The 280,690-nt window shown below is 41.0% G+C and overlaps 12 protein-coding genes and 52 non-coding genes across 81 annotated transcripts in view; 57 read left to right on the top strand and 7 right to left on the bottom strand.

The window, feature by feature from the left end:
* The window catches only part of ccdc122 (coiled-coil domain containing 122), a 2,007-nt gene extending 19 nt beyond the window's left edge, over positions 1 to 1,988 (bottom strand). Inside the window, exons 1-6 of one of the 6 annotated variants that reach the window (XM_023329592.1) lie at positions 1,758 to 1,988; positions 1,239 to 1,409; positions 758 to 1,152; positions 578 to 694; positions 438 to 511; positions 1 to 352 (exon numbers count right to left, since the gene is read on the bottom strand). The exon at positions 1 to 352 is cut by the window's left edge and continues 19 nt beyond it. In XM_023329592.1, the coding sequence (XP_023185360.1) occupies positions 274 to 352; positions 438 to 511; positions 578 to 694; positions 758 to 1,152; positions 1,239 to 1,409; positions 1,758 to 1,782 (861 nt within the window). In that variant the 5' untranslated portion in view covers positions 1,783 to 1,988 and the 3' untranslated portion in view covers positions 1 to 273. Of the gene's footprint in view, positions 353 to 437; positions 512 to 577; positions 1,157 to 1,238; positions 1,410 to 1,757 lie in introns of those variants that run through there. The other 5 variants (XM_023329591.1, XM_023329589.1, XM_023329588.1 and 2 more) reach the window with 5 other exon arrangements.
* On the top strand, positions 1,975 to 7,796 carry mtrf1 (mitochondrial translation release factor 1). 2 transcript variants are annotated; one of them, XM_023329586.1, is made up of 10 exons: positions 1,975 to 2,420; positions 2,509 to 2,600; positions 3,023 to 3,104; positions 3,293 to 3,400; positions 3,636 to 3,808; positions 3,874 to 3,991; positions 4,064 to 4,200; positions 5,063 to 5,161; positions 5,370 to 5,514; positions 7,706 to 7,796. In XM_023329586.1, exons 1-9 carry the CDS (start codon positions 2,030 to 2,032, stop codon positions 5,493 to 5,495), a joined length of 1,326 nt encoding a protein of 441 aa, XP_023185354.1. In that variant the 5' UTR covers positions 1,975 to 2,029; the 3' UTR covers positions 5,496 to 5,514; positions 7,706 to 7,796. The 2 variants fall into 2 exon arrangements, with proteins under 2 accessions (XP_023185354.1, XP_023185353.1); XM_023329585.1 differs by lacking the exon at positions 7,706 to 7,796 and having other exon boundaries at positions 5,370 to 5,986.
* Positions 6,229 to 9,519, bottom strand: wbp4 (WW domain binding protein 4). Its single transcript, XM_023329587.1, has 10 exons — positions 9,402 to 9,519; positions 9,167 to 9,239; positions 8,996 to 9,058; positions 8,282 to 8,408; positions 7,996 to 8,211; positions 7,850 to 7,920; positions 7,686 to 7,761; positions 6,975 to 7,186; positions 6,669 to 6,901; positions 6,229 to 6,591 (listed from the first exon to the last, which is right to left on the bottom strand). Coding segments are annotated over exons 1-10 (1,275 nt in total). The 5' UTR covers positions 9,404 to 9,519; the 3' UTR covers positions 6,229 to 6,389.
* A 309-nt stretch (positions 9,520 to 9,828) lies between these two features.
* trnae-uuc lies at positions 9,829 to 9,900 on the top strand. The gene has a single exon. It is a non-coding gene; the product is annotated as a tRNA-Glu (tRNA).
* A 1,021-nt stretch (positions 9,901 to 10,921) lies between these two features.
* Positions 10,922 to 23,487, top strand: LOC102232902 (glycerol kinase). Of its 2 annotated transcripts, XM_005807820.2 has the most exons (21): positions 10,922 to 11,111; positions 13,372 to 13,445; positions 13,524 to 13,630; positions 14,042 to 14,119; positions 14,436 to 14,515; positions 14,602 to 14,739; positions 14,842 to 14,951; positions 16,002 to 16,068; positions 16,284 to 16,301; positions 17,539 to 17,574; positions 17,655 to 17,722; positions 17,837 to 17,879; positions 17,968 to 18,048; positions 19,014 to 19,092; positions 19,207 to 19,303; positions 19,378 to 19,462; positions 19,545 to 19,665; positions 20,553 to 20,696; positions 20,787 to 20,864; positions 21,565 to 21,648; positions 22,503 to 23,487. In XM_005807820.2, exons 1-21 carry the CDS (start codon positions 11,031 to 11,033, stop codon positions 22,511 to 22,513), a joined length of 1,680 nt encoding a protein of 559 aa, XP_005807877.1. In that variant the 5' UTR covers positions 10,922 to 11,030; the 3' UTR covers positions 22,514 to 23,487. The 2 variants fall into 2 exon arrangements, with proteins under 2 accessions (XP_005807877.1, XP_023185021.1); XM_023329253.1 differs by lacking the exon at positions 16,284 to 16,301.
* A 269-nt stretch (positions 23,488 to 23,756) lies between these two features.
* LOC102216520 (NF-kappa-B inhibitor zeta-like) lies at positions 23,757 to 32,447 on the top strand. The gene is made up of 12 exons (XM_023329254.1): positions 23,757 to 23,778; positions 24,784 to 24,836; positions 25,283 to 25,415; positions 27,105 to 27,196; positions 27,417 to 27,748; positions 28,338 to 28,443; positions 28,525 to 28,671; positions 29,912 to 29,975; positions 30,050 to 30,219; positions 30,476 to 30,586; positions 30,688 to 30,855; positions 31,108 to 32,447. The coding sequence occupies exons 1-12, from the start codon at positions 23,772 to 23,774 to the stop codon at positions 31,144 to 31,146; spliced, it is 1,422 nt and encodes a 473-aa protein (XP_023185022.1). The 5' UTR covers positions 23,757 to 23,771; the 3' UTR covers positions 31,147 to 32,447.
* Positions 32,448 to 32,511: 64 nt separating this feature from the next.
* Positions 32,512 to 34,339, bottom strand: jagn1 (jagunal homolog 1). Its single transcript, XM_005807821.2, has 4 exons — positions 34,192 to 34,339; positions 33,328 to 33,423; positions 33,164 to 33,236; positions 32,512 to 33,093 (listed from the first exon to the last, which is right to left on the bottom strand). The coding sequence occupies exons 2-4, from the start codon at positions 33,414 to 33,416 to the stop codon at positions 32,704 to 32,706; spliced, it is 552 nt and encodes a 183-aa protein (XP_005807878.1). The 5' UTR covers positions 33,417 to 33,423; positions 34,192 to 34,339; the 3' UTR covers positions 32,512 to 32,703.
* A 20,574-nt stretch (positions 34,340 to 54,913) lies between these two features.
* Positions 54,914 to 72,596, bottom strand: LOC102233555 (collagen alpha-1(VIII) chain-like). Its single transcript, XM_014475401.2, has 4 exons — positions 72,552 to 72,596; positions 70,228 to 70,368; positions 58,813 to 59,110; positions 54,914 to 58,419 (listed from the first exon to the last, which is right to left on the bottom strand). The coding sequence occupies exons 3-4, from the start codon at positions 59,105 to 59,107 to the stop codon at positions 56,474 to 56,476; spliced, it is 2,241 nt and encodes a 746-aa protein (XP_014330887.2). The 5' UTR covers positions 59,108 to 59,110; positions 70,228 to 70,368; positions 72,552 to 72,596; the 3' UTR covers positions 54,914 to 56,473.
* A 2,588-nt stretch (positions 72,597 to 75,184) lies between these two features.
* Positions 75,185 to 75,256, top strand: trnac-gca. The gene has a single exon. It is a non-coding gene; the product is annotated as a tRNA-Cys (tRNA).
* Positions 75,257 to 75,497: 241 nt separating this feature from the next.
* Positions 75,498 to 75,569, top strand: trnac-gca. Its single transcript has one exon. It is a non-coding gene; the product is annotated as a tRNA-Cys (tRNA).
* A 251-nt stretch (positions 75,570 to 75,820) lies between these two features.
* On the top strand, positions 75,821 to 75,892 carry trnac-gca. The gene has a single exon. It is a non-coding gene; the product is annotated as a tRNA-Cys (tRNA).
* Positions 75,893 to 76,142: 250 nt separating this feature from the next.
* Positions 76,143 to 76,214, top strand: trnac-gca. The gene has a single exon. It is a non-coding gene; the product is annotated as a tRNA-Cys (tRNA).
* A 476-nt stretch (positions 76,215 to 76,690) lies between these two features.
* Positions 76,691 to 76,762, top strand: trnac-gca. The gene has a single exon. It is a non-coding gene; the product is annotated as a tRNA-Cys (tRNA).
* Positions 76,763 to 77,001: 239 nt separating this feature from the next.
* Positions 77,002 to 77,073, top strand: trnac-gca. The gene has a single exon. It is a non-coding gene; the product is annotated as a tRNA-Cys (tRNA).
* A 250-nt stretch (positions 77,074 to 77,323) lies between these two features.
* On the top strand, positions 77,324 to 77,395 carry trnac-gca. Its single transcript has one exon. It is a non-coding gene; the product is annotated as a tRNA-Cys (tRNA).
* Positions 77,396 to 77,871: 476 nt separating this feature from the next.
* On the top strand, positions 77,872 to 77,943 carry trnac-gca. Its single transcript has one exon. It is a non-coding gene; the product is annotated as a tRNA-Cys (tRNA).
* A 239-nt stretch (positions 77,944 to 78,182) lies between these two features.
* Positions 78,183 to 78,254, top strand: trnac-gca. Its single transcript has one exon. It is a non-coding gene; the product is annotated as a tRNA-Cys (tRNA).
* A 251-nt stretch (positions 78,255 to 78,505) lies between these two features.
* trnac-gca lies at positions 78,506 to 78,577 on the top strand. Its single transcript has one exon. It is a non-coding gene; the product is annotated as a tRNA-Cys (tRNA).
* A 250-nt stretch (positions 78,578 to 78,827) lies between these two features.
* trnac-gca lies at positions 78,828 to 78,899 on the top strand. Its single transcript has one exon. It is a non-coding gene; the product is annotated as a tRNA-Cys (tRNA).
* A 250-nt stretch (positions 78,900 to 79,149) lies between these two features.
* On the top strand, positions 79,150 to 79,221 carry trnac-gca. Its single transcript has one exon. It is a non-coding gene; the product is annotated as a tRNA-Cys (tRNA).
* A 476-nt stretch (positions 79,222 to 79,697) lies between these two features.
* Positions 79,698 to 79,769, top strand: trnac-gca. The gene has a single exon. It is a non-coding gene; the product is annotated as a tRNA-Cys (tRNA).
* Positions 79,770 to 80,008: 239 nt separating this feature from the next.
* Positions 80,009 to 80,080, top strand: trnac-gca. Its single transcript has one exon. It is a non-coding gene; the product is annotated as a tRNA-Cys (tRNA).
* Positions 80,081 to 80,319: 239 nt separating this feature from the next.
* trnac-gca lies at positions 80,320 to 80,391 on the top strand. The gene has a single exon. It is a non-coding gene; the product is annotated as a tRNA-Cys (tRNA).
* A 251-nt stretch (positions 80,392 to 80,642) lies between these two features.
* Positions 80,643 to 80,714, top strand: trnac-gca. Its single transcript has one exon. It is a non-coding gene; the product is annotated as a tRNA-Cys (tRNA).
* Positions 80,715 to 80,964: 250 nt separating this feature from the next.
* Positions 80,965 to 81,036, top strand: trnac-gca. The gene has a single exon. It is a non-coding gene; the product is annotated as a tRNA-Cys (tRNA).
* Positions 81,037 to 81,512: 476 nt separating this feature from the next.
* Positions 81,513 to 81,584, top strand: trnac-gca. Its single transcript has one exon. It is a non-coding gene; the product is annotated as a tRNA-Cys (tRNA).
* Positions 81,585 to 81,823: 239 nt separating this feature from the next.
* On the top strand, positions 81,824 to 81,895 carry trnac-gca. The gene has a single exon. It is a non-coding gene; the product is annotated as a tRNA-Cys (tRNA).
* Positions 81,896 to 82,146: 251 nt separating this feature from the next.
* trnac-gca lies at positions 82,147 to 82,218 on the top strand. Its single transcript has one exon. It is a non-coding gene; the product is annotated as a tRNA-Cys (tRNA).
* Positions 82,219 to 82,468: 250 nt separating this feature from the next.
* On the top strand, positions 82,469 to 82,540 carry trnac-gca. The gene has a single exon. It is a non-coding gene; the product is annotated as a tRNA-Cys (tRNA).
* A 250-nt stretch (positions 82,541 to 82,790) lies between these two features.
* trnac-gca lies at positions 82,791 to 82,862 on the top strand. The gene has a single exon. It is a non-coding gene; the product is annotated as a tRNA-Cys (tRNA).
* Positions 82,863 to 83,338: 476 nt separating this feature from the next.
* On the top strand, positions 83,339 to 83,410 carry trnac-gca. The gene has a single exon. It is a non-coding gene; the product is annotated as a tRNA-Cys (tRNA).
* Positions 83,411 to 83,649: 239 nt separating this feature from the next.
* On the top strand, positions 83,650 to 83,721 carry trnac-gca. Its single transcript has one exon. It is a non-coding gene; the product is annotated as a tRNA-Cys (tRNA).
* A 239-nt stretch (positions 83,722 to 83,960) lies between these two features.
* On the top strand, positions 83,961 to 84,032 carry trnac-gca. The gene has a single exon. It is a non-coding gene; the product is annotated as a tRNA-Cys (tRNA).
* Positions 84,033 to 84,283: 251 nt separating this feature from the next.
* On the top strand, positions 84,284 to 84,355 carry trnac-gca. Its single transcript has one exon. It is a non-coding gene; the product is annotated as a tRNA-Cys (tRNA).
* A 250-nt stretch (positions 84,356 to 84,605) lies between these two features.
* Positions 84,606 to 84,677, top strand: trnac-gca. Its single transcript has one exon. It is a non-coding gene; the product is annotated as a tRNA-Cys (tRNA).
* Positions 84,678 to 84,927: 250 nt separating this feature from the next.
* trnac-gca lies at positions 84,928 to 84,999 on the top strand. The gene has a single exon. It is a non-coding gene; the product is annotated as a tRNA-Cys (tRNA).
* Positions 85,000 to 85,475: 476 nt separating this feature from the next.
* trnac-gca lies at positions 85,476 to 85,547 on the top strand. Its single transcript has one exon. It is a non-coding gene; the product is annotated as a tRNA-Cys (tRNA).
* A 239-nt stretch (positions 85,548 to 85,786) lies between these two features.
* trnac-gca lies at positions 85,787 to 85,858 on the top strand. Its single transcript has one exon. It is a non-coding gene; the product is annotated as a tRNA-Cys (tRNA).
* Positions 85,859 to 86,097: 239 nt separating this feature from the next.
* trnac-gca lies at positions 86,098 to 86,169 on the top strand. Its single transcript has one exon. It is a non-coding gene; the product is annotated as a tRNA-Cys (tRNA).
* A 251-nt stretch (positions 86,170 to 86,420) lies between these two features.
* On the top strand, positions 86,421 to 86,492 carry trnac-gca. The gene has a single exon. It is a non-coding gene; the product is annotated as a tRNA-Cys (tRNA).
* Positions 86,493 to 86,742: 250 nt separating this feature from the next.
* On the top strand, positions 86,743 to 86,814 carry trnac-gca. The gene has a single exon. It is a non-coding gene; the product is annotated as a tRNA-Cys (tRNA).
* Positions 86,815 to 87,290: 476 nt separating this feature from the next.
* On the top strand, positions 87,291 to 87,362 carry trnac-gca. Its single transcript has one exon. It is a non-coding gene; the product is annotated as a tRNA-Cys (tRNA).
* Positions 87,363 to 87,601: 239 nt separating this feature from the next.
* trnac-gca lies at positions 87,602 to 87,673 on the top strand. The gene has a single exon. It is a non-coding gene; the product is annotated as a tRNA-Cys (tRNA).
* A 251-nt stretch (positions 87,674 to 87,924) lies between these two features.
* On the top strand, positions 87,925 to 87,996 carry trnac-gca. The gene has a single exon. It is a non-coding gene; the product is annotated as a tRNA-Cys (tRNA).
* A 250-nt stretch (positions 87,997 to 88,246) lies between these two features.
* trnac-gca lies at positions 88,247 to 88,318 on the top strand. Its single transcript has one exon. It is a non-coding gene; the product is annotated as a tRNA-Cys (tRNA).
* Positions 88,319 to 88,568: 250 nt separating this feature from the next.
* On the top strand, positions 88,569 to 88,640 carry trnac-gca. The gene has a single exon. It is a non-coding gene; the product is annotated as a tRNA-Cys (tRNA).
* A 476-nt stretch (positions 88,641 to 89,116) lies between these two features.
* On the top strand, positions 89,117 to 89,188 carry trnac-gca. Its single transcript has one exon. It is a non-coding gene; the product is annotated as a tRNA-Cys (tRNA).
* A 239-nt stretch (positions 89,189 to 89,427) lies between these two features.
* trnac-gca lies at positions 89,428 to 89,499 on the top strand. Its single transcript has one exon. It is a non-coding gene; the product is annotated as a tRNA-Cys (tRNA).
* Positions 89,500 to 89,738: 239 nt separating this feature from the next.
* trnac-gca lies at positions 89,739 to 89,810 on the top strand. The gene has a single exon. It is a non-coding gene; the product is annotated as a tRNA-Cys (tRNA).
* Positions 89,811 to 90,061: 251 nt separating this feature from the next.
* Positions 90,062 to 90,133, top strand: trnac-gca. The gene has a single exon. It is a non-coding gene; the product is annotated as a tRNA-Cys (tRNA).
* Positions 90,134 to 90,382: 249 nt separating this feature from the next.
* trnac-gca lies at positions 90,383 to 90,454 on the top strand. Its single transcript has one exon. It is a non-coding gene; the product is annotated as a tRNA-Cys (tRNA).
* Positions 90,455 to 90,930: 476 nt separating this feature from the next.
* trnac-gca lies at positions 90,931 to 91,002 on the top strand. Its single transcript has one exon. It is a non-coding gene; the product is annotated as a tRNA-Cys (tRNA).
* Positions 91,003 to 91,241: 239 nt separating this feature from the next.
* trnac-gca lies at positions 91,242 to 91,313 on the top strand. Its single transcript has one exon. It is a non-coding gene; the product is annotated as a tRNA-Cys (tRNA).
* A 251-nt stretch (positions 91,314 to 91,564) lies between these two features.
* trnac-gca lies at positions 91,565 to 91,636 on the top strand. The gene has a single exon. It is a non-coding gene; the product is annotated as a tRNA-Cys (tRNA).
* Positions 91,637 to 92,112: 476 nt separating this feature from the next.
* On the top strand, positions 92,113 to 92,184 carry trnac-gca. The gene has a single exon. It is a non-coding gene; the product is annotated as a tRNA-Cys (tRNA).
* A 239-nt stretch (positions 92,185 to 92,423) lies between these two features.
* Positions 92,424 to 92,495, top strand: trnac-gca. The gene has a single exon. It is a non-coding gene; the product is annotated as a tRNA-Cys (tRNA).
* A 251-nt stretch (positions 92,496 to 92,746) lies between these two features.
* trnac-gca lies at positions 92,747 to 92,818 on the top strand. Its single transcript has one exon. It is a non-coding gene; the product is annotated as a tRNA-Cys (tRNA).
* A 251-nt stretch (positions 92,819 to 93,069) lies between these two features.
* On the top strand, positions 93,070 to 93,141 carry trnac-gca. Its single transcript has one exon. It is a non-coding gene; the product is annotated as a tRNA-Cys (tRNA).
* A 463-nt stretch (positions 93,142 to 93,604) lies between these two features.
* On the top strand, positions 93,605 to 93,676 carry trnac-gca. Its single transcript has one exon. It is a non-coding gene; the product is annotated as a tRNA-Cys (tRNA).
* A 6,167-nt stretch (positions 93,677 to 99,843) lies between these two features.
* LOC111607671 lies at positions 99,844 to 102,724 on the bottom strand. 3 transcript variants are annotated; one of them, XM_023329860.1, is made up of 9 exons: positions 102,661 to 102,724; positions 102,375 to 102,531; positions 102,257 to 102,302; positions 102,062 to 102,168; positions 101,892 to 101,990; positions 101,490 to 101,671; positions 101,356 to 101,413; positions 100,803 to 100,865; positions 99,844 to 100,725 (listed from the first exon to the last, which is right to left on the bottom strand). In XM_023329860.1, exons 1-9 carry the CDS (start codon positions 102,693 to 102,695, stop codon positions 100,396 to 100,398), a joined length of 1,077 nt encoding a protein of 358 aa, XP_023185628.1. In that variant the 5' UTR covers positions 102,696 to 102,724; the 3' UTR covers positions 99,844 to 100,395. The 3 variants fall into 3 exon arrangements, with proteins under 3 accessions (XP_023185628.1, XP_023185630.1, XP_023185629.1); XM_023329862.1 differs by having other exon boundaries at positions 102,375 to 102,534; positions 102,641 to 102,671; XM_023329861.1 differs by having other exon boundaries at positions 102,641 to 102,671.
* A 7,556-nt stretch (positions 102,725 to 110,280) lies between these two features.
* LOC102217042 (filamin A-interacting protein 1-like) lies at positions 110,281 to 177,248 on the top strand. Of its 3 annotated transcripts, none has more exons than XM_023329611.1 (6): positions 110,281 to 110,451; positions 134,194 to 134,527; positions 135,999 to 136,172; positions 136,289 to 136,467; positions 166,384 to 169,201; positions 176,671 to 177,248. In XM_023329611.1, exons 2-6 carry the CDS (start codon positions 134,204 to 134,206, stop codon positions 176,860 to 176,862), a joined length of 3,687 nt encoding a protein of 1,228 aa, XP_023185379.1. In that variant the 5' UTR covers positions 110,281 to 110,451; positions 134,194 to 134,203; the 3' UTR covers positions 176,863 to 177,248. The 3 variants fall into 3 exon arrangements, with proteins under 3 accessions (XP_023185379.1, XP_023185380.1, XP_023185381.1); XM_023329612.1 differs by lacking the exon at positions 110,281 to 110,451 and adding an exon at positions 110,932 to 110,949; XM_023329613.1 differs by lacking the exons at positions 110,281 to 110,451; positions 134,194 to 134,527; positions 135,999 to 136,172; positions 136,289 to 136,467 and adding an exon at positions 160,831 to 160,915.
* Positions 177,249 to 177,529: 281 nt separating this feature from the next.
* On the bottom strand, positions 177,530 to 186,641 carry ect2l (epithelial cell transforming 2 like). Of its 7 annotated transcripts, none has more exons than XM_023329194.1 (22): positions 186,362 to 186,641; positions 185,173 to 185,285; positions 184,918 to 185,080; positions 184,390 to 184,654; positions 183,978 to 184,179; positions 183,794 to 183,871; positions 183,607 to 183,700; positions 183,350 to 183,515; positions 182,112 to 182,240; positions 181,941 to 182,033; positions 181,683 to 181,868; positions 181,505 to 181,608; positions 181,308 to 181,424; positions 181,141 to 181,227; positions 180,323 to 180,432; positions 180,111 to 180,258; positions 179,959 to 180,032; positions 179,027 to 179,183; positions 178,886 to 178,951; positions 178,712 to 178,800; positions 178,464 to 178,636; positions 177,530 to 178,379 (listed from the first exon to the last, which is right to left on the bottom strand). In XM_023329194.1, exons 1-22 carry the CDS (start codon positions 186,599 to 186,601, stop codon positions 178,246 to 178,248), a joined length of 2,988 nt encoding a protein of 995 aa, XP_023184962.1. In that variant the 5' UTR covers positions 186,602 to 186,641; the 3' UTR covers positions 177,530 to 178,245. The 7 variants fall into 7 exon arrangements, with proteins under 7 accessions (XP_023184962.1, XP_023184964.1, XP_023184963.1 ...); XM_023329196.1 differs by having other exon boundaries at positions 183,818 to 183,871; XM_023329195.1 differs by having other exon boundaries at positions 184,399 to 184,654.
* A 1,067-nt stretch (positions 186,642 to 187,708) lies between these two features.
* On the bottom strand, positions 187,709 to 190,985 carry LOC102233426 (coiled-coil domain-containing protein 28A). The gene is made up of 6 exons (XM_005807822.3): positions 190,880 to 190,985; positions 190,433 to 190,666; positions 190,150 to 190,328; positions 189,917 to 190,071; positions 189,122 to 189,144; positions 187,709 to 188,556 (listed from the first exon to the last, which is right to left on the bottom strand). Exons 2-6 carry the CDS (start codon positions 190,594 to 190,596, stop codon positions 188,502 to 188,504), a joined length of 576 nt encoding a protein of 191 aa, XP_005807879.1. The 5' UTR covers positions 190,597 to 190,666; positions 190,880 to 190,985; the 3' UTR covers positions 187,709 to 188,501.
* A 1,090-nt stretch (positions 190,986 to 192,075) lies between these two features.
* On the top strand, positions 192,076 to 259,145 carry LOC111607691. Its single transcript, XM_023330003.1, has 6 exons — positions 192,076 to 192,097; positions 210,604 to 210,771; positions 226,403 to 226,514; positions 227,876 to 228,016; positions 228,687 to 228,740; positions 258,979 to 259,145. Exons 2-6 carry the CDS (start codon positions 210,610 to 210,612, stop codon positions 259,143 to 259,145), a joined length of 636 nt encoding a protein of 211 aa, XP_023185771.1. The 5' UTR covers positions 192,076 to 192,097; positions 210,604 to 210,609.
* The last annotated feature ends 21,545 nt before the right edge of the window (positions 259,146 to 280,690 follow it).

Genomic DNA, 280,690 nt, shown 5'->3' with positions numbered 1-280,690 from the left:
TCTTTATTCAATAAATTCTCAGTGGATTAGCGGTTGGATTCGGCAAAGCTCAAATCGAGGCCATTAGCGGTTTGCATAAACACAGAACATGACAAAACGCATCAGAAGCCGCAGCTAGAGATTTACTGGAGGGCGCTGCCCCCACCTGTTCAACACGAGGAACAAAAAATCTAACCGTTCTATAAGTAGCAAGTATCTTAAATGCCTAAATGTGTCCTCCAGCAGAACAAATAACCCAGATTAGACAAACATAATGTTGTACTTTAAACATCTTCAACCTTGTGAAGAATGCTGCTGCCCCTTGAACTCAGCCAGCTGCTTCTGCAGGTGGAAAATTTCATCCAAAGTCTGCCTGAAAAAAACGAGACGGTTTGATTATCTTTAACGTTTTGTTTCACGTAAAGAGGAAATAGATGACTTTGGGGCGATGGCTTTACCTGTGTACGGCCTGGACCCTGCTGAGCTGGCAGCGCAGCCGCTTGGCGATGGCTTCATAGCGCCTGGTTTGGATCTGAAGGAGAGAAAATCATCAGTGAAACGTTTTCATTTCGGGGGATAATTCAATCCTCTGCTGTACCTCGATATCTCTCTTTAGCTTTGCATGAATCTCAAACTCTTTCTTCAGTTGTTCCCTTCCTTCGGCGATGGCTGTCTTCCACTCAGAGATCTCTCTCTTCAGGGCATCGATTTCCTCCTGGACAGAAGAACATTTACAAAAACCAACTACTTTTAAAATCGTTTTGTGTATGTTTTGCACCTTAGCCGTTTGCAGGGTTATCCCGTTTGGGTTTTGAAGATCCTCCTGGAGCTGTTCCTTCTCCTGCCTCAGCTTCAAGACCAGCATCCGGTTCTCCGTCAGCTCCCTGTGGGCCTCCGTCTGGCTCGCAGCCTGCAGGACGGCGTCTTTGTGGCCTTTCATCTTGTTCCTGTACGCGCTGAATTTTTCCAGAGCGGACCGGGCGGACTCCTCCTCGTCCTGCAAGAGCACGTTCAGCTTTACGTTCTCCTTGTTGATGCCGGCACAGCGGTCCTGCAGCAGCGCTCTCTGCTTCTCCAGATGCTCCATCTCTCCGTCCAGCAGGCGGATTTCTCTCCACCTGGACCTCAGCCGGCGCTCCACATGTGGAATTTCCTTTTCAACGGCATCCAGAGCTGCCTTCAATAGAAATGCACTGAATCATAACAGCACGATATGACAGACACTGCAGAACTGCAGTGGCTCGCAAAAGTATTCATACCCGTCCAAAAGTCGCCTGTGAGCAAAGTTTCATCAGACAAATGGTGAAGTTGTACCTGCAGGGATTTCAGAGTTTTCTGTTTCTCTCTCAGGGTCTCGGTCTGGGTGTGGCTGCGCTGACTGACATCCTCCACTGCCTTGGTTAGTGAAAACCCACAGGATTCCTGGGAGCCTGAACACGTCACCATAAATAAAACACCTCAAATCGCGTGTTAAGCCAACTTTCTTTTTTCTGTTCCAGCTGGACTAGAAATGAAAACACTTCATGCGTGAATACTTTTCATATATATATTTTCCGGTCGAGGTGAAATATGATGTGTGCAATATAGCCAGAGTTTGAGTTTGTACCACAAATTTGAACTGAAATGTAATTGTTTCCGTATTGCCCGTTAGTCGTGAAGCTAATATGCTAGTCGGCTAAGAAATATTAGGCTAATATTTAAACCTGCTTGGTAAAAAAAAATATATTTGTTAACATTCCAATATTTACTTCAGCATTTTTGCAATATTATTTCCTAACCTTTGTTATCCGGGAATTCCGACATTTTGTTGCGAACACGGAACCCTACAACGCTTTCTGACTTATTTATCACAACTTTATGTAACCGATGAAAACAAAGAGACTGATTAGGAGGACACAGATAAGCGCCTACTATAACCCAAAGATAAAACTACATTTCCCAGAAGTTTTTATTGCTAGAATTCCGGCTACTTCCGGTGTGTGCTTGCGTCATCAGCGCGCGCCGGAAGCAACATTTTCTTCCTCACCGGGGCTCCTAAAAATGAGCTGAAATGTTTCCCCCTCGCTGGTTCGGACTGTGCTGTCGCCGCAGCCGTGTACTTTCACGCCGTGGGTTTCCGTGGGGGGCCCCGAAGGGCCACAGCAGGCTAAGATATGCGAACTTTACAGAGGTGCAGCTCGGAGGCACCAATGCGGTCCCAAAACGCCTTTCGCATTGCGATGCAGGGGATTTGTACAACAACAACTCAGTTCAGAGGTACCTGCAGAAACTGATGGAGCAACACAGAGACGTCAGCCGGAAGCTACGACACGATCACCTCTGTGATTCAGACAGGAAAGCGCTGCTGAAGACGCACACAGAGCTGCTGCCTGTTGCTGGTCTGTTTGGGAGCATCGAGCAAGCCCAGAAAGACTTGGAGGAAGTCCTTTCGCTTCTGCGCAGTGAGTAGTGACTGAAACCTTTCGTATTCCTAAACGTAGGGGTGGGATATTCGTGTCTTTGGTTCATTTTGAACTTGTGCATACTCAGCCGGTACTGAGGATGGAGATCCAAACCTGATCCAGCTGCTCAGAGAGGAGGAGGCGCAGATCTGCAGCAACATTCTGACCTTGAGAAAACACGTGAGTCCCGTGCAAACATCTACAGAGCTTTAATGTCAAGGTCAGTGTTTATTTTTTATTTTTTTTTGCATTCAACACATTAATATCAGTAGGAGCTGTAAAAAAACAGGAAACAAACCTGTGGTTCCAAGCTAAAACACCGTTACCAGCATAATACCTGATGCTGACTGGTTTCAGGTATGTCTGTCCACCATTAGCCAACCAGTGGAAGGTATATTGTGCTTTCTAAAGATGGAACCCAAAGCCAACATTTAATGATTAGATAGTAGCTCAGAATGGATCCTTGCGGTACGCCAGTAAGGGGCACAGAGGCATCGAGCAGAAGAAACATCAGTTGAAACTCAGATATGATGTAAAACTGTACGATTTGACCCCAACCAGCTCTTCCTGTTGTCATACTTAAAACTGTATTTCCGCTCCAGTTAATCAAAGCTCTTGTGCCCGTTGACCCTCTCGACCCAAGCGACGTTGTGCTGGAGATTGTCTCGGGACGAACAACAGGAGGTAGGAAAGAAAACAGGCCTATTTTCCTTGGCTTTCGAGCATCAAATTCTGGTTCCTTCATTTCATTTTCCACGTTTTCTTTGGCAGCAACAAGATCCATCACTGCTTTAATATTGAAAAATCCACGAATGAAAATGAAAATCGGTTAACCTTTGGTTCTCAAACGATGATTCTTGACTCCGTTTCAGGTGACGTCTGCCAGCAGTTCACCAGGGAAATGTTTGACATGTACCGAGGCTTTGCTTGTTACAAGAACTGGGACTTTGAGGTTCTGAACTACTCGCCTGCAGAGTACGGTAAGGTTACCCAACCGAAAGAGTTTAATAATAGCACCAGTGATACCAATTAGATTTTTGTTTGCATTTCAGTAAAAAAAAAAAAAACAATCCTAAAGTTGTGTGGCCAACATTGCTTAACTAGGCTTGAAAATGGACTAAATGCAACAGTCTCTCTTCCGATTGGGTTTGATTGATCATAGTCAATCTTTACTGTGCTCAGATACACAGAGCAATGACAGTTGGCTGTCTTTAGGTGGACTGCACCATGCGGCAGTCAGGATAGCCGGGGATAATGTGTACATGCACCTGAAACATGAAGGAGGAACACACCGGGTTCAGAGGATCCCTGAGGTGGGCCTCTCATCCAGGATGCAGCGGATCCACACTGGAACTATGTCGGTCATCATCCTGCCGCAGCCAGTGGAGGTACACCCCAAACGTTTACCTCGCTTCTCTCTCTCTCTGACGCTAACCTCAAACTCTCTCTGTAGCTGGACGTCCACATTGACCCAAAGGATCTGCGGATCGACACGTTCAGATCACGGGGCCCTGGCGGCCAGAGTGTCAACACGACGGACAGCGCCGTGCGGATAGTTCACCTTCCTACAGGTCCGGTCTGCCAGAGGTCTTCCTGAAGTTACTGAGGAGCCGTTCCAGCTATAAACATGTCAGTCCCAACAGGAATGGCGTCCGAGTGCCAGCAGACGCGCTCGCAGCTGCAGAACAGAGACACGGCCATGCGCATGTTGAGGGCCAAACTCTACCAGAGCGTGATGGGCAAGGAGACCGAGCAAAGGCACACGGCGCGAAAGCAGCAGGTCAGGACACCGTTGAGAATCTGAATGACCAGACAAAAGTTCTCCAGAGAGAACATCACCCTAAGGAAGATGTTCTTTGGACCGATGAGACTAAAACAGAATTATTTGGACACCAGAACATTTTTGGCAGGAATCAAATACAGCATTCCAGAAAAACAAGAAACAAACACCAAAAACTCCTAATTACATTAATAAGTCCCTCCAGTCTTTCAACAAATCTGCAAAACTCACTCAAAATTTACAGATTCCCCCTTTTTTTTTTTTTTTTGACTTTTACTGCAAATTTTTCTCAAAATTGGCCAAAAACATTGAGTTTAGATGACTGCTGCCTCAGCCTTACTTGACGTCACGTTATACTCTGGGATCGACATGGCGATTGATAAAAAGTCACATTTAACCTCATACATTAGCACAAATATCATAAAAAGTTCTTAAAATACCTCTAAATGGCGCCAGAAAATCTGTGATTTTGGTTGCTAAAAAAAAAAAACACCAAAACAATCGCAAAATCCTGAATGGACTCATCATTGTGAAAAGATGTTAAATATGATTTCATTTTAAGAAACACTAACTGCATGCTGAAAACAAACAGCTATTTGTTGATATTTTGACATTTGCGTTAGTTTTATCAATACATCCTGGGACAAGCGGCCCTTTAGATTTTTGATGTGGCCCAAAATGAAAATGAGTTCGACACCCCTGCTCTAAAAGTTTGAAGGAGTCTCTCTGTCGGTTCTTTAAAATTTGAAGGTGCACGTACATTTCGTTTGTTGGAGTGGAAGAAAGATTCCACTGTGCTACCTGAATAAAATACCGGGAAGTTCCAGGCCTAGTCAAAGCTCAGCTTTTCTCTGTTATCAAGGTGGGCACACGCAGCCAGGCAGAGAGGATTCGCACCTACAACTTCAGCCAGGATCGAGTCACCGACCACCGGACAGGATACACCACCAGAGACATTAAGGTCAGATAAGAAGCAAATGTTAATATCTACCTATGTCTGCCTGTAAAATTGATTTGATCACAAGAAATGTTAACTTAGGGTAAAGTTCGCACTACTTGATGATGACTGAGTGTAGAGCAGGTTTCAGTTTGTGTTTCTGACCAGCAGTCAGAAAAAGGTGAACTTGTGACTCGTGTCCAGCTAAACCTCTCATGCATTTGGTTTTCAGGAGTTCATGAGAGGAGGGGAGGAGCTGGAGGAGCTGATCTCAGACCTGCTGGAGCATTCAGAGCAGGAGGCTCTGCTGGAGGCGGTAGAGATCGGCAGCTTTGTGACCGGACAGCCTGCAGACTGACGGACGGATGGACAGACAAGTAGGGCAGCTGGACTGATGAATGAAAAAGTAGACAATGAAAAAGGAAGTAAGGGTGCACCGATACATTGATGTCTTCGTTTAATAAGTCACCCCATTGTTGCTGACTCAGAAACTATTTATACAAAAAAAAAAAAATCTGCATTGACGAAAATCAGAATTGGCAGGTCAGACTTCTTAAAGATGGATGATCGGCCAGAAAACTGCAATCAGTGAACCTTTACAAACGGACGAGCGGATGGACAGAAGATGACCGGAAAGGTGGAGGACGCAACTTTTACACTACCAGATTCCACCCTTTATGCTTATCCCTCCATGCTTATCCCAAACCGGAAAACTGGTCAATGAAATTCCAGACCGAGTGGGAACTTCTCTCCATCACATCTGGAACCAGGCCCGCCACATCGGGACGCACGTCTCCATGCTGCTGCATATGTTTTTTTTGTTTTTTTTGGTATTAAAGCTGAACCGTCTGCCTTTCTGGTTATTTGCCAGTCAGGGTGTGGTGAAAACACCTATCAGCTCTACACACACACACACTCCCCACGTCACACCCTGTGTGTCTGTGCCAAGAGGCCAACAGCCCTGCTGGGCCTGGAGTGGGTTACATTGCCTTCTAATTGCTGGAAAATGATCATGTTGGATTGTCTCCATGTAATAAGATCCCAAACTATAGGAACGTTTCACTAACCTCTCTTCAAAATCACGACTTCAGTGCATAAGAAATACATTACGTTTTTAATCTGGCCAAATCCTGCTTATCATACATTCGGAAAAATAAAAAAACCTCCTAAAAAAAGTTCATATCAATCCATTGACATGTTCCTAGAAACTTTTACTTCCAGGAAAGTCTCCATCTGAAAGCTTCTGCTGGAATCAGTCGTCGTCGTCTCTCTGCCGGAGGCTCCTGTTCTTCCCGTTTTGGGTCTTGTTCCTCCGGAATGAGGCGGGTCCGCCCTCCTCTCCCAGAGAGGTGATGACACGTTCCTTGAACTTGGGTTTCGGTTCCGGCGGGAGTTCTGCCGGAGTGCTGGCCGCGCTCTCCTCCGTCTGGGGCAGCTGTAAATCCACTTTAGCACTGGGAAGCAGACAGGAAAACACCAGCTGATTACCTGTGGCCCACTTCATTCCATGTGTCGGGTTGGGGGTACTTACAATGGATCCTGTTTCTGCTGGACCCGTTCCCAGGCTCCGTACGGATTGGCTGCTCTGGGCCTTTTTACTGGAGTTCTTCCCACTGTCACCACCTGTGCTACTGTCTCTGGTTTGGGTCCTGACCTCTGCGCCGCTTCCTCTGGTTTTGTCTCTTTCTTTTCCTCTTCCAGAGCGTCTCCTGCCTCTTTATCCTCGCCTTCTTCTTCCGAGGGTTCAGCCTCTGTTTTTCTCTTCTAAAAACAAGAATTAAACTCACAGGTCTCGCTTTTCAAAATTCGCCCGAGCGTCGCCTTTATTTAATCTCACCCTGAAGTTGATTTTGGGGATTTTGGGCTCCGGATCCACTTCTCCCACCGTCTGCAGCTCCGGTGCCGACCCGTCGGACTCGGAGCGCTCCTCCCCTGCAGGCGCCGTCTCCGGCTGGGAACCCAGTTCCTCACCTGCATTCTCCTCTTTCTCTTGCTGGGTCTCTGGTTCCTCACTGGAAGGAAAGTCCGCCGGCTTCTCCCAGCTGGACTCTTAAGAGGAGACGAACAAAACCGACCCGGTTGACCTCTGGATCAAAGTTATAATAGTTAACTAAAACTAATGAAACAAGGAAAACTGTAATGGAGAAAACTTCTTGTAAAATGAAATGAATAAAAATGGCAATTAATGGGGGGAAAAACTATAACTGGAACTATATTTGGTGTTTATAAAACTAAAACATACTGAAATTATAGTACTCCATACTCCTGTCTGCACTTAGTCCACAAAACAGTGACAGCCAAAGTTTGGAGAAAACACCAGAGTCAGCTGGTTGTTCAACAACAATTGAATACGTTTCTTAAAAATGACCCAATCGACGTATTCATAATAATCACAATACAATACTATGACCTTTTTGAATTCTGCACCTAAAATGAACAAAAGTATGAAAAACAAAAGCCACTACTATAACTAACAAAAATTAAATATCAAACTTATGACTAATGGAAGCTAGCAAAACGGAGCGGGCTTAGGCAGGGACCCCCTCACCTCCTGTGTTTGTGTTGTAGAAGTACGTGTAGCCATCCGGACTCACAGCCTCCATCCAGGGAGAACCCGAGGAACTCTGAGGGGAAACAGGACCAGAACGTAGAGCTCAACGGGAAGCAGAATGTAAAGCTGCACAGGAACAAGAGCTTGAGGACAGAATTTACCTCAGACTGCTGGGACTGAGCAGAAGCTGAACTTCCTCCCTGGAAACCTTCGGGTTTTTCCCACTGAGACACTGCAGAACAGGAGAAATAAGCCGGAAATGGTTCGGGGTTCCGGCAGGAGGTTCTGTTGCATCAACCTGCCTCACCTCCTGTCACGGTGTTGTAGTAGTAGGTCTGTCCCTCATCGCTCTGGCCTTCCACCCAAACCTGCATCTCACTCGGTCCCTCTCTGGACTTCCTGCTCGCCTTCCATCCCTTCTTCTTCGTCTTCTTCTGCTGCTGCTGCTGCTGCTTTTTGGGCTGACTTCCCACCAGAGGTACAGGCTGATATTGAGAGGCTGCTCGAACTGGAGAACTCGATCCTGCAAAACACACTCAATTGAAATCCAAATAAAAAGCAAAAACACTTTTAATAACATGTTGCTGAATTACCATCTGATCCCCGTTGCATCCTCTTCAGATCTTCCTCGTACGCCTTGAGCGCTGCCTCCTCCATCGCTGCAAACTCCTTGGACATCCGCTCCTCCTTCTTTGCCTTTTCAACACTCTTTTTCTTAATCTGCACAGTGAAGGGCGGAGACAGATGAGCGGCTGCTGCTGGTCGGCCAATAGCAGGACAGTGTGGAAGTGTGGAGCTTATCTCTACTGCCAGTCCTGAGAATGATGCCAAATGAGGCACTTTCTCTCTGGCTGATCATCTGTAATGTTTATTTATGTTTATCCAAGTTCTAAACAGCAATATAGAAACAACATATTTTCTTCATTCACTATGCATCCATGGCAATATCCTGTATTTTCTTGCCGTCTCTTTCCAGTCAGTAAAATGTATTCCTGGCTCGATGCTTCAGTTTAAGTTGGTTCAAAACTACTTTATCAATTCAAAATGAAAATGATTTCATTTTCATTAAATAATAATTGCTTTGCTCAAGTAGAGTCCAAACTGGATTCTGTATAACAACACAAGCTGAGTATGTTTGTGAACTGATACTAGATATTATAGTATTAAGACAGGAAAATATTTTCGGTTTAAACTTTTATAACACGAGTAAAGCAACTACTATTTGTTTTTACCCCAAATGTATTTGTGCTCAATGTGTGTTAACTGGTTATTTGTCCCATAAATGAATATAAAATCAACATTTTTACCTCTGAAATTTTAGCAGCCACATTTTCTTTGTGATTCTTCCCTCTTTCATGGAACTCGATGCTCTGCAAGACAAACATTGGAAGTAGAAGCATCAAAGATTAGATCAAACATTAGAAGTAGCAGCATTACCTCCATAAAGGGATAACGATGTATGTTTCTGTAATACTCACAGGCTTGTTGTCAGCAATCCAGCACTTGCAGTACTGACAGAATTTCCTCGGCTGTGACTTCCAATAATCCGCCCTGGAAAAGGCACAAAGTTCTTGAATTAAAGAAGTGAAACACGCTGTCGTTTAGCTTTAGCCTTCGTTGCTAACGTAAAACACAACGCTGAATATTTAACCGGCCTGACGTCACAAATGCATACAGGTAGAAACCCGTGAGAGTTTTTTTTCCATTACGTACATTTCAGTTCTGCGTGGTCTAAGTAAGAAGAAACTGGTCAAAACGAGCTGAATATGAATACAACTGCCTTCCACATTTCAACAACCACAACACTGTCCTTTAGTGATTGCGTCATCATGCGTCGTCAAACCAAAAAAGCGTCCAAGTAAGAAAATAATGTATAAAGTTTAAATAATCATTTAAGGCTGACTAAACACAAAAAGTACGTACAAAAAGGAAGTAAGTGCTTCTAATAGCATAAGTAGGTTTTTAACATTTGACTCGTTTGTTTGACATCAGGTAACATTACCAATAAGGTGCTTCCCCCTGGTGGAGCATACGAAAACAACTACTCGTTTACCCTGGTAGTGTACTTGAAAATACTGTGAAAAACGACATATGGTGTCGTTAGACATGTTTTTTAATGATAGGCATTAATGTATATGAATCCCATATGGTCTAGCGGCTAGGATTCCTGGTTTTCACCCAGGCGGCCCGGGTTCGACTCCCGGTATGGGAAGACTAGCTTTTTACAGAATGGCTGCCTTTTTCAGCAACATTCTTAAGGATGCACTTTCGTGCATATGTACATATTGCAGTTTGAGGCATTACTGTCATGTCCTTGCTTTCGAAGTCAAAAACATGACTTTTATTCTGTGCGTCTCTTTGGTTTTATTCTTGCATATCTCTCCATGTCCTCTCCGTACTCCTCCTGGCTGTAATTAGTTGATTTTGACTGAGAGTGGCGCATTTCTTTAGCTGGCAACAGCAGCAGGAGAAGATGGAGGAGCTTATTTTTTCACAGGTTATCTGTCTCATAATATACTTTCATGACATGGAGGCAGATTTATATGTAAAAACCTTTTTCTTTACAAAGCTACATATGCCAAGATATGAATTGGCATATAATGGTACCATACCATGTTCAGGATGATATTGGAAGCATATCCAATGCTTCCAATAATGGACCATCCTCCTCATGAGACTGTCTTGCGAAAACAGAGTGTCTTCAGTCAGAGGCTTTTTCAGATTCGCTGTAATACAGACGACTACAGAAGACTTTCCTTCCATCAGCCATCTCTACCTATAATAACTGGTTGAAGAATCTTAACTAATACGAGTTACAACATTTAATCTCCCTTTGATAACAATAAAGTATTCTACATAGCTTAAATTTCACATTGTGAACTGAAATAACTGAACAACTGAAAAAAACGCACTACGATCAAATGTAATTGTCATACACAATGAAAACATTTTCTCTGTTTTAATGATACTGCTAAAAAAAAAAAACCTCACAAAATATAAAAGAAAGCGAAATAAAAAAAAAATCTTTCAGTTTATTTCTGTGAAAAGGCTTGCGTGCCCTTTTTAAAAAAAATTATTATTATTATTTTTTTTATTGCAAATAAAGAACATATCTGAACAATATAGAACATTGCTTGCGTGCACTTTTTTTTTTTTTTTTTTTTTTCCTTTTTGTAAACGACGCCATGGTTACGTCTGTTTTGAGAGCCACCGAAAACCGCCACGTCATCAGACCGCGTCAGTCCGCGCGCTGGCACGCCCCGTCTTCAGGCTGCAACAACTGTGCCGCGCCGGTGCTGGTAATCGGGTTCTCAGCTCCCGGGACGGCCCAAGAACAGCTCCATGGTGGCGTCCTCGCACCGGATAAACATGGACCCGCTGGTTGGTGCCATCGACCAGGGAACGAGCTCCACTCGGTTTCTGGTAAGACGGACAGACTGAGGAAACCGTTGGAGTTGCTTTGAATGTGTCACAGCTGGCCGTGCCCTTGAGCGATCTAATAGCTGTCACTCTGACTTAAGGATGTGTGTTAAAAAGAAAATGAACGTTGGGGAGCTTATTCTCCTATATGGTTTGATTCAGAAAGCTGTCTGATACAATAGTAACCTGTTCTAAGGCCATTGGAGGAACACATGTTACTATTATATATATATTTTTTTTATATCGCCCGTAAATGAACAAAAACCCAGTGTGGTGGCCACAGTGATTTACATTGTAAGTATATAAGGTCTGGATGTTGTGCAGCTGGATTGTTTTTTTTTTTCTAACACGTTTTATACGTCGCTCATTTGTTATGATGCATAACCATAGCAACAAGGGGGTTTACAACAAGGAGCAGCTGATTGACATTGTTAAAAGCTTGATTAATACCAGAAATGAAGCCAGAAATCCCAAAGGAGTGGAGAAGGAGACATCCTGGATGCAAAGAGAGGAGCAAGTTCAAATAATCTTCCATCAATCCTAAATTTGATGGAAGTCAAATTTAGGATTGATGGACGCAAATTTGTCATTGTGCTTTTTGTACAATGACAACAAAGGAATTCTGATTCTAATCGGCAACTTGTGATCATTAGCTAACAAGCTGGATGAATTCCAAGCTCTGGTGCAGAGGATGCAGTAGAAAGTGTTTTACTGAGACATGGCTGCAGGATCATGTCCCAGACTCCAACGTCTCTCTGCTGGGCTTCCTGAGACTTTTCCCTCTTCCTGAGCAGAGGGAAAAGAAAAAAGAGGTGGAGCAGCAGTGCTGGTCATCCAGGACACGTTACTGCTGTCGCCTCCGCTGTCCTGACATGGAACTCCTGGCAGTTTTCCTTCATATTATTTACCAACATAATTCACCAGTGTTATTTTGGCAACTGCTTATTCAGATGTTGCTGACAGTGCAGTCGTGAGTTTTGTTGTTGCTAAGACACAGACAGAGCATCCCAGTCCATTTGTGGCAATATCTGGTGATTTTAGTTAGGGCTGCACCAATTGCGGTTTTCTGGCCCGATTGCCGATTACCAAACTGTAAAAAGGCTGACCTGCCGATCCCGATTTTGGCCGATTCCAATTTTGTTTTGGTCTGAAATATTTCTAAATGTAACAAAAAAAAGTTGCTGAGTGGGGTGACTATTATTAACTGCAAATGTACAGACATGACCTGGTGGCAGGTCTCTCTGTCAAACCTCTCACTGCAGAGCAGGGCAGGACAGAGGTTGATTTTTAGACCTTTCCTGAGGCAGATAAGATCAACGAAGAAGATCAGCTTCACTTGCAAGTATCGGCCGATCACTGATCTAAAGAAATTAAGTAAATCAGTACATTGCTAGGGAGTATACATAAGCACGATGATTCTAAGCGTAGAGCTACAGTACAATATTTGTATTACTTCCATTTTTAGAAATTTACACACACGATGTACTTTTTAAATTATGCCTTTGGGATTCTTTTGATTACGCTTTAATATAGAAGGTTTTATTTAACAATATTAGAATTGTGATTTATTTTTGTGTTAATAGAGTTAACTTGTTGGTAAAGCATTTTTTTTTTTTTTTTACTAAAACAACTATTTAGTATCCACAGTTATGGAAACGTAATCCAAGGTCTGTTAGACTAATATTCTGTTTTAAGTTTGGACATCATTAAGAATTCAAACTTTAGAAAAAGACTAAAGATAAATGTCATGTTAGTAAAGTGATTTAAGTTTTTTACGTAGTTTGGTTCTCGTGTAAAAGTATAAAAAAAGAGCTGTCAGTTGAGTTGCTTTAATTTTATTTTCAGGTGTGGTTTGTCATTTGGGGCCAAGTTTTTTTTTTTTTTGTTTCTTTTTATGTTGTCTTATTAAAATGACTCATCATTTCCACCTGTTTTTTTTTTTAAAACACACCCGTAGAGTATTTACCTCTAACTGCAGGTTTTGACATTGTTGGCTTGTAACGAGGTTTTCCTTCGGATCGGATTTTGCAGCTGCGACGTTTGAGCGACGAATGAGCCGCACCACGAAATACAGATTTCACTTTTGCTCAGTGACACTCAGACACAGGCCGTGTGGTTTCTGTTGTTTTTGCGAATGCCAGTCATTTAAGCGCTATTTAATACTTTCCTTTTGGGAATAAAATGATCTTTCATAGCAGGGCACATAAAAGCAAGCTATAAATTGCAGCATCGTTTTTTGTTGTTGTTCTTCTCCATTTTCCAGGTGTTCAACTCAAGAACAGCAGCGCTGCTCAGCCATCATCAAGTGGAAATCAAACAGCTCTTTCCTAAGGAAGGGTAAGGCCGGCCTCTCACCTGCTGCCTGATGTTGCCTCGTCCCACTAATGTGTCCCTGTAATCGTCCTTCTTGTCCAGATGGGTGGAGGAAGATCCCAAAGAAATCCTGCAGTCGGTGTACGAGTGCATAGAGCGCGCATGTGAAAAACTCACATCGGTCAACATCGACGTGTCAAACATTAAAGGTACAACAATTTATGCCACGACCGAGTGTTAGCACCAGGCTAAGAGAAAAGAAAGACTTTTGACTATAAAGTCGTGCGGCAATAATCACATTCTCTGAATAATAATAACAGGATACAGTTGAGATAATACTGTAATAAATATTACCAGTCAGAATAAAGCTGTAGTATTAGATGTAGTAATTTTATGAGAACTCCTCCACAAAAGATGATAATCAAAACGAAAATGAGCGACGTTGTTGTGCTCTGGTGTTTTACAAATAAGGAAATGCTTAACTTGACCTGTTAAAAGATTATCATAAGCAGGTATAATATTTATTCATATCTCCAGTGCTCAGATTGCCAAATCAATTGTGCTTGACTTTTTCCTCACATGCGTGATTGTCGGCCATTGTTGTGTTTAATGTGCTGCAGCTGTTGGAGTGACCAACCAGAGAGAGACCACGGTGGTATGGGACAAGCTGACCGGGGAGCCCCTCTACAACGCCATCGGTACCGATCTCTATGGCAACCGTTTGTTTAATATGCCGTCGTACTGCGTTCGGAAGAGGGCAAAAGTCATGTTTGGGAGATACAGCGGCGGCATAATCACCCCATTGAGGGTTGCGGGTTCTATTCCAGGAATTTATGTAAGGAATGCGTATAATGTGTTTCCATGGGAAGACTTCGAGAGAAATTCTTAAACATTATTCAGCTAGACGTCACTAGTAGGATACAAAATTTATGCTAACAATTTGCAGCTAAATGTAGCTCCAAGTGTAGCTAAGAGCAACGAATTGCTCAGATTTTGTTTTGTGTTCCTGTTTAGTATGGCTGGACCTGCGAACTCAGTCAACGGTTGAGCATCTTATAGAAAATACTTCAGGGAGAGATAAGAACCACTTGCGAGTAAGACTGAGACCCGACTTCTTTCCCTGATTCATTGTTTTTATTTATTTTGGTGTACATCTAATGGGGATTTTGTGTTGCCGCAGCATAAAACGGGCCTCCCGCTCAGCACCTACTTCAGCGCCGTGAAGCTTCGCTGGCTGTTGGACAACGTGGAGGCGGTCCAGCAGGCCGTGGCTTCTCGCCGCGCCATGTTCGGCACCATAGACTCCTGGCTCATTTGGGTCCTCACAGATTTCCTGCCTCACCCCTTTTGTCGAGATCGGTGGAAGTTGTAAATGAACGGATGAAGCAATGTTGAAAGTTTCCAAATGTCTTCCTAACAGTGTCTGACGGGGGGGAAATCAGACGGAATCCATTGCACAGATGTGACCAACGCCAGCAGAACCATGCTGTTTAATATTCACACAATGGCCTGGGACCCAGAACTTTGCAAGTATGGCTCCTGGACTCGATTTTGTTTTCATTTTTATTTTATCATGTTGAAATATGATTCATTTTGTGTACATTTATGGTTTCAATACATGAGCAAAACCGCCGACGCGGCTCTTACCAACTGGGTTTGTACTTTCTCAAGTTCCGACTATTGGACAGTCGTGCACCATTTTTGGTGGGATGTAATTCTGTATTAAACTTATGATGACATTCAATTAACATACAAGATTACAAAATATTAAATTATAAAGGTTTTAGGAATTTATTCTTTACAAATCTTAATCTTGAGAAACATTGAGCTCAGTTGCATGTAGTTGTTTTGATGTGAGATTAATGTAAGATGCATCCCTAAAATAAATACCGTAGCGCCATTAGCTGCTAGTGTAAGAAGAAACCTGAGTGGATTCATGAAGACAAGCCAACATTAATATAGTAAAAAGATCTAAAGAGTCCAAAAAAATGTACAAGAAAAGATGTGATTGTTACAATCGACATTGTAACAATGCAGGAAGGGATAAGAAAAAAAAAAGCGGGATAAAAACATTTAATGAGGGTTCATTCACTTTCATCCAACTCCAGTCCGGTTGTCTAGAAAGTCCGTTTCGTTTCGGGGAGGTGTGAATGCGAGCTCTGATCCGAACAAAAAAAAAAATGAAACTCTGGTCTGCTCGGTTGAGGAGCGGTTCGAGTGAGGCAAGCGGACCGGAGACCGCTCCAAAAGTAGGAAACGGACTACACCGCAGGGCATTCTGGGTAAATACAACCAAAACCAAAAAATGCACGTGACAGAAATGCTCCAACCACTAAAATCTGGCGCCCAAACACCCAAATGGGCAGACAAGATGGTTTCGGAAGTGATCGGACCTCAGTTCTGAAATCTACTTTAAAAGGCTTCTGGAAAAGACTACACAAGGTGGCAGCATAATTGTAAAAACGATTATTTTTACCCTAATCCTAATCCTACAGAGATTAAAATGGAGGACTTCCAGGGCACAGAATGTTCTCCTGCTTATTTCTTCCCTTGGTTTACTTTTTTTATTTTTTTTTATAGATATTTTGGTGTTCCTATGCACATCTTGCCTAAAGTGAGGAGCTCATCAGAAATATACGGCCTGCTGGTAAGACGCAGACTGTTTCTTTGTGCAGTTCAATCCTAAAAAAACGATCCTGCTCATTTGATTGATTCTGAAGTGAAACGATGTATAACAAAGGTTTTATCTTTTTGTTTTCTGTAAGAAATGTGTTTCCAGGTTGTTTTGAAGGTTGACTGATAAATTCTTTTAGGCATTTTTTTTTTGTGTGTGTGCAATTATCTCTCTTTTCTCACTGTTAGAAAATAAGTTCTTGCTGGGTAAGTGATAACTCGTCCTCACTCTTTTACTCACCATGTGACCCATTTGGCTTTTCCCCGTCAGCGGCAAATAAATCCACCATTCCAAAACTCCAAATGTGGAGGAAAGGTCCGCACCTTCACAGACGCTACGGAAAAAAGATTTAGTGTTGCCAAACGATATTTCATTTTTCAAAGATCAAAGTCGGTTTTGTCAGCTTGATTTCAGTGTGATTTAATGAACATATTTAAAAATATTGATTTGATTGTACAGAGTTTAAGTCTGCGCCGATGCTGTATTTTGTTGTCCGAGTATCTCAATCGAATTAGCAAAAATTACAAATTATTAACAGAAATATTTGAGTATTTTTTATAAATGTTTTAGATACAAAATATCTTAAAAATGTAAGATTAATTGAAGTATTAGATATTAGACGAATTATATCATTTAATTATATGTAAACATTGGTTTAATATTTGACTGGAAAACTTAAACACGTAAGACATAAAAGTCAGATTTTGCTGAAAGTAACCATTTTTTCCCCCCTTAAATCTTTAGGTAACTAAATTTAATAAAAATAAGGATAAACATTCTTTCGTCTTGATGATTCTGTATTTGTTAAAACAAGTCTCTTACTATGAGACCGACCCTGGATCTATTTTAGCTGTTGGGGATGTTTTGGATGGTGGCTGTCGCTGTTGGCTGCTCTGCTGGTTGTCCTTCACACTCCACTCCTTCATCTCTTTACAGTTTTCCTTTCACATCGTATTTCCTCCATAAACGTCTAACCCTAATTTGCATGTGGGGGGTGAAGACTTTATTTCCCGAAGATTCACCCGTCTATCTGCTGGTAGAAGTCGGCTGCTTTCCTGTTATTTGACTTTGTTTAGTCAAATAACAAGTGATTTATTTTCCTACGCCTGTGTTACCTGAGCTTGTCTATTCATCATGTTTAGACTTGTTTTCACCTTTCATTTTGTCAAGTTATAACATTGTTTAAGATGTGTTAACTTTTTTTTTTTTTTTTCCCCCCATTTCATTTTAATGAAAGTTGAACTGTTAAAACTCGTAAGTTAGTAAGACCAGAACCAAATGCTGGATTTGAGTTGAAATTTGAATTCGGACGCAGTTTCAATCTGTGCACATTTTAAATTCTCCTCGGAAATTAAATTGAGATTCAACTTGGAATGAATAAAAATTTTGATAACAAATAAAAAGCCGGATTTGAATCTTGTGGATTTGATTTTTCCGTGACAGAAAGCCGGGGTCCTGTCAGGTATTCCCATCTCAGGGGTAAGTCTGTCATTTTTTAAATTCTAAATATTCATGCATACCTTACATTTATTTAAACTCTAACGTTTCTTTTGAACCAGTGTCTTGGTGACCAGTCGGCTGCTCTCGTCGGTCAGATGTGTTTTCAAGATGGAAGTGTCAAAAACACGTACGAGCTTTCTTAAGCCCTGCTGGGTTTTTCCGATAAATCATTTTTGCTTTAAACGAACGACCATCCTGTCTTTAGAAATCCAGCAACACTTTACCTCTGTTATTCCTGCAGGTACGGAACTGGATGTTTTCTCCTGCGAAACACTGGAACGAAGGTCATTTAGTTTTTATTTCAAACAGACAAACAAACAAAAATAAAATAATAAAAGTGCATAAACTGCAGTGGTGCGTGTCGACTTGCAGCCTGTCATGTCTAACAACGGTCTGCTGACGACGGTCGCTTACAAAATGGGCCGGGACAAACCCGCCTATTACGCTCTGGAGGTACAGTAACGTTTCTGAACTATTATCATGTTTGACTTCATGTAGTTCATTTTTATCCTACTGGTCTACTGTGCCTCTTTGGCTCTTCATAGATTTACCTGAGATGATTTTAAGTCTAACATAAAATAATGCAATAACATGCATGTTTTATTTTTCTTCTCATTGTGTCCTGAGCTATGTGCTGTTTTTTTTATATATATATTGTTTTTCATAAATATCAACATCCCACAGAAGAAAGAAGATGCCTCCATCCTATTTTTTTTCAAACATTTTTTAGTCAGGGCTGAGCGTTTGTCGCGTTGTTTATTATTTTATTGTGACAAAAATGTTCATTTATTGCCACAATAAATTCCAATAATGTTTCTTTTGACCATTTTCTCCGCAGTTTTTTTTTTTCCATTTAGAGTATTGGTAAATATGAATAAATGTGGAAAAGTGATCAAATGCAGCTTAGTGACAGAAATCCCACTTATTAATGTGACTGGGGTCAGAAAGAAGCATATTAAATATTAGAATCACACAGGCATACGCAAAGTTACCAAAAAAGGAGTAATAAGTCGTTATTGTCATTTTTATCATTATCACAATAGTACCACAATATATCGTGATAGCACAACATAAATTTATCTATTTCAAAAACTAAAAATAGCAATAAAACTGTGGTTCTTTTGAAATATGAAACATTTCCTGCAGTAGATATTCATCACAAATTAGCAAGTTGTCTTTTTTTTTTTTTTCCCTAAACATTTGCTGTTCTGCATGAGTTTATTTTTAGCTGGACTGGAGGTAAAATGGCTCCTGCTCCAGAGTCAGAAGTGACATGCGGTGTTTGGATCATTTCTTTTCTTCACAAAATCAGCTTTTTTTTTTTATTTATTTATTTTTTTGCCAAGTTGAACCTATTCGAGTCACGAACTCGTCACTGAGCCTTCCTGCTTGTTGTTTCCTGTCGTCTTGTTGCCCAGGGATCCGTGGCCATCGCTGGAGCCGTGGTCCGTTGGCTGCAGGACAACCTGGGAATCATCAGCTCATCCGATGAGCTCGGTACGTCCTCCGTCAATCAGCTGCAACTTTTTTTTTTAACATTGTCGATTCGCTTTAGATATATATATATATTTTTGCTTAATGTTTCCTGATTTAATTTCCTCATATCTGCAGAGTCGTTGGCCAGATCGGTCGGCACCTCCTACGGTTGTTATTTTGTCCCCGCGTTTTCTGGGCTCTACGCTCCGTACTGGGAGCCCAGCGCCAGAGGGTACGAGCAACAACTTGTTCACGGCGCAGCGTGATAAAGCAGCATTATTGTGACGTCAGATGTTTTCTCCACAGGATCATTTGTGGGTTGACTCAGTTTACCAACAAGAGGCACTTATCTTTTGCTGCACTGGAAGCCGTCTGCTTCCAAACGCGAGAGGTAAAGCTCAGCTCGGGAAAATCTTCTCAGAAAGTTGGGGGGGAAACCAGTAATTAGAGCAATTATTTGTGTGTGGATGCAGATCCTGGACGCCATGAATCAGGACAGCGGCATCCCTCTGACTCAGCTGCAGGTTGACGGAGGAATGACAAATAACAGGCTGCTGATGCAACTGCAGGCCGACATTCTCTGCATCCCTGTCGGTGAGGGAAACTCAGGAGGAAAATGGCAGCAGGTTGTGGAAACATTATCAGCACAGAATACCGAGGGATTGTGAATTCATCCCCACTGAGTCGATACTTTGTGGAAGCAGCTTTAGCTGCTATTGCATATCTGGCCGCCGTTTAGATGATCATTGGACAAAATAAAAATCTGCTTTCTTCAAATGTATGTTTATACTAACTGGAAACCATCTTAACTTAAAGACTGTGATCATATTTATTAGAACAAAAAACGTATTCAGACCGTCTAGTAGATTGCAGTTTTCTGGCCGATCATCAGTCCTTAAAAAGCCTGATTTGCTGATTCCGATTTTGGCCGATGGCGATTTAAAAAAATTTATATTTATCTAAAATACTTCTGCACCATGAAGTACAAAAAACTCAACTGGAACGACTCGGACCGGTTCTAAAAATCATGAAACAACGCTGGATGGACTCTGGACCGACCTGGTTCTGTTATGTAAAATGCTAAAGTTAAGGGTGTGATATGAAAAAGTCAAATAGTCTTTTAACTATAAATCCATTTATGAAAGATTTTTTTTAGATTTTTCTTTTGCAGGAAACAGAAACGAGAAACAATCTGGAAAATCAAAAGTTTTCAAATATGTATTTGCTGAATTTATTAACCTGTTGGAAAACATTTGTACATGCATTGTTTTCCATAGAGAGATCTTCTTAGTTAGTAATGAATTAACAGTAATGCTGTTAGCAATTGACATTTTCCAACTCTCCAAAATGGGCAAAACAAGAAAATGTGATTTAAAAAAAATTGTTTTTTTTTTTGTATATGTTTTTTCCTGTTTGATAGACTGTGATGGTGTGGTGATTGTGTGAATGTAAATGCTCCAACCTTGTGGTGTTGCCCGCAGTGAAGCCGTACATGCCGGAGACCACGGCTCTGGGGGCGGCCATGGCGGCGGGCGCGGCCGAGGGCGTGAGGGTGTGGAGCCTGGAGCCGGAGGACCTGAGCGCCGTCATGTCAGAGAAGTTCGACCCTCAGATCAAACTGGAAGGTAAAAGCAAAACAACAAACCATCAGATAAATCCCACATCCGTGTGGCTGAACGCGGTCGGGTTGATGCAGCTGTGATTGTGGCGTGCAGAGAGCGAGTTTCGCTACGCGAGGTGGAAAAAAGCCGTGAAGAGATCCATGAACTGGGAGACCACACAGACCGAGAGCCGTGAGTACAAACGTTTGTATGTTTTCAGCCACTAATTCGTGTAGCTTTTATGATATGAAGCAATTAACCAAACGATGTTCCAGTGTTTCCACTTGCCACACCAAACTTCCCTCCCTGTATTTCCAAGTAATCTGCTTAGATCATCGTTTCCAGATCTGGTCACGCTGGTTGGAGACGGCTCCCTGCTCCAACACGCGTCAGTTACTTATATGCTTCTGCATAAGCTGAAGATAAGCTGTTGAGCTCATTTATTCCTTCATTCCAGCTGTCAAAAACATGCAGGAGGGTTTGTGTAGGCTGTAGGGGCTGAAGCTAACCGCTCTGCTAATTTGAGCCAATATGTGTTTATTAGCCAACAGAAAAGCACATAGTTGACTCATGAAACATTTCACCACCAATCTGGGCTCACTTCTTAGAGAGTCACTTCCCAATGTTTCCGTTTTGGCCTCAGATCAAAACCATCACCTGAAACCAGGCAGGAGCGGCTCCGACCTCAACTCTGTTAAAATCAGCGGATCCCTTTAAAGACCTGCTTTTGGTCTTTAGTTCTTCTTTTGAGGAAGAATGGAAGTCGTTCCTGTTCAACTCTACCACCCCGGGGAACAAACCGCTCCAGTCAACGATGAATCAGGACGTAAATATGCGTTTGCAGCTGCAACCGTTGACTCATATCCTCCCTATTCTCTCTGTTCACTTGCAGGGGCGAGTATCTTCAGCAGTATCCCGCTGGGATTCTACATCATTGGCAGCATGCTGATGTTGGTTGGGGCAAAATACCTCGCAGGTCAGTCAATCTGTTGGAATTTGCACCTTGGAGACAAAGATAATAATACAAATGTAACTTTTAATTTTAACTTTTGAATTAAATCTTATGTTTAGTTAAACATAGAATAGAATTGTCACTTCATTTACTATTACTTAAAATTTCTTTAAAAAAAACAAACAACTAAAGCATTAAAAAAAAAAAGCCATTTATTTTGACAAAGTAAAAATTGTCACTTGCGTTTTTTTAAACAAATAATTTCAATGTTGGGGGGGAAAAAAAGAAAATATCTGTTTGGTGTAAAAAAAAAAAAAAGAACAGAACAGTTCTGAACAAAGTCTTTGTGACTGTCTTCAGTCAGAGGGTTATTCAGAATCGTTGCAATACCGACTGCTACAGAAAGAAGCTTAAATAATATGAGTTTCCCTTTTGGATCGATGGTATTTATAAATTAAATGGAAGAATTATTTTACTTTGGGTTATTTATTTTTTTTTTTTGTTTAAAAGAAAAAAGGCACAAGTACAAATTTCTCTGTTAAAAAAACAACTTTTAAAAATCTCGACATGACCAACCTGATGATAAACATCAGCTCGAAAGCAGGAAGTTGTCTCAGTTTCAGTTAAAATCACCTGTTCTGTGTTTCACTGCCAGCCAAGCGTTACAGTCACGCTTTAACCCGGTTATTAAGGATTAATTTGGAAAAAGATGTCAATCATTTGTCGACATCTCCTTTTTTTTCTTTTTCTTTTTCCATCTAAGATCATGTTTAACCACCTAGCAACGCCCACTGAAGCAAAGCCAACTGTGTTCAAGCTGAAACATGATCCCCTGTTGACTCTGAAACCTGTTCTGTCGTTTCTCAACCTGATCGCAGGTCGCCTGTAGTCCCAGAGGAGGCGCTCGACAGAAACCAACGCCCGGCCACCGCTCCTCCTCCTTCCTGCACTTTTTGCTCCCAAGCCATTCCAGGAGAATAAAGAATCCAGACAGCTCTGAGCAGAAAACAATTTTTTATTCTACTTTGTATATCTGTAGCAGATTTAGACCATATCGGCATGAAGAAGACTAACTTAGCTAGGTTTTTCTTTTTTACGGTGTAGATATGAATTTTAGACTTATTTATTGTGGAAACTAACTCAAACTAATGTTATGGGGTCTAATTTGGATTTCCGCGTCACCGTTCGCCTGCACGTTTTGTGTTTTGCTGTTCTGGAAGCTCACTAGTGAGTTTTTCCTTTCGAGCGCTTTAAGTAATTCTTTAGTCTGGTACGGGCAGCGTGTCGACACGTTTAAATGGAGGCGGCAAAAGGGAAGGAAGAGTTTTGAGAAACTGGAGGCTTTTAGTAGACACGAAGCTCCGTGTACGGCAAGAAAAAAAAAATGAAGTGAAACTCGTATTAACTCCAAAGCGCCGTCAACTAAAATCTCGCAGCCGAAGTGCTTCACACGTCTGAAACCTTGGAAGTGAAAATATTCAGATCAGACGCTGTGAAAACGTGCAATATGCAAACCCTGCCCACACATCTGAACTGCAGAGCAGCAGGATCGTGTGAGGAGATGTTGATTTATTCAGTCATTTGAATGAAAACCTACGCTTGAGGAAATATTTTTACTGTAAAAAAAAAAAAAAAACCTGGACTCCATGCTGACCGACTTCCTTTCTCTTTGGTTCAGGTTTGAGGAGTTGAACTTGTCAGTATCCCATCGCCCATCCTGCTCATCATGTGTACAGATCTGTGACTATACTGTATGAAGGGCCAGTGCTTCTGCTTGGTGCCAGAACAAAGGGGTGTGTGTGTGTGTGTTTAAATAATGTCAATTTTCTCTGTAATTTATTAAAACTGTGAAGTCCTTTTGAATTATGAGTCTGTGGTGTTTTGTGGCGATATTAGAAACTGAAAGTGTTTTTTTTTTGTGTGTGTGTGTTTGACAAACAAATTCACCTTTCTTTTCTTGCTGTAGTAAAAAACATAAATGAAACCCCTTTTCTCATTTTTGGGCCCCACTGCTTTTAGGGGAAAAGAGGAGCAAACATGCCGTTCAGATACGACACATGATCTCCACACACTGGTCGACTTATCCACATCTGCAGCCGGTATTGAACATTCAAAAATGGGGAAGGCAAGAAGACACCAGTTTAAATATGACGGGTGTGTTCATATTCATAAGCTACTTGACCAAACTTACATCTGTCACAGTTGGTAGAAACAGTAAAATGTCAACTGCTGTTCAAAATAGGAAAGACTTGGAACGGATGCCACATCTTTGCTGATCTGTATATGGTAGACCCGTTAGAATACAGCCTCCTAAAAATGGCTAACATCCATTCTCTAAAATGCTCATAATTTTAATAGTTCAAACACCAAATCTACTTTATTTTGTTTTAATACAAACGTTTGAAACAATCGTAGTCCTATCACTAACTGTGGGTGAATTGATCCTAAATATCTGTAAAAAAAATAAATAATGATTCGATATTGGCATCGGATCGACACTAGTGTGGCAGAGGTTTTTATTTTCATTTTGTATTGTAATTTCTCAACTCCGAAAAAGATTTTGTCTTCACTCTTTCAAATGTATATATTTTATTGCTCTTTATTTAGGAAAAAAAAAAATCCACACATTGGTGTTTCAGTTTATCATGTTAAGTATTTATTTTTTAGACATGGGTACATTCGTCAGAAATCTGCCACTACGTTTTAACAAAATAATTTAAAGGGAACAATATGATGGACTTGATAATATATCAAGCATAAATCATTAAAGATTTATATCAGCAACACTGGCCTTGTACGGTATTTACTTGGCATTCGATTAATGACGAAATATGCAGTATCGAAAACCGGTAAACACAATATTTCTCAAAGTTGACCTATACCAAAAGTAAGGGAAATTAGGGAGGTAAACGAGAAATCTGTACAAAATTGCAATGTTTATTTCTCTTCAAATTATATTTTCAACCGTTCAAAAAAAAAAAAAAAAAATCCAAACATCTTAAAAACCAGAGTTTGGTTGTTCAAGTCCAGGTGAGCTCCTCCTGCAGGTGGGAGGGGAGAAATCCCGGCTGCAGGCGGAGCGGCTGGCTGGGAGGAGGAGTTCGTCCCAACAGCTCAATAAAACTTTTCCCTTCTCACACTTTGTCATGTTTGAACCAGTTGGCTGTTTGTGCCGCGCACTGTTGATTCAGAGGGAGATTGGAGCCGTACAGGTAAGGTTCGCCGCCCTGCCTTTTGCAAGCGAATACACAGCAAGGATTAAATTAGTTTAGAAACAATTTTCTTGAGGAAAAACCCTTTAGCCATGAAGTAATTTCATCTGTGTGCAAACAATTCAGCCTTTTTGCATATGAAATTATCTTGAGCTTCTCTTTTGACTATCAGGAAACACTTGGAACAGTTTTTTATTGGAGTTTCATTTAAGTTCATAAGTATTGCTTTGCCTTATGTAAATACACTTTCATGGATCTGCATTTACAGTTTACTTCACAAAATTCATCTTGCTTTAAATGCGTGACTGAGCTACTTGATCCTCCTGCCAACCAGGAAGTTGGCCCAGGTGTGTGTGTGTGTGTGTGTGTGTGTGCCAGGGGTTGTGTGACAGTTGTTCCTCTTTTTTTTTTTATCCTTAACATTCAGGCTTGTTGTTGCCTTCCAGGTGTGGAACCAGTGGGAACCAAGAGGCTCTTCTTGTTCTGACGGCATCAATAAAACCGTCAGCATGTTGGATCACGGAGGAAGTGATTTGATGGCAGGTCAGGTTCTGTCAGCCGCCTTCAAATTCACTGAAGGTGCGTTCTTAGAAGCTCAAACAGGAACTTCATGATAATATAAGATGTACAGTTAAGAGGCGTATGGTTTTTTTTAATGCCTTCTATTGTTATTTTTAAAGCTGATGTGAGTGTTTCAAATTAGAAGACCATAAAAGTGCTGTTTCCCTGAGGTAGATAACAAAATGAGGCCATGGGTGAAACTGCAGTTCAAGGAAGACGGATGAGGAATTATCTTTATAAGTTTCTTTCTGACACGAAAAAAAAAAAGAAATCAAACAGCCATGTTAACAATATTAGTCGAAACTGAATGTGTAACACTGCAAACAAGTCTGAACCGTTAGCTTATTTGGCTAAACCTTCAGCTAAAAATCTTGCAGAGCATCCCACTAAAGATTTTTATTTCATTTATTTTATTTTGTCATGCTTTTCCCTTCTCCACACTCTTGCAGATTCATATTTAAAGATAATACTTTATGCTTTATAAATGTTCCTCTAACAATCAAACATTTTCTTAATGATATTTATATTTTTGCAGGTAAATTGTTTTGCCTCATGCTTAAGGTGGTTTATGTGTTTTTTCTTTATACCAAATTCCCGAACTTGAAAGTCCTTACATAGCAAATAGCATACTGCTATAGGTTTTTGCCTAATTCCCCCAACAACAGAGGTGTCCAAAATACATTCATGGCCCCAGGGCTGATTTTGGCCCCCCAGGCAGGGTTGGAAATTAGCACCCGCCACTGGCCAAATGCGGGTAAAAGTATGAAGTGGCGTGTAAATTGGAGCAACGCACTCGCCACTGTGGCAGGTTGACAATTTGAACAGGAAAAAAAAAAAAAAAAAGAAGCTGCATTCAGTTTGAACTTCTGTCTAGGCCCAGTCTAGGAGTGGCTGACTGGACTACAGACTGATGCACCTACTGTATATGGGACGGACCTAGGCTGTCATAATTTAACAAAAAAATATATCCAATATAATTTCGGCAGCCCATTGGTTGATTTCATTGACGGACATTGGGCTTATCCAATCAAATCCCTCAGTCCTCCTTGGCCCGCCCCTCCCCACCGAAGTTATAAATAGAGCCATTTCAGCTAACCGTGATAATCATTCGAGACATAATGAGTCTCCACTATTAATTAGCAAACCCATTAATTCATAAAAAGAAGATTGGACCTTGGTTAAAGGCTGTATAATATGAGGAGAACCAAAGGCCAGTAACCTCTGCTTTACATGAGTAAAATATTCCTGGTACCAACTGAAACAACGACGACAAATAAAAAGTCGAGTGAGTGACGTCTGTCAATGTGACAAATGGGAGCATTTTAAAGGCAAAGCAAAACTTAGGACCTATAAATGGCTGTCATGTTGAATTATAACAATACGAATCCTAATTCCTCGAGCTTCAGCCACTAAGAATGTAGAATAATAGTGATCCAAGTATAGAACCTTGGGGAACACAACAATAGAGTGGGTCAGAGGCAGAATTAGTAGAAAGGAAGCGTGCTGATAATTATGAATGGTTAAGAAGTTGTTGTGTAATTTCATTTCTATATAGAAAACAAAAAGAGTAGATGTTTTGTTTCTGAAAAGAATCTCTATTTTTCTGATATTGTCTTATTCGGCTTATGGTGGAAAATGGTGTTAAACAAAAGGTTAAAATAAAATGAGAGCATCTTCATTCTTGCAACCCTATTTATTATTTTCCAGGTGGCTTTATGTTTGATGCTAAACCACAAGCATCCCTGCAGCATCTGCATAGGAAGACCACCGTAAAGGAGCTGCTAATGATGAGACGCCAGGTGAGTTGCATGACTTCATTATGCAGCTGTCTAATCTTACTTTAGCTATAAGGAAACATTGAAGTTGCTAATGTATGAGGAAGAACAGCTGAAGGAACTAGGAACAGAGTACAAATTATCCAGATACGTTATGCAGATTGAAAGGGTGTGTTTCTGACTGCATGCTTTCTATTTCCACAGGAGTTTATGACAACTTAGGTCTGGTTTTCTTTTCTTTCAGAAATGGAACTCGGAGCAGAAATGGAACTCGGAGCCTAAATTAAAGTCTCCCAAATACGAGCCTATCGCCGCGGACAGGAGTCCCCAAACGGCGACCTCTCCGACGTCCCTCCACCTGAGCTCCACCGCCTGCTTCTTCCCGGCTCTCCCGGAGAACGCCGTCATGGGGCTGCAGGAAGTGCCGCAGCCTGTGCAGCCTCCCGCTCAGGAACACGACGTCCCAGCCTCTGGAGGGAAGATGACTCTGTTTCACTGGCAGATACAACAAGAGGCCAAGAAGGCTGAGGGCCTGTCTCCAGAGCAGGTCTGCATGCAGGACTCGGACGGCGACACGTAAGTATAAATTGGCACCCAAACGAATTAATAATCCAATCTTTTGGTTTGTGCTTAAGATTATTGTAGAATGTGTTAAATATGTTGTTGTGGTTCAATTAAAATTGCACTTATGCTTGATGGTTAGTTGTTGAATCAGGAAATGCTTTTTATAATAGCATTCTTCGGCTGCCATAATTCATATGGCAGCAGGAACAACAACATGGATCTAGTCCAAGTCCTTATCAACCTGTCACTTATAAGGGCACAGTGCTTTAAGCTTGTCTCCAGACACGCCTAAAACAAATCAAACCAGAAAGAACAACAGACGGACAGACAGCATCAGTGGGCCTTGACGGCTACCTTGGGGAACGCCACGCCTAACTTCCGTGTGGCTGGGGGCCGTCCCTTCAAATGTTACAGATTCTTTCATTGAAGCAGGCAAAATGGCGTTGCTGCAAAAAAACCATCAAACTGAAGGACGTTTTCAGATGAAATCCAAGGTTGATTTAAGTGAAGCGGAGAAGACACATTTTTGAGTCTACTATCAGAGATGAAAGTCTATCATCCCATGTCCTTTCGATAAACTCTCAACTTGTTTCCGTTGCAGGTTTCTTCACATCGCGGTGGCTCAGGGCAAGCGAGCCCTCTCTTACGTACTCGCTGCGAAAATGGCTAGGTACGGCTCCCTGGACGTGAAGGAACACAACGGGCAGGTACGGCTGCCGTTCGCCACGTCATTTATTCACGTTCGCGTCAAAACGACGCAGGAATAATGCTGCGCTTTCGGTGCTCAGACGGCCCTCCAGATCGCGGTGGCCACCAATCAACACCTGATCATTTCCGACCTTCTGAGTCACGGAGCACAGGTCAACATCAGGGATCTGTGGGGGCGCTCGCCTCTGCATGTGTGCGCCGAGAAAGGCCACTACCTCAGCCTCCAGGTAAAAACGGTTCTTCTTTAGCAATCCATTGAATAAACCGATAATTGCATTGCTTTTTTCTTTTAAAGAAACATAGACGTTTGGCTAATTCCACTTGTTAAAATGTACCAGACGTAAACGTGGATATTTTGATAATCAGAAGGAATTTGCTCCACCTACATCTGCAATTTTGTTTCGGCCTGACTGGGACGGAGGGGAACCTTTGTGCGAAAGTGGAGCCCATGGCTGTGGGACCGAATAAATCAGGAAATAAGAGCACAATAAACAGAGACCTGCTTGTTTTTTTTTGGCTGCTGTCTCATCATGCAAATCTGAGCCGTTTACCTCTGATGACACCTGAACGCTGCATGAGCTATTGCCATGACAGCGGGGCTGGGGGAATATGTAAAAATAACTGTTTTGGTGGATGTCTCTTCATGAAACTTTATTTTTTTCCCCCTCAACCTAAATGACAAAAAGCTTTATTAGTACTGTAAATTGGACAGAAGAAAACCTTAGCTGAAGGTTTTACAGTGTACGCATGGTTGAGCTAGTTAGATAAACATTCAGTTCAGGTGGTGACACGATATTGCAGGTCAAAGTTCATGTAAACGGGCGTAACAGTCCAAGTTGATGAACTCTGGATTGAAACGCATTTTTAGGAACCTTAACACTGAACATTCAGTCTTATATTGAATTCAGCAGGGGGGAAAAAATATCGGTTGAACAAATACAAATCCCAAAACTAATTATTTAATCCGTTTAAAAAGAAGAGAAATGACAAGTTATCAAAATCAACAAAAAATGACTCACAACTTCAACAGACAGAAATGGGCCTCTGTCCCTTTGTATTTGTATCCCAAAGTAATCAGCCAACGATTATAATTAAAACTGTAAATATTAATGAAGAGTGAGAGGGATTCATCTTTTGTTTTCCTGGAGTTCAATCAGATTTCCAGATGAGGGGCTGGAACGTGTTCGGGACACTTCCGTCCGCAGATGACTGGGCTATGACCTACATTAGGTCATCTGCCGTCAGATCTGCTTGTGCAACACCTGACTTAGATCTGCATGCAACTGCTGACAAGCCGCTTACGAGGAAACCCTCGGCTTGAGTGGAAAATGCAAAACCGTCCACAGCAGCTCTGTGACGTCGAGACGAACTCTTAAGTTAATTTCTAACTGAACTCTGTGAATAAAAGACCTTTGAGTGCTGACATGGAAAAAAAAAAAAAAATCCTAATAAACTTCCTGTCCACAGAGCATCTGTAAAAGCCTGGCAGGGCGCGGCCCACCGGTCGATGTTGAAATGTTTAACTACGACGGTAAGAATATTAATCTATTGTATCTTTTCTTTTGAGGTTTTCAGAAATATGACTGAATCTGTCGTGTCTTGAAGGTTTAACTCCGCTCCACGCCGCAGTTTTGTCTCACAACGCCGTCGTCAAGGAAGTGAGGCACCTGGAAAACCCTTGTCCGTTCATGATCTCAGAGCTGGCGCACAGGAGGCGCAGGTATGTGGAGTGCGTCAGGACGTTAATGCACATGGGCGCCTCCTACGGGACAAAAGTAAGTATTGCAGATGCTGGCTGGGTTTTTTTTTTTTTTTTTTTTTTGGTCAGGCCTAAATTTTAATGTCTAAAGATAACCTGGAGGTAACGACTGCTGATGAGTCATGAGAAATCTGTTGACTCTTTGTGTTGTGTACTTGTTTTGAAATTGAAGGGCTCTGAGCTGCTTAAAGCAAATCTTCGCTGGGACTTTGACTTGCAACCCATTTACTCTTTCTTTTAAGTGATTCAATCTACTTTCTTTATGCCTGAAGGATCTGAAAAGTGGGAGGACTTGCCTTCACATGGCCGCCGAGGAGGCAAATATTGAGCTGCTTCACCTTTTCCTTGAACAGCCAATGTCTCTTGCTGCTGTAAACGTAAAGGTGCGCATCAAATGAAGGAATATAAAATTCTACAAATACCCCTCATAAAATGATGTATTTTCTTCGCGTTCCCTGGTGAAAAATGTTCTTCTCTGTGTCAGACGTTCAGCGGAAACACGGCCCTGCACATCGTCAGCTCTCTGCAAAACTACAGAAATCAGGCGGAGGCCGTGAAGCTGCTGATGAGGAAGGGCGCCGACCCCGGGATGAGGAATTTGGAGAACGAGCTGCCGTGTCAGCTGGTGCCCGAAGGATCCGTTGGTGAAAAGGTAAAACGCCTGAAAGGAAGCCCAAATCTTTCACTTTTCAGTGACACAACGCAAACACTATCACAATCAAAGAAACTCTATTCCGTCTTATTATTTTTGTAGAAATATCTTGTGTGTGCTAAGGGCTGATCAAAAAAAGAACCCTTTCAGTGATAAATGTGTGGCTTTATCTTAGTAAATGATCCTGTAATTGTCCTGTCCTCTTCGTGACTGAGACAGTAACTCGCCCGTTTGTTCTCTCGTGTTTTGCAGGTCCGGCAGATCCTGAAAGGGAAGTACGGTCAGGTTTAAGTAAAACTCCAGAATACTGTCAGTCAGACAGTCAGCTTTATCATATTGGAAATTTGCCCAGAAAAGGCAGATGATTGTTGTTTCAGTGAAACACTCCCATGCGTTCGTTACTATGTAATGTGTAGATATTTTTGTTGGGGTCTGTGCTATGAAGTGGGTCAGCTAAAGTTAATTTATGGGTGTCCAAGCGTTGGCTCCACTTACGGCGGTGAAACTTCTGCTGGAAATCGAAACCAGGATCCCTTTGTCATATTTGGCTCTTAGCAACAGTTACACATTTTATTAGATTGAATTCTTTGCTCTAGAGCCCAAACGTTAATCTTTTATTTTTATCAGAGGTGCACCGATTTATCGGTGACGATTTCCTTAATTTTGGGACGTTGGTGATCGGCCGATTTTTACATATGAAGCTGATCTTATCTACAGATCTTATCCAGCTTGGCAAAGGTCTAAGAATAGACAAATACAAGACAAATAGTGGGTGGGGCAATTAATAAATGGCATTTTTGCCCCAAAGCCATTTCATACCTACAGCAGGTCCTACTGAAGTTTTTTTGGGGATTACGATTTGTTAGATTATGATCTAATTGTTAATCCCACTTTGTAGAACAGACCCTTTTTTTTTTTAAACACTTTGTTTGGATTTTGCAGAGAACTAAAGCTAAGCTAATAAGCATTTATAAAGTTGTAATAAGTAGTAGCAGAATAAATGTCAAAAATAAGGGAATAAAGTCATATTAGAAGAATTAAGCAACTTTGAGAACTCTTCCATAAAGAATCAAAATAAATTAGTGTTGAGCTACTGAAGTTATTCTTTTGAATTGGTTTTACAAATAAGGAACTACTTCATATTTTAACAAATCAACATCAAATGAATCAATTGTTCCCCTTTCAGAGAAAGAACTAGACTTGTCAAACTGGTCCAGTCAGATCTTGACGACTTTAATGAAGCTTTTTTCTTAAAGACTTTTTTCCTCACTATATGACTTTATTCTCATAATTTAAAATAGAAAAATAGATCTTAGTTTGGCCCTAATGCATAGGATTAGTATAGGATTTTGGTGGTGGGGAGTTCAATGTGATTTATTGTTTATAGGCTTGTGATGTTGGTGGAGGTGTCATTTTAATATAAACTTTAGAATATTACCTGTACTTAACGTTTACGGTTTTTGGTCAAATTTGAATCAAGTCACTGGATGTGGGAAATATGGTGGTTTTTATTTTGCATTGAATAAGTACTGATTTTCTATGGCTGCAAGGTGATGTAAAATGCAAATAAAACATTTTTTTAAACTGTTAAACCTTTTTTTCCCCCCTGTGTTTCCATCCAGTTTTACCCCAAATAACAAGGCTCAACCAAAAACACTTGTTCTCAGTCTTTTAACATTGAAATGACATACAAACTCATTCAGGGAGGGGAGAGCAGTAATCACAAACTGTCCCAATGATTTTTTTTTTTTTTATAAGCATAATTAAATCATCACTGTCAAAAAATAAATATAGAAAATGATGCCGAACAAGAGCATCTCAAAGTGTCCTCAGCCAGCAGAGCTGAAGTCATTTCTTCTTCTTGTCCTGTGTGGCGGTGAACCACTGGTCCAGCAGCTGCTTGCTGTAGTAGATCTGCCAGGCGTGCACCTGCACGGCAATGACGATGACGAGGTACATCACGGACACGGCCGAGAAGCCGAAGATGAAGCGGTACGCCTTGCCGTGCCGGTACAGCTGCTGAGCCACGGGGAACATCTCCATGCCGCCGTAGATGAGCGGCGCCACGCAGAAGAGCCCGGCGCTGATCATGGAGACCACCAGGTAGCTGATGTTGTTGCGCGGCAACGCCAGGAAGCTGAAGACGGTGGGGACTATGCTCAGAAGGTAGGGGTACTCCCACTGATACGGAGAGGCGACTACCTTGTGAGACACCAGACTCAGCTGGCTTACAGTCACCTGGACACATCAGAACACAGTGAGACTCCGCCTGCTGGGAAATAAGGCATCCTCTAATGTTTGCCCTCACCTGAGCAGCCATCAGCACCCAGATCAGCACATGGACAATGTTCAGTTTACGGATTTCAGACTTCAAGGCAACACTGAATCAAAAAAAGACAAATACAATGCTTGGAACAAACCAAGTTAACCGTATAATAAATGAGATGGGGGAGTTGAAGAGACTGCCCTGACCTCATCTGGTAGTGGGAAGCAACTCGCTCCCTGTGCTGGAAGTCGCTGCCATCGGTACCTGACGCCCGGGGACCCGCTCGAGAAGCCATGGTAGATCTGCAGGTAAAACAGGAAGTTAACGCCCAACTAAACAAACCTGTGAGCTCCTGCCTTGAGCAATTTCTGGGAAATAACGTTTGAACAAAATGAGATTTATTCAAATAAACTCGCCTGCAAAAAGTGGACTAAATCTGTGGAAGTCAAAACAAATTAAAACGAAGCTTCCAGCAGCAAAGTGAGCCTGTATTTAATAAGAGTTATTATTTTTTTTAGGCAAAAAGTAGCCCGTAGGATTTGGAAAAATTAAATAAATCAAGTAAAAATAGGACACATCAATCACAACGTATGGATTTGTCCTTTTATTTCTGAGCAATGAGGAGAAAATACACTTAAGAAACCACTTCGCATAATATTTTCCAATTCTCACTTCAAATGTGTCGCAAACCCAGGCTTTTAACCTTTTGCTATTTTAATTTACGTAGATAGCTGCAAGCTACGGCAGCGTTAGCCGAGCAGCTGCTTCATTCACTTTTCGGTGTTAGCATGCTAAGTTACCATGTGTATCTTTTCGACTTTGTTCCTGAAACATTAAGTTTAACATCCTCAAAAATGTTTGTTTTTTTTAAAAGCGCTTCATTCCAACTTTTCTCATCGACATTATTGTAACGCCAGTTCGAAATAAAGCGTCAGTGAAAGGAACGACAGTCTTGAAGCTACCGAAACTTTAGCTAGGCGTTAGCCACTACCGGTCAAACACCTGCCACGTTTTAGCGCATATGTATGTCTACGCATGTATATTCAAAGTCTATAATTACTGGCTCTTACCTTGTTGTGCCTTGGTGTTTATATAAAGCATATATGAGTTTCAGACTTAACAGTTAAGGTGCAGCTAACTGACCGCAAGGTTGCATGGGATGTATGTACCCTTGCGTAGGGTGCTAAGTGCGCACCCTACGCCCTACTGTGAAAAGTGTGGATTCAGTCAAGTGCACATAAAGGTTCGAGTGCGCAGGTTTACAAGCAGCAAAAACGTGAGAATTGGGACAGTACGTGCCTGTGTCGTCACTTCGACGTCCAACACGACTGGTCACTATTTTTGGCGTTTGTGCTGCTAAAAAAGTACAACTAGAACAGAACAAATTATTTTAAATGTACAGTAAAGGTATTTTTTTTGTTGCTTTGCTCGCCGTCATTGTTGGAGAAATGTGGCTGTTCAAAGGTGTTTTGTTGAATACAGTAAATTATATGTAACACGTGGGATTCTTTCAACTTTTGAAAACGGATTTTATTCTATTTTTTTGCGACAGACAGCTCAATGAACTTTGCCATATTTCCAAGATGGCAAAAAAAAAAAAAAAAACACACATTAAAATGTGCAAATAATCAATTTAACAGTCTGCCATTTGACTAATTAGAGACAGATTTTTTTTACTCATAAAACCATCTCTTTTATGCAGCTAAAAGTTAATTTGGTATAAAGTGGAGCTCTCTCTCTCTCTCTCTCTATATATATATATATATATATATATATATATATATATATATATAGGTAAATAATGACACTTTTAATGCAAAGTTGCTTTAAAAGTCCATTAAAAGTGCCAACTTTGCATTAAAGTGTCATTATTTACAAAATAATGCAAAGTTGGGACTTTTAAATTGATGTTTACTGGGCTTTTCTCGCCCTGATTTTCAATTTTTCAGCAGCTACACAGCCAGACAACGACGCTAAAAAAAACCAAACTTCTTCCTTTTTTACTTGTTTTATTGAAGAGTGGCCTCTGACCACTGCCATCACTTTGGCCATCGTGAACTGTAACATACAAGGCTTAGTATTAGCAAACAAACATTGCAAATTAGCCATCCTTGCTGCGAGCTAAAATAAAAAAGCATTTTCATAAATGACAATTATTTACACCACAATTACATAAAGCAAAAAGACAATTATTGTTTTCACAATGAACCAATACTTACGAACAAATCTTGTCTGAAACACAACGTATAAAGATAATAATCAGCTTATTGCCATAAACTGTTCGGTGTTGCTTTCCACCATCTTGGATCTATTTTCTTTTTTAGCGTCACCATAACAACATAACAAAATATCCACTAGGGGGCGTTCTAGTGCGGTTTTTAACCTTGCTGGTCCAACTAAACTTAAAAAAAAATCAGCACACAGTGGAATGTTCTTTTTAATATTCATGTTGAATTCAACATTTCTAATTAAAACACTGAATATTTTTCTACTATGTGTTGCATATCATCCAAAAAAAAAAAAAAACAACCCTGAAAATCTGCATCATCCAAGAACATCCTGATCTTGGCATCTGCAAGCTATTTAAAATATAAATTTGGGAATATAGAAGCCTAGGTAAAGTCATGCTCAATTAATTAGAATGAGTCTAAAATGTTAGTCTCATAAATCAGTCAGCGGACACACTGACAATGAGGAGGAATTGCTTTCAGCATGTTCATATCCCTGGACAGGAAACCAAGAAGCTCCGATGATCATGACTTCTCTACTGTCAGACAGACCACAAAACAATCCTCACTCCCTCCTTGCATGAACTTCCTCTCACCTACTTTTCTTTCCAGCTTTTAGATAATTCATTATTTTTCATTTTGTTTACTAAATCATTCATTTATTTATCTATACTCTGTATCTTCAAAATCTCCTTTTTATTTTCTTTCTGTATTTGGTTGCTTAAGAGGAAAGGAGATGGGGCTTTTTCTGTTGTTGCTCCTCTTCTATGGAACAATCTACTTTTCCAAATCAGATCTGCCCACAGCCTGGATCGTTTTAAATCGCTTCTTAAAACTCATTTTTATTCCTTGGCATTTAATTGAACTAGTGTTTTGATACTCTGTTTTTATTCATTCGTGTTATTGTCATTCTTGTGCAGCACTTTGGTGCAGTTTTATGCCTGTTTTTAAAGTGCTATATAAATAAATTTGACGTTGCTTTTTTCTTATAACTCCTACCTGAGCTCCTCCCTGCTCTGCTGCCTGATCTGCTTCACTCTTCTTGCTCTCCTGTTTTATCCCAACTTTTCTGATTGCCTTCTTCTCTCTTTTTAGCTCCTCCATCCATTTTTCTAACTCGCCCATTCCTTCACTACTCATATTTTTTTTGATTTGATTTTTGTTTTCTGTCGTACTTCATCTTATAACTCAGTCAGTTCTTTTGAGTGTTTAATTGGCCCTGAAAGTTATATTTTTCTATCAATTTATTTAAATTCTTTACTGAGTTAGGGTTTTGTCTTTCCATAAACTTCCAGTCCTTACACTGGAGTTTATCTTTCGGTGATAATTTGCTATTCCCTTTTCCCATTTTGAGCAAATTAGTCAATTTCGTTCCAGTCTTAAAAACACATAGGGTGGACTCTAAAAGACTGGATAAATTCTTAGCAGGACGGTGATCAATCCCCTGTTGTGGTAATTCTCTCTTCAACCTTTTCAGGTGGGAAATTCTTGCCTACATGCATCCACCAGAGGTTCACCGTTTGCACTCCTGCCGTTTGGTATGAGGACAAATACCTAGTGGTATTTAAATTCCTCCAAGTATTCTCACACTCACACACACACTTGGTATTACGGGTTTTTCAGTTTACGCGGACTCCGCCGTCCTTCTGTTACCTATCAGTGCCTAGGATTCATGGGGTTTTACACCCCAAAGACCCTCAATCGTTCGCTCACTTTTTAATTTAAACGCTACTCACTTGTCCCCCCTTCACGGACGTCCCGTCAGCAGCTGGTTTCCAGCAGGCGTATCGGACTCCGGCTTCGAAGGAGCAATTTATCCATCCATCCATCTTCTTCCGCTTATCCAGGGTCGGGTCGCGGGGGTAGCAGCTTCAGAAGGGAGGCCCAGACTTCCCTCTCCCCGGCCACTTCTTCCAGCTCCTCCGGGGGAATCCCGAGGCGTTCCCAGGCCAGCTGAGAGACATAGTCCCTCCAGCGTGTCCTGGGTCTTCCCCGGGGCCTCCTCCCGGTGGGACGTGCCGGGAGCACCTCACCAGGGAGGCGTCCAGGAGGCATCCTGACCAGATGCCCGAGCCTCAACTGGCTCCTCTGGATGTGAAGGAGCAGCGGCTCTACTCTGAGTCCCTCCCGGATGACTGAGCTTCTCACCCTGTCTCTAAGGGAGAGCCCAGCCACCCTACGGAGAAAACCCATTTCGGCCGCTTGTATCCGCGATCTCGTTCTTTCGGTCACGACCCAAAGCTCATGACCATAGATGAGGGTGGGAACGTAGATCGACCGGTAAATCGAGAGCTTCGCTTTTTGGCTCAGCTCTCTCTTCACCACGACGGACCGGTACAGCGCCCGCTTGACGGCAGACGCTGCGCCAATCCGCCTGTCGATCTCCCGCTCCCTTCTTCCCCCATTCGTGAACAAGATCCCGAAATACTTGAACTCCTCCACTTGGGGCAGGACAAACCCCCTGACCCGGAGAAGGCACTCTACCCTTTTCCGGCTCAAAAAAAATGGCCTCGGATTTGGAGGCACTGATCCTCATCCCGGCCGCTTCACACTCGGCTGCGAACCGCTCCAGTGAGAGCTGCAGATCACGGCCTGATGAAGCCAAAAGGACCACATCGTCCGCAAAAAGCAGAGATGAGATCCTAAGGCCACCAAATCGGATCCCCTCAACACCTTGGCTGCGCCTAGAAATTCTGTCCATGAAAATGATGAACAGAATCGGTGACAAAGCTCAGCCCTGGCGGAGTCCAACTCTCACCGGAAACGAGCCCGACTTACTGCCGGTGTTATGCCCAAAAATGCATGCCTGCCGAGAATTGCATCCCCTGTCGCGGGAGCGCGCATCTTTCTAAACTCTCGCATTTTAATGAGGAAACGGACTGAAATATGACCGAAGACGAAACTTTTAAAGATATTCGTAACAATATCACGTTTCTTAAACATGTCAGCCTTAAAACGATGGGTTTTATATCGCAGATTAATTGAAATAAATACGGTTTTTACACATTTATTGAGACAAATGAGTCGAACGTTTTTCAGTCCGTGTCTGAAGAAAATGCTCTCCGCATTTGGTTTGAAATTTCCCGATTTTTCTTTTAACATCATATTAGCTTAAAGTATTACAAAACAGAGGCCCATTATGTAGAACATTTTGTATCATGCTTAACTGTCTAGCATATTAATGTAGAGGGGATGCATTTTAATGACTGAGCCTGCCAATATTTGTATCCCCTGTCTATTGTTGATATGAAACGTAAAGCAGTTGCACAGAGAATAAGTGTCATTACGTAGAAAAGGTGAAGTCCCTCTTAACTCTTCATTTTTTCAAGTTAGCAGAGGGATGCATTTTCTGGCATAGCAAATTATTACCTTGCCAATATGTGTAGGCCTTATATATTTTCCACAAATATAATTCTACTGATACAAAATGTATACCAGCAGTTCATAAAACAAGTGTGATTGTATAGAAAAAGTAATTTCACTCTTGACTCTTTATTTCTCCATGTAAGCAGGGGATGCATGTACAGCAAAGCCTATTATTAGCCTGCCAAAATATGCATGGCCTCTCCATGTTCTTCAAATATTATCCTATCGATATAAAACCCATACCAGTAATTCATAGAACATCTCTGATTATGTAGAAAAGGTGAAATCCCTCTTTAATTCTTTATTTATCCAAGTTAGCAGGGGATGCATTTTTTGGCAATATGGATGTCGAGCCTGCCAAAATATGCATGCCCTATCTATTTTTCTCAAATATAATCCTATTGATATGAAACTTATACCAGTAGCTCATAGAACATGTGTGATTATGTAGAAAAAGTTATTCCACTTTTAACATTTTATTTCTCCATTTTAGAAGGGGATGCATTTTACAGCAAAGCCTATTATTAGCCTGCCAAAATATGCATGCCCTACCTATTTTCCTCAAATGTTATCCTATTGCTATGAAATTCATACCAGCTGTTCATACAACTACTCTGATTATGTAGAAAAAGTTATTTCACTCTAAACTCTTTATTTATCCAAGTTAGCAGGGGATGCATTTTTTGGCAATATGGATGTCGAGCCTGCCAAAATATGCATGCCCTACCTATTTTCCTCAAATTTTATCCTATTGCTATGAAATTCATACCAGCTGTTCATACAACTACTCTGATTATGTAGAAAAAGTTATTTCACTCTAAACTCTTTATTTATCCAAGTTAGCAGGGGATGCATTTTTTGGCAATATGGATGTCGAGCCTGCCAAAATATGCATGCCCTACCTATTTTCCTCAAATGTTATCCTATTGCTATGAAATTCATACCAGCTGTTCATACAACTACTCTGATTATGTAGAAAAAGTTATTTCACTCTAAACTCTTTATTTACCCAAGTTAGCAGGGGATGCATTTTTTGGCAATATGGATGTCGAGCCTGCCAAAATATGCATGCCCTACCTATTTTCCTCAAATGTTATCCTATTGCTATGAAATTCATACCAGCTGTTCATACAACTACTCTGATTATGTAGAAAAAGTTATTTCACTCTAAACTCTTTATTTATCCAAGTTAGCAGGGGATGCATTTTTTGGCAATATGGATGTCGAGCCTGCCAAAATATGCATGCCCTACCTATTTTCCTCAAATTTTATCCTATTGCTATGAAATTCATACCAGCTGTTCATACAACTACTCTGATTATGTAGAAAAAGTTATTTCACTCTAAACTCTTTATTTCTCCATTTTAGAAGGGGATGCATTTTACGGCAAAGCCTATTATCAGCCTGCCAAAATATGCATGCCCCCTCTATTTTTCTCAAATATAATCCTATTGATATGAAACTTATACCAGTAGGTCATAGAACATGTGTGATTATGTAGAAAAAGTTATTCCACTCTTAACTCTTTATTTCTCCATTTTAGCAGGGGATGCATTTTACGGCAGAGCCTATTATTAGCCTGCCAAAATATGCATGCCCCCTCTATTTTTCCTCAAATGTTATCCTATTGATATGAAACTTATACCAGCAGTTCATAGAACAAGTGTGATTATGTAGAAAAAGTTATTCCACTCTTAACTCTTTATTTCTCCATTTTAGAAGGGGATGCATTTTACGGCAAAGCCTATAATCAGCCTGCCAAAATATGCATGCCCCCTCTATTTTTCTCAAATATAATCCTATTGATATGAAACGTATACCAGTAGGTCATAGAACATGTGTGATTATGTAGAAAAAGTTATTCCACTCTTAACTCTTTATTTCTCCATTTTAGCAGGGGATGCATTTTTTGGCAGAGCCTATTATTAGCCTGCCAAAATATGCATGCCCCCTCTATTTTTCTCAAATATTATCCTACTGATATGAAACTTATACCAGTAGGTCATAGAACAAGTGTGATTATGTAGAAAAAGTTATTCCACTCTTAACTCTTTATTTCTCCATTTTAGAAGGGGATGCATTTTACGGCAAAGCCTATTATCAGCCTGCCAAAATATGCATGCCCCCTCTATTTTTCTCAAATATAATCCTATTGATATGAAACGTATACCAGTAGGTCATAGAACATGTGTGATTATGTAGAAAAAGTTATTCCACTCTTAACTCTTTATTTCTCCATTTTAGCAGGGGATGCATTTTTTGGCAGAGCCTATTATTAGCCTGCCAAAATATGCATGCCCCCTCTATTTTTCTCAAATATTATCCTACTGATATGAAACTTATACCAGTAGGTCATAGAACAAGTGTGATTATGTAGAAAAAGTTATTCCACTCTTAACTCTTTATTTCTCTATTTTAGCAGGGGATGCATTTTACGGCAGAGCCTATTATTAGCCTGCCAAAATATGCATGCCCCCTCTATTTTTCTCAAATATAATCCTACTGATATGAAACGTATACCAGTAGGTCATAGAACATGTGTGATTATGTAGAAAAAGTTATTTCACTCTAAACTCTTTATTTCTCCATTTTAGCAGGGGATGCATTTTACGGCAGAGCCTATTATTAGCCTGCCAAAATATGCATGTCCCCTCTATTTTTCCTCAAATGTAATCCTATTGATATGAAACTCATACCAGTAGCTAAGAGGATAAGTGTAATTATGTAGAAAAGGTAAAATCCCTCTTGACTCTTTATTTTTTCAAGCTAGGAGGGGGATGCATTTTTTGGCAATATCGAATTTGAGCCTGCCGATATTTGCATGCCATACCTATTTTCCCCAAATATCATCCTATTGATATAAAACTCATACCAGCAGTTAAGGGAACAAATGTGATTATGTAGAAAATGTTATTTCTTTATTATCGCTATTGCAAGGATACTGAAGGAAATAAATCTGACAATGCATCTTTGCTAAATGTAAAGCATGCACAAACCATTCTTATTTTGGTTTAACATAAAAATTAAATCACTTTGTTTTCATTAATTTCAACAAAAGAATATTCATAACAAAAATCTTTGGAAAACCAATTAAGTCAACAAAAATTATGTCACATGTTTAAACTGAAAATCCACTGAACTGCAGTCATTAAAGATTTAGATTGGTACAAACATAAAATCTATAAACACATTGCACAGCAGTAGTCTGTTTCGGTTTGTGGGACCTTAATGCAGCCTTGGTGGTACCACCAGTTGCATCTGTCACATGTGATCTGTAAATAAATAATACAAAATGGTCAAATAACAACATAAAGAATGTTTTCTTTTAGCTCCTTATCTGTTTACTGAAGGTGATTTTGGGTTTTGTCAACATAAAGCTTCTTCTTAATTATCAATATATGATTGGTAGAACTTTATTTGAGGAGATGACAGCATGTTCCTGACATGTATGGAGATAAAAAAATTCTAGGACCACAAGCAACTGTGTTTAATGTTTTACGACTGTACTTAAAAAAAAAAAAAACTTAAGCTACTTCCCACTTACCTGCCTTGGGTGTTTATTTATTTTATTATGATTTATTTTTGTATATCTACATACTTTGCAACTATTTTAAGGATGGTATATGGTTTGCTTGAATTGATTTTTCACTGCATTACATTGTTGTCTTACCCACATGTGATCTTCTGTGTCCTCACTGTCACAGTGTCTGCAGAGTCTGTAGAGTCTCCACTGACTCTACAGAAAAACAAACCGCATCTTTAAATCAATGTTATAAAACAATCTTAATGGTATTTTTTGCGTTTTTTTTTTCTTTTAAATAATTCCATTTGTTAGTGTTCTTTTGAAAGTGGAACAATAATCCTCTGTGTAGATCTCAGTTGTCTAATCATCCCTTTTTGATAATGTCTGGTCTCATAAACAAATACAAGTAATAGAAACTGTACATCATATTGGCATATTGTCTGTCTATTTATGAATTGAAACACACATGTATTTAAGGTATTTCTGGGATTTATGGTAAAAGAAAGCATCACTTAGTGTTTACTTTTTTATAATTTTCTCCAACTTAAGCCACTGAAGGTATAAAAATGGCATTCAGAAAATTTTAATATGTCTACATATATATGTGTGTACATCTTGTGAAATTTGTCATTTTGTAAATGTTAATTTTATGAAAACACAGTAATGAATATAATGGTTCACATAATACATCTCATTCCAGTTTTGTACTTTCACAAACTGCAAGTCCTTTTTGTTTATTAAGTTACATTAAAGCTACTCAAGAAAAGTGTACGTAATTGTATCCTAGAACAATTTTAAGTTTGTTGATTATGTTTTTTGCCTCAACAGTTATTGGGCTGTGTTATGTGTAATTTATTTATTAGAGATCAAGGCCAGGTGTATTGAAATGTTCTTCACTAATTGAATTTGACATAAACACTGACCTGATTGTACTTCACACATCTGCAAAGTTCAATATTTTAATATTTCTAATTAGATAAAATAGCTGACCTAACACAATTTTTTTGTGCGTGCATGATTTTACACACAACATAGTATCCCACCCACATAGGAACTGAATAAAAAACATGTCAAAAGACACCTGATTCTGAGAGAAGTGTGGAAGAAATGTTGAGTCGCATGGTATTAACAGCTTCTGCTGTTGATGAAAAGTTCTGGTCCTTGTTTTCCAGTATGCACTCTGCAAACTGTAAAGGCAAATATATTTTTTTGAAAAAAGAAAGAAGAGTAACAGCGGACTCATTACAAAGACAAAATATTTGTCAAAGTATTAGATTGTCATATAGAGGTCATGACATTTATGAATAATTAGACATTTTTGCTATACTTATTTCAGACTCTTTCCATTGTCATTAAAATAAATCAACCATGTAATAAAGCAATATAATTCATAAACTACATTATATTTCAGGCAGAAATGCACAGTTTAAGTTGTTAAGCCAAAGCTGTTCATCATCTTAAAAGTTCTACTCCTACAAAATAGCATTAGATTAATGGCAATGTGATTATTAGAAAACCACTTTCATATTAATCTTTTTTTCACAACATCAAAAACGTAAACAAGCATGTATACCAATATATTGATATATAATTCTATCTATCTTCAGACATAGATAGATATACATGTATGTGGAAAGAGACAGAACAGTACACATAAAGGTTATATAAATTGATTTGTAAACAGGCAATGTTCTACATTACATAAGAAATATAAGTAATCATAGTCAAGTATATACAGTACAGACCAAAAGTTTGGACACACAGTTGTGTCCAAACTTTTGGTCTGTACTGTATATATATATATATATATATATATATATATATATACTGTATATAAAAACATAAAACCACGGCTGCCCAAATCACGGCAGAATTAAATGTGCACCTCAACTCCCCTGTTTCCACCAAAACTGTCCGTCGGGAGCACCACAGGGTCAATATACACGGCCGGGCTGCTATAGCCAAACCTTTGGTCACTCGTGCCAATGCCAAACGTCGGTTTCAATGGTGCGAGAAACGCAAATCTTGGGCTGTGGACAATATGAAACATGTATTGTTCTCTGATGAGTCCACCTTTACTGTTTTCCCCACATCCGGGAGAGTTACAGTGTGGAGAAGCCCCAAAGAAGAGTACCACCCAGACTGTTGCATGCCCAGAGTGAAGCATGGGGGTGGCTCAGTGATGGTTTGGGCTGCCATATCATGGCATTCCCTTGGCTCCATACTTGTGCTAGATGGGCGCGTCACTGCCAAGGACTACCGAACCATTCTGGAGGACCATGTGCATCCATGTATATATACATATATATATATATATATTTAAACAGCACTTACTTTAAGGGCAAACACACCACATGAAACCACACCTTCCTGGATGGCATGTTATACTGTTTCACATTTCCACATTGACACTTTCATCCCTTTGCTTCTCATAAATGTCCTTGTTGAGAGGATAAAATGTTAAATTAACATTCTAGTTATCCAATTATGACATTTTTTATTATAATAAACAATAATTGTTCTTGTTTTTCTCACCTTGTTACTTCCAAGCACCTCTTCACATCTTTTTGGGACTCTCCAAGTGAGTTAAGGAAACCTTTTGTTATGAATATTCTTTTGTTGAAATTAATGAAAACAAAGTGATTTAATTTTTATGTTAAACCAAAATAAGAATGGTTTGTGCATGCTTTACATTTAGCAAAGATGCATTGTCAGATTTGTTTCCTTCAGTATCCTTGCAATAGCGATAATAAAGAAATAACATTTTCTACATAATCACATTTGTTCCCTTAACTGCTGGTATGAGTTTTATATCAATAGGATGATATTTGGGGAAAATAGGTATGGCATGCAAATATCGGCAGGCTCAAATTCGATATTGCCAAAAAATGCATCCCCCTCCTAGCTTGAAAAAATAAAGAGTCAAGAGGGATTTTACCTTTTCTACATAATTACACTTATCCTCTTAGCTACTGGTATGAGTTTCATATCAATAGGATTACATTTGAGGAAAAATAGAGGGGACATGCATATTTTGGCAGGCTAATAATAGGCTCTGCCGTAAAATGCATCCCCTGCTAAAATGGAGAAATAAAGAGTTTAGAGTGAAATAACTTTTTCTACATAATCACACATGTTCTATGACCTACTGGTATACGTTTCATATCAGTAGGATTATATTTGAGAAAAATAGAGGGGGCATGCATATTTTGGCAGGCTAATAATAGGCTCTGCCGTAAAATGCATCCCCTGCTAAAATAGAGAAATAAAGAGTTAAGAGTGGAATAACTTTTTCTACATAATCACACTTGTTCTATGACCTACTGGTATAAGTTTCATATCAGTAGGATAATATTTGAGAAAAATAGAGGGGGCATGCATATTTTGGCAGGCTAATAATAGGCTCTGCCAAAAAATGCATCCCCTGCTAAAATGGAGAAATAAAGAGTTAAGAGTGGAATAACTTTTTCTACATAATCACACATGTTCTATGACCTACTGGTATACGTTTCATATCAATAGGATTATATTTGAGAAAAATAGAGGGGGCATGCATATTTTGGCAGGCTGATAATAGGCTTTGCCGTAAAATGCATCCCCTTCTAAAATGGAGAAATAAAGAGTTAAGAGTGGAATAACTTTTTCTACATAATCACACTTGTTCTATGACCTACTGGTATAAGTTTCATATCAGTAGGATAATATTTGAGAAAAATAGAGGGGGCATGCATATTTTGGCAGGCTAATAATAGGCTCTGCCAAAAAATGCATCCCCTGCTAAAATGGAGAAATAAAGAGTTAAGAGTGGAATAACTTTTTCTACATAATCACACATGTTCTATGACCTACTGGTATACGTTTCATATCAATAGGATTATATTTGAGAAAAATAGAGGGGGCATGCATATTTTGGCAGGCTGATTATAGGCTTTGCCGTAAAATGCATCCCCTTCTAAAATGGAGAAATAAAGAGTTAAGAGTGGAATTACTTTTTCTACATAATCACACTTGTTCTATGAACTGCTGGTATAAGTTTCATATCAATAGGATAACATTTGAGGAAAAATAGAGGGGGCATGCATATTTTGGCAGGCTAATAATAGGCTCTGCCGTAAAATGCATCCCCTGCTAAAATGGAGAAATAAAGAGTTAAGAGTGGAATAACTTTTTCTACATAATCACACATGTTCTATGACCTACTGGTATAAGTTTCATATCAATAGGATTATATTTGAGAAAAATAGAGGGGGCATGCATATTTTGGCAGGCTGATAATAGGCTTTGCCGTAAAATGCATCCCCTTCTAAAATGGAGAAATAAAGAGTTTAGAGTGAAATAACTTTTTCTACATAATCAGAGTAGTTGTATGAACAGCTGGTATGAATTTCATAGCAATAGGATAAAATTTGAGGAAAATAGGTAGGGCATGCATATTTTGGCAGGCTCGACATCCATATTGCCAAAAAATGCATCCCCTGCTAACTTGGATAAATAAAGAGTTTAGAGTGAAATAACTTTTTCTACATAATCAGAGTAGTTGTATGAACAGCTGGTATGAATTTCATAGCAATAGGATAACATTTGAGGAAAATAGGTAGGGCATGCATATTTTGGCAGGCTCGACATCCATATTGCCAAAAAATGCATCCCCTGCTAACTTGGGTAAATAAAGAGTTTAGAGTGAAATAACTTTTTCTACATAATCAGAGTAGTTGTATGAACAGCTGGTATGAATTTCATAGCAATAGGATAACATTTGAGGAAAATAGGTAGGGCATGCATATTTTGGCAGGCTCGACATCCATATTGCCAAAAAATGCATCCCCTGCTAACTTGGATAAATAAAGAGTTTAGAGTGAAATAACTTTTTCTACATAATCAGAGTAGTTGTATGAACAGCTGGTATGAATTTCATAGCAATAGGATAAAATTTGAGGAAAATAGGTAGGGCATGCATATTTTGGCAGGCTCGACATCCATATTGCCAAAAAATGCATCCCCTGCTAACTTGGATAAATAAAGAGTTTAGAGTGAAATAACTTTTTCTACATAATCAGAGTAGTTGTATGAACAGCTGGTATGAATTTCATAGCAATAGGATAACATTTGAGGAAAATAGGTAGGGCATGCATATTTTGGCAGGCTAATAATAGGCTTTGCTGTAAAATGCATCCCCTTCTAAAATGGAGAAATAAAATGTTAAAAGTGGAATAACTTTTTCTACATAATCACACATGTTCTATGAGCTACTGGTATAAGTTTCATATCAATAGGATTATATTTGAGAAAAATAGATAGGGCATGCATATTTTGGCAGGCTCGACATCCATATTGCCAAAAAATGCATCCCCTGCTAACTTGGATAAATAAAGAATTAAAGAGGGATTTCACCTTTTCTACATAATCAGAGATGTTCTATGAATTACTGGTATGGGTTTTATATCGATAGGATAATATTTGAAGAACATGGAGAGGCCATGCATATTTTGGCAGGCTAATAATAGGCTTTGCTGTACATGCATCCCCTGCTTACATGGAGAAATAAAGAGTCAAGAGTGAAATTACTTTTTCTATACAATCACACTTGTTTTATGAACTGCTGGTATACATTTTGTATCAGTAGAATTATATTTGTGGAAAATATATAAGGCCTACACATATTGGCAAGGTAATAATTTGCTATGCCAGAAAATGCATCCCTCTGCTAACTTGAAAAAATGAAGAGTTAAGAGGGACTTCACCTTTTCTACGTAATGACACTTATTCTCTGTGCAACTGCTTTACGTTTCATATCAACAATAGACAGGGGATACAAATATTGGCAGGCTCAGTCATTAAAATGCATCCCCTCTACATTAATATGCTAGACAGTTAAGCATGATACAAAATGTTCTACATAATGGGCCTCTGTTTTGTAATACTTTAAGCTAATATGATGTTAAAAGAAAAATCGGGAAATTTCAAACCAAATGCGGAGAGCATTTTCTTCAGACACGGACTGAAAAACGTTCGACTCATTTGTCTCAATAAATGTGTAAAAACCGTATTTATTTCAATTAATCTGCGATATAAAACCCATCGTTTTAAGGCTGACATGTTTAAGAAACGTGATATTGTTACGAATATCTTTAAAAGTTTCGTCTTCGGTCCGTTTCCTCATTAAAATGCGAGTGTTTAGAAAGATGCGCGCTCCCGCGACAGGGGATGCAATTCTCGGCAGGCATGCATTTTTGGGCATAACACCGGCAATGCGGACCAGACTCTGACACCGGTCATACAGGGACCTGACAGCCCGTATCAAAGGGCCCGGTACCCCATACTCCCGGAGAACCCCCCACAGGGCTCCCCGAGGGACACGGTCGAACACCTTCTCCAAGTCCACAAAACACATGTAGACTAGTTGGGCGAACTCCCGTGCACCCTCCAGGACCCTGCAGGGTGTAGAGCTGGTCCAGTGTTCCACGACCAGGACGAAAACCACACTGCTCTTCCTGGATCCGAGGTTCGACTGTCCGACGGATAGTTTCCAGCAGGCGGGTCGGAGACACAGTCCTGGAAAGGATCTGTGAGACTCCTAGGAGCCTGCGGTGGTCACGGTCTTCTGATGTCCGTTCCTCCCTCTGGAAGCCGCAGATTTCTGCCTCTGCTCTCAAGCTTCATCTGAGTCTAGCCCTGCTTTTGTGGTCGCTATTTAATCTTATTTCTAAATTAAAATATCCAGGGTGGCACCCAATACCTCAAAGTCCCTGATTGATACATTTTGATGAACGTTCTCCCAATTATCTGAAATATATTTGATTTCTCTTCTTTAGCTTCTTCATCCGGGGTCTGAGTCTCTGTTTTGTCCATCTTTTCTTCGTCAGCCTTTAAATTTTCTTCCCTGGCTTTAAGTTTGTCCATCTTCAATTTAAGTCCAGCAATTTCTTGAGTGAGCTCTTCGTTCACCTTGCCAATCCAGTACAACTGTTGTGATTTCTCTTTCATTGATTTGTTAAAGTTTCTTTTATCGACCATTGTTCCCCATTGTATCTTCCTATTATGAGTTGACAAGGCTTTGTTTTCTGATTGCAGTTGTTCAACTGTCGCTTTAGCCTCGTCCAATTCACTAGTCAAAGTGCTGAATTGTTTTTTAAAATAATCATTTTTGTTGATCAGCCTTTCATTTTCTACCTGCCAGGTATCTTTTTTCTTGGCATTCAGTCTCTCAATCTTCAACCTCAGATCTTCAACAGTTTTCTGAAGCTTCTTGTTGTCTTTTGTTATCTTCCAGCAGCTCTTCTCCAAACTTTCCACGTACTCCAGCAATACATTTCGTCGCGCCATCGTTCAGTTTTGTTTGAGATTGAAGACCGCAAATGAATTTCTCTGTGGAACCTGGGAATACAAAGACAGGCGGCTGTGATGTCACAGACAGGATGAGTGACATCACAGCTTCACGTCAAAGCCACAAGAAGTCTGTTGGGTGAGGGGGAGCGAGAGGGGGGCGGATGTTGTTTTTTTTTTTAACTTTATTCGCAGACACACTGTATAACGACAGAGTTATGCCTCATTTGTTCTGCCTCAAGAAAAAACAAACACAGATAAACATATTCAAGATAAAGAAAAAGCTAAGGGTTCATTTAAAGCAATACAGATTCCAATTGTTTTATTTTCTGTAGCTCTTTTTCTGTCATCTTCATGTCGAATCTTCACATTCAAAGACAAACTCCCAGGATTTTCTGGTTTTTATTCATTTTCATTTTTCACAGATTGTGAGAACATCCCACCTTTAAATGGCTTGTTTTCCGGTAGAGAAGAGACATTAAAAAAAATTAAAGATAGGCAACAAGATTCTATGAAACAGTGTCATTGTTTTTATTGTTTTATACTTGTGCATATGTATTAATTGTTTTTATCTTGTAACCAGGTTGCTATGTATTGCAATTATTTTGCTCAGGTCCCTCTTGAAAATGAGATCTAGATCTCAACGGGGTTTACCTGATTAAATAAAGGAATATGAATTACACCCATTGAGTAAATATGAAGGCAGCAGCGCCCTCTGCTGTTTGACAAAGGTTAAAAAACCCCCCCAAAAAACTACTTGCCGCATGTTTACGTTTATTAAGTGTTATGTCTGACTTAATACAGTAGTATTGAGTACTACTGTACTTCTCCTCCTCCTTTTACTACTACTACTACTAATAATAATATATTTTAAAGAGTTGTGCCTCTCATGGTAGATGTGTTGGGTTAGTTCTGATTTAGTCTTTTTCTAGACTTTTGTTCAAATATTTTTTTATCTTATTTTATTTCATTTTTGTATTTTATTAATTAACTCATTAAGAAATAGCAAGATTAGACACCTCAAAGACACCTCGACTACAACCACTAAGTCTCGAAGGAGTTGAAAGGGAATCATTGCGGGTGCAGAGCAGCTTATGTTGTATTATCTTTCAGGTTACATGAGCGGCAGAAGAGAACAGACAGGGACAATCTTCTCCAAGGTGTGAATTTTCCTCTGAAGGTATCCGTGGCTGTGACACCTCTTTCCCAGAACTGAGAATTATTAGACCAGGAACGCCTGGCAAGAGGGGAGCTTCCCAAAAAGCACCAATGGAAGCAGGACTACCACTGTCAGTGCCCAGTTTGTGGTCGATCAAAAAACAAAAGCACTGGCCACACACAGATTAAGGGGAAACGATACTGTCCAGCCTCTGGACAGACTGTTTTGTCTCTTGGGAAGCAGTGACTGTTTGAAAGATTTTCTTTGTAGTTTTCATCTTTTAATATCATGCCATCACTTTTGTTTTAAAGCCCAGAATTGTTTGTAAATTTCAACAGGACAGCTGCCATGTTATGAGGGCTTAGTTAATAACTGCAGTGGTCTTTATCCCTCTTTATTACATAATAGCACATGTTATATTACAAACAACTGTTCAACCTTTTTTCGATAAATGTAATTTTTTGTGACCTCAGTTTTTCATGACGCTAAATCACCTTGTAGCTATAGAAACTGAACTTTCAGTCAAATCACTCTGTTTCTTTATATTGCTGAAATTTGGTATCAAACTAAATCTGAGATATTCTGTTTAGCTACAGAAAAATTACATGTTATTAAGCTTTGTTGATATACACACTGATTAATTGGTCTCTCCAAATTCTCCCTAGGTATGAGTGTGTGTGTGTGTGTGTGTGCATGGTTGTTTTCCTGTCTGTCTCTGCGACAGACTGGCGACCTGACCAGATTAATAATAGATTAATAATAAACACTGCAAAAAACTAATACAGAGAAAAGAAAATTAATGGAAGAATTTGACACTCCCTTTATCATTTTGGTTTGCATTTGGATCTGCTGAGTTTTTGGCTTTAGGCGTTGCTTTATACATGTCGAGGTATATTGTTAGCCCTCTGCGAATGTAGGTGTGTAAGAGTGAAGAAATGTCAATAATCATTTATTTGTGTGTTCTATAATTTTGTTGGCCCTCTCAAAAGTGATACTATCAACAGTATAGTAATTCAATAATTCAGAATTAACAGTAATTTGGATGTTATCCTATACTGAACTTGAAATTAGTGTAAAAAAAAAAAATGCTTCGTGGAGCATGAAACAGGTATTATTACTAAAATGACATGAATGCTGCTGAAACATGTACTTGAGTAGAAGCTTCAGATTTTTCCTCTTTTCTTCCCCCAACCTCTAATTGTCTCTTTTGCCCCATTTTTGGCCGAGAGGTTAAGGCGTTGGACTCCAAATCCAATTTTGGACCTGTGCGGTTTCCCCGCACAGGTTCGAATCCTGTTCGCGACGAAGATTCATTTATTGTCTTTTCCGTCGCATAAATGTTTTCATTTAGGTTTGGATTATTCTGGGGTAACACATTTTTTTGTTAGAAAACACACCGTTTGAAATTTATATAAAGTAGTGTAACATTACAAGTGTGCAATGTTGCATTAATGGACTTTTAATCAAACTTTTACTGCAACTTCACATTAAAAGTGTCATTATTTACCGAATGACACTTCATGACACCTGTTAGTATGTTCCTAACATGACATGTTATGTCATGTTCATGACAGTAACATGTCAGTCTTATGCAGGCCCCGTCAAATAAAGTGTTCCACATTTTACAAGAGTACACTGCCAATATACTATCACAGAGTTGTACAAATTGTCAACGCGTTCAAAGTTTACAGACAACATGCTTATGAAACCTAGCACAATAAAACAATAGGTACACTTTAGAGGAAGTGGGAAAAGAAATTTCACCAAGGACAGAGTATTGTTTTAATACAATGTCACAGAACTCCAGATGAACTGACATGTCTCCTTCCTAAGAACAGTGAGGATCAACAACAGAACGTTCCCATTCACTGCACTTTACAGGAACCTACAAAAAAGAACAATAGAGCAATTAAACAGAGAACGCACTTGTATTTTAAAGAGTACAGAAAAACGGCAAAGAAAAAAAATCATCAAAACTGATGATGATTGGGACCGGATCAAACTTTTAAAAAAATTTTTATTACTAATGTGTGCCTTGTCATACTATTTTCAATTAAGACTGGAAAACAAAACCCAAAAAACGTCGCCATAAGTCCGCCTTTTAAATCAAAACGTCACATTCACCAAGGAATTGTGGGTAACACACTTCGCCGAAGTCCCTAAAAATGCGCACTTCGCGTAAGGGCGGAAGTAGTACCCATTGTGGGCGGAGCGAAGGGCGGATGAGGAGAGCCTATGACTGGTTCCTTTCTCAGTTTATTCGATTAGTTTCTATTTCCCGAGCTCTACGTAACAGTTCTTCTCACTCTGTAATATAGATGTATCTGATGCTCAGCATAAGAAGGTCAAGTGTTTGTTATTTTGGTTACATAAAAAATGAGCTTTGTGAAAAACTGCTGCATGTTTTTTTATGCAGAGAAAGTGCGGTGACCGTCGTTCCGCGAGGAGAAACAGTGACATCTAGTGGAAGTCTGCAATGATGGCAGCTGAGTGATTCTCTGAATTCAGTACATTTTTGGGACTCAGGTTACTTAAAAATGTGTTTCTGAACACTGCACCTATTGAAGGACTCTTTGAACCTCCAAGAAAATGTGTCTCGCCACCTGATGCGTGAAATCCCACACATTGTGAAAAATTTCTTTGTTGCTTTAAATTCAACCCCGTGACGGGACAATTTCATTCCTCTATGGTTCCCAAAATGTGGGGCGCGCCCCTTGGGATGGGCAGTACTATTGCAGGGGGGTGCGGGAAGCAGTATGGATGAAACCCCCCCCCCAAAAAAAACTGTTACACAAAAGTGTAACACAAAAGTGATGTGATGCCCACATCAGCCAGGGCATGGAGCAACATATGATATGATGAAAACAAGAAATTAATATGTGTTTCAAAGACCATTCTTTACTTTTCCCCAAACAACAATAAATATCATTTGCGTGCGTAACGGTGTTGTGTTGAAAGGTTGAGCTTGACGATGACGATCTTTGGATAAAAAAAATAATCAAATATAGGTAAGAAACTACATTAACATTTACATCTCTTTACAGTGTGAGGAGGAAGAGACTTAAGTGATGTCACTTCCAGGGTGCTGAGGAAATTGGACTGAACCATTATTTATAAAAAGGAGGGATTGGTATGCCGTTACGGGGTGGAACAAAACTGGTATTTTATATGTATTTTTATAATGGTACAAATAACTAGCAGATACTGGCTATTTTTATTTGTTTCATATTCATTGAAAAGTTAACATTGGTCAGTGGGGACATGCTCATTTGGCTGATCTCTACGCTTCAAAACATACGTTTTTAAAATATATTTGCATGTTATGTTACCAAGGCACGTGGATATTTTTCTATTTCTTGATTTTCTCAAAAATGTGGTTCGCATTATATGAAAATCTTCGGGATCGAACCTGTGAGACCCAAAAAAAGCACCGAATTCAGAGAACGACCCAGCTGTCGAACTGACCGCTCTGTCAAACACAGTGAAAGTAAACTGGACAAAATATAAACCTGGAGTTAAACCTCTTTCAAAGTGAATGAAAAACCACGCAGAGGAGCTATGCAAGTATTCGTTTTAATTATTCATTTTTTATTTGAAAACAGCGAAAAATCAAGCAGAATAAAACAGAAGTTCAAATTCTAATTCAGTTCTATTTAAAAATACTCCTCATATTTGAAATTTAAATTTAAATTAAAGGTTGCTGTAACTCATATCAACTAAGTATCTTCAAAGACTCATTTTGGATGATGGGATCTTCAGTAGCAGTCAATCTTGCACGAAGTTGACGAGCCCTCTGACTTAAGACTGTTGCTGTATGACTTTCTCATGACTGTCATGATATGCTAACAGCTCAATTTTCGGGCACTGGTGATGGTATACCACAGTAACATGTTCTCGATGACACCATGACACTACGGCAAGCACTGCTAATCCACATCATTTTCTTTTAACGCTCATTTTCAGATCTCTTGTCTGGTTGCACGGTACGAAAGCTGGGCAAAGAGATACTGGAGTCGTAAATTCTGTCCAAACATGCACCATCTTGGGAATACTGAACTAAAACGCAAGTATTCCATTTGAGGAATACTTATGTATTGGGAATAGTTTATACACTTGAAGTCTACAAAGAGAATAAATCCGAACTAACATAGCGGAGCAACTCCAACACGCTTCCACCACGAGTGGGACAATTCTAGAGCGAAACAAAAGCTTTATTCTTCCGCTGACACGGTTTAGAGGAAAACAAGAAAATTCACATGTTTTGGAAGCACTTTAAGTATACAGAAATATACAAAAGAATTTGATTCCGCATCATTTGAAGGCAGGAAGAAAAACTGGCAGGTTTTGCTTTAAAAATGTATCTTTGAATAGATTTATTTATTTTTTTTTGTTTGGCCTTACACATCGTTTCTGTCGAGTTTTTTGAAGTAAATACATATTTTTTCCCACTCAACAAATAAAGCAAATTCAAGTAATCAGTAGTAGTTGGAAAAAAAAAAAAATAAATTAAAGAAACTTTATAATCATCATTATGATGACAAGAAAAACAGAGCGCAATAACACGTAGGAAAATTGGTCAATTTGTGGATGTAGATGCAGTTTGATGTCTTTATATAATACTGAACCAAACTAATATTTTACCAGCCTCATGTGCCAAGTAATATACAAAACATACAGAAATGATAAACAACGGAAAATACATATGTCGACAGTATAATTGTGAATAAATGAATGGCTTTATGTTCTTAATGTGCACAGAATACAGTAAAATGAATAAAGCAATGCTAACCAGTTATTTAGGTGAACAGGTTTGCAGCAAATTATGTGCATATGGCAACTAATAACTCAGGGTAGCATGTTGCTATCACGTCTTGCTTTAAATATGTAAAAGTGAAACCAATGTTAGTTGCACCAAAATATATTGACCCTTTGTAAATATGTCACCTGATCACACTGAGGCACCGTGATGGACGTCGGAAGTGAGAGACTAGGAAATTGAAGGGAGTGACTGAAATTGTTTCCCAAGCTGTTTTGCCAGTACAAGTACAACTTCTACTTGTTCAAGTCGAGCTAATTTGTCTGTGGACGTAACAGGCCTGGTTGGGGCTTCTAGACAGAGGTATTTATAAAAGTTGGAAAGAGCTAGCACTTAGAAACCGACCCATACTTTCTCCCTCCTGACATGCTTGCTGATTCGATCAAATCACCATCTTTGCCTGAATTCACGCCACAATATTTATACCATTACGTCATTAACAGCACTTTCCTTCCACCAGAGCAGACTTAAGGGCAATCAGATGTCTAGATGGTTACCAATATTTTTTGTACAGGCTACATGATGGTGGGGCATTTTTTGGATAGTTACTAATTATTACACATGCATTGTCTAATATTTCATTGCATCTTACTAGACTTACTTACTTATGAAGTTTACAAATGTTAAGTTTGCTAACCTTGAAAAAACTGTTTGCTACAGACCCGCAAATGCACAGAGGGCTGCCAGTCCTTACAATTGACGTCATTGTCCATTGTTGTCTTCTTTCCGCTTCAAAAGGTATACAATAAAATAAGTTTGGTCTGTATCCATGTCTGTTTATGCAGCCAACAATGTAGTACCCTATGACCTTTTCTACTCTAGGCAACTGACACCCGGAAGCACTGAGTTTTTCCTACGTATATTCCCTAATCTTGGCCTACAAACACTGAGTCTTGCTTACTTTTCCCTTTCAATGTATGACAATGGCCTCTACTTATTACATCAAGTACAGTAAGTATCCAGAAAATGTGGAATGGACATACTGACCAGCATAAAGTCCTGCTGCCTGGTCTGATGGAAGCTCTACATGAACAGTGTCTCCTTTTCTCAACGGGAGTACAGCGCTTCCTGAAGCCTGATCAAGCAAACCCTTTTTGTACTCGTCGTAAGTGTACATTACTGACTCACTGTTCTTCATCAGCGCCACCCAAACGTTGCCTCCCTTGCAGTGGACGTGGTAAGCAAAATAATAGATTCCTGGTACACTACATGTAAAAATACCATTTTGTGGATTGTAGTCCTGATTTTCGTTGTGGAGAAGTTTGTCAAATGTGATTGGTGAACCTACTAGAGGGAATGGATTGGTCAGTTTTGCGGTGAATGCAGGAATCTGCTGCTTGGTTCCTCTAATCTCGACTCCATTGCCTGGCTTTTTGTAAACTTGTCCATTGTAGGGGCCTGTGTGAGGGAGGAATTGAATAATGTCAGGAGATTCAGCAGGTATTCCTGGAGGGCCGGGAGGACCTGGAGGGCCGGGTTGTCCAGTAAGTCCAGGAGGACCACTGGGACCAGGGTTTCCTTGAGGACCAATTTGACCAGGGGTTCCTGGGGCCCCATTACCAGGATAACCAGGGTTACCTGTTGGTCCTGTTTCACCTTTTTGTCCTGAATGACCAGGAGGTCCAATTGGTCCCCCTGGTCCTGTAAGTCCAGGGATCCCCTGTGGACCTGGTTGGCCCTTGTTTCCAGACTCTCCTCCCTCTCCTCTTGGTCCTTGTAATCCTGCAGCACCAGGGGCACCAGGTAAACCTCTAGCCCCAGCTTCTCCTTTTGGCCCTATTGGCCCTTGGAATCCTCTTTGTCCAGGTTGTCCACCCTCTCCTGGCCTACCTGGCTGTCCTGAAAGACCAGGAGGTCCAGTTTCACCTTTCATTCCAGGATTTCCTCTAGGGCCAAATGTGCCATCTTCTCCCTTCTGTCCTGGGAAGCCAATACTACCAGGAGGCCCAGTGGGCCCTGGTGCCCCGGGTATTCCTGTCAAACCAGTTAGACCAATAATTCCAGGTTGACCTACTTGACCTTTGTCACCTCTTGGGCCTGGTTGTCCTGGAAGACCAGCATGTCCCTTGTGACCCTTAGGCCCTGGAAATCCTGTTTTACCATAACCTGGCAAGCCTGGTGGTCCAATTAAACCAGGAGGCCCTAGTTCACCTTTTCCTCCAGAGAACCCTGGTAACCCTCTAACACCATCTTTTCCTGGTTTTCCTATTCCTGGTACGCCTGGAAGTCCTGGTTGCCCTCTTTGACCTGGTGCTCCTACAAGCCCTGCTTCTCCAGGAGGACCTGGTTTTCCTGGAAATCCTGGTTGTCCAGGTACACCATTCAGACCAGGTTTGCCATTACCAGGGAGGCCCACTTGTCCAGGTGGACCAGGTGTCCCACCTGGTCCATTCACACCTGGTAAACCAGGCAGACCAAGCCCTTTATCGCCTTTTAGACCTGGAGGACCAGGAAATCCAGGTGGACCATTTTGTCCAGGTTCTCCTGGTTGCCCTGGCAGTCCTGGTAACCCCTGGCCTCCTGATTTTGAAATTCCAGGGAGTCCAGTGGGACCTGGGAGTCCTGGAGGCCCAGGAATTCCTGTTGGCCCCTGACCACCAATTGGTCCAAGATCCCCTTTGGCTCCTGGTAATCCAAGGCCTCCAGGTTTTCCAGGTAATCCGGGCATTCCAGGTTTTCCATTTCCCCTGTATCCCTGAGAACCCGGGGGACCTGGCTTTCCTGGTGATCCAGGAATCCCCTCTCCTGGAAGCCCAGGGGGGCCTTGTGGACCTGGTGGGCCCACTGGTCCAGGGGGGCCTTCAATGCCTTGAGGTCCGTCTGTGAAACCTTTCCCACCAGGAACAGGAAGAGGACCTTTAGATCCCCTTGGGAAGGTTTGTCCTGTGAAGAAGTGAAAACAGACATACATGATCATGATGTAATGATCGAATAAATAAATGAATGACTACAATATATTTTATTAAATATTAGTAGACCACCACAATTTGTGTCATTATTTGGAATATGGTAATTTCTTGATTTTAATGTGAATTAACTTTTAAAAATAAACCCAAAATCAAGCAAATAGCCATGAGATGTGTGTGTGTGGTGTGTACACACTACCAATACACCAATTGAAAAATGGATGGATGAATAAATAACTGATGTCCCAATACCAAACCTTGTGGAACACCACACGCTACTTTACTAAGATTCTGTCTAGTATATTGTTAAAAAAGGATAAAGCTTCCCTGTCAATGGAGTCATTTCTGTTTATTTAGTGTAAAACATCACCTTTGCCTTTTGTCAATGGCCTCATTTTTCCAATTTGCAAAGGCAACGGCAGTTGTGGAGCGTCTTTTCCATGCTGGGACAGCGACGGGATCCCTTTGCTGAAAGGTGAATGTGGCATCTCGTTCCCCAGGAACTGCTGCTGAGGGAAGTCATCGCTGTACTGCGGGATGGGCTGAGGCTGCTGCTGAGGCGGCTGCTTTGGTCCGTAATATGCTCCCCCATGAGCTGTGTTCATTACATACGGCTGGAGTAGAAAGACAACATGGCAGAAGAAATGGAGAGGAACAGCCATCATTTTCTGTGGAGAAAGAGGAAAAAAGGACAGGTCTTTTTTTTTCTTCAAATAAAAACAAATTCTATTTTGCACAAAAATTTGTTGTAACACGTAGCAGGTGCTATTAGCACCACAAGGGTCAAACAAAAAGAAAGGATGTGAATTCCCCTTTTTGCTCGTGTACCTGGAGGATTTAGACAATGCATACACACATAAAATAATCTAATTAATGCTGTGAATTGGTGAACATGATCTTTAATCATTTTAACATGGTTGCGCTTGAGGAATCCGCGAAGTGATGCCAAGAGTGCTCTGTGAGATAAACATGAATGCATGTTTTCTCTCCGGCTTTAGCGTTTATTTAGAATGAAGCTGAGCTATGGAGATCAAAGAATGTGGATTGCTGCTCTAATTTTAGTAAGATTTGCTTACATATCCGCGAAGCAAGTATTTAAAATACACAATCACCATAATAGAGAAAAAGTAACCAGCACTGAGGATGACAGGTTCCTGTGCAAGATCCTCTTCATGGACACTTCTGAATAATAGATGGATGAGGGCTTTATTTTTTTGTGATTGTACATGTTTAGCAAATATTATGAAGTCCGTTCTGATAGAAAGTACATCTTATTTCCCTTATTATTTTCGTCACAGACATTTATATGATTGGTAAAATTTGAAGGCACTCACAAAAAACGCCCACCTTGCCCTTCCCCTCAGGAGCATTTGAGGATGTTAGCAGAATTTATTAAAGTAAATTTTTTTTTCTAATAATATTATGTTGCATATTGGCAGCAGTAGGTTCGGAGGACTAATCCTGTCAAAAGTTGGAATAACGGTAGAAATAAATAAATGCCTCAATTAAGTTTTTAATGTGCCAGTTTTTGCATCCAAGAAATAAATAAAAAAATTTATTTGACCAACTTATTTGATAATATATTGTCATATAGATTAATATTTCAACATAATCAACATTAACATTATCACTATGATTAAATTTTCCATTTTGTCTTATTAAATTTTTTTTTTTATTTTCATATTTTGTATGTACTTCATTTAAAAAAAAAAATTATTATACTTTTGTCCTATGGACATGGAACTGATGTGAGCTTAGGAACGATGTGGTTAGAGCTGATGTCCTATTTGATCATGTGAGAAGAGTTTGTAAATGTTGCTATTGTTAATCATGTCACTCACTCCTGAACGCAAACTCACATTAAAATGACTCGACCAGTCGGGCGACACGGTTAGAAATGTCAGATTAACTGACAAAAACATGCCAGCTCTTATAGATAAACGTGTTCACACATATCACACGGATGTAAAGCATATATTTGACCCACAAAACACCTTGCTGGGTCACAAAAGTGACTATGCAACTTAATATCACAGTTAATGATGTTTTTCATGTTGCCAAAAAGCGCACAGTTGCATGAAATATCTAGCCAAGCGTCCTTTTCAAACCAGAGAGTGATCCGTAAGCTCTGAGCTTTTAAATTCAAGAGGATGTTACACAATGAGACACTTAACTGATCACAGCTGTAGTCCAAAGCTCTTGGACTCAAACAAGCTGTCTTTATCTCCTGTGGGTGACTGGTGAACACGTTTCGTGAGGCAACAGGGCAACAATCAGCACACACTAGTCTTTATGATCTACAGGCAATATGCATAAAAAAAAACCACACAAGAACAAACCAATACAAGTATCTTAAACACAGGTTGGTAAGCAGTTTCTGTTTAAGGAGCACAAATCTATTGTCATGTTGAAGAAACCAGATTGAGTTGGGTGGATGGGGGCAAACAGGAAGTCTTCAAAATCTGAAATATTAGCATAAAAGCCAAACTATATTACGGAAGAACATTACTGTCGTTCAAGTGCAACTTACGTTAAACATTAGGGTCGTTTCACAGGCTTGAACTAAAAATACACTCAAGTTAACCTTCCTTTGGCACCTTTCTACACCTTTTATCTCTCTCTACTTCTTCAGACTACCTTCTCTAGTTTTCCTTCACTTCTGGGAGCAGCGCAGCACACAGCAGCCAGAGTCGCAGGCAGGCAGGACCTGCCGGTGTTCATTCGGAAGGTGTGGTGGCTTTTATTTTTCTATGACGATTGATTACACGTAGAGGAAGCCCTGAGTAGTCAGGTAAGATGGGGTGAAATAACAGGGTTCAACTGGCGCTAAGGGGCTCAACATACTCCAAGAATATAGCATATAATTGGACTGTCTTAGCAGATATGAAAAACGCAAGTTGTTCTGTTTGGTGATGATCTTTTTCAGCTGAGCAACAATAACATATATCCCACTGATATGAGTTAAGTTTTAGTTGGCTAGAGTTTGATAATAATTACCTATAATAAAAGTGGCTGGATTAGAGAAAGTCCGTATCACCAATCATCTTTTGGTTCCCAGACAGAGTAAAGAGCAGCAATCCATGTGTTTCCACCACAGAATGGAACTCTGATAAGCATCAAATTATCAAACTATTACATGTCAGCGCTTGATTATGCAGGATGGAAAATAATGGAAACATCTTAATCATACAGCTGAACTTTATCTCTGGTTTGCATCACACAGAGAGTGGCTATATTTTTAAACATTTCCACCACTCCTTAAATCTGACGCTTCATTAGTAATTTAGGAACCCTGTTTTTTTATAGTTGGTCTTACACAATCTCAGTTGACATCAACCTTCAATGAGTACATAGCTTATTTGCACATAAGGTAGGTAGATATTTCAATAAAACTAATGCCCGGACCTAGAAATGTAAACAATAAGGTTATCGCTGTCTTTTCTGTATCATGGATATTGAGGACATTTGTGTTTGGTCAATGGTTTTTATTGCAGTGGTGGAATTGTTCCAACTGTTTTACAATATATTGGCAATATTTTCCCAGATAAAAATGTGTTTTTTGGGTATATTTTTTGCTTTATAAAGTCAATTTACAAGCAGAATTTGCTGATTTTGTGCCAGATATTGCGTTTCAAAACAACCAAGAAATGCAACTAAACTGACACAAAATAATCACTCTGCTTGTTATTTGGTTAGCAAACTTATTTCATACTGTGTCAGTCAGTTTCCAATAGAATGACATAGCTAAGAAAGCAATAGGAAACATCTGTTAGATGGGAAATGCATTACAGACCCAGAGATTTTAGCATGACAGGACAGGACAGGACTGTCAGGATCAAGGCTGGAGCTTGTTGGGAACCGGGATTTTTTGGTTTTCTTTGTGGGTTTTTTTTCTGTTCGCCTGCTGCTTCATCCTTCATCCACCAGATGGTGTTAGAGGCTTCACACCTGGAGGGGCGTACCCGCTGATTCTGCCAGTGCATCTGTGATTCTTCATCCAATCATCCTGGAGCTTAAGAGGAGCAGACTGCCAGCACCTCGTCACCTGAGTGTTTGCCAGTAATGGTACTCTGAGCCTGTCCAGCTCTTTGTGATTTCCCCAAGAAGTACTTCTAGTAATCGACTCGTGTTGCCTCTCTCTCAGGTGCTTCCCTGTGAAGCCCTAGTCCTGGCTTTTTGGATTATCTCCTTCGTGACGCCGTGGATAGTTACCCACTGGTTGCCCGAGCTCCATCTTCGCCCCTGCAGACTAACCTTAAACCGCTCCTGGGTTTCCCAGCTGGCAGTCGGATTGCTCCTCTGTCTTCCTCCATGCCTGAACTTACCTGTCCGCCCTCCACCGCAGCCTCCACGTCATCAACCCAGAACTTACTCAGCCGAGACCTCTCTCCGGAACCTGGAAAATCTCAAAGACACCCACAAAGAGACCAAAACCACAAACCCGCAGTTTCCCGTCTTCCCGTTGGAAGTTATCTTCACCTCAAATAAGATCGGTCCAATTTCTCTCAAAGTTCCCTTTTCAGAAAACCTCAAACTCATCATCTCCCTTTGCTGCTCTTCAGTGTGCAGACGATCCCGTGTGCCTACCCCAAGGACCAGACCCACTCATTCAACCTTTTCATATCGTTTAAAAGAACTTTATTTATCTGATTTCCTGTTCTCCTGGTGTTCTGCATGTGGGTTAGGAAACTGGAACCCATCATGACAGAGCTAATCCTTCAGTCTTCAGCTTCCAAGCACATCTCCACAAAGTTAGTGGATAGCTGTTACTATTCCTTGTCTATTTTTGTGGACTTACCTGCTACGCCAATATAAACTACATGGAATGATGTCCTTTCCATTTCCTCAGTATCAGGGTCATTTACAACTATTCAACGATACAGACCCATCCTCTCCTTGGTATAAAACCCATTTAGAGCTATTACTCTGGGGTGAGCTCACTGTGTTGTGCACAATAAGCCTGATTAAGTGATTTCATCTTACAGCCAATACATTTTTTCCACAACATGACATACAGGAATGTGTGTCAAGCACTCAGGGCCGTGCAGAGACCTTTGGAGGGGCCGGAGCTCAAAGTTAAAAAAGGGCACACTGAACAAGATCTTAAAACACCGAACAACAACAACAAAGCAACAACCCATATTAATCAAGAATTTAATCGGATCCTACTATATCATTGGCATCATGTGGGGACAATGCAAAGCAAATATAATCTATATTTTCCCCCAACAGGTATAAAGTTACTGTTTCTGCTGCTGACAGTCCTGGAGGGCTGAGCTGATCTGAGACTGTAGCTGTTAAACAGACCAGAGGAGAGAAGGTCAAAGGTTATGAAGTTATGAAATAAGCAGATTTGCTGCCATTTTACTAATTAAGCCCTAATAATATCTATTTTACCTCTACGACAACTTGGCCGCAGACTGATTTATAGATTTCTTTCTGTTTATATACTTTGAAGAAGTTCCCTATGAACTATGGCTTCTTTGATCAAATTCCATTGTGGTGTTTTGTCCCTATGAACGTAGGCAGTAACTTCCTTAGATCTAAAGCTTAACATGTTTCAGCTACTTGTTTTCCCTCCACTCAACCTTCCATTTATACATTTCAGCGCAGCACTCTGAAGAGCCAGCTTAGTACCTTCTCCTTTCTATGGCAGTCATGAGAGACCATGACTGTGTGACATCATAATCATTTTCAGTCAAACCTTTTTTTTTTTTTTTTTACACTTAACTTTATATTCAAATGCTGGAGAGTCAGGGTGTCAATGATTGTCTGCTGGATGTGACTGTGTAGAACACACCTTTTCCAGTTGAAAAATATTATTATTATTATTGTTGTTCATCCCCTGCTGTATCCTATTTTCTGAGAAAAGCGATTTTATTTTTCAATATCTGTAAGGCACTTTCATCATACTAAACAGAAATATGCATTTGAAAAACATCACTGTGTAAAAAAGACAAAACCTTTGTGTCCAACTACTGTGACGTTCTAATATGATATGATATTGAACTTGCAGCAGAGGGCGTCAAAGTCCATTTTAGAATTGTTTTATTTATTTCTAACAGGCAGAAAGACAATAGTAAAAAATACTCAAGTATTCCAACAAATAAGGCCAGATTTGTGCTATTATTTCCACAATCCACAGCCACGTTCATCACAAGCGGCTTCTCTTTTCTCCCTTTTCTCTCTTCATAGTTGGCTACAAAGTGGTTCCATCGCTTGAAATTCAACGTCGATTTCCTCTCGTTCAACTTTCGTTCACGTCTGTACTCAGTTTCTTTGCATTAAGAAAGCCGAGCCTCCTGGACCAGATATTCAGCTCAAGAGTTTAAAAAGTAAAAGTCAGTAAGAAAGCAGAAAGGAAAACCAGACAGTTTCTCTATCTGTTCATCAGTCTCCCTTGCAGTTTCTCTTTTTCTCTTGGAGCGCTAAGAACCACAAGTCACCAAACGTCTAGCCACGATTTTCACCCCAGGCTCTCTCCCCTCCTCCAAAAAAAAAAACTTAAATCATTTGGAAAAAAGGTTTTCCTGTTAGCCCTTGAATTTAGTCAAAACAGAGTATCTAATGTCTGTGGATAGCAAGTTAATAGCAGCTTAGAGTTTTGCACACTCCGGTTTGAACATTAGAGTTTATTTCTCATGACATGTTCCACTTTCTCACACAGCAGGAAGGAAACGGCATCCCAGGCGCGTCTGCATTTCTGAGCCTTCAGTTTGACCATCAGATTTTTTTTTTTTGCAGGGTGGGTTTTTTGCCACATTCCTCATTTTTTCAGCTATTTTTCAAATTTGCAATGACTCATAAGTGGGGGGGGGGGGGGGGGTGAGAAAAAAAAACCCTCCAAGTGAATGAATATTTTTGCAAGCAATGAAAGTGTTTTGGCCAATAACCAGATCTTATAATGTTTCCCAAAACCACAGACTCCGCTGGGGAATTTGGAGCTTTTAAACTGCAGAAATATATTTCCTGAACTGTGTGAATACGAGTCAAAACAGCTAATGCCTCAAGGTGGACTAAATGTGGAGCTCATGAAATTTGCTTGCTGGTCCACACTGGTTTTATGAAAAACATCAGCAGAAATAGCCCCAGTTTGTAAAGACAGAGTTTCTTTGAATTTCTTTTGAGTATAGTGAAAGATATCATGATAGACAAAGGAGGTCTAAAGGTGATCTACTGTGGAATACCTGAAACTGCCTCTAAAAACCTTTATAACTATTGGAATTGTTCAAACGCCAAAGATACTTTAGGCTGCAGTAATATGCTCAGTAGAAGCAATCGTAACACTAACACTGGCACAGGAGCTTCTTTGTTGCCGATCTTTGGGGAAACAGCCAATCGACACCAAGGAAAGTAAAAGGCGTACCTGGTTTTAAAGTGGTCAGCCAATAGCGTGTCAAGTAGGTATTTCATCTTTGTAGGCTGGAGATTTTGAATATCTTAAATTAAAAAAACGACAAAAAAAATCGTTTTTTTGTCGTTTTTCACGCCACAGAAGCTTCTTGAAACTGTTTTGCAGAATAAGCTGATAAAACAGACCACAACATTTTTGCATGGAAATCTAAATAAATCAATGTTAAAACTGTTATTATATTAGTTTAGCAGTGTCGAGATTAATTCTTGCTTTTACATTTTAAGCAAGAGCAATTAGCTCAGTGTGGTTATAAAGTCAGTAAAAAGTCAGTGTAAATATATACTATGGTATAAGTCACAGGTGTCAAACTCCAGTCCTGGAGGGCCGGTGCCCTGCAACTTTTAGATGTGTCTCTGCTGAACCACACCTGAATAGAATAATTAGGTCATTAGCAAGGCTCTGGAAAACGTATCTACACAAGAAGGAGGTAATTAAGCCATTTCATTCCAGTGTTTTGTAGCTGTGGCACATCTAAAAACTGGAGGACAGTGGCCCTTGAGGACTGGAGTTTGACACCCCTGGTATAAGTCATTATACTACGAGAATTTCATGCCTACAAAACACTCAACACATCAGTAAGCACAGACTTAGATTGTTTTCGCTTGACAACAATCTCTATTTGGCTTTTTGCAACTTTGTGATGAAGTGACACTGATGTTGTGTTCCTACAACGGTCCAACTATTAAGAGTTTTTATCCAGCAAGGCCTGATCGGTATTTTCTCCAACCATTTGGTGACAATACGAGGACCTACTTCTACTCAACTTTTTTTTTTTAAAACAAAACATCTGGCTATGGTTATCTAAATTGAGGGGAAAAAAATGTGGGAAAAAAATTATCTTTGCGTCTTTGTTTCTCGTTTGGGGAGGCGTTTGTTGCATGAATCACATCTTTTCCAATGTAATCGTAACCAAACCACGAACACCCCAAAAAGATTTCCCACATTTTAATCTGAAATCACAAACAGAGGACATCAACAATCCAGCCTGACGGTGTGAGTGAAGCTCTCCAGACCAGCAGTAATGGGCGTCTGATTGGTGACACCTGTATGAGTTGGATTCCCTCAGGTGGATTGGTGGGTTTTGGGCGCCGCTTGGGATTTTTGTGTGCAGGGTCTGCACAGCAGGACGTTCCAACAAACACTAGTTGCCTTGTGGAGGGATGTATTACAGTGTGATCAAAACCCAACAGCAACATGTTGGTTAATCCAAAAGGTTAGCAACACTGAGCTAAACCTAAAGAACATAGCCATGGTGCTGCTCTGGGTAGAAAACAGCAGATAGAGAGCTTTATCAGACTGACTTCAGAATATGAATATGAAAATATTGTTGGATACACAAGCTTTTCCACGTCATGACCCCTCATGACCCCTAGCATCCAGGCAGGGACCCCCTTTGTTATCCCAAAGACAATGCTACAAAACATAAAAGATCAACGTCGAGAACGTTTTTTCCTCACTCTTTTTCACTATTCAATAATAATTACATTCATTTGTCATGAATGCTGCATCATACCTTCTGATTTTAGTCAGCTAGGAGTTCTTAAGGTTTCCATAGCAGAACTTTGGTCTTTTTCTTGTCAGAGACGTTTCCATTCCGTTTATCAAGCTGCTATGCTAGGTTGAGGAGTGAAGTAAGCCTGACTGGCAGCCAATCGATAAAATGAGCAATGAGAAATAATGTTTGAACTATTTTAACTTATATTTTATAACAGTGACTGAAAAACAAACTGGATTTTATGATATAAATAAAATCCATCCGTTTTCTTGACATCCTTCTCCCTAGTGGGTGTTGGAACGGGCGTTGGTGCCTAGCTCCAGCGAACATTTCGGGCGAGAGGTGGGGCTGTCGCAGGGCGATGCATAAAATAATGAATAAATAAAATTTATTGGATACTTTTTAAATTTAGCTTTTTTGCCCCTCATCTTCCCTCAAGCTTTCTGAGGGCCTGCTAGGCATTTTGGAGGCATTTTCGGTTTTCAGTAGAGCTGATAAAGGGCAACAGAGTGAAGGACGACACATGAACAATAAGTAAGCACAACAGGTCTGATGCTTCTGATGCTAGAGGCATAGCAACCAATGGTGGGATGTCTAATGGTATGTTGAGCGTTGGGAATGGTAACTGCTGACCATGCACAGTTGAAATACTGCCCTAAAGTTTGAAGTTTAAAAAAAAATAGACGGTTTGTTGAGTGTGTGGCAAAAATCCCCAAAAAAGCAGAATAAAGTCTATTGAGGTTTTCTTCAAAGTAATTTTAAAATCTCATGTCGTTCTCCATATTGTTTTTCATCTCATCTCAATTTTTTCTCTTTCTGCAAGTTTAGATATTTTTAGAGTGTTTAAGTGAGCATCATGGCGAAAGCAGTAATGCAATGCTTGTGAAAGTAAACCCATTGGGTCTCACCTTGACACTCGCGTAGAAACTCTCAGTGACACGCTGCCGGACATGATATGTTAGAAAAATAAAAACATAATAATAAGAATAATAACAGTAAACAACTACACAGAGCCTGTCAGCTAGGAGCCCGTACTGAGGCCCCACACAAACTCCATCACACCAGCTGGGCAGCCTCACAGGTTCCCCTAACCCCGCCAGAGACCCAAATGCCGACCCCGTTTCAAAATTTCAAAAATATATATTCAAATCTACGTCTTGAGCACAGTAACTGCACTAATAGCAGTAGGTTTGCTCATTTATAAAATGAAAAGAAATAGTTTTTCCTAATCCCGTCATACAGCTTTTCATCTGCATCCGGTGGTTGTTCTCTGACTATTTGGACTCGCATGTAAGACTTTTTAGTCCTACTGAGCGGCAGCGTTTAATAAGAAGCTGGAAAGCTGGGGCTTGTGTGATGCCAGGACTCGGGCTGCAGACGACGGAATGCAACCACCTTCAGGCAGTCTGATGCGCCGCAGAAACGCACAGGGCCTGTGGCCATGCTTTAACCGATTCCTTCACCGATCTAAAAGGAAACTGGACAAACGTCCTTCAAGTTCCCCGCAAAATCAAATGTTTCCTCTTGATAATAGGGTCTTTCCACTTCCTAGATGGATTCTAAGAATCAAGTTGGTAGGCCGTTGTGAAAAGACTTTTCATTCACAATTCCAAATGGCACAAAAACAACACTGAGTATCATCAAGAGCACAAAGTTAACCCGGTGACACATGGTGGCGGCAGCATGTAGAGAGGTTACATTTCTTGAGATAGAACATGGAATTTATGTAAGGACATTAACAGATTAAAGTCCGTGTTGACCCGAAACCTTTAGGTGTCTGGTAGAGAGCTGGAGATGAAAAGGGGTTTTATTTTTTCACAGATTCGCGCTCTGTTCCAAAAAGGAAACAGAGCGATGTAAAAGGATTGAGTTTAGTGCTCTGGAACAAATGTTCTTCACTTAGTCTAAAAACCCCCCCCCAAAAAACAAGGATGAAAGCATCTTAAGAAACACAATGTTGTTACTGGAGTAGAAGAAAAACTCGTTATTTGTGAATCCTAAAAATCAAGTTGCTTGGCAGCTACAAGATCTCCAACGGTTTATGAAATATAAGAGTTTTTTTCCTTTAATATGATAATTTTTGGCTTGGTGAAGACCTGAAAGAACATTTCTTACAATCTTATGACAAATCCAGAGCTTTTATGTTCCATTAAAAAGCAGTTAAGAAACTAATAACACCATACAGTCTGTGAAGCTCATTATAGGAAAGCATGTTCTTCTGCTGGAACCAAATCGAGTCAAAGAAATGCCTTACTATCCATAAGAGTGTAAAGCCCAAAACCGCCTGATGTTTTAACAGCGAAGGGAAAAGAAGCAGAACTCAGGCTGGATTTTTTAAAATTCCACAAATCCTGTTTTACCATCTAAAAGCAAAAAGAATTTCGCTCACAACTTCAATTGTTTTCCTCCAGTCTGCCTTGAAAATCAAATTCCTCTTAACGCCGCTAAAAAACCAGAAACCAGTCGACATTTTTCCAGCAGTGCTGCTGACAGATGTGCGAAGCAAAGATCCCAAAATGTTAAGCTACTCCATTAACTTGTGCCGAATCCTGTCAAGTTGCTGCACAGCACATTTATTTTAACAAGCACAATCCAGAGTTATTCTTCCCAGGTGGATCTCCTGGACTTTCATTCCTTTTTCTCTCTGCATGAAGGAATATGTCATGTATGATATGCAAAAGCCTCCACAACAAAGCGTTTCCTCCTTAGTCGGCTCTGTGTGATTTAATGTGTGATCTTTGATTTCAGAACTGCTTTTTAGTCATGAAAAATCTAAAAAAAACAACAACTTTGTTTTCTAGGAATCAAACGTCCCACTGACAGCATCCACAATGCACAATCCCATCCATGAGTGGAAGTGGCGACAGATGACCTACCTTTAACTGTGGCTGCAGCAGCGGAGCTGGGAGTACTGTAGAGCTCCGAGGAGTTCGCTTTCCAGCAGCTCGGGTGAAATCTCTGGCTTTTATCTCCAGGTGGGTGGAGCAGAACACGCAGCGAGACGAGAAGCGCTGGATCTGTACATGCAAGGGTAAAAAGTAAGGGGAAAACAAGAGAAAACCACCAGTGGAACATTATGTTTGCAGCAGTAGAGGCTGAGCAAAGGAGAGTGAGGAGAAGGGGGGGGGGGGAAATGGGAAAAAGAAAAAAAAAAGAAAAGGGAAACCCAACCAGCTGCACCAACTATATATCACGGTGAGGAGGAAGATATTCGTTTGACTTGGACCTCTGTGTGCATTCTTCACATGCAGGAAGATTTAAAGGCAGGGTTCGACTTTGGTTAGCCAGCGTTTGCTGAGGTCAAATTCAAGCTGGGAAGGGAGGCTTTTGTGGCTGCTGCAGTACATCCACGAGACTTCATAAAACTAGCCCACTCTATCAGGAACACCTCAGCTGGGTCAAATTAAAAATTTTCTAAAAAAAAAACATATGAGACCACCAGTTACAGTTTAGATTAGTCCTTGCTTTTAGCATCTGTATGCTAATAGAATATGTGTAGATGCCAGGCTATGTACCACAGCCTAGAATAATGAATAGAGTAAATCTATGAATCTTTGAGACTCCTAAAAATGCTTATAAAATATAAAACAGTTCTCTTTATTTCCGGTCCTGGGAGTACAGCCAATCAGCTTCAAAGACAATAAATGGCGGTTCTGTATTGGCTGGTGGGATGTTGTACACTGTATATATTTTAAACTATAATTTCACACATACAAATATAACACAAATGCAACCTGAAGTAGATAGCACAATAGATGCCGATTTAGCTGAAGCTAATTTATGGCAGCAGGGTAGGTGTTTTTAAGTTTACAGAATATTAGAATCGCAGTCTAGAATTGACATTTCATAATATTTACAGCTATGTTTATGCTAGAAGAATATGTTGGCACTTCAAAATAGCTGCGTGTGATACTATTCTATGTGTTTGTGTGAATTGTTATTTTGGATCTTCTTCTTTTAAAAGCTGTCGAAAACAAATGTGCTTTGGAAATTAAAGGGAATCTTTAAAACTAAGCTAGGATCCACTTCTTCACTCTTTCTATGAAAATCAAAAAGCACAAACAAAGCAGCCAGGGGTTCAAATGAATGCACTTCTAATAACTAATAAATCTAGGAAGCAGGATTTATTGGAGTGGAAAGAAAAAAGAACGAACGAAAACAATAAAGCACGGTGGTGAAGGTTGATGATGTGGGCTCTTGTTGCACCCACAGAATCATCCAGTCTACGAATGTTTGTTAAAAGCAACTATTTGTAAGGAAAATGTTGTCTTTTTAAAAAAAAAAATAGAATAAACTGTATGTATGAACTACATTCAAATTAGTCTGTAGATGAACTGTCAGTTTTTGAATAAATAAAGAAACTGAATCATAATGTAACTTAAGAAAATCTGAAGTTTCTTTAGATTTCATCCAAATTCTTCTCTCTGCATCAAAGCAACAAGCAGAGGCAGGGGACCGAACGTTTACACTACCAACAGCTGGTTCACATTTACAAAATAATTCCTCGTTCTTTTGATTGGGTTGCTATTTTTGGTTCCGCCAGGCGTTCTCATGCGGGAGCTGCTTTCAGAGAAAACACGTTGGGTTTTTTTTTTCCTCCTGGCTGATTTCATGGGCTTCAAACATTTGGCTTCACGGCGCAAAACCTTGCACTCAAAAGTCATTTCTAAGCAAATAATCCAAAACTTTACCCCGTATTCAGGCATAGCAGATAGAAAGCGGCATTTAGAGTTAGTTTTGCTTAAAATGCCGCAAAAAATAATTTCGAAATGACCTCTGCTGCTATTACGTTGAATTTAATTCTGTTTTCCCAGCAGGAAACAAGTAGTGAGCTGCTTGGAAATACTGACCTCATACCAGTCCACATCCTGAATCCCTGTTCATATAAGTCTACTATTTACATTTTAGGGCCAAAAAAAACTTCAGATATTCCTTTAAATCCATGTTTCATGTTGTACCGTCAACTTTTTTTGTGTTGTTAGTTAGATTAGGATCTTTGGCACTATCTAACAATTTAGAGCCTGTATGCTTACGGAAAGAAACCAGCAAATGGGCGGGTTTCCTAAGAATAATGTAGAGTCACAAAGCAGGCGTATTTCTCTGTTGCTAAATTGCTGTTTTCGAAAGCTAAGGTAGGTCTGACGAACAGAAAAGAATTTACAACTGCTTCTTGAAGTCGTGCATGGTGCGTGTGCAGTACCTGTCGAATAAAAGAGGTTTGCCACCAATGTAGGTCCAGACTGGAGTTCCATGATGTCATTACATGAAACAATGCAAACAAAGTATCAGCTACAGCTGTGGAGCATGTGATGAGGTCGAACTGCGATTATTATGTTCCCGGTCAAAACACACGTCGGTAAATGTCCTACAACAGTCATCGCCGTCTATAAAACGTCCTTCCAGGGACAGAGCTGTTGTTTGTTTTTGCAACCAATTGCTGCTGCAGTGATGAGCCGCTTTCTCTCCTGGCCACTCTGGAGTTTTTCCCTGTCTGGCTGCTAATCCTCTCGTCTTGCAGGCTGCTTTAAGTTTTGGGTTACAAGTTGAATGTTCCTGTCAGAGTTGTGGCGGCCAGTTTGGCAGAGTAACCATAAAAGGAGTGGGCGATGCATTTTCTTCTGGCCATCATTAAAGTCGGCGAGTGTGTGAGAGGCACATGGATGTAACGCAGGCTAACACTGAAAGTCGTTTTTGCAAAAACAAGTCAGATCAGAAAAGGTCGTTTATGTAGCTAGGCAGATCACGTCTAAAAGACGCGATGGTAGTTTAGTTCACATCAATTAAAAAATGTTAAAAAATTGCCATTTACTAATTTGAGATTTTTTGTGCTGTTTTCTGTTACTGCTGCTGCTAAGAATAATAATCACCAAGTAAAATGAGAACACACATTTTTTTGTTTAATTCCCATTCATCAAAAGCCACTCAGCAGGGAAATAATACATGTTCTATCTTCCCACCAACGTTTCAATATGCCAACTCTCTGGGAAATTATTAGCCAAATGGACTAAAATCAACCATTGCAAAGATTTTTAAGCTGAGCCTAAGCCGACTTCATTTGTCTCAGAACACATTGGGCTGTTTTCACTGGCTCGCTGTAGGTGGGTTATGTGGTGCCATATCACAGAACCGTGTTGCCAAAGGGCCTTTATAGCAGCTCCTTTCACTCTAAGTTCTGGATTACAAGACGAGAGAGCTTTCTCACAAACACCAGACCTGTTCTTGCGAAGAGGTGGGTAACTCAGAAAGATCCATATTATTATTTGCTTCTACAGTAGGCAAGCCGGTCAACCCAGCAGGCCTTGAAGGACAGCTTATGAAAACACGATAGGGGTAAAGCCACTTTGGTTTGGGGCTCCGTTAAGAGTACTTATTAATCGTTTTGCCTTCACGTGTTTTCCTTTAGTGATGTCAGACCAATTACTGAGCAAAACCAAGGCACGCCAGTTCCGTGTGATATCACAGGAAAAGGGTCGTTAGGGCGCTAACCACCTTCACCGACATTTCCTGTGGTGATCGAGTCTGCACTGCAAGCAGAAACAGCGGGCGCAGACCGCCTCTTCCACATAAGAGCCCTTTTCTTTCTCTGCCCGTGCCCACTGCGTTGTTAATATGTCAAGATGTGGAATGTGGACGCATAACGGTGTGTAGGGCGGCCATCCTGTGGGTCCTTTTTCTGCCTGAATGTTTTTTCAAGCATGATGCAATAGTCTAGCTTCAGCAGACCAGGAATTATTGCCCGTTTTGCACCATTTTGCTGTTTGTCACAGTCGGGAACAGATTTCATTCAGACCGCCGTGCATTCCAGCTTTATATAATGGAACTCTTTTGGATATGATTTTTAAAAAAATTTTTTTATGTAAACTGACACAAGATGTGTTGGTATTAACTTGCACTGCTCTATCCATTCCATTGAGGTCATTTATCTGAATGAACTGCAAGTACCCATTTGGGGGATGGATAATTGTTTGTAATGGCAACAAAAAAATACATTACCTTCCAGCCACAGTATGTTCTTAGTTATAAGTATATAAAAAAAACCCTCAATAGTCTTTTGGCCTTTCTGTTTCTGGTAGACATGGATGAAATCTTGTTAGCCTGGAATGCCTTTTACTCCCTTGCATTAGGGAAATATGATCCTGCACAGCCAATGTGGTATATTTGCACCACAGTGCAAAAATATTAGTATTGCATAAAGAGCTTGCCCAACTGTCAATGAACTTGTATGCCAGTTTTGAGTGGCACAGACAAAAATAAGCAAATGTACCTCCGGTAGAGCAATACCCTGCACTGCTGTTCAGGATGTGCCTAAGCTCAGCAGTTCTTGTCTTTTGTAAAAATAATTTCTCAAAGTCCTTGGAATCAAATGGCTGAGAAGTATATATAAAGAACAAAGCAAATAAGTTCTTCTGTAGTTTATTTAATCGTTTTGTAGTAAAAAAAAACAAACAAACAAGCCTGTAATTTTAAAGGTAAAAGTAAAGCTGATTATGCAGTATATAAAACCTTCAGACAGAACATTGTATTGTCATAATTTATTTCATTCGATATTAATGTTACGTGATGTTTGGAAAAAATTATTTAAAGTATGTGTTCGGATGCAAGTCTGTAACAAGTGGTCTCACAATCCATTGCTCAATGGACGGCAGCAACTTTTAGACAACTATGCAAGCTAGTAAGGTACTTTAACAATTCAATTCATGTGTGTAGGACAATGAATACTTCTAAAACGATAGTAGGCCTTAAGGACTGCAGTTGCCCTTCTCTGATGAGCAAGCAATTTGTTTATGGATTCAACTGTCCATGTCTAAGTCATGCACTGTTGCAGAAGTGTAAGGGGGTATAGCTCAGTGGTAGAGCATTTGACTGCAGATCAAGAGGTCTCTGGTTCAACTCCGGATGCCCCCTGGGTTGGGTCACTGGGTTGTTGGTTTGGTCTGGGTGAAGATGGTCTTTAACAACAACGGATCAAATATTGATTCCCTAACACCACCCTGGGCAGTATGGGTAAAACGCACCTCATGTGCTCAGCTGGAGGCATTTAAAGTTTTAAACAAATTGATAAACAGGGAATTAGATCACATGTAATATATGCTGAGAATAAGTTCTGTGTGAAAATGATAGGGAATGTAAAGTTCATGGACAGTGAGGGGGTATAGCTCAGTGGTAGAGCATTTGACTGCAGATCAAGAGGTCTCTGGTTCAATTCCAGATGCTCCCTGATTTCTCTTTAGGATCTTGTTGGATCTGGAAGAAACCTGCATGTGAGAACAATAGTCTATAAAATCAGAGATACACAAAAGCCATCTTGGGCAACAAGGATCTGTATGCCAAATATACATCATGTGCTCAACTGCTGGCCTTTCAGATTTTAACCCCATTGATGAACAGGTAACTAAATTGTTTTCATCTACATGCTGAGAATAAGTTTTGTGTGAAAATGATAGGGAATGTATAGTTCATGGACAGTGAGGGGGTATAGCTCAGTGGTAGAGCATTTGACTGCAGATCAAGAGGTCTCTGGTTCAACTCCAGATGCTCCCTGCTTTCTCATTAGGGTGTTGCTTGATCTGGAAGCAACCTACCTGTGAGAACAATGGTATATCAAACAAAGATACACAAAAGCCATCTTAGCCAACAAGGATCTGTATGCCAAATATACATCATGTGCTCAACTGCAGGGCTTTCAAATTTTAACCCCATTGATGAACAGGTAACTAAATTGTTTTCATCTACATGCTGAGAATAAGTTTTGTGTGAAAATGATAGGGAATGTAAATTTCATGGACAGTGAGGGGGTATAGCTCAGTGGTAGAGCATTTGACTGCAGATCAAGAGGTCTCTGGTTCAACTCCGGATGCCCCCTGTGTTGGGTCAATGGGTTGTTGGTTTGGTCTGGGTGAAGATCGTCTTCACAGCGGATCAAATATTGATTCCCTAACACCATCCTGGGCAGTATGGGTATAACACACCTCATGTGTTCAGAGTTATAAACATATTGATGAACAGGGACTTAAATCATTTGTAATATGTAAATGTTGAGAGTGAGTTCTGTGTGAAGGGGTATAGCTCAGTGGTAGAGCATTTGACTGCAGATTAAGAGGTCTCTGGTTCAACTCCGGATGCTGACTGGTTTTACATTAGGATCTTGTTGGATCTGGAAGCAACCTACCTGTGAGAACAATAGCCTATAAAAACAAAAGCCATCTTGGGCAACAAGGATCCATAAATGAAATATACATCATGTGCTCAACTGCGAGGCTTTTAAATTTTAATCCAAATGACTAACAGGCAACTAAATCGTTTGAAAATGCTAAGGAATGTAAATTTCATTGACAGTGAGGGGGTATAGCTCAGTGGTAGAGCATTTGACTGCAGATCAAGAGGTCTCTGGTTCAACTCCGGATGCCCCCTGTGTTGGGTTGTTGGTTTGGTCTGGGTGATGATGGTCTTTGACAACAACAGCAGATCAAATATTGATTCCCAAACACCCTCCTGGGCAGTATGGGTAAAACACACCTCATGTGCTCAGCTGGAGGCATTTAAAGTTTTCAACAAATTGATAAACAGGGAATTAGATTGCATGTAATAATATATATGCTGAGAATAAGTTCTGTGAAAATGATAGGGAATGTAAATTTCATGGACAGTGAGGGGGTATAGCTCAGTGGTAGAGCATTTGACTGCAGATCAAGAGGTCTCTGGTTCAACTCCAGATGCTCCCTGCTTTCTCATTAGGGTGTTGCTTGATCTGGAAGCAACCTACCTGTGAGAACAATGGTATATCAAACAAAGATACACAAAAGCCATCTTAGCCAACAAGGATCTGTATGCCAAATATACATCATGTGCTCAACTGCAGGGCTTTCAAATTTTAACCCCATTGATGAACAGGTAACTAAATTGTTTTCATCTACATGCTGAGAATAAGTTTTGTGTGAAAATGATAGGGAATGTATAGTTCATGCACAGTGAGGGGGTATAGCTCAGTGGTAGAGCATTTGACTGCAGATCAAGAGGTCTCTGGTTCAACTCCGGATGCCCCCTGTGTTGGGTCAATGGGTTGTTGGTTTGGTCTGGGTGAAGATCGTCTTCACAGCGGATCAAATATTGATTCCCTAACACCATCCTGGGCAGTATGGGTATAACACACCTCATGTGTTCAGAGTTATAAACATATTGATGAACAGGGACTTAAATCATTTGTAATATGTAAATGTTGAGAGTGAGTTCTGTGTGAAGGGGTATAGCTCAGTGGTAGAGCATTTGACTGCAGATTAAGAGGTCTCTGGTTCAACTCTGGATGCTGACTGGTTTTACATTAGGATCTTGTTGGATCTGGAAGCAACCTACCTGTGAGAACAATAGCCTATAAAAACAAAAGCCATCTTGGGCAACAAGGATCCATAAATGAAATATACATCATGTGCTCAACTGCGAGGCTTTTAAATTTTAATCCAAATGACTAACAGGCAACTAAATCGTTTGAAAATGCTAAGGAATGTAAATTTCATTGACAGTGAGGGGGTATAGCTCAGTGGTAGAGCATTTGACTGCAGATCAAGAGGTCTCTGGTTCAACTCCGGATGCCCCCTGTGTTGGGTTGTTGGTTTGGTCTGGGTGATGATGGTCTTTGACAACAACAGCAGATCAAATATTGATTCCCAAACACCCTCCTGGGCAGTATGGGTAAAACACACCTCATGTGCTCAGCTGGAGGCATTTAAAGTTTTCAACAAATTGATAAACAGGGAATTAGATTGCATGTAATAATATATATGCTGAGAATAAGTTCTGTGAAAATGATAGGGAATGTAAATTTCATGGACAGTGAGGGGGTATAGCTCAGTGGTAGAGCATTTGACTGCAGATCAAGAGGTCTCTCGTTCAATTCCAGATGCTCCCTGATTTCTCTTTAGGATCTTGTTGGATCTGGAAGAAACCTGCATGTGAGAACAATAGTCTATAAAATCAGAGAAACACAAAAGCCATCTTGGGCAACAAGGATCCATAAGCCAAATATACATCATGTGCTCAACTGCAGGGCTTTCGAAATTTAACCCCATTGATCAACAGGCAACTAAATTGTTTTCATCTACATGCTGAGAATAAGTTTTGTGTGAAAATGATAGGGAATGTAAATTTCATGGACAGTGAGGGGGTATAGCTCAGTGGTAGAGCATTTGACTGCAGATCAAGAGGTCTCTGGTTCAACTCCAGATGCTCCCTGCTTTCTCATTAGGGTGTTGCTTGATCTGGAAGCAACCTACCTGTGAGAACAATGGTATATCAAACAAAGATACACAAAAGCCATCTTAGCCAACAAGGATCTGTATGCCAAATATACATCATGTGCTCAACTGCAGGGCTTTCAAATTTTAACCCCATTGATGAACAGGTAACTAAATTGTTTTCATCTACATGCTGAGAATAAGTTTTGTGTGAAAATGATAGGGAATGTATAGTTCATGCACAGTGAGGGGGTATAGCTCAGTGGTAGAGCATTTGACTGCAGATCAAGAGGTCTCTGGTTCAACTCCATATGCTCCCTGCTTTCTCATTAGGGTGTTGCTTGATCTGGAAGCAACCTACCTGTGAGAACAATGGTATATCAAACAAAGATACACAAAAGCCATCTTAGCCAACAAGGATCTGTATGCCAAATATACATCATGTGCTCAACTGCAGGGCTTTCAAATTTTAACCCCATTGATGAACAGGTAACTAAATTGTTTTCATCTACATGCTGAGAATAAGTTTTGTGTGAAAATGATAGGGAATGTATAGTTCATGCACAGTGAGGGGGTATAGCTCAGTGGTAGAGCATTTGACTGCAGATCAAGAGGTCTCTGGTTCAACTCCGGATGCCCCCTGTGTTGGGTCAATGGGTTGTTGGTTTGGTCTGGGTGAAGATCGTCTTCACAGCGGATCAAATATTGATTCCCTAACACCATCCTGGGCAGTATGGGTATAACACACCTCATGTGTTCAGAGTTATAAACATATTGATGAACAGGGACTTAAATCATTTGTAATATGTAAATGTTGAGAGTGAGTTCTGTGTGAAGGGGTATAGCTCAGTGGTAGAGCATTTGACTGCAGATTAAGAGGTCTCTGGTTCAACTCCGGATGCTGACTGGTTTTACATTAGGATCTTGTTGGATCTGGAAGCAACCTACCTGTGAGAACAATAGCCTATAAAAACAAAAGCCATCTTGGGCAACAAGGATCCATAAATGAAATATACATCATGTGCTCAACTGCGAGGCTTTTAAATTTTAATCCAAATGACTAACAGGCAACTAAATCGTTTGAAAATGCTAAGGAATGTAAATTTCATTGACAGTGAGGGGGTATAGCTCAGTGGTAGAGCATTTGACTGCAGATCAAGAGGTCTCTGGTTCAACTCCGGATGCCCCCTGTGTTGGGTTGTTGGTTTGGTCTGGGTGATGATGGTCTTTGACAACAACAGCAGATCAAATATTGATTCCCAAACACCCTCCTGGGCAGTATGGGTAAAACACACCTCATGTGCTCAGCTGGAGGCATTTAAAGTTTTCAACAAATTGATAAACAGGGAATTAGATTGCATGTAATAATATATATGCTGAGAATAAGTTCTGTGAAAATGATAGGGAATGTAAATTTCATGGACAGTGAGGGGGTATAGCTCAGTGGTAGAGCATTTGACTGCAGATCAAGAGGTCTCTGGTTCAACTCCGGATGCCCCCTGTGTTGGGTTGTTGGTTTGGTCTGGGAGATGATGGTCTTTGACAACAACAGCAGATCAAATATTGATTCCCAAACACCCTCCTGGGCAGTATGGGTAAAACACACCTCATGTGCTCAGCTGGAGGCATTTAAAGTTTTCAACAAATTGATAAACAGGGAATTAGATTGCATGTAATAATATATATGCTGAGAATAAGTTCTGTGAAAATGATAGGGAATGTAAATTTCATGGACAGTGAGGGGGTATAGCTCAGTGGTAGAGCATTTGACTGCAGATCAAGAGGTCTCTGGTTCAATTCCAGATGCTCCCTGATTTCTCTTTAGGATCTTGTTGGATCTGGAAGAAACCTGCATGTGAGAACAATAGTCTATAAAATCAGAGAAACACAAAAGCCATCTTGGGCAACAAGGATCCATAAGCCAAATATACATCATGTGCTCAACTGCAGGGCTTTCGAAATTTAACCCCATTGATCAACAGGCAACTAAATTGTTTTCATCTACATGCTGAGAATAAGTTTTGTGTGAAAATGATAGGGAATGTAAATTTCATGGACAGTGAGGGGGTATAGCTCAGTGGTAGAGCATTTGACTGCAGATCAAGAGGTCTCTGGTTCAACTCCATATGCTCCCTGCTTTCTCATTAGGGTGTTGCTTGATCTGGAAGCAACCTACCTGTGAGAACAATGGTATATCAAACAAAGATACACAAAAGCCATCTTAGCCAACAAGGATCTGTATGCCAAATATACATCATGTGCTCAACTGCAGGGCTTTCAAATTTTAACCCCATTGATGAACAGGTAACTAAATTGTTTTCATCTACATGCTGAGAATAAGTTTTGTGTGAAAATGATAGGGAATGTATAGTTCATGCACAGTGAGGGGGTATAGCTCAGTGGTAGAGCATTTGACTGCAGATCAAGAGGTCTCTGGTTCAACTCCGGATGCCCCCTGTGTTGGGTCAATGGGTTGTTGGTTTGGTCTGGGTGAAGATCGTCTTCACAGCGGATCAAATATTGATTCCCTAACACCATCCTGGGCAGTATGGGTATAACACACCTCATGTTTTCAGAGTTATAAACATATTGATGAACAGGGACTTAAATCATTTGTAATATGTAAATGTTGAGAGTGAGTTCTGTGTGAAGGGGTATAGCTCAGTGGTAGAGCATTTGACTGCAGATTAAGAGGTCTCTGGTTCAACTCTGGATGCTGACTGGTTTTACATTAGGATCTTGTTGGATCTGGAAGCAACCTACCTGTGAGAACAATAGCCTATAAAAACAAAAGCCATCTTGGGCAACAAGGATCCATAAATGAAATATACATCATGTGCTCAACTGCGAGGCTTTTAAATTTTAATCCAAATGACTAACAGGCAACTAAATCGTTTGAAAATGCTAAGGAATGTAAATTTCATTGACAGTGAGGGGGTATAGCTCAGTGGTAGAGCATTTGACTGCAGATCAAGAGGTCTCTGGTTCAACTCCGGATGCCCCCTGTGTTGGGTTGTTGGTTTGGTCTGGGAGATGATGGTCTTTGACAACAACAGCAGATCAAATATTGATTCCCAAACACCCTCCTGGGCAGTATGGGTAAAACACACCTCATGTGCTCAGCTGGAGGCATTTAAAGTTTTCAACAAATTGATAAACAGGGAATTAGATTGCATGTAATAATATATATGCTGAGAATAAGTTCTGTGAAAATGATAGGGAATGTAAATTTCATGGACAGTGAGGGGGTATAGCTCAGTGGTAGAGCATTTGACTGCAGATCAAGAGGTCTCTCGTTCAATTCCAGATGCTCCCTGATTTCTCTTTAGGATCTTGTTGGATCTGGAAGAAACCTGCATGTGAGAACAATAGTCTATAAAATCAGAGAAACACAAAAGCCATCTTGGGCAACAAGGATCCATAAGCCAAATATACATCATGTGCTCAACTGCAGGGCTTTCGAAATTTAACCCCATTGATCAACAGGCAACTAAATTGTTTTCATCTACATGCTGAGAATAAGTTTTGTGTGAAAATGATAGGGAATGTAAATTTCATGGACAGTGAGGGGGTATAGCTCAGTGGTAGAGCATTTGACTGCAGATCAAGAGGTCTCTGGTTCAACTCCAGATGCTCCCTGCTTTCTCATTAGGGTGTTGCTTGATCTGGAAGCAACCTACCTGTGAGAACAATGGTATATCAAACAAAGATACACAAAAGCCATCTTAGCCAACAAGGATCTGTATGCCAAATATACATCATGTGCTCAACTGCAGGGCTTTCAAATTTTAACCCCATTGATGAACAGGTAACTAAATTGTTTTCATCTACATGCTGAGAATAAGTTTTGTGTGAAAATGATAGGGAATGTATAGTTCATGCACAGTGAGGGGGTATAGCTCAGTGGTAGAGCATTTGACTGCAGATCAAGAGGTCTCTGGTTCAACTCCATATGCTCCCTGCTTTCTCATTAGGGTGTTGCTTGATCTGGAAGCAACCTACCTGTGAGAACAATGGTATATCAAACAAAGATACACAAAAGCCATCTTAGCCAACAAGGATCTGTATGCCAAATATACATCATGTGCTCAACTGCAGGGCTTTCAAATTTTAACCCCATTGATGAACAGGTAACTAAATTGTTTTCATCTACATGCTGAGAATAAGTTTTGTGTGAAAATGATAGGGAATGTATAGTTCATGCACAGTGAGGGGGTATAGCTCAGTGGTAGAGCATTTGACTGCAGATCAAGAGGTCTCTGGTTCAACTCCGGATGCCCCCTGTGTTGGGTCAATGGGTTGTTGGTTTGGTCTGGGTGAAGATCGTCTTCACAGCGGATCAAATATTGATTCCCTAACACCATCCTGGGCAGTATGGGTATAACACACCTCATGTGTTCAGAGTTATAAACATATTGATGAACAGGGACTTAAATCATTTGTAATATGTAAATGTTGAGAGTGAGTTCTGTGTGAAGGGGTATAGCTCAGTGGTAGAGCATTTGACTGCAGATTAAGAGGTCTCTGGTTCAACTCCGGATGCTGACTGGTTTTACATTAGGATCTTGTTGGATCTGGAAGCAACCTACCTGTGAGAACAATAGCCTATAAAAACAAAAGCCATCTTGGGCAACAAGGATCCATAAATGAAATATACATCATGTGCTCAACTGCGAGGCTTTTAAATTTTAATCCAAATGACTAACAGGCAACTAAATCGTTTGAAAATGCTAAGGAATGTAAATTTCATTGACAGTGAGGGGGTATAGCTCAGTGGTAGAGCATTTGACTGCAGATCAAGAGGTCTCTGGTTCAACTCCGGATGCCCCCTGTGTTGGGTTGTTGGTTTGGTCTGGGTGATGATGGTCTTTGACAACAACAGCAGATCAAATATTGATTCCCAAACACCCTCCTGGGCAGTATGGGTAAAACACACCTCATGTGCTCAGCTGGAGGCATTTAAAGTTTTCAACAAATTGATAAACAGGGAATTAGATTGCATGTAATAATATATATGCTGAGAATAAGTTCTGTGAAAATGATAGGGAATGTAAATTTCATGGACAGTGAGGGGGTATAGCTCAGTGGTAGAGCATTTGACTGCAGATCAAGAGGTCTCTGGTTCAACTCCGGATGCCCCCTGTGTTGGGTTGTTGGTTTGGTCTGGGAGATGATGGTCTTTGACAACAACAGCAGATCAAATATTGATTCCCAAACACCCTCCTGGGCAGTATGGGTAAAACACACCTCATGTGCTCAGCTGGAGGCATTTAAAGTTTTCAACAAATTGATAAACAGGGAATTAGATTGCATGTAATAATATATATGCTGAGAATAAGTTCTGTGAAAATGATAGGGAATGTAAATTTCATGGACAGTGAGGGGGTATAGCTCAGTGGTAGAGCATTTGACTGCAGATCAAGAGGTCTCTCGTTCAATTCCAGATGCTCCCTGATTTCTCTTTAGGATCTTGTTGGATCTGGAAGAAACCTGCATGTGAGAACAATAGTCTATAAAATCAGAGAAACACAAAAGCCATCTTGGGCAACAAGGATCCATAAGCCAAATATACATCATGTGCTCAACTGCAGGGCTTTCGAAATTTAACCCCATTGATCAACAGGCAACTAAATTGTTTTCATCTACATGCTGAGAATAAGTTTTGTGTGAAAATGATAGGGAATGTAAATTTCATGGACAGTGAGGGGGTATAGCTCAGTGGTAGAGCATTTGACTGCAGATCAAGAGGTCTCTGGTTCAACTCCAGATGCTCCCTGCTTTCTCATTAGGGTGTTGCTTGATCTGGAAGCAACCTACCTGTGAGAACAATGGTATATCAAACAAAGATACACAAAAGCCATCTTAGCCAACAAGGATCTGTATGCCAAATATACATCATGTGCTCAACTGCAGGGCTTTCAAATTTTAACCCCATTGATGAACAGGTAACTAAATTGTTTTCATCTACATGCTGAGAATAAGTTTTGTGTGAAAATGATAGGGAATGTATAGTTCATGCACAGTGAGGGGGTATAGCTCAGTGGTAGAGCATTTGACTGCAGATCAAGAGGTCTCTGGTTCAACTCCATATGCTCCCTGCTTTCTCATTAGGGTGTTGCTTGATCTGGAAGCAACCTACCTGTGAGAACAATGGTATATCAAACAAAGATACACAAAAGCCATCTTAGCCAACAAGGATCTGTATGCCAAATATACATCATGTGCTCAACTGCAGGGCTTTCAAATTTTAACCCCATTGATGAACAGGTAACTAAATTGTTTTCATCTACATGCTGAGAATAAGTTTTGTGTGAAAATGATAGGGAATGTATAGTTCATGCACAGTGAGGGGGTATAGCTCAGTGGTAGAGCATTTGACTGCAGATCAAGAGGTCTCTGGTTCAACTCCGGATGCCCCCTGTGTTGGGTCAATGGGTTGTTGGTTTGGTCTGGGTGAAGATCGTCTTCACAGCGGATCAAATATTGATTCCCTAACACCATCCTGGGCAGTATGGGTATAACACACCTCATGTGTTCAGAGTTATAAACATATTGATGAACAGGGACTTAAATCATTTGTAATATGTAAATGTTGAGAGTGAGTTCTGTGTGAAGGGGTATAGCTCAGTGGTAGAGCATTTGACTGCAGATTAAGAGGTCTCTGGTTCAACTCCGGATGCTGACTGGTTTTACATTAGGATCTTGTTGGATCTGGAAGCAACCTACCTGTGAGAACAATAGCCTATAAAAACAAAAGCCATCTTGGGCAACAAGGATCCATAAATGAAATATACATCATGTGCTCAACTGCGAGGCTTTTAAATTTTAATCCAAATGACTAACAGGCAACTAAATCGTTTGAAAATGCTAAGGAATGTAAATTTCATTGACAGTGAGGGGGTATAGCTCAGTGGTAGAGCATTTGACTGCAGATCAAGAGGTCTCTGGTTCAACTCCGGATGCCCCCTGTGTTGGGTTGTTGGTTTGGTCTGGGTGATGATGGTCTTTGACAACAACAGCAGATCAAATATTGATTCCCAAACACCCTCCTGGGCAGTATGGGTAAAACACACCTCATGTGCTCAGCTGGAGGCATTTAAAGTTTTCAACAAATTGATAAACAGGGAATTAGATTGCATGTAATAATATATATGCTGAGAATAAGTTCTGTGAAAATGATAGGGAATGTAAATTTCATGGACAGTGAGGGGGTATAGCTCAGTGGTAGAGCATTTGACTGCAGATCAAGAGGTCTCTGGTTCAACTCCGGATGCCCCCTGTGTTGGGTTGTTGGTTTGGTCTGGGAGATGATGGTCTTTGACAACAACAGCAGATCAAATATTGATTCCCAAACACCCTCCTGGGCAGTATGGGTAAAACACACCTCATGTGCTCAGCTGGAGGCATTTAAAGTTTTCAACAAATTGATAAACAGGGAATTAGATTGCATGTAATAATATATATGCTGAGAATAAGTTCTGTGAAAATGATAGGGAATGTAAATTTCATGGACAGTGAGGGGGTATAGCTCAGTGGTAGAGCATTTGACTGCAGATCAAGAGGTCTCTGGTTCAATTCCAGATGCTCCCTGATTTCTCTTTAGGATCTTGTTGGATCTGGAAGAAACCTGCATGTGAGAACAATAGTCTATAAAATCAGAGAAACACAAAAGCCATCTTGGGCAACAAGGATCCATAAGCCAAATATACATCATGTGCTCAACTGCAGGGCTTTCGAAATTTAACCCCATTGATCAACAGGCAACTAAATTGTTTTCATCTACATGCTGAGAATAAGTTTTGTGTGAAAATGATAGGGAATGTAAATTTCATGGACAGTGAGGGGGTATAGCTCAGTGGTAGAGCATTTGACTGCAGATCAAGAGGTCTCTGGTTCAACTCCATATGCTCCCTGCTTTCTCATTAGGGTGTTGCTTGATCTGGAAGCAACCTACCTGTGAGAACAATGGTATATCAAACAAAGATACACAAAAGCCATCTTAGCCAACAAGGATCTGTATGCCAAATATACATCATGTGCTCAACTGCAGGGCTTTCAAATTTTAACCCCATTGATGAACAGGTAACTAAATTGTTTTCATCTACATGCTGAGAATAAGTTTTGTGTGAAAATGATAGGGAATGTATAGTTCATGCACAGTGAGGGGGTATAGCTCAGTGGTAGAGCATTTGACTGCAGATCAAGAGGTCTCTGGTTCAACTCCGGATGCCCCCTGTGTTGGGTCAATGGGTTGTTGGTTTGGTCTGGGTGAAGATCGTCTTCACAGCGGATCAAATATTGATTCCCTAACACCATCCTGGGCAGTATGGGTATAACACACCTCATGTTTTCAGAGTTATAAACATATTGATGAACAGGGACTTAAATCATTTGTAATATGTAAATGTTGAGAGTGAGTTCTGTGTGAAGGGGTATAGCTCAGTGGTAGAGCATTTGACTGCAGATTAAGAGGTCTCTGGTTCAACTCTGGATGCTGACTGGTTTTACATTAGGATCTTGTTGGATCTGGAAGCAACCTACCTGTGAGAACAATAGCCTATAAAAACAAAAGCCATCTTGGGCAACAAGGATCCATAAATGAAATATACATCATGTGCTCAACTGCGAGGCTTTTAAATTTTAATCCAAATGACTAACAGGCAACTAAATCGTTTGAAAATGCTAAGGAATGTAAATTTCATTGACAGTGAGGGGGTATAGCTCAGTGGTAGAGCATTTGACTGCAGATCAAGAGGTCTCTGGTTCAACTCCGGATGCCCCCTGTGTTGGGTTGTTGGTTTGGTCTGGGAGATGATGGTCTTTGACAACAACAGCAGATCAAATATTGATTCCCAAACACCCTCCTGGGCAGTATGGGTAAAACACACCTCATGTGCTCAGCTGGAGGCATTTAAAGTTTTCAACAAATTGATAAACAGGGAATTAGATTGCATGTAATAATATATATGCTGAGAATAAGTTCTGTGAAAATGATAGGGAATGTAAATTTCATGGACAGTGAGGGGGTATAGCTCAGTGGTAGAGCATTTGACTGCAGATCAAGAGGTCTCTCGTTCAATTCCAGATGCTCCCTGATTTCTCTTTAGGATCTTGTTGGATCTGGAAGAAACCTGCATGTGAGAACAATAGTCTAGAAAATCAGAGAAACACAAAAGCCATCTTGGGCAACAAGGATCCATAAGCCAAATATACATCATGTGCTCAACTGCAGGGCTTTCGAAATTTAACCCCATTGATCAACAGGCAACTAAATTGTTTTCATCTACATGCTGAGAATAAGTTTTGTGTGAAAATGATAGGGAATGTAAATTTCATGGACAGTGAGGGGGTATAGCTCAGTGGTAGAGCATTTGACTGCAGATCAAGAGGTCTCTGGTTCAACTCCAGATGCTCCCTGCTTTCTCATTAGGGTGTTGCTTGATCTGGAAGCAACCTACCTGTGAGAACAATGGTATATCAAACAAAGATACACAAAAGCCATCTTAGCCAACAAGGATCTGTATGCCAAATATACATCATGTGCTCAACTGCAGGGCTTTCAAATTTTAACCCCATTGATGAACAGGTAACTAAATTGTTTTCATCTACATGCTGAGAATAAGTTTTGTGTGAAAATGATAGGGAATGTATAGTTCATGCACAGTGAGGGGGTATAGCTCAGTGGTAGAGCATTTGACTGCAGATCAAGAGGTCTCTGGTTCAACTCCATATGCTCCCTGCTTTCTCATTAGGGTGTTGCTTGATCTGGAAGCAACCTACCTGTGAGAACAATGGTATATCAAACAAAGATACACAAAAGCCATCTTAGCCAACAAGGATCTGTATGCCAAATATACATCATGTGCTCAACTGCAGGGCTTTCAAATTTTAACCCCATTGATGAACAGGTAACTAAATTGTTTTCATCTACATGCTGAGAATAAGTTTTGTGTGAAAATGATAGGGAATGTATAGTTCATGCACAGTGAGGGGGTATAGCTCAGTGGTAGAGCATTTGACTGCAGATCAAGAGGTCTCTGGTTCAACTCCGGATGCCCCCTGTGTTGGGTCAATGGGTTGTTGGTTTGGTCTGGGTGAAGATCGTCTTCACAGCGGATCAAATATTGATTCCCTAACACCATCCTGGGCAGTATGGGTATAACACACCTCATGTGTTCAGAGTTATAAACATATTGATGAACAGGGACTTAAATCATTTGTAATATGTAAATGTTGAGAGTGAGTTCTGTGTGAAGGGGTATAGCTCAGTGGTAGAGCATTTGACTGCAGATTAAGAGGTCTCTGGTTCAACTCCGGATGCTGACTGGTTTTACATTAGGATCTTGTTGGATCTGGAAGCAACCTACCTGTGAGAACAATAGCCTATAAAAACAAAAGCCATCTTGGGCAACAAGGATCCATAAATGAAATATACATCATGTGCTCAACTGCGAGGCTTTTAAATTTTAATCCAAATGACTAACAGGCAACTAAATCGTTTGAAAATGCTAAGGAATGTAAATTTCATTGACAGTGAGGGGGTATAGCTCAGTGGTAGAGCATTTGACTGCAGATCAAGAGGTCTCTGGTTCAACTCCGGATGCCCCCTGTGTTGGGTTGTTGGTTTGGTCTGGGTGATGATGGTCTTTGACAACAACAGCAGATCAAATATTGATTCCCAAACACCCTCCTGGGCAGTATGGGTAAAACACACCTCATGTGCTCAGCTGGAGGCATTTAAAGTTTTCAACAAATTGATAAACAGGGAATTAGATTGCATGTAATAATATATATGCTGAGAATAAGTTCTGTGAAAATGATAGGGAATGTAAATTTCATGGACAGTGAGGGGGTATAGCTCAGTGGTAGAGCATTTGACTGCAGATCAAGAGGTCTCTGGTTCAACTCCGGATGCCCCCTGTGTTGGGTTGTTGGTTTGGTCTGGGAGATGATGGTCTTTGACAACAACAGCAGATCAAATATTGATTCCCAAACACCCTCCTGGGCAGTATGGGTAAAACACACCTCATGTGCTCAGCTGGAGGCATTTAAAGTTTTCAACAAATTGATAAACAGGGAATTAGATTGCATGTAATAATATATATGCTGAGAATAAGTTCTGTGAAAATGATAGGGAATGTAAATTTCATGGACAGTGAGGGGGTATAGCTCAGTGGTAGAGCATTTGACTGCAGATCAAGAGGTCTCTGGTTCAATTCCAGATGCTCCCTGATTTCTCTTTAGGATCTTGTTGGATCTGGAAGAAACCTGCATGTGAGAACAATAGTCTATAAAATCAGAGAAACACAAAAGCCATCTTGGGCAACAAGGATCCATAAGCCAAATATACATCATGTGCTCAACTGCAGGGCTTTCGAAATTTAACCCCATTGATCAACAGGCAACTAAATTGTTTTCATCTACATGCTGAGAATAAGTTTTGTGTGAAAATGATAGGGAATGTAAATTTCATGGACAGTGAGGGGGTATAGCTCAGTGGTAGAGCATTTGACTGCAGATCAAGAGGTCTCTGGTTCAACTCCATATGCTCCCTGCTTTCTCATTAGGGTGTTGCTTGATCTGGAAGCAACCTACCTGTGAGAACAATGGTATATCAAACAAAGATACACAAAAGCCATCTTAGCCAACAAGGATCTGTATGCCAAATATACATCATGTGCTCAACTGCAGGGCTTTCAAATTTTAACCCCATTGATGAACAGGTAACTAAATTGTTTTCATCTACATGCTGAGAATAAGTTTTTGTGAAAATGATAGGGAATGTATAGTTCATGCACAGTGAGGGGGTATAGCTCAGTGGTAGAGCATTTGACTGCAGATCAAGAGGTCTCTGGTTCAACTCCGGATGCCCCCTGTGTTGGGTCAATGGGTTGTTGGTTTGGTCTGGGTGAAGATCGTCTTCACAGCGGATCAAATATTGATTCCCTAACACCATCCTGGGCAGTATGGGTATAACACACCTCATGTTTTCAGAGTTATAAACATATTGATGAACAGGGACTTAAATCATTTGTAATATGTAAATGTTGAGAGTGAGTTCTGTGTGAAGGGGTATAGCTCAGTGGTAGAGCATTTGACTGCAGATTAAGAGGTCTCTGGTTCAACTCTGGATGCTGACTGGTTTTACATTAGGATCTTGTTGGATCTGGAAGCAACCTACCTGTGAGAACAATAGCCTATAAAAACAAAAGCCATCTTGGGCAACAAGGATCCATAAATGAAATATACATCATGTGCTCAACTGCGAGGCTTTTAAATTTTAATCCAAATGACTAACAGGCAACTAAATCGTTTGAAAATGCTAAGGAATGTAAATTTCATTGACAGTGAGGGGGTATAGCTCAGTGGTAGAGCATTTGACTGCAGATCAAGAGGTCTCTGGTTCAACTCCGGATGCCCCCTGTGTTGGGTTGTTGGTTTGGTCTGGGAGATGATGGTCTTTGACAACAACAGCAGATCAAATATTGATTCCCAAACACCCTCCTGGGCAGTATGGGTAAAACACACCTCATGTGCTCAGCTGGAGGCATTTAAAGTTTTCAACAAATTGATAAACAGGGAATTAGATTGCATGTAATAATATATATGCTGAGAATAAGTTCTGTGAAAATGATAGGGAATGTAAATTTCATGGACAGTGAGGGGGTATAGCTCAGTGGTAGAGCATTTGACTGCAGATCAAGAGGTCTCTCGTTCAATTCCAGATGCTCCCTGATTTCTCTTTAGGATCTTGTTGGATCTGGAAGAAACCTGCATGTGAGAACAATAGTCTATAAAATCAGAGAAACACAAAAGCCATCTTGGGCAACAAGGATCCATAAGCCAAATATACATCATGTGCTCAACTGCAGGGCTTTCGAAATTTAACCCCATTGATCAACAGGCAACTAAATTGTTTTCATCTACATGCTGAGAATAAGTTTTGTGTGAAAATGATAGGGAATGTAAATTTCATGGACAGTGAGGGGGTATAGCTCAGTGGTAGAGCATTTGACTGCAGATCAAGAGGTCTCTGGTTCAACTCCGGATGCCCCCTGTGTTGGGTCAATGGGTTGTTGGTTTGGTCTGGGTGAAGATCGTCTTCACAGCGGATCAAATATTGATTCCCTAACACCATCCTGGGCAGTATGGGTATAACACACCTCATGTGTTCAGAGTTATAAACATATTGATGAACAGGGACTTAAATCATTTGTAATATGTAAATGTTGAGAGTGAGTTCTGTGTGAAGGGGTATAGCTCAGTGGTAGAGCATTTGACTGCAGATTAAGAGGTCTCTGGTTCAACTCCGGATGCTGACTGGTTTTACATTAGGATCTTGTTGGATCTGGAAGCAACCTACCTGTGAGAACAATAGCCTATAAAAACAAAAGCCATCTTGGGCAACAAGGATCCATAAATGAAATATACATCATGTGCTCAACTGCGAGGCTTTTAAATTTTAATCCAAATGACTAACAGGCAACTAAATCGTTTGAAAATGCTAAGGAATGTAAATTTCATTGACAGTGAGGGGGTATAGCTCAGTGGTAGAGCATTTGACTGCAGATCAAGAGGTCTCTGGTTCAACTCCGGATGCCCCCTGTGTTGGGTTGTTGGTTTGGTCTGGGAGATGATGGTCTTTGACAACAACAGCAGATCAAATATTGATTCCCAAACACCCTCCTGGGCAGTATGGGTAAAACACACCTCATGTGCTCAGCTGGAGGCATTTAAAGTTTTCAACAAATTGATAAACAGGGAATTAGATTGCATGTAATAATATATATGCTGAGAATAAGTTCTGTGAAAATGATAGGGAATGTAAATTTCATGGACAGTGAGGGGGTATAGCTCAGTGGTAGAGCATTTGACTGCAGATCAAGAGGTCTCTGGTTCAATTCCAGATGCTCCCTGATTTCTCTTTAGGATCTTGTTGGATCTGGAAGAAACCTGCATGTGAGAACAATAGTCTATAAAATCAGAGAAACACAAAAGCCATCTTGGGCAACAAGGATCCATAAGCCAAATATACATCATGTGCTCAACTGCAGGGCTTTCGAAATTTAACCCCATTGATCAACAGGCAACTAAATTGTTTTTATCTACATGCTGAGAATAAGTTTTGTGTGAAAATGATAGGGAATGTAAATTTCATGGACAGTGAGGGGGTATAGCTCAGTGGTAGAGCATTTGACTGCAGATCAAGAGGTCTCTGGTTCAATTCCAGATGCTCCCTGATTTCTCTTTAGGATCTTGTTGGATCTGGAAGAAACCTGCATGTGAGAACAATAGTCTATAAAATCAGAGAAACACAAAAGCCATCTTAGCCAACAAGGATCCGTATGCCAAATATACATCATGTGCGCAACTGTACACTCTCAAGTTTTGAACACATTGACCCACTGGGCAACTAAATCGTTTTCATCTACAGGCTGAGACTAAGTTCTGTGTGAAAATGCTAAGGCATGTAACATTCATGCAACGTGAGGGGGTATAGCTCAGTGGTAGAGCATTTGACTGCAGATCAAGAGGTCTTTGGTTCAACTCCGGATGCCCCCTGCTTTTTAGGATCATGTTTGATCTGTAAGCAACCTTTCTGTGAGAACAATAGTCTATACAGTGGCCTCAAACTCCAGTGCTGCAACTTTTACATGTGCCTCTGCTGCACCACACCTGAATAGAATAATTAGGTCAGTAGCAAGGCTCGGAGAACTGATCTACACAAGGAGGAGGCAATTAATCCATTTCATTCCAGTGTTTTGTACCTGTGGGACATCTAAGAACTGCAGGACTGCGGCCCTCGAGGACTGGAGTTTGAGACCCCTGCTCTATAAAAACAAAGAAACAATAAAGCAATCTTGGGCAACAAGGATCCATAAGCCAAATATACATCATGTGCTCAACTGCAGGGCTTTCAAATTTTAACCCCATTGATGAACAGGTAACTAAATTGTTTTCATCTACATTCTGAGAATAAGTTCTGTGTGAAAATGATAGGGAATGTAAAGTTCATGGACAGTGAGGGGGTATAGCTCAGTGGTAGAGCATTTGACTGCAGATCAAGAGGTCTCTGGTTCAACTCCGGATGCCCCCTGTGTTGGGTCACTGGGTTGTTGGTTTGGTCTGGGTGAAGATGGTCTTTGACAACAACAGCGGATCAAATATTGATTCCCTAACACAATCCTGGGCAGTATGGGTATAACACACCTCATGTGCTCAGAGTTTCAACCATATTGATGAACAGGGAATTAAATCATTTGTAATATGTACATGTTGAGACTGAGTTCTGTGTGAAGGGGTATAGCTCAGTGGTAGAGCATTTGACTGCAGATCAAGAGGTCTCCGGTTAAACTCCAGACGCCCTCTGGTTTATCAATATGAAGATTTTCAATCTGGATAAAATTGACCATTGACAACAGATGGTGACCCTATGCTAATGCTATCCTGTGCAATATGTCTTTGTGTGCTCAGCTGTAGGCCTTTGAATTTCTAAACCCATTGATGAACAGGCACCTAAATCATCCTTTTGTATGTGCTGAAACTAAGTTCTGTCCAAAGATTCTAAGGAATATAAAAGTAGCACAATGTAAGAGGTTTAGCTAAGTGATGGAGCATTTGACTGTAGATCAAGAGGTTTCTGGTTCATCTACTGATGTCCACTGGTTTCGCAATAGCAAGATACACTGCCTGGCCAAAAAAAAAGTCGCCACCTGGATTTAACTAAGCAAATAGGTACAAGCCTCCTATTGGATAAGTACTGCATAGGCGATTATCTTTCAGCTGGCAACAAGTTATTTAACCCCAGCTGATGCAATGAGTAACTCCTCATTTCTTAAACAACCATGGCAAAAGACACATCCTGTGGTCGTGGAAAAGACATTAGTCTGTTTAAGAAGGGTCAAATCATTGGCATGCATCAAGCAGAGAAAACATCTAAGGAGATTGCAGAAACTACTAGAATTGGGTTAAGAACTGTCCAACGCATCATTAAAAACTGGAAGGATGGTGGGGAACCATCGTCTTCCAGGAAGAAATGTGGTCGGAAAAAAATCCTGAATGATCGTGATCGGCGATTACTTAAACGTTTGGTCAAATCAAATCGAAGAAAAACAACAGCAGAACTCAGGAGTATGTTTAATTGTGAACACAAAAGCATTTCCACACGCACAATGCGAAGGGAACTCAAGGGGTTGGGATTGAACAGCTGTGTAGCCGTAAGAAAACCTCTAATCAGTAAGGCTAACCAGAAAAAAAGGCTTCAGTTTGCTAGGGAGCATAAAGATTGGACTCTGGAGGAATGGAAGAGGGTCATGTGGTCTGATGAGTCCAGATTTACCCTGTTCCAGAGTGATGGGCGCATCAGGGTAAGAAGAGAGGCAGGTGAAGTGATGCACCCATCATGCCTAGTGCCTACTGTACAAGCCTGTGGGGGCAGTGCGATGATCTGGGGTTGCTGCAGTTGGTCAGGTCTAGGTTCAGCAACATTGTGTGCCCAAAGAATGAGGTCAGCTGACTACCTGAATATACTGGATGACCAGGTTATTCCATCAATGGATTTTGTCTTCCCAAATGGATCGGGCATATTCCAAGATGACAATGCCAGGATTCATGGGGCTCACATTGTGAAAGAGTGTTTCAGGGAGCATGAGACATCTTTTTCACACATGGATTGGCCACCACAGAGTCCAGACCTTAACCCCATTGAGAATCTTTGGGATGTGCTGGAGAAGGCTTTGCACGGTGGTCAGACTCTCCCATCATCAATACAGGATCTTGGTGAAAGATTAATGCAACACTGGATGGAAATAAATCTTGTGACACTGCAGAAGCTTATTGAAACAATACCACAACGAATGCGGGCTGTAATCAAAGCTAAAGGCGGTCCAACAAAATATTAGAGAGTGCGACCATTTTTTGGTGGCGACTTTTTTTTTGGCCAGGCAGTGTATTTGATGTGGTCTTAGTAAAGCTGTCTACTAAATAATGCCTGTCTGGGTTAAGGATCTTAGTCGTCTACCAGTGTTAACTGGTACAACTATCATCTTTTCAAGCAATTCAGAGTCGCTCTTAGTTACTCTTTGCTTTTGAGAAAAGATTGCTTTTTTGAGGCATTAACTCTGTAGAAGTCTTAATTTTTACCTGATTGCTAACTCTTAGTTGTGATATATGTAGTGTGCCAGTTGGATGATCTGAAAAGTACCAAAACTTGCCTGTTCAATAAACAACCATCCCCCGTCTATGAGGAGAAGTGTTGAGCCAAACAAGACTTCTGTTAATGCTATCTCAATACTTTCTAGCATGACCAAAATAGTCACGGAAAATTGTCATCATTCATAGCTTGTGTCTTTTTTTCTCTGATTAGCCCAGTTGAAATTCTTTTTGTCAGATCTGGTGACCTTTATTCGACAGGCCAACAGGAAAGTATGTTTGAGAGAAATGGAAGATATGCACTAAAGTCCATTGGGCCAGGACTCAAACCTGACAGCCGCATCAAGGACTAAAGCCTCCATAGATGGGTCACACTTTACTCTTCCACCATGGCTGGCCTGGTTGAAACCCAACTCAGTGGAAGAAAGTCCAGTCAGAGAAGTGAAGAGAAATCAGAATCGAACAGAAGTGCATAGGAAGGCAGCAGGCTTTTAATATATAAAATGTCTGAACTTCCAAATCTGATCTCAGATCACCCTGGAGAAAGTAGGAAGAGCTATTTTTGAAAACACAGGGAAGGTTTTCCCAAAGTCTAAATCAATAGATGCACCATGTTGTATTTTTCTTCCTGTATTTCCACAAAACCACTGTCTGAGCCCAATTTCACATTTGACGTAAACTACTGTTTACTCTTTTCGCTTTTCCTCAGCGTCTAAGTTCTCAGCTCATACATGCTGCCAGAATATTCAGCTTGCTCTCAACATAACTGCAATCATAAAAAAATAATAAACACATAAATCTGAATGCCACAGGTTGCCAGGGCCTGAAAAGGTAACAGCAACATTTTCTACAAATCAGTTCTGGCAAAATACATGTGCCCTTATTATTTTTTGTCAGGGTTGACCTTGTAAGTGCTAGGTCGCTTATCTACAACAACGTGATCAGGGCTTTTCATGATCAAACACTTCAGCACTCCTGTTCTTTGAAAGAGTTCATAAATAAGGAATTTCTGAACATATTAGTGGAGCAAATACACCGTTGACTTTGGACTTAACAGTAAAAATCTCCCACCCAGGGAACTGAAGAAATACTAGCTGTACAATTGTTAAAACTGTTATTCCTACTCTGACCCAAAATAATAAAAAAAAAGGTTGTGCCTCGCTGAGTTTTGTGTAAATGTACAGACATGTTGGCTCTTTATATGCAGTCTGAAACCCTTCAGCCTCATGTTCTGCCTTTTCTTTCCTGGGATCCTCCTAATTTCAGTGAAAATGGGTTCAGTTTGGTCCAAAGAGAGAAAAAAAAGCAGCTCTGCGATGCTGTAATCAATGCAACTAAATGTGTGAAACACTATATGTTAAAAAAAAAGAAAGAAAAAGCCTTTCTCTGCAGCCTTTGAACCATCCAGACAAATTAACATATTTACACACATGACTGATAGATTCTTGTTCTTCCACCAAGTCATGTAGGTCTCAACAGTGGGTGGTGATATGTTACCACCACGTCCTTTATGGGACATATACTTTATTTTGACTATTAATAGAACCAAACCACAGGTATTTTGGCCCCATCCTCTGAACGACTCCTTCAACATTTTTTAACATTCTTTCAAGTATTTTTGAGAAGTGATAAAAAACAGAAACAGGACTTCGTTTGAATTTGACAGTAAAACGCTGAACAGCTCCCTGCATGTGTGTCAAGTGGAGCCACAAAGAGCTGTTTCACGTCTACACGTGAGCCTGTAAACAGGCTCATTTGTGCAATTTGCGTGCAACAGAAGGAGAAAGCCGAGCCCAGATTCTGCTGATTGCAGAGTTAATGAAACCCACACTCAGACGTGACGCAAAGGCGGCCTCTCGCGCCAGCCACCGGGCGCAACGCTGAACACCAACGCGCAAGTTTCTTGACAATTGAGAAAAACGTGTTCATTGACATCTGTTTAGGTCCAAAAACAGCAATCTGAAGGCAGCCAGAAGTAGGAAAAGCTGAAAAAGACATTCCTCTTAGAAGCAGAGTCAACTAACAGCGGCTTCCTTCAGTTGTACTGGCGCAGACAATTTGGCTTAGATATGAATGATTGAAATTTTTTTTTTTTTTTTTTTTTTTTGTAACCCCTCCAGGGGGTCTTTTTGTGGGCTCTAGTGTCCCTTTTCATGAAGTAGGCTGACAGGAAAGGGGGAGGGAGAGGGGGGAAGACATGCGGTAAATGTCGCCGGGTCCGGGAGTCGAACCCGCGACAGCCGCGTCGAGGACTTGAGGCCTCCAAATGTGGGTCGCGCTAACCCCTACGCCACCACGGCACGCCCGATTGAAAATTTTCTTGGCACAAAAAATTTTGTACAGGATTTAAAGAGTCTGCTGCATCAAATTAACGAATAAACAACCATATTAAACATAGAATATACCTGGCTTTCATCCGAATGTAACTTCAGTTTATCTGAAAAGAAGCAGAATTATGTAGGTTTTTTTTTCTTGCAAATCGTGTTTATATTCACATTTCACCTCTAATATCCACTCAGATGTTTACTGATCTGAACTGGGCAACCTCCAGTAGGGTGTCGTGTAGATTCTAGTCACATTCTCAAATGACCCATCTCACATCAGGCTGACCTCAGCGGTGCATGTTACCCCCCCCAAAAAAAACATTCAGAGGAAAAGAACCGGGCCAGTCAAAGCAGTGACAGAGTAATGAGAAGACTGAAGCCAGGCCAGAAAAGGAAAGAAACGGATAGTTTTTGTCTTCACACACGGCCTGCACTTCCTGAGCAGCGTGGTTCTGTCTGCACCCCGTTTGTCCAGGTTTGATCCACTTTTTCAGAAGCCAGAATACCAAGTTGTCAGAAACTCAGGCCAAAAGAATAAAGAAACTGCTTTGACTTGGGGAACTGTGAGGGTTCCAGAGCTCACACACACTTTCCTGCTTCACTCTGTCGTGTTTATGTTGGTCTGAAATTGTTTACTATGCAAAGTCTTTAATTTGGAGCATCTCTATGAAACAGACAGCTCCATTTAGGAAATGATACCAATGATCAGCAGAGGAAAATACAGCAAATCTTGGTTAACTGTCAAAACGTTTTGCAAGCGTCGACAAATTTGACTTCGCTTGTCAAGTGCGCGTGCTCTTATTTTGAAAGGATAAAGACTGTTTACACAGCAGTTCCATTTCCTCTCCCATCTGTAGCTCTCTTTAAGAAACTGAGCAAATTGCAAGCATGCAAGAAACCAGCAAATTAGGTGTGAAGTAACCAAGTCCATGCTCAACTCGACTGCCACCATTTTTCGAAATTCAAAACAAAACCAGCTAAAAGGTAAACAGCTGCTATGGCTTTGCGTAAAACAGTACATGTAGGTTTGTGAGAGGTCTTAACATTTACATCCAGAAGGACAAGAAAATGATTAAATCCAAGAATTTTTCCCCCCTCCATGTTTACAGTCGAGGCAGAGAAGTTGGGAACCACATTAGAGGCTCCGTTCCAAACCCAGTTTGGAATTTCATTACAAGTGGCATCAAACACGGTCGAGGGATTCACACTTTGCCTCCACGCTGAGACTTGGAGCCACTTACAGCGTTCCCTGCCCGGCTACAGCAGAGCTGGCGCGGTTTCTCATGCATGCGTCGCAGGTTTCGTCTCCTCGAGTCTCGTTCTCACTTACTTGGGTTTTCTTTGGCGGTCGGAGAGAGCACACCATCCTGCTTCAGACTTCCAAGCAAAACAGAACAGAAACTTCACAAGGGAGACGGCTGATTGAGGAAAGCACAGATAGACTGAAACTAAATAACTTGGTCACACGGATATTTGTTGACCGTCTGGTGACCAATTGGAGACATGTTTGTCCTCCAGAAACAGTCATAAAATGACGATGTTCACTTTCAATAGGTTAAATGAACGCTGTCAAACAGGATATGCTGCACCAAACCTCTTCAGACAATGAAGCATCCTGATAGAATAAATGAAAATCACGCCATCTTTTATCCTTTTTCAACTAAATAGATGACAGATTGAGACCGTGTACCTCTAGCCAGTGTGACATTAATGTAATGTGTTAACAGACTCATGCTACAGATTCCAGAAAGTCTTTCAGAGCTTTTATTTAGACTTTAGCAGAGTTAAGGGGACAAAGATATGTTGGAAAAACACAAAATAACAAAAATAAAACCCAAGAAATAGGCTAGAGATGCAAGAAATCATACAATTAAATTCTTGGCCAAGGAAGATATGAGCCGGTTTGACAGATCCACACCACCCAGCGATTGCATCACTTCCTTTCTACGCCAAGGACATCAACCTTAGATTATATCCTAGAAGAAGCACTGCTAGCAGACAAAGTCAATTCAGATTTGTGAGGCTGCTAACAGGTGAATCCACTTCAACAACTTCATTTTTTTAATATTCCTGTCCCAATCAAAGTTGCACACAAATTGAAAATTAAAATTGAAGTCACTCCACCACAGAATACAGACAACACCGAGTTAGCAGAGGGCTTTTGGCAAGCTAATCAGAAGTAGCAAACTTGATTCCTAACGATACTGGAGAACAAAAACAAGTAAAAAGCTATCTAATAATAATAATTTAAAAAAAAACTCAATATGCATATATAAAAAAAGTTCACTCTCCTCCCAATAAAGAGGTAATGCAGCATCCAATTCAAACAACTGGTCTAGCTTTAGCTTCTGTTAGCGATGCGTTTGGATCGTCTCAGTCCAGCCACAGGATGCTGGGATTTCAGTGGCGCCGTCTGTTCCCTTCTCTCTCTTCCCTTTACCAGCTTCACTGGGTCTCCTTTCCCTGCTCCAGATTTCTGATGTGACACTTCTGGTACCGACTGAACCAGTTTGACACTCTTCTCATTGTTGGCGGATTTTGGTCTCGATTTACATGCGATTTCATTAACGCGCGATTTAACAGCCTTCCTTTGGTGCTGCTGATGTCTTCCTTCACCACTCGCAGCTTGTGGCTTTTCAGGATCCTCCTTCAGGTCTTCACCTTTGTTTGTCTACAGAAGAAAATGCAGAATAAGCATTTTACAGCAATACAACTCAACTGAGAAACAAGTAATGTAAGAGCACTAACTTCCTGCAGGAGGAGGTCTGATTTCAGATCAGTCAATTCTCTCATCAGCTCCCGAATCTTCAGCTGAAAGTCACAATGGTTTACTACAGCAGCTTAATGGAAAAGTTTTCTGCAGAATCAGGTTACAAGCAAAACAATTACTTTAAGCCTTTTATATTTTTTTTTACCTCAGCTCCCATCATTCAATAAAACCCTCAGTTTAAATCAGATTGAATTTATATTCAGTTTTTCTTAACATGTTGCTGTCCTCTAGATGAATATCGGGTGTACAAGTCATGTAAATTTCAATGCAGAGTCCAGCATCAATTTTGCACAAACAGACGTCCAACAGTCATACCACTGAGGGAGGTTCTGCGTCTCAGGATCAACATGTCCGTAATCTTAATTTCGCTATGAGATCTGCTAGGTAAAAATACAACGGCCACTCATCGTTTTAATCTGTACAAGTGTACGAGTACCTTAGAGGTACGCTATAGTCAATGCTAACCATGTCAACCTCTACTACTGGCAGGTATTCTTGGGAGCAACAACTCAGTTAAAAGGCATTTCTTACCTCCTCATTGGCTACTTGCATTTCAAGATGGCCTCTCTCTTCAGCTTCTTTCTTGCACCTTAAACATTACCAGGTCATTTTCAACACGAGTCTCATTGTAAACATTTAAAGAGACATTTTGTTGAAGGCATTACGTTTCTGCAGCGGTTGCCTCCATCATTGCAATCATCTTCTTTTTTTGGTCAGTTAATCTTTGGATTTCTTCCATTTTGATGGCATCCAGAAGTGACTTTGTATCCAGCTGTGTGAAGTCAGAAGGTGAGGTCTCTCTCAGGACCAGTTTGGCCCAGTTGGCCAGATCGTCACTCGACGGGATCTGAAGGGGAAAACATGGGAATTTGTTCTTCAACGTGGACAAGGACTGGTTATGTTAGAGCTCCAACTTGTCCCTCTTGACGCTTACATTCTAGTTATGGCAAAGTAGATGCATTTTAAAAGTTAGTGCCACATTTGAAATGTGTTAAATGCCTAATTTTTGGACATTTCAGCAACATTCTTATAGAATCTGTTGCACACTGTAATCCGGAAAACCTTACCAGGCTGAGGGTGACCTGCGTCGTCGCCCTAGACACAAGTGCAAGCTCCAACATCTTCCCATCCATTTTCAGCAGGGCCTGAATCTCTGCCAATTCTTCCTGTGGACAGTTTCACTCTTCAAGAGAGGACAGTTCGCCTGTAACAGACTTCTGCCAGAGACCAAAACTACCTGAAGCTTTTTTACATGTTCATCCTCCGCCTTTTTCTTGATGAAGTTTAGGTCATCAGGAGTGAGATGATACCCCTTCATGCCCTTCAGCATGGTATAAGGGTTCTCTAAATTCAAACACAAAGAGGCAGTGGTGAGGAGACAGGTCACCTTAATGTCATTTATTCCAAGAGGCACGTCCAAGAGTCAAGTTACCCATTTTAAGACTGCTACAACCAAGCACCTCAACAGCTCCACCTGCCTGTGAAAAGAGAAGATTTGAATGAGTCATGACTGGTGAAGTCATGACTGTAGTGTAGAGCAAGCAATGCACCTCTGCGTTGCTGTTTGGCATCACAGGTTCCACATCCTCAAAATCCAAATGTCTCTCTACACTCGTCAGAGGAGGAGTGCGGGGCAGCTGACGACCTGATGGGATGTGATTTGCACCGCACGGCACAACTTCAAAGAGTGACTCTTCCATTTCTTTTCTGCTTTTGGGGAGGAACAAAAACAACACCACCACCCAACTCAAGCTCCAAGACTTTGGATAAATGCAGCGACATAAACCAAAGGTAAAACGTCACATTTCAAACTTACTGGTTCCTCTAGTTGCTTACCGATAACTTCCACGAGCCACCATAAATGGCAGCATGACTGACTTTTTGTCAGTCAGCTATCGCCTCATGATTGCTTTCAGCTGATTCAGAGCGGCCTGCTGTTCTCTTTTTGACCACCAGATGGAGGCAGAGCACAGAAAAACCTTTCGAGAATGAGCCAGGAACAGTACTGTGATTGAAAGTGTGTATTTTACAAAGGTAAAACTGCATACACCATCATCCATTGAGGTCTTCTCCTGTATAAAGCCTAGAGACAGACGGCCCTTTATATGACCATATGTTGATTTGAACATCATTAAAATCCGTCACACTCTCAGGATTGTTTAACCGTTGTTCTTACAATATTGAAAATGGATTTTTAGACAAGACCTTTTAGGTTTTATGCAGGAAAACACATAAAATTGTATGTCAAATTTGAATCTTTTGTCGCATATAAAATATGACAGTCATTTAAATGTATTTCTTTAAATGATCTCAGAATAAATCAGTAATATAATTTCGTGAGCAACACATTTTACTTTTCTCCTTGACTACACAATCGGTAAATGCATCAAATACATTGTTTTCTTACACATCATTTGTTTTGTGCATGTGCAAAATGTACACACAAAAAAAATCAATCAGCAATGTCTGTCGGAAGTTTGTATTTGTCAGAAATGTCGATTGTGATTTGTTTTAATTGGATATAGTACCTGAAATTGGGGTGGATCTAAATTGGATATTTGGGAATAAGTCTGATATCTTTACTGGTTTTGATCAACTCATTCTTCAAATTGTGTTATGAGATTCTTGGTTCAAGTTGGGTTAATAAATAACGTTTTTTTTTTTTTTTGGTAGTATGCTCTTGCATAGAATAAATTGCTTACACATGGCTTCCGAATTCGTGGGGAATTAGAAAATTTTAGGATTGGTTGATGTTACTAAATTTGTTTTTTGATTCTAAATTCCTGAGTTGTTTGGTTTTTGTTTTCTTTTAAAATAAGAAAACACAGGGGGAGATAGAACATAACTGATAACTTATATCAGTTATGTATAGAAGAATAATAAGAACTAAGTAAGAAAAACTTGACAATGTCCTCTATCCATCTTCTATGTACTGTATTTATTTATTCTTCATTTCTATCTTTATCTGTCTCCCTCCCTCTTTCAGATTTTTGTCAGCTGAATCTTTCTCTCTAATTATCAGGTTTGTTTCCTTGCCAAGCTCAGATAGTCAGGGTGTGCATTTCCCCTCTAACAGCCAAACCTAGTCAAAACGTTTATTCAATGGCGACTGGATTTAGCTGTATGTCAGGGCAGGACACACTCGAGCTAATTTGTACACTTGGCCCTTCGCTGTATGAATAGGAGAGTTCCTCCCGCCGCTGGTAGCTGGTGGCAAAAGCTGGTTCTCTTATTTTAACTCCGCATTGAGTGCGAGCGAGCAGAGCAGTCGCATTACTTTTCTGTGACTTTCGCTGCTTTCTTGCTCTTTCAATCGTTCTGTTGCGTTTTCCCTGTCACGGAAACCAGTTTCAAAGCATCACTGACTTTTAGCACCGTAAACACAGCGACAGGTTCTGTTCCGTGTCCAATATGAAGTTAAAAAAAGCAACAACCCGTTAGCTCGGATAGTTTCTTCATCACTTCTCAATCACGCTCTTCTTTTTCGTTCCTTCCTGCGCTCCGCTGATGTCCATTCTGTTGTCCGCCGTCGTGAGAAATCAATCCCTGATGCTCTGCCTGGTTCATAGTACAAGCCTGGCAGCCCGCCATGCTTTATTAGCCCCCCTGCCAGGCTAAGTGTCGCTTGTTTATGTTTTTAGGAAAATAATAGTAATAAAAAAAATCGCTTTCACTTAATTAATTAATTTATTTATTTATTTTAAGCCGGATTGCAAGCGTCTCTGTTGCTCTGAGTATTTCTCTAGCAGAACAGATTTATTCCTAAAGGATAGGTTTATAGTTTAAGCATTTAAAGCCGCTGCTTTACCTCACTTTACCTCAGCAGGATTGCGCGCCTCCTTTCACTCAAACTGCAGACAGGCTGACCTGTATAGATATTTACATCAACTTACTGAGGAATTATGTTTCTTTGGAAAACTCAATGTAAGAGTTTAAACCCCGCCCCAATAGCTCTGGTTGCGCAGCTCTATGTGAACCTCAGGAATAACGTGTAGTCCCGAATTCAGAGGTGCGCGTTGAGGGAGTGCTGAGATTTATCTTAGTGAACAAACAGAGCTCAAACTCAGAGACTAAACTCAGAGCGTCAGATTGTTGCTGTGGTAACAAAACAATCCAACTAGGGCTGGAGCGATTCCTCGAATGGTTCGAGTACCTTGATTATTAAAATTCCTCAAGAAAAATTTACCTGCCTTGAAGCTTCATTAATTTATGTTTTATTATTTAGTGCACCGTCTTCCAGCCGGGATATTATTTGCGTTGCGCGGAGCTCTCGCTTCCGCCTCTGAGTTGCTGACGAAAGCTAAGTGTTAGCAGCATAACGTCCGATTTTCAAGTTCGGCCCGTGGGGATTTCATTGATTGATGATAATTCACGGGTTTTCATCGCTTTTGGTGGACCAGTAGGCATCTTTAAAATGACTGGCGCGATGCCTGGAGTACGGCAGCCTTTCTCCTGCTGGTTCAGAGCAAACGGCAGGAAGAGCGCTGAAGGAGTTTTTATACAGGTGGGCGGATAGACTGAACACGGCGGGCGGCTGAGTAGTTGATGCTTGTAGTGTAACTGTAACTTTATGGACGTTCTCACGTTGGTCCCCTGGTCTACCGGTCCCCGGACTTGTGTTAGTTTGTCCCCTGGTCCATTTCCTCCTCTCCTCTCCCATCTTGCGTTTCTTCTCTCGCCTGTTTCCCTCCCCACCACCACCTCCACCACTCCAAGCCCCCCAACTCATTTCCCGTACTCTCAAACCCAAAGCTGGACAGGTACGGGGCAAGGTGAGAGTTCATCTATTAAACTCACTGAAGATGAACACATAAACTAAAAGCTGGAGTATCGACATTTTTTTATAAGCGTATTTGTGAGCCTGCCTCTTTATTAGTAAATTGGATATAATTACAGATCTTTGTATAACTTTTCTTCAGGTTAACTTAGAAAGTGAGCTATTATTGTTACAGCTTAGTTTTCAAAACTACAAAAAAAGTAACCGTTAGGGATGGTCAAATTTTTTTTTTTATCCAATTACTCGATTAATCGTAAGAATAATCAATGGATTACTTGATTACTAAAATATTACAACAGCCAACTATGAATACTGTTCTTTGAAGTTTTACAAAGTAAACTTGCCAGCTCCTTTAGCACCATCGATAATCTCAATAATTGATATTCATTTTAATTATATTTTTTGATTCGTTGCTTTTAAGACTAGTCGTGGGTTTAGATAGCGTTTCACTGGCGTTTCCCAGTAACATGTAATTACCTTGTAATATTTTAACATTTCCTGCCTACTTAACATCTTTTAATACAAAAACACGGTGGACCGCCTCGCCAACCCGACCACCGGGCTGAGCAGGTTTTCTGGGGGAAACCCCTGAAAACCAAACAATTCACCTACAGCAACTTAAACACTGTAAAACCAAATTAGCTTTACGTTCTTCACAGTGAGGCGTTTTGTTTCCATTTAAGCTGAGTAAGCGGCCTGAGAAAATATCTCCCTTTTGCTTTAACTCCCGAAGACAGACAGACAAGCAGGTGTTCAGCCCCAATGCGAGCCGGCTGCACTAACGCCCGGCTATCTTTAAACCGCCCCGCCGTCCCTCATGTTCGCTGGAGCTCCAGGAACTCTGGAGGAGAGTGCTGAGTCGTAAATACCTCTGTTTTTAAATTGCGCGCTCCCAGCATGCTGACAAGGGTCAGGGAGTGTATGTGGTGGGACAGACCGCTGCTTGTGCCGCTCTGGCAGAGTGGAGTGGAAAACATTTACATGGTTTTTGACGTGACAGCTTGCAAATCGTACCGCAATCAAAGCTAATTAACAATTTCATTTTCTCAGCTTCTTGACGCAGATCATTTTGTCTGATGTAGAAAATCTTTCACACATTTCGGCCTTTTTGATGTGCAAGCTCCTTTTCCCACATATTAATCCTTTTTCGCGACTGTCGTCAAAAAGGATCGACGATAGTTTTATCTGATTAAAGTTCCAGGTAAAATCCTAGCATTCAGCTGTGAAGATGTGGTTATCCCAAAATTACATTTTTACTGCAGTAAACTGGGAGCCTTTGGGAATTATTTTTTCTTCCACAATTATTATTACTCTCAACTGAACATAGTGGCAAAAATAAACTTCCATCTTGCTTGTGTGGCTGCAGATATGATCAAGTTGATTTTTTTTTTTTTTTACTGCAGGCATTTACCAAGCCTCGTTTGAATGGCACGTTTTCTTAGAAGAGGTCATTAAATACTAATTAAAGGGCCGCCACCATTTTCCCCATTTCAAAGAAAGTGGAGTTTGGCACAACTCGGATTTGTATGAATCTGCATTTCCATCGACCGCATAATTGCTCAATTTGACATTTCAAAAATTAATTTGCTTAATAAAAAATATGCACATTTAAAAAAAAACTTGTTTTTTGCGAAAAGGTTTTGCTGCTGGGATGAGGTGGTTTTTCAAAATTTTTTTATTTCATAAAACTGCAATGGAAACACGTTTGTTGCATCGCAGCCGCATGATCAACAACCGGTTGTTGCCACAGGCAGAAACCACGAAGAAGAAAAAGACAGGAAGTACTTGGAGGATTGTGGTGTGTCGTGCTTCTGTCGACTTACCGTGTGAACAAACTTATTCACGTTTAAATTTGAACTGTTTTACTTAATTAATGCAAATACTGCAATTGCAAAATTGTAATTTCTCTGCCTTTGAAAGGGTGACTTCATATGAAAGTTTGCTGATTCTTAAGTCCGTCCCTGTGGCGGACAGAGGCCGGCAGGCTGCCATTTCTCTTTCTGAAATGCCTCTTGTGTTCTCCTGTGCCAGGGAAAGTGTCCTGAAAAGGGCATTTCCAGCTGCTCGGACACGTAAAGCGTTGGCCGTGCGGAGCAGACGGGTCGTAAAGGGATTGGACAGAACAGCAGGGACAGGTGCTGCCGCCCCCTGATCCCATCACAACCGGCCCATTTGTGCTGCTGTGCACAAATTTTTGTGGAGAAATTTTCAATGTAGACATCTAAAATCAAACGCATGAACATGAAGGGAAGCTTCTCACTTTTTTTTTTTTCTTCACTCTCCATGTTTTAAAGCTTCGAAACATTTCACAAGGCAGTGGATTCGATTTTAAAGCTTTAATTTTTTAAGACGAGGTGAGTGATGAGGAAAATATTGAGTTTTTATGAAACACCCTCCACTGCCCCAAGTTTAGCTTACGCGTGTCGTGACCTGTAAATCTGGCAGCAGATTTAAATGATGATGACATGTTGATTTCTGGCCGCAGGTTTATTTATAATCTCGCAGCACACGCCGTTAAAAATAGACTTTAGTGCTTGAAACCGGAGGCGACCCAAAACTCGCCGATGGGATAAAAGCGAAACCTCAAATCTCATTATGCAATTTTTCTTTCTTTTTAAAGTTTGTTTTTAAATTCCTATTGGAGCAATTTTCCCATTTGTGAAGAGTGTCGCGCTGCTGTGAGTCAGTCGGACGACGTTTCCATGGTTACTTTCCGTTTTGACATAATGTTGCGTTTCCTGTCAATTCAGAATAAATGTGGGCGTGTCCTCATTTGTTGCTTAGAAGATTCGAAATTGCAATTTTTAAATTTGATTTTGCAAAGAAATTGAAATGGTCTTCCCTTTTATTTAAGAATTGAATTTCTTAATTTTCTTTTTAAAAAATGACATCAAATATCCATACTTTCAAATATGAACGTTGTAGGTTTTCATCAGGTGCCCATCTTTTTTTACATGACTGTATAAATGATATTAGCCATAACAATGTTTAGTTCATAAAAGATTGACTAAACTCCACTAGAATCAGCGTGAAGTTAGCCCAATATAGAACAGCTGGCCGAGCTGAAAGTGATTATTAAGTTCACATCCTGTCAGATCTGGACACCAGCTGGAAATTTACCAGAGTATTTCTCTCTCTCGTTTCTTTTTTTCCACCATTTCTATTTTTAAATGACACATTGGTCAAACTGTGCTGTTGGCAGAAACTAGGCCGTTCCTGCTTTAGCTGCTTCACTAAAGCACAGCTAGCTGTATCAGGAATTTAGAAAAGTAGCAGTTTATTAGCGTTTTTTTTCTTTTATCTTTTTTTTTGTAAAACATGTTGAAACATAATTTTTAGACTTTCACAAAGTAGACCTGCTTCAGCCTCCCTGTGTTCAGACGGGTGTCTTTCAGACGGATCCATTTGAGAAGTTGTTGCTCCCAGTGACTGTGTTCCATTTTTGTTTTCACATCCAGTAGAAAGTTCACCTGGTTTAGATTCTCCTTGGTTAGTTGAAGGACATTTGCCCCATTTAAACTGTTGAAGCTCAAAGTCAAGTTCATTTGTACAGCACATGTCCGACAATTTGTTTTACAAGCTAAAATGCAGTTAAAATAAATTAAAAAGCATTGAAATCATGCATGAATAATACACAAACAACACATTATGACAATAACAAACAAGCTAATGACTGTTTAAGCAAAGACTTTTGGTCACAATGAGCTGGAGGTTTAAAATGTCCCAGTGTGTGTGCAGATCTAATATGCATTTCAGCTGGAGCTCAGAAGGAGATAGAATATTTAGCGGCTTAAGGGCAAAAAAGTCAACTTTTTTTATCCTTTAAATTATAGGAAGCCAGAATAGAAAGAAGGTGAAGAAAGAAGAAAGTGTGCTAACTTCTTCCTTCTAGGCTCTAGGAGGAAGAAACTTGTATACGACGTATACAAATTTGTCATCTGCAATGAGTAAAACAAGGTTAAAATTTGTCCACTTTTTTTTCCAAAGATATATAAAAGACCAGACATGAATGTGTGAATACTGAAAGAACTTTAATATTTAATACGCCGCTCCGGTTCTTCATTGCTGCATCGCCATCGCTGTTCGTTTCCAACACTTTCATCCTTGAATCAATCACGATATTTAATACCAAACTCCAAACATGGGAGCTTCTGGTATTTTTTATTTTTTACTCCACAGAATCGCTGAGTTCCGTTTCTTGGTGACAAAACGGTGATTTCTTTCAAGACCTCTGGGGAAAAAAATCCCTTTGTTCCAGAAGACCATATGTAAGCCCCGATGTGACAGACAAACCTTCCATGTTCAGGTATAGAAGAGGCTGCAGTGACGTAAACACACACCTGAATAAACGGGCCAAACTAAAGAGTCGTTTGAAGGTCACAGAAAGTCAGAACCTGTTTGCTTTCTCTGGAGGAACATGATAAAAATACAATCTGTGGCTCAACAACGGCTGTAATTTTGTTACGACTCAGGTGTCAGCAGGCTTTGACTGGACCACGGCCTTTTTCTTGATAAAATGACGCTTGTACCTTTATTTGGTGGCCATATGGCAAGTGCTTGGGAGGGGAAGGGCAGCCGCGTCTGAAGGTGCCAAAGGGGAGGGTGGTTTAAATTTAACCGCAACAAGGCAGATATCTGCAAGACAGCCCACCCCCCCCACCCCTCTGGTTGCCTCTCCCTCCTCTCCTCTCCCACAAACACATAGCCAGACGGCAGCCGCAGCAGCACACACGCAGCATCCTGTTAACCTGGACTGGAAGTAGAGGATAACGGAGGACAAGGCGCTGAGGAGGCGTGAGCTGCAGGCTGCAGGGAGGCACTGCAGAGGCGCCGCGGCTTGGCGGTGAGAGGTAAGGCTGGAGGGAGCCGGCTGCTGCACCGGTCGAGACGGACGCACGGCCGCGTGACGACAAGCACGGGAAGTGAGCTGCAGCTTTTTACTCAGCAGGGAATCGGTCTGTGGTTCTGCAGGTTCTTGAAGTTGACGGATTGTGAGCGGGATGCGACGCCGACGTGGCAGCTTCTCTGTGCCGTTCTTGCTAATTGGACAGATTCAGATTAGACTCGTGAGGAGGAGGAGGAGGAGGAGGAGGAGGAGGAGGAGGAGGAGGAGGAGGAGGAGGAGGAGATGGTCGCCTCTCGACTTAACCTAATGGGATTGAATTGACTCTGATTAGTTGGAGAGAATATTTTGAAATTTTGATTTCCACTTTGCTGCCTCTCTGCTGGAGAGCAGAATTGAGCGAGTAAAGGAGAACATGATGATGGGAGGCTGCTGGCTGCAGTCGGGGAGTTTCCAAACGGCAGCAGACAGCAACCGGGAGCAGCGAGGGCGCCGGCAGAGGGAGGTCAGGTTACCGTTCAGCACTCGCAGCTCAGTTTGGAAACACTCTAAGGCCGCTGGACAGAGGTCAAATGTCAGGCCAAGGGAGTATTTTTCAGCACAGATCACAGATCTGTTATTTATTTCTCAACAAAACTCTCTTTTCCCCAGAAACTGTTTAAAAAAAAACAAACAGAAGGAGCGCTAGATCATGGCTGTATCATGCTGTGGGAATGTTTAACGTATGAAATCTGCAGTTCCTTGAAATTCACTCAAAAACATTTCTAGCTGTATATTTTAAAAGTTCAAACACCACATGTATCTTAACTTATGGCATGGAAATAAATAAGGAGCAGTATCTTTTTTTAAAAAAAAAAAAAACCTACAAAACTCGTTAAAATGAGAACGCTGTTGTTGTTTTTTTTTTAATTTTTGTTAAAATATAACTTTTTTCTGATACATTTTGGATGAATGTTTTAAATCCAAACTATATACTCTTAGATGAGAAAGATGTTGACAGTGAAACAGAAACACCTCTTGGGATTTTCAGATGTTTTCTAGAAGAAACGGGGTGAGAAGAATTATAACAAACTCCTTTATGACTTTAACACGACCGTAATCGGTCAGTGGAACCTATTTTTACATGTCATTTAAATGGGAAGCTTTATTACAAAGGTGAGATATAAAACTTATCTTGTTAAAGTGAGAAAGCTTCTTGTTTTCACAAGTTTTGCGTCTCGTCTTAACGAGGAGGTCTTCTGGTTTTCTTGATTCACACATTTTCACCACAGTTTCTCTATAAAATCTTTGATTATATTGTTTTAGTTCTTGCATAACAGCATTAAAGACTGAGTTTAAATTTTTTTAAAAATCGAATTCACTGTTTAAGTCGAATAGGATTTGGTGAGGGTTTTAGTTGGTGACAGGAAGTGACAAGTTAATCTGTCTGATAGCTGAATGGAGCCTCCTGCTGCTACGCTAACACGACTCTGAGGTGTCTGTTTAGCAGATTGACCAGCAAACAGCTTGACGTTGGGATACGTTAAAGCTTAGCGAATATGTCATGGATTTTCAATAGAACAGAATAAGGACATGGGGTCTAATTTTATAGAGCCGTGCAAAACTTAAAAAAAAAAAAAAATCATTTGTAACTTTAAAACCAGAGAGAAGGAAACCGTAACTGAAAGAAACCACGAGGAGTCCCAATGCCCTTTCACAAAAGTGATGGTAGCATGTGCACAAAATTCTAATGGTGGTGGCAGTGTCATGCTGTGGGGACTCTTTGCTTGAGTGTTTACCATGAGCTGCTTGTGTCTTTGGTTAGACGGATAAGAACAGTTTGTTACTGGATTCATCGTCGAAGCTTTACCTAGCTCAGGTTTAACTTTTGTTTGGATCGCATTTGCACTTTTCTCCCTACTCCGAGCCTGATTTACATCATTTCACAAGTACCAGCATTTATGTGACTCTCTAGAAGATTCAATCTTGGATGGGAAACAAACAGCAATTCCCCGAGTCGGCAGGAATAAAAACCAGATTCCACTGCAGTCGTTCAATCAATCAAAATCTATCGAATTTTATTTGTATAGCACATTTCAGCAGCAAGGCATTTCAAAGTGCTTTACATCATTACAAACACAGAAACACAAAGCAACATAGAATCAACAATCAAAACACGACATTAAGTCAGGTTCCATCAATAAATTTGTAATTGATTACATTTCAAATACAATCCTAAACAGGTGGGTTTTTAGTTGAGATTTAAAGGAAGTCAGTGTTTCAGCTGTTTTACAGTTTTCTGGGAGTTTGTTTCAAATTTGTGGTGCATAGATGCTGAAAGCTGCTTCTCCTCGTTTGGTTCTGGTTCTGGGGATGCAGAGCAGAACCAGAACCAGAAGACCTGAGAGGTTCTGGAAGGTTGATACAACAACAGCAGATCTTTAATGTATTGTGGTGCTAAGCCGTTCAGTGATTTATAAACTAACAACAGTATTTTAAAGTCTATTCTTTGAGCTACAGGGAGCCAGTGGAGGGACTTTAAAACTGGTGTTATGTGCTCTACCTTCCTGGTTTTAGTGAGAACGCCAGCAGCAGCATTCTGGATCAGCTGCAGCTATTTGATTGATTTGTTGGACAAACCTGTGAAGACCAATAATCAATACGACTGAAGATAAACGCATGGATGAGTTTCTCTAGATCTGGCTGAGACATTAGTCATTTAATCCTGGGAATGTTCTTCAGGTGATAGAAGGCCGACTTTGTGACTGTCTTTATGTGGCTCTGGAGGTTCAGGTCAGAGTCCATCACTACTCCCAGGTTTCATTCAGTTTAATCATAAATCATGTTTTGTCTGAAACATATCTCAGTGTCCATGAATGATATTCATGTAAACAAATTGATTTTTGGAAATGAATGGATGGATGATGGATGGTTGGTCAGTTGGTTAAAATTTAAAAGCAGAATATTTTCCCTTTAGATTAGCAGTGTGATAGTAGCTGCAGGATCATCAATAACTCCTTCCAAATTTTTATGAAAATCTTTTTTTTTTACACACAAGCGGATTATTTTGCTGTTCATCATTGAGAAATGACTTCTGATTCCAAGTCCAAAGAGAAGAAAGAAAAAGAAAAAAAACTGGTAAAAGATCCTTTAATATTTATATTTACACATGCTAATGGAGCTTTTTCATCTTTAAGACAAGTAAACTGAATTAATTCCAGTTAATTAGACAAGGGATGAGTTCCACTTCCTCCAATCGCTGCCTTGTCAATAAGACAAATTCATCATTCTTGCAAAAAACAGATAAAAAGGCTTCCATAAATCATATTTTAGTTTATAACACATTATAAATGAAGATCAGGCGTTTCCACGGTGAACCTTCCCTACCTTGTGTGCTGTCAGGAGACTGACAGATTGAGGCCAGTGGGTCAGAGGTCATTAACACGAACCTCCTGACACCCTGAGCTCCACCAGGTGGCGGACGGATTAGACGACCCGACTCAGAAGGCTTTACTGCTGCTCCATTCAGTCATGGAGTGGAGATGAACTCTGTCAGCAGACAAACTTCTCTTTGTTGTCTCTTTAGAACTGGGAGGAACCCCGACAGTCGGGTCAAGCATGAGGGGGAACACAGTTGGGCCTTCAGGTCCAGAGATCCTGTTTCCCTCAGAGAACTGCAAGCCACTCAGGGAAAACGTTTCTATATATACAGAGAGAAACAGCGGTGTTGTTTCGACTTTAGACTGACTCTATTTCTCACAGCTCGGCCTTCTGCTGTCAAGCGAATATCAGCTTCACCAGCAGGCGGCCGCTAAAGATCAGGCGCAGTATGCTTTCGTGGAAGCCGCTCCTATGAGGGAAGGTGAGGACAGGAAAACGTCAAAGGCAGACCGATTTGGATGGCGTGTGACTCGTCTAACTTTTCCAGTGTTAAGACGATGGTATCGTTTTAAGATGGCTGAAAAGTAATCAGTAGAAACTCCAGCTGCGACAGACAGAAATATTCCCGCTAGTCTGCCTTACGCTATTCCAGTCGATTGTGAAGAGTAGGGATGTAACTGTGCAAAAAATGTAAAACCCTTTGCTTATACTAGAAAAAATACTCCAAATTCTATACCTTTCTTGGTATTTGCCTTCTTGTAGTCATCAGCCGGTCCTGAATCAGTCTTTGTGGGGTTTTGCTTAAAGTCACTCCACAGCACTTTCTATTTCCTGATTCTGACAGTACTTATAGGGTTTACTGCCACGTTTTGATTCATTGTTTGATTCATTTGATTCACATTCGGCCACTTTCAGTGTTTTGCATCCAGTAGAGTTCATGGTAGATTTTATGATGGCTGTCTCAATCTGCCTATCTGTGTTCCACTAAACCAGCTGATTCCATCAACTCTTTACCTTTTCATAGAAAGTTCTCCTGAATCAGTGTGTCAGTGTGTTCAGCATTAGAGGTGAGCGTCGGATGTGATCATGAAAAACTTCTCTCATCATCTCTGTTGATGGCAAACAATGATGGAGGCATTTCTGTCTCATTTACTGTAAAAATAAGGTTTGATGTCACTGGAAGCCATTTCAACGCAGAGAGTCAATTGCTGAATTTGCTATTTTATGTAAATGGATAATACTTTAGTACATTTTTATGAATGCAGCCCACAGACTGAGCTCTGCTTCTGCCTCAGAACGTCGGTCAGAAGCTAAATATGAAAAATGGTTTTCCGACTTTACAACTGTTGTTGCCAAGACACATTTTGACGACAAAAGAAATGATTGAAAATACACACTTTCCAACTTTCTCTACTGTTAACATGGGTGCAGTATCCAACATGGCCACAAGATGGTGTAAATTTACTCATCGAACCGCAACTGGTCAGATTTGAAACCTGCCACAAAGGATGAAAAACTTTCCAGTTCGCCAAAAACCCATCATTGATCATGTCTTTGTGAATCTTAATATTTACGTTTTGTTTTTAGGAAAGCAGGATTTGATTAATTGTGAAAGATTTTTGACTGTATCCAGTAATTATCCAAGTACAGTTAAATATGTCTGTTAGTGTAGATGATCCGGATACAGTAGCGCACTGGTTGCAGATGTAAAAACTGAAAACTTTGTGTTAGTCCACCTTGTAAAGTCCCAATTAAATTCATTAAATCATGTCACAGAATATAGTCATTTTCCAATTACTATTTTTCCATTGTTAGGAGCTGGTCAGTTGTGTCCCTCTCATACAGACTGAGACTTCATGGTCCTCTGTTACAAACCATTTCTTTAATGGGTGAATTTAGCGCAGATTTAACTAAATTGCTATTTTTGCAGATTTATATAAACTTAGATAAAATCCAAATGATAATTCTAGTGTTTTAAGTGTGTACAGTTTCACCCTACAGGTCTCTTTTGTTTTTACACTTGCATGATGTACGTATATTATGGTTTTTTTTTAAACATTAACGTTAAACATAATCTGAGCAGATACGAAAAATGTAGTTTTTATATGGTGACTCCATTTATTACCCTAACCAGCGTATGTGAAATTGTTGTTGCAGATCACTAATCTCTTACTGAATGTCTTTAGATGGGGCATACGTATTTACTTCTTGAGATATTTGTTTCCAGACTGGTTCTATTCAAGTCATTTTTTCTATTATTCTTCATGTCGGACACTAAACAGAAACAAGAAAACGTCACAAAAACATAGATCAAAGATAAATATGTAAATGGAGCAAATACTTTTTCCCAACTCTTAATGTCGGCTTATTATGAAAGATGTTTTTTACATATTTATTTTTGTTCCAGGTTCTGCTTCTGATTACAATGAGCTATCGCAGCAGTGTTGCTCTTTAGTTTGCGTTTTATGCTAGTTTACCCCTGATGTGTTGTTCTTTTTATAATAGAACACGCTAACCTGGTCACCAGTTCCTTTTAACATTTAAAAATACACACGCTGTACATTACTGTCAAATTTTCAGTTCACAACATTATGTAATCACTGATTAGCGAGCTAAATAAGCGTCCTAGGAAAGCATAGCTAGCGGGCCTAGCTTATTTTCTGAAAATGCACTGCATAAACAAAGCCTTGAAAGAGTTCTCTGCCATGCCAGAGCCGATGCTCCTATTTCTGAGATGTTTTCCCGCCCAGTTGTGAAATTCGTAGCATGATTGTATAAAGTAGACAGATGGTGGCAGGATTCTAAATACGCGCCAGGAAGAAACAATGAAGCTATCTGCTTGGAGCGTAACCGTGCAATTGTTGTCTGTCTTTGTGTTTGCCGTTGCTATAGGTGTTGACCCAGCTGAGATGAGAGGGCTTAGCGTGGCTCTGGGAGTCTGCATGGCTTGACAGGGTCAATTATCAGGCTATTTTCTGATGACCCGCTGACATTTTCCCTCGCACCTCTTATTTAGCAGAAGTGAAGCATGTGGAGAGCAGACAAGGACAGTACCGAAAAGGACAGCGCTGAGAAATGTCACTGTCACCCCGGAACTACGACAGATAATTTACCAACTCCAGCCTAGAAGGATTTAGAAAATCTCTTCATTCGGCGTGACTTGTAAAGAGAGGGATTGCGCTTGGCCTGCAGGGTCGGTGTGTATGTTGCATGTCAGGCTGAGAGGAAAATGCATCCGACAGGGTGAGGAAGGGCGCACTGCTTCATCTGCCAGGAAGACTCATAACCACAGCAGTGCTTCTTTATGGGTCTAAACTGTAAGGAATGAGCTGAATTTTGCAATATATAAAAAGTCTTCTTTTCACTTTGCTTCTGAGTCACTCTCAGATGTTAAAAGAACTGCTGTTGCCTTAAAACAGAAAAGCACTGATACTTTAATGGTGAAGAAACCGACAATCCTAGCAGACTTCAGCACAGCAGCTGAGTAATAATCATTTTGCAAAATGCAAAAAAAATCCAACGAATTGTATATTTTTGGTCTTATGCTACCAGAGCACTGATGTCCCGTATTATTTACAGTGGACCAACAGTGGTCAATATTCTCAGATTAACTTATCCAGGGGTTGTCTGTAGAACGTCACCCATTCACCAATTTGTTCATAAAGCAAATGTAAAATGTTTGGCAGAAAATGCAGCTTTGGAAACAGAAATATGTAGTCGCAATGCTACTCGCATTGCTGGTGTTTGCAAAGCAGCTCATCTAGGAGGGCCAATCATTTCCCCTGCTGCCGATTAGCAGATGAAGAAGACTGTAGATGTTAGCTTCCACTGTTGTGCCAGGACTGGTTCCATATTAAGTCATATTTGGTGTTTGAACTCTTAAGATAGGTAGTGATAAGAGTTTACCCTGCCGAGTACTGGGGGTCCCCTGTAGAGCTTGTTGTTGTGCTTTGGTCATGATCTGTCTGTACTGACAAGCAGGAAAGTTGAGACACAAATTGGAAAAGATTAATCTGAATGTGCCTTAATGTTGGCGTCTCTCACCAACCTTGATCTCAAAATCATTGCATGATTCAAAAACAGTTGAGTTATGTAACAGTAACTGCATAATTCAACTGTTAATTAAGTCTCATGAAATCAAGGACGCAGATCTGTACTGTAATTTAGCATGCTCCTTTAACATAGGAATTTGTGAATTTGCTCGTGAACTGAATAATAAGGAGGACATGGATGTCAAAAGTGAACCTTTAATGATTTTTCTTGCTTTGCTTTGGTATAAAAATAGTTTTGCATTTAAAGAAAAATAACTTCTAAAGCTTATTTCATCCCATTAAGGTGATATAAGTGAATCATTGCAAGTCCGTATGGCTGAACAGTTTTTTTTTAGGTGCTAATGTAACAGGCTAATTCAGTGTCTTTTTTAATCATTTTACACTGAATGACTGAATGAGTGGAACTCAGTTTTCATTTAGCACTTTTTGCTAACTTTGAAAATGCCAATCACGCTTAGCTTTGCATGAATTACCTTTTTTAGGGAAAATTCGAAAGTGCTATTTTACTCAGGCGTTTTATAAACTTTTGAACAACATCCGTCGAAGTTTTAGTGAGATTTTTTCGAGTAGAAAATGTTTGTATACATGCTCAGATTTTGGAAGTCGATCTACTCAGCAGGTCCGTTTCCTCTCCTCCCATTCTCTCCCTGTTTTCAAGAAACTTTATTGAACAAATGACAAATACACAAGAAACAAATAAATAAGACGTAGAGACAAATATAATGTGGGTGCAAATCGAACATGTCAAAAAAAATTCACATATATGAATTGTTTTGAGAGCCTCCTTGTGACACAGTGAATATCAACATGGCTGAATTTAGCGTTTAGTATTAGCTTCCGCAAAATACCATATTGATGTAGCAATTTAGCGTTAGTGGAACTAATGCTATGATTAGTATTTTAGGGTGAGCGTGGCTATCTTTTTAGTTAGCTGTGTTCAAATGTGGCAAAATTTAAGGAGGAATTCAACAAAAACATCTTGACATTTTGAGCAAGTATATTTAATAAAAGTGTATACTGTTGTTACAAAGTCGGCCTTCTATCACCTGAAGAACATTTCCAGGATTAAAGGACTAATGTCTCAGCCAGATCTAGAGAAACTCATCCATGCGTTCATCTTCAGTCATATTGATTATTGGTCTTCACAGGTTTGTCCAACAAATCAATCAAACAGCTGCAGCTGATCCAGAATGCTGCTGCTGGCGTTCTGACTAAAACCAGGAAGATAGAGCACATAACACCAGTTTTAAAGTCCCTCCACTGGCTCCCTGTAGCTCAAAGAATAGACTTTAAAATACTGTTGCTAGTTTATAAATCACTGAACGGCTCAGCACCACAATACATTAAAGATCTGCTGTTGTTGTATCAACCTTCCAGAACCTCTCAGGTCTTCTGGTTCTGGTTCTGCTCTGCATCCCCAGAACCAGAACCAAACGAGGAGAAGCAGCTTTCAGCATCTATGCACCACAAATTTGGAACAAACTTCCAGAAAACTGTAAAACAGCTGAAACACTGACTTCCTTTAAATCTCGACTAAAAAACCCACCTGTTTAGGATTGTATTTGAAATGTAATCAATTACAAATTTACTGATGGAACTTGACTTAATGTCATGTTTTGATTATTGATTCTATGTTGCTTTGTGTTTCTGTGTTTGTAACGATGTAAAGCACTTTGAAATGCCTTGCTGCTGAAATGTGCTATACAAATAAAATTAGATTTGAATTTGATTTGTTGTATAGAATAAAATCCCAGGGCAGATGAAAATGAGTTTTACGGCATAGCAAACTTTCTGATGTTGTTCTCCCTGTGAACAACATGAACATGGATGGGAAGATGTTGAGAACTGGAAGGAAATGGAATCTTGGCAACCACAGGCCAAAACTGGCCGAAACACGGTACAGTGTGATCCAGCCTCCTCCCAACTTTCTGCTCTGCAGGTATTGGATACCCTTTAATTTTAGCCAGGGGGGCTTGTACGCTGCAGCAGAGTCTGCATCACAGGCAAAGAGGAGCTAACACAGCGGTAGTGAGGAATATTACTGGGTTTATTTCTGCTTCATTTATCACTTGATATAATTGCCACTGCAGACCAAAGAGGTGTTTTGCTTTGTTTAAGACCTTGTGGAGCTGCCTCTGCTAATGATCATTAGCACATGGAAACAGTGAAGGAGCGCAGCCGCAGAGAGCCTAACAGCAAGTCATCTACATTAAAACATCAAAACTTGCAATTTATTACATGAGATGCACATCTATGCTTACTGTAGCGTGGGAGTCTACAGTGCAATTTTTCATTTGAAGTCAGATTACTGATTAGGGAACGATGTCTGCAGCCATTTTCTCACCTCTGCACGGCCACATTTGGAGTGGAGCTCTGCCAAACATGCCTATCCGCATTCCAACAAATCACTGCGAAGGACCAGAGATCATTGACATCTCTACATAAATAAAGCAGCAGATTACTTATCAGCTCTAAAAACAAAATGACAATGAATTCTCTACTTAACAACCTGTGTTTTTTACTCGAGATACTTCGAATTCTCTTCTTGGGTCGGCATGCAGACCAGCTGACTGAAGGTCTGACTCTGTAATCCTCAGTCATAACACGAGATGGATTGACGGGTTGCATGAATGAATCCATGCATGCCAATGTGAACTTTCCTCCTGTTCCTACTTGTTAATTTAACTGCATCTCAGACATTTAAACTAACATCCAACTTGAATTCCTCCACGTCTGGAAGAGTGGTCCTCTGTATCATCAAGGAACTCGAGTAGAGTGAAAGTGTCCAGCAAGTGTTAGGACCATCTGTTTGCCACCAGTGCAGAGCTCGCTCCTCATCTTCCCACAGAGCCATCAGAGTTTCTTATAGACTTATGGATGACGGTCCTCTGGTGTGTGCAGCCTGTGTGTGCAGCTTATCTCTTCTTTCCTTCACACTGCACATGCGAGCGGCAACACATCCTGTCGCGTGGAACTATGACGCTCAGAGTGAATGGCGACGTTTGCGTGTGCGGCAGAAAATGACCTCGGTGGGGTGAAGCGCGTCAAAACGCATCAACACAACGAATCTAAGATGACATTTAAAAAGAAAACAAGCACTTGACAGAGTTTGGCTCTATCGAGGATCACGGCAGGAGAAGAGGACCAGAAAGTATCATTTAAGCCTAAACCGAAAAATTAACAGCCATTCGGTAAAGATCGCTGATCGGCAGAGATCGGCCTCATGGAGGATCGGTATCGGCAGCAAAAACCTGATCGGAGCATCCCTAATGTATAGCGCTTCTTTGTTTGTTCCGACAGAAAACATGTTTTATCTAATGTATCATTAAAGGTGATTTCTAAAGAACTCTGGGCATAAAGTAGATAAATTACTGAATGAGGGCGAATTGAACTTGAAAAATCCACTGCTACAAACCAAATTGTGCTGCCATCTGCTGGCGGATCACAGTGGGGATATTTACGAAGAACCTGTGACGGGAGGAAACCTTTCTGGGTCTCCATCCTGCAGCTTAATTACTTTGCTTAATATTCAGGAAAAGCAGCAATGGATAAAATCCTTTAAAAACTTATTTTGATTAATTTCTTTAAATCTATTTTGAGTTTTATTGATATTTCAGATAAATTTGCACAATATTTACAGATGAGCATAATCTACACTGTACGTCTCGCACTGAGCGGGAGCAGAGGGACTAACGATGTCAGGCGGGGGGCTGAGCCGTCCTCTTTCCTGGTGGCCTGTGTCACTGTGTAGTGACCAACCATTTCAGCTATTCGCACCTCGCTGCCATCGGATCCGGCTGGAGCTGCTCTGTCATGCTGAGCACATGAGGCCAGAGAGGGAGGAAGGCGGATCTGACTTTAGAGCTGGACAGGGATCTGGCTGCTTTTGAAAACGTTGCTTTATCAAGGGAAACTTTGAAAGTTGCACGGCGGTCAGCTCGGTCGGCCTGAACAAAAGTGCCTAGATTTATTAATATCAAATAAATTTTGCCTTATGTGACACTTTAAGCCGTTTATGAAATGTATTTTTTCATCCGCTTAGTAAAATCAGTCATAATCCACTCTTTTTTTGATAAGGTTTGTACCTTAACCAGGGCCGGATTGAGGACGAGGTGGGTCTCTGGGCTGGAGCTCCATGTTATAATTTTCAAGTACTTCATAAAAATCCCAAAATATGAATAGAACTCACCTGATGTGTGTCTAGTTTTATATAAAGCACAATGTTACTAAAACACAATTTCATAAATAATAACAAAAAATTAAGTACAAACCGCCGCTGTAAGCCTGTTGTGACCTGGGCGATAAGATGTACTCAAATCTAGCAAAATTTAGAGGACAAGGTGTTTTTTAATCTTTTTCCAACATTCAATACATTTTGTAAGGAAGGCAGTTTGTGTTTGGCTCATTACTCCTGTGTCTTAGCATCATGTCTGATACTTTTGTAAAGTCTATTTCAGCTTAAAAGGGACATTTGTAAGGAAAATGCATTAGTGGGGTGAGAAAACGTCCAGACTCCAGAAGATTACAAACTGATTGCTGGACGTCGTCCCTCATGGCTGCATCAGTTCCAGTGCAGGATTGAACGCCACGATGCTGGACCGAGCTTTCGATGGTGGTTGTAGAAAATCCTTTGTCGCTTTCTCCAAAAAGCTCCATTTTGGTCGATGCAGTCTGAAGAATATTAGTACAGAGAGATAACAGAGAACAAAGCAGACCTTCTGGGGTCTGAAGTCCATCACAGTCTGGGATCTCTTCAGACAGTAGTGCAGATTTCACTGGATTTGTTTAGACTCTAAACGAATCCAGTGAAACCTCTAAACTTTGGAGGTTTCCGTCCGGTCTTGTTCTCATCAATCAACACTTCAACCAAAGAAATTGCCTCCGGCACGCTAACGGATTTGTGGTTCCATTTGTCACTTTTAAATGTTTCAGGTCAAACTGATTTGAATATGCACCAAAGATAATTGGCTAAACACAAAAAGCAGTTTTAAAACGCTGACTATATTTAATACAGGAGAAAGCTATCCAAAGCAACCTGGTCTGATGAAAAAAAAAAAACAAAATTCCTGAACAAACTGATTAATCATATTTTTTATTAGAAAACCTGAAAACCACAAATACTCCAAATCCATCTGAAAACATGTATAATAAAATATTTCAGCAGTTCTAACAACAAATATACATTTATATACAGTAATAAGCATTAATATCAACAGTGTAAAGAGTCTTTGCGCTATCACAGAAGCTAACATCTAGTTATCTTTATCTCTGGTCTCACTGTACTGCCAATCAGAGACAAGGAAAATAGATGGCTCTGGATTAGCATTACTGCTAGGTATTTCAGCTAGCTAGGTATTTCAGCTTCCCAAGATGCTCCATCAAAAAAAAAATCTAAAACTGACACCAGAGGCTGTGGTTGAGCTAGAGGACGTCATTCCAACTCACCATCATGGTTCCTATCCTGTTTCAGAGAGAGTGAAACAGAACCAGAATCCATAATTCGACAATGACCCAAAATTGACTAGTAACTCCACCAGCCGATAGCAGAAACGTCTCTCACTAAACTTCATCCAGTGAGTAATTAAGAAATAAGGTTTTCCCTCAGATAAAAAAATAATAAAACGACACATTTTTGTTTCACACTTTTGGTTTGATGAATAACACAATTTAAAAAATGTTCTCTATGAAAACTCTGATCAGTGTTGAAGTGCTGAATACTTAATAAAGTGTAGTGGCTTGTATCCTTGCTGGAGCTACAGAGTTCTACTTTAATGGCGACGTGGCGCCCCCTGGTGAGAGGAAAAGGCTCTCCTGCTGTTTATTTCCATTACTCCACTGGAGGTGACGAGAGGTCTGAACTGAAAGCAGATGACTCGGACTGCATCTGCCGAAAGCTGCACAGATGGTCCCAGTCAGCGTTATCTCCCATCATCTGCCTCTCTCCAGTCGGTGGACCTCTTGATGTTTTACATGCTGATTTATATCCACCACATTCAGATTTCTTTGTCTTTCTTTTCTTTTATTTCTCCATCCTGGAGCTAAACAGAAATGCTCCAGTGTGACTTCATCTCATAGGTGCTGTTATGTCCTGCAACATGCAGCTTCCTGCGCATTAGCAGGAACATGTGAATCCGGACAGGAGTTCCGGCCTCTCCTGTTGCTTTACGGCCCCTGCTGCACTACTGCTTGCAGGAAACATCTTTGGCCGATTTATGGCACTTTGTTCACCCTCCAGCCCAGGGATCTGATCGCTATCCGTTGCTAGGGCAACCAGAAGTCTGTTTGTCAACATTTGACTGGTTTTAAAAAAAAATTTTATGGCTCGACGGCACAACCCTCTCCGGCACCGGGTGCTGCTCTGAACAGTCACTGCTGGACGCTCTGCAGATCATTTCTACACTATACAATGAATGAGACGTTGAAAACGCCAATTGTTTTCCCACAGTATTCATCCAACACTGTCACTATGTGTATTTGTTTCAGCTTCACATTTTGCACTGCAGCAATTTACACAGTATGCAAGTTTTGCAGAGTTGCACCAACAAGATAGAATATCACAGTAAATAGATTGATTCCACACAGAGTGACAACCTTCAGGTCTTTATTTCTGTTTATTTTGATGATTGTGACTCCCAGAAATTGAAAATTCACAATTTAGTTCCTCTAAAATGTCTCAAACAAAGAAGCTGGCTGTTCACCAATGTGCTAATAGTGGAGTTAATTTTTTTGCTTAGGGATTTTGCTAACTTTGAAAATGTTCTGTGCACTTAAATTCCCCTGAACGATTTTTTCCCCCAGATAAAACTCTAAAGTACTTATTTACGTGACTGTGTTGTAAACTTTAAGTTGAATAAAGTTCCACATCTGCGCTGAATTTTTGGTTATTGACTATTAAGAATTTTTAAGGTAGCTAAATGTTCACATTCATGCGCTTATTTTGAAGTGGCTGAAAACTCAGTTTCCTCTCTTAATATTCTCTTGCCGTCTATTAAGAGCAGATGCATTCTGAATTAAAATGAGCAGTTTAGCATTAGCTTCAGTTAAATACCATGTTGGTGTGGCGCTTTAGCGTTAGCAGAACTGTAGTTTATGATTACTACTTTAGGGTGAGCACAGCAAACTAACTTTAGTTGTGACCGCCGCTAGTGGTGGGAAAACGTGCAAAAGGAAATGGGAAAGCTGCAGTTTTAAAAAAGGCTAAGCAATTTCAAGAATTTGTGCGAGATTCACCAGGCGTTGACTGTCTCTGAAGTCAGTGATTGAACAACTATTATGCTGTTTAGACATTTCTCTGTTGTCTTCTGAACTGGAGACAATAAGAGAAAAGACTTTACTGGGCAATGGACTGTTAAGAAAAAGGAAACACCAAAAGGAGGGTAGACCCCTAACCCTATCAGGCATTGCTTAGTAAGGTGGCTGTTGTTAACAATGTGGGCTTCCTTAAGAACTCAGATAATTCTCTTTATGTCCTTTTGAACTGAGTTCCTGAGGGACATGAGGTAATTGATGATACTCCAAATTATTGAAATGATCCAGTTTATATCTAGTACTAACAAATCTTGCAATAAATTATTCAAACTTTCATTTATGCCTTTGTTAAATTTCAGGCAGGAGGTTTGTTGTCTTAACTGTGCAGACAATCTAATACCTTCTTAAGGTTAGACAACTATAGACAGAAGTCCTCCCAAAGACCGGAGAGGTTCGCTGTCCATCCCAAACATTTCCCATTATTTAAGGATCTCCGCTTTCGGCAGCTGACAACAAAGAAGATAGCTTTACTAGTAGAGATCCACTGATTCAGATCTTCAGCTTCGGCAGTCTTGCCTCTGCGATGTTGAGTCTGAAGGTAAAATTCCAATATCTTCTTGTGGACAAAGATGCATATTTTCCTTGTGGTTTGTTGTAGACTCTCCAGAAAACCAAATTACCAGTGACAGCGACCAACCATTGAAGAACAAGTGTGAAGAACTGCCTGTTGTACCAACTTGAAAGAAACATTGGCACGGCAAACTGAGGACAGAGAAAACGTCTTGAATGTTTGCTCTCATTCAAGCTATGGCAAATCTCTTGAAGTGTAGAGCATGGAACGTCTTTGTAGACAGCTTTCAGCATCCAGTGGCAGTGTGGCACCCAGAACACTGATTGGTTGGGAGGGCAACCTCCTTATAGAGTCCCCAAACAGGATCCAAACTCAGAGCCAGGAGGAAAAGCTGTGATTGGTCGTCTCTGGCTTCATGACCTCTGTTGGCTCCAGTTGCACCTGTGGTTTAATCACCACTGACACTAAAATGAATGAATCCGTCTCCTGCTCTCCCTCTCTAAGCGCGTTGCCTTGCGTTCATGAGAACACATGATCCAGGCCTGTGAATATTGATGTGTGTGGAGGAAAATAAAAATGCTGCAGCGTTTTGTTCCCCTCCGGAAATGTCTGGGGAGCGACTTTTTGATTAATGGATTTCAGACTGACTGAATGCATGCACTGGAGATCAGGTGGATAGAAAAAGACTGGAAGCTGGACAGAAAACGGTAGAACCTGTAAACATTTATCAGCCTAAAAAGCTGAAGTGCAGGGATCTTTGGAGCCTGATTAATGAGGACTGTAAAGTCCAAAAGCTTGGCTTTGGAAATGCTTCAACTGGATCCAATGGAACTTCTGTAAGGTGGGGAAACTTTAAAGAATCCATTCCAGCCACCTAAAAGCACTTTGTACTCATCTGCAGACTGAAACACCAAAGTCACCTCTTGAAATTATAAGTGCCGATTTAGTCGGCACTTTGTGTACAAAGCTGCAGAATCCCAGACGATCCTCCTGAGGATAAAATGCGTCTTGCCCTCCCCTCTCTTCCCGTTCCCCGACTCTCTCTTTGATCTGCGTCTCTCTTCTCCTCAATCATATCAACAGCAGCATGATGTCAGACCGCAGGAATTTGCTCCAATTTGAGTTGCGTCTGTGCAAATGTGGATGTGCACACGCACCAATGCTTTTTCTTTGCATCTGTGCATGCGGAGAGGAACGAGTGGCACACCTTTTAGGAACGGCGGCGAGCGGGCTCAGATCTGGTGTAGCTGCAGTAAATCTAACGTGGGTCAGTCTCAGGTGCCGTCTGGGAGAGGCTGCTCTGTGAGCGATGGGGCGGAGTGGTGCAGATTTAGGTTGCGAGTCCCCGCAGTCACAGAAAATCTCCCAAACAACAACCTTAAGTGCTTGTTGAAGAGCTCAGACGTGTGGTAAAAACACTCAACGGACATTCAATTCAGACTTTATGAGGGTTTTACGAGTCAATTTCTGGCTGGCAGACCGGCGCTGTGTAAAAACCATTTGAAGGAATGAGCTGTTTGACCTGGTACCATGGTGGTCTCTGCCAGATGAGTCCAAAACGCCAAACGTTTCCAGTAACAGCTTTCGCTTTTGGCTCTGGACGCTGTCTGGATGTTGCATGTGAGGACGAGGTTACGAAAGGAGGGAAGCGAGGTGGTGGTTCTAGTGAACAGATAGCAAAGCAAATGGCAGGACTTTGCTTTAAATAGAAACACAGTGGACCTCTGGCAATTGCTATGATAAACATAATAATATTACGACGATAAATGTGTTAAAAAGAATATAGAAAAGAAAAATCGGTCTCAAATAAAGTGAAGCTACGGAAGTTTTGCAAGTAGCGTTCATCAGTTTCTCTCCAGTATGTTAATATTAATATTATCACTGGTACCAGTTGTAATATTCTTCATCAATTCCTTATGTGACATAGAGACAAAAAAAATAGACATATATTCAGGTTTTTATGAAGAATGTGTATGAGTCATCTCATTTAAAATATTTATTTACACATAAGCATCATGAATGAACTTTATTATTATGGATTTAATGGTGTGTATTAGTCCAGGGTTCAGTTCTGCTAGAAAGCTTTCATTGTCACAGTCTCACATTTTCCAAATGGAACCTCTGATATACATTAACATGATATAATTCATAGTGAGGTGGACAAATATGTTATTCCAAAAGTCCTTTTTATCCTCGCACGCCTCCTGTGAAGTTTAAACTGGTTCCGTATCTTTCTCGTTGTAAAGGCTCCTTGTTGCTGTGATGATATCTTTGTGGTTTCTAAGACTTGCTTTAGTTCTGCTTTTATTATTTATTATTCAAAGTAGGAATTTTGCCAATTGCTTAAAATTAAAATGTCCTTTTTTTTTTAGTATTTCCAAAGCTGAATTTAAATATACGTCTAAAATGTTATACAAACATACAGCGGTTTCCTTTTTTTTTCACAATTATTGTTATTATTATTATTATTTTTTATGGGTAACAGCTGTAACTCAATGAGGTGTTAAGATGTATTTAACTTGAAAACGATTTAAGTAACTTTCAAAATTTTATTGTAACCAATACTGGACACCGCTAATTAAAACATTAGCTGCACATACAAAATAAATATCATATTGGGAAAAGAAAGTTATAAAAATGTGATTTATGCACCTTGCTTAATGTAATTATAATCCCCTAGGCTTCTCTTCATTTGTGTAAATGTTTAACTGTTTTGTATTAATTATATTTCTTTAAAAACAGTTTGGAAATAAGAGGCAAAAAAATGATCTAACTTTATTTATATGAAACAGGGGAAGTATTTACGCTAAATGTTTCCATAGTTGGCAAAAAAAAACCCACTAACGTGCTAATAAAAAAATTGCTATTACCGCATTAGCATATTAGGAAATTAGTGGAAGTGTGCTCACCACTGATAGTAAGGGTGTAGCAGTTTCACTCTTATAACAGCAATTCATTTTTCATCTCTTTTACATAACCAAAAGTAGAAAATGGAAATTGGATTTTTTTGTGTGTGTGTTTGACAGGATATAAATTTATTATTCAATTTTTGACGTCTGTCATCCGTTTTGTAATTGTTTGGTTGGACTAAATAAGACGAGCAAAAAAAAAAAGAAGACACCTCATTTAGTGGCCGCATTAATGACAGTTATGATCATAATAGTGCACAAAGACTGGCATGGAGATGGCATTGGCAGCGGATCAGTTGTGCTCCAAAGAAAGCTGTAGGGAAAGCAAAGAAAGACGGTGATGTTGTGTTGTACGTGTGTCTGGACGTGGAGCTGGAGGACGTGTAGTAGGTCAGAGTGACTGACTATCCTTAACAAAAGGTAAAAAAGTGTCCTGGTACCCAATTTCAAGAAGGAGGATGGTGGAAAAAATACAGGGATAAAGACGATGAGTTATGCCAGAAAGAAACAAGGTAAAAACTCACTGAATTGAGGTAAAGATGATGGAGGATGGAGCCATTTCAACTGATCCTGAGAAATTAGTGGCGACCTCTGACCGGAGTATGGTAGCTCAGAAAGGGTTTGCAGTAAGTGTAAGTGGATGTGGAGAAATCGGACGCATGGAAGCCAAGAGAAGAAGCGAAGAAAGTATTCTGCGAGGAAGTCGTGAGTGGCAGGCGAAAATGAGGCAGAGCAGTGAGAAGGCAGTGAGGTGTGATGTACAGTATCTGGACCACTGTGACCACATTCTTGTTTCAAATGCACAGATGGACACGTGAGGTCAGCTAGGTGCTGCCATTGTGCTATGTTTCGCAGACAACATTGTGCTTAGTGGGAATAAAGGTGAACTCTTACTACTACAATTAGTTATTGATCAGGAGCAGTTAAAAGAAATACAAGACAGTGACGTAAACAATCTGAACAAATTAAATACAAACTAGTAGTACCTAAATCTTTCCTTAACTACATGTCTGCATATAGTCAGTCTTCTTTTTTGGTACAGAAACTCTTGATTTCGTCTAAATCTTCCGGTTGGGTAACAAACGTCTGCTCTCAGTGGTATGCGCTTCCGGCAGGACGTGTGGTTTCCAGAAAGAAAAAATGAAAATGATCACTTAAAGCTGTCATTAGAGTGTATTTTAACACAAGCCACAATGTTTTTCTAAAGTTAACATGCAGCTTTTATGGCTCGACTTTAAAATGAGTAGTTTGTAAAAAAGAAAAAAAGCAGCGCGTCAACAAAACGACGTTCTGAAGACGAGTCCTTTTCAAACGTCAGCAGCCGGTGCAGGTCCTGAACCCTTTCGCTCTGATTGTGCAACTCCCATCATCCGTTCTTATTAATCCTGTCTTTGTGTTTGCTCATGACTTTGCTTTGACAGGTTCTTTTCGGAATTCTGTTTTCATAACCTGAGCAGCCAGGTTCTGTTGCATAAGATCAGACAACCTGTTCTCCATAACGTCACCTTTTGGCACAGACTCCTCCCTCTTGATAAAACACCGTCAGAGTTTATTCAGGGTGCTCCCAAATTGGTTGGAAAGGGGGATTAGTGAGAGTAGAAAGCACGGTTAAGTCACCTTTGGACAGTTTTATACAAGTCACACACTAACTCATGCTGTTATTGTAAAGACTTAAGCAGATGGAAACCATGATAAATAATTATTACAGGTAGAAACAAGATATCTGTGTAATGAAGTGACTTCATCTTGTATACATGTTTAATATGATTTGTGATGATTTCCTCAGGGATTGTCATTGAGAGAGACGGAGGTTCGATCTCTGATAAATCTTACATTTCTATTCATAAACGGTAGAGATGTGAAGCCTTCAGATGAGAGAGTTTTAATGGGCTGGGAGTTTTGACGTGACGCCGTCTGTCAATCAATCCAGTGGACTTGTCAGCAACTGACGGTCACAGTTTGTCACAAAATCAAATTTCTTTACCTGGAGGAACTGAATCTCCGACATAGTGTCGGGTTTATCGTCCCAAATGCGGTCGTGGAGATTTGGTGAAAAGTATTTGGGGAAAAAAATAGTTAAACGTCGTCAAAGAGGGACCTGCACTTGGAGCATTTATTCCATTTCCGAAAACGAAACGGAGTCTGGAAAAATGTAAAAGATGGATAAATACCTGGGGTTGACTTCATGGACACCTGAATACAGCAGCGATTGATGATATAACTCGTGTCGTCATTACATCTCTGGTTAAATCAAAGCTCAATGGATATTGTTGGGTCCGAAACAATAACTGAGCTGTGGCTACAAATGGGTAGTTTCTCTGTAAAGCAGTAACTTTTCAGGCAAGTGGTGTAAAAATTCACACACAGCCAGACATGGAGGAAGGAGCCATAGCAGAAAACATGACTTTTCACATGTCTGGAAGATAAAAATAATAATAATAATAATAACAATGATGAAATGGATGACAATTCTTTGGATGACAGGTTCCACAAAATATGTCTGAGTGAGACAGATTAGTGTCATGATTTGAGTTTTTCTGTGTGTTTATTTTACGTTTCTGTGTCTCCGTGTTGTCTTGTCTTCCCCTTGATTGTTCCCAGGTGTGTCCCGTTCCTCCTGTGTCTTTAATGTCACCTCTGTTTCTGTGTCTTTGTCGGGTCCTTGTCGAATTTGTCTAACCTGTCGCGCTGCCCTGCTGTCCATCCGCGTACCAGTCGCTACCAGCGTTGAGCCTTAGCCCTCCACTCAGCTGTGCTGCCTGCCTGGGGTTTTTTGGATTGTTGGACTTTGCATTTTGTTCTGTATCGATATTAAAATCGCCATTTCACTTCCTAAACCCGGGTCCTCTGCGTCAGCCTCACCGCTCACGCCGCACTTCTCGACAATTAGTGCAGGACCTCTGAAACATGCAATAAAAACAAAATGATGGAACATAAAATATTCTGTCCTGCAGTTAGATAACAAAAAATAAAAAAATAAATACAAAATTTCAACAGAGAGCAGAAAAACATCAAGTAATCAAAGGGAAATTGAAGATAAAGCAAATGTAAAGAATCCCATCTTTAAAATTCCTTCATGTGCTTGTATATAATTCGTTAATTTATTTGCCTATTCCTCAGACTGTTTGACATTAAAACCTATTTCTCTGAATAACTTTACGGACCAGATCTACGACTCTTCCTTACATTCTTGTTGGCTGATGAGGCAAAAATGCCTCAACTGATACCTCAGCTTACCTTCTTTACCTTCACCGTGTTTGTTTGTCGGAGGTGACGATGAGCTTCCTGAGCTTTCTTGTCTTTCTGATTTTGAAGAGGCTTCTGGACTCACACATGAAACAGGAAGCCTTTGAGTACAGATGGTAGCTAAGTAACCGTGATTTCAGGATTAATATTCACTCACTCATAACTCTGAAGCATGCGTAAACACAAACACGTATTGTTTTCTGTCTCGTCGTGAAGAGGAAGTTCTGGCAGGAAGCTGTAAACAGGATCTGCTTGAACCCCGTCAGAGCTTTCTCACTTCATAATTATTTAGATTTAGACTCTGTCGGTGTGAAATTGCTAACAGATGATACAATTTCATAAAACGTAACAGAAATCTGGTTGGATCCAATCACAGAGCAATCAACTCAACTCGGCCTGATCGGAATTAACAACTGATCTGCTTCTTTCACATTAGAGAAAACAATGTTCCGGATGAAAATATCTGTAATGACTTTATGTTATGTTAATGTTGGTAATTTAGTACTGTGAGTGTAATTTAGACATCTACTTTATTCAGGTCTTCAAAGGGAAAGTTTCTGAGAGGGATCAGAGCATGTTGATACTGACAAAGTGAAACAAGAGGCCTTCAAATTGGGATATAAATCATCAGAGTTGGACGGCGTTTTCCACTTCAATCAGATTTCCTCCAAGTTTCCCTTAAAAGTAATAATAACAATCGCAAAAAATGAAAAATAAAAAAATCAGAACCGTGACGCAGCAGAAATACGGCGCTGAGCTCCAAAGTCATTTATTCAAGATCCCGCCACAGCAGCGCGGGGCCGAGCTGAAGAGATCCCCATGTCCCCTCAAGTGAACCTTTTTATGAGCTATGCGGTGCATTTCGGATCCATCTGGGAGATTTTACAGATATGCGATACTGAAACATGCAGGAATCCCAGCGGGCCTAAATCACACATCTGTGACCCCCCCCACCCGATTTGTTGCAGGGTTTTAATCTGCACACTCTCGCTCGAAACAACCAAAGGTATCTTTGTGTTAGGGCAAACATCTGCTTGTTTTGTTGCATCAGTGGCGTGTCTAACATGTCATGGATGACTCCGATGACTCCCACGACGAACTGTACGCCGTCCTCAGACTTACAAGCACACACACCTACACACGCCCTCTCTGAGGAGTTCTGTGCTTTGCCTGTAGCCCAGATCTCTTGAGTAATCCAAAGCGGAGCTTGTCTTGGACGGGAGGCAATTACCTCAGCCCTGAATCATGTGGCGCCTCGCCGAGAGTGTGCACAATGCAATCAGCCAGCCATCTTTCTTCCTCATAAACTGTCAGAGGGCCTCACACACACACACACACACACGCACACACACACACACACACACACCCAGGCTGGACGCTGGGCGTCCGCGTCTCCAACGCGCCGCCGAGTTAAAACTGCCGCTGCAACCTTTTTTTTTTTTCCTGGTTTGTTCCCATTATTGCTTTTGATTTCTTTCCTCAAACAACTAAACATTGGGGGAAAAAACGCAGACAAAAAGCAAAGATGGTAAACTGCAGATGTGACTTTGTTTTGATCTTTATTGCATGCCAGTCTTGTTCTGTACTGCCTCATAGACGACGGTGATGATGATGATGATGATGATGATGTAATGGTTTCAAGGAGATTATTTCATGCAGCGAACGCGTCTCAGCCTGCCTGTGTTTCGCTCTCTCTGCTGGATGTGTTTACCTCAGCTCAGTGTGAACCTCGAGTCGGTAATAAACGACTTGGCAAAGCAGCTGGTAGTTTCTTTTCCCTGTGAGAGCAGAGCTCACGGTGTTTATCTGCTTGCCTCGGACCCATTCATCTCGGCGAGTTGTTCCTGCACTCTCCAAGCAGAAACGCATTTTTATTTATAGCCCATAAAACTTCTACGCCGATGTTTAGCGACCGCACTTTGAATCCCACCCACAACCTGAGGTCTTAAGCACTTTTTTGAACATTTCTTGTTTTAGTTGCACCACATTTTCATAATGATACTAAGACTCGTGTTGGAATTTCAGTAGCATCAGTCTTGCAGCGAGCATGAAGAGGCCTCTGACTGAAGGTTGTTGCTGTCTGTCAGCTCAACAACCAGACAGCAGAAACCATCTCCCACAGTGACAAGTTTTGGAGGTTAAGATTGCGACGATAAGCTTTACTGGATGACAAATTGTCCCAGAAATGATTGGAATAAATGTAAATTTTGTCATTTTGAGACCATTTCCAACTAATGTAATAAGAATGGCGTACTATATATCAAAGATCAAAAGAAAAGCCTTTCATTTCTAAAGAATATTTAACGCTAGCGCTGGAGAACACCTTAAATGTATTTGAATTTCAATGTTGTGTTCATCAACAGGTGGAAGAAGATGCGTTCCCGTAGCAACAGCCTAGAAGACGTAGCAAAGGTCGAGAAGCAGCAGAACATGGACCCGCGCAAGCGATCCGCAGAGGGAGACGAGCCCCCGGGCAGAGCGGAACGCCGCGGTAGGCGCCGAGAGCCGCCTGACAACACTGGGACCATCGAACGGAACAACAAGATGGCTAAAAGCGGCGCCGGCGGCAGCAGCGCTGGTGGAAGACCCAACGGCAGCAGCAGCAGCGCTGCGAGGGCCGGCCGACGGGAGAAGGGCAGGGACCTCTCCCGGGACGACCTGGTGTTTCTCCTGAGTTTGCTGGAAGGAGAGCTACAGGTGATTTCAAATGCACAGGCACAGCTGCCAATTCATATCAAGCCGAGCATCTTGCAGACATGGCACTGACCCCAGTCGGACAGAAGGGTCAAGCATCCGGGCTTAGTGGGCTTAGTGGGTGGTGGTCAAGGATAGCCAGTGTTAATGGACAGCTAACAGCTGAACCCACTTCTTGTCATTCCAGCATCAGATCCAGGAATCCCCTGGCAGGTTTCAGGAGACATGAAGAGTCTATTAATGAGGTTGAATAAGCTGGAACCGATTCATTCATTACTGTAGAGGTAATGTACCTGGGAGAACTAACGGGCCCCAAAAGTAGGGTGTGGAAGTTTGTGGTCAAAACTTCAAATTTATTTATGTTATTTATTAATAAAGTTGCTTTAACAGCCTGATATTTTGATCATCTACAGTTAGATTAGATCCACAGTTCTGGTCAGATGTTTTCAGGAGTCCTACAACCCCTGCTGATGTTTCTTGATCAGTAAGTTCCACCTGAACCGAACACTTTCTGCAGCCTCCAACGAGCTGCTGGCATCATTCTGCTGGGATGTTTGGCTTTTTTTTTTCTCTCAAATTTAAGAGTTTGCTTAAATTTGTTGGCATTTTTGGCACAAACCTGGTTTTTGAGCCTCACTCCACCAAGAACTACTGAAGGAAACGACACAAAAACTTCAGAAGAAGACACTGAGCATAAACGTCCTTCTTCAGCAAATGGATACAAAAATTGAGTAGTGTTGGATTTTAGGATTTCTTTTTTGTCTTCGGCAAAAAAAACGACAAAAAAAGCAAACCATGGCGGACCAGAGGTGGCTTTTGTTTCTTTCCGAGTTTATTTAACACATTCACACCTCCTCAAACAAACCAGACTGTCTAGACAAACAAACTGGATTTGGATTAAGGTGAACAAAACAGGGCTGGTGTGAATGCATCCTTAATATGCATTAATACACACATTAGAAACTATTTTAGCATTACCTCAGAAGCTAGCGCCTTCCTCACCTCTAATCTTAGGGATACTGCCAATCAGCAGTAAGGGAAATGAATGATTGGCTGTTTTGCAACAACAGCTAATAGTGTTTTAAGTCGCATTGCGCTGTGGTATTTCAGCTACTAAAGCTGCATTTTCTTTTGAATATCTTGGATATGTTCTACAAAAATCTGACATATTTTCCATGAATAACTTGGTGTTACATTTCACAGAAAAACCTGCAAACAGATCAATATGAGGGTTCACAGCACATCCATAACGTCCGCTGAAAATATGCTATATATACTTTGTGTAACCCATTAAACTATCATTATAGTTATGTGTCCAACTTTATGTAGGCCTCATGTTGATATTCTACATATGAACTTCTAATAGGGATTACGTCTCCTGTTGCTGGATGTGGATTCTCATGATGTGGATGTGAAGTTTCATCCCGTAAAGCATAGTTTGGTCTGACCGCAATCACTCTCTGCTCCATCACAGGCCAGGGATGAGGTGATCACGGTCCTAAAGGCAGAGAAAATCGACTTGGCGCTGCTGGAAGCCAAGTATGGGTTTGTCACACCGCAGAAAGTCCTACAGGCCCTGCAGAGAGACGCCATCCAGGGAAAGTCGGACGTCTTCCAGGAAGACATCTACGAGAAACCCATGGCAGAGGTAATGGCAGTTTACAGTCCAGAATCTCAACCAATGTGGCAATAATGGCTGCCAAATGACTGCCATATGGTTGGAGAGGCAGACGTTCCCAGATGTTCTCTGTTAACCCAACACAGCTCGATAAGCTGGTGGAGAAGCAGCGGGAGACCCACCGGCGGATGCTGGAGCAGCTGCTGATGGTGGAGCAGGCCCACAAGCAGGCTCTGTACAAGCTGGAGGACGAGAAGAGGAACCACGGAGAGTTCATGAGGAAGAGCGACGAGTTCACCAACCTGCTGGAGCAGGAGCGCGAGAGGTCAGCGGGGGAACTGGTTTGCAGTGTTTCCAAAGGCGGTTGCATGTGAAGAGCTGTGTATGAAAATCGTCCTGATTCATGCAACACGTTTAGTATCCAGCGGAAGCCACTGTTACAGTGGAAGCATGTTGCAGCATCATTATGACCATCTCGGCGGTTTCAGCATTCATAGTGACAGCACGGTCTGTTTCCTGTGGAGGCTTGAGATGAAACCATCTTTTAAGTGGACATATGCTTTTAAATTCTCCCTTTTCATATGTAAATCATTCACTTACGGTCTGTATAAAGTAGAGGTGCAGTGCTTTAGTCTGGATTTCTCATTATTGTACCTCCGCAGACGCTCGTTCGGCTGTGTTCTGAGGCGTTTTAAAGCAACTGGTTTCGTTGCCGTCTTTTTAAATGTGGATGAGATATTTCACGCCCCGCCCTCCTCCAGGTCACAGAGTGTTCCACTCCACCACATTCGGCCATTTTTGTAGTTTGATAGCAGCAATATGATTATCTACCAGCAAGAAAACTGTTTATTCCAGAGTTTATGAAAGATGTCAACAATGGAAGATTTGTCCGTCCATCCTTCCATGTTGGAGCCAAAGTCTGACCCAGAGCAGGAAAGACGACCAACCTGCAGAACTATGCATTCACATGAATAGCATCACAATGATGCTGTTACTTTATTTACACCTTCACCATCAATACCAGCTATGTAAGGAGTCCTGTGCATTAACGCACTCTAAAACTGAACATTTTCACTTGTCTACTTGCATAACTGAGCTATCGCTACAAAATCGCAGCGAGGACAAAAGAAGTGGCAGATTCACAGAACTGATGAGCCTGAAGTCATGGCCCTGTTTAGCAGCTCCGCAGAAAAATGTGGTGACGTCATAAATGCAAGAGAGAAAAATGAACAGTCTGAAAAATAGAACCCAAAATTTCGTAACCAGGTTGCTGTGTATTGCAGACTTCTGCCCAGGTCCCTCTTGAAGATGAGATCTAGATCTTAATGGGGTTTACCTGGTTAAATAAAGGAAATTTTTAAAAAAAGAACTTAGTTGTCTACGCAGCACTGGGAGAGAATAAAAAAAATTACATTTTTTGCACTCCTAGACACTCAAAGTACACAAAAAATGTATTTAAGGGCTAAAAAAGTGGATTTTGTGTGACATGTCCCCTTTAACACGTCGTTAGTCATCCACTAAGAGTTGCTGAGATTCCTCTGACTCTAGAACCGTCGCAATCTAATGAGCTGGTGGATTCTCCCATTAAATCAATGTATTCTTTTTGGAAAACCGAGGGAAATTCCCTCTTTAAAAGTCATTACTGCTCATTCCCATGACCAGGAGCAGGTCCTTCACCTTTTATTGAAGAAATCTGAAGCCGACCGAGAGTTGTTCCTGGACACGAGCCAGTCTGTCAGGGTGGACGAGTTTTTGACAGATAATTTAGGGTTTGAAGCTTAAATACACAACTAGGTTTTTACATTCACAGCTCTGTTTTATAGTGGCACTGTGAATATTTCAGAAGCAGAGTGAATTACCAGACTTGTTGGAAAGCTAAACCCGGCATGTCAGCGCCGGCGAGGCTCAGGCAGCAGCAGCGGCTCAGGGCGAAGGACACTTGAAGATGAAATTGTTGTTCCTGTGGTTTTACAATGTGCTATGACGCAACTCTCCAAACTAACAGGGATGATACGGCTACAGTGTTGATCGCGCTGCTTCATAATCCATAATCCACTCTTTGTGATCTCAACCATAACCTATAACTTCTGTGTCTGATGAGAACCAATAAACGCGACGGTGAACATGATTCATCTGGAGCGAAAAATGATATTTATATTAAGTTTAGATTACTGGAAAGTCAAAAGATCTTCTCTCTTTTTTTTTTTTACTTTCAAGTTTATTTGAGAAAATAAACTAAATATAATTCCGCCATTTCTGACTAAGATGTAGAGGCGAACCAGGGAGGATCCCTGAGGTCCACCACCTTAAAATGCTGAAAATGTTCTGCTTCTGTTTACGTTTGTTTCAAAGTAAGCAGAGCAAAGAGGCGCCATGCTGAGAGCAGGATTTAACGCTTACTTTGTTAACCTGCTGGAAGGAATCACTACTGTTCACTTTGCTTTGGATCATTTATATATTATGACTCTTTTTCTTTCTCCAACTGACCGACCTCTTCAGAGGAACCGCTAAAAAGCTTGTAAACTCTCAGCAGCAGAAACAAGGGGGGGCGGGGGGGGGGTTCTCCTCCGATTAACTGTGGATGAAGCGGGAGTCCACGAGCGATGAGCTCACCGCCAGCCGGGTTCTGCAGGAGCAGCAGGGGTGTGAGAGCAGAGCGGCGTCCTAACCATCAGCAGATGTTAGCTCAAACATGACTTCAGCTCACAGATATACACGCAGGCCTTCGGATCGCCTTTGTTCTTTCCAGCAGAGGGCAGGGAGCACATTTTACGACCATGTGCTCCCTCTGGGGAAAAAAAAAACAACCCAAACTGCTATCTTTGCACGACGCTTCCAGATGACCCAAACCGGAAGCAAACATGAAAACCCCAAACTCCTGTCATGTTCAATATACGGTCAGTGAAATACATGTGGCGTCCTTGTGCTTGAAGACAGTCACATCTGATGTTATTGTAACCGAAGACGGATCAAATCTACAACGTTAGCAGCTTCAGGGATTTCATGCCAAAGTTTAACAAAGGTTTCATTTAGGATGTTTCCCACCTGATTAGTCCAGGAGGTTCGGTTTGATTGGAGACCAAAACTGCAACATTCATTTAGCTGCTGCGGTTCTCTTAGGTAAACCAAGCAAGCCTTTGAAAAACCTGTTTACACACTCGCCTGTGGGGGGCGCTGCATCAAGAACCAATGAAGGAAATGACTCAAAACCTCTGAAGAAGACATTGAGCGCAACTTCCTTCTTCACCAAATGTAAACCAAAGTAGAGTGGTGTCAGATTTTAGCGGTTGGAGGATTTCTCTTCTGTCTTTGACAAAAAAAAAAACCCACAAAACCCTCTAGCTCTAGACTTACGAGTGTTTTGGTTGTGTTCACCCATAATGCCCTGCATTTTAGCCCTCTTCCTGCTTTACACTTAGCATTGACATACTGTATATATTCAAACCCCTCAGAGTTCACTTCAACCAAACCCAGACCCAGATTTATACGCGTTTGCAGAGTTTGCTCTTTGGTCCATATCAGAGTTTGATTACACGTTCAGACCTCTCCAAACGAACCTTTCTAACAAACAGACTGGAGTTTGATTAAAGTGTAAATATAACCAAAATAAGTGCTAATCTAGCGTTAGCCTTAGAAATGTCTCGTGGTCCTTAGCCAAAGACAAAAGAGGAATCCTCCAATCGTTACAATTTAACGCCACTATTTTAGTTTACATCTTATGAAGAAGGAAGTTGTGTTCAGTGTCTTCTTGGGAGGTTTTTATGTTGTTTCCTTCTGTGGTCCCTTGGTGTAGCGCCCCCACAAGCGAGGAGGGGAACAGGTTTCTCAAATGGCTTGGATCGTTTGAAGTGCAGCAGCTGGAAATGGAGCAAATGTTACCATTTTTGTCCTCAATCAAACTGAGTCCGCCAGGACTATCAGGTGGGAAAACAAAACTCCTGGTTTTCCAAAGCTGTCCTTTCATCTACCAGAGTATGATTAAAAATACCACATATCTAGCACTGCAAATACTTTTTCAAGGCACACTGAGTTGGCAAATAATTTAAGACATGGAAAAAAAAAATCTGTGTTTTATTAGGTTTTTTAAAATGCTTGATCTTCTTGACCTTTACACATTACGACAGTTGAAACGAGAAAGACTTGCTGGTGAAATTCTCAAAACCGAGACTTTGTGAAGTTTCACACGGTGCAGCTGGCTTTTATGAGGCATAAATAAAGATAACAAGTGCGCTGACGTCATTTATTACCACATTAATTGATTATTAACATTACTGAGGGCTCCTTTAATGCATACAAAACCACAGTAGCTGCATGCAAGGAAACACAATGCTCTGCTCCGTCTGTATCATTTACAGGCCTGGCAGCATAGGTTCATGCCATCTGGTTGACTTAATGTGCAGTCAGCCTTACGTCATGCCTGCAGAGCAGATTGAGAGAATTGCTTGACTATGCTCTCATCTTCATCGTTGTCACAGAGACGCTTATTATCCAGGCCTACCTTCCAATTTGGAGTCTTTTTTTTTTACAAGCTGGGTTTTTCTTCTACACCGATGATTGGCGTTCATGCCCGTGCAGGTCTGTCTCAGAGGTAGGTGGCTGAGCTCTGCACGGAGCAGGAAGAGAAAAAGAAGTTGTAGGAGGTCGTGCCAAGCCGAAACAGGACCTAGTAGGATTGTCTGGTTTGATCTCCACCCTGAAACCAGCCGGGTGAGGACACCAGTCCACCTCGTCCCAGTAAAGCCTCCCAACAGAAACGCTCCAGCAAAAAAAGAAAAAATCTCTCGACATGCAGCGTCTCAAACGTTTCTACCCAAGATTTGGCTCAGCCTTCAAAATGACGGACATGAGTGAAAGGTGTCTGTTACAGATTGTATCAAACAGACATTTCCTTTTACGGGAGGGAAAGTCGTTCCTCGGGCTATGAGTGACGTTTCTTACATATTTGCTGTCTGACGCCGTGAAGATCCACTTGTGAGGGCTGATGTTGAAGTCAGTGGTCGCACAGATATGGCACATTCAACAACAGCCATAAAACACACACACACACACACACACACACACACGCCGCCTTGTCTGCATGATTTCCTCATATCCAGCAGGTTTCCTACGCTGCGCTGGAAGAAGTGTGGTGTTTGGTTTTCGGTTTTCCAGACTGAGAAACTATAGGATCCAGAATTTAGAATCAGAATTTCTTTTGTTGTCCTTGTGCACGAAAGAAAGCGCAATGAAATTTAAAAAACAGCAACTCGATAATACTAACTAATATATCTCAATAAAAAAATATAGCAGAAACACACGGATGTTATGGAGAAATAAATAAATAAATGAACGATGTGTTCAGGGCAACAACAGCTCTTGGGTAGAAACTATTTTTAAGTATGTTTGTTCTTGACTTTTTTGCCCTGAAACATAATAAATCAATCAATTGATCAATTCTTCTGTAACCCAAAAGATTTTTCAAAGTGCATTTCTAAACGGACTTGTTGCTACCGGCTGAGTACAGAAGAGTTTAACTGCCAGAGTTTGGAAGTAAATTCAGGAGCCGTATCTGTAACCGTATCGGTTAGAGATGTCGGGTATTATGTCTCGTGAAAAACGAGAAACGTTTCTCCGTTTTAACGCAGGGCCGTGCAGAGACCTTTGGAGGGGCAGGGGCTCAAAGTTAAAAAAGGGGCACATTGAACACGATCTTAAAACACCGAACAACAACAACATAGCAACAACCCATATTAATCAAGAATTTAATCGGATCCTACTATATCACTGGCATCATGTTGGGACAATGCAAAGCAAATATAATCTATATTTTCCACAACAGGTATAAAGTTGCTGTTTCTGCTGCTGACAGTCCTGGAGGGCTGATCTGATCTGAGACTGTCGCTGTTAAACAGACCAGAGGAGAGAAGGTCAAAGGTCATGATGTTATGAAATAAGCAGATTTGCTGCCATTTTACTAATGAAGCCCTAATAATATCTATTTAACCTCTGCAGACTGATTTATAGATTAAAAAAAAACTCAAAGGGGTTAACTATATATAATTTTCTGATGTTAAACCTCTGAGATCTAGAATCTTATGACTGGAATATCAAGGCAAAGAAAACTCAGTAGCTGCTGGTAGGGGCCATTCAGGGCCCTCCAGACATTCAGGGGCCCCTAGAAATGGTTTAATTGTAACACAGACCATAGATCTAAACCTGAAGCATCATCTATAGAGAATGACAATGTTATTACATTTTATTTCATGCATTCAGCTGAGAAAAATAATGGTATGTTTAGGATTTAATTAGGACGTTTACTTTGTAAAAGTTTAAAGAATCGTCTTGATAGTTTGATTGTTGTGTTACCATGGCTACAATATGGCGTCATCTTTTGTGTTTGAATTTGATTTGTTCACAAGTACATCACAGCAAACAACCAATAATCAGTGATTGATTTTAAACTGACCAATAAACCTGGTCTCCCTCTCACAGATTCGCCTTATCTATATTTAAACATGATAGTGATGCTGAGGTTCTTAGTAGGATGGGTTTCACGGGGTGGGGGGTTCTGTCTAAGGCCCCATATTACCTTGGGCCGGCCCTGCATGAACAGCCGCATCTCTGGAATCTACCTGGAATCAACCTGGAATCTACCTGGAATCCCTTTTTATTTGTGGCATGTTTGGCTTTATGCTGCGGTTCTAATTATTGCGGCAGTATTTTCACTGATTATTATCGATGAATTTCTAAACAGACAGCTCAACACGTCCCATAAAAACACCAGCACCAGTGCAGGCATGCTCAGTGACGATGTCTGGATGGAAACGGGAGAAGAGCTGCAAGTCCTGAGGGAGAACAGAAACCAGAAATTTCAGGAATAGAAACAGAAATAACAAATGGAAGGAATGCCAGTAAACATCAGCAAGCTGAGAAAAGAAACATCTTCCAAGACTGGTAAAAATGAATCACAATGTCATTTCAGATTGACCAAAGCGGACTCCACGGCCTGCGGAGGTTCCTCCTCGTTGCTGCAAACGACGGCATGAATGGAACAAAAATAGACGAGGCGTGGTTCTGATTTGCAGTTGTGACTGAATCTGTTTCCTACTAGTTTCTCCACGTGAACATGCCGCCGCTGGTCGCTGCATGCGAGTCCTGCTGACCTGATTCGGGCCTATCGGCCAACGAGCTGATTTCCCCTCAAACCTCGGCGACCCCAGTCTCATTTGTCCGAACGCTAGACAAACCGTCCTCCTTCCTTTCACTTCACCCCAAATATTTTCAGTTGTGCAATTGATCTCGTTTGTAGCGCTGACGCTCTTTAAAGCTGCTAATTAATGAGATAAATCTAATTTTTTTCAGCTTCAGTTTTTATACTGCAACCAAGCACAACTTGTAAAATCAAAAAACACAATTTTAGTGCTTTTTCTTTTGTTTTCCTGAAAGAGATTAAAAAAAAAAACATGTCTGGCAACAGACCAAGTAGGTGTGAAACCAGCTGAAAAAGTAAAAAAAAATAAAATAAAATAAAAAGTACAGCCTCTGTGTTCGGTTAAACATAGTCAAAACGTTATTGAACAGCTTGTGTAAAGCGGAGGGCTAATTAGAGCCAGGGATTCGTCATTGCATGCCGTAATGTGATTACCTCTCTCCGACAGAATGCAGCGATAAGACCTCACCGACCGCACGGCTTCTACTTCTGCTCGTACTTTTCCAACCGTTTTTAGACTCGCTGGAAGAAATGGGAGCAACAAAACCGAAACGCGCAGCCAGGGGAGAATTTAAGGATTTTTTTTTTAGTAAATATGTGAATATGAACGTTTTCCAGTGAGGTTTGGCTTTTTATGTGCTGATGTTTTTCATGTTAGATCAACATGACTTTCAACTGGGTTTTTTTTTTTGTGCTAAATTAAAGCTAGAAATGTGGCATGCATCGGTTCTCTCCCTCTTTATTCTGACATACTCAAATAAAATCCAGTGTCAGGGGTTGACATGTTGACATGTTGCCTCTGATCCTTTGTTTGGAAACCCTTTGGGTTTTCAATACTTTTCTAAGGGGACGTGTAGGAAGACAGGAACATGTGCAGAACCAGCTCTGACTCTGGCTTATGTAAATTCAACCAGTCGGGTTGGAACAGACAGAACTTCAGCAGAAAACTGTCCACTTCTTTTACCCTCAGACAGCAGCAGGCTCAGAAGGAAGTTGGCTCCTCAGTGGGAATTGTTCCGCATTTTTATAATAAAGTGTCAGGCGTCTGTTTAGTACACAATTTTTATCTCATTTGACGTCATTCTAAGATATAGAACTGAGACCTGAAGGTTAGGACATGCCTCTTCCAGCTGTGATCGGGCCTTTGTTTGGGCCACGTACCACCTGATGGAGATGAATCAGGCGACTCGCGTCTTATTAATCAAAACCGATGTTCAGAGTTCTCAAAGTTTTAACACTGCAGAGACCACACATCTTCAGCTCTTCCGGCTTTCCGCAACATTTAGGAGAAGTCCCTGTAGGATCAGCGAGTCGGCTGATATAGGATGAGAACTCTTCTTTCTAAAGATGTTGTGTCATTTTGATGCCAGGACTCTGTGCTGCATCACAGCACAGAGTCCTGTAAGGTCAGTAAGGTTCTTCCACACCAGCCAGATCTTTGTGTGATGGTGCGCGGCCATCTTGGAACAGGAAGTGGCCATCCACAATCAGTTCTCACAAGGTTGGGGGGAATTGAACTGTCAAAACTGTGTTGAAATTGCTGCACCATTAAGGATATGGAACTAAAGGAAAGAATTCAGATGGGACGGAGTGAGATTATGGGAATTTTTGGATTTTGGTCTGGACTTTAAGACATGTTGTGTTCATAAACTCTTTAAGGTCCTTGTCATGGTGGATGGTGTTCCTTGATCCAAGTCTCAAGAGCTCCTGCGGCCTCTAACCAGTTTTCTTTTTAAGTACGTAGACTAAAATGCAACACTCTGACGTTTGTGGTCGTACTATGACAAAATCTGTAAAACCTCCAAACCCCATGATTCCCTCCTATTTAATCAATTTTCAAAACAAAACAAAAAAAAAAAGCGGAGAAGTACGAAGGTTGTCTGCCTTGTAAAAACATAAGATTTCTGCATCAACTGGACTTAAAATTGCCTTTGTAACCGTTTTTATGAGCAGGTGCATTTTTCCTTTAGAAGGGTCAAACCTGACAGTGAAGACGTCAGAGCTTGTGTGTGAGGCTGAACTAAGTGGACTGGGTTGTGTTTCAACCAAACAGCAGCAGCTTTAAGAACACCTGAGTGGTCAAACTAAACAGAGCTTGATAAACGCTTATGGGAACTAGGAATCTGCAGGAGTGATGTATGAGCTAATCTTTTATTTGTGAAGGGAAATGGTGCCAGGGGTGGAGAGACGGGAGGAGGAGGAGGGGCGGTCAAGCAAGCGAGGAAAAAAATGCATCTAATGGAGACTTTGCAGGACGTATCTCTGCTTGCTGTGAACTGTGAAAGGCCTCTGCCAGAGCTGTAGACAAATGAAGGGGATACTCAAACTGCAAAAGAGAAAATCTAAGGAATGAGACACAAACTGTGGAGGATCCCTCTACCCGCCTGCCGCAGCTCTGATTTACTCTCACATTTGCTCTGGTTGGACACCAGCTTGAATTATTGCTCGGCAAAACAGGGGCAAAGGGAAGTCGTCCTGTCAGGCTGGAAGGAAGCGACGGCATGAAACTCGTATTTATGTGCTGATGGCTGGCAGCTGCTGCTCCTGAACAATGGGTCGGGGCCCGGCGCTCCCGGCCAAGTCAGAGGCCAGATAGTGAGTAAAATATGGAGGGAGAAAAGAGCTGGCTTGCCTCTGCTTGCTCATGTGTCGTTAGGCCTGTCACAATAACAAATTTTGCTGAGCGATTAATTGTCTCTCCAAAATCTTTGCGATAAACGATAATATTGTTTGAAGAGCATGTTAAACTGATGTAATGGTAATGACACGACAATGAAAGCACTTCCTGCCAAAAATGAATACATTTTATTTTCAAAAGAACACAACACTGGAACTGGTCAACAAAATAAACCAAACAAACAAAATAAAATGGACTCTCAGTCTCCGTGTTACGGCCCTCGGCCTTATGAGCTGGTGTGCAGGTGCTTTTGCTTTCTGCCTTTGTGCTCCTCCCCCTTTGCAGGTGTTGCTGATCCGTTGATTTGGAGCACAGAGTATTTGAACCTGACTGTCTCAGAGTCAGGCTGGATGGTCGTGAGCCAGAAAAAACAATGGTGCGTTCACACCAAATGCGTAACGCGCATCAAAAACGTTTCCGACGCTTCAATTTTGACGCGTGTGCACTTTGAATGCAAACGCTTGACATTTTGCTCTTCACCTAGTGTTTTGCACTAGGTTCGGCTTACATTCAAAGTCTGTGTGGAGTCACGTTGAGGGAGTGTCAGATGCGTCACAATTACTCTAGCCGGTGCCGGCCTACTTGATGCGTCAAATCCTCCAAACCCTTCAAATCGCGCTGCGCTAGACGCTGGAAACGTGCCGCAATGGGCCCCCGACGTCCTTCCACATAGACTTTCAACTTAAACCAGATGCGCGAAAGGTGTTTGGTGTGAACTCACCATTAGAGTCTTGTCCCAACTGGAGGAGTTTAAGTATTTCAGAATATGAGGGGGAAAAAATGGAGCGAGAGGTGGATTGGTGTGGCATCTGAACTGCAGTGATGTGGGGGCTCTAATGGCTGTCATGGATCTCTCACCCTCACCTATGGTCACAAGCTCTGAGTACTGATCAAAAGAAGAGGACAAAAAGAGTTTCCTCCCAGGGTAGCTGGGATCACCCTTATTGTCAGGGTGAGAAATTTGGTCAGAGTACAGCTGCTGTTCCTTTATCAAGAAGAGCCAGATGTGGTTGCTCAGGTTGGGATTCCTCCTTGTGAGGGGTTCCAGGTACGTCCCACTGGACACCCAGGATACCCAGAGGAAGACCCGGGACACGCGTTAGGGATTATATTGTCGGCTGAAATGGGAACGCCCCGGGATTCCCCCGAGGAGCTGGCCCAGGTGGCTGGGAGAGACAAGCCTGGGCGTCCCAGCTCAGGCTGCTGCCTCTGTGACCCGGGTCCAGATTAGCAGGAGATAATGGATGGCTGTACTCATGCAGAGGCAGAAAGGATTTGCATTATTCTAAGTCTCGAGAGCTTGCAAAGAATGGCCTTTATGTGGGATTGTCCAAATCCATTCAGTAAACAAGTTAAGTCATTTTTCCGAACGTTCAAGTCAAGTTCTAAGTTTCCAATGACTGGAACAAATTGCAAACATCTAGTTAATCTGGAATCCAGCATTGCTTTGGTCAGGGGTTCAGGCCTGTACCGCTGGTCCTCAGGCTTAATTCAGTATCCGTTAAAAAAATGACTAAAGTAAAATGTTAATCCAATTAAGATTATCATTAGACCTTTCTGTTCAAAGAAAAATAAAATGAACATATTTAGACATTTAACCATGTAGGCTCACCTGAGGAAGACTCAAGGTTAAGAAGTTCATGGTTGTAGAAACAGACACAGAACCAGAAACCAGATGAACCAGCTAGTTAAACTGAGTTTATCTCCAAAGCATCAAATGTCAAACTTCTCCATTTAATTTGGTTGAAATACAACAAACTAAAATAATGTGGAAGGTTCAGGTAGCTTTCTAAGGACTCCATACCATTCCTGTTGAGTTCATTGACACAATAACCTCAAACAATGGATTTGTTTCAGTCAGATGTTTTTCAGAACCATTGAATAGATTTGATTAAATTCCTAAAATTTCTCAGCTTGCCGATTTGAGCTGCTTATTAGGAAAGATTCAGCTTACTTCATGAGAAAACTGGAACTACTAATGGTTTCAAAAGACAGGAGACATTTAATGTACATAATTTGTCATATAAAAGCATTAAATTAGTCGGGTTGGCAGATATTACTGGTGCAGAAAGACTTTTAAGAAACGTTTGTTGAGCTTAAGAAGGCCCTGCTGAGACTTAGGCGGGCGAGTGTCAAGTTGTGGCAGGGAAATCCAAAATTTAAGGCTTTGGTGGGGATTGGCGAAGAACAATAGAAAGCTGCCAGGGAGACCACCCTATCTCAGTTCATCCCAGGCTTTGACAAGAAAACCAAGAAACCAGGAAATAGGAGCCAAAGGTGGGTTTTAAATTCTCCTCTCGCAGAGCTGACGCAAGGTGCCGGCAATGATTGATGAGAACACTTTCCTGTAAGGTTATGAGACTGGAGGAGAGCCATCAGGGAGCCGGTGCTGTGCTGGGATACAAAGATGAACATTGTCTATTCGCGTCAAACTTCTGTCCTCAATAGGAGAGATTGTTTTCCAATGTGTCTCAAGACAATCAATGAGAGCAGAGGGTCTGTGAGGAATGCATTGAGAAATGTCTTTTATAAAGACCGTGCAACAGCACAGGATACAAAAGAAAAACTCAATAAGATGTCTGAGTTAAGAGAGGACCGCAACCGGCTTCTAGAATCAGAGACGAAGGAGTGAATATGGGCTCCGCAGCTGGAACGCTTTCAGGTTCGATCAGGTTTCCAATCACTACCTCAATTTGCTTTAGCAGGATTTTATGTGACAGGATTTTTTTAAGAGGAGACTAATAGAGGCTTGTGTTAAAGTATGGGGGAGACTGCCCTGAAGTAAAGACTCCTTTTATACTGCAATATATGCAATATCGGGAATAGCTTGTCCTGGAATTTGTAAAAAAAAATTCAACAGGGAATCCATCTGGACCGGGAGCTTTATTGCTTTGCATGCTTTTCGTGGCAGCCACAATCTCTTCCATGGTTAGAGGCAAGTCAAGTTCCTTTAGCAACATTTTCGGTTTATCACAGGGAACTTGAGACTGTCAAGAAACTGATTCATTTCAGTGGAATCAGCTGGGGATTCGGATTTAAATAACAGGGAGTAAAATGACTGAAAAACCGAATTAATAGCAGTGGGATCCCGATGCAAAGCGCCTGACAAGTCCGTTATCTGGGGGATCATATGCGAAGCTGCCGGACGGCGAAGCTAATGAGCGAGAAGTCGGCTAGCATTATCACCATGTTCACAATAAGTGAAGCTTGATGGTAGGAGAAGTCGCTCTGCATCATTGGTGGTGATGAGATCAAATTCAGTCGGTAAATCAACCCGTTGTTTAAGTAAACTTGGTGAGGGGGAAATAACAATTTGTTAATCCAGATTAGTAGTATTAGCGCTAAGTTCTAACAGTTTTGCTTTACGCGTCTTATTCAAAAGGGCGGAGTATGAATGAGTATGGATGCTAAAAGCATTCCTCGTAAGAATGCTTTGAGTGACTCCCAAAGTAAAGAATATGAAATTGCATCGCTCTCATTCTGATGTATTGCAATAAAATCATCAATTTGAGCTGCTGTCAGGATCTGTGTTTTCCTGGGTGTTTAGAGTTTTTCTGTGTCCCTGAGTCTTCGTGTTGTCCTGTCTTCCCCTTGATTGTTTCCCAGGTGTGTCTCGTTTCTGTGATTACCCTCCCGTGTATTTAATGTCACCTGTGTCTCAGCGTCTCTGTCGGGTCCTTGTCAATGTGTTCTTGTCCATGCGTGTAGCCTGTTGCTACCAGTGCTGAGCCCTAGCCTTCCGCTCAACTGTGCTGCCAGGTTTTTTGGACTTTTGGAATTTATTTGAGCCTATTTTCATCATTAAACCTCCATCATTCATCTCATCTGGGTCTGCTGCGTTTCCCTCACCGCTTCCACCACCACAGCTCTTGACAGCTGCGATAAATATGTAAAACCTTTCATCTGAAAGAAGTAAAGGGTTGAATCTCAATGTTGAAAAGCAAACTTAATATCTAATGAAAACGGGGCATGATCAGAAATGACAATAGGGTAATAATTAACAGAACATTTGGAATTAGCTTAAAGTCGACAAAAAATGTAATCTATACATGAGAAGGACCGATGCAAGTGGGAAAAGAAGGACAATTTCTTGCTTTGGGGATTGTAAAATCTCTAGGGTTGCATGGGTTTCCTGTAAAAACACCAGCTTTAAGACATTTCAAATGTGCAAAAATCCTCGATCTCTTAATTGGGCTGCCCATACCTTTATGGTATATCCCACAAAAGCCCCCGTTTGTGGGATATTCACATTATTATCATTAGTAGATAGTAGGTTCCAAGTCTACTGCAGTAGAAGAAGGGAAAGAAGAAAGCTGGTGCACTGCTCCCCCACCACCACAAAAAAAGGGAGCAAAAAGAAAAAAGTAGAAAAACAACCACCCCCCGCATCGGGACCCCATCCCCAAATGATGAAGAACCCAGTGCAGACTCCACAAGGAGTCGGATCCCTAGAATGGATGCTGAAGGTTTTTAGCAATGTAGTAGCAGAAAAGCTGCAATTTGAGCTCCTGCAAACTCAGCAACATTCAACACTACTGTATGGCACATCTGGTTGAGTCCAAAAAACTACAAAATGTTAATTAAGTTGAGTCGGGTGATAGTAGCGGCGGGAAAAACACACCGAAAAGGGATAGAAAACTATCAAAAATGTGCCTAAAATAACAATTATTTCTAGTTGTTGCGGGAGCTCAGCCAGACACGTCCTACCCCGTCATTCGCTCCACCGGAAGACGACTAGGTACAAAGTTTTGTCAGTGTACAACAAACTTTAAATGTTTGAAAAACAAATATGAAAGAATGCAGTTAAGAAAACAACAATCAACTGCAGAAATAGAAAAAAGAAACGTACACAAATAGTTTACTTCCAGAGCCAACTGCACTGAAACATCAAACCACCATCAGTCCTCATCATCATCTCTATAACAGCTAAACCCCACAACCCTGAAGTGCTCTTTGGATTCCCTCCAGATGCAATCCATCTGTTTTGTTCAGTCACTAAGGTGAGACCAGTCACGTCGGTGAAGACGGTGACATCACCCTGATCATGGCTGCCATCCAGCATCCAGCCTCCTTCTCATTATTAACCAAGCAGATCCCTGACAGTAAAGCATCCCTGCAGAACACATCATCAAACCTCAAAGTGTGTTGTGGTATGACGAGTCTGAAAGTGCAGAGGCCCGACAACACTCCCCTTCCCTCTGCCTTCCTGAGAGGTTTCAGGTTTTACGGTCAGGAATGACATAAGGTCACAGCTAAAGCTGCTTTTAAAGTTAGGAAATGTGACTGTTTTAAACCAGGCTGCAAAATAAAAAAGTGCTCTGCAGAAGACCAAGAATCAAAGTCTTGGAAGTTGTAAACTTGGGTTTAGTTGTTATGAACAGCATCATCCCATTGAGTTCCACTAGAGGGGTGGATTTAGTTCTGGACTCTGGGTAAGGGTCTTCAGTGTTCTACAGAAACCTGAATAGTCGTCCATCCAGCGTATCCTTCCTGGTTCTCTTCATCCTGCTGTTAGAAGTTCTGAGAAGTGTACCTTTGCTTGACAATTAGCTGAATCTTTCCTAAAAGGTTTGTGGATCTTGAGCACTGTGTGGTTTTCACCTTGGCTCTCTGTGTTGGTGGCATTTCTCACTAGTCTCTTTCTCGTTGATGAACTCTACTGAGGTCTGCAGTGCTTTAGTTGTTCTTTTAAATTGTCTGACCTGTTGGATAAATTTCCATTGTACTTTTGGAGTAACTTTGGTAGGAAGGCCACTCCTGGTGATTGAACAGCAAATGTTTTCCTGTTTAGCAAATCGGTTGCGGTTTAAAATCTATACGATATTTTCACACCTGACAGTCCGGTAGACTCTGTTCAATTGGGAACCAAAGTTGCAACATTTCCAGCTACTGAGCTTCCCTTTCTTACGGCATTGTGTCAGACGAACCAAACGACCTGTTTCCCCTTTCGCCTGTGGGGGCGCTGCACCCAGAACCACTGGAGAAAATAGTACAAAAACCTCTGAAGAAGACACTGAGCGCAACTTAACATAGAATAATGTCAGACTTTGGTAGTTGTAGAATTTCTCTTTTGCCCAAGAGTCATTTCTAATGCTCGCACTAAACTCGTCCCTTTGTTTTGGTTGTATTTACCCAGAACACCCTGGGGCATAGTCTCCTACTTTTTTAGCGGCCTCCAGTAGAGACCGCTCCAAAAGAAGCGGTCTCTACTTAGCATTCACATATGCATTCAAACCGCATCAAAGTTCATTTTAACTGATTGATGTCGATAACCTTTTTCCCCATAAAAATTGATTTCACCTTTGGACAACAGCTTATTTGTATTTATTTATTCATTTGATCTTTGGCAAATATGTAAGTGTAACATAATGGCAAAAACAGAAGGAATCTTTTGCATTATTTCCCTTGATCAATTACAAGTAGGAAGAATGAATGGTGGGTCTCACCCTTTGTTTCATTAAGTTAGTCTTATTAGGCTTTCCACAAGATGGGCACACCCAGATATACCCTGACATTACCGAAATTACCCCAATGGAGCACATCCACGGCCACAGCGTGTGCACAAATAGTTGGTTGCTGCTAGAACAGCTATAATTGGCTATAATTGTTATGTACAATGATAGCATTTAGACTGACATTCAGATTTTTGTTTTCCAGACTCGCAGATATAGACAAGTGGTTTAAGTCCGCTCCCAAATCAGACAATTCACTTCACTAAACATAATACTGTTGCAGCCCAACCGTACATCTTTTCACCGTAAGTCAGAGACAATCGGAGGCAAATTTCCAAGTGCTCGTTATCACCGAGGACAACAGGAAGAAGTCGGTTTTCCAGGATCCCAAACCGTCGCCCAGCCTTCTTCTCGTCATCCTAAAAAGCAGAATGATGTCAGTGTCACACAGACAGCCAACTCCTGAGTCACACCCTATACATGCTCAACGACTATCATCTGCATTCCTGCTGGACGCTGGAGGTGTGGGCCGAGAGGACGGACCGGGCGGGAGGCTGAGAGAGAAGCAACACGACCCGCACGGCATGTAGAGGTTGTGGCTGCTCACATGTCACCTTACTGAGAGGGTCACCGCAACGCCATAATGGACGCATCATTAAAGGGTGACATTGCCTCTTCTCCCAGACATTTTAGTTAACAGGAAACAGGCACTCTGTGGGAATATTTTTGTAAAAATGGTGACACACAACACATTCTAATGTCTTCATTCATTTGAATTTTCCTCAGCAGATGAGTTGTGTCTTGTTTCTAATCGTCATCATCCCACAAATCTGAGGCGCCGTTCCAGGGAAGAACCGTGACTGGATTTTCTGAGGTGCTGTTCATACTTTGGCTGCCGGACAAACCTCATGAGAGCCTCCAGATAAATGACTAATGAGGACATCTGGAGATGTTGGTGGGAGGTGTGTCGTCCGGCGAGGAAACAGAGGGAACGGTGAACGAGCACAGGCCGAGCAGAGACTGGAAGCTTTAGGAGGAGGAGATTTTTGAGGTTCCAGCAGGACAACAATCCCAAACACACATCAGAACCGGTTTCCCTTAACTTTAACCCTGTAGAAAAATTGTAGATCGTTGTTAAAAGCTGAGTTGGAATCAGGAAACCAAGCAGTTTATGATGCAAAAAGTGCGTAAAAATTATAATACTATTGAAAGCTATAAAAAGCATGAGAATGAACTGAATATTGTTGGGTGTACATGTTCAAACACTGGTGAATTATTTTGTATGCGGATTAAAACTCACACGTCTAAAATGCTGAAGCATAATGAGGCGGGAAACGGGATTTTAAAAGTTTCCTTGAAACTTGGCGGTTTGCGCTCTCAGTCTAAATTTGAGCTTCCTTCAGCTGCGTCTCTATGACAACAGCAGTGTGATGAATGTGTTTCACAGAGGACTTTTGGATTCCCCCCTCCACCCCCCACTCCTTTAAGAAAGGACGAACAGATTGTGAATCTCATTTCCTGTGTTTAGAGATGCTTCATGTCTGATGAGTTTCCTCAGCTCAGCAGGCCTTTGCATTGGCCCAGCCGTCCTCCTGACGGGAGCAGGACTTTAAACGAGAGCTGCTCATGTTCTCCTACAAAAGTGAGCAAGCATTTACTTTACGCCAGCTGAGTTTGGAATAAATGGCTGCTGTGGTTCCAGAGTCATGTCTCCAGGTCAGCCTCTCTCCTCAAACAGCCTGTTAGGTCTGAGCTGTGATGCGGAACCCAAACATTAACGGATTAGGCAGATCGGGGCTGCACTCAGTAAAGTGGCACCTTCCCTCGGCACATTAATAACTCTCTGGTTCAGAGGCAGCTGTTCCTGGGTTGACTTACAGCAAGCAGTACAGGTGGAAGTAAATGGTAAGAAGAATCCCAGGATTTTGATCCAACTCAGCGAGTTCGGCTCCTTGAGATGAGACTAGATAGCGGCTCTTATTCGTCTCTGCAGGCCGTTCGAGATCAACGCTGATCCGCCATGAAACCATCAAAGAGGCTGATCTGCCCGGCTCACCTGACGGCTGCACAGATTAAAGAACACGCAGCGAACGGCTTCGCCTCGTTTGTTCCTGCCGGCTTAATGAGAGATCTGTTGTCTTTCGTGGGAAGTTTTCTCTGTTTGGTTCTGCTGGTTGCGTCCAACCCGTCTACACAAACAGCATCCGCCTTTACATCAAAGATGGCTAACAGTTATCAGCTGAACCAACCGAGGGACAAACTTCTCTCTTCACCTCCCTCTGCCTACAGTCGCCATCTTTTGTCAGTCTGTAAATTACAGTCTCTGTCCGTCTTGCCGGTAATCTCACATCTCTCAATGTTTGGATGACGCGTCTTCACGGCTATGCACTTTGGGACTATTTGTTCAAAGGAAGCAAAGTCGAGGAAAAAAGAAAGTGTATTGTACAAGCCAATAAATATTTTCTTTTTCTCGGTTTAAAGGGAATGTACAGTCAATTTTTACAAACTCTTCTTTTCGATTCAGACTTGAGGCTCATGTTTACGTTCATTTCCATGATCAAAATTGAGAAATATCTCAGAAGGTGCAAAAGAATGAAAACTATCACAAGAACAGATTCAAAAGCTGCCAAAGACTAAACCTTAATGTTAAGAATCCATGTCTAACTCCGTGTTGATTTGGTCAAACCAGGAGAAAAGTTGTCCTGCAGTCCTGGCAAATTATGCTAGCAAAGAAAAAAGTGCTAGCTTCATTTCAGGATTTGATGGACTTTGGTATTGCCAAGTTAAAATACACTGTAGAACTTTGAGCATCATTCACTCAGTGCATGTTTGACTTGTGTATAATCTTGACCCGGTGTGACTGACACAAAGTCCAAACTGTGCACCTAGTTCTTACTTTTAGGTTTCGTATCCTGGATAGCGAACAAAGAAGTTCATTTAGAACACTGAATTAATTTTGAGAGATGTTATGATGAAAGCTGCATGGAGGACTTCAAAAGTAATAGAAATTATGAAAACCACAACAGTACTGTAGGTTACCGAGGAGGAATTTGCCTTCCCTGGATATGCCTCTACAGTAATTTAGACTCTGCAAGTTACCATCACAACGGGTCTACAGCCAGAGCATGGCCATAAAATCCAATCTTGGCCATAAAAGGCCAACAAACGTCCTCGTGAGATTTTCTAAGCTGGCAATCAAAATCATGAGCCACTTTAATGGAAGAACACACGCTGAGGCCCAGGCTGAGATCAGAAACTACAGACGAGTGGCAGTGTAGGAAATCTGGGAAGCAAAAAGGAGGGGGGGAAAGCATTTGATGACAAGAGTTTAAACAAATTACAAATACAAGAACATGGAGACAAAGTCAGGGGCAGATGAAGGAGAGCGGAGAATTCCTCCCTCTTCCTCCTCGTCTTCTGACAAGGAGGAAGAGACACGTGGAGCCGATTACAAGACGATGATGTCATACACATGCATGTCAGGTAACCAGGCCCTGGGCTGTGTATCACACCTGTGTGTGTGCGTGTGTCAGAGAAAGCACTGAACAAGACCAGACATCGTCCGGGACGAAGCCGGGAGAGAGATCCCAGTCAGAGGGAGACGATGGTGGGACCTTCAGACAGACCAGCGTTCATCTGAGACGGACAGATAGGAGACAATAACAGCCTTCCATCGGGTTTACACATGAATGATTTATCAGACCACTGCTTTAGTCAGTGTACACGCACACACAGGATTTAAACGTTCAACTCAATTATGTTAATAAATCAAAGAGATTGAACAACAAGTCTAAACAACAGCCTTTGTCATATGCAGCTTGTGTGACATTAGCTCAAAATTACACTTTTTTATAGAAGCCAACTTAAGGCTGACATTCTTGGCTCTTTCTCCAAGAATGGAGAACATCTATTGCAAAATTCTTTCCATTTTCTTCCTTTCCATTTTGATTTTTGATGCATAGAACTCATAGAAGCGCGCTAATAAAAAAAAAAAAAACATTATTTAGCATATATTGTCACTTTTCTAAAATAATGGCCGCAGTCTTTTCAAAAAAATGATTTATTTATTCATGCCCAATACATGTTTTGGAAAAATGTTTTTTTTTTGTTTTTTTTTTTTGTTTTTCAAAAAACACTTTTTAGGAAAAAAAAAAAAAAAAGACTGTGGCCATTATTTTAGGAAGTTGATGAACTAACTCCGCCGTAATCCGACATTGCTGATAGATGATTCGAATTAATCTGTTTTTTGTTTTTTTCTAGCACATTCTACAGATGTGTTTGGAAACTCTTACCCACTTGTTTAGTTAAACCCCAGGTGGCCACGCTGTTTTTTCACCGTTTGTCTTGACAATGACAGTGGACAGAACTGTAAAAAAAAAAGAATTTGCATCCTCAGAGATTTTCTTTTTTTGGAAACGCTGAAAATAACCCCGCCAAAAAAGACTTTCCAAACCAAACTGGTCCTATGTGGAAAACCTTTTCGCTCAATTAACTCCAAGATAGCAAAGAAGATAACTGGTGACGGGTTCAACTGCTGTGGAGGATTTTTTTTTTCCCCCCCAACTCTTCACGACAGAGAAAATTCGGTAACACTTTTATTTGAAGGAGGGATGAGGGGGCATTAGACTGACATTATACTGTCATAAACGTGACATAACAATGGACATGAACATGAAGGAGCATTCATGAATGTTTACGACTGTTGCCGTGAAATGTCATTCGGTAAATAACGGCACTATTAATGCAAATTTGCACTAAAAGTTGCATTAAAAGTCCATTGAAAGTGTCAAATTTGCATTATTTGGTTAATAATGACCTTTTCAATGCAAGTTTATATAAAAACTCTACTAAAAGTGTCAACGTTGCATTAAAAGTGTCATTACTTACCGAATGACACTTCAGTCATAAGCACTCCTTCATTTTAATAACATGTCATGTTTATGACAGAGTCGTCTCAGTCTTATGCACACCCCTTCAAATAATGTGTTACCGAAAATTCCAACGTGTCGAAATGATTTTTGAGCTCAAATCTCTCAAAGGTCGGACTTTCACTACACCATTACAGACTTCAGCTGTTCGAACATAGAGATGTAACAAGATCCAGAGAGATGAGATGTTTTGAAATTAAAACATCAGCATCTTTCGGACGGAGTTGTGACAGGAAATGCCTCGATTGCATCACCGCTTTAACAGCCAAAGGCGAAATGTCTACATCGCAATCACAGCAATAGCAACTGGCAATCGCAACTTTGGACGAATTGCCCACTTGACTTGTTTTTGTCGTTTGGAGACACGTTAGGTCATACCAAGAGTTTGTTGGAGACAAAAGTTTTGTTATTTGCAAAGCGGAGCCCAAACCTCCACATTATTCTGCACAGAGTCAGAGCAAGAGTCATTCCTTAGTGGTTACACAATACCTCTTCATCTCCCTACTATTTGTCATCTGGCAGAGGCTTGTCACAGCAAACATGTTCATGTGGCCTGCTCCCATGTTTGATCCCCGACATCTGTTTCAAGTGTGCATTACTCAGAGCCCTCGATACGTCCAGGTCCCGAAATAGAATCCAACTTTGGATGACCAAACTGTTTGTTCCAAGAGCAAACATTGTGCTGCAGAGGAATGGGAACAAACACCGGAGTTTAGAGTTGGAGCCTCATCGACGGGGTTGACGGATTGCCGGGCTCCAAACATGGCACAACACTCTTGTTTGAGGTGACTGACATCAAGCGTTGGGTTACACAAGTGTTGCACAAGCAGTTTCATAAATGCAGAGGAGAGATTGAAGGAACGCTTTGTTTAATATCAACATTAATAGGCAGGAGGGCTGAGAACCAGGACAGGGTGTTAGGCTGGACTGGTTATGCTTCTTTCTCAGTCCCTAGAAACCAGTATTAAATATAGGACAGCTGTCATATATAGAATAATAAATAGTCTGCCTCATCTGTCTGTTTTTTTTTTTTTAAATGTCTTAAAGAACAAGTCTCCATCTCCAAACCAAACCCAACTCCATGTGTTTGCATAGGCAGCTCTGGGAAGTTCCTGCTATCTTTGGCGCGGTCTTGTTCTCGCTGCCTATGAAAACGCTTTCCACACTGCCTCATTCATTGTCCTCCAGTAACCGTCTCCTCCAATTGGTTCCAAGCGGCGTGATTAATTCCCATTTCTTACATAAGCCAGCAGGTCACACCAGTTCAGCTTCAGTTAGTTTCTGAAGCGAATCGGGAGCGATACTCAGGAAGAGACCGCGTGAAATTTAGCAGTTTCGACTTTAAGGATCATCTTTGACACAGTTGGCATTAAACCCGAATGACTGTCATTATCTCCCTATTGTCTCCTCTCATTATGGTGTGCTTGATGTTTGACTGCCATCGGAAGGAATTAATGATTGAAGAAGACCGTCATTGAGTCATCTCTGGTGATGGTCTAGCCCTGCTGAGCTGTGGTGTGGGGGCTTCACTTTAATTCCCGTATCCATAATGCTTTTTGCTTTACATAACAGCCTTACCCTGTCATTTTAGATAAATCCCAGGACTCTCTATTTCCATCAGCTTGCCTGGCAAGACTCGTAACGTTTAGCAACAATGACCTCAGCCATTGTGAAGCCGTGACATACTCTGCTCAGCGGTTTGGAGGCAGGAAGACTTTTCGGCCTCGTTTTTCCAAGTTCAACATTCGGCCTAAAGAGCGCCGAGAGAGAACGCCGTCTTTTTACAAACTGTTCAGTGGGAGGGAACAACCGGTGACCATTCGTTAATATCACTGCACACCAAAGCGTTAGCTGCTGCTGTTTCAACTGGCGGTTTTTCAAGAACAACTTGCTCGTTTGTTTCATGCACCATCGGGTCCCGTTGTTGGATGAAATGGGCCCATTTTTCACCCGACAATAGACACTGACAGAGGAACCACCTCCCTGACAGACACAAGACCTGCCTGTTATATGACAAAAGGTGACTCACGGTAGGAAGAGTCCTCCAAATGTGGATTTAGTCAGCTATTCGGACAGAGTTCGCTGAAAGCGTTCTGAAGGATTAACAATGTGGCGCTGATGCAGCCGGCTTAAGGTACGACTATGAATTGGCAGGGAACTCCACTGTTTTGTTTGTGAGCTTATTCCCTAAAATCCACATTAGTACATCACATTAGTACAGTCAATACAACGAAGCAATCACTATAAAATATTTTATAGAACAGCTGTGTATTAAATATGATACTCGAGGGTTTATGGGTTGAATGTGTTTTTAATCCAAACCATGGCATTTTTAACGCATACATTTTGTATTTTTTTTCAATAGAGAAAATATGACTGTTTAAACCCATCATATTGATGTCAATCAAACCCATTTTTGGTAATGCTTTTAATTGTTACTTATTGGTTTTATTATTATTGGAGCCTTGTCCTGTGTTGAAGGACAATACAGTTTGTCATGTATCAATTATGATTATAGAAATTAACCTAGTCAGTGGAAAGTGGTGATAAAAGTGTGTCAAGTGTTTCCATGATATTATCTTTTACTCCAGATAATTATATAACCTAATGTATCAATTAAGATACAAAGAGCAAACAGGTGGTGTTTGTACATTTCTTTCTTCTTAAAAGTTTCACACTTTGTTAGCCGTTTGTGTTCATTTACTGATAAAGAAACCAATGGTGGGACAGGAGTATGACAGAAATCATAACCATTAATAAGGTAAAAAAAAAAAAAAAATGAACATGGTTGTAATTTATAGCCCAAAAAAGTGGAGTATTTCATATGAAAGGGTGGAAAATCATTTGCATCATATGGCGTATGTGATATTAAAATATCTGTAAATCACCAAGTTTAACTGAATTTGACCTTCTGACTCCTGACGTATGACTGAGCTCTTCAGATGGATGTGTACTGCTTTTCTCTTTGGCTGGTCGTTTTTGCGTGGCGATCAGGCTGACCCGCGCAGAAATCCTGATTCCACATCGCTGTCATCACCGACCGCAAAATGCAGACGAGCTGGTGTACAGCATCAAGATCCCCCATGAACCTAATCAGTAAAACTCTTTAAAGCTCACATATGAGAACTCCACTTTCGTCCAAGGCTTTTCTTAACTTTACAAAATGATTCTTGTGATTTCCTCTCTCTTTTGGCCCCATAAATGTCTGGATTTGACGGGAGCCAGAAGGAAACACTGAAACCCAAACTCTCTCCTCTCTTCACACGTCACAGCTCACCTCCTCGGCTAAACGCTCAAACGCCGCTCTCAGCGGCAAGCACTCCTCCCTTCTTGAGAGCTTCCTGCAATGCAAAGTCCCATATAAGGGCATGCTGATGATGTAATGGTCCGCGGGCAGGGAGCACATATTGTTTGGTCTAACTGTAGGAATGCCCACATTGCAGCTGCTCAGAGTGAGAGCCGTAGACGGAGCTGAGGGGTCTTTACGGCGAGATAATAAAGTCATAGCAGTAAAGCTGGGAGAGCAGGTAGGCACAATGGATGCTGTCATTTATATTCAAGATTAAAAATGAACTATTCTAAACAAGCTGATAATCAGGAGTTAGTTCCCTTCCTGTTGATGTGCTTGTAGTTTTGTGTTATTTCAGGAGAAAGTCTTTTTTTTGTTGTTGTTATAGTTTTTTTGGGTGTAAATATGGATATCAGGAGGATGTTTATGTGCGGTTTGACTTCATATTTTAACTAAATGTGGAATGGTAAAGTCATGGCTGTGCATTTTACAAATTGGCAGCATTTCTATGATGGCAGAAATCAAACAAAAAGCTTTCGGAGAAGCACAGAAAGAAACTTTAAAAAAAAAAACAACTGAATTTTGCTTTAAATACCTCATCGTATCAGAGATCTGTTGATCCAAGCAGATGTGTGTTTGGCGTGGTTTGTGTTCAGCCGCTGATCAGGCTGAAAACGTTCAAAACTGGAGTCACAGAAGTGAAGTTGAAAACGTCAAAATGAGAGGAAAAAGATTTTGTATTGAAACCTTTTTAAACTCCCTTTAAAACATTTTCTTTTAATGTCTATCCAGATGAAAAATAATGCTGCATTGTTTTTGTTTCCTCAACATATTTTTGACCAAACTTATTTTAAAAAGGCATATAAAAGCATGCCTTTTTAAATGCATAAAGTAATATTTAGTGAGCGTATTTTAAATGAAAGTTTGAGGTTTTTAACCAGAAGTTTGACATTTAAATTCACTTTGAGAAAATTCATGCTTTATATGGAAGTTTTCATAAAAAAAAAATTGAATAGGGACATTTGCTTGGTTTTTGCCTTCTTTTTAATTTGTACCATGACAGACATTTGAGGTTATGTAATTGTAAAAACTAAAACTTTTAAGCAGATATATTTTTGTGGGGGTTTTATCACATTTTTTTTTTCAGTTTTAAAACTACATCACATTTATTCCAATGCATTTCGTATTTTTATGGAAAAGACAAAAATATTTCAGAAATACTTAGACAATACAAAAACCACACATTTGATGTCACTGCTCTAATTCACGTCAATTTTATTTACTAATTGCAGTCGTTTTTGGAGGAATTTTGCACAAAACTAATTTAATAGTTCTTTACAGTTGACTTTATGTTTATTTGGTATTTTTGACAAACGCATTTTGTGTTTGTGTGTCAGTGAAAACTTTCCTCCATTTAATGAAAAGTAGGACATAATTCCTACATTTTGATTGCCCTCTGGAGGCTGACCCTGCATGTGCTCGGCCTTTAAACGCAGCCGCTGCACGGCATCAATCATTAGCCGTTCTCTATAACCGAGACACAGCTGAACATATATAACCTAAGCAGCTGTGGCGAGGGCCGGACATGCGGCGCACGCTGTGCCGCTCGGGGCGACGGGCTGAGCCACAGTTTCCAGCCTCAGACGTCCTGTAGAGAGGAAGCCTGCTGGTGAGAACTGCTCCCGCCTGGATGCTCCTTCCCCTCTCTAATAGGATTTAATGTTTGCTAAGCTCACGTTTAGGGGGGGTGGGAAGGGAAAACCTGATATTTTCAACAAAGCCAGAAACAATCCGGTGCAGCCCGCAAACTCGTCAAATCGCTCCGTGCAAATAATTTTTCCATGACACATTTAAGACTTAGGGTGGTGGTCATAGATTCCTTCAAGGGAGCTGGAGCGGCCTGCAGTGTGGGTGGTAAAGGCATGATGCTATGCTATGTATTCCTCCATGCTAACATGCTTTCAATATGAGAGGAACTCTGCTTAAAATCCAGATCTGCTGCTCGGTGCGCGTTCTGGTCCAGAGGTCAGCGACCTTGCCAATCTAGAGAGCCAAAAAAAAAAAAAAAAAAAGTCTGGAGCTCCAAAACCTACAGATGCTTGTAAATAGCTTCTTTATATAAAATATGTTTTATGGTTCAATTTAAGAACCAAATATTTATCTAAGAAAACATTCTTCTTTATCAGCGGAAGGTGTGATGTTTAAAAATGAGAGAGAAAGCGGCTGAACAAACAAAAGTATTCCAGGTATCATCTATCTGCTTCTGCTGCAGAGATGACTAGTTTAGATATTACTGGCAAACACATAGAAAACCTGCTAACATTGTCATGTCGGCTTCAGAGTTGTTGCACTGTTGCCTAGTAGCAAGGAGGTCCTGGGTTCAAATCCCAGCCTGGAGTTGGCAAGTTCTCTGGGAACTTTGGTTTCCTCTGACAGGTCAAAAACACGACTGTTGGGTTAACTGAGCTCTCTCCTCAGGTGTGTGTGTGTGAGTGTGTGTGTTTATCTCTACAATGGATTGGCAGAAAAAAAAAAAAAAACATTCCTGGTGTCATTCTGCTGGAAAACCAAGCTGGACCTTTTCAATCTAAAAATGCCGTGGCGCTTTAAACCTGTTAAAAGCCGCCGTGGACGGCATGAAGGGCAACAAGTGGTTTGGTTTCTGACGTCCCCTCTGCATGGTGGTGGTCCACTCACCGCACATGTACAGATCACATCATCTGTTAGCCACTTCATGTCTGCACTCGGTGGAAAAAAAAAACAACCAAACAACACATCACAATGTTTTAACCAAAACATGCTGTTTTATGTCGAAGCTCTACTCCAGTGAAGGACTAACAGAAATTTGCTCTTCATTAATGGCCAAAATAGGATGATATGATGTTCACTAGATCAGGATCTCGCTCTAAATTTAGACTTTGTTTTTTGGAAAACAAGCAATCAGCAGAGAATTTTGTCCTCCTTTATTGCAAAACGCATCCCTCCTTCTATTTCAGCCGATGACATCACCCAAAAACCAGCAGGAACTGAGATAAGGCTTTGAGTAAACAATGATTACAGATGGGTTTACCCGAGAGATGTGTTTGTTTTAAACGTCTCCATAGCAATAGTGCGTCTCCATGCACACAACCTGTTTCAAAAGCAGCATTTTTTTTTTTTTTTTTTAGCACATTTGCCCCTGAATGAGACGGCTGCAGTTTCCCCTTTGATTTATGACCCATGAAGAAGTTTAACAGCCGCCATGATGGTGACAAAGTCAGAAAAAAACATCCTGGAAACTGGGAAATTCATCTCAAATTCAAATAACATTTTAAAAGTCAGATTTAGCTAATTTATTATTTAGCTAATAAATGCTAAAAATACCTGTATTTTTATTTTTTGCCATGTAAATGTATGAAACTATCATTTGCCGTTTAAACCCGGATGTAAGAGGAAATGGATAAAGTACAACAACAACAAAAAAACACACACATTGAAGGATTTAAAAAGAAAACAAAACAAGTTTTTAAATTTCTACATATTTTTTCTTTGTCGTATTTGATTTGTTTGATATGTTTGGAGTTTTGTCAACCAAGTAGATCGAGGCTGTATGCATTCATATATACAGTATTAAGCCACAAAAAAAAAAAAAAAACCTGCTTTTGTGCCAATCCATAAAGTAGTGCCTAAAATCCCAGGACTAACTCATTTTATTTTCACCAGATTTTCTATAAAATATATCATCATTTTTTTTTGACACTCATTTTAAAAAAGTTCGACATTTTGTTACGTTTCATGTCAATGAAGAATCTGTTGCAGAAGGCGACTGCAGCCGTTTTTAAACAAGTTTTTGAACAGCACAAGGTTTTTGAAGAAAGTGCTCACTTTGATGCATTTGGCATAATTGGGTTGAAAAACACCAAAACATCACAGTATTGGAAAAAAAATGAAGCTCGGAAGAGTAAAAGTATTTTTAAATGGCCACAGAATAAACTTGAACCCCACACTGGCTACGCAAATGAGCTCCGTTTTGGCAGTAAACATTACAATATAATATTTTACTGGCCGCGTTGTAATATCCAGTTCTTATTTCCCCGTTTGGCAGCCGTCAATGAGAGACATGACACTGCACCCACGGCCCTGACATCATATATCACCCAGCTTCTCTGAGGAGGTTTCTATTTAAACTGTGGAGCAGGGGGAATTCCTTTAATTGCAAAAGTAGAAGAAGAAAAAAAAAAGAAAGAGAGAAGAAACGGGTAGGGCAGGCGGTGGCGGTAAAGGGTGGGGGGGCCGGTGCAAGAGGAACCCCTCAATTATGGGATTGTTTCATGCCAGAGGGCTGTCTGTGTGGAAATGCCTGGCAGCTGCTTCCCCCTGAGGGATCAATGGGCTCAGCGGCAGACGCCCTGACCGGCTTACACGTCGCGCTGCATCATGTGGAACGCGCAGAGCTCTTAACACAGAACCATCTGGTCAAATTAGCCATTAAAAACGACAAATTCTCTCCCCGAAGAGCTGAAATCGGTTAACCTATACCTTGGTGAGCTAAAGTGTCAAAATAAACTTGCTGGTGTCGCGTTTTCAACACTACACTCCGTGCTGGAGAATGTCTGATGTTCACACCGAGCCTCGCTGCCCTTGCGCTGCTGCAGTCGTGGAAAGAACTACGCCCTGTGATTTAGCAGCTCCATCAGCAGGAACTGCTAGTCGTCACTTTACGGCTTTATCACGTCCTCAATATTGCCTCAGTTCCATGGGGTTTGCATAGGTTGCGCCATAGAGTATGGACTTTGACTGGGGCATTGCAGGTTCTTGATTTTTATTCTGCTGGGATCATTGTCCTGTTGGTGGTTGTTGGATTCATTCAGCTGTGTTGTTGGTAACCTACTTTTTTCAGCCATTTCAATGGCTTGCTGTGGTTTTTTTTTTTTTTTCATAAATTTGGCATTGAACATGCTGGCTGACGCCCGGAAATTCTGAGATGGAGCTATTTGTTTTATTACTTTGAACATTTGAGGTTAACATTCTTCAATGTTAACTCCTAGGAAGATTAAAAACGGTCCTAAATGTTTAAAATGGAAAAATCTCTAACTTGAGAATGATGAATTTCCACTTTATCCCCTAAAAAACTTCATATCTGGTATTTATTTGAGGAATACTCCTGCTTTTCACGTTGAACATGATCAGGATAATCCAGTACATTTCCTGACTTCTACTATTTCCTTCAAATTTAATGGAAAAAGCAAAAAAAATTAGCTGTTTTTATCATGGCAGCACATCTTGAGCTGCTCAAACATCCACCCAACAGTTGAAAACGCCGCTTTTCTGTTTTCATATGAGATGTAGTTGGCAACAAGGGAGAAAATAATAACCACACAAAACCCATGACCGCCAAACTTCTGCTGTTTTAATGTGTTAAATTTTCTGTGACATAAAGACTTTACTCCTCCACAGCCATGATGAGAAAATAACGGTGTTTGTGTATCAGTTATCAGAAATGCGGCCCAAATTGTAGATAGAATTTACCAACATTATACTGATAGATTCTGTCAACTTGACATTTGGGTCCAGTTGATATCTATTTGCAGGTATTTTGTCCATACTCAAATGTCAAGTTGATAAATTGCATCTATAAATATAGCTATTGATTTCCATCTAAGTGCAGTAAAACATGTATAGGCTATAAATCAGTTTCTTTAAATCAAATGTTTTCTGTTTTCACAGGTTGAAGCTGTTAATTGATCAGGAAAAGGCATACCAAGAACGAAAAGACCAAGAAAACAACAAGAAGGCAGAAAGCCTAAAGGAAGAGCTGACTAAACTCAAGTCTTTCGCGTTGATGGTTGTGGATGAACAGCAGCGTCTCACTGAGCAGCTAAATCAGAAAACAGTCAAGGTCCAAGATCTCAGCGCCGGATTCTCTCAAGCTCAGGAAGAGCTGAGCTCGGCTAATGCTCGTCTGCAGGAAGAGGAGCAGAAAGTCTTTCGCTTAGAGGCTGAGCTGCGTGAGCAGGCCAGTCGACACCATCAAGATCAGGAAGCCATGACTGCCAAACTGACCAGCGAGGACGCCCAAAACAGACATCTGCGCCAGAAGTTGTCGGCACTCAGCCGGCAGCTGGATGAGCTGGGGGAGACCAATAAGACCCTGAGAAGAGCCGAGGAGGAACTGCAGGAGATGAGGGACAAAATTAGCCGAGGCGAGTGTGGAAACTTGAGCCTCATGTCGGAGCTTGAAGAGTTACAAAAAAGAGTGCTTGAGATGGAGGGGAAGGACGAGGAGCTGATCAGGATGGAGGACCAGTGCAGAGACCTCAACAACAAACTGGAGAAAGAGACCAAACAGAGCCGGTGCTTGAAAGCCGAAGTTGATCAACTGAACCACAGGATTACAGACTTGGAAAAACTGGAGGATGCTTTCAGTAAAAGCAAACAAGAATGCAGCTCACTCAAAAGTAACTTGGAGAAGGAGAGGACAGTGTCAAAGGTTCTGAGCAGTGAGCTGGAAGCTTTGAAAGTCAGAGTCAAAGAACTGGAGGCCGCTGAAGGCAAGGTGGTCAAGACGGAGCAGACCCTGAAGGAAGATCTGACCAAGTTAAAGACTCTGACGGTTATGCTGGTGGATGAGAGGAAAGCGATGGCCGAGAAGCTGAAACAGATGGAGAACAAGGTGCAAAGCAGCGCAGGCAAGCTTCAGGCTGAGCAGAACAAAGTTACATCAGTCACAGAGAAGCTGATAGAGGAGAGCAAGAAGGCATTGAGGTCAAAGGCAGAGCTGGAGGAGAAAATGTGCTTTGCAACAAAAGAGAGGGATGACTTGAAGGCCAAGCTAAGAACCGAGGAAGAGAGGAATAAAGATCTGGAATCTAAAGTCAATATGATGAAGAAACGGTTGCAGTCACTTGAGACAATTGAGAGGGAGTACCTGAGAAGCAAAGCGAAAGAAGAGCAACTCAAGACACCTCTGGCAAATCGTTTCCAGCAAGAAGACAACAAAGTCAAAGATTTGACGCAGGAGGTTGAACATCTGAGACGTAAACTAAAGGATATGAAAGTGGCAGAGGAAGACTCATTAAAAACGCCAGAATATGAAACACTGGAGAAAAAGTTTGTCAATGAACAAGAAAGAGCCAAAGCCTTGATGGAGGAGCTGGAAGTATCCAGAAAAGAGCTTACAATGTACCAACTGAATGAAAAGAAGGAGTGTAACCAAGAGCATGTCCTTTATAAACGCTTGAAGGAAGAGGAAGCAAAGTCTAGTCATCTGTCCAGAGAGGTGACGGCTCTGAAGGAGAAAATTCATGAATACATGGGAACAGAGGAGTCTATCTGCCGAATGAAAACTGACCACTCCACTCTGCAGAGAAAACTGACCCAGCAGGAGGTGAGAAACAAAGAACTCGCCCGAGAAATGGAGACGCTAACTCGAGAGCTGGAGAGATACCGACGCTTCAGCAAAAGTCTTCGCCCAGGCATGAATGGAAGGCGGTTTTCAGACCTTCATGTGTCGACCAAGGAGGTTCAGACCGAGCCACTTGACTTCATGTCTGCTGACAGCAAGACTATGGTTCCGCTGGAAAGAGCGGTGGTCAACGGTAAGCTGTATGACGAAAGCGAGGCTGATGATGGCACAAATTATAGCAACGAACTGCAGCTCACCAAATATAGCCCGTCACTTATGAACAATGTCAACAATCTCAACAACAACCTGAGGCGAGCAAGAGGCCCATTCCTCAAAACCAAAGACGCTGCCCATCAGGTGAACGGCAAAATGCAACCACGCCATAACGGCAACCACGTCCAGACTGGAGATGTGGTGTTGACCCACTGTCCTGGGCAGCCGCTGCATATAAAAGTCACTCCTGACCACGGACACAACACGGCAACACTAGAGATAACCAGTCCCAACACAGAAACCCTTCAGTCATTCACCAGCACCGCCGTCATACCCACAAGTGGAGGACCCCCCAAGCAGAGAATTACAATCATTCAGAATGCCTCGATTTCCCCTACCACAAAATCCATTTCTCCGACAACTAAATCTAAGTGTTCCTCCATCTCAGATGAACCGTGCTCCCCAGATAGGGCCCTATCACCTTCCACTATGACTACTTACTCCAGAGCCATGACCCCGGACTCATGTGGTTCTGTAACACCAGACCGAGCTATGTCGCCGATACAAATTGTCTCAGTGACAACAGGAGCGCAGGATCACTCCCTCCCCGCAGAGCCTGTGGAAGTCGTTGGTGGGCACGCCGTCTTCCGTGTCACCCCGGAAAGGCAAAGCAGCTGGCAGGTGCAGAGGTCCAACAGCTCGGGGTCAAACGTCATCACCACGGAGAATAACAAAATCCACATCCACTTAGGAAGTCCGTTCATTCAGGCCGTCAGCGCCCCTTCACAAGTCCCTGGACTCCAGGAGCAAAAGACTCAGATTATTGCAAACTGCAGCACTCCCGCTGCCAAAGGCAGCAGTAAAATCACGAGCAGCATCATGATTAAGCCCACATCTACCCCAATCCAAAGACCGTCACAGATTACAGTAAGTAATGCCTATGAGTGACCTCACAGTTCCCAAAACTCGCCATCCCATCCTTAGTTCTGAGTTCTATCATCTTTAGTGCTAACTAGACTTAGAACCTTGTCTGTTTCCCTTCATACATAAGTTTGAACAGAATGTTGGATGTTTTATTTTTGGTTTGTTTTGTAGTGTGCAATAAAATGATTACATTTTTTTTTTTTTTTTTAAATAACCGCCTGCATGAAAAGATAAGTACGATCTGCTTTGACACCAGGTTCTAACTCATGTGCACTTACTGTATTGTACTCAGTGGTCCATTCGCCATGTAGTCTGATTCACACTGATGTATCATGCCAGTTTTTATTCATCATATTTCACAAACTACATTATGTCTGAGCTGTTTGATTGTTTTGTTCTTTTTCTTTCTGTTTGGATAATTAAAGTGTGCAAAACAAAAAAAAAAAAGATTTTGTTTCAGTTTGTCATCCATGCTTGCTGATTTGATTTATCCAATAAAACCAGCATGCTTTGAATTCAATTAAAGATTAAAGCGGAAGGTAATTGTCTGCAGATTTCATTCTACTCGTTTTTGCTGCATGTTGACAGGGTTACGGCCCCATGTGGTCAGTTAAAAACCTCTTTCACAGATACAGATAGACAAACTCTCTTGGACGCTCACGTGTTTGCTTGCCTGACCTAAAATCATAGGCTGATGTCATAGTTTCTTAATGCATCCAGCGCCCAGAAACCCAGTGAGTGAAAATGAAAAGCAGGGCGATGTTAACTTGGAATTCCTTCGGAATGGAAAGTCGGTTTTAAACCTTTAGACCTTAACATGGTGCAACCATAAAGCTGCTGGTGGAGGGGAAACCATTGCTTGGCCCAAAAATAGCTCTGGACTTACATGTGTTCCTGAAGCACAGGCACATGAGAACTATTACTAAATTTAGTATGTTTTTAATTCTGTATTTTTACTTCTGTTTTTGTGATTTTTATTTTATTTAAAAAAAATTTGCAATCAAAATAACTGATTTTCATGGTGCCACTTAAGAAATATTTGCAAGGAATATTGAGAGATGTGTGAAAAAATATGGGGCTGAACAGTTGTGCGGTTGGCAGAGCTGTTGCCTTGCGGCAAGAAGGTCCTGGGTTCGATTCTTGGACCGGGGTCTTTCTGCATGGAGTTTGCATGTTCTCCCTGTGGATGCGTGGGTTCTCTCTTGGTACTCCGGCTTCCTCCCACAGTCCAAAGACATGCCTGTCAGGTTAATTGGGCTCTCTAAATGCTCTCGAGGTGTGAGTGTGTGTGTGTGTGCATGGTTGTTTGCCTCTGTGTTGCCCTGCAACAGACTGGTGACCTGTCCTGGGCGAACCCCGCCTCTCGCCTGGAACATTAGCTGGAGATAGGCACCAGCACCTCCCGACCCCACTAGGGACAAGGGTGTAAGAAAATGGATGGATGGATGGATGGATGGTGTGAAAAATAATTTCTCCCACTTTCATGGAGAACAGGGGAAAACAGCTTTTGCAGATCTTTTCTTTTCTATGGCCTTTCTATGGAATTCTGTTCGATTGGAGTCTGTTTAGTTCTCCTTCTGGGATTTTAACCCACTGAAGTAGATTTTATTGGCAGACTTTTAACCAGACAATCAGAAGAAACAAAGTCATATCAGTGGGAAAATCTGCATAAGGGTGAATATTACCAGAAAAAAGCCATAAAATTACTAGAAAAGTTGTTTAATGAGAAAAAAGCTTCAAAGGAGTTAAGAAGAACTGATGCGACCAGTTTGTTCGAAATGGGCAAAATTGTTTCAAAGTCCTGCTTCTGATGTTAATTTAACGCTGATGTACGAAAAGATGAAATATTTCTTTATTTGTAAAACCAAAGTATAACTTGACAACTTGCTCAACATTCCTCATTTGGGTTTGTGATTATTTTTCACAGAGACGTTATAACCTTTCTTCTTTATTTTCCTAATATCCCAGTTTTATTCTCATATTAATCCTCCTTTAATCTCAAATTATTACAACTTTTTTCTCCAATTTTAACAACTCTGTTCTGGATATTATGAAATTATTGTTACTTTATTCTCATGTTGTTACAACTTTGTTCCGGTCATATTCTGGTCATATGACTTTATGCTCAAAATATAACAACTCATTCTCAAATTATTACAACTTTACTCTTGAATTATTACAATTTTGTCCTGTGACACTATGATTTCATGTCATATGATTTTATTTTCATAATGCTATGACTTCATTCTGGTCTTTTTTTTCTTCGTAGCCTGGCTCTAATACTCAGTCACGCATTTTCAAACTTCTCTAAGCCAGAGAACAAACCTGAACGCAGCAGAACTCCATGAGGAGGCCAATATTTTTCACAGCGCCGCTAAGGCTGTAAAAGATCCCAAACATGCATCACTGTTGGAAAGACGTGTGAAGTAAATTCCAGCTCCAACACAACACACACACACACCGGTCACAAGATGATGAAATAAAACATTAAACTAAATGAGTGAGAGGAGGCACAGCTGTGGAAACCAGACCCAACGTCTGTCTGGGTGCGATGAAACCTCTCCGGGTCCAAACAAGATGCTATTCATTAGAGAACCACTTGATAAACCACCAGCAGCTGAGCCGTCCGTCTGCGACCTCAATTACCCCCCTGACTCACTCACCACTTATCTGATTCATAAACCGAGCTCATCGGGTTCAGCCGGAGGAAGATAAAAGTGTGCAGAGAGCCATAAATGTGACTTCCTGGAAGGCCGTTGCTCTAGAGGAACTCGCCGCGATGCTGCGTGTTATTAATAAAAATACCTCAAACATTCTGAGAGCAAAAAAAAAAAAAAACATAATAATGCGGCATAGAGACTGCAAGACGAGCACCAAACAGAGCTTGTGTTTGGTTGCTACAGCAGCAGCAGAGGAAACACTTAAGCTGCACTGAGACACCAGAGAACAGAACCTCTCTCGCTCTCTCTGTTTTCGGTGAAAACTCAGCAATGTCACGAATCCAAGATCCAAGAAACCAAGTGGCTCCTTGGTTCCTCTGGCCCATTAAGCAACACTTACGTACCTGACATTTTCCTCAATATCTAAGCATTTCCGAGGCGGTTTTTGGCAATTCCTCTGACTTTCACGGCACGTATGAGCGAACATGAGCTTCTGATTTGAGGATGTGTGATGAAACCGCTGAAAATGTCTCAGAGCAAACAGACAACACGCGCCCCTCTCCCCCGCTCGGACGTATAGACACACAGGCATTCAGGTTTCTTAGAATTCTGCACCATGATTGAGTCCGGAGCGTTGTGTACACGAGTGAAACATTTCCAGAGAACTGAGAAGAGGAAAAGGAAGAGGCTGCTATAAAGTGTTTAAGAAGGAAGTTGTGTTTTGTGCCACTTACATTCCCCTGGCAACCGTTAAAATGACTGCCAGCCACTGCTTTCTTAAAGTTATCCAGAGTTATTCTGTAGCATAAACCAACTTGTTTGCATAGAACTCCTCATGAATTAGCCAGGATCAAATAAATGCAAAAAGTCGTGCATTGGCTGTTTATGGCTGAGCGTGCAAAGCCGTGTAAGTGTGCAAATATCTAATCAGGGTTACTGCAAGCAGGATAGCCTCTAACCGGTCATTTCACCAACAAAACATAATAATAATAAAGACTTTCATGTTTCTAAGTGTAAATACAATACCTTACTATCAAATGTACATACAAAATACCACTTATTCAGTGACTGTGAGTCTGAAAAGGAGTATGATGAAGTTTAACTTATACACTGCCTGGCCAAAAAAAAAGTCGCCACCTGGATTTAACTAAGCAAATAGGTACAAGCCTCCTATTGGATAGGTACTGCATAGGCGATTATCTTTCAGCTGGCAACAAGTTATTTAACCCCAGCTGATGCAATGAGTAACTCCTCATTTCTTAAACAACCATGGCAAAAGACACATCCTGTGGTCGTGGAAAAGACATTAGTCTGTTTAAGAAGGGTCAAATCATTGGCATGCATCAAGCAGAGAAAACATCTAAGGAGATTGCAGAAACTACTAGAATTGGGTTAAGAACTGTCCAACGCATCATTAAAAACTGGAAGGATGGTGGGGAACCATCGTCTTCCAGGAAGAAATGTGGTCGGAAAAAAATCCTGAATGATCGTGATCGGCGATTACTTAAACGTTTGGTCAAATCAAATCGAAGAAAAACAACAGCAGAACTCAGGAGTATGTTTAATTGTGATCGCAAAAGCATTTCCACACGCACAATGCGAAGGGAACTCAAGGGGTTGGGATTGAACAGCTGTGTAGCCGTAAGAAAACCTCTAATCAGTAAGGCTAACCAGAAAAAAAGGCTTCAGTTTGCTAGGGAGCATAAAGATTGGATGTGGGTTTACATACACACACCTGCACGCAATTGCCCAAGTCATCCACAGTGCTGTAATTCCCAGTCAAACTCATCACCCCTGTTCATCCTTATACTTTTGAATATTAACCATGTTGAGTCTTTTCTTAAAATATCTCTCATGCTTGGACTTTGCTTCAGCTCTTTAGTGAGTTTATCCCAGATCTTCACTCCAAAGACAGAAATGTCATTGTTGTTCGAACATTCAAAGTTCTGAAGTTGAGGTTTTCTCTATAGTCATATCCCCCCCCCCCCCCCCACTCTATCGGTAAATAATTTTTGAATATTTTCTGGTAATAGTTTGTTTCTAACTTTATACATAAACGGTGCAGTCTGACACTCTACCAAATCTGGGAGTTTCAGGAAATAAGAATCTATAAATACGTTGTTGGTATGACAATAAAAATCAACCTTGTGAACTATTCGAATGGCTCTTTTCTGTAATGTGCATAATGGTTGAGGTGAAGTTTTGTAAGCGTTGCCCCAAACTTCCACACGGTAACTTAGATATGGCAAAATAAGTGAACAGTAAAGAATATGAAGGGCAGAGGAGTTTAGAAATTTTCTAGCATTAGAGAGAACCGCAATACTTCTAGCTATTTTAGATTGAACATATTTAATGAGGTTTCCAACAGATCTTATTATGAATCAATACTCCCAAAAATCAAATTTCAGTCCACAGTCACATTATCAAGTATTACTTGTAAATCGCTACGCCTTTTACAATTCCCGAATAACATAAACTCGGTTTCACCTAAACAATAATTTGTGAATATCAAACCACTTTTTCAATTTACATCACTCTAAATTCATTTCTACCAAAAGCTGCCGTAAATGTTCACCTGTACAACATTTTTTTCTGCAAATAAAACAAAATGGGGTGTTGTGGAAACCTCCTCCTTGTGTAGATCAGTTCTCCAGAGCCTTAATGACCCAATTATTCTATTCAGGTGGTGCAGCAGAGGCACATCTAAACGTTGCAGGGCAGTGGAACCTCCAGGACTGGAGTTTGACACCTGTGGATTAAAGGGTTCTTTGGAAATGGACTCTTCCTCCCATTAGGACTTGTATCTGCTACAAAAATTTATTTCAGCTGCAGGTCTGATTATTATTATTGCCCATTCTGCTTTGGAGAATAAATCAAGTTCAGATAGACTGAATGTGTTCTCTTTTTTTTTTTAGGAAGTTTGTTCATCATCATTGTTTGGTGGAGACATTGAATGTTTGTACAATTATTCCCTCTGCTTTAGGATGCTGTAAAGCTGGGAGGATTTTTTTTATGTTTGCATAGTTATGATGCATAACCATGGCAACAGGGTGTTGTCTTTACAATTGGGAGTAGTTAAGGAACAGCCCAGAAGCTTAAACAATAGCCGAATATAGAGCAGAAAGAGGAGGAGGAAGTTCAAACCGTCTCTCCCATCGATTGTAAAGGGCAAGGATCACATCCCCTACTCCAACATCTTTCTGCCCGACTTTCTAACCATACGACCAGAAAGAAATTTAAAGAGGGGTGGCAAAAGCAACCGCAAGTCCTGGTGGACCAAGTTTGTACCATTCTTGACTTCATCTCTTCCATCCATCTTAGCAAACACGAAGCTTCTCCCCTACTCCAACATCTCTATGCTCAACTTTACAACCTTCACTCCAGTCTCAACTCTTCTTTATCCTCTAACATGTTTCCCCCCCCCCCGAGCTCCATTTGTCAACTCTAACAAGCATCCACAGTCCTACTGTTTATTCCCTTAGCACGATACTGCCACTGCTGTGTTTCACCTTAGACATGGTGTGTTCAGGAAGTGTTCACATGCAATTCTGGTCTCTTGTTGAAAAACGACCTTCTTCTACATTTTGTTACATCCTCAACATTACTTATTCAAAACTTAACCCTTTGTGATCATCCATGACCAAACCTCTCAGTTGGTCACACTGGCTTTAATTTAGGTGTACAAGTTTGTGCTCTGAACATTAAAAATAGATATAAAAGATAATGAAAATTAAGTTTTACTTTTCTTCCACATCACTATTATGCACTATGTGTGTCGGCCCGTCACACATTATGCTTCATTGAATGAGCAATCATTCAGAAAGTGTGATCAGGTTTAATAAACTAAGAAGTAGTTTGCTTCCATCTAGTGCAGGGGTGTCAAGCTCATTTTCACTTTGAGTCATATCAAAAATCTGAATTTCTTAAAAGGCTCGGTTATGCCAATATCTGCTGGTAAAAGCCATTAAACTGTCAAAATATTAATAAATAGCTGTTCCTCCAGGAGTTTGTGATTGTTTTTGTGTTTTTTGGCAATGTGATGCTAATTTAGAAATATTTGTAAGGAATTTAGATGATATTTGAGCTAATATTATATATGATATTTAATATATGATATTTGATTGCTCAAATATGACATATTTGAGCTATTAAATACATGATATTTTAGTATGGCTGAGGCAGCAGTCACTTAAACTCAATGTTTTTACCTATTTTGAGAAACATTCGCAGTAAAATCAGAAAAAATGTGGGGATCTATTGATTTTGTGTGAATTTTGAGGATTTGTAAAAAACTGGAGGGACTTGATGTAATTTGGAGCCTAGAGGGCCACATAAAAAGCTATGGCGGGCCAGATTTGGCCCTCGGGCCTTTAGTTTGACACATGTGATCAAGTGGTTTGTGTAGGTACTGTGGCACAATTTAGAAAACTACTGTAAAATGTAATAACTTAGAATCTTTGTTTTGATGAGTCATTTGAAAATTGACAACCTTTAAGCAGGCATTAAGCATACTTTTTATTAAAGCTACATTTCTGTATTAAAAATGTTCCAATGTCTTCATTTGAAATTGCTTTAGTTGTAAGTGGAAAATTATCCCAATTAACAGAAATAAAGGTTTTCAAACATCAAACTGTGTGTAGTAACAGTATTAATGTATATAATGGGTTTCACTTAGTGATAGTTTCTGAAACAATAAATTGTAATTTTCTAACTTTTTGAACGGGTCTTAGAGTTTAGCCTGACATTTTAGAGTATGCCGCCATTTTTTGGTTCAAAAAGTACCGCGCTAAATTGTCGCCGTTTCTCCGTCAGATACCTCTCGAAGCATTCCGACGTCCGGGACCGACCCGGATCCCCAAACCAAAGGGGTTCGGCTCCCAGAAAAGCGCCAACAGCCCGGCGATAAACCCGGGGCCGCCGCCGCCGAGGCCGGCTGCCGGAATCGGGAGAGAGCCGGCCTCGCGCGCGAAGAACAGCCCGAACCTGCTGAACCGGAACCTGTGACGTCACTGACCCACGTAGCTGTCGTGCTGAATTAATAGTGACTTAATTAACAGCGACTACATGCAGCCGTTCACTGTCTGTGTCCTATTCTATTGGCTCGTCCAGTGACACACTAACTACTGAAAATGATCTGCTGCAACCGAATCACTCATCTGAATATGTCCATGCGAACAATGACATGAAAATATTAGATTGAAAGGCGTGATATATGTATTTGTTAAATGAAAAATTGTATGTGTATTTTTATGTGTCTTTGTTGTGAGATGCAGATAAAGAAGATGGATATGGGACGCAGAAAAACAGTGACAATAATGTACAGAAGTGATGAGTTTGAATGCAGCTCCTTCATTAAAATATGACGTGTGTGTTATTTTTCCATTACAATAAAAACCTTTTATACTTTGATGCGTGGACGGTTTACTGCCTGCACCTCAATATGTGGAAAAACACATTTTATTGAAATTAAAAGTCAAACATGGATGAATACTGGTCGTTTAAGATAGATCGTCGCTCTGTTTGTAAGTATAATGTCAGGCTGTTTGATAAAAATGACAACAATAATTCATTTGGAAATATTTACGGAATCATTTATTGTTGAGAAGAAAATATGGAATCACTGAACACTGCTAAGAAAATAATGGAAGAAAGAAATATCGAGGCACAAATGTGGGATTCTTTTTAATTAAAATGCTCATTATTGGGTAAAAATATGTCATCACTCAATATTTTGGAAAAATGTGAAATCATTTATTGAAAACATGTGGAGTTGTTTATTGTTGAGAAATAATAGAATGTTAACAAAAAAATGAATCACTTAATGTTGTAGAAAGAACTGATTCTATAATTTAATGAGAATTGTTATTTTTTTTTTAAATCATTATTGAGGGAAAATATAGAGTAACACAATGTAGTGGGAAAAATATGGAGTCATTTGATGTTGAGGGAAAAAGTAGTGATGTGTCATACATCAGGATAAACATCAGTATCAGCCGATGTTTGTCATCTAACATATCGGTCTGATAATAAATCTGGGCTGAGATTAATAACACTATATTTATGGTGTTTGTGTTTCCAGAGGTACCAAAAACCATATTTGGTCATATGGTATTTTGTTAGGTCAGGTGACCTTGGTGATGATTGCAGAACATGATTATGGTTCAGAGAAGCAATGTAGGCAGTGTTGGCTGGTGAATATCATTAAAGATGATCATCTTCTGCTAAAACATAAAACCAACCAAACACCCTCCAAGAGAAGTGATTTCATATTATTTGAATAATTGTCTCGATCTATAGGAAGGAATGGGAACATTTTCATTAAATGTGTACAGAGGAGCCCCATATTGGGGGAGTCGGATGCTACGCTGCAGATATCTCGCCTTAAATTCATTGATGTTCTGTCAGGGAGGAGCTTATAGCCGAACGCAGAGCAGACAGGAAGTTGTCCCTCTCCTCTTCCTGTTCTGTCGCACAAACCCACGAACAGCGCGGCCCGTCCAGGACGAAGGCGTGGCGCACATCTGCAGTGGAGGACACACACCTGCATGTCACTGTGGTGCTCAAACTGAAGCAAACTGGCTCCTGTAGCTGCTTTTTAGACTCACAGCGCGTGTGTAGGACTTCTCTGACATCCAGACTGCTGAGAGCCACAGAGACCCAGAACGTGTGTGTGCTCCGGTGAGTCATGGTGAAGGGTATATGCTGCAACCTTCTCCGGGTCAAAACTAAAGCATCGCTAAACAGGAAGAGTCCCACGTCGCATACGTGCTCAAAGGCCCTGATTGTGCAACAAACCAGAATGGCTTACTTTACAAACCGCACATACAAACAGACAGTCAGCTGGAGTCGTCACCTCAGTGAGTCCGGAATCTGTTCGTCTGGACTCCTGAGCATCATGGCATCCTGGGTTATTATCAGCTGTCGGTTTCCTTCGGCGAGGCTCTGCGCGTGAATATATAACAAGAAGCAGTAGTTAAAGTGTGACTTCAATATGTTTTTTTAAAAGAACAATGGAGAGTCCTCTGACCGGACAGCCCCGGATCAGTTCCTGCGTCTCCTCCAGCCTCCTGTCTGCCTCAGAGTTTCTCTCCAACTGGAAAACACACAAATCATTTCCATATTTAGCTGGAACCTGCGGGAGCCGCTGTGTGGACCCCAGCTCCGTTACCTCCTGGATGAAGTCTCTGAACTGGAGCACTGCGTTGAGGGCGGAGCGGAGGTCTGGGTGGTCCGGGTGACCGGGTCGAGTGTGTGAGGTCAGAGCTTGAAGCAGAGTAACATACTCCTGGATTCGCCACACGGGACACAGCAGCAGCTCCTGCAGGCTTCACACACAGATACACTGAGGACAGCAAATCATTTGAATATTTAAATGACGAAATCTAAATGGATTCCCCTTTTCTGATGATGTCTTTAATGTTAGAGTCGTGTCTGCTCTCTTCAGAAAAGCCCAAATTCAAAAATAAAGTGTTGTTGAATTTTAATTTGTTTTCTGGAAGTCCACCATCATCTCTGTTTTCTTGAGCAGGTTTAGCTCCAGGTGGTTCTGACCGAACCAGTGGACCACCCTACAGACTCATCATCGCAATGGATCAGACTGATAACAGTCGTCTGACCCACTAACACCACTGGGGAGCGCTGGCGACTGGACTGTTTTCTCATTCTCTGCTGCCACCAAGTGTCCCTGCGGGGATGGTGCGTTCAGGGTGACGTGTGATGTCAGCTTTCCTTCACACAGTTTCTTGTTCCGTGGGCCACAAAGTTCAAATATGATCTAATGTAATTCGGACTCCTTCCTCTATAATGCCCCCTGCAGGGTGGGTGGCAAACTACAAACGGGACAACGTAAGGTTTTCACCGACGTTGGCTTTCTTTTGATTTGGAGAGCATCAGACTAATTGAAACCGTTGGTATGACAAATTAATTTTTATGGGTAGTTTAGTGTGGATTGTGCTGATTACAAATAGCACATTGATGTAACATGACGGCCTGTGTGCACATTTATGAAATTTGCTGCCATTACACAAACTTATGCTAGTATTATTGATGAAAAAAACCCAACAAACTCCTGTTATTTATCCTAAAAGCAGCATGTCTTACCTCAGCATGTGTGTTGGCAGAGTTCTGTCTGCTCTCTTCAGAAAAGCCCGGAATGCAGGTTTAGCCTCCCTGCACTAAAACACACACGTTTGACACGACTAGGTGAAGAGTGGAGCCTTTTCTCACGTTTAAGAAGACAATACTGACCCTACCTTATCTATGGTGTGGATGGTGGTGATGTAATTGTTAAGGTAGTTAGTGTAGACGTTCAATTTGGAGCAGAATTTTACAAACACATCTCCAACACACTGCTCTGCTCCCCAGTGCTGCAGCCTGGCCTGCAAATCAGCCTGAAACACACTAAAACACACACTTATCCAACATCTGACTCCAGCAGTATGACACCAATCCAGCTGATGTTTACCCGTTCTGGTGCAGTATCAGTGCAACAGAGCCGAAGATGATCTGGATGTCGACGTAGCTGAGGATCGCTCTGTTGGAATTCAGCGCCGCCATGAGAGGCTCCTGGTACACCTCCACACAGTCATGCAGAAAACAGAAAGCAAATATTTATTGACGCAGATTAGTATGAAATGCAAACAAGAACAGGTTCATCAGTAAGAAAAAGAAATTCCATAATAATATAAATAGATGAAAGCATGTAAAAAATATAAATCGGGGGGGAAAAATGAGCAAATCAAAATAAAACTAAGAAATCACTAATCAACAACTCGATAAAAAGAATAGAAAAGTAACACAACACATAAAATAACAAAATAAATGGATATATATTTAATATTCATGTCAAAGCCAAAACTACACAGAAAAATATAGAAATAAAAATACGGTAAGTACAAAAATAACTAAACAATGACTGAATAAATAAAAAAATAAAACATAAGTGAACCAAATTGCAAATTCTGTAATCAATTTATGAATTAATAAACAGCAATAATAATTCTGTAAGTAAATTAAAATATTAGATACTAAATTTTGAATGAAATCAAACAAGGAAAAAGGAACAAAACTGTAAAATTCTTGTCAAATATATTTATGAAGAAGAAAAAAACAGAAACAGTGAAGATGTGAATATTTTCTGTTACCAAACTTTTTCTCATTTCTAAGTTTCAAGCTTTGGATCAGAAGCAAACAATCTTGGCTTCGTCTTAATGATCTGACCTGATCTACTTCCAGTCTCTGAACCGAATCATTGTTTGTTGTTAACGTTTCCTGGTGTTCTACCTTCAGCACAGCCCTCATTCTTCCCAGATAAAGGCGCTCGCTGTGGAGCAGCTCTCTTCCAACTGAACATCTCCAATCGAAAGTTGCCTAAAGAAAGAAACGATAAGACATGGTTTATATTTGTTGTTCAGTCGTATCAAAACAGAACGGCGTAAGAAGGGAAACACCTGTGCTATCCCTGGTGGTGGGCCTGGACATGATGAACCACCTGCTGCTTGGCTCCTCTCTCCGTCCTCTTTGCTCCACTTCATCAGGAAGCTGGACAGGAACTCCACCGGTCGGCTCTGAAGCAGTGAGGACAGATAAAGATTCAAGTTTACACCTTGTCTTTTCTCCTCCCTTCCTGTCTTACAGCAGTTCTCACTTCGTTCTGTCTGCTGAGAGCTGTAAGTCCTTCTGTCAGAGCTTCACTGAGTTCCCCACACGCACCAAGGGTATCGAGGGAAATGTTCTCCCACAGGAAGAGTCCTAGAAATGAACCAGACATGAGTTTTAAAGCTTAATCAAGGTAAAGCCGTGTCCTGATTGAGTTCAGCACTGACCCAGAGCTCTGCCTCTGGCTTGAAGACTAGCCTGTTGAAGCTGCAGCTCCAGGGACTTCCTCAGCCGGACCAGAACCTCCTCCATCCATCGGGCCTGTCTACACCAGCCCAACAGCACGCTGTCAGCCACGTAGCATAGAGCTGGAGCTGCTGGGTCCTGGTCGCCACCAGACCACTCGCTTAGGACTGCAGTCAACCAAAAATGCATCAACAACTGCAAGAAACTACAAGCAGAACTCGTCTTTAGGAGCAACTCACTGTTCTGGAAACTTCCTGTGGCAAAGCCCAACGGAGCGCGAACTTCCAGACCAGTCAGATCGGAGAGATTCCACATCAGAGCGAGTCCCGGCACTGTGACAAGTCCAACCGCGAGCTTACATCTTAGAATTACTTCAATTAAATGTTTGAAAATTCAAACAGAAGTTGTACCAGACGCAGCCAGCGGGCAGAAAATATCAATCCCGCCTCCCTCCTGACCAGGTGCCACCAAGGCACACAGTTTTTCCCAGAATTCCTGGTGATCTGGGGATGATAACGTCCTCTCAGACAGAACACTGCCTAAAAGATACGGAAATCAGACAAAAGTACTAAGAAATACCACTCAAAACACAACTCATTCTTTGTTAGCAGCTAGAAAGAAACGCACACACCTATGGTTCCTAGGAAAGTAAGTCTGCACCGGATAGAGATGAGGTAAATGAGTGACATAATTTTGCAATATATGTTTATTGACTCATTATAAGCAACTCCACAGTGATCAGCTCCACAGTGGGGCTGAAACTGATGGTGGTGGTGCAGAAACCTCTCATTGAGAAACCTCTCAGAATTTCAGCGACTTTGAGGAAACAAATAATGGTAAGCAGGCAAAAAGCATGACAAGCACCTAATCTGTCTACTAGCAAAAGTTTCTGGATGTTTTGAGGTTCTATTTACAACCAAATTAAGATGGAAGCAAAAAGTGTCATTATTGGAAAAAATGAATACTGTAGGTTGCAACCAATGTAATTAATTCTGCCTCAACCAGGAGGGCTGGCAGTGTATGTTTGTCTCATTCTTAGTTCATCTCTCATCAGCTTCCTTCAATCGTAATGGGTGAGCATCACATCCCCTAATCCAACGTCATTCTGTCTGGCTTTCTAACCGGGCAGAGGAGTGGCAGAAGCAAAGGAGGTGGATTAGCAGTGCTTGCAAACAGATGCTGGCGTCATCCTAACATATTCCTGTCAGACAGCCAGAGTCTTCAGTCAGTGGGCTCTTCAGGTGTGTTGCAAAACTGACTGCTACCGGAGATCCTTCCACAGCATCACCTTTCACAACACCTCCATCAAGATACTGATGTTTTCTCTTCCACAGTGAGGCTGAAACTGGTGTGAAAGAAGGTGTGGAAACGTCTTAATGGTGATATGAAACTCACTACAGTGTCACGGAGATGATTGGATGACAAAAAAGTCAGCCGGGAAAAGGAACTAGAATGGCTTTTAAATGGGTTGGCCTTAACCGTCTTTGAGTAAGGCCTTGATAATTAATGCTGAATAAAATCAAGCAAAGAATAAGCACCTGCAATTCCTTTGCTCTGGGTATTCTACCAATGCAAGACAAAATGTTTAGTTCTTCTTCCAGCTGGAAGAACTGTACATATGATCAGCTGATTTTTAATGAAGTCTCACCATTGACCAGATGAACCTCCTCTGTCCCTCCTGGAACCAAAAGGCCGAGCCTTTGCACTCGCTGCCCCGAAGCAGCTCTCTCCGTCTGGTTGAAGAGAGCCGAGAGAGTCCATCTATGGTCATACAGAACCACGGCCACTCTGGCCTTCACACCACTGAGCACCACCTGAGATCAGGAGATGGAGGGAGGCAAAGGGCAACATCTTCTCAAACCTGCACTCCAATGGAAACCGGAGCGTTTATTTTTTTTTTTTTACCTCATAAGCTGGAATTTTGTTGGAGATGAGCAGCAAGATGGCAGCAGAGTCTGTGTGGGGGAGAGAAGCCGGCACCGTCTTAGCCTTGGACAACCTTTTACAGCAAAAGAACAACATAGAAAACGGAATCAGTTCATAACCTTTCAGCATGTGATCCATTTTCATAGTTTAATGCCAAAAGGATTACGCTGGTGTAGATGATAATCCTAACCCTGTTTCAGTAGAAGCCAGAACTGAGGAGACTTTTGGCTGAGATGCAAAATGTCTTCAAGAAACAACAGAAGTCAGGTTCACGTCTACTTCACTACTTGGGATTGAAGCTGAAGAGTTCTGAAATTGTAGGATGTTGTATTTCATTGAAACTTCATCACCTGCTGACTTCATCCAGGTGTTGTCCTCTGTGTGGACTGAGACTGGCGGTTGGAGACTCAACTGCCTTCATCGGCGAGGAGAGAGAAGGCCAAGACCTAACCATCAACTCTGAGCTGGACAGGACGGTCTGTGACCTTTCACCTCCAGATCTGTCAGACTTTGGGTTAGAACCCCATGGTCTCCTGCTAATCAAGGCCAGTCCTGTTAGATATCACAGACCCAAGCCGTTAGAAGAGCTGATGAGAGGTGAGACGTTTACAGGTCAAGACAAAACTCAGTTTGACAAGTAATTTTATGTTTGACAGGACCGAAAAACAAAATGATTCATATAATAAAGTTGTTGCGATCTACTGTATGTACTAAATTTGTCTCATCCTGCCACCTATGCACCTGTGTTCACATTACACCCACTTGACTCACTCTTTTCCTCCTTAAGGGCCTCTTTGAGTTTCTGCCTAATCCTCCTCTCTCTGCTCCTCTCCCCTTCCTCCTCCTTCACCCCCAGGCGTGGCTGGTAGAGGGTCCCATATATCTCGGCTGCTTCCTGAGGAGATAGCCGGTCCAGGGTGGAGACGCACGAGACGTAGTGGTTCCTCCAGGCTCCAAACTCCTTGTCTCTTGGAGAGTAGGGAAGGAACCAACCTCTCTTGATACACCGGCCGGCCCAGAGACAGTCCTGATAGGAGACAGGAGGGAAAGTATGTTACCCATTCGCTAAACATGCACAACAGGCACATTGAAACTTTGTTTCATGTGCAACAATATGCAACAACATTTGCTGCATTCATGTGCAACAACAGAATGGATGTTGCACATGCGGGGATGGACTGATGGATGGTTTGGTATCAAAGTCTAGAAAGGGTTTAAGACTTTCCGTTTAATTTCAAATGTCTTGTGAAACACTTCAATCCTGGAATCCAGTCCAGGTGTGTTACTCACCTGTTCTGCCAGGACCCTCCAGTGCCAACTGACCTGGGCGGCACCACAGAGCTCCCGCGGGGACAGGAAGGACATGATGTAGAGGGATAGACACCGAGGCAGCACAGCCGTGAAGTCCAGCCGGGTTACAGGAACCGTGTCATTGAGCAGGTTTCTGCAGTGCCTGGGTTCAGCAACGTGCAACAACAGCACCAGACTGCAGGCGCAGGGTAGGACTTTAGAATAACTTGAATGAAGTGTTGGAAAGAACCTTACTTAAGCTGCGCCTTGGTGCAGCGACCCAGCAGAGCCTGCAGGAGGCGCTTCCTCTGGGAGTCCGTCCACAGATCAAACCAGTGCAACAGAAGCTTCACACGCTCCTCAAACAGCTCAGATCAAACAGGAAGCAGACAGAACAGGAGGACATCCAATCACTGCCAAGCACTCCTACAAGGGGAATCTGGACTTTGACTGCACCGTTTGTTGTATGGAATGAGACTCTGAGCTCAGCATCCATGGTTTGTGAGGTGAAATGTGAGCTGTTTTAATCTCATAACAATGTTTATAGAACTGGCTATTTTAAGCAAGAGTTTGTAATGACACTTTGATGCATGCTATGAGGTATAAGACAAATCATAATATACAACCATTTATGCTTTACTGAAATAAAAATCTTGGACAAAAGATTCTTGCTTTCACAAAATGTAAAAAATTTACTTTCGATTTTTTTCCGTGTTTTTTGTTTTTTGTGTGTCCTGTGACACATTAATTATCACCCAGTTATGATTACACCTTCATATTCAGCATAATTCGAGCTAGACGGTGGAGCATATTTTTCATTTTTACACCAGGCAAGAATCCAAAATTTTACTCAATTCCATTGTTTTACATAATCGCAACCGTTCCAATTTTCATGCAAAAGAATATAAGTCAATATAATAATTTAGTCAGATTCAAATTCAAATGCATCCCTTCCAGTTTGACACATACATCCAAGCTTAGTTTAAAATGCTAACCGTCAGTAAGGAAACCAAGTTGATTTCATTAAGCCATTGCAGCAATGTCCAATTTGAGCAATGGCTTTGTCCAGGAAACAGACAAGGACTAGATTTTACTGTGCACACACAGACCCTGACCAAGCTCTGCACTAGTGGCAACCAACTCTCCTTTTGTTGAAACCTCATCCACAGTCATGACAAATGCTTGGCTTTTTTTTTTTTTAAGCTTTCTTCAAATTAATCAATCCCCTCTCTTGGTACTGTTAGCCATTTTATGAAAAAAAAAAAAAAAAAAAATTCAGTCATAACAACAGACCCAGAATGTTGACTTTTAGAAAGTAGTTGGTTTTCATTGAACAAATTATAACTTTGTGGTTCAGAAATTGGTTTTATGAAACCAGTTTCTTGCTTCTGTATTTTGTAGTCATTCCTTTGTTTGAAACAATGAGAGGAAATGAAAGGACTACCTGCAGGTTGCTCTGCTTATTGCCCTGCGGGGTCCAGCTGCTGAAGCGGGTCTCTCTCACCAGTTTGGGGCCCGGCTGCGGCTCACGGTCTGGACTGCTCACCGAGTGAGGAGCGCCTGTGAGGTCCATCACCCCAAAGCTGTTTCCTCCAGGCCTACTGAAGCCGAGTGGATCCGTTTCAGATGGGCTGCTGTGTGCAGGGAGTAACCATGGAGACGTGTCAACAAAGGATGAGGGCATTCCTTTACACAGCCCATCCCATCCTGAGCCTTAATAACAAACAGTATCTCTTGTAAAACTGGCTCAGGAGGCTAAAGCAGCAAACATTCAAACTTTAAAGGGAACTTAAACTGATTACTAAAAAAGGTCACTTTTATTTCAAGTTGTTGGTTTCCTGCACAATTTTCAGCATATTTCACAATGTTTTAATAAGACTCCGAGGTCGAGTCCTTTCTGCAATCTCGTTAACTTATTCAGACTGGTTTTGATGTATGGGATGATTTACATGACTTTCCAACCAAATTTCATTGTGTTTGAACTATTAAAACAGGCAGTTGTAAGCATTTTAACTGGGGTCACAAATATTCCCCAAGATATGGTTCCTAACCCCTCCGAATACCAGGGGGTCCCAGTAGGGTCCCACCTGCTAAGCAAGGTGGTGGAAGAATCATGTTGAGTGTTTATTTAGCTACAAGTGAAACTGGTATTTTCCTTAAATTTGAAACAAAAGACGTTTTCTTCAGTACTACAATCAAAGGTTTTAAACACTGTTGAGGGTTCCACCAGGTGAGCAATCCCAAACACACACCAAGAGCATTTTTGGAATAAATGTTTTTCTTGATTAACTTTACCAATTCTAAAAGAATAATTACGAAAAAAATCTTGCCGGTGCAGTTTGTCTGAGATTTGATTAAGGACATTTTAAAAGTTGATATGCTAACTGCTGAGGTATAATAATCTACTCTTCTTAAAGGGTTCCATGCTGATTAGCGATTTAAAAAGTACTCTGCTTTATTTAAAACTGAAATCCTTCTTAGTCATTTTGATTGTAGGCCAAGTAGTTTCCAACTAATGTTATGTTCCGTTGTCACACCCAAAGATGGCTTGTGTAAGAAGTACTGAGACATTGAAATGTTTACATCTGCATTTTACGGTCTGTAAATACAAACTTGTGCACATAATTCTTGTCCTTAAAAATTACTGTAATAGAACAAACATTCTACCCCAGAAAAAGTATTTAGTCAAACGCACCAAATTATTATGACATTCAACATGATAATGTAAGTTACTTTCTGAGCAGCGCTGAACAGGGAATGAAATACACACACACACAAAAAAATTCACCCATTATTTTTAAAAGATCTTTATTACAACTGACTATGAGAAAAAAAATACTTTCTTACTGTAAATGAGAGAAATACACCCAAAAGAGTCAAACACGTGACATTTATGAAATCAACAAAAATATAAAATCAAGCAAAAGGCTAAGTGTGAAAACACCCCCATCTGGTGGTTAAAATTAGACATAAAAAAAAAATCTCATCCAGTCAGTTAAACACTGTTAACTAATAAGGCAAGTATGATTAAATCAAAAAGAAAAAATCATAAGGTATGGCTGTGATGTTAGCATTTGGATTTGTGATTATTCTTCCAGCATCAAACTGACCCGACAGAAACAATGTGCTGGGCATTTCGCATGGTCCATTCAAACTCTGAAGGGCTGCTCACTGAATTTTAGTTGAGCTATTTTTATATACCATCTTTGTTGTTAAATCTGATAACAGTTTTCTGTTATCAATGAAAAATAAGAATCTGGTGGGTTATAAACCTATGCTGCTTTCAGAAATGACAGGACGCAGCAAATATAATATGTAAAATATAATGAACCTGGAGATCTTTGACCTTAGATCTCCAGGTCTTACAAGTATTATACAATAAATAGAAAACATAAGTACCTTATCTTTAATATAAGAGACACAGCACTGTTAAATCCATCTTGATTAGCAACTGATGGGTGCAGTGAAGTCAATCTGAAAATACATTCAACCTCAGGTAAAGTTCCTCCAACTCCGCCTTGTTAGATTGCCTACACGTGGTTTCAGGAGAGGTAATGTGGAAAGAGGAGGATGAAAAATGAAAGTCACACGGTGGCCATCCTCGGGATTTCTTGACTGTCCGCTAGATTCAGCTTCTGGCTGGAGGGGCGGGGTTAAGTAAAGGAACAGGTTCTCAAACACTTCCCGTCTTCCCTTCACGCTGCTCAGACCAGACATTAACGCAAGCTAACGGATTCAGATGAAACTAGAGTTAGCATAATTCTATGTTGGCGCTTAAGCCACAAGTACCCACTAGAAATATGGTAAGTAGAATGTTTAGACATTTGTCTATGCAGTGGACCGCCACCTATTCATGTTTCAGTATTCACAGTCGTCTACAAGTTTTGAACAACTTTTAAAATGTTGCAAAACGAAAATGCGAGTTAGGCGAGAGAATCAAACAAGTTAAGTGAAACAGAATTTGACCAGATGGTGACGTTACGTATGGCTGCAATAAACAGGTAGTAGAGGTTTCTAACTAACATGGACAACACATCTTGGGACAATGGAGAGAAGTTTTCAGCAATGTGTTGCTCTTGGGCAACTTGTCATTGCTATGTCTTGTTAACTAGTTCTGGTCGTAACGAGCCCTGTCAAATTAAAATCCTTTAAAAGGCAAGAAGAAAAACAACTTATCTGAAAGTTTTTCGTGTCAAAAGGATACATGGAAGAACTGAGCTCCTCGAGCTGTGGAGACAAAGAGCATTATTGATTTTACATAATAGATATTGTGAAACAAAAATATTTGCACTTGCTGATGAATAAGTAACTAAATTTGAACGGCACAGCTATCCATTACCATCCAGAGTAATTTGAGAGCTTCATCAGTAATAATTCAGGAGCTGAACACCTCTGTGCACCACTGCTCTAAGGTTTGGAATCAAGTTGAAATATCATTATTTTACACTGAAAAAAGCTATAAATTAGGAGAAAATATGTGGGGGGGGGCGACAAGCCTGGTGGCCCGTCAGGCTTATAATACACCGTGGGAAACCCTGGATGAATAACCGTGGCAACAGGGTGGTTTACAACAGGGAGCAGCTGATCAACTCTAACCATCCTCTTCATGAAAAAACGGGTGTCTTCAGTCAGAGGCCTCTTCAAATTCGCTGTGACACAGATGCTACAGGAAATTTTTCCTGGTCACACCTCACCATCTGCAATAACTAATTAAGTGAATTACAACATTTAATTTCTCTTTGGGATTAATAAATTATATCTGAATTTGAATTGAACGTATGCCTTCCTCTGAAACGCTGTGTAGGACTGTAAGAAATGGCAAAGATTCTTGCAGTTTCCTTGGTACACCAAACTTTTAAGCAGTAACTTTTTAGAGATATTTATAAGAGTAAAATTAGATCCATTGAATTTGAGCTGTTTAATATGCAAACTGAAAAGAACTTCAAATAATGCACCTAATAAAGCATTAGGTGCTTTATTAAAAAGTAAGCAGTCTTACATTAAAAAGTAGCTTGTCCATATTGGTGTCAGAGGCCGTTTTCCGCTGATCCTCGGGCATTTCCTCTACCTCAGCATAAAGGTCAAAGTGCAAGCGTGCCAGCTTCTCCTGCATCTCTCTGATGTGTTCCATCTGATCAATGGAGCACTCATTGCCTGAGACACGACGGGACCATAGCAGAATATTATAATATTTGTATCAAATCCTGCAAAGTGCTGCCACTGTGAGCTTACCAAAGGCCTGTAGTTTTCCTGAGTGGAAGTCGTCGAGCAGACTGAGCAGACCTTTCTCCATCTCCTGAACATCTGAGACATCTGTCAGAAAAGAGTGCTGGATGACGGGTGCTGCCTGGCCCTGGCTCTTATTCCCTCCTACAGCCTGTGGATATCTTGCCTTACTATCTCTCACTCCCCTGCAAAACATTACATCAATAATAACAAAACATACATCGACGTTAACGTTGATTTTTTTTTTATTATTATTATTATTTCTGAGAATTCATCTATGGAAGACGACCTCCTGTTCCTATTTCTTTGGCTGGAGATGCTCCCCGTGTTGTGGTTGTTGCCGACATTCCTTCCCCTGGAGGAGGAGCTGTTCTTCCGGGATAAGCCTCCGGTCTGAGCGCCTGGGTTGGTGGCGCTCCGGCTGCTCTTGCGCTTTAGCTTCCGATCCTCCATAGCTTCATAATACTTTCTCTCTTACCAGCTGCTGCTAACACCGACAGCCAGCAGCAACCAGTTAGCTGAGCTAAACCAACAGATAATAGGTTAGCTTAGCATGTAGCTGCTCTGTTAGTTCCAAATTTACATGGGGTTACACTTAAGCTGCAGCTTAAAAACTCACGCCGAATAACACTACCAGACACAAAAACAACAATAAAATAACGAATATAAAAGCAGGAGTGACACTATATACGGAGGGTTAAAAGAATGGCCAAATATTTCAACATTTCACACTTACCTCGCAAGCTATTGTAGCTCACAGCTGCAACTTGTGAAAACTTCCTGTTTGGATGCTGCGAACGTGATCGAGCTGCGTTCCAATTCGTTCAGGGTGATTCTTTGCGTAAATCCACAATCTGTTTTAGTGCACACCATGTGCTCTGAAAATGAAGGCGTTAAATTTTGATATTACTGACTCAAAAAGTATATTTACAACACTTGGAATACTTATACACTTGTAAAGGACGTTTGTCTCCTACGATGAAAAGGGTCCAGCACGACGACGTTGAATGCTGCCCAATAATCAAGTCCATTACGAAACTGATTATATATCCCCAAGTCAAATTTGATATGTATATTCTGGGACAATACAAGTAATTACTATATATGTTATTCTTCATACCTCTGACAACATTTTTAATTGTTCTGAATGTATCCTTGTTTGTATAACTAATTTTGAAATAAACTTAATGAGCCCCAAAACAGAACTAGAAAGTGTGCATTTCCTGTGAAAATGCAAGTGTGAATGCTGAATGCTCAATCCTGAATGCTTTTGGTGAAAATGGCTGTAGCGTTTGAAGCCAACTGCTGAAGATTTGCAGAAAGGAAAGAAATAGTCCATGTGTGAAAAACCCACGTAAAAGCCAAAATTAGCTAAAAAGCTAAAACTAGCTAAAATACTAATGATAGCAAGTAGGCTACCACTAGCATGCTGGGTAACAGTAATATATTCCATAAAATGTAAAAATAAATAAATAATGTAAACCCTAAAATTTTAAAAGCACAGAAACGTTCCCCTATTCCTTCTGATAAAAACGGTGGGTGAATGAAATCCATACATTTTACGGTTTCTGAGATATTGTAGAAGTCGGCAGAAAAGACGAAAATATAATTTCAGTCTTCTTTTATTCTCAATGGACCTTACCAAGCTCCGCCCACAACCGACCCACGTGACCGCAAGTCTCACAAACAAAGCCTCGCGTTGCGTTGTTTCTATGTAAACGTGACTCGATTAGTGCGTCGTTTCTACCGGATTTTCACAATATATCAGCTACGACAATGGAAAGAGGAACTAACAAGTTCATGTCATTGTCTGGGAGGAGGTTACTGGTTTCTCAGTCACAAGCTGGTTGCAAACCTGAGGCCAGCAGGTGTCAGTCAGTTATGGTAGATCTGAACTTTGACCTCAATATGAGAAGCTACAGACTGATAGGAGGAACCAAAGAGCTCTGTAAAGGTAAAGGAAAATCTTCTGAAGCTGGGATATAATTCATTTAATTTCACATAATTATCGCGGTAGAAGCCATTTGTTTGTTAAAATTTTATGAAATATTTCTTCTATTTGATGTTTGTTGTGAATGACGTAAACTCACAAACGAACGAGGTCATTAGTCCAACGTTTAGAAACTACAGCGGCTGTAATGCGCCACAGCAAAGGTAAACAAAGGTAAAATAACCTGAACAGGTGATCAACTCAAAACCACTCCTACCTTTTTACTCTCTCTCTCTTTTTGTAGTTTAAGCACACCTGTTACCGTGGCAACCGCCGAGCAAAGATTACGTTAAAAACATAACATTCAGTCCGTTACGATATCAAGTTTCCAGGCTTGATGTCAGATACTATACACATTGCATATTGATCTGTTTAGCTAACGTAAGACTGTGTAGCAGACAGGCTTCAAGGTGTAGAAGTTGTATCAGTTCTGCCATTATGCTGTACTTAGCTAACGGGAAGCTAAGTGTGTTTGTGAGACGGCCACGCACGTGACCACGTAGAATGGGCATCAGCCAATGAAAAGCGGCCCCTGTGGTAAGGTCCATGTCCTTCCAATCCAAACCATAAATAAAATGAAGTACAACCGTTGGTGTCATATTACCTCACCTCCTCCCCTTCACAATAAAGGTATACATTCGGGTGTGAAATATATAAATTGTTTATATATACGCTTATATAACAGTCCACTCCTTTTATATATATATATATAAGGAGTGGACTGTTTGCTCAGTGGTTCAAAGTCCTATTTTAATGTGAAATTAAAAAATGCTTTATATTTGGAGATGAAGTTCCAGATCTACTGAAATATCACATTTCAGTTACATTCTGATTAACCGAGAAGCTCTCGTGATATATATATATATATATATATATATATATATATATATATATATATATATATATATATATATATATATATATATAAGGAGTGGACTGTTTGCTCAGTGGTTCAAAGTCCTATTTTAATGTGAAATTAAAAAATGCTTTATATTTGGAGATGAAGTTCCAGATCTACTGAAATATCACATTTCAGTTACATTCTGATTAACCGAGAAGCTCTCGTGATATAATTTTAATCTCCTTTTCAATATCGTGGACAGCAAAACTTGAGAAATTTAACAGGAATCCACTTTTTTATAGAATGTGTAGTAATTCTAATAATAGACTGCAGTGGTGTTCAGACACTACTAGAGGGCGCCATACGAACATAAAATAGAGATTCCTAACTCCTCCTTTATGTACTTTAATAACTAAGAGATAACTACAACTGAAAAACTTAATTAAGTAATCAAAGTAAAAGTGCACAAAAAAAAAATACAAAGTAGCAAATAACTTAAAAAAAAAGCAGATTCCAAAGCACTGATTAAGCTGCAATAAACATCTGGAACCTTTTCACATTGTGTTACGCTACGACAAACTCCACCTTTCAAAGTGACTCGTTTAGAAATAGAGAGAAATAGATTGACTCCATCATAGAACCAGTTGTAGTGCGGAGCTCCAAATCTGGACCTGGTTCATCTGACCAGGAGAGAAAAGTTCAGGATTCCAACAGGAGCATAAACGCCGTATTTATTCTCAGAGTACATTACACCTCTATGCCTCACAGAAGTCATGAGCTTTGCTTAGACTCACCCATTCCACGAACATTGTTCCAGAACTCTTTGTGTACGTTTTCTCTGGGAAACCTTGCCAAGTTTCACCAGTAGTTCTCCTCCATTTGCCAAACATTTCCCGCAGTTTTAGGCTCATTTTAATGTATTTTATGACCTCTTGATAAAACTCATGATGATAGATTTAACCGTTGTGTTCACTGTCACTTCTACAGTCAGGAGCGTCCCTGACTTCTAAGTATCTGTGGTTTGAACCGAGCAAACCTTGGAAATGAAAGTTGAGGGTTTTATAAACACACATTTAAATTTTAGTACATTTTCAAACATTTTAAAAAGTTTTTTTTCTTCATTTGTCTTAGTGCTAAAATGTGATTGAAGCCTCCATGTGTCCAAAGGCGAAGAGCAGTGGTGGCCAGACTTTTTGTACCTTTTTTCTTTTTTTTTATCTGTTCAATGATACACAAAAAATATGATTTACTGAAATCAACAGAATTGAAAATGTTTTTGGGTAGTTGCAGAAAATGTAGATACGAAAAGAACCTAACAAAATATCTTGCAAAAATTAGTATAAGAAGCCCACAGTTTCTACTTTTTTTAAATTGATATTTTTCTTCTTATTTGCGCTGCAGGGTTTGCTTTCGGTAAACGCAGGTAATAGTAGTCATTCTAGTAACTTCAAAATTTAGATGAACAAAAAACTTTGTTAAAATATTGGACCGATCTTGTCTTTTTAAGATCATTTTTATCTCTAAAAATGTAGCTCCAGAAGGTGAAGAAGTTTCCGTCTGCGTCAAACCAACTGTGCTTGCAGGTCAGATTTGTTCAAATCTAGAACGGAGTAAATTCTAGATTTACATGTGTCAAACTCAAGGGCCAATGTGGCCCTCTAGTCTCCAAATTACATCAATAAGTTCTTCCAGTTTGTCACATATTTGCAAAATTCACACAAAATAAACAAATCTCCACATTTTCTTCTGATTTTACTGCACATTTTCTCAAAATTGATCAGAAACATTGAGTTTAAGTGACTGCAGCTTTCCTTGATATTAAGTTATATATCAAGCTGCCGTATTACTTTATACGGCAAGTAAGAAAAAGTCACATTTAACGTCATACATTAGTGCAAATATCCTAAAAATCCCTTACAAACATTTCTACGTTGTCACCACAAACATCTGCAAAAGAAAATTCCACCAAAACAATTACAAAATCCTGGAGGAACAGCTATTTGTTGGCATTTGAACAATTTAGTGGGTTTTGTCAACACATTCTGGCACAACTGGCTTTTCAAGAACATTCAGGTTTTTGACGTGGCCCCAAAATGAAAATGAGTTTGACAATCCCTACCATGAAGGTCCCCGAGGTCGCACTTTTAGACACCCCTGCATTTTTAAGCAAAAATATAGAATTTATTGATTTATTTAATACATTTTGCACAAACATGACTTTAAAGGTCTGGGGAAAAAAAGGTAATTCCTTTTATATTTTTGCTAGCTGAATAGGATGGAGGTAGAGAATATGAAATTGACAGATTTTTGTGGGGGATGCAGAGGGGTTTAAATGTAAAAAATAATCCAAATATTTTATCATAAATATATATATTTTTTGTGAATTAAAAACAATGGCTTATTTACTGAAAAACACCTAAAAAGCTCCTAGATTTCCTGCTTAACAGTCGGATATCGGTGGTTTATTTCCCGCTGAGTGAGGTGAACCGGGATAAAATGTTACAGATGAAAACATTTAGACCGTCGCCTCCATACAGCCATTAACTTGCCGAAAACACACACACACACACACACACACACACACACACACACACACACACACACACACACACACACTTTTCTCTCGTCAGTAATTGCAGTGTAGGTGCTGTTTGGAGAGCCCGTTGCTGCTCCTGCTACTTCCAGTTAGTTCATTCGTTCCTCGTGTGCACGGCTGCTTTAATGATGCATTTGGATTGGAAGCAACGCGTTTAATTACACGCCTTGCCTTTCTGCCGCGCTCGTGTAGAACGACCTCTGCGTTTTTCCAACAGCCACGGAGTGAAAACACGGATCTTTGACGCGCAGTCTGCTTGTTTTCGCACAGGAAATCTGCAGGCTTCAAGAAAATGTCAAATCAGTCAGGAGTGAAAGCAGGGGAGCAGACTTGATGTGGCCTTCAGCTGCACGCAGAGGGAATTTTGCAGGATTTACATCTAAATTCAATGTTCTTCCATTCAAACATGAAAGTATATACTGTAATGATGTGAATAAATAGGGAGGTATTGGATTTGGTATTGGAGGTAATTGTATTTGTTTGAACCAGAAGCATGCACGGAGTGAAAAACACTTAAATGAAAGAATGTGACTAAATCTGATTGAAATTGGACATTTTTAAAGTGGGCAAGAGTAGCACTGAAGATCTATTTGCGTTAAAAATAATTTGAGTTGGGCATATCTGACCAAGTGTTTTATTAGTGCTCTGCTGTCAAGATATTCAAAATCCACAAAATGTGTTTCTGTTTTTTGTTCTGCATCGGCAAAAACATCTCAATACAGACAAATAAAAACTGTTCAGAAAGAGAAACTCAGCATAACTTACAGCTCTAGTAACACAAATAACACAAAACTCTTCAGATTACGTAAAACTTAGATATTTGTGCTAAGTTACTGTTTTTTTATTAGTTTGTTTTTACGTCATGTTGTTTTAAAAATGTCTCAAAGAATGCGATGAACATTGCCCAGCATGGCCCAGAAATTAATCTGCATTTTTAGAATTGATTTGAAGAATTTGGTTTCATACTTAGAAAGAGAAGCAAACACTAAAACATTCGATTATTACCAATTATTACAGCCCTCACTGTTTACCAAATATCAATTCACTTTATATTTGGTTTAATCTATTGGCTCATTTAAAAAAAATGTTCTAAATGAAATAAAATTGCGCCTAATTGTGTATCTCCTTATAATCCAGTACAAAAACGTTCTAATTATCCCAAAGGAAAAATGAAAGGCCATAACTCATGAAGAATCTTCTTCAGTCAGAAGAAGATTCTGACTGAAAACTGTTGCTAACTGTTGCTAACATCTCAACAACCAGGCAGCAGAGATGCTATTAAACAGCAACATGTCCTGCATGACATGTTTATCAGCTGTTAACAAGAACCACTGATCCAGCTCTTTTGTCGCTCCTCTTTAAATCTCTGTCTGGTGTCGGGGATATGATTCTCCCTCGTTTGAACTTCCTCCTTCCCTCTCCAGTTCTGCTCTGCCTCTTTTCAGTAACGAGCAAGAGTGTCACGAGAACTCGGGGATTTACCTAGAAAGTTTAAAAAGAATATTCCACAAATAGACAACATGTCCGATTGTTATATTTGTCAGGGACTGGGGCAGTCGAGGGATTCACTGAAATGGACTAAATTCATCAACAGGGGTTGGGGATGAGGATTTTTAAATTAGTCGTGAATAACTAACCTTTTTGTTCCGGGGGAGTAAATATGACGTGACGCACAGAGGCTGCATTCTTCAAAATGGGAATCAGAGGAAAACCGGGATGCTCCTTTTACGCCGCTGTGTGTTTGCTGGTTTTTGACTTGGTTAGTATTCCATAATCTGGAAGAGCAAAAACAAAACAGTAAGGGTTTGAAAAAGTAAAATAAAATATTTCATTCAAACTGTGTAGTCACTCCCTGGCCACATCCTTGGATCTCCCTTTCATTCCAGTCCCTGACTCCGGTCCCCCCTCCTCCCAGTGGCCGCTTCCCGTCCTCCCCTCGCCACTCTATAGAGGGTCCAATTGACATTTGGCTGTCCTCTGCCTCCAGGGGGTCCAGGAGATGCAGACGTTTTTGGCAGGCAGGCATAGTGAAGCCTAGGGGTCCTGACAGGGGACTCCTGGACTAAGAAGAGAAAAAATTTGAATAAAAAAAAGACTCCAGCAGTTGCTAACTCCGCAGTTAGAAACACTCATACTCTCTTAGGGGAACATCCATTAGGAAACACAGCTACACAAAGCTAACACAAACTCACTGTTAACGTCTAATTCTGTTCTTTTTAAAATGTTCAAAATGTGCAACTTGTACTATCAAATGTTTTATTGTTCATTGTTCTGTTATTTCGGAACAATAAAATAATAGAACCTAATCGTTAAAATGATCCAACTAAAAACATTTAAACAGATTTTTTTTAAAAAAAAGATGAAACTCAGCACAAAAAAAAAAGAAAAAAAGTTTAAAATGTTTAATTCCATTTGTAAAATGTTATGACAGGCAGATTTTCTGACCGTCTTGGCTGCTGCTCTGATTCTTATAATCTGAACCCAAAGCAGGTCCAGACCAAATAGCAAATCAACTTAGCGACTTTGTCTCTCATTTCTCTAACAACCTGTACCTAGAAATTATTGGGGGGGGGGGGAAACGACACCAACAAAAAAACAAAAAACAAAACATAATGAATAATATTAACTGCTACTTTTCAAACTTGCTGTGGCAGCTAGCTTGTATGTGAAGACGCTTCACATACAAGCTAGCAATGCTATGTGAACAAGACCAACAAATAGCGTTTCAGTTTCAGGTGGATTAGTACGGAGCCCTCGAGGGGACAAAAGTTTGGGCACACCTTCTCATTGAATTCAATGAGAAAGTGTGTCCAAACTTTTGGTTTGTACTGTATGTTAATATCTCGTTGTGGAATATCTGAAGTTTTATATATTTTTTCTTTAGTATAGGAATGCACCACACGCCTATGATTTAAACAGAAACTTTCCCTAAGTAGAAAAGAAGTAAAAAAATACATCTAAAACTATTTGGACTGAGTGACCCACGCGTCGGACAGGTGAGATTCCCCGAGTTAACCCAGTGCGGCCATCTCCATTACTTTGCCGTGTTTTATAATAATAAGACGTGTTTATCATTATTAACTCTTTGGTGGTGATTGAAAATCGATTTATTCACTGCATGTTTATATCTGTTAAGGCTGAGATGGAACTTCACATGAGAAGTGTGAGAAGTGCCCTTTAAACCATTCAGACTACTAGCACAATAGAGACACAATCAAAACTATCAGATGACTTATTACCCCGTGATAATAACTCTGAAATAGTCCTAATAGTTTGGATGCACTTTTTCTTTTCCTACAGTTTCTGTTTATATCACAGGTTTGTGGTGCCTTTCTATCCTAAAGAAAACTATATAAAACTTCAGATGTTTCACAACGAAATATTAACATACATGGGAAAACCTTACATAACCTTGTATTAAGGCAGAAAAGGCTAACAGTATTCAGTTGTGCCGCATGAACTGATCAGTATTGTTGCAAGAGAACGCAAAAGTTTTGCGTGGGAACGCAAAATAATTTATTTTTTTTTTACCCCATGTCCCCTCGAGGGCTCCCTATATTGGTTTTCATTTTCTCGCATTCTATTATTACCTGTAACACTTAGCTGTAGCTAAAATGCTAAAAAAAAAAAAAAAAAAAAGCAATTTTAGTAATAAAAAGCATGTTCTTTGACGCTGCACAAAGTCCCCATTCCTGTTGATTTACCCAAACATTTTAATAAAGCTGGCCCTAAAACATTCACGTCTATTTACAGTAGTTTCATTCAGATGGATAGCGTAGCGTCCTGCCTATCCCCTTTGAGGTCACTCTCCACTCTCTTCTGAGAGATAATACGCCGGTCATGGAGGCAGTGGTCGTGGCGCGGAGCCGCGGGGGGGAGAGAGAGAGAGAGATGGAGATGCGTGGCTAATTGCGGGGTGTCGTAGCACGTTGGAGTGGCACTGCCCACCGTTTTCGCCTCAACCGTAATTATCTGGCAGCCGCAGATGTTTCGCGCCATTGTCGAGCATAGATGGACGGAGAGGTGCATGGGGGAGGGGGGAGCAGAGAGTGAAAGACAGGCGGCTCTGCCAAGCAGCTGCAAACTTCTGCACACATGCAAAGAAACGGCAAACAGACCCTTTCCCCCCACCATTTATTCATCACCATTCTTTTATTCATCTCTTTCAATCCATTATCAAAGCAAGCCTTTTATATCTGCACCTTGAGTGTTGATAGCTGATAATAATTTGTGTGTGTGTGTGTGTGTGTGTAGGGTGCAGCCTCCCCACTGAGGCAGAACAAAGTAGCGTAATAACTCAGACACTGAGCTGACCCTCTCTGCTGCTCTCAAGTACACTTAATGGAGGTGTGTGTGTGTGTGTGAGTGTGTGCATCTTGTACATATCTCAGTCGGCTGTTTGAATATAACTGCATGCACACACCCAACTGTATGTTTGTGTGTGTGTGTTCAAATTACTGATCCCTCCAGGGGTGAATTGTTATGGATGCTGTTCTGTTCAAATTACAGTTATTTGTTTCCTTTAAAACAAGCTAATTGCCGCATAGCAGCTCGCGCTGCGTGCACGCGGATCGATGTGTACGTGGACTTGTTTGCTTCCTTGTTTATTGTTTGTTTGTGTCGCATTGCAGACCCCTCTAATTTCTTTAGCATGGACACATTTTCACTCTGGCGACAAAACTCATCCCGCCGCAGCTGCTGGGCTACAATTTGACTTTTTAGCCAACTCGTTTTCCCCCCCCACCCCCAACCAGGAAGTGCCGCCTCAAGTGCTAAAAATCGATCAATATTCTGCCTTTACTTAAACAACCAGAACGGAACAACAAACCTCTGAACAACTATTCCAACTTATCATTTATTACCAGCTTAGATTTTAGTAAGCAAAAGATTAGACAGTTATTAATCGACCGCCAGAAGAAGAAGTGTCTTTTTGGCCAACAAATTATCTACAGAACTGGCATTAGAGGTTTGTGATGGGAATGTTGTCATTAATTTGGCATGTTTAACTCCTATTGGGAAGATAGGTTCCACAGAAAAATGTGCAAGTAGGTAAATCCATGAGTTAGAATGGCGAGCCATGGCTAACACTCCAGTTTTAGCTTCGCCGGATAACAGGACATGTCTCCAAAAGTTGTTTGTCTTCCTGCTTGAATTAGTAAACTATCGTTTGTCTTTTTAAGATGCTTTTTGAGCATTGAGAGTAATGAGAGTTGCCTTGAAAATCGAAAGATTGACCAACATATTTGCTGCGTATTTGCTTGATGATTTTGATGATGGCATTTGACAAACGGTTCAATTAGTTAACAATTGTGTTATAATTGAGGATGTTTTTACGATGTAAAGCACTGTGAACCGCCTTGTTGCTATACAAATGAACTTAACTTGACTTAATGACTTTCCAGCTCATGTTGGTAAAAGGATTCGTCACTGATTGCAGAAACTCGTCTCCATACTTGCTCCAGTTATGACGAGCTTTGGGCCTTGCCCACTTTTAGTCTGATATTAGGGACAACAAATACATTTTTAGGATTTTGGGCTTTCATTCACACAAAAACTCTGTATTATATCACTAAAAACAATTATTTTCTCAAACTGACCAAAGTGGATATCTCAGAAAACTCCACATTTGTGTTTGCGTGCGTGTGAGAAAACAAAGTTTCAGAATGCCGCACATCAAGGTCAAATAATGCGCCAATGAAGGAACATACTTGCTTTGATACGATTCCCAATCAACATCGCCTTGTGTTTTATTAACTTTATATTCTGACACGTTATTTAAAAGTAGTTCGCACTATATACGAATGAAGCTATATGAAGCTATATGAAGCTCCTGGTGCCATGTTTAATTATTAACAGGAAGTTGTGGTTGTTTTTGATGGATTCTGATTGGCTGTCAAAGGTTTCAGTTTGGCGGGTTTGAGATGCTGGCGTATTTGTGCGGGTTCATGTGGATGAAAACCTTTCTGAACACAATTACGTGTACATGATATTATTTTGTATTGTGGCAGAGTTAGCTACAACTAAGATAAAATTACTAAGCACAAGTTGTTGACATATAGAAAATCTCTTGGGATATTAATGTAATTTATTCTACTTTATCAACAACACACTAAATCTCAAGATAATGGACGGATTGTTACCCCAAGATGTGTAAACTAGTCACATTCAGGCAGATGTAGTGTGTGTGTGGCACTTTATAGAAGAAAGAGTTACTTTTGGGTGGGTTAAGTGTGTGTGTGTCTGCTTCAGTCGGTGATAAGTGGGACATCTCAGGCTGTCAGGCGTCGTACTCTGCCAGGCAGGTGAGCCAGTGCCTCTTTCTCACATACTCTCAGTCAAACACAAATGCACGTTCTTCTGCCAGCTCCTTCACGTCTGCCTGTGCCAGGTACGTCCCATCTTTGTGTGTGAATAAAAAGCTCCGCAGATCTGACGAGGAAGAAAACACACACACACACCCACGCCGGCTCGTAGAGGCACACGCATTCTCACGGGGGATGAGAAGAGAAGGGATGAGCAGAGAAGAGGGGGAAGAAGAGGTGGCCTCTCATCCCTCAGTCCAATACTTCTCCTCCTTTCGTTTGGTTCCATTCATTCGTCAGTTCTTTCCGTTTTGTGGCGTTCCATGCGCTGCCGCTGTCCGTCCCTGCCCGCCACTCTTCTCCTGTCCTCTCTTTCTTTGCGCTCCATCCTTTTTCTCCCTCACGCACCGGCTCCCTTTCTTTCCGATCCATCCCCTTCTTTCTTTCTTCTCGCCTCGTTCCAGTTTTCAAGAGCTGTCTGCTCTGGTCACTGCTCAGGGAGTCCGCAGAGCTAAAGTAGGCTCAGAGTAGACGAACACGCACACGCGCGCGCGCAAACAGACAGAAATGAGCCTCTTTCTTTTACTCCAATTTCAATTGTGTCTTGTTTGCTACCTGCAAATGTCTCTACCTCCTCCAGATCCCAGAGCTTATCTGTGCACGCAGCCTAGAAAGCACTATGAGAACTGGTCGGACATCATACACATTCAAACACCAAGCATGCAGAGATAAGCCTCCCTGTTCCTATCTCAATCAGTTACTGAACGCAGTGTGCCAAGGAAAGTTCAGCACACAGAAGTTCAAACTAACCGAAGAGGAAGCGAACTGCGGTTTCCTACATCTGTAAAACTCGGTTAGAGACGTTGTTCGGGAATAACAGCTGCTAAGGAAATATTGCCATAAAAACGCCATGACCTCAAAGGGTTAGTTGAGATTTTTGTTATCAGTCATATATATTTTATTCATAATAGAAACTCCTGCATAATTTCGAGCTTTTAGTAGTTAAATAAGTCTGAAGTTTGGGATAGATAGCTGCTAGCAGCTATATGAAGTCTGCTTTAGCGATTTAAAACAGCTCAAAATGTTTATATCAGTTGCAACAATGTTCAGTCTACAATTTCAGCTAGAAGCTGTTGTATCCAGACAAACAATGTCCACGTTTATATGTGAAGCAAAAGCTCCCATTAATGTTCTATACACACTGAACATGCAGAAGTACTGATTAAAGTGGCAATATTATGTAAAATAGACTCTTTTTTTTTTAGCTTCACATCATGTTCTAATGTTTTCCGTCAGATTATTGCTCTGATTCTTCTTTGAGAAATCCTTGAATCTCCCATGGCAACCAGTCAGCTGTTCAAAACGCCTGGGTGGACCTAGCCCCGCCTTCGGATGCAGCTCCTCCTTGGTTCTGCCGTTTCCAAGCTCCCAAGCTTCTGCCTCACAGATCAAACCTCACTCAGCTCCTTAAGACTTGCCAGCAACAATTAAATACCCTGTAGAACTGCATATCTGGTGGGCTCATTATAGAAGCTATTTATCAGTGGTAAAAAGGTTGTTAAAGGGTCAATAGCGGGGCCATGTTGGGATGACTTCTTGAAGGCGGAGATTCAGAAAGAGCAGGAGTTTTTAAAGAGGCAGAGGCCTCTGTAATCTCGATTTAATGCAATTTCTTTTAAGTCATATTTGACATGAACAGCATTTTTGTAACAACTGAAGGTAACATAGTTACTTGATTGTGCTGTAAAATGTCATTATTTGCCTGGAAAATACATATTTTAAATAGTTAGTTCTGGTTTGAATATGATCAAATCAGCTGTACCCTCTACGAACATGTTTACCAGCATCCTCCTCGCTTTTGTCTCCATCATTTTCAGCATCCTCTCCATCACCTCCATCGTTGCATATTGATTCTGCTGTGGCTCTCCAGGTGTGTTGTGACCTTTCACATCAGCTGCTCGTTCTTAAAGACTTCAAGAGCTCGAGGATGATTGAAGTCTAATCTGTGACATCCTCTGAAGATGTGAGCATGCTGGGTGTTTGTATGTGGGAGTACGGGGTAGTTGCTTAGGACCTCCCATCGGTAAGGAACCAAAGGTCTTCAGGGTATTAGAACAGGAGATCAAGGAGTCACGCCACACACACATACACACTTGCGCAGAGATTTTGTGGTGTCTGGGCGACCTCTTGGGGAGTTCAGTGGCAAGGTGTGGTGAGAGTAGCTGTTTGAACCTGCAGATCTTAAAGACCACACACAAACATCGGAATACTAATGTTTGGGAACTGGTTTTTAATTCTTGAGGCGTCCGCAGCAACTGATCTTTCTTCTACTGAATCACTTGTACACATGTTAGAGAGGGGAAAGAAAGAAGAAGGAAAGGAGACAAAGAAAGACGATGAGAATGGTTGGATAATACAGTAGGAAGAGGAGGAGATGAAGGAGAAGAGAGGAGACTTTAATGTGCATGGGTCTTGTAAGGTCAGACAGGGACTGGGGAGGTGGGGGGAAAGGTTACAGCAAAGGTTACCATGATTTATTTAATCACTGATCCATCAGAAGCAAGTACACACTTTCCTTCTCACACATACACACGCCTTACTAACCAACACCCACAAAGTGGAACAGCTTAATCGTCTGTCAGGCTGAGAAAACGAAGGAGGAGAGAAGAAAGATGGTTCTGTATTCTGCCAGCTTCTCACCATTCGTGAGTTGGTATAGCTTTAATGAATAGCCAAACCAGTGTGTTGGCCGTGTTTCTGTTGAGTACTACAACTCAAGTAAGTAACAGGCAAAACAGTTGCAATGGGTGACACCCTGGCTCAATAGGTAACCAAATCAGCCCAGTTAATTGAGTTGGTCATGTTTCTGACAGTAAGCCAACCAGCCGATTGGAATGTTTCTCGTGAGTTCCACCTCTTCATTAGACCCACTCATCCACACTTTGAAACAGCATTGGCACTTTATGGATCCAGGCTAGTGGAGACCTTGGATTCCTGATTTGAGACTTGAGTCAATGATCTGGGTGGTGAAAGAACTGATCAGATCCAGTGAGTTGGTCAATGAAAAAAAAAAAAGAAAAAGGCACTTTACAGCAACATCCTTGGTTATAATGTAATGATCATCCCTGGCAAGTCTATGAACTCCTCAAGATAATACTTTCAGCACTGCTAGAGTGATGATGAAAGGCAGACGTCTGTTGGGAGTATGGCAAACATATCCAACAACTTGGATTGTTGGTTGAAATTCCAGCTGACGCTATTCTGTGTAGAGTTCAAATGTTTTCATTGGTTCACCAACTTCCCTCAATAGTCTAAAAACCCATGCCACACCTAATGTTGAGCCTCATGTGTAGCTCAACAGGTTAGAAATAAAGCTTTGCAGTTGGTTTATTTCTTGGAGTTCTGGACTTGGTTTATGCTAAACATGTCTTCTATTCTGGTGTCCAGATGATTCAGAGATTCAAAGAATATTGTTCCAGAAGTCCTGGTTCTTCAGGCATGTTTTAAAGAGCAGAGGCTTCATCCTTACACATCTTGAGAGCAAGCTAACCTATTCCAATCTCTTTCTGACTGTACGTTAGCATTGCGCAGTCTAGACTGGAAATGCGAGACGCGCCATTTAAAATGCAGCTTTTCATTTCCTTTATCAAAGTAATGCAAAAATGAATTTTAAATGTACTTTTCAACAACATTTGGATCTAGAATTAAAGGAAGCAGCAGACAGGTGAGTGGAGTCCTGGATTCCAAGGCATATGTGGAAATTGGAATTACAGCTCCTCGAAAAGAGCTGGATATTCGTTCCAAACAGCTGTTCAGATGACTGCCTTATTTTAAGATTTTAGCCTATTTTGTCCAGAAAATAATTACAGACTGGACTTTGTTGAGATTATTTTCTGAAAAAAAAAAACATTTCATCCCACACCACAAGCCCCTGTGGACGTGATGTGTTACTGACGCTGAACGGAGGACATGGGTGCCAAGGTGTCAGCTGGAATCCCCCACCAGGCTGCAGATCTGATTGGGAGCGGTCTGGAAAAATCCCAGGCCATTTCACTGTTTCCACACTTTGTTACGTCACAGCCTTATTCCAAAATGTGAAAAAAAGTGTGAATACTTCCAGGATGCACCATATGTCCAGGAAAGTTTTTGCCTGCAATTCCTGTTTTTGTTTTTCTGTACAGTAAAGATATTTTTAAAAAATTCCAACCAACAAAGTTAAATAAAAAAAAAAAACAACCCTGAATTGTTTCTGTATGCATTTATTCTGCATTGTCTTTAGAACTCCACGTTTGTCAGCCTTCCAGGGTATTTTTGGCTAAGCTTCCAAATTGTCTTTTAAACTCTACCTGCTTGTGACAGGAGCTCTGGGTTTCCTGGAACGCGTAAAGAGGCAAGGGAAGACTAAAGAGAATAGTAGAGTGGTGCCTTCCCCGTGCATGCGAACGGAGACTCATGAAAAATGGACAACTTTTGGGGTGGTTCATCTAATTAATGTTAACATAAAAACAAAATCTCTGCAGCTCCTGTCAAATCACTCGGCTCAGATCGTATCCAGACAAGACAGAGGGGTTGTGTGGATGGATGGAACGGATGATGGGGGGATTATAGCGAAGCACTCGTATTCCTGCCTTTTGTGGTGGAGAATGCCCTGAGGCAAGCTTAAACAGAGAGGAAAAGACCGACATAGGAAATGAGGGACGGGGGAAAAAAAAAAAAGATCTAAATTATTGACATTGCCTGCCCCCATCATCACCCCTCTCATCCCTACATGTGTCCCTCTTTCTGCTTCACTCTCATCAGCCTTGCTGGAGGCCCCACCAGCCCTTCACAGGTGCAGGGTGCGACCTTGGTGGCCGCCGTGTCGATGCTAACGAGCAAAAGACCAGCCGTATGGGTGAGACAGAGCGAGGAGAAGAGATTCAAAGAGGGAACGATCTAATCCTTGATTTGTCTCAGTGTCTTCTCGCCCCGCTCCTTTCTCTCTCTCTCAAACAAACCGTCTGGACTACATATGTGCTCCTTCACCCTTCTCTTGGCCAGGACCAAGGCCAGTGCCCCTGCCACCTAACCCAGGGCAAGGGCTGCATATGTTGGGAACGTGGGTACTGCAGAGAGGGTGGTAGAGGGGCTGGGTGGGCAGATGGCTGAGCCCTAAGGCCTCCACTGGTGTGGCCGGTGGTAAGAGTGTTCACGTGTTTGGAGGGTGGGTGTGTGTGAGTAGGAGGGAGGGGTGTCCGTCTGTGTGTGAGTTTATAGGTTTTCTGCTTGAAAGGATGGATGGAGGGGCACCAGTGCAGAAGGACTTCTTCTGGTGACAGAATATGAGGAGAAGACAGGGAGGTCAGGGACATTGCTGCAGACTGAGTCTACAGACGATTCACTTACAGCTTCAATCACTGATTTAATGCTACAAATTTCACTGAATTTAAGCTGTTATCCACTCTTACTGGTACTTTAAGAAAGCTGTTGGATTGCATTTATTCAGGGGCAAAAACCTCTACTTTAAAAATTAATTACCATTATATTTATCTGCAGTCCAGGTTTATACAACCCCTAAAGCCTGAGCATAAAGAGGTCTGTAGACTTAAGTCTTCTCTTTAGAACTTTTCCCAATAGTACCTCCTCAGCATGGCCCAACTCGACTCTACAGATTTCTCTTACAATTAACTACCAACTTTATCTTGTCATATGAGCAGCCCCAAAATCTGAAAAGCAACACAAAGTGATCTGTATGCGACACAAATACAAGGTGATGTAGAACGCACCTCTTTCCTTACAATATGCTCATTCACTGTTGTGAGTTTTTACAAATAACTGCTCAGATTCATGCACCAGAGTTGCTCTTGAGATAAAACCAGTGGCTCCACCTGATAGTCATCAGTCTTCTGACATCGCATCCTTAGCGTAACTTGGCACGCTGGGAACCCCAGCGTGCCAATTCTATAAAAAAGAGGATGGTATCGTGTAACCCTCATTACAGAGTAGACTCAAGTCCCACTGTGATGAGTCGGTGCTGGTACTACAGCATCATTTACCCCCCTCCCTTCCCTGGTCTCTCTATCTGGTTCGGTTTTAGCCAAGGGCTGCGTCTCTATTGGCAGTGTGTTTCTCGCTGTGTTGACATAAATATATTTCAAGTGCACAGGAGCTGTGGTTGACGCTCTTATGATGTCATTTTGTGTGTACCCTTGGGCGGGGAGTGTCTCCAAAATCTCTCTGTATATTCGCTTGTTGCCTTGTCCAGTTGATGCTTTATGTGCTCTTCTGTCACAATTGATAAAAAGGGTTTGGACCTCTAGGTTGGATCAGGGAATTATCAATTTGCGGTCTACGGTCTTGTCACAGATACAAAGATCTGTGAATTTGTCTCCTGTCAATGAAATTGCTAACAACCAATGCCTGGCTAGACCCAGCATTTGTCATCTCTAGCTAGGTGGTTCCAAAAAAGGATTCCAATTAGGATTCACGTAGGGTCTGCAGATTTAGACACATCTGGTCGGGGCTGACTGGGGAAGAACTGGTTCTGATTCTGAGTCACGCACATGGGGACTCAGAAGAGGGAGTCAGAAGAGGGAGAAGATGGAGAAGCAGGTCAGATCATACTCGGCTCATTAAATTTAGGTCTTGGGACTGAGAAGGCCTTCTGTGAATGTTGATTTTGTGTCTGTTGACTGTTTTCTTAGTTAGTTTGTTATTTTTTAAAGATTTTTTTCCACATATTCATCCCATGTTGTAAGTTGGACACTTCTTGAGTTTTTAGTCCCTTTCACAAATCACTCTAAGGCAGGATTAGAACACATTTTCTTCCCATCTCCCTGTGTTTTGTGAAAGAACAAAGGGGGTCTAAGTCAACCCATCGCCGTTACACACCTGACTCTCCAGACGAGGCAGTCTCAGTCCCGTATCGGCTGACTTGTACAAAGGCCAATCTACTTATTTTTTGCTGCACATCATAAAGATTCACAGAACCAGTTTCTCTGAAGTGTGCAGGGAAAAAGACCTCACTGGACTTCAGCTAAATATAGTTCCTCCAGCAGCGCTAACGCAGAAAATAACATAGAACTAAAAGGTTCTCACATCTGATGCAAGTTAGAGAGCCTTTTTCTACGGCTTTATGAAGGAACTGTTTCATGAAAGAGCATTTTGTTGCTTAAAATGTTTATCTTAGTCTAAACAAAGTAAATTGTTCCAGTGCGAGTTTCAGTAGAGTTTAGGAAACCCCACACAGCAGACGTCAATCCCAATCAACCGGTGCTTGGTAGGTTTCGGAGACTAAGTGACTCCAAGATGTAGTTCTCTAACGCCAAAGTTTGGATATATACTTTTCCAAAACAAATTGTTGCAACTTGCACAGTAGAGCGAATAAAAAGTCATGGATTAAAAAATTAAAAGTTCTTCAACTTAAAACTCTCTAAATAAAAAATAAAATAAAAACACCTGAAATGCTTTGGAATCCACTTCTCAAAGAAACAATTCATAATTATCCAGACACCATAGTGAGATGTTGACTAATTAAAACAAACACAGTGAAACAAAACAGTCTGCAGAAAAAAATCTCCCGCCTGGTAAAATAAACAGCCATCACGAATCAAAACCACTCCAGTTGTTTATTGCCAACATAGCAGCTCGTCAATTACAACCGCACCGCTATGGCAAATAATCAAGTTAATCATGTCTGCTCCTTGAGGCCGAATATTTCCTCCGTTGAATTTATTTTTTATTAATCAGAAGAAGTAAATTTAGCATCCTGTCACCACAGGTAGCTGTGGCATAAACTGTAATATTGTAATTAATATATTGAAGCATTTCAGGAGGGACAATGACGGGTTTGAATGGCGGTCTAATGAAATGGCACTGCAGCTTAAAGCACTACTTCATTCGCCTGTTTAGAATAAGTGTTTATCAAGCAAACAGTCTCAGTGGATTTGTGGCGTTGTAATTTGACAAACATATACGTGTGTGTCAGTGTGTGTGATTGCAGAAATTCCCTCAAAAACAACAAATCCACCAATTTTTTCCACACTATTGCACAATTGTGAGTTTATTGCAAATTTTTACGCCAACATTGCTAACATTGCATTTAAGCGAAGCTAACTCCCGCCTGCAGGTGGCAGTATTTCTTACTTCCACTCAGCCTTATTTGATGTCGAGATGTGAGTAAGAAAAATGAAGATCTTTAAAGTTCTTTAAAGATCAAAAATGTCTTTATGTATAATCTTCTTGGTGTTTTTTCCTCATCTTTTTTTTCTGTATCTAGATTTTGGTTTATTGATGAAAAATCTTTATAAAAATCTTTATAAATATTTCTTAAATAGCACCACAACATCCGTGAATTTGATTGCAAAAAACAAACAAACAAAAAGAACACATAACAAACCAAAAAAACAAAAGCAATGGTGAAATCCAGACAGATTTAGGGATTTGCTCATCATGATGGTCTACTAGCTAAAGGAATGACTTACGAAAGGGATTTTGAGGGAAAATGAGCAGGAGTGTTACTTTGAGCAACTTTCTCGGCATCAACCCTTCTCGGACCTTCTGAAAGTTTTTCGCTTCTTGAACAGAATCGATAGCAAAGTGACAAATGTCCTTGGCATTCCTTTGCCTTTCCCTCCCCCCCCCCAACATTAATTCATGCAGTTTGCCTCCGTCCAGCCATGTCTGACTGCGTATGTGTCAACCTGTGAGCATCCATGGCCTCTGGCACACTGACACCTCTCTGTCCTTTAAGGAGGAGATGGAAAGCATTCCCGATGCCCTTCATGTGCTGCAAGGAGACGGCAGGAGAAAAAGAGACAGACGGGACACAGAGGATATCGCTTTTGTCCTTCATCTGCCCCAACAATCCTCGCCTTCTGCTCCATTACGGATGAGCGTCGAGTCCCGAAGACGCTCGCAGGTATGACACAGCTGCCGCGCTCTAAATCACACCGACACACACACACACACACCTTGCAGGTATGGGCCGGTTGCCATGCTCTAGATAATGGACTGCTGAGGGTGAAGCTTGTTAGTCGGCCACAGCTGACACTCCAGACACACAAGAGGCAAAAGCCAAAGAACGGAGCAGAGAGCAACTAAGGATACAGAGAACGCTCTGTTTGATCCCTCAGTCTGAAACGCTTCATGACTCTTTTCCATTTGTTCTAATATTTTTCTCTCTGTAAGACAGATGGATTGGACCGCTGCTCCTGACGTCTCTATTAAAATTAGATTACTGGCTGTAAAACCTGAGCTTTGGCTCATCCAGGAACCAATTCATGATCATTTAACTCACATCTGTTTGTTAGCTTGGTATTTACGATGTACTTCGTGGGCTGAGAAATGTCCAAGCCGGCCTCGTCTCATCGGGAAAAGGTTCACCGAACAACGTTGTACGTCTGTTTCTGGTTCTCATTTCCTTTGCTCCCGTGGAGCAACGAATCTTCTCAACACGTCCGAACATAAAAAGGGACCAGCGGGACTTGGCAGTGGTCCCAGATTGTACATTTTTGGTCATGGCAGAGACGAGTGTTCAAATCAAAATTAAGTGGCAACAACAGACTTGAGACTCGTCCTACACTGGTGCTCTGTAGACTTGACTCTCATTCAGAGTCATGGACTAGGACTGGAGTCTCATGAAAATCATTATCTCATAGAAACAGGACCAAATTTAAACTGGGGACTGTCAGTCATTTGGGGATTATTATCTACACTGAGTGACCGTATTATAAATAAATGACTGGTTGTTATGGCAACATTACATGGAAGGGATGCAACGATTGGACCGATCACCTACCAAAAGTTGCTATGTTGGTACTAATGGGGTGACTATAGTTAACTTCACAGTCAGTTCTCTCTCAGGGGATCGGTGGCTGATTTTAAGACCTTCACAGAGATAGAGCAGATCTACTTCTCATGTATTAGCATTGTCTGATACAAAGATCTATTTTCTGAGACATGTCCTGTGGACTGATGAAACTGTTCAGTCATAATGTTCATCATTACAGTCAGAGGAAAAACAGGAATGCTTGTGCCATCCCAACTGTGAAGTACCCAACATCCACCCTAAGCATCCAGACAAACCGCTTACAGCGTGGCCTAAAGACAACTAAGTCAGTGCTTTGTTGTGGCCATCACAAAGCCCTGAGAAGTTGGGGGTAGATCTGAAAAGGTCTACCCACAACCTTCAGTAAACTATGGGGAGAAGCTTCTGGAAAGAAACCCAAAAGATGGTCTGCAGCATAGAGAACATTGCTCACAATCGTTTTCGTTAATTACACTTTACCATCCCAAAATTTTGACAAGTTTGCAGTGACAAAATACACACATCTAAAGACACACACACACACACGCCCACGCGCACATACACACACACACCCCACCGTCTCCCTGAAGGTCAATCCCTCTGAGAATGTCCGTTTGAAGTAAGGACCTCTGTAGCTAGCCGCTGGTGGCCTGAGTCAGTGTCAGGTGTGTGTGTGCGTGTGTGAACTTCAACATACATGTACTTATGGATCTGTGTATGCCTGCAGTATTACATTTAATCAAACAAATTAAAACGTTAGCTATAAATATATGTTAAATAAGAAAATGCAATGTTTCTATTACGGGTTACTAATTATTTAAGCGTGGGTGTGCGTGGGTGTGTGGGCGTGTGTGTGCGTGTGAAGGAAAGGCGGTGCTCCTGAGGCAGCAGTGTGTCCATTACCTCCTGGTAATGGATCCTGATGGCCGTGGGCAGGCCTCCATGGAGCAGGGGTCTGGATTTGTCTTTGTGACCCCATCCTGCTGCCCTAACCCTGGGAGGGGAAGCCCTGAGAGGCGGGGAGCCCTGTAGGGGGCCGGGGCACCATCAGCATGCATAACGCTCAACATAAACACACTGTTAGCCTTGTTAAGGGCAACGGAGGCCAGGAAGCTTCTCAGACAATCTGCTCGTCTTTTGGCTTCTTTTTAAAAAAAATAGAACTATTGAAAAACATACATGTTGCGGCATTTTTATACTCCAAGGAAAAGTTCCGTCTTGTCTTTAAAGTGTTGATAAATCAGATGAATGATGCACACATATTTATTAACACCACTGATTGAGTCTTTCCCAAGGCCGTTTTAAAATGATCTCTTCAATAAACATTAGGTTTTGTAGGATGGATTTCTTTTTGGAAGATTAAAAAAAAATGCTTTTAAATCCCAAACAGATCTTCCCCTTCTGGTAGAAAACTCACATTTTATGAGCAATAAAAAAAAAAAAAGACAAGAGAATTGTTCTTTCCTCTTTTTTCCCCTCTCCCTCCAAGTAGGTGAATGTCAGAAAGACGGGAGCGGTTCAGATAAACAGCGCTCTCAGGGGAGAGGTGACCTTTGAGATCACAGTCAGGGGGATGAAGAGAGGGAAGGAGAGGGAGAGGCCAAAAAAATAAATAAATAGGTTGAGTACAAAGAGTGCAAATCAAGAGAACAAAGGATGGAATACCAGGAAGACTATGAAAAAGGAACACAGATGAAATATTTGAATAAGAGAAGCCTCTTAAAACTTGTCTTGTTGGACTTTGACTGGTCCACTCTAGCATGGATATTCTTTGTAGCTCTGTTCCAGGTTTTCTTCTAGGGTTGTCCTTCATTCAGCTCACAACTCTCCTCGTGAAATAAAGCCATCTCTGCATCATGATACTGCCATCACCAGTACGTTGGCGTGTTCTACTGAATTTGTTGCCTTGTTTCCTTTTGTTCCAATTTGACCCTGGTAACAGTAATAGTATCCGGCCAATTCAGTTCATGAAACCAATTAGTGAAAAGACTGTGATTCAGAGAACACAATTCAATCCCATTGAGTCATTAGCTGTGTTTCCATTACATTTAAAATAGCGTGAATTGAAATTACAAATGGAAATACGTCGACTTTGAACAAACACATTCTTCGCTAAAACATTTTTGCGCTGGGATGAAGTGTTTTCTCATCCGTTTTGAAATATGTTGCAAAGCTGCAATGGAAACACTTTTTCCGCATCACATGAGTCACGTGACCAACAGCCAGATGTGACTACTGGTGAAAACCACGAAGAAGACGACAGGAAGTGGTTGGAGGATGAAGGAATATTGTTTGTTTTTTTCATACAATGTATGAAAAACCACCAGAGCTCCACCAAAGCTCTCACAGCATCACAGTTCATAAAACGTTGTGTGTCTTTCCAACATGTTGAATCCATAGATCTTCTGTAAAATGGCCGACTACAATTTCCCCAAAACGCCACATACATAGCCGCTCCCAGGCAGGTGGAGCTTGTCCCTCCAATACCTGAATAAGACGCCAACATCTTTGATTGGCTGATAGATGCTGAACGCCATTGATAAATTATGACTCTATATCAGTTAGCTGTTTACGTCCATTGGTGCCTTGATTTGTAATAACTGAACTAACGTATCCAGTGTGATTTCATTTAATTTCTTATTTATTTGAAACACCACAATTGGAAAGTTGTATCTTTTTGACATCAGCAGAACACAGTCAAAGATTTGCACATTTGTAATGGAAAGCCATTGACTCCGCCGATGCCTTCGCAGAACAGATCCATCCTGGGACTCAAGACGATGAATTGCAGTGAAATATGTTTGTGGTTTTCTGTAAAAAATAATAACAATTTCTCCATTATTAGAGAAATGAATTTTTTTTTCCTTCAGTAAGGAACACAGTAGGGACGAGTCTTAACTCATCAGCGGGGCTTTACCTAGTCTCCACAGGTTACTGCCAGTGGTCATAAGAGCGAATCTTCCTCAGCTGCTGAGTTAGTCGAGAGGAGAACTGACGTGACACATTCCCTCATTGAGCCCGATCCTTTCAGCTCTCCATTCCTCATTTCCTCCTCCTCTTAAACTTTTCTTTCCTCCTGCACCTCTGTTTCTATCCTCCTTTCAGTCTTCTGTTCGATCGCTCTCTCTCTCTCTCTGGGCTTTTTTTTTTTGTTGCTGCTTCTTCTCTCTCCCACCGTGGCGGGGTGACATCAGTAGCCCTAGGGAAGTGCTTCGCTGTGGGAAGGAGCCTTGGCTTTAAGTGGCTCTAAGTGGCTCTTGCTGTTTGTCTGTTTGGTTGTTTATTTTCTTCTTCGCTCACCCTGGGCAGGGAGGAGAAAGGGACACTTAGCGTTGGGGAGACCGCAGCGTGGCCAGGCGGGGAGATTGAATACCGCTTAGTAACCTGCAGAGTTCGCATGTGAGGCGGGCACAGAGAGACAAAGTGCAAGTTTATTATTGCAGTTTGTCATTTTATCATTAGAAATGGTCTAAAAGCGTCCGATGGCTAGTGAGCATTTTATTATTTGGCTGTAATTATGATGTGTGTGCGCGCGGGGTCGTGTGATCGTATCGACAGAGCCGAAAGGTCCAGGTATGACCTTCCAAGATGACATTATTTGCCATTGATTGCCTCCGGTTTCATTTTTTTTTTGTCTCACTGGGAGTACAGCGCCAACAATCGGCCCCTATTGTTCGGTTTTTTAAAGACAAACAGCCACACTGAGTCCATTCATAAAAAAAAAAAAAAAAAAAAAGGTAAAACAATCAGGCTCCGGTCAATGCTGCGGATCAGATCCGAAAGTCTCAGCTTGGCCAAGGATCAAAGCATCATATTTTAGAGTTATATTATTTAACATAATTAGGAATGTATAGATGTAGACAGCAAACTGATGCTGGAGGTGAACACACTGAAAACAAGATTGCAGTTAGTTATTCTATGTTCCTACATTTCCACTGACTGATTTCAGTACTTTTGAAATGAACCTAAAACCTTCTAAATCCTGACACGTTGTAGTTCTAGTAACGACTCCGGTGACCACCTCCATGTCCACATCAAGAAGCAATGTAGGAAACGTTGACCTGGCTACATATTAACCTAAGAAATCACTTTACTTTCTAAACTATCTCAAACTTTTTTGACTGGTTTAATGTCTGCTGTGATCTTAATGTCCAAATAGCAACGTAAAACAGGTTACCTGGGCACACATCGACTGAAACGACCCTGAACCTTCCATCGGATTGGATATTCACAATAGTTTTCTGACTCAGTCTTTTATCCCTCAAAAATCAAGATGAATCAGATTAACCGGGTGGACCGTAGCCCCAGAAAAAGCTATGCCAAGGAGTTATTAGCTTCAAACTAAACCTGAACCTTCCGCATACTGGGATGTTTGCAGATTATTGTTCGGTGGCTATTATTTTCCACCTGCACACTCACCATAAGAAATAAGGCAGAAACAAAACGTACACATTCAGAGTTTAACCTGAGAAAGAATCGGGGAAGCAGCAATAATATCATATATTTGTTACCATAACTAAAAACATATCAATCATTTCATGTATTTATTTCATTTATTGAATTAGTTTCAGAAAACCGGCTCCATAGTACAAGGTTGTGAGGCGATGGATGTATTTGGATCAGCTGCCCTGGTTGCTATGACGTCATCTGCTAGTTATTAGGGAGACGGACGGCACTATGCCAGGATTGCTGTCGTCACATTTAACATGAATTCAAAAAGCAGGATTCGTTTTAAGATTTTTATTGTTTTGTTTTGAAAGGAAATGGCTCAGCCACATCTGAACTGCAACAATTTCCACCGATTTACTCATTCATCAAGAAACATCAACGGAAACGTTAAAAAGCCAGGACACCCGTGACTCTTCACTCTGAGGTTCTTCTGGTGTCTCAATGAGATGGGGACGTTTTTCTTCAACTTGGCCCAGAAATTAAAAAGTCATCATGTGGACAAAGTCCTTGGTGGGTTTCCTGGCGTGTCGTGTTGCATGGTCTTTGTCTACATTCTCTCTGGCATACTTTATTTTGACCTTCATGTTTTTGTGCAAGAGCAGAGGATTCCGAGCTAACTACCTTCCGGGACGGTTAAACCCGTGCAGTACCAGCATCCTGCTGCGAGTTCTGTGATGGCATTCTTCCTTTAACATCCTGCGGCCTGCTTTCAGGGTAAAGTTCCTCGGTCAGTCAAGCCAGCGTAGTAGTTGTTGTTTTGAATACCCGCCACTCTTTGACTAGTTTCTGTACAGATTTCAAATTCTTTACCGGATTCAACAACTGGAATTGTTGTCCACATTGTTCGGACCGTGGTGTTCGTTCTCTCTGGAACAAACTGTGGTTTAATCAGGATGGACCTCCTTCAAAATGATATTCCTTTTTTTTTTTTTTTTTTCATCTCGTCTGCTCTGTTCATTAATCTGAATGAATTTAAATTTTCAGGATTACTGAAATTGGCACTAAATATCCATAAGTCAAAACAGGCCAGAATACATTTTTTTTTTTACATTTAAAAACGTCAAAACATAACCTCATTTTTAAAGTATTTGAAGAATGACTGCTGGCAAAGGCAAGCAGCAGACATATGATAATTGAAACTCCGTCCTTTCAGTTAGTTTCAGCGGAAAGTAACTTTTATTACCATGATTGCATGTTTTTCCAAGATGAAGGCAAACAGGGCTCTAATTTCTCTAAGTGCTATGTAAGCATGAGCAGCTAATTCATGCGCGATGCCAGACTGCGTGTGCTCATATGTTGTGTGCGTGTGTGTGTGTGTTTCCAAGGACTGTTGCGAGTGCATCTTACTGTGTAATGCGTGCAAGGCCAGGCAGATGTATGAAAGCCCTCCACCGCCTCCCCTCTGAACGGTCACCTCACCTCACACGTATCGGCGCTCGCTCGCCTCACAAATGAACACTTCCACATGATAATGAGGATTACCTGCATGGCCTCACTCTGCTCCTCTCGTCCCTCTGCAAACACACACCAAACACACGTTTGCTCGTCTGTCCTTGCGCTAGCCTCCCTCTGTCGGTCTTTCTTGTTTCGCTCGCTTTCAGAAACACACACACACACACACACACACACCTCCAGTGTCCTGACCGTCTCAACTTGAGCAGCAAATGAACACAATTAGCCACGGCTCCACAAACACACATCGGGGTATTGTTCTGCTCGCGCTCAGACCTTAATCTCCAGTGGGACCTTGTGAGGGGGTGTGTGTGTGTGTTAGTGTGTGAGGGCAGTCGAGGGGAAGCGTTGGCGAGCCCAGCTGACAGAAGGGGCTTCCAGCCCTATTTCTCCCCCCCTCAGAGGTTTCCACGACGATGATCAACTCCTCGCGCCTTAGTCCTCGCTGCGCTCGCCTCGCTACCCTCATGCACACACACACCAACCCTCTTTGAGCGTTTGGCTTGAACTCATTTCAAACACACTCCCGGCCCCTTCGGTCAGAGCCAGATGTTACAGGGCGAACAAAGGCACCGAGTCACAAGTTACTGTTGGCGACAGCAGGTTGGGCCCCAGGTCATTATTAGCACACACTCCTTCAGTTGACCGGCTCACTACGCAGCACATCCACCGAGCGCTCGCCGGTCCTTTACCCTTCAGCGGCCGCGCGTTCTGCCTGGATAATTGGAGAGCAGGTATCTGCCTGACAAGATTTCTTGCAAGAACAGCTACGCGACCGGCTGCCTAATTACCGCACTTTAAGGTGCCTCCAAATGCACTGGCTCCAGACCGGCAGCCTGCAGCATGTTGCGTGAACACGCTGCGGGCTGCCTTCAGCCTTCATTCAGTTTGGGGTAGTCGATGTCAGTGAGGGGTTTTCAAAGGAGACCTTGGGAAATGCAGAATTTGTGTTGGTTTCCTAAAGGAATGCTGTTGGGATGTTGGTGATCCAATCAATTCTGCTTTACTCGCAGAAAAAAATGAAAGATCCCAGCCTATCCAAGGCTTTAATTTCTAGATTTCTGTGCATTTTGTTTCTAAATGTGAATACAGAAGGTAACTATAGAATTATGACAACTCTGCCTCCCACCCAACAACCGCCAGAGATATTTACCAGATCCCTGGGCACCCTACAACGGTAAGCTGGTATAGACAAGGATGGATGGATGGATGGATGGATGGATTGCAGATATTTAAATGTGGAAAACTGATGAAACCACAAATTAAACACATTAGAGTGGATGGACAGATGAGTGATTGGTTGATTGGATGGACGTCTTTACAAAACCTAACACAAGTGATTAGGCTGATTTTAACAAGTCTTGAAATACAAATATTTTTCCTCGCTCTTTTGCATACTCATTTACAACCTCGATCAGATATAGTTCAATGTTTTCACACAATAGTTCAGATTTTAGCGACGGTAGGTGTTCTCTTTTGTGTTTGGTAACAAACCATGATCCATTTCTCCGGCTAGCACTGTTTGTTTAGGTTGTACATACCCAGAATTCCTTGTGCTACAGTCCGCATCCTGCTTTTGGAGGAAGCTGTTCACATATACATTAGCGTCACACCAGAGTTCACTTCAACCAAATCAAAATGGAAGGCCTCCGAAATTCCAAGCAAAAATTGAGTATTTATTTGCGGAAAATGAGAAATGGTCAAAACAACAAAAAAGATGCAGTGCTTTCAGACCTCAAATGATGCAAAGCAAACAAGTTCATATTGATTTAGAAACAAAAATGCTAGTGTTTTAATTCAGGAAGAGTTCAGAAATCAATATTTCTGAATAAGAATGAGGTTTTCCATGGGGTTCAGTGCAGTGGTCTTTATTTTTTTTCCAGCACTGTATATATAAAATGACAATAAAGGATACATAAAACAACTTAACTAATGCATGCTGCTCTAACTATGTGAGTTCTGTAAAATGTCTTTGACGATTATGGTATTTATCCTGTAAAATATTTGTGGTCGTATCTCTAATGTGGATCACAAACCAATCAGAGATTCTTAAAATCATTGGCAGAAATCAAATTAAAATGTCAAAAAAATATATATCTTGATTGAAATATAAATATTGCAAAAACTTACAATGTTCATTGGAGCTCCATAAATGGCAGCATGAGCGTTGCATGGCAATATAATGTGTCAACTTGAAAGGGTCATTATTCTGGGAGACAGAAGCTGAAGCGTTTTTCCAACCGCTGATTTCATGTATTGAGAGAAATCAAAATAAAGAAATATGAAACCAACAGAAAGCATCAACCCTTTGCACCTGCTTTGACTTCTCTCGTGGCACACACACACACACACACACACACACCGTCGGTGTGATCATGTTTCTCCCTCTAACCGTTCTGTAAAGTTTGCGACCGGCGGAGACCTTGCAGCATCTCCGAGCTGTTGGGGAAAGTGACGGAGAGCCGTGGCACGTCTGCCAGTCTGACTCCGCTGTGTTTACACTGACCTTCCCTTCAGTGGGACGTGCTGCTGGAGTGCCTCCGTAGCTATGACAACTGGACATTTTTTAGTGGCCACTCCAGCCCCTCTGTCTGCATATAATTAAGCGCGTTCAGATGTTAAGGCCTTCACACGCCAACAACACTTCAGAGCATCGGCAGGTTTTGACTATTATTTCATTGTTTATAGCTGCTGTCATCACTTATTTTGGCCGTCTTGCTTTATACACGTAGAACCGTAGTTCTTTACTGTACTAAAAATGCCGCCTTAACAGAAATTAGTTGGGATTTTTTTTTTTTTTTCTTTCTTGTCACGTTTAAATATTTCACACCTTTAAACAATTTTCAATTTAGACAAAGATGACCTGAGTAAATACAATGAGGATTTCATTCATTAACGGAGAAAACCGACGTGGTGCCTGCCACTCCCAACAACGGTCATCTGGCTTTCAACATAAATAGCAGAACAGGATTTTTTTTATTTTTTTTTTTTTGGATTGCTTTAGAGGAATTTTGGCCCACTCTTCATTGCTGAATTATTTAGATTCAGCAACACTGGAAAGTTTTCCTGTTTAAGGTCATGAGGAATTTGGGGTAACTGTGAACAAAGACTGAGGTTTTCAGACTTTGGTGTTTGAGGGAAAGTTGTAACTGGGAGAAAAGTTGCCTCTTTGTATTGACACGGGGGAGCGAGCTGGATTTTCTGGTCTTTATTTGTGAATTTTGCAAACAACAAATCCACGGAGCCCGTCTAGTGACAGGGCAAAAAAAACCAACTTGTGGACATGACTTGTTATAATGGAGTCAAAAACGTTGTGGTCAAATTTTTATTTGATTTTTTTTTCCTGTAAGAATCCATTTCTTTCCACTTCATAATGTTTCACTTTGTATAGGTCCATCATAAAAGAAACTCCATGAAAAACACAGACCTGTGTGGTTTTATCATGACAGAATTTGAAAAGTTAAGGAGCTGTAGATACTTTTCCAAGGTAACTTATGAAATATTTTGATGATATTTTTAGCTACAACAGAAAGCAACCAAATGAGCGCTTTGATTGATTCCGTTTCCTTTTTTTTTTTTAACCAAACAAATCGAAAATGCTCTCCCGGGACGAGGCCATCCTCCGTTCTCCTGCCGGTGACAATAGAAGCAAGCTGAACCCTGTGAATCAGAGCGGCGGCATTTGGAGCGAGGGCGTCGACGCGCCGCACTCAGACCCACACCTGCTGCTGCCTGCATGCAGCCAGAGTCCAGCTTCAAAGTGCACCAGATGCAGTTCGCTTGTCCGATTGTTCCAGAAAAGACGCCAGCATGGCGCCGGGCATGGCGTCGAGTCTTGTTGGAGCTGCAAATGTCTTCTTCCGTTTGAGCTCCTGGCTCTTGTGCCTTTTCTTATAGCCGCTCCGTTTTCTTTCACAAAGAATGCATTTTGTTAAAATTGTTGTTTTTTTTTTTTTTTTAAAGTGATCACCTTTAATTCCACCTGCGCCTGAATTCAAAGTCCAGTTGTCGCCTCCGCCCCCTCCATCCTCTTCCTGCGGCAGCGCTGCCAGCTTTGTTTTGGTAAATTGCTGCAGCCATTTGCATACATCTGTTCTGTTTATAAGTTCACATTGTTTTAATCTGGAAAATATGCTAATGCTTTTTGTGAGGTAGGTGTCTTGTATAAAGTGTGTGTGCTGTAATAATAGCAAAGGGTGAGGGTGACGAAGGTGAGGGAATGTGTCAAATTAGTCCTCGCTGCACCTTTTAGGTCAATTTACATTCGTTTCCATGCTGCTGCTGCTGCTGCTGCCAGCTCAAGTGTTGCTTCTTGACTAGCGCTAAAATGAGGTTTTGTTGGGGGAAGTGGACAGCAAATCTTGACCTGTTGATGTGATTAGCTGGGAGTGTTTCGAAATGTTCGTCTTAACTGGGGATTATGATGTATTAACCCCGGGAGACAACAGTTTTGACACCGGTTGTTTTGTTTAGGCAAAATATACCCAAAATAAAATACAAAAAAAAAAAATCCAATTTTGGTTCTTTTATATGGAAATAAATTGATGGAAATAATGTGACTTGTTGAGACATTCATTGTTGTGGGACTTTTTCACCTAAAGTAGCTTTTATTAGGATTTTCAGACGAATATAGTGAAACTATAAATATTTTACAGAGGGTTCACTATACGAAGATAAAGAAAATGTCCAGGTTTTGGACAAGCGTACCCCCCACTAGGTGGCAGTAGTTACATTTTAAGTAAGACCCTAAAAATGGACTCAGTCCTTTTAAGCACCAACAGGAAATAATTCAATTTGACTAATCGGAGTAAGTATGAAAAAGTTCCAGAATGTATTAACCATAGATAGTGGCCATTTTAACACAGTTAGCTGATATATTACTGTTTATTATTGTACATTAAAAAGTGAAAATACAATTTAAAAAAACCCAATCAGTTCACTTCTCATGTAGCCCGAGTTTAACATTTCGCTCGGTTAGCATATCTTCGTGGGTTTTTCCTCTGCGATGTGGAATAGCAGACTCGACTCACACTAAAGGGCATTGTCGCCACCTACTGTTAAGGCATAATAACGACAGTCTGCTGCCGAATGTGGTTAATTGCGTTGAAATTTGAAACACGTCAAAATCTACGTCATAAATGAATTTAAATTAGCGCGTTAACGTCCTGTCCCTAATACTTACACTGTTTAGAGGACTTGTAAACTCGTACCACTTTGTGTCCAGGTGTGTCTCTACAAAGTCTCCATTTCAAGGACTACAAATCATTTCCCGCAGCCCTACCATTTGAGAATGAAGTAAAGGTCAAAGAGTGAGAGACAAGAGGTGAACGGATTCAGCTTTCATTCAGTTGCCGGTTTCCATTTGCCTTTTCTATTCCACGCTGTAAAGTAACTCCTTTCTCTTGTTCTGCTCCCCTGCTTTCAATTAAATGCGTAGGCGTTTTATCCTATGATTAATGTCTTGGTTGTTTCAGTGGGTAGGCTCATTATCCATGCGCCCCGTTAGTAAAAGCCTTAACGATGCCTAACGAGACGTCTAATCAGACGGGTTTTTTAGCCACAAAGGGCTAATTGCAGCTGTTGCTTCTGTCCTCCGTGGAGGCTGAAAGAGGCAACGGGAGAACCTGTTTGGATTGTTGGCTAAAGTGCACACACTATTAAAAAAAAGGAAAAGGAACATCACAGGCGCACGCAGCATTTATTGGCTGTTAAGAGCGATGTTTTTGTTTCACAGAAGGGAGCCTCTCTGCAGCAGTTCGTCGGCGAAGAGCTGAAAAGGCCGGATGTGGGATCACACACACACACACACGCCGACACACACCTGACACAAATATACAGCTAACCAGGCTGTCACACAATGGACTGATGTGCACGTCTGTGTGTGTTATAAAGCGGGGCATGTATTCGGATCTCTTTGTTGATGTCCTCTCTGATTCTGTGCCAACATTACATCCATCTGTCTCCGTGACACACACACACACACACACACGCGTGCCGAAAGCTTGTTTGTTCTGGAAAAAGAGGAATTGCTCATGTTTGTTCTTCGCGTCATTGTTCCACTCTAGAACCAAATTCACCAGAAAAGCTAAAATACATACGTAACCATGGTTTCCTCCTCAGGTGGTTTGAACTGGACATAAGTACTACTCTAAATATGTTCAACTTTTTGTGTATGATGGACAAACATTTGGATTACAATGGTTTGTTACAAAGCCTTTAAGTTGCTCCATTCTCACTTTAAATGATAAACCATTCATCATCTTCCAGTTTGTTGTGGCTTCACATTAGCTCATAATCATAATTATATTATGAACAGTGGATCACGTTAGCTTGTTTCAACATATATCTCTTGCATTAACGGCTCATGAAAACTTAGAGGCAGTTTGCCTCAATCCTGACGAACTCTTGGAGTAATTTCAGTAGCCCAAAAGGTTTACTAGTGTTCCAGGTTGTAAACCATCTGTGACTGTTATTGTAATTTGCTAAACTCCCAATCCTAAAATGTCTTAATAGCGCCTTTTTAACTGATGTCTATTTCTTCTGACGTTCTTTAGATTGTGGGATGATCTAAAAGTGTTTTATTAAGATATTTTCAACTTACTTCGTGCTGTGAGAGGTTCCTATTTGATTGGTCCAGTAATCATAGGCGTATTTGGTGAGAAATTATCACAGTTAATTCGTGATTTAATAAGGAGGGAAAAAAAACATAATTTCTACACAGGACTGGGTCACATCTTTCCTTTACCAATTTTTTTTTGTTTGTTTATAACAAATTTTATCCTTATGTGACTTAAAAATATGCTCGATGACCTGAAAGATGCTGGTATGAAAAGAAAAAAGTTGTAATAGGTTCTTCACAGCACTGTGTAGATGATTATGTAGGTACAGTACTTGAAAGATGTGATGGCTTATTAAGTATTGGTTAATAAAAATCATAATTAGGAGACTGTTCAGATATAAATTTATATAAACCATTGAAAAATATTTCTTGGTTGAGCATCTATAATTTTCCTGCTTTAAAAAAATCTTAAAATAAATCATAATGTAAAGCCGTTGATGTAAATGTGTGTGTGTGTGTGTTTTTGTGGTTGTTTTACTAATTAGATAATGATCTAATTACGTTTAGCTCTTTTCCTGACGCATTCGGCCCTGTAAGGAACCTCAGCTTGGTTGCAGTTGCTGCATTTGACCAGCAGGTGGGGACATGTCCGGCCTGTTGTTTCTGGATGCCGTTTCAGGACAGCGCTGCTTTGGAGCAAATTTTATATTTCAATTAGTTAAAATTCGAGAAATAAAACAAATGTCTACTTCTTCATTGCAGCCTGAAAATAAGGGTTCAAAAATAAATTTAAAAAGTCATTTGTTGAAAAAAAACAAACAAACTCTGTCCACATCCTTGATATTAATGACTTCTCCACATATGAAGTAGAGTGAATCGCCCTCCTGAGGCCTGTTGGGGGCTATGCTGCCTGACGGCGTTTTATCCAATGGCATCTCTTTCTGCATGTGTGTGTGACTGCTCACTTGGTTCCTCCATTGTTCACTTCAGGGGGTGTGTGCGTGTGTGCTGACCTGATAATCTGTGTGCTTTATGGAGTACTGTTCACACACTGGTCTCCACTCTGATCCAAAACCCAAACACAGCAACCCTCCTCCCGCCTTTATCAGCCCCCGCACGCTGTCTCGCAGGTGGAATATCCCTCCATCCTGTGATTAATAACTCACACTTTCTCCCTTTACCCTCTTTGCTCTAAACTAAATGTAAAGGAGGGGGGGGGGGGGGGGGGGATGTAATCCTTTCAAATAAAATTTTGCCCAGCTTTGGTTTTATTGAGGTGAATTTTGAAATCTCAGCCAAAAACATTGGTGTTTTTTTTTTGGTTTGTTTTTAGACGCCATTAAAAGAACAGTTTCTGCGTCTGCTGCCTTTTCCCAGGGCCAGTCATGCTGATCGCACACCGAATCCCAAAGTCAAACACCCATTCTTTATCAGGAAACACACTCCCGCATAATCCCTGCATAACGGCACCTGTCCACACGTTTGTGTGCCCTCTCCTGTGCTAATAAGCGATGTGGAGCAGTGGACTAGCTGGCCAGCTCTGGTTTTAGCAGATGCATATTAGAAATGGAAAAAGCAAAATGTAGTTGAGACGTGTGAGGAGTACACAGATAAACATGGTGCCTGCAGTCAAACTAGCCTAAGAAAAATCTCTGTCTTTTTCTTTACATTAATTATTTATTTTTAATTCTTAGTTATAAAAGGATTATAAAATTACTTAAAAAGATTCCTCCGTATTTTTTTTGGCACCACAGGCACAAGCATGTAGTTATAAGCAGACAGTCCATATAGAAAGTTGGACGGTCCGTGTATTTTCAGGCAGTTCGTTTTTTCGTTTGAAATGAAAAATGAACAAACGAAAATAGACTCGGGTTTTTTTGTGTGTGTTTTTTTCCTCCCGCTTTTTATTTATTGAACCAAAATCGGAAATTGGAAAACAACTCGGCTCGTCATCCGATTTTCCCATGTGGCGCACAAAACGGAAATGGGGAAAAGAAACCGGATAACGGAACGCTCAATTTCGATTTTCATGATTTCACTTTTGACAAGCGGTCTGACCCGGAAGTCCTCTCTGTCCGGCTTACACAGGGACCGCATCACACAGACATTATACTGACTGCAGACAGACGATCTTATCATTTCACGCTATATACTGTAGTATTCTCTGCCAACCGCAAATCAATTTAAGTAATGCTCCTGTGAGAACCAAATAATACCGGACATCTGGTCACCAATAAAAAATGGTTGGCCTGAGTTTTTAAGTTTAGTTTTTTATTTTGAAAGGCTAGAGCACGGGGGCGTGGCTTTGCACACCATCCTGCAGCCATACCTGTTTTGTCTCCGGACCAGCAAGATGGCCTCCATTGCACTGCGCCACCAGCGGTGATAAATAGAGGTAAGTAAAACACTATTAATTTGTCACAAAAACTTGTTTAAAGATATTATTTTTTTTTTGGTTAGAAAGTAGTACTCTCAGCTTCATCTATGCACTTAGTTCATGCAATTTCTTTGAAATGTGCTCCGGAGTTTTCGGAGAAGCATAGCGGAGTGTGTGAAGATCGAAATTGAGCGCTCGTCGTCCGTTTTTTTTCCCATTTCAATTTTGTGTACTAAACGGGAAATCGGATAACGAGCCGAGCTGAGCCGTTATCCGATTTCCGGTTTTGGTTTAATAAACGAAAAACGAGTCTGTTTTTGCTTTTTCATTTTTCATTCCAAGCGAAAAATCAAACTGCCCGAAAATACACGGACCTTGTTCCCATAGATGGAGTGAGATGAAATACAAATTAAATCAACCAATTTGAAATTTGTATGAAAAACACACAAAGAAAATCTAAAAAGTGTTAGCTTCCTACCAGAGCTTTATAAAGTTCTGTAAAAGCTGCTGTCCTCAATAAATACAGTGAAAACTCAGAGGAATAAATGACGTCATGCTTTGTTAGATATCTGGAATGTATCTAAATTAAATCACGTGCTTTACATATTTTTCCACAGAGCATGCAAAAGTAAGCAACAATAATCATTAACAGAGTACATTAATCTTGTGCTACACTATGCTGTCTGAACTGATGAAAATCTACTCACGTCAGCATGGTGGATGCTTGAAAATCAAATGAAAAGTCCCACCTTTCTAATTTCATTCTAATTAGCTAAGGGATTTTAAACAGCATTAAAGTCTTTTTCCTAGTCAGTCAGAACATAGCAGTGTCATAATAGCTAAAGTGGGAGACAACTTAACACAACTTAAAAGTGAATTCCACACCCTTGATTTCAATACCAGTAAGACAGTCAGCTGCGAACATATCGAACGTCATGCATGTACTTCAAAGATCTGACATAACGTCCTGTCACAGAATTTCCTTTCTCTCCGCGTGTCGTGTTTTCAAGATAGAAAACAGCGTGACAGGAAGTCTGTTGGCTAACTCGAGTCAGCCATGTTTTTAGTACGTTTGTTCACACAGGTCAACAAAAGAATTCAACCAAAAAGACATTGAAGAATACATGAACTTGCTGGACATTATGCTAAATCATGACATCCCGTTTTCACTGAGGGTCTGGTCCCTTACTAATTGGCGGGCAACTCCCCCTTGTGGTCTGGAAGACTTCAATTTTGTGGCACAAGTTTGCAGAATTTTACAGTTGCTGTTGTTTTTGCTATTTGCGGTATTTTGTGATTGCAACATTTTCCTTTTGCATATTTTTGTTGTTGTTGTTGTCGTGGCGGCGTTTTACTTCCTGCATTTTTTTCGTTTTCAGAGTTTCCTGTTGTTTGTGTTTTGGAGTTTCCATCATTCGTGTGTTCCCGTTTCCTACGTGTTTGCACCTGTCCGCCGACGTTTCGTCGGCCATTGACATCACCCGACGAAACATCGCTAACTAAATCTGAGTGGAGAAAAAGTAATGTAGTCTTTTACACTTTTAAGGTCTGTGAGTTTGTTCACGCACGCAAGTCTAATTGTCACCATTAGAAGTAACAGGTCTGTTTCTATGTATATTTATGAGTTATTAATTTTGAATATTTTGAAGGATAGTTTTCAGGAGTGTTAAAAACGAATCCTTAATGATTAAGTGGGTCGCACCCAGGTTTCTGTGTTGATGTCAATTACGTCTTTAATTAGTGCATGTGTAATGTAAATACAATCTGTGTTGATTGCTGCTCTGCCTCCTGTCCCAAAGTAAAACAGATTTTCTCCCTCATTAGGCAGTCACTCCTTCAAGTCCCTCCATCCCTGAGGACCTGCCCCAGACGAGCCTAACTGTGTGTGTGCTTGTGGAAAAAAACAAAACAAAAACTGAAGCATATGTATCCATGTGCTAAGAAATGTTCTCCAAAAAGAATGTGGCGAGAAAAATATATTTTTTTAACATTTTGGGCATTTTTCTGCCTCAGAACACCGAGCTTCTTTTTCTGTGCCCCAGTCTGCTGACCTGCTTTGCTCGGTCGCATTGCTCTTTAGCTGCCCCTGTTGTTGAAGGTGTCATTACTTGTGCGTTTTGTCGTCCCTCACAGGGCCGCGCGGCTTGAACAACCGTTACTTGGTTTTCTGAAAATTGCCCCTCGTGCGAGCGCGAGCTGACGGCGTGCCCACTGGCACCATCTTCACAGGGAGCCCGGGTCCAGGTGAGTGTCCGCGTCATCAGGAAGGCATGCTCCACATAACATAGCTAATAATAGGAGTGCAAATACAACAAGACAGGGTGAAGTTTTTTTTTTGGGGGGGGGGGGGGTAAATGGCAGCAGATGCAAGAAAAAGTGAGGAGGAAAAAAAAAAAAAAAAAGAGTCAGAGGAATTGGGAGTGATGCCATGTGCTGCACACCTGAGCCCTGAGGAAAGGAGAGCGAGTGGAGGGCTACTGGGTGGGTGGAAAGAGGAGGAGGAATCAGTTCCACTACACGCTCATTACCACCAATTCATCTGGAAGACATCTCTGCACAGATCCACTCCTGGCTAACTGAAGCGGACTGGCCTTCAGTGCTGCTGTGTGACTGAGACGATCATTTGTTTTTTTGCGTACACACCAACGAAAGCAGCAGTACTGCTTTTACCGCCAAAAATAATCCAGCCATGACCAATACTTGTATAACTATTTCATTTTCTTATCTAATGTTCTTGTTTGTTGTCATGTTTTAGCTATAAAGAAAAAAAGTTCTTGGCAAGAAAATGTCACATTTTTTTAACGTGTAGTTGTTGATTTACCATAATGTCTTTTACACCGAATGCAGTAACATGATACTCTGTATCAAGAAACGTTTAATAGAGCTAGGAAAAATATCTGTACTTTGTAGCGATTTCTTTTTATGAAAAATATTATACACTTGTGGTTAAACGGGCAACTAGTTGAGATATTTAAAACTCTATCATTAAAAAAAAGCCAGCTGTTCCAACTGTTGGCATTTTTCTGAAACTGATTAGTCGGGCTAGCTTTAGTGAACATCCTCATTTTGATGCCTTGTTTTGTTTGCAAAAATTGTTTAATCCTAACAATAAGCAGATTAGCTTGTTGGACTTCTTTTGGTTACCAAAGACAAACAATAGTCAGTTGTTAAACTGTTGACTAACGAAACTAGCAAAGTAAGCTAGCAAGTAAACATCTCCAGTTTTAGCGAGCTATTTTTTTCTGTAAAGAAATCTTTGAGAATGAACATAATAAAGTATAGCAGCTTTCATGTAACGCTAATTTCCATTTCTACACCAAAGACCCTGTGATGTATTCCATTGGATCCACACCTCAGAACTTTATCACTACCTACAATCCATTAATACGGTTTCAAATTGCAAACTTTACGCAGTTGTATATTAGCCCTAAAAATCAAAAATGATGTTGTTTTCTAACTTTAAGTGAAATTCTTTGAATTTTCCATCTATCACCTCTCTTCGTGCTGTGAAGGTTGATCTAGTGTCTGAACACGAGCGCCTCAGGATTTAGATTTTTGTTTGTCTCCCATTGAAGTTCTCATATAAAACTGTTGGAAAAAGAAACTGAAGATGAAAGTCGGATATTTCTTTTGAATTAAACCGTGTCTTTATTTTGAGTTTAAGAACAGACTTGTGTTTTCGCTCGACTGGAGATGTAATTTATATGAAGGTTTCGTCAAAGTGCCAAGTTCCCTCGAAGCCTTGAGATTCATCACAAACCTCAATAGTTTGAATCGTTGCATTGTACTCTACCCTGCATTGTTGGCGAGTAAATATTGGCATATCCTCTTTTGTAGAGCCTCAATCCTTGGCATTTCAGCTCCTGACACTTTACATTATCACAAAAATATGTTACTATTGTTGATGGCCAGGGCTGATGCTGAGTTGAGGAAGAAGCCTTCAAGTACTTCACCCATTATGCAATAATTAATTCAGCTTATGAATTAGCTGCACTTGGAGAAATTTGTTTAAACAAATTCTTAACATTTTAAATAGTCAAAGTTCTTAATGCAAATGTTTTTGATCACACGGCGACTACACAATTGAAAATGTCCTTGAACCTTTTTCTTTTTATTCACACAGTGGATCCAACGTAGTCACCAGCAAGCAGCTAAATGCTCCAGTGCTTGAGACTCCCTCTGAATATTTAAATGTTCAAACACCAAATATGCATGGATATGCATTATTATGCACAGTGGAAGATGATGTTTACAGTCCTATACTTCTGTTGTGGAGGGTAGAGCCAATCATCACTAAGAAAGAAAAAAAAATAGCACTCCCGGATTGGCTGCTTTGCAAATAAAACTAATATTTGCAAAGCAAGTGTGTAGTCTAACTGCTTCAGCTTCCTGACTGCATTTTCTTACAAATGTCTTAGTTATGACCTTTTATTAAAAACATACCAATCGGTGGGTTTTCCATAACTAATCATAGTTCTGTTCCACTGAAAAACTCTGGGCGACAATAAACAGATTAATTCATTGGAATGCTCATTTATTAAACACAAAGAACTGATCTAACTAGTTTTTCTTTACATCTAGGCTAGGTTAAATACATTGCTGCTCAAACGGAGCACTTTGGCAGCCAGCTAGGTGTATTGCCATAATAAATATAAAACATTTTAAAAATGTACCAGTATATATCGACTTATAAAGCTCCGAAGCTGCTAAGACTTTTAGTGCTACGAAAACATGCTAAGTGTACTAGCATCTCAAGTTTGATCCATTTTTTCTGCAAGAGCATAAATTCAGAAAACAGATGAATGCTTTTGCAAAGTGGAACAAATAAGTAAAAGGTTGTAATAGAGCAAGAACACATAGATATAGGTACATTGGTATTTATGTGTGGAAATCATGCCCATGACATCATCACCCGCGTCTCACTTTTACACTCCAAACTGGGAAGTTCAAAACATGATTAACATGACTTTGTTGTATATTGTAGAACAGTAGAGGTGTTCAACTGGGAAGAAATTCAGGAGAAATATCTTGTTATAAGGAGAAAGTTTTGTGTTAAATAAGAAAGCCGCATTTTAACGCAGCCCTTCTCAAACTGTGGTCCCCGGATCACTGGTGGCCCGCGCGCGGCCCCTGACCATCCGCGAGCTACTGCATGTAAACGGCCGTTTATTTCCTGCGACTTGAGCTCAAAAGTGCGACGCTTCAGTTGGCTTATCGTTAAAATTCACGATGGAAAACCGGCTTGAACCGGGCCACTCAAAAGAAAAGCTGCAGGGACCAGTGGAACAAAAACAAGTCCAGGAAGCTGAGTCATAGCTGCTGAGAGCTGATGTGTCGTTCACTAGTGACTGGATTCGTTTGAACGGCTCTGTGCAGTGAGCAGTAGGACTCGACTCAGTAAGAACTGTTCTTTTGTTTTTTATGACTTTGCTTGGTAATAAATGATGCTGCTTTGCACATCAATAGCTATTGTTATTTGGATTGAATAAAAAATTATGAAAATAAATAATTAAGCACAATAGATACATACCATTGATAGAAATGGGTTAATTATTGTTATATTTAACGATTGCAGAAAATGATTTTTTTTTGTTTCTATTAAAGCAACTCGAGTCTAGTTTTCTTTAATTGTGCTTCTAAATCACAAATAGCCCTAAATGTTATTAGCACACACAAGACTTTGTTGTGAAGAACAATTTTTTTAAAATTATTTCCATGTGTTTGACGTCACTGGAAAGTTTAGACACTTTCAGAATGTGTAAATAAGTCAAAGTCCCCAAGTAGGCGTGTGCATTGCTTTGCTGTGGCCAGTCACACAGCACAACTCTTTTCATTAGGTTGAAAACAAGAGAAAACAACAAAATGTGAGTTAAGAGACTAATATTTTCAGTTCAGGTTGAATTATATATTAAGATGTGTTATCGTGGGAGTGATTTCAGGTTAGGTGGTGCGTGAGTGTTTGTTAAATGGGTTAACTGGTGCCTCAGCCTGAAAAAGTTTGAGGAACGCTGTTTTAACGAAATACATTTTTTTAAAATGTGAAAGTTTGAAGGTATAAAACTAGATACGTTTGTTGTTCCCCTCCACCCCCCACCTTCCTACTCTACTCTCTCACTCTCCACTTCCTCTTTAGTGACTCGGGCGAGTCCCAAGGATGTTGTTTTACATCTAGTTTTGGCTTTATCCAATTACTCAAAAATGTTTCGACTTTATTCTTTAAAACTTGTAGGCTTTGAAATAAAGGAGAGTCTCATCTATTTTTTATAAATCTGCAGGTTAGAAACTTCGTCTTACTTTCAGGAAACCTGCTCTTCCTGTTTCATGACTCTCTCTGACTATGTCTTATGATTAGATAGAAAAAAGTAGTAGAATTAAAGCAAAGTTTGCAGGAGACAAAAACAACACACACACACAACCAGATTGATTTTATTGATGTTTACGTCTACTTTTGGGCCTAGGTGTCACTTGTGTGAGTAATTTTAAAGGTAACTTTATTTATTGTTACTTTTAAACTAAAGTCTCCAGCATGGGGAAGTGGGATGATCTCGGGTTGCCTTGACACCCCCTCCTCGACGTCAGACCTTTCACATGCTGGGAGTCCGTCGCCCTCCTGCAGTTCGCCGTCCTCGTCCCCTGGAAAGAGAAGAGGTTCGTCTGGGATGTGAAGATGCAGATTCCTCATCCTCCGTTGTCACAAAGAGCTCAGTATAGTCATCTAAACTCCACTTCTCTTGACAAGTTTTACAAGTCAAAAGTTTCTTGTTACTTTCAACAGAACACTCAGAACGCTGACGTTATTGCGCCCTCTACTGCGCATGCGGGACACTTCGGGTCGTTTGCCCGTTCACACTGCAGAACACATACATGTCGCATTTATTTGGAAGTGTGAGCGTCCATGACACACACACACACACACACACACACAAAAAAAATCTGATTAGACAAAAAATTGGAATTGGGTCACTTCAAGCTGCAGTGTGAACGCAGCCTTAGATGCATGTGCACACAGATGCACATCCGTAGCAACGGAGAGGATAGGAGTGACCTTGGTCCAGCTGGGGGGCTTCAGCAGATGGAGGGAGGAGGCAGAGGGTTCTGGCACATCACTCTGGACCACATGCACGCTTACATTTACACTCCTGGACAAATGCTTTAGCTACTGTTGTGACATTGTTCGCATCTCAGCAAGCGCTGCACTTCGTTCAGACACAATCGGTCCGTTCAGCCAGGAAATCCAGGCAGCAACGATCCGAGTCTGGAATCCCAATGTCTCTTCATTTCATAAGTCGCATTTTAGGAAAACGGGCAATCTTCGCAACAGATGGAAGTTTGGACATCTGCTCGAGCCATTTTCTTGTTGTTGTTTTCCCCCTTTATTTCCTTTAACAGATGCACATCAAATCAAGAATAAAAGTTGCCAATGGAAAATTGTTTGGGTGACAGAAGAATTCATAAAAGGCCATTTGGTCCCGCTAATTTGCAACATTTATGTGGGACAATTTCTAAGGAGGCTGGGCGCGAGGGAGGGGAAATGTGTGACTACATATGTCCCTCCAGATTGGGACGGCGCATAAAAAAAAAAAAACAGCAGCTAGCAAGACTAGAAGGTAGTTCAGCGCAGCGGGAGGAGGCGGCGCGAAGAACAGGAAGGAGAGGAACATTTGTGAGGCTACGACTCTCTGGAAGGGGAAAACTACCGGCCCACCTGTCTGCCCGGCTGCCAGCTGCACCACACAAATGTGTGCACACATAAGTCTGACGATGCACACACACACGCACACACATGAACAACAACACACAAGAAGTATGAAGATGGAGAGCAGGAATGATTTTATTGCATTCGTAAACTTTATTCTTTTCAAAACGTTGACGTGTGGAATTGGCTAAAGATACGTTTCCTGATTCTAATGTAGAAAATGGAGCTTTTACAGTAAACACAGTAGACTTCATCAAGACGTTAAATACCACAGTCTTCGTCAAAGACTGCATGTTGAGAACGGGATATTTTTCTACCTGTTGCTCGTTGCTATCTCGTCCCCCCAGGTCCGTTGATGTCGTGTGTAAAAGTGAAACCGTCAAAGACAACAGTCACCGTTCAACTTCACAATCAAGCAGAATTTATTCAAACAGTCAAATGCATAAAATCACACCAACAGCTCAGTATGGTTATCGGATACCAAAGCCAGAAAGGAAACGGCTTAGAAAAAAATGCAAAATACAAAGACGCGTCTTCGGACACCACTGCATGTGGAAGGAAAAAAAGACACTTCCACCCCAGTGGTCTGACTAGCTGTGTTAACTCAATTACTTTTATATCAAGGCGAGTTTCTACTGTCTGATGCGTTCTGACGTACCGTTCAGAGGTGGTCCCCTGTGTGTGAGAACAGCCCGTAATGACGTGTTGCTGTTTGCACGCCAGAGACCATGCAGGTCAAGGGATGAATCTATCCGCTGTTTAAGCCATCCTTACCGCGTACTTGATGTGTTCATTTCATACGGAAACATTTTACTCTAGAAAGCAGGACTGAAGTTTTATCAGCTATCCATGTTTTTTTCATCCTTTCAAACTGGTTCCTGAACCAAACAGAGCTTTCCTGACCTCTCCTCTGATCTGGTGCATCAAACAGCAGATTTTGATTGCACACATTAGCATGTTTCATATAATATCTTCAAACTCGTATGAAACAAACATGAGCAATTTCAGTACTAAAACATCTATTACACTTAATATTTTCTGATTAGTTCTCTACTTCTTTGGTTTATGTTGGGAACTGGAGTCTTGGCCTTGTGGGGGGGATGTTCTGCTGTTTTTTTCCACCAGGAAGAGCCGGGAGGTTGCTGCCTGGAGGGCGTGTTCCCTGCACACCGGCATGTAATCGGTGTCATCTACTCGAGCAAAAGAGGAGTGGGCAACCAGTTCTCTGAGCGTTTGCCTGTAATGGTACTCTGAGCCATTACAGCTAAGCCATAAGCTTAGTCTTTGAGTTTTTTTCTCAGTGCTTTGCTCCTGACCTTACCTCTGACCTCCTTGCAGGATTTCCCTCGTGGCGCCTTGGCATTTACCCACAGTGTTGCTCGAGTCCCTCAGTTCTGTGACCTAAGACCACCTCTAGAAGATTCCTCTGGTTTGTTCATCCATAACTGGCAAATACCCGCTCCTCCGTCCACCATCAACCTCCAGTGACCTCCGTACTCCTCCAGTCATCTGTACCTGACCGGACACCTCCAACCCCCACAAGCTACCTAAGCTCCAGTGAACTAACTTCCCCTCCCTGGCAGAACATCCTCATCTCACCTAGTAAGCTAAAAATCAGTCGTCACACATTCTCTTTAGAGAACGTTAAAGTGAAAATGTTAAAATCCAATTCAGCATTTATTTAAAATAACTTAAATAACTTCAATAAAGTTTTGATCCATCTTATTCTGGGTGTTTATATATCTTTCCGTAACTTAAAAGCTTCAGAAAGTCCCAGGCAAGTATGTAGGAGTAGCTTCGTTAAAAACAATAAGAATGAAAACGTTCACAAATAATGAACGAGCTGTTTTTGAGATCAAAGATCACGCAGGGTAAGGAATTTGAAACGCTGGCTTCCATGGCAACACATCAAACCATGAAGCGATGACAGGAAGGCATTCAGGTAAAATAAATTTAATCCTTTGTGCTAGTTTAAACCGGTGAGCTTGTTTTAGCTGTTTGTAGTTTGTTCTTTAAAACATCGCAATTTCAGACAAGATTTGTTACTTTCTAAGGTTCAAAAATATTTGTGGCTAATGTCCTGTAGCGCTATTGCTAGCATGTCTGTCTGTGTTATGATAAATTGTAAATTACATATAAAATGAAGCTGGTAGCCTATAACTTGTATCTTTTTATAGCTATAGTTCAGATAATTATTCTTGTTTTCTGTTTTGTTAAATATTTCATTTCAGTCGTAAAGATATTAGCAGGATGTTTTAGATACGTCAGCGAAACTGAGTGTGGTATATCCTGACAGATTTTACGATACAGTCAGCATTTCAACATAAATACAAATATATTTTTTGCATTATTTTCCTCTACAGTGAGATGGAGGCGGGTTGAAGGACAGAAAATGAGGAGAGAGCGAGGATGATCGGAGGAAGGTAATTTCAGTTCAGTGAATGAAAAGTGCACAGTTCTCTTTGTGTTCCTTGTGTCGACCAATGAACAAGCACGCCTTGAAGACGGAGCGGATTAGATGCTCTCACCTTCAGATGCACGCTAAAACTAAAACACCATATTTATGGTGTTTTTTGCTGTTTTAAAGTTTAATGTTGGACGTTTTATCCTTTCTTCTGACGACGTCAGCGCGACAGAAAGCGTTTTGTAGGGTTTGCCGGTGCCGTGGACGGGTTAATTAGCAAACGCGACGCGTGTTCAGCCTCTGGCAGCCCCCCAGTCTCTTATCGTTGATGAAGATGGAGTTTTGATGCAGAGAGAAACCAGGAGCCTCTTCATTTGACTAGACGACAAAACAGAACCGGTGCTTTCAAAGCAAACGAATCAATGAGTTATCAAAGTAGTAGAGCGCCATGTCTTGGTAAAGTTTGAATGCTCTGGTTTGTGTAAACAGTAAATATGAAGAGTGAAAAAAGATGTGGAGATTCAAGTAAAATATGAGTATAAATAGAACCAGTTGTAGAATTTGTTGCTTGCTTAAAAATAAGCAAACAACAAATCTTTTTTTTTTTTCCACTGATGTAATATTTACATGTGTCTTGTTGAGTCTTTATGTCTCATTAGATGCGTTTCCTCTATGTTGCAAACACACACACATACACACGCCTGCACGTAGAATCTTGGTAGTGCTGCTAAAACACATTTAGCCTACATTTACCTGATTAGCTGTTTTTATTTGATATAATAATTACCATGTCTGTGTCTGCCGTACGGAGCGTAATGGTCTGTGTGTGTCTTCGGCGTGCGAGCGGGTGAGTGTGCAGTGATTATGTGAGCTATTAGCGGCTAAGTGGACCGGGGTCTGGCAGCGCGCCCAGCCTGTTCCCTCTGGAGGCAACAAAACCGTCTTAAGATGGGGAGAAGGAGCGGCGCTCTGTCAATGTTTGGTTTCAGCTCTGCCGACGGGTTTCACCACATGCGCTGGGATTTGCTTTTTTTTTTAATTATCATTATTTTGCTCAAACTAGTGCCAGTTTTAATAGTGTGTGCAGTGGAAATTAGTTTTAATGTTCAGAAGCTGTAAGCATTGCAGCAATAATACTATAAATACACATAAAGCCACTACATTTTGTGCATCCGGGCTGTACGGGGGCTCAGGAAGGCCGAAACAACTCCAGAGGTCAAAATAAGAAAAGGGTGGGACTGAAACTTAACAGTTAGGTCATAGATTAATTTTTTGTCCTCTGCAGATTCAACAAAGTAGAATAAGAATCAATTACTTTGTTCATTTGTCCGATGAGCAGGGATTGATCAGAACCTCTCAGTCCATCTAAAAGATTTGGGAGCCGTTGTGCCAGTTGCTCTGAACCATTTTGTTGCTTGTTTCTGAAGATTCTGTTTTTAACAATCTCTGATTGGCTGAACCTCCGCAAGCAGAGATAAGGAGCACTGGATGGTAGCTTTCTGCTGTGCTGCCAAGATGGCTTCCACTGCGTGTATTTGACAAGCGAGTAGCTTGTCAACCAATAAGGAATTTCCCCTTGGGGACCATCCATCCATCCATCCATCCATCCATCCATCCATCCATCCATCCATCCATCCATCCATCTTTGTATACCGCGTTGTCCCTAGTGGGGTTGGGATATGCCATTAGGGTTGTGGTCCCGGGCCCCTGTTGATAAAGCGGTCCACTGTAAATGTCTTGTTATGGAGTAGTGGTTAAGCTACAATGTAGCGATAGCACTGTAGCACACCTAGCAACGCAGCAAATAGAAAAGTAGGAATATTTTTTTCTGCGCTTAAACTAACAACTTCTTGGACACAAAGCTATTTAAAGCAACAATACAGAACAATTAAGAGCTCCAATTCAATTTTCAAGCTTCTGTACAAGCTAGCGTTAGCACTGCAGCACGGCTAGCACTGCATTAGAAACAAGATAGAAACGTTGCAGGACTTTTATGCAGCTAGAAACCGTTGATTAAAAGGTCAATTTTAAACTGCTTATGATAAACTGTTTTCTGTCATAAAAATGTGTGGAAATAATTACTGTAACGAGTTTATTTTTTTAGTTACATTTTTTTTTTTCCACCATCACAATAAAAGCGCTTTGGCTCATATGACATTTGGCGCCAGTCTACCTTTTATGATGTCACTGTTGCCGCGACATTTGGACAAAAATCCTCTTCTTCTATTACTTCAAGCACAACCAAAGTGAAGAATCAAAGATGAACCTCCAAACTTGGGCAGAACAACCCAAACATAGAAACTTCCAGAGATGCACCTGCTGGTTCTACACACGAAACACACACACACACACACCCACACACACGCACACACACACGGTTGTGAATACAGAGAAATGTCACCTTACTCCTGCAAGCTGTTAGCCAGCCACTTCCATGCCAAACCACACTGCCCCTCTGGAACATGGAGAGAGGAAAAGCTTGTGTGTGGGGATGTGTGTGTGGGGATGTGTGTGTGTGTGTGTGTGTGTGTGCGTGTGTGTGTGTGTTCTTTGGACAGCTCTTTAAAGTAGAGAATTGCCCGAGGCAGAGTAGGTTGAGCGGACGAAGACAGGCAGATAATGGAGGGGCATCCGTGTGCCAAGGACTGCACCTCAAAGTCACACACAAATTGGTACAAACAAGCACACACACTTGAGTCACACACTTCCCTGCCCTCACTATATACATTTCTGTCCTTCTGTGGTTTTTTTTTAATCATTTCTACATTTATCTGAAAGCTTTTCTAAGATGTCTCTCTCTCTCTCTCTTTCCATCTCCATCTGTCTGCCTCGTTTTTCTCTTTCCTGCTCTTTTTCTCTTGACTTTTACCCTTTGCTTCTGTTCTTTCCCTTCTTCTCTCCACTCATGTCATATCTCTCTTCAATTCCACGTATCTTGAATTAACTGCAGATAGCCTTAAGTACCCTGCGGTCCGCTGCAGATAGGCCCTTATTCCGTGATGGACAGATATACAGTAAGTGGGAGGGATGCCGTTTTGGAGGCCTTAATAGAGAGTTTTTTAGTGTTTTTGAGTTTTGAGGTGAACGGGTGGTCACAGCACTATCACTTTAAAAATAGATTTTAAAAGAAAGTTATTTCTCATAAAGATTTACAGTTTAATTTCTATTTATTTATAGCTTTGATCGTAGAAAATGACAAATCTTTGGCCTTAAACAAAATTATTATTCACCAAATCGGAAATAAAAAAGCTCTTTTTTTTGGTATTCTCTGCATAAATGTCCAGATTTTATCAAAGAGCCTGGAAACTGCAAAAGTAATTTTGCCAAAAATAAATAAATAAATCACTCAATATGTTTTAGGCACACACAAAAAATGGTTTTGGTTAAAAAAAATAAGTTATTATTTTAGGAAGGTGACGATGTGCGATTATACAGCAGCCAACTTTTCTTCGCCAAGAGAATATCCTGTTCAACAGACATTGCTGCTTTTTCCATGAAGGATTTTCTATGACACAGTGATCCCCATACCACAAGACAGAGCGTTTCCCATCCTTCAACTATGTCACAGCGATGAAGACAAAGTCTGTCCAAAGTCAACATCTTCAAATGCTATACCTTCTTTTTCCCTTCACACCTACGCCAAGATTCATAGTAAGGCTAACAGGAGAATTTTGGTTTTAAATACAGTTTTAAATGAAATCTGTCTGTACAAATATTGAAATCTTGAAGCGACTGTGTTGTCAGACTTATCGTATCGACTTTCCAGACCACTCCGGTCTTGTGTTTTTGCAGAAAGCAGAATTGCCGTATTTTTCGGACTATAAGCCGCTACTTTCCCCCCGCACTGGGCTATAAGCCGGTGAGGCTCTACTGTGGATTTTTCTTCAACCGCCAGCGGGCTCTTTAGCAGGAAGTGACTCTTTGGAAGTCAAAATTGGAATGCGCTGATTTTCATTTAGAACAGGCACATGCTAGCAGCAGGTACGACAGAGAAATGTTTTCAAACTCATCATGGAAACAACACTAAGAAGTTCATATTTTAAGTTGAAGGCTGCCGATCTGGCAGTAAGGATCGACAGCCCTCTGCTGCGTCCTTGTGGAAAACCGAGAGCAGTGGAGATAGCAGCGGCTTATCGCCCGGTGCGGCTCATACAGTATATGTACGTTTCCAGTTTGTTTGTTTTATTTTTTACTTTGTGGGTGCGGCTTATAGCGCTCTATAGTCCGTAAAATACGTAGTTTATGGTTAATCGCCTACTGGGTCCTGGAACAGCAAAGCAGCAACAGAACCTCACACCACCAGCAGCAGGTTTATTTCCCTGTAGGCGTGACATCCGTTTCTTGAATTGCTGTGTTACACAGGATGCAACAGGACACACCTTCCAAAAAGTTCAATCTGTGTTTTTGTTCAGCTCACCAGGGGTTTTGACCTTGGAGGCTGTGATTGCTCAGTGACACTTACAGTACCTTAACTGAGGCGGTTAACGTGCTTTAGATGTTCTTATGTGACATTTTTGGAGAGGCAATGATGCGATCTTGGAGCTGTTTTCGGAGGTCGTCCACTCCAGACTAGGTTCACCACTGTTTCAACGTTTCTCCATTAGTGGATAACATTTCTCATTGTGGTTGTTGACGTTTTAAAGCCTTAGAATTGACTTTGCAACCCTTTCCAGGACTGTTTATTATCTCTCTTTAAATTACTGTCGACCGGGATGTGATGTGTTGCTTTTAACCTGCTTCGTCCTGTTACACTGGTCCTATTTAAGGGATTTCTTGACTGCACTGTTGTGGCCAGTAGGATTTGGTCTCGGTAAAACCGGACCCCAAAAATGTGGTTAAAGTCAATTCAAGATTCAACAAGGAGGCAATTACTTTCTCACACAGACTGTTTTCATCATCTAAAAACTGCATTTACTTTGTATTTATTCAAGTTACCTTTTATGTTGCAATTTTAAAAGATTTAAAAAATGGGACATACATATTTTAGATTGCTTTAAAACAAAGTAAACCAGTAGCGATGCTTGGAACAGGTCAAGCCAACGCCTCGGGTAGAAGAGCGGTGAACGAAAATGTTTGATCAATAGTGTGTGTTTTCAAGGTACTGGGAACCTCCTTAGCATTACGTAGTCATACCTGGAGAGCTGCTGGACAGGCAGTTATCCTTCAGTGTCAGTGACTGATGCCTCTGCTGCTTTATTAGTAAACTCCTAAAAGAAATATATTTCTTCCCTCCTCATTCATAAATATGTTATACTGAATAGACAAGGAGGAGATGAGATCGGTGTACGGCTTAAAAGCATGAGACTAAATACAATCCTCATACTGCCGGTGTATGTGCTCGCAATCATGATGCATTCTGCACACAAGGTGAAGGGAAAAATCTATTTTTTTAAAGTGTGTATGAACACATAAAGTCCTTCACATGAATCATCTCCCTGTTTTATTCAGAATATCTCTCGACCTTGAACTCTCTGGAGGCAAAGGCAAAACTGTTGCTCCCCTGCACGTCGCCGGCCACTGTTCCCAGCATGCATCATTCAGCAGGACGCCGCTCATCGCCGAGTAGTGACAAGCGACTGCCTCGAGTCATATTAAAGAGTAACAACCAAGAGAAGCAACGTTTACCATGAAATGCAGATTCGGTTTCCCATCGTACAGCCATGAATTGAAGAGCTAGGTCGTTATTTTTGAAAAGGCTTCGAAAGGCTGCCTGGATCAATGACCGGATCAATGACTCCAAGCATGGGAGGAAGGTCACGTACAGGCAGAAAATAACCATCAACAAATACCATTTTGTTTTGTTCTCATCAATTCTAATAGTTTTTTTAAACTTGTGGTTTGACACCATGATCAAACCCTCTAATGTGTAGACTGTTTTCTCCAATGAGATGGATTGGCCTATCAGGAAAGTCCAGGGAACTCAGTGAAGACCTAAGGATGAGAATTGTACGCATGACTACATCAGAGAACAACCAGATTGTAGCATCTGCTCAAACTTCGCAGACATTTGCGTCTGCTCACACGGGTAGAACCGGAGAACGGTTTTATTATCAGAAGACATTAACAACACTATGCAAACTTTCATCTACAGCGGCTGCCATTTTGCCTTCAGTGGTGCTGAAATATTGCAAATCCCCAACTGTGCAACACCGAGATCTGAACAACCGCAGGATGGTCCAACAAATTCGTTGCCACAACTACACATTTGAACATGTTCTGGAAAGAATAAAGAAGGAAACGGTAAGCTTGCTAAATGTGCTTCCCAAGGCAACAACCTCTGCCTTATAGAAAATATTTGGGCTACACTTAACAGCTGAGTCCTTTCACACCTGATAGTCTCAGTATGATTGAGGACCAAACCTACGTTTGTTACATTTCTAGCTGATCCATGTCAAACAATCCAGACCCTTTGAGCAAGCCTCTCCTATGGGGGGCGCTGCAACACCAACCACTGAAGGAAATGACTCAAAAACCTCTGAAGAAGACACTGAACGCAACTTTCCTCTTCACAAATTGTAAACTTTGGTAAAAGACCAAGGAGCCATTTCTCCTGCTAGTTTACACGCGTGTTTGTTTTAGTTGTATTTACCCAGAATGCCCTGCGCTGTGGCTCACTTCCTGCTACTGGAATGGTCTTCAGTCCACTTGAACCGTACCTCCTGAAAAACGAGCCGGATGTTTTAAACATGGCTGATGAGAAAGCGCCTGATATTAACCGATTCTGCTGAGAAGCGTCATCTAATATCCAGCTAGAGTTTCGCCTGTTAATGGCTACAAAAAGCATGCAGTCAATGCACACGTAGCAAAGGGGCATCGAGTCAAATATCAAAGGAGGTTTATGTGTACATTCGAGTTATGTACAATTTTGATAATGACCATTTCACCTGGGAATAAAATGGTTCAAATAAATCACCGAAAGCCTTAAATATGACTTAAATGCTGATGATTACAGCCTCCCTGTTCCTGTCTATACATTTATATAACTCCCTCTCTTCTGAACATAAAGGCACAGACACAAATGAAGCAAACATCTCTTTATGAGTTTCTGCCGTCAGTCCTGTAATTTGCGTTTCCCCTCAGAGCCGGGAGAGACGCTGCGCTCGCCTCTGGCCCCCGTGGCTGCATCTGATGCTCTAAGTGTGCCGCCGCGAACACGCTCCCGTCTTTGTCTCCTCCAGAGGAGAGCGAGGTGCGCACATTAATGACTGTTTTACGGGCTCTAGCTATCCGAGTCTCTTTTATTCCCGTCGGCCATGACGGCCTAATATCTGCCTGTCAAACAACTTCCATTCACTCCCCTAACAGACTGGAGACTGATACTTAAGACACAAAAAAGCCCACACCTACGTATCCTCTCCTCGGTAGATTAGTGGGTGGTGAAGGAGCCACACTGGCCATTATCTGCTGCTCTTGCTCCAATCAATTACTATTCATTTATTCGAAAGGAGTGACCGTGTCCTGATCTGAAGAGGTGTTGGAGCGAGTGTGTGCGCCTTGCAGTTTATTCCAATCTTTTTAACAAAACTTTGAGTCTCCTCCTACCTCTGTCACTTTCTCCTCTGTGTTCACTTTATTTTTCCAGCTTGTTCCAGTTTCTACTTTTTTTTCTCCTCTAGTTTTCTCTGTCGACGTATTGTCGCCCCTCTTTTTTAGCCCTTGATCCTTTTTACATCCCACAGAAACGCACCGCTGGCACTTCTTGCCTTTTGTTTCTCTAAAATATATCATTGTCTTCCTAAAAATGTAGTTTTACAGCAAGGTTTACTAATGAGAAGGTTCAGTTTATCAAAATGTCAGTGGCCAGCATAACCAGCAACAGTACTGCTCCACTGGGACTGAATTCGTTTATTCTATCAGAGCAACAGAGCTGGAATTTCAGCTATATAGTTTCATGTATATTATTATTATTATTATTATTAAGGCTTTTCTCATAAAAATGCAATAACGCTGCATACCATCATCTACTCTAGACATCCATTAAGAGTCTCTGCTTCATAAAATACATGTAGAGTTTTTCTTTTGCAGAGTTTATGGTAGTTTTTCAGTGCTTTGTTATCCATTAAACCCTGTTTTATTACCTCTATTACTATAATGCAGCGAATAATTGAATAGTTTTTTACTGAAAACCACAAAAAATAAACTACAATGTTTATTCATCTAAATAGATCATAAAACACGCCAGTGACCTTTGAATCAATGGCAAGAAAGCAGGTGTAAACAACTGCCTTTTTAGCTTCCTGTCAGCACTAGCTGCGCTACAAGCTAATGCTAGCTCGCATGTTTGCTGGATGCTATTTATCATGGAGCTTTTCATATTTATGACATGTCAACAGGTTTTACACATCACTGCACATTAGGAAGCCGGATTCGATTGGCAGCCTTTGTCACTCCGTCGTTGGCGTTCTTTTATTCATAAGGCCATATTAGGACTTCTTCTATCGCATTTTGTTGCTCTATATAAACAGAAAGTTCTCCGGTGGATGCTCCCTTCATTGCGAGAATTTATTTTTATTTACTTTCTGAAATCCAAACTGAGCTTGGACAGAAATCTTGTCAGTTTTCTGCTCCATCTTCTTGGAACCAGTTGCAGAAAAACCTGAACACGAAAGTGTTGCTGTCTCTAAATATTTTTAAAGCTTTTCTTACTGTCTGTAAATGTTTCATAAGTGGGGAATTTTTTTTTATTTTTTATTTGTGACGTTGTTAGCTTTTTCTGTTCTTGCTGTGAATGTTCTGTACGGTGGCCGACAGGTGCAAATGCGCAGCAAAAGAGAAAACATGCAAACAAAAAAGAAGACACCCCCGAATGAAATGCAGCAAATAAAAAGAGAGACGCAAACACCCCCGAATGAAATGCAGCAAACAAAAAGTGTTGAAAACGGAAGTGCTCCAGACCACTAGGGGGAGTCAAAGAAAATAGTATTCATTTCTATGGGACCAGATGCAAGATTCAGAGAAAGAAATTTGAAAGAAAGTAAAGGTATCTCTCTGAATCTTGCATCTGGAAAGTGTGATTATTGTGAGAAGTCTGAAACAATAGAGCATGTTATTTTAGATTGTTGTAAGTATGAAGAAGAGAGAAGATGCATGCTGAGAGAGTGTGTAGGTATTAAAGAAAGGTTTAATTTAATAGAATTTTTGAGGAGAGATTTCGGGAGTAGACATATTCAAATAATTATTCGGTATCTTAAAAAAACAAAGCTATTTCATAGGATATGAGTAGAGCAAGTTGGGTGTGAATGTGTAAAGAATATCAAAGAGGGGTATATAAAGCTATAAGCAAGTTGGATAATATAAGCAGGTGTGTATGTGTGGGGGTATGTTTAATCAGGAGTTAATGGAGGGAAAAGGTAGAAAGTGAAAGTTTATAGACCATCTCGAACCACACTCCATACTGGTAAGTGGCGGTAATGCTACTGTAAGTTTGTTGCCAACCGCCAATAAATACCAAGAAGAAGAAGAAGAAGAATCTTGCATCTGGTCCCATAGAAATGAATACTATTTTCTTTGACTCCCCCTAGTGGTCTGGAGCACTTCCGTTTTCAACACTTTTTGTTTGCTGCATTTCATTCGGGGGTGTTTGCGTCTCTCTTTTTGTTTGCTGCATTTCATTCGGGGGTGTTTGCGTCTCTCTTTTTATTTGCTGCATTTCATTCGGGGGTGTTTGCGTCTCTCTTTTTGTTTGCTGCATTTCATTCGGGGGTGTCTTCTTTTTTGTTTGCATGTTTTCTCTTTTGCTGCGCATTTGCACCTGTCGGCCACCGTAGTTCTGTAACCTTTGAGCTGTTGCCAGTCGTGGCCAAGATTCTCCTGCATAAAAAGATTTCCATCTCAAAATTAAAAAAAAAATCATCTTTATTTGTTGTGAAATAAAGGTTACAAAAAAATGTAAAAATATTTGTCCTCTTCTTGCTTCCGGTGAAAGACTTTCTATGGATAAATATTTGATGCTACTTTTCTGCGCTCCTGTAGCATCTATCTGTGCTGCAGTGCTAGAGTCTGAGTAATTGCAGAAAAAAATTCTAGATAGACAAAAGCACAAAGCCTAACCCCCTGGAGTGTGTTCACGGGAATTTTGTAACATTCTTTAGAAGTACATTTGTGAGGTCAGACACTGATGTTGGCAATGTGTACTCCACATCTAACGATACCTGTAAAGACACAATCTTTAATGTAAGTAATCCCAGATTTCTGTCAATTAAACTATAATGTGAGCATTACAGAGGGGATCGAATCCTCACACAACTAGGCAGATTTTTAAAAAGTAGTTTCATCTGCCCTTTTTCTTTCCTTCTTGATAAAACACAATTTTACTAAAACGTTCAACCTCGCTTCATCTCCCTCGTTTGTGCTTTAACCGTCCGTTCTCCGTTTCTTCGAGGCTACATAAGACAGACTGCCCTCTTTTCCATTTCTCTCCCCCCCCCCACTCTCTCTTTTTTTTCCCACTCTCTGCCCCCTTTTCATTGTAAGAACCAACAAGTCTGTCAGACAGAAGGAGGTCAGACTTCTTATCTAAGCTTCATAATGGTCTTGAAAAGAGGAGAGGCACACATTGCAATAATTAGCAAGCCACTGGACAATAGACGGTGCATAATCAGTATGGAGATGTATGCTGTCCGCCCCGCTCCTCTAAACACTCACTGTATTTCTGTTTCCTTGGAGTATGTATTCATCTGAGGGGCTTTTCATTTTCTTTAGGTCTTCTGCTATATTGCATTTTTGTAACCCACCACTCTGCAGTGTTTCTTTTTATTTTCAATCACTTTCTGCCCTGATTTTGTTCTTTGGTTTCCAGATTTCATTATAATAACCTCATTTCACTTGGAAAGTGACAGGCACGCACAAAAGAGTCAGACAAAGCCATGGTTTTCTTCAGCATGCAGTAGGTTCAGAGTGATTCTTTATGTATTTGGATGGTGGAATATGTAGATCCGCAAGGTAAAGAGGCTGCGTGAGTGTTTCTTCCGTACTTACCGAGTCTGCCGCGGTGCAGGGTCGAGGGCAGCGCATCTACAAATCAGCTTCCAGACAGCCGCACCTACACTCTACTTGATGTTCAATGGTTTGGCTTTGCCGTTCCTTTTCATGCATATCCTCAAACTGCAGCACTGTGGCACTGAAAGTTTGTATCAGACAGAACATTAGGCGAATTATTCAAAACCGAGTGCCATGCCTTCTTAATATGCGATCAGTCTGCATAATGGTTGATGGTACGAGGCAGGGCATGCAGTGGAGTGGAAGGGAAATCATGGTGCACATGTCTCTGTCAGGCCTCTTTTATTCAATCAAGGCCCACAGGTTTCCTTGAACAGAGCTTAAGGAGATCCTACTGCTTTAATTGATCTTTTTATGTGGGCGTACAATCGTCCTTAAAATTATTCTAATATTGTCCTTTCCTTTCCCATTGTGTTTCTACTATTTATTTAATGCAGGCTGCATTAAATAGTCAGTCGGCCAAAACTGGAAAAAAAAAAAACTTTTTTTTTTTGATCACCTGATAACATTTGCGTTGAATGTTCGCTAGCTCAGCCAAGTCCGTCACGGATTTGTCGATAAGCCAGGTATCTGCGAGCTCCAAACAGCAGAAACCCTGTTATCATGCATAAATCCAGGGTGAATCCCGCCGGGTGTGACCCTGCAGGACGAGAGGGCTCTCCTGTGAACCAAGGGCAATGCTCTGTACGCACAGTGGTGGCAGCATATGCTGTGGGATTTTTGCTTAGCGGAGACAAGGGAAGCTAGTCGTTGTTTGTGGGAAGATGGGCGGAGCTAAACAAAGAGCGAGGTAGCCTGTTCGAAATCCAGCTAACACTAAATACTATATTCATGTGCTAGAATGCCCCAAAGTTCAGACATAAATGCTAAGTGGATTTTGCCAAGACTTGAACATTGATGTCATCCAACGTTAACGCTCAGAGTTACAAAGCTGGAGGTGAACCACATTGGCAGATAGATTGATGTTATTTTGCTCTAGTTTTTGGGTTTTGTGAGTAAATATTTTCATATCTGATGAACAGATGAATAGTCGGGGTCACAAATTATTTCCAAAGCCGAAGCTGAAAAGTTTGGGAACCATTTCTAAAGCCTCATTTGAACCACAGTCAAGTTCATTTCTTCTGAAACCGATCCTAAAGTATAGAAAGAAAAAAAGGCCCAAACTCCACGGCCAACTTAGTTTTTGCCTCGGAGCGGGAAAAAAATGCAAAAGTGACCTATTCAGGAACAAATAAGTACATTTCTGCATTTTCAAACAGGAATTTCAACCATAATGACATTTTTTGGGAGATTTGTCATTTCAAAGAGCTGGGAGTTATGAAATGTCAAGAGAGAAAATATGATTAGTGTGAAATAATTAAATAGAGAAGGTTACAATGCTTGAAAGATGCATCTGGGGGAATGTTTTCCCTTAAGAATAAAAACACAGTACAAAACTTGAAAAGAATCAAATGTGAATAAACAAAAATTGTAGGAAAAAAGACTTTGGTATCTTTAACTTTGAAGGCACACTGTGTTTGAAGAGAATCATTTTTCCTTCTCTTATAACATCAGACGCGGGTTTCATAAAAGAAGACCTCCATGATCGAAGGGCAATTAAGGAATTTGTAAAGAAACTTAAAAAAAAATAAATAAAAAATATGGAGCGCACTATTGAAAGTTGGATGTCTTCCTCTAATTGAAAGAGAAGGAATGATGAAAAAAAAAGGTTAATTAGTTTCTTTTCTGCTATTGGTGACCCTTTACAAGACAGCAGCAATTTGCATAAAGGCGCAGCTTTGTGTGTTTAGGACTGAACCAAGGTCAGCACCTTTCTGTTTGTCTAGCACTACATTTTTAAGGGCTATTCACCACTGACTATTGTAAGTTTCAAGTGAACTTGAAGTTTCCTTGAATACTTCCATTGGTGGAGATGCATAGCGTTCATACAGGAGCTTTATACGCGACAAATTAAGACTCCTATTCACTCTCTTTACATACATTCTGAATAGTGTACGGTTTGATTATTTCTTCTTTTTTTGCATATTTTTTTTTTCTAATTTGCATATGGGGTCATTAATTTTCTCATAGCCGAGGACCTAATGAGTGGACAGCTGAGAAGCCGAACAGGATGCAAATAATAACATTTGAGCCACAAAAGAGGTGGCAGCGGAGGAGGGGGGGGGTTCCCATTCACTGGGACAGGACTTGAGGTAAACATGCACAGTAATTATATATCACTGCTCTTTAATTATGACGCTACGCAGAGAGCAAATAAGAGGAAGGTAAAACAATGGGCAGGTACATCGAATTAAGTCGTACGAGTGAAACATTTGAAATAAAGACAAAACGAGGCAGCCGAAGCGTGGAGTCGGGCTTGGAGAGCCGAGGGGAAAGAAAAGAAGGACAACAGATTATGTGCAAACACAAACACGTGCTTGCTTGCTTTGCGCGCGCGCGCAGTCTCTCAAGTGTGTATCTTTGCGATTGTCATTAACCGCGTAACAAAGTCGTTCCTCGGTAAATGGCCCTTGTGAGAGATGAAAATCTTGAGTAAAAGACAAATGAATAGATTCAAGGCTGAGCTTTTTTAGGAATGTGAAGGGGTTTCTGCACGGAAGTGTTTGTGAAACTTGGAGGAAATAATGCGCCTGGTTCTCCAAACTGTGCAGAAACCTCAATTAAAGTTATTCCACTCATGGATTGAGTTCAGTAAGTTATGCCAGCTTTCCCTCACATTGCGCAGTAGACGACTACAGCATCTCTAGTTCAGTGGTTCTCTTATAATGGAAAGGTTGTACGTGCAATTCCAGCTACGGTCATATGTTGATATGCTCCTGGACAAGACACTTACCTCAAAGTTGCCTATTGATCTGTGTATTGCTTTGTGAGTGGGAGTGGGTGACTGTCGTGTAAAGCACTTTGAGTGGTCAGTATGACTGGAAGAGTTCAGTTTAGACACTTGTAAAAAATGCAACCATTAACAATTGATGATAGGTACATTGAAAGGACTGAACATGAAATCAACGTCTGTCAGTCAAGTTTTGGTACCTTCGAATAAAAGTGATTGCACACATTTATGTTTAGTGAGAGGAAACGTTTCCTCTCTTAGAAAAACATGAATGCCAGGCAAAAGTTCCCAAACAGAACATACACACCGACCAGTACTCCCAGTATCTATGGGGTTTAAGGGCCACTGCTGCCCTTAGAGCTAAAATCCATGAATACATGATACCTTATCCAAAACTGCTGAAAACAGTCAATTTTAATTGCTCATACACAAAATATAGATTGATATAATAACGTGCCTAATGGAAATTGTCTTAGCATTACCAGAGAAGCTAACACCTACATTCTTCCTTATCTCCCCTCTTTAGGGCACAGCCAATCAGCACCAAGGAAAATAAATGCAACCAACAGCTTGGCAGGTAGGTCCTAACTATTTATTTAACTAGAAACCACATTTTTGTTTGTATCTTTCCTTTGTTTTGGGGGGTTTTCAGGGTAAAAATATCTTCCAGAACCCAACCTGCTTTTGCATCCAACAACTTACTCGACTCAGAGTAGGATTAGGAGAAATAAAAATGTAAAGTGTAGGCACATAAGCGATTATATTTTCCAAACAAATACTCCTGGTCTTCAGTTAGTCCCTTAACCAACATCAGAAATGTAAGTGGCTGTCGTCCTCTATAGAATACAAAGACACTCGACACAGATGAATTCATTGAAGACAAAATTTGGATGGATTGAGAGACAAAGAGAGGGAGCTCTTCAGAATAGGAATGAGGGGTGTGAGGAGTGGGTATGGAGTGGACAGATGTGCCCTAATGTGTTTTGGCCCTGTTCTCTGTATGGACAACATAAGCACACACACACACACGCACACACACACACACACCAACAGTCCTGCTGTCTATGACTTCCTATTAAACAGAAAGATAAGGTGTTCTCCTATGTTCTGTTTTACTTTGAAGGTCCTTTTCCACTTTTTTGATAGTTATACCAAACACATTTTATTATATATTGAAAACAGCCATTCCCTGTTTACCTTCAAAGAACCCTAATGTGTCATCTAACCGTCCGGTGCATCCTCGGCTGCTGATTTCAGCCAATCAGACAATTAGAGAGCTGATTACCCATCTGTCTTTGTGATTGGCTGATGGATGTGTGTGTGTGGGGGTGAGGGGGGTGCACGCTCGCGTGTGTTTTCCGTGAAAAGGTTCTGACGAGCCCCCAAACACATCTAGCCAGTGACAATTTTCTTTTGTTACCCGCCACCGCTGACATTTTCCAAGAGACGCAGAGAGCTAATGCGCACCCGTGAACAACTTAATAACACTTGAACCAGTTTGCCAACTTGGAGAAATGATTTCATTCAATTAGATAATTCTACCCCCTCTTCCTCTCTCGCTCGCTCCCTTGTTCTCCGTAATGAGTCATTTGTGATATAATAGCCACATAATGGCTTGAAAGCGGGTTCGGCAGGGAAAAGACAGATGTAGTGTGAGTAAAAAGTGGAATGGTGAGGCAGAAGAGGCTCCGGAGTCGAGACATTCAAGCTGGTGTGTGGCCACTATGGTTAAAGGAGCCGTGTATATGCCGGCCTATAGGAAACACTGCACACACATGTGGCTTTTACTCCATTTGCTGTCCATTAACAGTGTATGGTGCTGAGCGATAGGAGAAGCGATAGCATCTTCTCTGATGGCATCTGTTATCGAAGTACACGCGTCCTTCAGGCGTCCATTGTGCTATCACTCCTCTCATCTCTCCTCTATCTCTCTTACCATCCTTCCCCCCTTGTCTCCTGGTTTCTCACCTTGCTTCTCCTTCGAATCCAAACTTCTTGCCTGCCATCCTTCCCTTCTGACGGCCTCATCCTTTATGCATCATTATTTTCTGTGGCCCACGTATGTTTCAATGGTTATCTTTTTCAACACTTGCGGTTGTAACAATACATGCAGCTTGCAACAACAGTTATGAAGAAAACGTAACTTCAATCTGAGCATGAGAATGGAGAGGAATGAGGATCTGGGTGCCACAAGGACCTGTGTCTGGATCTGCTCCCTCCTCAGCATATTCTGAGCTGATCATAGTCAATCTCCTACCACCAATATGCAGATGATATTCAGTTATATATTTCATTCAAGCTGTTTATGGGTTTAGACTCTTTCCACCATTGGATGGTATGAAGCTTTCTACAATTAAATGAAAAATAAAGCTGAAATCCTCATCTTTGCTCCAGACAAGTTTGCTCCTAAAATCTGAGATTTGTCTCGTCAACTCGCAAGATCCCACTAATATTCTGTTAGGAATCTTGGTGTTTTCTTTTTTGACTTACTCTTGGGTCTCTGGTTCGATCTTGGTTTTATCATCTCAGGAATACTGCTAAAGCGTCTCCCATACTTCATCCAAATCCAAACAGTCATCCTGTATCAGTAGAATCTGTATGTGTGAAGGTTGGTGTACTGATATCTTTTATTACAAAAGGCGTTGGACTTGGAAAAATGACTTGTGAAGATCTCTTAAGATGCCTTCAAGTTAACCAAGGAGAAATGATTATCTTTCCCAAATTAAGATATGACCATGATCTTACCTGAACAACTTTAAAAGGTGTTTTTTGTGTGTGTATTGAACATGAACATTTCCAGGAGAAAGCAAGGGAAAACAGACAGTGAAAGTACCTGGAAAAATGTCAATGCTTTACTTTTTCTTTCACTCAAGAATGCAGCAATGTACGTCATGTATAAAAGTTACCTTGAAGATCTGTGAACAGTTTCCGGATTGTTTCATAATTAAGTATTTCACTAAAACCTTGAGCTGGAGCTGCAGAGCTTCTGTTTCACTTAATTCCCCCCCCCCCACTTGTTGATGATAACCCTCTAAGTAAAGCAACCCCCAATGCCTTGAGAAAGCACAGGGCAACTCAAGGAATTAGCAACTGAACCGTATGCAACACACAGTCGATCTCTTCCCTACCCTGATCTGCTTTAATCAGCGCTAAAAGATGACGCACTGTGTTAAAGTTTCCAATCAGTTCCAGCCTTCTTCATCAAGTGGTCTCTTTGGGTAAATCTGAATTGGACAATCGCTTCCATCAAGGATTTCTGCTAAGTACAGCACTCTGGTGAGAGGCGGAGGGCGGTAGAAGACAGCTTCACTCTCTGCCTCTTGTCTCTCCTTATCTTTCTCACTTTCTTCCTCACCTTTGCTCACACCGACCCCCGCGCACACAAACGCATACATATACATGCTGCTTCTCCAGGAAGCAATCAAGTCCTTGTGGAGAGGTTGGAGCAGTTCGGATGAACGGCGCACTCTGAGTGGTTACTTGAGTCAGGAGGTCATGTCTTAGCTGCCACCCACTCCTTGCCCCTAATCATCCTTCATTACCGTATTTGCACACATCTCTCTGCTTGTCGAGGTTTGTGAGTTTTCTTCTGCATTTATGTGTTTTCTTGCTTTTTTTTCTCCCTTCTACTTGCACTTGTCTCCATAGAAATAGTTCCTATTTGCATATGAATGTGGTGGCTGCCAGCATGTGTTTTAGTGGAGCATCTTCAGAGAACCACCAGTGCCAAAGGGGTGATGGAGGAAATGAGAGGAGACAGAGACGGGGGAGATTAAGGAGGTGATGGGTGAGGTAGGTGATGGGAGGGAAGGAGTGGTTCAGGAGAGAAGCGTTGACATGAGGGAGACCCTGCAGAAGAAGTGTCATGAAGGAGGAACAGAGAAAGAGCTCTTGAGAGAAGAATTACTTAAATGTCTTCTCTCTCTGTGTCTTTGCAATTTGAATGAGTGTTGTTGATTTTGTATACAAAATGGAATACATTTTGTAACTCTAGTTTGTTTTAAGGGGTTATTCACACCAAATGAATGTATATATCCAAACAGATCAGTCGACTTTAGACCCGAGTCCAAATTTCATACCACAAACAAGCAAAGGTGGTATGATAATACAAAATCCTTGAACTCTACATGTAAACTGATTTCATCTGTTTTTAGGGTTCTTAAGGTAGTGATAAAGTTAGCCTACTCTAACCCCAATCACATGTTGGTCTAGCAGAAGAGGTTATCTTCTGGTGTCGCTCTTTTTAGTGGAAGAAAGCCACCTAAATCCAAACTCACAAAATCAAGGCTAGAAAGGGAATTTCAAATTAGGACCAATTCAGACAGTGAATTTTCTTTGTATTCAAATGTTGGCTCCCTCAACATGACCCATAAAATCTATATCCTAGCCAGGACAGACAGGAAGTCACTACAACAGTATTTGAAAATCACAGAAAAAAGGCAATTCAAACAAAAAAACTTTGTCAGAAATCACTTTAGGGAACTTCAGATCAAACATTGTGAACAAAAAAAAATGTTCTATTTATTCCAAAATCCTGAACTCAGACTATCAATTGACAGCAGTGAAGTAGAGAGTAACCTAGGTCCATGCCCTTGTCAAAAGATGTCAATGAACACCCTGAGAGACGAAGGACTGAGACAAATAGAAGGGAGAAGAGACAAAGTGATGATGGATGATGGCGGCGTTGAAAGAAAAAGACAGAGTGACTGATTGAAAGAGAGGCGGATGAGAAGAAAGCAGCAGGTGATGGGGCAAAGACAATGCCAGAGGGTCAGGTGTGAACCGTGTGGCAACTTACTGGTGGGGGAGACTGAGATTGTGTTGTAATACTTTGGACTGTGTCAAAGACAAGGCATTGTGTGGGTGTATTTTAGATCGAAGAAGGTGTTGAATTTGACGTGTCTATTTGCAGATGACAGAATACTCTTTCACATTCACAGCAGGAGACAGAAAAACGTCTTTCATCCGTCTCTTCTCCCTCCGTGCTCTTCGTCTTTCGCTCACTCATGTTCCTCCTCCTTTACACTGCAGGGGCCTCGTCTTTGACAAAGGCATAAAAAATGAAGTCAAGAGGAGGCACGGTCTCCAACTGGAAGAGCATCTTGCACAAAGGCAGGGGTTGGCCAGCTTGCTGAGAGATCTGTTTTTTTCCCCTTTCTGTTGGAAGGAAGGAGGTTGAAGGACAAGGTCTGAAGTACAAAGATTATGGAGTTGCACTGATGACCCAAAGAGTCAATTTGGCAAATTTCTTGAGGAAAGAAAACGTGCCTCTTCATTCTCTCAGCCAGTCCTCCACTATCTTTCCCTTGTGGCCATCTCCAAACAACCCTTAACCCGGAGGATCTCCAAGACACTTTCCACAAGCCAAGAGCTCCCGCTCTCATTCTGTCTTCCTGTCACTCGTACCTGGTTTATCCACCATGATCTTTCTCTGTCTGGGGGTCATTATCACATACTTAGTAGCATCCCAGGGGTTTGGGTGTATTTGCTCTTTAAGGACGTTCTTTTTACCATCAGTGTTTAAGACAAACAGCAATCAAACAACGCTTTTTCCCCCCTTACTTCAATCTCCTCCTGTACGGCTCTCCTCTCCTCTTTCCACAGGATTAAGTCCATTTGTTTGTTTTCCTGTCCTCTGCGACGTGTGCTCGTTCCCTCACCTTCCATGCCTTTCCTTCCTCTTTGCTTCTCAGCTGCTGGTGATGTTTTTTCTCCAAATCGCTGCTAGCACAGCAGCTTGAACTTTGACAGTGTGTGCTTGAAGAAGAAAACGTCACTTACGGGCTTTGTCTTCTGTCTTTGGGCTACAGATTTTAATAACACAAAGTAAATCCCAAATGGAACAAAGACGGATTTGGTCTTACATCCACTCGGACACTTAGTGAATTTAAAAATACCTTTGAGTGTCTCGAGCTTAGGATTGACTGCTGCTCTTAGTAATAATATAAAATGTGTTTGCTGGATGTAATTTATTGGTTTTAGAAAGAGCATTATTGGCAAAGTGTAATAAGGTCACTGCAGATCTGAGAGAGGACTGTGGATTTATAGCGGTCAGGAACGTCTCTTGGAGCAGATTTTGAGACAAGTTGAGCAATCATAGATAATGATGTCACACTGTGCAAGGAAAAAGTCTCAATCTGCCACTGTCTACTGAACTACAATAAAGACAAAATATAGCAATGTTTGCTAATCTTGTCCTGCAACCTGTCGGACCGATGTGGTTTCCTGGCTCTTCCTCCAACTTCAGTGAAATGGAGCAAATATTCAGAAGCCTTTAAGTGTCTCCTGTTTCTCATAATCCAAGACCTAACTTTACTTTGTCTGTTATATGTTCATTTTTTTTAAAAGGTGCAATAAAACAATAGCAATCTTAGATTAAATATTATGCTGAACTAAATCCTCAAGTTTATGAGGTGTATTCCACAATCAGAATCAACAACCGGACCTCGGTGTGAGTGTTGTTTGTGAGCACAAAGTTAATCAGATTTTTTAAAAATGCTTCGTTTCATTAACACTAATTAAAGCGGCATAATTTGCTCCTTTGCGTTTGAGCCAAGTAAGAAAACAATGTTTGGATGACGAGCGTTTTAACTTCTCATTTCATCCACCGCATTTGTACCATTTGACTTTTTAAGGAATGATGACAAGTTACTTTGAGAAAACTAGCTATATTTTTTTTCATTCCTCTTTGATTCCATAAACAAAATAATAGAGTTTAATTTGTTTGACAGATGTATACTGAGAATAATGTGTTGACAGCTACAGTACAATGTTGTAACTTAGTTTAACCCTCACCAGTCAGAAACTGACTGATTATGTGGAAACAATCTCTGCATGGCTCTCTAAAGAGTTCTGGTGACAGTTGTTTGGAGATATGGAAAGGGTGCACCATATATCCAACATTAATGCTAAACATTTTGTCAAACATAGTCATGGAGATTTTAAGAGTAATTGCAAATCCCTTTGTATCTAGTAAGCTGTCAAACTACCAGATACAAATAATCAATTTATTTTCACTTCCTTCTCATTTTTACATCTTTTTTGTATGAACTTAATTTTGAGCAAGTAGTTTTACTATGATCACTTCTGTCTTAGCTATACATTATTTTTGCCAAAGTGTGGCATTACAGCTGCCTTGCTCTAAGTTTTTTTTTTAATTATCATTATTATTATTGATGCCTTTCAAAATATTTGTATCTTTTCGACATGAAAACAAATATATATGTCATAACTTGCAAGTCTAAACCAGCTTGACAATACAGTTCCTAAATTAGGAATTTATAAAAACATGTACATTAAACTTTCGATGTATTTATCCAGTTTTGGATGCGTTTATCTCGAGTCTTTTGGCTAATCTTTACCAGGAGTGGCATTGAAGGGATTTGCAATACGAATCAAAGATTGCACTTTGAGGTTTTGGCTTTTTTTAAACAGGATCTTTGGCCCCCTTCGGATCAGCTGCCGAGTCAAATTAAAACAACCCAATTTCCAGGATTTTCCAGTCAACTCCTCCAGCAAAACGATAAGAAAGGAGCCCCTCCCCCTCTACTTTTTCTGTTTGACTCTCCGAGTCAGTTGGAAGGTATTATTCCGAAGAGAATAAAAAATGTGCCCACAAGTATTAATAGAAACCTTGAAGAATCAAGGTTGGAGATGCAAACTCTTTTCTTTTTCTTTTAACGGAATCCACCTTTTAAAACCGTCTTCGCTCGTGAAGTCCAAAAAAAAAAAAACGTGAGCCGGGGAATAAACTTCCACTCATGCTCTTCCATGCTTTCCTTCAAACGGCGAAGAGAGAGGCTGTCTTGGCTGCTATTGTGCTGCATAGACAGAGATGTGTCAGAAAACATGTGCTGACTAGAACACAATGTCTGTCTGTTGATATCCTCAAGAGGACAGAGGTGTAGACACCAGCTTCTGATCTCACCTCACGTATAAAACTACAGGTTTTTAAGGGAGAAACAACGGAAATTTTTGTTTTCCTCCGTTTACTCATCTGCTTGTCTCAGAATGATGAAAAATTGTCCCAGAGCACCAGCAGTGCATTTCAGTGTTTATGTACATTGGCACAGCTGTCAACTCAACACTTCCTGTATTCTTACTGCTGACCTGGAAGTATTTCTCACCGATGAAGTTTGAGGACTTTTCCTGTTTGCCGTTTCTTGCGAGGCTCAAAAACCTTCCACGTGTCTACGTACAAAAGGCTCTGAATGCATCTTTTGTCTGCAAATCCCTGGAGAGAGAGAGACGGGAAAAAGAAAACATGTCCAACATCATCGTCCTTATTCCAAAATATGGACGATGTTAACCCTCCCTTGATCGTCTGACCGCTTTTTAAAAACCCTTTAGGTTACACCTGTCTGAAGCACATCGGTCCACAAAGAAGATATTACTGAAACATCATCTCACTTCAAAGGGCTGTCTGCCTATGTCTTTAGCATTTGTGTGCTAATAAATAAAATAAAAAATCTATGATAAATGAATAATTAGATGGATGAATTAAACCTAAAGGTGGTGTTATGGTTGTGAACATGTGTTTGGTTCATCTCTTTAGGGAGTGAAATCTGTGCATCGGGGGCAGCAGTTGGGAGCGAAGAGGTTCACTCCAGAGGCCTGTTGGGCGACGAGGCCTGGGGCTTGCCTGAAGGCATGGCCGGTCTGGAGGAGCCCTTAGCTGGGCAGCAGCTAAATAAAAGATGGGAGGGAAGTGTCAGTCTGTGAGGCCAGGAGCGGATGGAGGGGCCCTCATTAGTTTCATCTGAAGGAAACAAACTGATGTTAGGTTTGACAGCAGAAAGACGAAAACCAAAGTCTCTTTTTGGGCCTTGATAAAAACAATATGCAACTTTATTACCTAAATGTGGTTATTGTTTCTGATTTAATCTTTGATTCTTGACGATCAGAGTTATTGCTCTTCCTCTTAGCAAACCCTCACGCCCTCTTGTCCAGATAAGCAAGAGGGTCTGCACCAAAATAACATCACAGGACTGTGTTGGTGCAGCCCCTCACGAACTCGAGGTCTGGGCTGGTCTCTGTTTGCGAAGTCCAAGAGGACCTTTGGTGTCAGACGGAGCGACCTACGTGCTCCGGCTATGATTATATGGGGGGGGGGGGTTGTTTATGTACGAGTGCTAGAGGCTGCTATAATAAACAAGTCATGTATTGAGAGTGTACAGTTTCTTTTTTAACCAACAAATTCACGGGCTTGTTGACATGGAACATACATAAAATGCAAGCAAAAGACGCATATCAATACAGCTAGAGACGCGATTGAGACACACACGTAGTTACAAGGATCAGTGTGAAGAAGGTCCATTGCGTTAGGATCGCTATCCTAGTGCCAGTGAACCTACTGAAATGGACTGTGTGGTCTCCGTTGGCGTAGTCCAGGAAGATCTTAAGACGGGTGTGTTGTCCATGTATGAGTGCTAGAGGCGCAACCTTCTTCTGTCTGGACGATGAAAATAATCTGCGGCTGTGATTATAGGGGAGGTGTGTTGTTTATGTACGACCGCCAGAGGCGCAACCTCCTGTGGTCCGATGGAGGAGTGTTTTTCTTTGGTGTTAAAAGGGACCTTTGTTATATTACTTGATGGAAACGAGTCCATTTCCAGCCAGGTGGACCCCGTATGGGATAAATGAGGGCAGAAAATACGGGTTCCAAAAGGGTTTGTTTTCAAGTGGGCCCTACATGGGCTTGCCCAGGTAGATTTTAACGGGGTTTGACTGGGTTTTCAGTGGAGCCCAGATGGTTGACTTACACGAGGGCGCTTTAAGGAATATTTATTTCCTTAACCTAGTTACATAGCGTTGCTGTTTCTTCAGTTGTTTCTTCTGTTATCTTGAGTGCAAGCGCGCTGCACGTACGAGCTGACGGTTGAGTTCAGTTCCTGTTTGCTCCCTTCTGCAACTGCAACTGCAAGGCAGGAACTGAAACACTCAGAACAATGGGAGAACAGCACAACAACTTCACACATCAAATACAGTGAGAATAAGAAAACTCCAAACATAAGATAAAATACACTAAATATTTCTAACAGGTACATGATACATGTTGTTTTTATTAAATCAATTGGTCATTGTTTCACAGACACAATGATACATATAATACAATTATATGATAGCATATGAGATAGCTTATATTTTTAATTTATACATGGACGAAAAGCCAATCCCTAACTTATGTATCAATTTAAGGTAGGCTTGTCATGATAAATTTTCCCAAACAATAAATTCCCAGAGGTTTCTGTCCCAAAATGTTTTTGAGACCATTTACAAATAATATAATAGTAAATAATGCAAGAGCACATTCTCAAAGATCGCTAAACTTTAAATTCTAATAAACAATTAGCACTGCAACAGGAAGACATTTTAAATATCCACCAAAAAAAACAACACAAAAACAAATAAAATTAGTTACGAAGTCTTTGCAAACAAATTTGTACTTCAGAAAAATGACTAGTTGAGACCTAAACGATAGACTGAATACTTGTCATGCAGCTGGAAGGGCAAAAACTCTCCCAGCTGGAAGGAAGTGAAAAATGGAGAATCTGTAGATTCACAGCTCTGCATTCTATGTTCAACCACATTATCTAGAAAACAGCTCAGAATGCTGAAAGATGGCGGTTCTGGTTGTTTGAAACTGGAACCAAGTCTAAATCTTGTGTTTCATGAGAGCTGAGGGAGAAAGGTCAAAAGAAAAAAAGCTTTATCTCAGCGAAAGAAGTGAAAAATTGAGAATCTGGATTCGCGGATTCTATGCTCAACCTTATCTGCTGTCTCACAGCTCAGAATAATGAGAAACAGTAGTTCACTAGCAAGGACCGTGCCACAAAGATGTAGATTTAAAGATTTATTGATGGTGGGATGAAGAGATGACGGGAGGAGGGGATGAATCAGATCTTAAGATCATGAATACGTCTAACTACTGGATGAATTTTTAACAGTCGATGAGCAAAACTTCAGCGCCGACGTCGAACTTTATTCAATTGAACGTTTACAAAACAGCCAAGTAAATCAGCACTTCATTATTTATCTGGGGGAAATGTTTCAGGGTACGCTAATGAATCTACATGTTTTCAAAGTTAGCAAAGATGCTAATGTACTAATCAAAAAAAGATTTGTTAGCGCATTAGCGGATTAGTGGAAGTGGATCCACCACTGAGCAGCTGCATATCTTGAAAGAAGTTTTCAGTTCTCATTCATTAATCGAAAGTTTTAATTTGAATATAGATCCTGAAACCTCACGTCAGTTAGCATGGTGCTATAAAACTAGTACATGCATTTATTCCTTAAGGCTGGAATACTGTAATAGTTTATTGTTATTTTTAGGAAGCTCACAAGATGCCAGCTATAAGCCTTCAACTGATCCAAACTGACTGGAGTGAAAGTTAAGAAAATAAATGATATTTCTCCTGTTTTATTTCAATCAGTTTTGTTTGGTTTGAGTTTATATTGTAATATTTACAGCAGATTAAAAACTCGTATAGTTAAATGTTAGGACGAGGAGAGAAGTCCAAAACTATTCATACCCCTGCAAATTGCCTTTAAGATTTTGTTTTGTTCAACCAAAAGTTTGCATCCCTCTGAAATTGTAAAAATAATGTAAAAGAAGCTTCAACATTTAATTTAACTCATGTTTAAAATTATTTATACCCCTCTAATGGAAAAAATCTTTATTTACATTAAAGCAATCTTTTTTGCGTGTTTCCATTGGTGTTTTATGACGTCTGGGAACATTAAAAATGCCCACTTTTAGGGCGGGTCTGGCGGCACAGCAGATCCAGCCTGCTTGGGTCGGATGTTTATTGTAATTTCTTTAACCAAGTGCAGGTAAAACATGAAAACGCCAAGGAGAAAATCAGAAATAAGCGCAGGGCGAACGGGCGAACCTGGAAAGTTTGAACGCTTTGGGAGGGAAATGGTGAAGGGCAGCAGCAGGAGACAGAAGACAGATCTGGTGCATGTCCTGTGTTAGTTATCTCAGTCTCTCAGTGTTAGCTGATAGAATTGAAGTGTTTAGTATATATGCTAATCATTCACACAGGCACAGGATTATCACTGAGCTCTGCCAAGAGTCGCCTCACTCCACCTAATCCCTCCATCCACTCCTCTGGTGACACCTAACTCCTCAACTTCCCACTTAACGCCTGTTTATCCTGCCGTTTTTTTGTTTTGTTTTTTCTCTCTCTCTTCATCCATATTCTGAGGTGAGAGAGGCGGTGGGTATTTGCTGTGCGGGCAGATCAAGTTCAAACTCAGGGGTTATCTGGCTAACCCAGAGTGGGCTCTGTGGAAAATGTTTCACTAAAGATTTCAGGGCAACGCACAGAAGCCACAAGCGTTTTTATTTCTTCTTTTGGTCTTCCTGAATGAGGACTGATGCCACAACTCCCATTTGTGGGAATGTTTCAGACGGGAGGGTTGGGTGCAGCGGCGTTGGCGGACACTGCCCCTTCCAACGCAGCAGCGGGGAGCTAAACGCTTAACAGGGCTGGACAAGCCAGCTTCTGGCTGTGTCCTGGACTGATCAGTGGCCGTGAGAGTGGAGGTCAGAGTTGAGGTCGTTGGAGGCAGGATGACGTTTTCTGGTAGTGGACAACAGCAGCTGGTATGTCCGGTAAAGGTCCAGTGTTATGATTCAGATAGGATCATCAGAAAACTATAACTCATGACAGCTACATACATCTTTATTTATTTAAAAATAAAGATGTATGTATGTATGTATATTTCATTCATGTGGAAAATTTTATTTTAGAAATGATGTGGTATGTTTTCTGTTTAGAAAATAGAAAATAATTTTTTTTATTCTGTTGAGGGATTTTATCCCCGCCCCCCTTTCTAGGATTTGGCATAAACCAGATACGTTTAGCTTGGATTTTAATGAAATAATTTTAAACAATTAAAATCATGCAGACTTCTTAGTTCCAACCAGAGGTGGGCGTATCCATCCAGAAATATTGATCATATCAATACTGAATTGGCAAGCAATAGCCGATACTGCCAGAGCCATCTTCAGTCCCAGAAAGCTGTGGTAAAAAAAAAAACCTTATGAACACAAATATGTATCACCACAATGTAGTCCTTCCTATTCACCGTTCAGTATTCACAAGTTCACCTCTTTGTGGATTTTTCCTCAGAACATAACTTCTAATCATCTATTAAAAATTTAGCCGAAATGTCCATTTCTTGTTAGATTTTTAGCAGTGGTCATAATGATATGTATTTTTGTGTGTGTTTCTAGTTCATTTAGTTCCTGTGTCGTCTTGTGCTTCTTCTGCACGATGACGTTTCCTCAGATGTCAGCAGCAGTGACTGTGAGCGACGTCTGAGCAATGCCGAAACACAAAAATCCCAAACCCCGACCCGTGAGCTTATTGCTGAATTGAGCATTCCTTTCTCCTGCTCTAGGAGTTTTGTTTCTCCTCGAGCCTCAGCTTTGTCTCACTTACTTACATTTTACTAAAATTTGTGCTGACACACCTTGAGCACATGGGCATCATGTGGCGACAACATAACCAAAAGAAAAATCACCGTTTACATGTAATCCTCAAAGTGACGAATAAGATTAGAGAAAAGAATAAAATCGCTGATTGACAATGACAACCGCCTTCAAATGTTGCTACATCACTAAGGATAGTCACAAAATAATACACTTTTGTTGATGTGTTAATTAAGCGTACTGCAGATGGAGGGATTGAAAAAACCAAAATAATCTAAAGGAAGTGGATCAAAGAAGGTTTTTCTTATTGATGTGATGAAAAGGTCAAAAGTTTAAGGGTTACTGGATAACAAGTCCGGGGGAAAAAAAGCCCTTTACCTGTGACAAAGAGGATTGGACAGACCCAACGTAAGGTACTGATACAGCAACCCTGAGATGGGCTCTCCAGAATCAGGGCTTAGAGACCATTTCCTTGTACTTTACAAGGGGAAAACCAAACGTCAGACATTAAAAAGTGGAATATTTTCTATGTGATGCAGTGCAGGAGGCTTTGTAAGAATCAGGAACGGTTTTTTTTCCATCAATGGAATTTTCAGGTAACATCAGTTCATGCTTCCTATGTGAAGAAGTCGGACAAAAGAACAGAATGATGCATTTCCTTTGGATCTTCCTTATTCCCCTTTATGCAAAATCATATAAAGCATTTGGGATAGATGATAGGAGAGGTTCACGATGATTCAGCATGCTGCAGCTCTTGACAAGCAGCTCACTTCCTTCCACCTCAGTGAGCAGCATCTCTACAGTTATCTCCCTCTGGTTTGGCATCTCTCTCCTCACCCTCCCTCTTCCTCCATCCTTCTGCCCACTGCCCCATTTCATGTCCCTTTCTCTCTCCCTTTCAGCCGAGCTGTGTCTCTCGCCCTCCTCGCGGTTAGCGGCAGACCACAGCGAGGTCGTGGTGTGAGGTCACCGGCGGTCTTCTTGTAGCATATGGATGCACTTCCTTCCAAGCAAACTCCGGCCAGATGAGACCACACACGAGCACCGACACTCACACACACGCTGAAAAAAATATTCTAAATATTCCAGGAAAACAGTTTGAATCGACACACTGTGAATTTCCCAGCGCGGGTTTTGTGGGATTAAAGGAAATCAGAAGCTATCTCGGCCTGCATCTCATCTTGCCTGTGACCCAGGGGATCACTTGGAGTAATCTTGGTGTTAAGAAACGCGCATCCCGCACTCGGCCTGTCGGTAATCCACGGAAGACAGCCAACGTGGCGTACACAGACACACTCCATTACACATGTGAGCAAACAAACGCGGAGTCTCCTAATCTGGCGTAAACCAGCTGACTTCTTAAGGCGCGCTAAGGCGCGGCGGACGCGCACAAGTTAAGTGGGGCTGAGTAATCGCTCGCAGGATTCAGTGTGAGGTCTTGGACGCGGGCATGTTGGAGCATATGCAGGAGTACGCACACACAGAGCTGGTAATCTTCCAGCCAGCTGAAGTGTAATCAAGAAGGAGACGGCCATATGTCTGAGGGTGCTGAGCTCTGCCCTCGCTCTTTTGCACCACTTCCTCTCCTGCTCCGCGTCTTTGCCGTACACCTCGCTCCCTCTCGTGCTCTTTATTCTCCGTCTGACTGACCCCCTCCTTAAATCACATTAAGTCTACTTGCAGATTGAAATTGAAATTGGAATAAAAGCTGAAGAAGGAAGGGTTTGATTTGCGTCTGGTCTTTCTGTTAATCCTTCCAGTTCGGAGCTGGCGTTTTAATGTCTGAACATTTCCTTTGATGCCCTCTGTTGAGGAGAGTTGGGTTTGTGTGTGTGTGTGTCTCTGTGTGTGTCCCTCGTCCCCTGTGTGGGGACAGCTGGTGTGGCCGGTGACCCTGGCTCTGAAAGGAAGCCCCGGCGCTCCTTCATGTCTCCAGCTCCGGTTCGGGGCCGTTTCAGTCCTCGGATTTGAAGATGTCGCGACGCATGCGCCTGTTTTTGTCAATCAACTTCTAAATGGTCTCTGACTGTAAAGATTTTGTCCCAATTCCATAAAAGCCAAGTGATTTTCCATGTCCTCCTTCTATCTATCCCTCAATCTGCTCTTCCATCTCAGTTTCTTATCAATTTTTCCCTCTAGTCTTTTAGCCTTTTCTTAATCCGCTCCCTCTGTCTGATGAAATGACCATATCTAATCCCTTGGGGAGCGTTGTAACTGTATTAAGACAGTAAATCCATGTCCTTACAACTGCTACAGATGTCTTTCTTTATTATCTGCTCTCTGTTTCTCTCTCTTTCTATCACTCGTTCTCTCCGTCTCCTTGCAACTTCCCTTTTAAATCTTCTAAATCTGCTCTTTTATAATCCTCTGCCTGCTTTCAACGTGCTGCATGTATAATCTCACGTTATGTTTTGGCAGATTTGATTTGGGCTTTGTCTTCTGTCTTTCCCCCCCCCCCACCCTTTAATTCTTTGAATTTATTTTTCTCCAGTCTTGCAAATGTTAATAACCAAGCGAGCAGTCGGTCTGTCCTGCTTTCAACCGGTTTCCGTGCTCGCCCACAGTATTAAAGCCGTCCTCATCAAAATGCTCAGTGACATCCAAACACATGGAAGAACCGTGGCGCTGGTTCTGATGGACCTCAGCTCAGCAAATGACCCAGTTGATCTTAAAGCAACAGGAGAGCTGTGTTGGACTGGTATAACACTTGACCTGCTTGAAGAACAGGGAGCTATTTGTTGTCTATGGGCAACTTTCCATTGGAACATGTGGGATGCCCCAAGGTTCCATCTTGGGGACCCTCTTATTTAACATCTGCATGTTCCCGCTAGTTAGAATTAGCTACCATAGCTGTGCAGATAAAGCTCTATATTACAATACTGTAAACCCAGCTATTCTATATATCTGTAGATACATAGAAGAAATCAATGCGTTGAAGTACCACGACTTTCTCCAGCAGAACAGAAGCAAAACTAAAGTAAGTACTTTTGACAGATAGCATTATATAGTAGTGTACTTTAAAGAAAGTACATAATAGTGACAAATTCTACAATCTGAGTTGCAGCTCTGTGAGAAAACAGTTGTTGACATTAGGGGTTGAACGACTTCATATTGTTTAAGGTCGACTACATCATGATAGTAGTCGAGTCGATGTCGACTGGTCGCGGTGACGTCACAGTGACGTAATCGCAAAACGCTTCACAACTACTTGGAGGCTTTGTCAGCTACATTCACGGCAAATATTCTCTTTGGTAAATTATTTACATTTTTATACAATTTGAGCTTTCTGACTAACTCATCTAGTTCACCTTCTTTCATTTCCTTGGGAAAATCTGTTTTGTCACGTGATTGCGACTAGTTGACTTGCGCAGAAAAAAAGTCATTGCAGAGAAAAGAATCGACTAGTCGACTAATTGGTGCAACCCCTAGTTGACGTAAAGTTGGACCCCTGGTATTTGCAGATTTTAGGGGCCACAACCACCAGAGAATAGCTAAAATCATTGAATACTTGACAACCACCTGAAAATGTTTGTAACTGACTATTTTAATTGGCCAAACACCAAATATACCTTAATGTGCATTAATACGCACAGGGCAGAAACTAACATCCACAGTCTTCCTTACCTATGTTTTTGGGGATACAGCCAATCAGCATCAAGGAGAATGAATGACTTTGCCAATACCGTGCATTAGCATTGCACCTACAGTACAGACCAAAAGTTTGGACGCACCTTTTAATTCAATGAGTTTCCTTTATTTTCATGACTATTGACGTTGTAGATTCACACTGAAGGCATCAAAACTATGAATAACACATGTGGAAATATGCACTAAACAAAAAAGTGTAAAACAACTGAAAATAGCCCTTATATTCTAGTTTCTTCAAAGTAGCAACCTTTAGCTGTGATCACTGCTTTGCACACACTCTGCATTTTCTTGATGAGCTTCAAGAGGTAAAATGGTTTTCACTTCATAGGTCAACCTGCCCTGTCAGGTTAATAAGTGGGATTTCTTGCCTTATAAATAGTCATGAAAATAAAGAAAACCCATTGAATTAGAAGGGTGTGTCCAAACTTTTGGTCTGCACTGTAGGTGTTCCACATTCCCAAGCTGAATTTTATATAGGCGCTATGAAACAATCTTTGAATAGACAAAATTTCCACTAATAAATCAGAGTAAACAGAATAATACACAGATTTGTAAAAACTGAACCATGAGTAGCCAGGGCTCCATTGCGCTGCAAGTGTCTCCAGGTTTTTAATCATTTGTCCCTTCCCTTCTCATGCACCATGAGAGTGAGCAAAATTGCACCAGCAACCCGTTGACACGAACACCTCCACCTGCAGGAGTTCACATTCCCCCTCCTTCCACCTCTGTGGAGGCAGCAGCTACGTCCAGGCGCGTCTTTTCTTCTTCATTACGCACCACTCCCTCATTGTGGTGGAAGCTCAGCATGTGTCGGTTTAGATCTGGAGGCTTTCCAGGTGTCGCTCCGTGCTTTTCTGCTCCTTTGACTCCAAGCACCGCTTCAACACGGGAGCCAAAGACGATATGGTGATACTGATATGGTGCAGCCAACAGAATGAGGCTGAAGAAAAACATTAAGGAAGACAACCAAACAATGTCTGGAGGAATTAGCCCTGGTTAATGAAAAGGAGACCAGTCACTGACATTTCAGAGGAACAATCACACCAGTCATGAGCAAGGATCATTAAAATAATCTGAAAAATGGCAAAAAAAAAAAAAAAAAGAGAAAACTCAACTACAATAAGTAAAATTATAAGTGTAAAAATAATGTAGAATGACCCCAATCTAAACAGAGGCTTCTGTAAAACTACAAATGGGTTAAAACTAATAGTGCGTTCAGACAGATGTTTTGCAGAGAATCAAGCTAATCGACGATAGAAAGTGAGCCCTGAGGTCAAAAGGTCATCCATTGAAACCAGCTTGGTTTCAGGAGCAGCACTCTTCTTTTCTGAAAGGCTCACCATGCTAATACAAGTAGAGCTGCATGACTTTCCTCCTTGACAATGAACAAATCTGGGTATATAAATGAAAATAACTTTAAAGCAAATGTTTTTCAAAAGTACCAGCCCTTCAAAATGAATCCAGCATGATTTGAATACATGCTGTAGATGCAGTGTGTTTTCAGGGTGAGCTCGCCTGGACTGCCAGGTCTGGCCATGTTGTCATGTTTCACATCCTCCACTTGTAGATGGTTTTCCGTACGAACCAACTTCATCTTTTTAGGAGAATCTTTAGATTGAAACTAAGTCATGAACTGTTCCGGTTTGTGTAGCTCTCAGACTGCTGGTTTGCTCACTTTTGCTTCAATAGTCAGGAGCACCAACCTGAAAGTCTGTGCTTTAAACCTCTTTCCCAAATGCTGAATAATCCCTCATGTGCTGCTGATATGTCGGTGTGTGTGTGTGTGTGTGTGTGTGTGTGTGTGTGCGTGTGTGTGTGTGTTTTTAGATTGTTGGAATAAATGCAGGCATGCTGATTTAGTTCTCACCAGAAATTATGTTGTTTTTTTTTCTATGTTGTTTGTTTGTATTGCATGTTTGTGTTGGTTTTGTCAGAATTCATATTAAAGCCCCGCCTGTTGACATTTCAGTTTTTGTGAAATTTTCTTTGACTGTAATTTATTTGTGAAAAAAATTGACTATCTGTTAGTAGAGCATATGTAAAATATTCAAAAGAAAATGCAGGTTGGGAGACTGAAAGACATAGACACAATGTTACCTGACGAAATTCATAATGATTTTAAACATCTGCCTCCGATTCCTGTTTTTGAAGTGTATAGGAGTACATTTACTTGTTAGGCCAGAATGTGCAGCGGAAACATTCCAGTTTCTGCAGCTGGACGAAGTGAAGCACTTTAGAGGAAGGTTCAAACTGTCACTCCTGCTTGTTTTGATGCCGCATGCTGTCATCGAGGCGTGTCCTTTCTCCATTTTTAATACGCTGGCACGTCAGCGCTTAATCACAGAGGAAACTCCTGGCGCGCTGCCAGTCTGTTTGTTACAAAAAGAAGAGAATTGTCGTTAGCCTTTTAGCAAAGAAATATTTCTTTAACGGGGCCGAAAATATGGTTTTGAACACACTGCCCTGGTGACTTCCTCAGCAAGGTCGGGTATAATAGGAGTTGACAGATATACCCTTCCTGATGTTTAACACAGTCAGAGGATGCGTGCCACGCCTAGACTGTATGGGGTGTGTGTGCAAATCTACACGTCTTGTGCACTTTGGAGGCTGTAAGTTAAACCTTGTGATTTCAGCACAGGAAGCGCGAGCGTTGTCTTAAAACCTGCAGACAGGTTGGCGGCCCCCAGGGGACAGCGGGGAACTGTTGTTCTACTATCTGGACAGTTCAGATCAAGTTCAGCGGACAGTGAACGCAGCAGAGCCAGGACCAATTAGATGTTAGATTACTCACGTCTAATTGGTCTAACATTTACGTTGTTGTTGGACAATGAAAATAATCTTTTATGGCGTTTCCTGAAGAGTAGACGTGGTCGTCACGGAGCTGGATCCAACGTACTGCTAAGTGTAGCAGTTTGAGCAAAACTAAACTTCCTGTCAGGTCAGACACCAGTCCAAGCAACTTTTACTTCATGGGTCAAAGGTCCGGGGCAGGTGTGGGATCAGGCCGCAGCTGCATCCGCGAGGACATGCGGGAAGAGTGAGGGCGGGTCTGGAAGTTTGCAGAGACCCGGAGCGTTTCGCAAGCAGAATTCCAACAGAACACGCGTCGCCTTTCAGGATTTTACTGAGGCGCTCTTCACTGGATTCATTCACTTTAATGTGAACATATTCTCTTAGAAGTCAGCAGGGAAGAGCGGAGGAATAGACATTTGTTTTATGCTTACCACACACACACACACACAGAGACAATTAATCATTGATTGGAACAATTTCATACACTCACAAACAGTGTCGGCTTGAAGTAAGAGGACAAAGCCTTGTGGCAAGGTCAGCACTCAGAAAGGGAGTGTGTGGGGGTGTGTGTGCGTTTGTTTGTAATACCTTGTGGGGACCATTTTCCTGACACATACTACGTTGTGGGGACCCACTGCTCCTTGTGGGGACCGTAGCCTGGTCCTCAACAAGGGGAAATGCTGTTTTTGGGTCAGGGGTCAGTGTGTGTGTGTGTGTGTGCATGGAGGGGTGTGTGCTGGTAAGAACAGTCGGGAACATCAGCAGACTACAGAGGCAGGTTATGTTCCTCACTTTCGTTTCTCCATCTGTGATTATGATCAGACGTGACCCCTGACCCCTGGGTAGAGTGTAACGCAAATCTGGACATGTTGGTGTTTAATATCAATTTTAACTCAAGAAACAGATTTCTTATGAGGGAAATAACCAGGACACCTCTTCATTATTATCATTATCATTATTATTATTATTATTATTATTATTATTATTATTATTATTATTATTATTATTATTATTATTATTCCCAAATAAAATGTCTTAAATCTCACATGTATGAATACCATTGCTGGGCATTTCAAAGCAGGTTTGTCTGTTTAAGCAGATATTCAGTGTTGTGCCTCTGGCTGCTGAAGTGAGAGGGAAGGAAGACTGCCATCATAGATCTGGTGAGGGTCCACTGTATGAGAAATAAAACCAGCGACTATGTATAATCACCGGAAACCAATAGAAATGTTCCCGTCCATCAGAAGGGACTTGAGGATTGTGTACGAAAAGAGAGGTGGGCTCTCTAACATGACAATGACCCAACATGTAGCAGTAAATCGACCGAACGCTGTCTGAGGATGAAGAAAGTCCAGAATAGAGTCAAGGCTCGATGATATTTAGGATGTTTTCACACCTTATAGTCTCGGACTATCAGCTCAATTTTCAGGACCAACATTGTAACATTTGTTCCATCTCCAGCTGCTGTGGTACTCATTATTTTAATGAGTAAAATAAGGCTCATTTCTGGACATTAATAATTTTTTCTGTGTTCTGATTTTTACATTCATGGATTGTCTGGGTGATGATATTTTTTTATTTTCCCCCTGTGTTTGCCAATGATCTATGTATGATGTGTTCATTTTGTGTTTCACATATAAGAAGCTTTAGGCACGTCATTAACGGCAGCCCATTGCGACGTGTGCTCTTCTCAGCAACATTAGAATCTCAGATGAATTTATTAGCTAAAATGTCGAACTGTGAAATTCAATTACAAACTATCTATTTTAAATCTAGTCTTCTGCATTGATGTTTCTATTTCTTAGCTGTAGCAGAAGAGAAAAATGAAATTATTGATTATTTTTAAAAGGCTGGTTTGATTTTTTTCTTAACATTTTTTTTGCTACACCATTTCAGGTGTATGGGGGGGGGGGGGGGGAATAAACCAGGAGCTAATCAAAGTATTTGTGCCTGAACCAAAAAAAAAAACTCCTGTTCACTTCAGGCCAGCTGCCTGACTGATGCCTCACAGCAGCGTCGGACACGGCACAGCTGTGGGCAAAGAGAAGTGAAGGGCGCTGCTAGCTCAAGGCAAACCCAGTAGGTAGCTAACGTATTATAAACAGCGTTAACGCACACAAGCTGCGGCTAACTTTAACACCAACTCCGCCTTTGTTGTTTCTTTACTTTTAACGATGCAATGGCTGCTTTAAAATCTTTAACAAGAATTTTAAATCTGGTCAGGCGGGTAGAAGGAGTACGAAAGTGAAATATGCAAACAAAACACACATTTAGATGATTCAACATGAAGATGCAGCTGTAATGTGGCCATTATGATCTTCATGTTTAGCCTGTTGAGTTATTGTGTCTAAGAAAGCCTGTTATGGTCAGACACAATAACAGCAACAATAATCAAATCTCCTATTAGCCTCCAACATTTCCCCTACTTTAATACCCCTAAATAAAATCTGTTGCATGTCATTGATTTTAGATTTTACACTTTCACACGTAGGTTCTACGTTATTCAGTCATGTTTAATCTTTAATCCTAATGAATCCGATCCAGTAGTTAGACATTAGAACCTCGATGGCTCTAAACTTTCTGCTCATAGATTCTGACAAGATGTCGTCATGTTTAGACAAGAATATCAGAAAAAAGAACAAAAAAAACTGCTTAGTCAGTCACTTGATCTGATCCAGCCTGGGTCCTCAACAAACCCCAAACATGGCTGCTGCCAGCTTTACCAATAAGTAGACGCTCTTCATTTTTTCTGTTACAAATGATAAGTTTTAGCTGCAAAAGTAGAAATTAATATAAATTTGGTGAAATTTGGAATTTTTTAATGTGTGCATACCTAATTTCAGACCTAAAATTAAAAACTACAAAATTAAAAAGGAATGAGCAAACATGAAGCTTAATAAGCAAATAAAGTCTTGGTTCATTCCGGAGAAAAGTCACGTTTAGTTATAAACATGGTAAAACCTACCCGAGTCCCCTTAAGATTCTTTCTAGAATCAGCTAACAGGGCATAATGGAGTCCTACTTGACAGATCAGCTGCTGACTATTTGTTTTGAAGAATATTTTCACGGGAGGCGAAGCGAAAAATAGCTTCAGCTTCTGAGAAGTTATTCAAATGAAGGACAAAGCCGTTTCGGAGGAGCATTGTTGTCGCTTGTGTTGGATCTGCTCTCTGCTGCTCCTGATGAGGCTGATAACTATGCTAATCCGAACAGCAGCGGCGCTGCGGCCTCCGTCGGTTCACCGTGTCACCGTCTCTCACGCGAACCCAGACACTCGGCAAAATGTCAGCGCCCACCTCGCACCGCCGTGTAGAAGAGAGATTGCTTGAGATAAAGGAGAGGTAGCCTCAAGTGCGTAAAGAGGCTCCCTCAAATATGCTCCAACACACACACACCGGGCTGAAATATTAATTAAAGTTCATTGCTTCAGTAATTAGCAGGGCAGTATAATACCAGTTAGTGACTTATTGCCCCCCGCAGGTTCAGCTCTGCATCGAACTTTAATTGAATGAGCGACATTAAAAACTTCAGGGGCCATTTGGCAAGGTTGACTAAACAGTCATAAACAATAAAGGATACACTTAAAGGCTTCCTCCTTCAGCTGAAGGAAATAAAAGTTAACCTCAGGAATGGAGGGAGACGTCTAATCAAATTTCAGAAGATCATCTACCGGTTTTCCTCAAGAAGATGCCATGAATGCCATCAGGTCTATTTTCTGTTGGAAGAGTACAATCAAAGGGTTGGCTGTGCTAAGCCTGATTGGTGGAACTTGTCGGGTGTTTGTAGGTTTAAGCCTGGATTATGCATCCGATTATTTGTACGTTAAAACCCAAGAACTGACAGAGGGTGAACTTCTTTATACCTTGACTCTATGTGTTTCTAAAGTGTGGAAGAGTGGAAGTCCATCTTCATAGCTTTAGCAAACCAGGTTCTGTTCCACTAGAATCATTTATCAATCCAGAGCTGTTCCATGGGTTGAGGACCAGAACCGTATGTCTTCTGGAAGTTTTTATCGTCTTTCCATCACTATTACTAAACCTGTACAGAGACGTTCAGTACATCAAGTTGAGTGAGGCTCTCAAAAGTTTGTAATTTGATCATAGAAATGATTCACAGACTCTATTTTATTGGATTTGAACAATTAATTTCACGAGTAAACACTACTTCTGGATCGTAGGAATGAAAAACTACATTACCTAGTTTTACAGTCAGCAGCAGCACCATCAGTGACTCGAGATCTAAAGAAACAGAAGAAATCACAGAGGCAACACAAATCAAATGCAGCACATTTATACACAAGCTTACATCAACATTGGCCCCATCTAAGACTTCATGCATGAAAGAAACACGGCTGAACCCAAAAGTTTCCATGGATGAAAAGAAAAAGGAACGGTAAGGTTAGAAGAGGACGCATGCTTTTATTGAGCAGCATCTCAGTCTGAGTGTGCAGGAAAGAATCGTAGCAGAGCTGCTGCGCCAGGAAGACTTTCAAAGGCAACGAAAATACAGAGGACAGAATATCAGCAATAACTCCACCAAAGGCTCCATCCAAGAAAGAGACACAGCTAAACACAGAAGTGCTGGGTAAATATTATTTCCTACTGGGGAAAATATATATCGAAAGAAAAAAGATTTTAAATATATATTTTTAATCAAATCAAATTTTTGTTTGTACACAATTAAAAACTATGTGTATACTTTAAAATTAAATCCTCTAAAACTGGATCAGCCTAAGGCTTTGTTTGTCTGGAAACTGTGTGTTTCTTCAGATTTCCACAGGAAGTCGGAAGCGACAAGAAAAACTGTAGTTGTCATTCCAGGCCACTATGTGGCACTGTGACCTGAGCATGTTGTCTTCCCCGCATGTCCTTTTGACCCTCAGTCCTCTTAAAACTGACAATGCTCCAGGTTGAACGGATGAAGTAGCTCACTTATCCTCGTTTCAAAAGGTTTGAAATTTTTAAAAAAAGAGAACACGCCGATGTGAGAGGCGCGTGAACAAGCGACTGGACCAACGCAACGAAAATATTCTGGTTTCACTGAGAAGCGGCTCCGCAAAAACAGGAAAACGGCAAGAGGGCGCTCCAGAACTTTATCCCATAATTCATATCCTGAATTAGTTTTTGAGAGGTTTGTTAAGAAACACAGTAGTTTAATATTAACACCATGGAGCCTGTGAGCGGCCATTACTGTCAAGTTTGCATTGTTTTCTGAACATTTTAAGTCTCAATGCTCTCCACTCTTTCTAGATTATTACGTTGTAATATTCAATGCATTTGTCTTGCAATAACATCCACCTCCACAATTATCAGTTTCATCATCAGTTTATTATCTAAGTCAGACCTTAAAATAAAAACACACAGACGCGTTCACACAGTGACATCCGCTGCCAACACAATGTTACAGCTGTGCCTTTGTGCTCCTTTAACCTTGAGGTCTGCAGGCGCCCAGCTGTGATAATCTCCCTTCATTACTGTTACAGGACACACACACAAACACGCCCCCGCCGCGCCAACACACTCTTTTGAGACAAGCATCAAGAAAAAGCCCCTGCGTTTAAACAACACACTGTTCAAACACCAGCACACATGTACACACGTAATAGGTGGAACATTTAAGATTTTTTTTTTTCTTCCTCGCAATTGACTTGAATCAGCATTAGTCTCATCAGATAGCTAAGCAGAATGTGTGTGTGTGTGTGTGTGTGTGTGTGTGTGTGTGTGTGTGTGTGTGTGTGTGTGTGTGTGTTATTGGCTGTCCTCTGCCTAACTGGCTAGACGGACACAGCCTCCAGGAATGTCAAACCTCCAACCTGCATTTTGATGTGGGCACCCGCAGTCAGCTGAACAACATTGCCCACCGCGGGTAACCCACTTTGAGCGCTTCAGTCTGAGTGGCAGGACTTGGACTTCATGGGAACCAGAAAGAATGGATGCATCTGAGGCCCATTTCAAACATTTTTTATTTTTTTTTTTCATGAGGCATTTTAATTGTTTTGTGCTAATTTTCCAAACGGTCTTAGATTTTATCAGGTGACACACTGCAGTGTGTGTGGGTGAGCGCTCTTTAAGTGCCAGTGACAGTGGCTTGGCAAGCGATCTGCACTGCCACTCAGTCACCCCGCTACTCTGCCTTTCTCTTTCATTTGTGCTTTTCCTTTCCTTTCATCCCTCCACTCCCTCTGTGACACAACCTGTGGTTTTTTGAGAAAGTTTTCAACGACTCGTTCTTTCATCTTTCCACGCGTGTGCGCCTGCATGTGTGTGTGCGTTTTGCCCGTATCACCTGCTCTGTCTCTGGACCGGTCTGTAGAAATCGTTTTTAAAAAAAACTGTCAGAACCAAAGTCAAATGAACGCTGGAAGTCATGAATAAAAGTCATGAATTAAAGACACGGTGGAGCGATAACTAATGAGTTTAGAATCAGAAACACCAAACCCTTTCAACTCAAATACACAAGCCGAAAGTTCCAAAAAGTTGATGAAATGCTACTTAAATTTTTGATTTAATGTAATTCTTCAGGCAAATTGAGACATTTTATGTTGAGCGAGCCCTGGACTGCTTTCATCAAAACAGTAAGAGTTCACCCTTTTGGGATTTATTCAGATTTATGTCAAACAATGAGAGCAAAAAGATTGTTTGACATATTTTACAAACATCTGGGCTCCACTGTAGCTAGTTACTTTATATAATACCTAGCTAGCAAGGAAAAGTAGCTAGCTAGCTGGTAAGTTTTGTCCACGCCTGTTTCATTAATTTGTTTTGGTAAATGATTTTGGTCAATCAAAACTCAAAAGTAATGAGTTTTGGTTAATTGTTGGTTAATTTCCAGAAAAACTGGAACAATATGTTAAATGGCAACAGTTTAAATGAAGTTGGTTACATAAGGAATACCTTATGTAAGGCTAATTGTCAAGGTTAGCTGTTTCTTCTTTTTACCAAAATCTGACTACTTTTCTTTCATCAAAAGTAGTGCCAGTTTAATTTATTGTGATTTATTCATACAGAAATATTATGCTTTTTTTAAAGTCTACATGTAAAAGCTGGATAGCTACTTTATATAGGTAGGAGAAGTACCTAGCTAGCTCGTTGTTTTTGCTGGGACCTGTTTCATTAGTTGTTGTTGTTTTTCTTACTGTTTCTGTTGGCTAAGTTAATAACTTCAATATACACACTTTGGTTAGATACAGGCGTGTCAACAGGAACCAAAGTCCTGAGCTTTAGCTGTACTGGCTTAGCAGCAAGTCAGATCTTACGAAAGATTGTCCAAAACAAAATACGAGTCAGTTTGTTTCTCAAGAAGACCACAGACGATAAAAAACAAACAAACCTGAAACAAAAATTAAACTGTGTATACACCAGTCTCAATCAGAAGCAAACATCTGTAAACGCAATTAAAAATTAATTTTCAATAGTTTACAATCTGCCCTGTGAGGTATATAGTCTGTCAAGAGACATTTTACTTCATGTGGTCTCTTTTCCACAGAAATCTGACTACTTGTCTTTCACCAAGTATTTGTACTTTTCTGTACAGTTTTAGGTACTTCTTGTCAGTGACCATTGTGGCGTTTTCAGACGGGTGCCAACATTTCTGTCCATATAAGTTGTTAACTTAGTCTACGAAAATGTAACTGCATCACATAGAAATAGACGTGCAGAATGATTACAGCAGGAATTCAACCATCAACCCCCTGCTGCGTCAGCTGTGGTTCCCTACACGTGAAGAGGCTCTTGACGGGACCTTGTCTTTTTGATACAGCTCCTCGTTTCGGATCAAACTCTCGGCATCTCGAAACATTTGGTTTGAAAGCAGAAGACGGTTTCAGAAGAGGATATGCACGTTTATATCGAGTCAATCCTTGTTCCAGACTAAATTCAAAAACAACATATTTTGATTATTATTTTTCTTAATCCACTTGACCCAAACCTTGGATTGTTTTTTTTTTTTTTTGTATGAGCAAGAAATAATTAAATGTGTCATTACGGCTTAATCGGCTTTTTGTAATGAAGTACCTACTGATAAAACGACTTCAATCAGAGGTTGCCCTTTGAATGACATATTATTTCTTTAAGACAGCTTTTTTGTTGTTGTTGTGTTTCCTGAATTATAGGCCTCCTATTCATGCAAAATGCTGAGGTACAAGGACTTGAAATGTGGTCAATGTCTGAAAGAAACCCCCTGAAAGCCCGATGTTTTTGGGGGTTTTTTTCCACAAAACTGCTTTAAAATAGAATTTTAAAGAAATAATTTGGCTCCTTGGAAGCAAAATAAAAAGAGATGAGGGTCTTTTGAATTGTCTGCGCGACACAAATGAACTAATTGAAAGTTGGTTTTTGAAGCAGTCTTACATCTCCTGCACAGACTCCGTCATTTTCGAAAGAAAAACGAGCCTGCTCGCAATTCATGGCTGGATAAAAAGAGCCCACATATTGAAAAAAAAAAAATAATAATTTCAGAAAAAGCATAAAAGACAAGGTAATGACCTAGACGGTGACAATTAGAAAAAAATCACGCGGGGTGGTGGGGGGGGGGAAGCAAGCAGAAAGAATTGTGAGCTCATAAGGACTCCTTTCTTGCTTTGGATTAAAGCAATTAAAAAATATATATTTCTTTCATTTCCAAGTTCAAGACAGAAACCTCTACCTTTGGAAAGTTTGAACTTTTTTTTACAGGAACCAATACCTCATTCTAAGCTTCCTCCGGAGATTTCATTGATATTTTAAGGACAAATTAATCTAAACAAAAAAAGAAAAAGAAAAAAAATTCAAGATGAGTGAAAAGAGCTAGTTCAATGTAGGCCTACTTAGACACAAAACGTCAATCTTTTCTCAATGCCCCCTTCCCCCCCCCGCATTGCATCCTTGGAAAGCTTTAATTTCCCCTCAAGTGGCTGCCTCCCATCTCCTGGAAAACTCTCCACAAGGTTTCCTCCCCTCCGAGAGGCTTCGTCTCTCTCCTGAGTTCAAGCATCTCGTCTCTTGGTGCCTCAAGGTCGCCATTTGTTCCCGCTCTTGAGGGTCTTGATTCAAACAAATAAGAAAAAGAAAAATTAATCTCGGGCGGAGCACGAAGTGTTAAGGTTGCGCGTGTGTGTGTGTGTGTGTGTGTGTGTTGTGGATGAATGCGGCCTGTGTGTGCACGCAGGCGTGTGTGTGTGTGTGTGTGTGTGTGTGTTTCCAACTGCGGTTGGTAGAGCAGGAGCTCAGCTGCTCCGGTCCTGCACCCAGCGGGACAAAGCGAGGGATGAAAGAGAAAGATAAAAAGATGAAGATGGAAAAAGTGAAAGACCGTTGTTATTTGTCTGGCTGTTTTGTGCATGTTTTATCTCTGTGGTAGCTTTCAGGCGGCAGACACCTCCGCCTTTCTGAGGAGATTTAAAATAAAGGAATATCTGGCATTCAGATGCATTCAGAACCGAAGAGTAATGAGAACAAGAGATATTTCATCCCTTTACTGCCGTCCATCCCCTGTTTTATCAACTGGGGATGGATCACATCTATTATTCACTCCATTTGGCTGCCAGCTTTACACCAAAATAAACCTCCAGCCATGCTGCCCCTCCACCCGTTCACAACGCTCACCTTTTATCAGCTGCATGCTTCAATAAATGCATTTCTTTTGTCCCCATCTATCCAGATTCGTCTTGTAAAAGCGGGGCGGCCTGAGCCGTTGATGATGACGGGTTGAAGTATAATTAACTCTGGGAGGTTACGTAGAATCAGAGAAAACAAATCCATAGCATTTACCAAAAGTGCAACAGGAAAATACCCGACTAAGGAACTTGGTACTGTTGGATTAGATGAAAAACCTCATAATTACAACAGAAATTAGATAAAGCAAGAAAGACACAGTGCAGCGTTCAAATGAAGATATTTATTAGGAAAATCCAAGCTTACATGACTCTGCTGTTTAAATATTTTTCATCTCTTAATTTACCCAGAATTTGATCCCTGGTGAAATATTTTGCCACTTACTCCTCTGTTGAACGTGTTTGCTCATAGAGTAGAACCTGTTTACAGCAACATCTACACAACATCACCTAAAGTACTACTGACTCAGATTCCACTGAGGCAGCATCCTTCCTAAATCAATAGGCTTTGTAGAAGACACAATAAGTTTGCGATAAATCATCAAATATTTCTGTGACCAACCAAGCAAAGGAAATTCCCAAAGCTTCGTGCAAGAGTGCTGCACTAGTGCAGAATGAAATCGCATTGTCCACCAAAACAACCTTGAAGGAAATCTTAAATGTTTACTTCAGATTTTTAAAATGGGGGGATTTGTGAAGACATCATTGGGTTCCGACTCTAAGCTAACAGTAGATTGTTGTTGCGCTGGGTTTTGTCCAGTTGGACATGATGTGTGTTCCCATGTAACGTTTACC

Source organism: Xiphophorus maculatus, chromosome 24 (assembly GCF_002775205.1).
Source record: "Xiphophorus maculatus strain JP 163 A chromosome 24, X_maculatus-5.0-male, whole genome shotgun sequence".
Taxonomy (NCBI): Eukaryota; Metazoa; Chordata; class Actinopteri; order Cyprinodontiformes; family Poeciliidae; genus Xiphophorus; species Xiphophorus maculatus.
The sequence above is the reverse complement of the archived record's forward strand: the minus strand, read 5'-3'. Positions and strand labels throughout refer to the sequence as shown.

What these genes read in the sequence shown, in the direction of transcription:
- mtrf1 (XM_023329586.1), top strand. Translation starts at nt 2,030, where the DNA reads ATGTTTCCCCCTCGCTGGTTCGGACTGTGCTGTCGCCGCAGCCGTGTA. An exon ending in CTACTCGCCTGCAGAGTACG is followed by an intron (nt 3,401 to 3,635) that starts GTAAGGTTACCC and finishes GGCTGTCTTTAG; the next exon opens with GTGGACTGCACCATGCGGCA. An exon ending in TCCTGCCGCAGCCAGTGGAG is followed by an intron (nt 3,809 to 3,873) that starts GTACACCCCAAA and finishes CTCTCTCTGTAG; the next exon opens with CTGGACGTCCACATTGACCC.
- wbp4 (XM_023329587.1), bottom strand. An exon ending in GGATTGCTGACAACAAGCCT is followed by an intron (nt 9,059 to 9,166) that starts GTGAGTATTACA and finishes TTTGTCTTGCAG; the next exon opens with AGCATCGAGTTCCATGAAAG. An exon ending in CAGCAGAAACAGGATCCATT is followed by an intron (nt 6,592 to 6,668) that starts GTAAGTACCCCC and finishes TCTGCTTCCCAG; the next exon opens with TGCTAAAGTGGATTTACAGC.
- LOC102232902 (XM_005807820.2), top strand. Translation starts at nt 11,031, where the DNA reads ATGGTGGCGTCCTCGCACCGGATAAACATGGACCCGCTGGTTGGTGCC. An exon ending in GCCCCTCTACAACGCCATCG is followed by an intron (nt 14,120 to 14,435) that starts GTACCGATCTCT and finishes GTTCCTGTTTAG; the next exon opens with TATGGCTGGACCTGCGAACT. An exon ending in CATTCTCTGCATCCCTGTCG is followed by an intron (nt 19,666 to 20,552) that starts GTGAGGGAAACT and finishes TGTTGCCCGCAG; the next exon opens with TGAAGCCGTACATGCCGGAG.
- LOC102216520 (XM_023329254.1), top strand. An exon ending in GCCACTACCTCAGCCTCCAG is followed by an intron (nt 28,672 to 29,911) that starts GTAAAAACGGTT and finishes TCCTGTCCACAG; the next exon opens with AGCATCTGTAAAAGCCTGGC. An exon ending in AAGGATCCGTTGGTGAAAAG is followed by an intron (nt 30,856 to 31,107) that starts GTAAAACGCCTG and finishes CGTGTTTTGCAG; the next exon opens with GTCCGGCAGATCCTGAAAGG.
- jagn1 (XM_005807821.2), bottom strand. Translation starts at nt 33,416, where the DNA reads ATGGCTTCTCGAGCGGGTCCCCGGGCGTCAGGTACCGATGGCAGCGAC. An exon ending in GCTTCCCACTACCAGATGAG is followed by an intron (nt 33,237 to 33,327) that starts GTCAGGGCAGTC and finishes TTTTTGATTCAG; the next exon opens with TGTTGCCTTGAAGTCTGAAA. An exon ending in GGGTGCTGATGGCTGCTCAG is followed by an intron (nt 33,094 to 33,163) that starts GTGAGGGCAAAC and finishes TGATGTGTCCAG; the next exon opens with GTGACTGTAAGCCAGCTGAG.
- LOC102233555 (XM_014475401.2), bottom strand. Translation starts at nt 59,107, where the DNA reads ATGATGGCTGTTCCTCTCCATTTCTTCTGCCATGTTGTCTTTCTACTC. An exon ending in GCCATTGACAAAAGGCAAAG is followed by an intron (nt 58,420 to 58,812) that starts GTGATGTTTTAC and finishes ACTTCTTCACAG; the next exon opens with GACAAACCTTCCCAAGGGGA.
- LOC111607671 (XM_023329860.1), bottom strand. Translation starts at nt 102,695, where the DNA reads ATGCTGCCATTTATGGTGGCTCGTGGAAGTTATCG. An exon ending in AACATGTAAAAAAGCTTCAG is followed by an intron (nt 101,991 to 102,061) that starts GTAGTTTTGGTC and finishes AACTGTCCACAG; the next exon opens with GAAGAATTGGCAGAGATTCA. An exon ending in CGCAGGTCACCCTCAGCCTG is followed by an intron (nt 101,672 to 101,891) that starts GTAAGGTTTTCC and finishes TTTCCCCTTCAG; the next exon opens with ATCCCGTCGAGTGACGATCT.
- LOC102217042 (XM_023329611.1), top strand. Translation starts at nt 134,204, where the DNA reads ATGCGTTCCCGTAGCAACAGCCTAGAAGACGTAGCAAAGGTCGAGAAG. An exon ending in TGCTGGAAGGAGAGCTACAG is followed by an intron (nt 134,528 to 135,998) that starts GTGATTTCAAAT and finishes GCTCCATCACAG; the next exon opens with GCCAGGGATGAGGTGATCAC. An exon ending in ACGAGAAACCCATGGCAGAG is followed by an intron (nt 136,173 to 136,288) that starts GTAATGGCAGTT and finishes AACCCAACACAG; the next exon opens with CTCGATAAGCTGGTGGAGAA.
- ect2l (XM_023329194.1), bottom strand. Translation starts at nt 186,601, where the DNA reads ATGCCCTCATCCTTTGTTGACACGTCTCCATGGTTACTCCCTGCACAC. An exon ending in ATAAGCAGAGCAACCTGCAG is followed by an intron (nt 185,286 to 186,361) that starts GTAGTCCTTTCA and finishes GTTTGATCTGAG; the next exon opens with CTGTTTGAGGAGCGTGTGAA. An exon ending in GGATTATCATCTACACCAGC is followed by an intron (nt 183,701 to 183,793) that starts GTAATCCTTTTG and finishes TTGCTGTAAAAG; the next exon opens with GTTGTCCAAGGCTAAGACGG.
- LOC102233426 (XM_005807822.3), bottom strand. Translation starts at nt 190,596, where the DNA reads ATGGAGGATCGGAAGCTAAAGCGCAAGAGCAGCCGGAGCGCCACCAAC. An exon ending in TGGACAAGCTACTTTTTAAT is followed by an intron (nt 189,145 to 189,916) that starts GTAAGACTGCTT and finishes TTGTCTCCACAG; the next exon opens with CTCGAGGAGCTCAGTTCTTC. An exon ending in GAGGAGCTCAGTTCTTCCAT is followed by an intron (nt 188,557 to 189,121) that starts GTATCCTTTTGA and finishes CCGCCCCTCCAG; the next exon opens with CCAGAAGCTGAATCTAGCGG.
- LOC111607691 (XM_023330003.1), top strand. Translation starts at nt 210,610, where the DNA reads ATGGAAAGCATTCCCGATGCCCTTCATGTGCTGCAAGGAGACGGCAGG. An exon ending in TAAATCTGAGTGGAGAAAAA is followed by an intron (nt 228,017 to 228,686) that starts GTAATGTAGTCT and finishes CCCTCGTGCGAG; the next exon opens with CGCGAGCTGACGGCGTGCCC. An exon ending in CACAGGGAGCCCGGGTCCAG is followed by an intron (nt 228,741 to 258,978) that starts GTGAGTGTCCGC and finishes TCATCTCTTTAG; the next exon opens with GGAGTGAAATCTGTGCATCG.